Source organism: Drosophila bipectinata, chromosome 3R (genome assembly GCF_030179905.1).
Source record: "Drosophila bipectinata strain 14024-0381.07 chromosome 3R, DbipHiC1v2, whole genome shotgun sequence".
In the NCBI taxonomy this organism is placed as follows: domain Eukaryota; kingdom Metazoa; phylum Arthropoda; class Insecta; order Diptera; family Drosophilidae; genus Drosophila; species Drosophila bipectinata.
This window is the reverse complement of record NC_091739.1, coordinates 24,553,081-24,799,616: the sequence shown is the minus strand read 5'-3', so window position 1 is coordinate 24,799,616 and position 246,536 is coordinate 24,553,081. Positions and strand designations below refer to the sequence as shown.

Below are 246,536 nucleotides of genomic sequence, written 5' to 3'. Positions count from 1 at the left end.
TTTTAATTTTCACCCGACTCCGGAGGTGCAAAACCTGACAAAGTGAAAGGCAGACAGGCCCTGTGCAGTGGCAATCAGACAGAAGGGAGCCTGACATTTTAATATGCAAATTGCAGAGCCAGAAATGAAAGTTATGTCAGGGGCAGTGAGGCTGGATTCGCTTTGAGTCAAAGGTGTTCAAGCTGCCTTGGCAAATCCCTTTAGAGCCGCCAATTGATAGAGGCAAACTGGTTCAATGCCAAAAAGAAAGAAAAAAACACAAAACATGAAAAACAAAAGTAAAACCAAAAAACAAAACAAGAAAAAAGCAAAAAAACCATAGCCAACAAGGATTGCTGCGAGCGTCACGCAAGTGCTTCACTGGGGAAAGCAAAAGAAAGCTGCATGCAAAAGGAAAATGGGGGAAATGCGAAACGCTGAAAAGCATGTCAGTTTCATGCTCGCGGCCGCACTTAACATTATTTCAGCTGCACCAGCAACAAGAACCCACTTCTTTTGTGGAGAAACAACAGCAGCAACAACATCGAAAGAGCTGCTCTTACACGACGCCCCATGCTGCCGTATAACGTAAACGCACCGTGGACCGTGCGCGAGCAGGTCAAACTTAAATATTTAATGAAGCGCTTAATGTGCGACTTCCCGTCCTCTCTGCCCAGCTTTAACCCTTAAGCAGCCTTAATTGCCGCTCCCCTCTCTCTTCTCGCCAGGCCCCTTTCGCCTTTGGTCAAGCTCGGAAACCTGCAAATATTTTCGCTAAATTTTTGCCTAATGCAAAAAATATTTTATTGTGCTGCCGGCTTTTGAAAAGCGGAAAGGACAGGTGGGGCCGCTTAGTACCATAAATTTTGGGGCATGGTGAAAAAGTGGAAGAAAGATAAAGCGGCGGAGTGATGGGGCATGGAAGGGGCGGATTGGGACGGCTCTTGGTAAGCAGCCCCGAAATATTTGCGGCGGTCCTCTAAGCCCAGGCATGCGGTCGGTCAGGCATGTGCAGCGTTTCAAGCAGCGCACTTCACACAGAAGCAAAACAATAATACCCACACTCACACACACTGGAACACGTACAGGACACACACTCGCAGCCAGTTAACAAAGGATGTAAAGGAAAGCATAGCCATACAATTTTTCGGACGCCCACCGAAGGTGGCTAAATGCAAGTCCCGGCTTAGTGTTGTCCTGATACGAAACTACGGCTAAAAATCGGGAAAAAAATGCTGGAGTACTTTCAGGGAAGATATATTAAGTGTTGTCTTGACTTTAAGTTAGAATTTTTCAAAATGGCCATATCGAGAATTCCTTCTTATTTACCTTTCTAGATTTTTATATTTTTATTATTACCATCTTTATATATTTAAGCTATAAAGCTGAGTCATCACTGAGATGCTGCATCCATGGCGACATGGCATTAAAACATTTGCACGATCCTGCTGGCAAGCAGGCATTCTCTGGCCAAGAACCAACCAGCCAAGAACAATACCATGGTTGGGGTCTGTTTAACATTTAAAGTGAACAATGAAATATGCCCAGACTGTCTCACTAGTATTCCCAGCTAGTTTCTCATTCTCTCTCCTTGTTTGTGTGAATGTACTTCTCACTCACACACACACTGCGGTTGGTAGTCTCCTTAACGCGTTAACGTCACTCATACGCCCCTTTGGCCGGACGAGGCGATTCACTTATTTACATCAAAAACAAGTCAAGGTGTGCCACAGCATGTACTCGCTTGATGCTGACTGCTTACCAATTACCTTCCACCCACTACCCGACTACCTCTTACCACTACCAGAGTTTCAAGGCATAACCGTGAGCCTTGTGACAGCAGTGGGCGCGATAAACTTGCAAACGTAACAAAATTCGGTCAACACCTTTCCGGCCAAGCTTGCCTGGCCAAGTGGTAGGTACTGCCCACATGTGGCCATAATTTTTAAGCGTCAAATGAGCGGCCATCCATTGGCCATGATGTCGTCTGGCATTTGCTGTTTGCCTTTCCCCGCTCTCTCCGCTTTCACCTTTCGCCGCCCGCCATTTGTCCCTTGCAGTGCGACACGAATACCTTGGGGCCCTGGCCAAATTGCGAATTGTTGTTGCCGTTGCACGAATGCCTTCTAAGCCACAGGAAATACGGGAATGTGCGATTTGCCACTGTAGTTGGTGGCCTGCTTGGGACTAATAGCTGTACGTTAAAATTAACAACGTAATTGAGAAAGAGCACATCGGTATAAATCGGTTGGAAATTTTTCCAAGGTGACCGACGCTTAAGCTATTGAGGATTTAATTTAACCTTCATTTGGCAACCCCATTTCGATTAATTTCGATTTCATTACGATTTCCCAGCACGATTCCTGACCTTTGGCTCTAAATAATCAGAGCCAGAAAAGTATTGGTAACCCTTTCTAGATCTCTTGGCCAAAAAGGTATGTGTGTTTGGTTAGTTTAGGACATATTTATTTTGTAAATATTGTCACGCCCAAGAGCTCCTGGAAGCTAAGTGTGGAAACATTGTTTTCAAAATGTTAAGACAGATATTTACAATTTTATTGAAAATCCAGCTCTTTAATTTATGAAAATTAAATTAAATTGAAGAGACTCTTGTAAATAATGTCACATGTCCCCCTTAAATAAATAAACATTCCTGCGAATTCGCCGTAAGGACAATCGGAACAAGAATGCATTTCCACGAAAAAGAGGAACAAAAAGCAATCGCATGCAACACAAAGTGGCAGGACACACATTTTGTCAAAAATTCCTCCAACGCCGACAAATGAAAGCCAAACAAAAAAGGAGGCGCAGAAAGAAACAAAAACAGCAAAAGATAAGGGGAAAGGGGAAAAGGACATGGACAAACACATGGACGGGTGCCAGGGGGGGCGGACAGAAACCACAATCGAGACCATTATCAATTACACGCACAGCAGGACACGGCGGCAGGACACAGAAACGGAAAACAGGAAGAGGGAAAAGAAAAGAGAAACGCAAACGAAATGAAAATACGCATAAAATTGCAATTTACATCAAATCCATTTGCACCCATATGTACCCACACACACACACTCAGAGACTTACACACACCAGGACACACACAGAGTTACAAATAAAATTCATTCACACGCATAATGAAACTCGCTCTTTTCTCAGAGAGCCTCCCTCCCCACCAGCACACCACCCACCCTTCTCGCCAGCCCCAAAAATGCAAAAGGATAACAAAAGGCACGCCGAAATAAGGACAACAATATTTCGAAATAAACAAACAAATGTGACTGGGACAATACAGGGGGGGATGGGCCTGAGAGGAGAGGAGGCTGGAATCTGGGGGATAGGCAGTGGCAGTGGCAGCGACAGTGGCAGCGATTCCCCGATTAAGCCCAAGCATTCATCGCCGCTGGAGAGTTGGCCGGAGAAAAATCCACGCCCTATATGTAAATTATTAGCCAGGCCACTTTTTGTTCGCCCATCTCGCGGCGACACAAGTCCCTGGAGTTGCCAGCGAACAATTTGCGGGCGGCTGAGAAATGGTGGCCAAAAAAGGTCCAGAGAGTCGGCCCAAAAGAGAGCGCTAGTGTGGGCGGACAGGGTGGGATGCTCTCAGTTTGTAGACTTCTGCCATGTGGCTTAAAGTAAAACGCCCTTTTGGAGTTGCCATCGAAGAGAAATTTGGCCAAAAAGAGAGTTGATTGTTTTTGTTTTTTTTAATATGTATGTCAAAAATTTAGAAATATATTATATTTTATTCTTATTTAAAGAAAAAAGTTTAATAAAAGTATAATTTAAAAAAATTCTATTGAAAGGCCTCCCCAAAACAATAGCCTATCCATAGCCTGGCTAAAATGTATTAGCACTTGAAGAGATTTCGAGATACTGTATCTCAAGGATTGAGAGCTCTCTGTGATTTTGTAGCTTTGTGGCCCAGCATGCGCAGAGCCGTGGAGAGCAACGGCGCCCGCCACACGGCCACATCCCGAGCAGCATCCGCTCCACAGTACCAGCAGCGGCAGCGGCCCCAGCTGCGAAAAAGTCTGCCGTGCAGCGGCGGCCATCAGTAGTTGCCTCAGAGCCCGCGGGTTGAAGAAATCGTACGCATCGAGCGAGTGACAAGCGCCGCGTCTCACCAAACAAAGAAAAGCAAAAGCAGATCCCCGAAAAAAAGGAAGAAAGAAAAAAAACAAGCTAAAAACAAACCTTAAAAAACCATTAAATAAAGTACTTAAAACCACAATCTATTAGAGAAGTTACACTGAGACTAAAAAAATATATGTATATTTTGTAAAAAGAAAAAACAAAATCCAAACAAAATGCTGCCACACATCGCAGGCAAATGAGCCCGCTAGCCCTCGGCTTCCATCTGCGGCTGCTGCAGAGCAGCGTGTCCGAGCCCGGTCCCGTGCCCGCCACCGCCTCCGTATCCGCATTCGCATCCGCATCCACATCCGCATCTGCATCTCGGGCGGGGCGTGTACGCCGCGTATCTCTGTGTGAGTGCCAGTGCCAGTTGTTAAACAAAACGAATCGCCAGAATCGGCTGAAATTCCAGTGCAAGGCGTTCCCAAATCGCAATCCAGTAAACTAAATCTGAAATTGAGTTTCGTTTCCGGTTCCGCCGCGCTTTATCCGTTATCTTAGTTAGTCGGTCGGTCGGTAGGTCGGTCGGTCGCCTGTTCAGGCACTCTCTGTGTGTGCTGCTAAAAAATTGATGCCACAAGCAGTTGCAAAGGCAGCCCTGTAATGTAAGTTACAGTACCCTTACCAAGTCCCCGCCTTCGATTTATCCAACCACCCCTTTTTTCCACCTGTGCCACCACCCCCTTTGGTTGCGCCCGCAAATGTGCCGTACAATTCCTGCTTAACTGTTGCTCCAACTGCGGCAACGTTCAACGCCCCAGACAGACAGACAGACAAGCGGACGGACGGGTGGACAGGCGGAGGGACGGGCAGACAGGCGAACAGACAGGGGGCATTGGAAATGTGTGTCAGTGTGCGAGCTCACTGTACTTGAGTATTGGGGCGAAGGCAAGCCAAATGTTTATGGCAGTCCAATGTCGTGAAAAGCATTGAAAATCATTACTTTTTTCATATAAAAGTTTTTTAAGCTTAAAATATATTTTTGAAATTAATTTAATAAATAAAAGTATGTTCTAAAGTGGAATTAATATGATAGAGTTTTTATAAAGTGTACCATACTATCATATCTACACATATAAGTAGTTACGTAAATTAGTTCTCAAGTTAATTTAATGAAATTCAAGTTATAAACTTCTAGATTCGCTTATTCAATATTTAAAAATCTTATTCATACTCTACCTAGAATCAGTATCTGGAAAATAATTGCACATAAAAGCATATCAAGCAAGTGCTTTTCATAATATAATTAGAAGAAAATTGTTGAATTGTATGTGTTTTTTCAATATAAAGATTTAAATCAGTTATATTGTGGCTTTTTTTTGAAAACGATTTCCACGTTACATTGTAATTACGTTCATGCTAATTTAATCACAACTCAGTGACTCGCATAAACAAATGTTGACTTCGCTGGGCTCACATGTCTAGGCTGCTTTGTGTTGATTTTCTCATTTTATTATTACCTCAAACGTTTTTCTCGTTTGCTCTAATGAATACGCTCCAACCTGTTATCCCAGTTTCGCTGGCAGCCCCTCATGCCTCGCTTTCACCTTTAACTGCTGCACCTTCCACCTGAAGCCCTGGCAGCTACCTAGAAGGTAGCACATTACCCATACGCCCGGTATGCCAGCCAGTCAGTCAGTCAGACAGTCTACCAGCTCGTCGCGCTTTGCTTTTGCCTGGCTGTTCTTTGTGGGGTGTCTTCTCCATCTTCCTCGCTTTCTCCGCTTTCTCCCCAACCGTTTTTCGCTTTTCGTTGCTTTTTGTTTTCGTTGTTATTGTTTTCAACGTAAATTCCCACTTGCTTAGTTGCCTGGGATGTTTTTGTATGCATGATGTTGCCATTGTCTTTGTCGTGACACACAAATGTATCAGTATGTAAATATATATTATACATATATATATATATATATAGATATATTCTCTTGTCAGGCTTTGTGCGTCGCCATTGCCATCTTTGTTCCCAGAGTCTTGTTGTTGTGCAAATATTTGCCTTTTTTGAAGTTGATTTTCGGTCTCCGTCTGAGCGCCATTTGTTGCCAGCTCAAGTTTTGCGGACCCCCATGACCCCACCTATGCCAATATGCTGATGAATCGTTGCTAAATTGAATATCGAGTGTTTATTTATATTGGCCGGCAAGTGTCACGCCCTCTCCTACGCCCACTCTTGCGTCCTGTGTCTGCATCGTGAGCTCTGCAAATAATTTGAAATTGATGTATTATCTGGTCCGGAGCGTGGCACAATTGTCTCACTCGGGGAGCTTCCTTTCACGTTACTGCACACTTAAGTAGTTTGTGCAGCGCAAACAAAATTAAGCAAGTTGCCAGTTGTTTGGACAAAAGTTGCTGTCACAATTGTTATTTCAGCGCTGCTAGCAGCCACCAGTAGCGAGAGAAAATTCAAGCAAACAATTTATAAAATAAACCTAGTCTCCCCGAGGGCATAAAGGGAGCATTTTAATATTCCTTGAGGTATCTACAGTTACTGTATAGAGCCCCGCCTCCACCGATCAATATACAAATGAATCAACGCCAATGTCACACCAAAGAATTCTGAAATAAAATAAAAATAAAAACAAAAATGCTCAGTAAATTCCCAAAAATACTCCTGCACCGTTCGCTGCAGTCTGACTGTGGAAGTCAGACAATTGCAATCGTTATTTATAACTAAGAAATCTGTCAGAGAGTGCAATTCGATTGCGGTTGCAGTTGCCATGAAATTGCTTTGTCGCTGGCATCAAAATTTATAGCATACTTTTCCCGGCGCGACTGCAGCTCTCACGATTGCAGAACAATTCAATTTACTGTTTCCGCAGGAGCAGTGCTGGAGCACTCAGTTTCCCCGTTTCTCAGTTTCCGGGCATACAAAATATTTAAGCCAGCTCATTAGTCAGAATCCCCGGGGAGCAAAGCATAGTTGGAGTCCAGAACGTGCTGTTGCATTAAATCTGAGCTTTAAGGGAAGACTCCACTGCCGGGCACTCGAACTGGAACTCTCGAACTGATGCGCATTATGCGCCAGTGTGCCATCTTCCTGGGAGAAATCTCGGGAGCCGGCTTTTGTTGCCGGGCCATGCACTCAGCTGACCCGCAGTGCCTAAAAAGAAGCGAGTCCTTCCACTCACTCCGACCACTCTGCCCACTCCAAGCTGCCCGCATTGCCGACTGTCTGTTTACTGCTCACAGTCCGCCGTTCTTTTATGCTCCACAAACACAGAGCGGGGCCCGGAGATACACAGATACAGATTCACAGATACCAGATATACAGATACATGGGTGCAGTTGTTGTGGTGCCGGCTGATGGACATTTGCTGGCAGCTCTTGTGCCTTCCTCGGGTCTGTCCCTTTATGCGCCACAAATGGAAATGCAGACAGACAACGGGCGCCAACCGACGAAGCTATGACGAAGGCAGCGGCAATAACAGCCCCACCAGAAGCACCAGCAACAGCAATAGCAGCAGCAACATCAGCAAGCAACGACAGCAACGTCTGACGATGACGTCGCATTTCTGGAGACAATGAAACAAACTGAACCCGGCACACATCCCAGCCGAGTTCGTTGACAACTGTGTACCTCTCTCTTTCTTACGCTATCTCTGGCTCTGTCTTTTTGTGCCCCATGCTTTTTTCTATTTGCTTCCTTTCCACATTTATTTAACATGCATTTGAATTATGAGCAAACAGCCAAAGGAATAAAAGGCCAAACAAAACAAAAAAAATTCTAGAAACAAGAAACCCAGCAACTTTGGCTTTAATTCATAATTATTTTTATGTCAGCGCACTCATTAAGAGTTGCATTTGTTTCTGAGCTTTATATTCCCGGTATATTTTTTTTAGCTTGGTCCCCCATTTTCCTCTTGGACTTATCCTGGCTTTGTCATTTGCATTTCATATTCGGATTCGTATTCGTATTCGTATTCGGATTCGGACTCCTTTCAGCATTTCAAATGCTCCCACTGCACCACTTCGTTCTCGTTTAAATGGCCCAACATTTTCTGCTCCGTTGTGCATTTTGTGACTTTTAATTGCAGTTCTCAATTACTGAATGGAAAGCAATAATAAATTGGACGCCATACGACTCTGAGCATCAGACCCGAGTTCACTTTAATCGAAAGAAAACAGAGAAAATTCTCCAGTAAATATGCTTGAATGGCAATTGCTAAAGTTTGCTCAACGAGTTCCCTGCCCAAATTGAACTCGTTCAGCGTTATTGCAATTTAACAACTGCAAAAAATATTTAATTTTCCCCTGGCAATTTGTCAACTGGGTGTGGCCCCTCAAAGGCCCATTCTCAGGCACAGGCTCAGACCCAGACCCAGACCAGTGAGGCTCCAGATACACACTCTCTCGAACATGAATATATATAAATTATCATTGCCAGCCAAAACTCAAACACGATAAATTGCCAGGCAACAGCAGCGGCCGAGACAGTAGAGGAAAAAATCTATAATTTACACAAAATTCGTTTCCGCATGCGAACGCTTTTCCAATATAAATTGTTCCCATTCCCATTGCCCTTTTGCCATCGTTTATAACATATTCATATTGATGCCATCAGATATGGCAATAATCGCCCCAAAGCCCATCCAGCTGGCGACCTTAGCCAACTCTCGACACTCGATAGGAAGTGTGCCAACCGGGCCAACTCGGCCTGCACGGAAATCCTTTGGTCCTCCAAAAGTTGGCAACAGTTTTTGGTTAATTTCATTTATGCACAACATTTTTGGCTAATGCCAGACTAGTTGGCTAATTGATTGGATAATTTCCATTAATTTGTATAATGATAGTGTAGCCAAAAGTTATTTAATCAAAAGATATTTAAAACCTTCCAATATAGAGGAAACATATCTTTCAGCTTTGTATGTTTATGTAAATTGTTGGCCTGGCTGCTTCCGTTTCCTGGCCAACTGCTTGTACAAGTTCCATTAATTTTTGACCCTGATTGTTTTCCGTAATATTGCAGCCATGCCAACATTCAAGACTGCTAACTGGAATTGCTTCGACCGAACACTATCAACTCAAATTACAAAAACCACGACTACAACCAATTGCTGCCAGCAACAAAAAAAGTAATCAGGAATTTAAGCAAGCCGAAAAAAGCCAACAGAAGGGCCATCAAGGAAGGAAACCGAAAACATGTTTATGGAATTGTCATCGTTAACGAGCAACTGACGCAACAGCTCAAGGCATGTGGCCGCAGCAGCAACACCAGCAGCAGCAGCAGCAATATCAGCATTGAGAGACAGCTCTAGCAGCAACACTTGGCCAGGAGCAACCGAGGGATAGGAGTAGCGGGGCAGCAAGACTCCGTCGGTAGGTGGTGTGCTGCTGTAAAGCAGCACCATTGCTGCCATTAAAATAGACGCCGCGGCGCAACAGCAACGCTGCCGTCGTCACAATCAGCGCCAGCGACAACACCATCCACACCATCGCCATCGCAGACGACGACGGCGCAGCAGCAACACCAGCACCGGCACTGGCAACGGCAGCACAAGCAGTCTGTTGGGCATAGTGGGCGTGGCCAGCAATTGCCCTTTGCTTGCCACTCAGCAGCTAATCGACGATTGTGTCAGCAGCAACAGCGCTGGCGACGACGACGGCGGCGTAACATCAGCAACAACTGCAACTGCATCGCAGAAGCAACTGCAACTGCAACAGCAATTCTTCAACCAGCAACATCAGCAACGAGGTCGGCGGCGACGCTACGACGGTCTGTCATCGGTGGGCAATGCAACGCGCTGTGCAGCAACGGTAAGTTCAAGTACTTTATTAGCAGTTTAAGAACCATAAATAGACTTTGAAAATAAACAAAGTAATTTGAATTCAAAAATATACTTCCAAGAATCTGCCACGACCTTTGCCATACGTGATCGTGTGTCGGGGAATTTTTGAGCGACTGAAAATCTGTCCTGTAGCTCGGAGCCTGCCCATTAGCTGTCAGGTTAATGCACCCAAAATGTTAATAAAACACACACAACGACACGGCCGTCGAGCGGGGCACATATGAATTTATGATAAGGACACGCAGGGGCCTTGGATGGCCCGGGGGAGGGGCGCTGGAGGCGGAACAGGCACTTTAAACTTGCGACAGCGTGACGTGGGCAAACTTTCAGCGCCAGTGCGGGATGTGCTAATGAATTCCCCAGCACACGCCCGCCCAGTGGCCTCCGCTTCCCCCTCTTGCCCACAATCTTTTTCTGTTTATCTGTATCTGTGCCTCTGCCTGCGGCCATATTTGTATCTGTATCTGTGTCTGTGGCAGCGACAGTCGTATAATTTCTAATGCGATGCTTTTATGATCGTCCCGCACAAGCACACACTCGGAAAAAACACCCACGGGTGCTGGCACGCACGTACCTCACTCTCAGTCTCAGCCTACTGCCAGGATATGCGTATATAGTATACTATCTCGCAGTGTATGTGTGTGAGTGGAAATTAAAATGCATAAAAGGATAACAGCAGTGTTGCTGCCACTACTATTGCTGCTGCAGACAAACCACAGCCCCACATCGAAGCTGTCAGCAACATTGTCATTGTAGGCAAATTTCGCTAGAGACTGCATTGGAAAAAAGCAAAAAAACAAAACGGGGGGTTGAAAATAGGAACAAAAAATATGAAAAGGGAAAGCAAAAGCCCCCCTGACAAATTGTACTGCAGGGAAAATTGTGATTTTCGCGCTCATCAACAGCAACATGGGCAACAGCAATAGCAACAACAACCACGGCGCAAAGTGCACGTGTTGCTGCGGTGCGCTGAAACGCAGGCCACGTCTGGTTTAATTTTAGCACCGTTGCCGTAACCGTAGCCGTTGCCAAAGCCAGGTCCCTGAGCTAAACCGAGCACACCTTGACACTACAAAACGGGGCGTATACGTAATACACACTGCATACTATTAGGCGCTCATAAAAAATGTAACGTTGTCACATAAAAATAGATGCCGAACCTCCAAAAACCCACTGCCTCCCCCCCGGTTCAGGGCTTACGGTTCAGGGCTTAGCGTAGAATAAACCATGCACAATGGCCCCAATGTTGTCGCCACCATCATCAGCATTTGAGTTATAAATTTTTATATGATTTGAGCACGACTTGTACGAACCATAATTATGTTTTTGTGTGGCTGTGTGTGTCTATGTAGGCATCATAATAAAATGTTCAACATTTTATGGCCGCACTTCAAGTTTTGTGTAGTTAGTTGCCTGAGTTAAAAACCGTCTTATCATCGACACAGGAAAAAAATGATTCCAATAACATACTTATTTTGATTTTACTAGTTATGAATTATAATATATCTAATTCAAGATTTGGTATATAATACTTGGTATTGTACTATTTATTTTGATTAATTTTTTTAACCCTTTTTTTATTAGAAAATAATAAGACTTTCAAATTATTAATTTTTTTCTGTGTTGGCTTCTTGTCGTATGCCTTCCTCTATGATTGCGTCTAACTTGGGGCACGTTTGGCCCGGGGCCCGAGGAACCAGCGATTATTATTGGCAATCAAGTGGAGTGCCATCTTGCCGCCGGCTAGTTTGATCTCTGATTGCACTCGGTGTGTCAGGGAAGAGTCAAGAAATTGCTTCGACGGGTAGCTATCTAGCCAGTGGCTATACGAGTATGTGCCACATGCACTGTGCCATCGACTTCGGGTGGCTGAGCACATAAATGGAAATAAAATCAATTCGGCGACCGGGGCAACAGGAAGTCATCCTGTTGATAGGGCTTTGGTGACGATAAAAAAAAGCATGATTTTCGGGTTAAATATTTTCACGTTCGCTTCCCTCCCCATCTATGCTCTCATCAGTATTCATTCCCGAAACTCATACGAGTATTACCCGGCAATCCAATCTAGCTTCCATCATCTTCTTTCTATTATGCAATCGCAATTCATAAGCCTGTTTGATGGTCTGCAGTACCATGTAATGTGTCTTCGATAACATTTCGCTCGTGTGACAAATTTTTGCGCCAGAAAAAAAGGGGAAAAAATTAAACAGAAAATGTCGAAGGAAAACAGGAAAAGTTTGCCACGAAAGAAGGGTCTCTGGATGGCAAAAGGACAAAGTGTTAAATGTTGACATGTCATGACATTCCAAAGAGCGGCGGTCAAGCAGATGGGCCTTAGCATCCGTTTCCTTCAATTTCTGGACGAAGGCTAACGAACGCTGCTATATGCGATATGGGTGATGGGGGACTGGGAGGGAAAGAGAGGAAAGAACGCTCCAACGGCCGGCTTACGTGCTGACAGCTGACAGGCAAACCAATGAACTACGATATGACATGGCCGCCATTTCGGCCAGCTCCTTTCTACTTCCTCATCCTGAAATAACATTTGCCATGTTCCCTGTTAGTGTCTATGTGTGCGTGACACACTGTGATGGTGTGTGTTTGCTCATCGCTGTGTGTGAGTTTCGGGGTAGTGTTTGTATTTGTGCGGAACATCAACTAATATTGTCAACGCAACATTCGACTTGTTATCCCTTCCGCCTGCCTGGCTTCGTCTTCATCTCTGCTTAATTTCGTTTTGAACTCCTCGTCGGCCATTTTGTCTTCCCGTTGTGCCTCTCTCTCTGCCGCTCCCAGTCTGCTGTCTCTGTCAGTTATTTGCAGAAATTTATTGAAATTGTTTGTCAAATTCCGTTTACTTGTTTTTCGCATTTTGCCAAAAAGTTATTTTTTTTTTCGCCAGAACCAAATGATGACAAGGACAACCAGACTTCCGTTGATGTCCTCTTGCGCCATTTTCTTTTCCTCTTCTTATTTTCGTCCTTTCGAATCCTCTTTTACCCCGTTTTTTTTCTGTGTGCTTGGCAGTTAATCTAAGAACTCGAACTTGCTTGGCGCAGGGCTATATGGCCGCTTCGTGCCATATCAACTATGAGTCGCTCCTTACTGCTTACTGCTGCTACCCCCCATCTTGGCCATCTTTTTATAAGTTGGCGCTATAAAATGTTGCGCCATTTCCCATATGCACGGTCTGCCTCTCACTCCTACTTTTTCCTTCTTTCTCTTTTTTCAGTTTGTTTTTGCATGCAATTCTCGCACATCGCTGTTTTTCCTTTTTGGAAAATGTCCTTTTTTTTGGTGATGGTAGCTTGACTTTATTTTTACGGCGAAATAAATAGGACACAAGTAAATATGTATATAAATATATTCAAAAAGCGATCCAAGATTTTATTGATGTTGCCTGAATTTGAATGACATTGTAAAATTATACGCAAATGTATGCAGCCAAAAAGCAAACAAAAAGGACAAGTACACTCCGTGCTCCCCAAACTCTGTGAATATTGAAACATGAACGGCACGAGAGGAAAACTAAAATACAAACCCACACAGGGGCTGGGATAAAAGAATGAAATTTCGTGTTCTAAAAAGTTTTATGTGCATATCTATTTCAAGTCCCATTGTGTGTGTGTCATATCGGACAACTGTCATATAGAATTGGGAGGACTGGGATGTCTATGCATAAAAGAAGGATACAATTGGCTTGGGTTTCTTTAAAAAAAAAACTTTGCTCCTTATACCTTATGTCAGCAGTAAGAAAACATACATAAAGAAATATAGTTTTAGGTTTTTTCTACTTGAACAAAATATACCATTTTGTTATCCATTTTACAGAATATTTTACATACTCGTATTTCGCAACTGATCGAAAAAAACTCATATCCGATTCTTAAGCAAAGAACCTTAAATGATTTCTGGATCGATTTCCCACCATTATACCTATAGGGCCCACAGTGATGGCTATATCTTCCCCAATTCTTATCCGATTCTCAAGCAGAGTACCTTACACGATTTCTAGATTGATTCTGCACCATTTTACATCAAAATCCTGAGACAAAATATTTTTTAAATTTGTTGTCCATTCTTCATGATGGGATCCCTTGAAAATGGGGTTTTCCCCTATAGGGACAAAATATTTTTTAGATTTTTTGTCCATTTTTCCTGATGGGCTCCCTTGAAAATGGGGTTTTTCCCTATAGGGTCCACAGTGATGGCTATATCTTGCCCAATTCTTATCCGATTCTCAAGCGGAGTACCATAAACGATTTGTAGATCGATTCTCCACCATTATGCATCAAAATCCTGAGACAAAATATTTTTTAGATTTTTTGTCCATTTTTCATGATGGGATCCCTTGAAAATGGGGTTTTCCCCTATAGGGCCCACAGTGATGGCTATATCTTTCCCAATTTTTATCCGATTCTCAAGCGGAGTACCTTAAACGATTTCTACATTGATTCTGCACCATTCTGCGTCAAAATCCTGAGACAAAATATTTTTTAGATTTTTTGTCCATTTTTCCTGATGGGATCCCTTGAAAATGGGGTTTTCCCCTATAGGGCCCACAGTGATGGCTATATCTTTCCCAATTTTTATCCGATTCTCAAGCGGAGTACCTTAAACGATTTCTACATTGATTCTGCACCATTCTGCGTCAAAATCCTGAGACAAAATATTTTTTAGATTTTTTGTCCATTTTTCCTGATGGGCTCCCTTGAAAATGGGGTTTTTCCCTATAGGGTCCACAGTGATGGCTATATCTTTCCCAATTTTTATCCGATTCTCAAGCGGAGTACCTTAAACGATTTCTACATTGATTCTGCACCATTCTGCATCAAAATCCTGAGACAAAAATTTTTTAGATTTTTTGTCAATTTTTCATGATGGGATCCCTTGAAAATGGGGTTTTCCCCTTTATGGCCCACAGTGATGGCTATATCTTTCCCAATCCTGATCCGATTCTCAAGCGGAGGCCCACAGTGATGGCTATATCTTTCCCAATTTTTATCCGATTCTCAAGCGGAGTACCTTAAACGATTTCTACATTGATTCTGCACCATTCTGCATCAAAATCCTGAGACAAAATATTTTTCAGATGTTTTGTCCACTTTTCGTGGTGGAATCCCTTGAAAATGGGGTTTTCCCCTATAGGGCCCGCAGTGATGGCTATATCTTGCCTAATTCTTATCCGATTCTCAAGCGGAGTACCTTAAACGATTTCTTCATTGATTCTCCACCATTCTGCATCAAAATCTTGAGACAAAATATTTTTCAGATGTTTTGTCCACTTTTCGTGGTGGAATCCCTTGAAAATGGGGTTTTCCCCTATAGGGCCCGCAGTGATGGCTATATCTTGCCTAATTCTTATCCGATTCTCAAGCGGAGTACCTTAAACGATTTCTTCATTGATTCTGCACCATTCTGCTTCAAAATCCTGAGACAAAATATTTTATAGATTTTTTGTCCATTTTTCATGATGGGATCCCTTGAAAATGGGGTTTTCCCCTATAGAGCCCACAGTGATGGCTATATCTTCCCCAATTCTCATCCGATTCTCAAGCGGAGTACCTTAAACGATTTCAGGATCGATTCCCCACCATTGCATCAAAATCCTGAAACAAAATATTTTGTATAGAGTCAGAGATGTTTCCGTCTGCAAGTGTATAATTACAAAAATAATCTCATCATAACAACATAACCAACATTGTGGAAAATAGTTTTTGCATAAGAATGGTTTGCAATAAAAAGGACCTGTTGAATTCCATTTTGAACCCACTAGACATCAGTTTTTCCAATTCAATGGCACTCAATATTAGAATTTTTACCCTTCGACGGAATGACATGACAAAAGATGGAATGACAAAAGCCATGAAAAACATAGTCAATTTTCAGATTTCCTTGTTTTAACCTGACAGAGTCATCAAGAAAACTCCCCAGATTTGTGTATCCTGGTGACTCTTTTTTGTTTTCGTTCCTTAACCTCTTAAGCCCAATCTCAGGAAATGTGCCCCCTTCGAGCTAAGCAACTCATAGAGGGGAGGTAACGAAAATTGCACGATAACACAACACCGAGCACACTCATCTAAATATAGGCTATGGTCATAATAGGCTCAAGACGCTTTCATTCAACACTTTTTAGACAGCATAAAATGGCGCCAGCATAAAGGCGGCACACACCAATACCCACACAGAGCCGTATAAAAGGACCAAAGGAGTAAAGGCGCAAAGAAGCTAAGGAGCGGAGTGAAAAAAGGAGTAATCGACACACGCACGAAAGACAAAGGCCAAGCCTAAAAAAAAGGAAAAATGGAAAAAAATCAAGAAGCCCCTTTCAAATTTCCATCGGATGTTTCTTTGTCTTTCTCCTTTTTTTTGGATTTATTTTTGTGTTTTTTTTTTGTTGGTCCTGCAGCCGGACAAAAGGTAGCTGCGAGTTTTCATTTAGACGAATTTTTGCGAAAAGGTGGGCGAAACTGAATACGAAATCCCTGCAATCCCTGAAACAAGTGAAAAAGTATTGTGTGCCAAAAATAAAAATGTCAATTTGCCAAATGTCGGCAAACGGAAGTTTATACTCTCTGTTCTCGGGTGCAGGTAGGACGTAGATGCGGACGTGGACGCGGGAAGAAAAAATACAATACAACATCAACTTCAAAGCCAGAGTCGAGAGCGGTGTCAAAGTTACCACAGCAACCACCACCGACAGTGCAAAGTAATTTCCGAAATATTGTACTCAGACACACATACACATTGCCCCAAACGAGTTACACGAACGTGCGAAAGCCAACCCCCAAAATCCGAAAAAGAAAACCACTTTAATTTCCTCGGGCTCCGGCACCGGCTCCAGCTCCGGCTCCGGGTCGGCAATGGCAACAAAAACAACGAGGGTCCTCGTTTTCCTCGGTATATATAAAATATATCTTTCGCACCAGTCACAGTCATTCACATTCATGCGGGTTCTCGGAATGATTTTGTCCAGGATTCCCCAACCCACCAGGTTGCCCTCCAGAATCCTGTCCTTCGCTTTGCCAATTGCCATGTTTCTTCCGCTTAAGCCTTTAGTTTAAAGTGTATTTAATTTAAATGACTTTAAGGGAAGCAAATTGCTCACGAAGGGGTCCGTCCGCCTGCCGGGGAGAATTCTGTGTAATGAGTTGAGCTCGTCTTTGGGGGTGGCTTCATCTCGGAAAAGTTTCCAGGGCCGTGCCATGCCAGCATGGCTAGGAAGACCAACAAGTTTGGTGGCAAAAGCCTGGAAGCTGTCAAATTGTATGGCAACGGCAACCGACAACCGGCAGCTAAAAATGTTATAGGGACTTGGCCAGAAACTTTCTCAAAAACGGTTAAAGCTTAACTGCCTTTTGGCTCTCCAGGTCTTGCATTTGACGTATTGACTTGGACCATGGCTTACCTGCCAGTTTGCCAAAAGGTAAATTTGTAAATGAAATTCCCCGGCCCGTTTAACTATTTTATCCAGCAGTTGGGACTCACTGGCCAATTTCGTTTAATTCGCTTTGGGCTGGCTGAATTCGGTTCGTTGACTGGAAGCGATGCAATTCGCGCGTGCAATGTAATAAACTCTCTTGACTGAGCGGAGGAAAGTGTGGTGGAAAACTGGGAAAGCTGGCGGGGAAACCGCAGTCGGTACGGCTCTGGATATGGATCTGGATCTCTGCGTTTAAAAACTTGCTTCCTTCCGGTTTGTTAGGCGGCAGAAATTGCAGAGAGAAGGAAATTCGAGATGGCCTGGAGAGAAAAAATCGGGGAAATGCCAAATGCAGTGATACAAATGCGATTTTCTGGCAATGGCGAAAGCGGAAGAGGTGTGTATTGTACACACACACACGCGAATAGAGGCACACCCAAACACTCAATGGGAACACACAAAGTGGCAGGCAGAGATTTAAGGCTTTGGCTGCTGACACTTTTTCAACTTGACGGCCCTGGCGCCTCGCACAACACACTCACACATAGGGATGCTGGCGTTACACTCTATTTGGCAGCGTACCCAACTCAAAATGCCGTGCGGAAATTATTGAACGCACTCACACACATGCGCCCATGGAGATGGGAAAATCGGAAAAATGGGGTGAGCGGGTAAGAGGGTAATCGGGGAAAGCGGCGGGTGGAAACTCTGGGATTCGCACACATTAAAAATGCAAAAAGTCAACGACTGCGCAGGAAAAGCCAGTGGAGCCCAGCTGACATTATAATGCGCGAAATATATTCATGCGATTACAATAAGAATCGAATAACGCGGAGAGTTCGATACGACAGGCCTTTAAACTCACTTATTTTCGGCTCTGAATATGAAGTAGTATGGGATACACCTGTGAATCCTTATTCGTTTACCTTTTCTCTTTAATTTAATTATGACTGCACAATATTTCTCGCTTACGATTGCTACCTGTATGTCCTTTGCTGTGTTTTTACCTTTAAGAGCAAGTCAAATAAATTCAATTGCTGAGATATGAGATGATATCATTTTTATTTTTTGATTTATGGTTATTTTTCTCCTTAATTGAGCAGAAGATCATCGATGCAGCCGTAACCGGTGTGTAAATGTTAATGTAACCTTTCAAAGTCTCAATCTTTCGGCCAACCTGAAACCTTTCGCTCGATGGTCATATCGGGAAACCATAAATAACACAACAGACATAATAGTAAACGGCTCTTGGCCTTGTTTGCATTACGCATACGCCACGTGGAGCGCCGCGAGTTGGCATCGATTTGCTGCCACATTCCGATTGCTTTTTTCTCCTCTTCCGCAGACGGGCCATAACGAAATATTTATGCGACGTCATTGGGGCATCATTTAAGTCGTTAGTGCCGCGTTGAGGCTTTTTTATATAGTATTTCTCGTATTGGAGCAAGGGCTGGGGAAAATCTCTGCCCATCTGGCCTGGGCTTAGGCCGAGCCTTAATTTGAATTTAATTGAAGCACCGATGGTGGAAATGGATGATAGGCGATGGAGTGAAGAACCAGCGAAGAGCTGGGATTCCATGGGATGCCATTGTAACTGGCACATCCAATTAATGGTGGCCGAAACTAGCGTCGAATGTGTGTCGAGTGTTCGTACAGAGACTGTTAAATAAAATATGGAGAGAGGGCGAGGCTCTTGTGCTTGGCCCTTTTTTCACTCGAGCTTGTTTGTTTGCCGCTTGTACAGCTCTCGTTTACTTTTTCCTCGCTTTTCCCAGAGTCCCTACTTTCCAGCATGCCAGCTTGGCAGCTTTTCCGTTTTCAGTTTATACAATTTTTTTTTCCTTCGTTCCGCCCCATAAAATGGTTGGAAAAAATGCGTGTGTGCCACTTAAGTTTACATTTTCATTTGCTTGCCCCAATGACTTTTGCCGTTTACAATCATTTTTTCCTTTTCCGCTCCCCTATGGAAATTGCGCATTAAATTAATTTTCAGCTTGTTTGAAGTTTTGACCCGGCCAAAAAGACCCGGCCAAGAGAGAGAGAAGGAACGCGAAGACAGTAAAGCTAGCAAATAGAACATAAACTCGTATAGTTTATGCCAACATGCTGCATTCGGCGTATGGAGGGAGTGTGTGGATGGTTTTGTGTCTTGTGGCGCGTGTAGCAATTCGGCATAAGCCAAGTTGCCCGGCACTCATGGCTATTAGCTTTGGTTTTTTAGTGCGTTCGCCATCAAAAATGAAAAGCCAGCCAGCCGTGCGGGGCAGCGCGCTGGGAAATAGTAAAATGTCAGCGTAAAACTGTAATTTATGTGCATGTGTAGTACCACAGAAGTGAGCTCGGGTTTTTGCCCCAGTCGCTTGGCTGGCTCTGGCCTTTTTATGCTTCTTTTATTCCGATGTTGGCTTTTGATGCCGCCTTGGTTTCAGGTCCTGTTTCAGTTTAGTTTGGTTTGTTTCGCAACCAGGCGTACATCAATCAATTCATTGACTCTGCTTTGGAGCGTAGTAAACCCAAACCCGAACCCAAAAGTCTTCCATCTCTAACGGCCTAACCAACAACGGTGGCGATGGGAAATTTTCATAGCCGGGGTAATAAAACTTTTCGCCAGCCTAGTCCCTACTCTGAAATACGTATATGTGTGTACAATGCAGTATCCGTACCTTTCCGCCAGACCGCCAATCGATATATATGTGTATAGTTTTATGTGTCTGACAGTGGGAACAGCATCCACTCACAGCCACGGCTGTAATTCATGTGCTGCCATCAAAGTAATCCCCCCGGCGTAATATCAGTCAAGGGCAGTGTGAGCAACGACAGCCGAAGCCAATAAAACTAACAAAAAAGGGGGGACTTTCGCAAGGAAGCTTCACAAAGTTTGCACATGACTACTGCTACTGGGGGCAGAAACTTTTTTATCCAGGCACGATGATAATTATTGGAGGGCACATATACATACATGTATATTGTAAATTTATTCTTAGAACTTTGTAGAATTTATTTATATTTTGAGTTCAGTCAAGCGAGATGGCCATTAAAATGCTGGCACTGCTCCTGCTCCTGCCACTGCTTTTGCATTTGCTGGGTTGTATAATTTTTTTAGAGGCAGCCGCATGTCGATGAAAAAACTATTAATCACAAAGAGCTTCTAGGCGCAGACAACGGAAGCACAGGACCCAAAGTGAAAGGCTTGTGCCGAGAGGAGCGGGACCCAGACCCAGTTAGCAACTCTGGCCGGGCCGGGACATATTCACGCCACACTTGTTAGCCAGAAGCTGGAGGAGCAAGAGGGTTTGGGCCACGTTTTTGTTGTGTAAACAGCAGAAACGAACGTTCGCATAAATTTTTCGTTTTGGGGCCCCATAAAAATTTATATAATTGAGCCGCGGCAGGCGCCTAACTGAAAAGCGGGCAACAAAAAGAAAAAGGATGCCGGGACACGCAGAAAGGATGAGCCTGCCTCAAAAGAAAACCCAGTTCATCTTGCCCCACATGCAGAGCCAAAGGACTAACCAAAGGACCAGAAGCGGGAGTGGTGGAGGAGACTGTTAAGGGGGCGTCGGCTGAATGAAAGGAAAGAAAGTTTAAAGCAAATCAAAAACTCGGCGATAAGCACGAGTTCAGCCAGCAGTCACGCTGATTGGTATTTTCTGTTCAGCTCAGTTCTTCCTCTTGTTCAGCTTCATCATCGTTTCACTTTTTTTTTTCAGGGCCGACCATAAAATATTTCACATTTTCACTGGGCACAGAACCGTCAGAAATTTGTGCTATGCGCGGCAAAAATGCTAGAAAGTATAAAATTTGTAGCATACTTTTTGGGGCAACTTATTATCACTCCCTCCCTTTGGTAATTTTCCCCTTTGCGAGTGTATGTGTGTGTGGGGTGTGTACATGTGGGGTTTTTGGGGATGAATTGGTGTGTTTTGAGGGGTGGGGCGAGGTAAACAAAAACTAAGCTCTGGCAGAGCCCACCTGAAGGGCGCGGTAAACACGTAATTAAGCTTGAAAATGTCTCAAGGATTAGGCATTCTAGGTTGTCTTTGGCGCTGTCATCACCGAAACCACCGTGGCCACCAACTCCGTGACAGCCATTGGCAACAGCTGTCACCCGCTTATTATGTTCATTATAAATAATTTTGCAGCTGCCGCTTACCACCATTATTATATTGCATCAAGCTTTGAGTTGTCCCTGCACAGCGAAAAAAAGGACGAATGTCAGCAGCGCTTATCCTCAGGCAGTTTTATAAAAATAGGAGGAAAACTTTACTAAAATATGGAAACAGAGGTCAGCAGTGAATGCTTGCATTACCTGTTTACAGTATTTAAAAATATACACAATGCAGACATGTAAGGAAGGGTAATTCTACCAGGGACCTTAAATCCTCAAATAAATATATGTATGTATGTGTATATGTAGTGTCTTCATCCAGGCAGTAAATAAATACTTGAGCAATGACATGTCAACGTTAATAAATGATTAACTTGTCATTTGAAGCAGCGTGGAATGAACAGAAGTGGAGGAGTCAAGTGGAGAGGCAACGGTGGATGGAAAGTGGTTTGGGGGGCAAGTGTGTGTAATCTTTGGAGCCGTGCGTAGTCCTGCTGGATGTGCTGCGGTGTGATGTGGCATGGTGTGTGAGAGTGGTTTGTTTGCCCGAATGTGTTGAACGTTGTCTATGGCTGTCTTAGATTTCGTTTATGTGCGTACTTAAGTTGTCAGTTTGCATATTAGATACGAGTATCTGCAAATAGTACCCCCGCAAAGCCCCTTGCCATACCGTAATGCCCGACTCAATCAAAGTTATGTCACATACGACTCGTAACTGGGGCCAAGCAAAGACTTTGGTCTCAAGGAAATAAAGTTTTCCCCTTGGCATCTTTCGATCCGAATGTGTGTTTGTGCCTGGTCGCATAAATCTTCTAAGCTGGCCTCTGTGTAAAAACGAAGGCAGACATGATATTTATGATGTCAGGCAACTAACCAAGAAGCACAACGCTGGGTGGGGGCACCAAAGTTGAGCCAAATCAAATGGCAGCAAGGAAATACATAATCATAACGAATCAAATGTCCTTCGCCAGAGAAAGTAGTAAGGCAGCTCGGAAAGATAGCCCCGAACCCCGACAGGATGAGGAATGGCGGATGCCAGGCCCTGGCCTTTACAAGTATCTTTGAAATTGTATCGCCACAGATCAGCCCGGGATATTCAGCATATTTTCCGGCTTCGTAGCTAATTAATTTCCATGAAAATGAAATTTAAATGTGAGTTTTCACTGCAATCACAAAAGCAGCAATGTCCATTGCCATTTGGGGGCATATTTATGGCGCAATTTAATGGCCACAAAACCCCAAACACAGCTCGTCCGTCTCATGGCGACCGACCAAGCGTTTTCATTCTTGCTTTGGGACACCGCAGCACACAAAAAAAAACAACAACAAAAAACCAAAAGCGGAGTCAACATTTCGCACTAATATTAAAGGAACAAAAAATAATAAAATGTTCAGAAGCACAATGGCGAACAAAAGGCAAAAACCTTCTGGTTATACCATTAATTAATGCTACGATTATTATCTGGCTTTTGGAGTAACGACACTGTGGAAGCTGTTGCACGTGCCCCTTAGCACCTCTGTTTGTGTCCCGGCCAGGTAAACTTTAATAATTAGTTTTATTACCTTGCCTGTGGCCCTTCTTCCAGCTGCCCTTCCAGATTCTCCCACTCTGCCGGCCACATGCATAAATCTCCCTCACTTGCACGGGAACAAATCACGCTATGATGGCGCAAATGAATGAATGACTGGGTGTAGTTTCTGCCAGGCAATTATTTACACCGACCAGCACAGCATCCGCCCTAATGTGCATCGAGTGGGGTATACAAATCGAATTGTTTCTCGTACTCTGCTTCCGCTACAGTGACAAAAAATTCTATCATTTTATTAAACCAGACAGTTAAGATTAAGACTGTCTTTTGATTACTGTCATTATTTGGATTAATCTTATTTTTATTATTTTGGAAATCTACTTAAAGCCCTTGAAATAAATATCTCATTATAATAACCAGCTTTTCTTTGTGTACGGCTTAAAGGCCAATTTTTGTTGGCTACTGCTTTTGGGAGCTGGTACAAAGAATTACGAGCTCGAAGTTAGTCAGAGCTGCCATGTTCTTGCAAATTTATAAGCGCCACATTTCCTGTTTTCCTTTTGGCCGCGCATTTTACGACAGACTAGGGCGGGCATCCTTCTGGCGGCTACCTCCGACTCGAGTGTTAGATTGATGATGCAGGTGAATTACGTAGCCCCGGCTGATATATGACCAAGTCAGCTCCATCGTTGCCGGTGCCTTAATTGAAAACCAAAATGACTTTTAGCTCCGTTGCGGGCGGGCGTGGTTGTCGTTGATTTTATGCTAATCCTTGCAGCTCAGAAGCTGGGCGGCGCCAAGTCCGACACAAAGTTTCCAAAGTCATTGAAATTCTGCATAAAATTAAGCGACTGCCCGCCCCATCCTTTTGTCTCCTGGAATATGTCAAAGCAAAATAAACAGTCTCTTCATAATTATGCGCAGCTTGGGTGCCAGTAAAGATGTCCAGCTCAGGTGTTTGTATCCCGGCTCAGAATTTTTTATCGGATCCTGCAGCTGCCACTGGCCGTTGCACTTCTGAAAATTCAATTAAAATCGCTCGGGTCTTATTATTTTTATGATAATTAGCTGGAATTTAACTTTCAGCTCGGGCCACAGGATCGGATCTGGCCTGCAAGAAGAAGCAGGCATGTGGCATGGGGCATGGGGCAAAGTGAATGCGCTTAAGCGCATGCCAAACTTTTCCCAACTAAACCGCAACTTTGGCCAAGTTGAGATGCATTGAAACTGACCCACTTAATGCGGTTTAAGGACGAAATCAATTTATGCACCCTTACAAAAACCGACTAAGCCCTGTCTCTAGCGCCGTTCGAGGAGAATTGATTGGCATCTGGCACTTGGATCGATTGCGTATACGCACTGTGCAAGCTAATCACGGAAATGAACCTTAAACAAATGAAGGCCATGGCCTGTACAACGATGGGTTTTGGCAAAGGGCTTAAGTTTGAGGAAAAACTACCCCATAAGCTTTAATTTTAGTTTAAAAATTCTTGTAAGGCTGCTTTCTATGGGCGCAGGCTAAGAAAACTTTATAAATGCACGAAACCCCAGAAACTATCCAACTTTGCCTAATTAATTACCTAAACTAGCTAGGATGTGCTAAATGCGAAATGATTTATCTAGCCGCAGCCATCGTGCTTCAAAAATGTATCTGATGCAGTAATAATTATTATTCTTTGGGCTTTTTTATGGCTTTGGCTTTCGGACTGCTTTCTATTTTTGGAACGAAATTATTTTTCGCTCTAACTTTTGTGCAGCCGAATGAAATATTTTGATTTGGCGCTGCCTGTGGCAAAAGTTCGTTAAAATATTCATAATTACTTGGCGTGTGATGCGGAGCCACTTCAGCCCACCAGCGGCCACCCACACAACCGGCAGCCACCCCTTTTGGCCTGGCCAACGAAAACTTGGAGAAGAAAACAGAAATTGTGCTACTTAATGAGCGGGGATGGAAACTTTGGCCGAAACTTTCCCGGTCGCAATGGGGGCGTGGCATCATGGGCCCATTTAAAATAATTACGAATTTATTTAAGCTGCTTTATGGCGAAAAAATAATTTACAATAGATGTCGATGTCGCCATCCAGAACAAAGTGAAATTTCCGCAAAAGTCCTTTCTTCCACTGCCCCCGTTCTATTTAAATATCTTTTTATATTCTGGTTTTTGCTTAACCCTTGAGAGGGAAAATGGAATTTATGCTTATGTCATAGATGTACAAATTTGCACAATGCTTACTCGTAAAAAAATATTAGTATTCGTTCCTCCTTATGGCTCCGGCTGCTTGTATGGCTTCTGTTCCTCCACAGATCCTACAGATTCTCCTGCTGGCCGTGTTGTTTCCTATTTTACATTTTTAATGGCTGCCAGGGCCATTTCATTGCCACAGAAAAGTTGACAGTAGGACGATATCCACAAACATACATATTCATATTTGTGTGCGTATATGTTTATGAATACACTCGTCTGTATATTTGGGCACACAAAGACGCAATTATCTCGGGCATCCCTTGCCACTCTATAACTACATGGGGACCTTCCACAGGACCTTCTCCCACGTATCCCACCGACCCCTCCAACCCCACCGATAACATGTGTAAAGCGCACACAAAGGACAAGTTTCGCTTTCGCCAAGTCCATTTGCAAATTCTCAACTGAAAGCGGGTTAAAGTAACAAAAGCCCCAGAATATCCCCCAGTACATGTACTTTCCCTGTTACCATTCGTTTTCCGTATGTACCAGTATTTTCAGTCCTGTGTTTTGCAACTCTGCCTCTGCTCTGGCTCCTGCCACGTCCTCTGGACATTTTTGTGTATTTGTGCGTAAAAGCCTTATAAATAAGTTATACACGTGGCTGGCGGGAGGGAAATGGGAACAGGAACTTCAACTGGCCCTGGAACTGTATTGTCATCCAAAGGGAAATGGCCGACGACCGGAGTCTTTAAACCCATAATTCAGCTATAATTTTACAGAGCTTAACTCTTTAGGCCAGAAGAGGGTAATACAAAAAGTATGCCATTTTCATTTCGTTTCTTTATGAAGAGCATAAATTTGGGCAAAGAATCCTTGGCATAAATTCGATTCCTTGCCTGAGTTTCCTTCCTAGACTTTTTTCCTAGATGAGCCCGCAAGCACTTCAAAGTCATCGCCATTGTGCTAACAACATCAACACCAATCCGCACACATACTTGCTGGCGTTTTTTATTATTTGTTGCTCTGACAATTTTCGCTCCAGGCTTCGCTGCCATTATGGCCAAGTGTGAAATGGCAAAAATCGAAAGAAAAACGGTTGTAATAAAAGCAAAAGTCATGCGGTTAAAGCGAAAACTTTTTGTCCCCAAACTCACACGGCCACCTCACACGTCCACAGAATACTACGGTCTACGGTCTATGCCGGACTTGTTCTAGCCCCGATCTCATTTATTATTTACAATATTTTTTTTTCACTCGCATGCGTTTATTCTATCGGTTTTTGCGGCTCGAGTTTCAGCCGAGAGAGATTTCTGGAATGAATGGGCGCATTCATTTGAGATTCCTGCTTTGCATGGAAATTGAAAATTACTGGTTGAAAACAGATCCCACTCGGTGACACTCGACATTTGGGTGATGGGTGGCTGGTGGTCTTAAAAGAGAAAAGAACAAAAAAATTCCTCAAGTGAAATTCATTTAAGGGGAGACTGCGGCTTAGCGCATTCTTAGAGTAGAATTTACACCCATCCAGTCAGAGGACGGTATTTGAAGTGGGCAATTAGCAGTCAGGCAGCTAGCTTTTGCCATATTGATTTGCAATTAAGAGCAGTGAAGCCTTGTAAAAAATATATCCATAAGGGTATTTATTTTATGCGGGGGCGAATTGCGAGTTGCAAGGATGAATGCAGCGCAGGGAAGCTCTTTTTTGTGCAATCCAACTTAATGATGCGCGAACTATTAAGCGTATTAAAAGCGATTTTGGCCTTTTACCTTTTTGGTGTCGACAAACCAGCCAAGTCCGCCCCTCGAATCAACTCACAACCCTTGCAGCAAGGGCCAAAGGTAAAAAAGTGCCGCACGCAGCACGAACATTTATTACCTTTGACACGAGCCATTAAATAATTTAACGGGCTACGCGGTAGACGGCACAAAAAAAGCAGAAAAGAAATTCAGGATGGCTGACACCGCTCGCTGATGACACCTGGCACACGTGAGTGTTAACCGGAAATTAAATTAATATTTTTTCCTAACTACTTATAAAGCTTTTAGTACAAGGCATTGTGCCTGGAGTGTTGAGTTTTCGGCGGTGGGGCGTAATCGAATTGTAGTCTCAGACGTCGGGGTCTGGGGATAAGCAATTGAATTACGCTAGAAGAGGCGGCTAAAATTGAAATTTAATTTAAAATACATCAAGCGGGCATTAGGACCGACTAGCAGCAGCCTGCTGGCAGCTGGCTAAATGAACTTGCGGGCCTGGCCAGAACCGCCCGGAACGGGCTAAAAGGAGACAGGCTGTGGCAAAGACAAACAGCAAATGAAAATAAGAAATAAACAAAAAACGAAACGAAACGCACTCTTACATACCCACACACGCAGGCAAACAAACCGAGGAGAAACAGAGAAAGAGAAGTTGACATATGACATTTAATTTAGTGTCTTTGGTATGTTGCCTTCTCCTGGCACAATGCCAAAAGCATTTGCTCGCATTCATTAATTTTCATTTTCGCAAAAAGAAAATACAAGAAGCCGAAGCCGAAGCTGGCAATGGTGGAGGCTCAAAGGACGAGGGTCCTACGAACCCCGAATACCCTGCGCTGGGTTAAAACACCCATGTGCTGCTCATTATCCTCTGCCCAGTAAAATGAACAATTTTCCGTTTTTTAACATTGCCGTTTTGGCCAGAAATTCAAGACTAAGCTGCCGAAAGAGAAACGCGAAAAAAGATGCCAGTGTTTGAGTTGAGTGGCAGTTTTTTGCGCTGCTGGCATTGTCGACGTCATTATGTCGGGCTTGAGGTTTTTTTTTGCCCTTTTCCGTTTTTTGGGTTTTTTTTGTGTTTTGCCCCAACCCTGGCGAGTGCAGTCGCTGGCTAATAAAATATTTTATGCTGGGTTTATCTTCCATATCAAAAGCATGAGTTTTGCAGCTGCGACAACACAAAAAGCCGGGCCCACCGACAACGCATTATTAACAGTCCACTCCCCCCACCAACCGTATACACCTCGCAGGATCAGATCCACCCATCAACCCGCCACTCCAGCAGCAAGGGCGGCAGGAACATAAACAAAAACCAAGCACCGAAAGTACAACAAAAAAATATACCCAAAGTCACAGACACACTCACACCCGCATTAGAATTTATGAGAGAAAGCAACAGCCCCAAAGGGACTACACTGAAAGAATTGTATAATGATCACCTACATTTCAGGTGGCAGAGATTATCTTTATTTAATGGGCTATTAAAATAATAAAATATTAAAATAATAAAATTATAAAACATAAGTTGTTATCTCTGCATGAATTATTAATAAATTATCAAAAATGTAAACTTAGTTAGCCTTCTTCTTATGGAAAAATCACTTAAAAGCAATATTCAAAACATAGTTTCCTCTGTGTAATTGTAGTTGAATTTACTTTTTATGGAAACCACTAGCTAATTCAGAACTGGTTTTTGGTAAAGTACAGCTCGGTCAGACACTTTACGCAGTGATAATAGAACCACATGCGGTTCCACATGTGGAAAGTGGAAACTTCTCACCTTTTTTTGTTGGCCAACTACTGAATAGGTGACACAAACGTGTTTCCAGCTTGTGACAGCTGCCAGCTGTTTTTCGCTCGCCTTTCGGCCATCAGCTTTCCATTTCCTCGAATGTCAAAACCATGTTCCTAGAAAACGAGAAACTTTCAATTAAATCCCTATCCATAAGCTGGCTTTAATATTACTCGTATTAGGCTTTGTTCGTCGCCTTGGTTCCTAAGATTGACTTCATGGCCTATTGTGTGGGGATAATATTCTGAACAGTTGTATTAATAATCTCTTAAGAGCATCAGAAAGTGTATGTTGTTGTTTGGCCGACACATAGAACAATGATTTGGCTTTGCTCTTGTTTAGAGCTGTAGGCCAGCATCTTGTAATTATTAAGATTTTGCTAATTGAATATTGTATCTGTTTACTTTCAGGTGAGTTGACAAATATACGATGCGTTGGTTCATTTGGGTAATTGGAGCTTTAAAGTATGTAAAAGGCTTTAATTTATGTTTTGTACCCCCTACCTATAACTACCAGCTCAAGTGATGAAATTTCCATAGTCGAGGAGATTGAAAATATTTCAGCTTTTAAATTTCCCTGTCAAGCTCAGTGCTGGCACTCATATTTATTTATATATATTTCAGGCTCAGGTTATGGGCTGAGAGCTCTTTCACCTGCGACAGGCGCCCAGGGAGCTATGTGGCAGGCACAGATAAACAATCACGGGGGCAACCCGGTCTGAGCATCCTGAAATCCTGTAACTGATGCTAAGGATGCTGGAAAAGCCAGTGCCATTGCATCGTTTTATCCATCAATTTTATACCTTTTACAATTTGTTTTTCCCCCTTTATGTCTCTGACTCTTTTATCTGGCTCTGGTTCTCTTCTGGCCATATTGCCTGCCTGCTTCCACTACAAAATAGCAATTGTATTAAGCGCTCGACGCTGTGGGGAGACGGTAGACGGTGGTCGGGAAGGAAGAAACGAGGAGACACATTGTAGCTGCCATATAGACACATCAAGTAATTGAATGCACTTGCGACACGCGGCAGGAGACAAAGGGCAGATATCGGCTAGGGGGCGCCAGGAGCGGGGCGTGTCTCAGCTGGATGCCGCTGCTTTGATTTTGAGCTCGTTCAATGCTATTAGCGCAAGTAAACTATGGATGTATGGGTAACTGATGGTGTGGGGCAGATAATTCCTGGAAGTGCTGCTGAGGGAAAAGTTTAAGGGAAAATGATTAGTTAATAAGCGAGTTTCTGCTTCTGATTGGTTTTGAGATTCAAATAGAATGTTTGATGGCTTCAGAAAATAAGGGTTAGGCACAGATAACTATTCAATATAAGAGTTAATGTTAAATAAATAAAAAAAATATATAAAATAAACGTATTTAAAATCTTTATTTTCATTTTTGAAATTTTTTTTTCCCCTGACTGAAAATCTTTTGGAAATTACCACAAATCCCCCACATTAATTGAAGCGAATCCATCTGCCGGAACAGCTCAGCGCCCCGTCAGTCTGCTTATAGTCCTTCCTGTGTGCGAGTCCTGGCATTGTCTCTGAGTCTCGGATCGTCGAGTATTTGCTCAAGTGCTCTGTGACCGTGTGTGGGGGTTTGTGTGAATGTAGGACCCAGTGAGTGAGAGTTCTGTGTCAATAGTTGGCATACATAGAAGGCATTTGATTGTATACGACAGGGACGCGCAGATGGCAGGGGTAAGTCATCGTCTACTTTGCATAGAATTGAAATTTGAAATTGGAAATTGAAAATCGCTTTGCCAACTGCGCCGTCGATAACGTACTTATATAATGGGATGTAGATGGAGAGGCGGATGCGGATGAGAACTCTGTCTGTGCGTCTGGATGGATGGGAGGCTGATTGACAATGCATTGGATTTGCATTAAATAATCGAACTACGCGCCTCTGTTGCTTTTTAGCCATTAAGTTGAGTAAATATGCTTGAATCTATCCAACGAATGAATCCATGCTACACCCCGGGCTCAAATCACATTCGAATCCGAATCTGCAACGATTTCGGCATAGGCAAGGCCCATCAATTTATCAAATTGGCTTTCGTCAGAGTTATACAACAATTTAGTTTCCCTTTTGATGAAGCCAAGAGCTTTTTGAGTTTGGAAGCGAGTTTTCCCGACTGCTGGCTAAATCGATTTTCTACCGCTTTTGTTGCCAACTATGTACCCTTTATTTACGGAAAAATTTGATGTATTTTTCTATTTGCAAACTATGGTAGGGATTTCAACCGAACATGTTGGCTTTTCAAGCTCCTCTTGGAATCAAGAACAAACATTGCACTGTTTTTTCTATCCTAACTCCATTTAACTATTTGGTATTCGTGTTTGGAGTGAATTTAAGCCACAGTACGACCTTTTCCAACGACCTGTTAGTAGGAGGCATATCCCACATCCCAGTTGCAGTTGCATCACAAAACCCAATCCAATTCGAGTGGCTGCAGTTTATGCTGTTTGAGTTTTGGTTTTCGTTTTCATTTTCATTCTGCTCGTTGGGTGCATTTATTTTTCCCAGCCAGCAGCAACCAGCTACCAGAAAGCATCTACCAGCTCTCAGCTATGCATACACCATGAGTATTGTATTTGAATAATTCATGCGTGCCAATGCATAAGTCAGACCAAGACCTAGTATTTTCAAACAAACGAAACGGATGCAGACATTACAGGGAAAGAAATTTTGGATGGTTTAAATGAAGGCTAAGATGTAAGATATACACACATATAACGAAAGGATTCATACTAATAATAATATGATGAGTTAGTTTGTTCTAAAGCTATAAAAAATGTGGCATGAACACATATTTTTTGGCATTTCAAATTAAATATACATTTTTGAAAAATACATTTGCTTCAAATGAATAATAAAATATAAATAATATTCAAATAACAATTTTAACCACTAGAAACTCCTTTTATTTCAAATATTTTATTTAAAGAGAATTCGTTGTGGTCGTGATGGAATTTATTATTTTTAAAAATTCATTCAAGTGTACTCTTGGCTTTGCTTGCATGTTTTCTATTTTATTCGAATGGCAACCTCTCAGTGGGGACATGTGATTATGTAAGTACTCTGGCCCAATCAGCTTCGATCCGACTGTAAACAGCTTTAGGGCGACCACACTACCAGCTGAATCAATAAAGCTCTCACTTCAGTGAACCGGGCCTGCGGCGAAAAACCGATTTGACGCCCGGAGTAAAAAGTAACGACACTGACAACTAAAACAGCAATCGATCTTTCCTTTAATTGGAATTGCATTGTACGCCAGGCGATGCGCGTTGTCAGTTAAATGCTAATGAATTTTTAATTCATTTCACTTTTTCGTCCTCGAAACAGAATTGTATTTAAAATACCACAAGGACAGCGAATGCCCATATAATAATAACCCGAGTGGTTCCGCGCAAATGTATATTCGTGCAAATTCGACAGGATTAATTAGCTGTCATTTGTTCATTTATTGATTGTTTCGCTCATTTCCTACCTATGAATGGCGAGAGCTATGGTCAAACATTAATCAAGCGCCAAACTTTCATACCCGATATCGGAGCTAATTAAATAACAATGAAGTGGGAGCGGAAACATCTGTTTTACAATATCAATTTTGCAAATAATGAGCGCCAAAAAATCGCATACATCAATCAATCAATCAATCAATTGAACATTGCGAAACTCGGCACATTATTAGTCAAAGCACCCAAACCTAGCACATAAATCAAGAGTACGTCCTTCCTCCTAAATATATAATTGTACATAAGATTCTTATTTCCGTATATAAAGTCTTCAGTTGGTTGGGTATGTGGGGAGAAGAAATAATTTTAAGCAGACATCTGTTGTCCAAGTTTCAAATGCTGTCTTGGCCCTCTTACAGATAAATTTGCAATCGCTTCTGGTGGCCTGTCAGAACGTTTGATTTAAATTTATGACTATGTTTTGTCCAGAGCATGCGGCGCAACAAAAAATGTCTCAAAGGAGTCTTTGAACTAGAGGATATCCTACAAGGAATAAATATTAAATTTTATATGCATTTTTTAGTTTTTAGTGTTTTTATAGAAGATATGTTATAAAAACCCGTCTTACTTAAAAATTACCCTTATAGTATCATAAATAATAATTTGACCCTAGAATCGAAATACCCGTTTTTTAGTAATGGATATAATATCCCCAGTTAGCCTTTTTTGTTCCGATAGAATCGCTATCTTATTGCCAGCAGCCCGAAGATGAATTATGGCGCTGCAGTTCGGGCTTTCTGTTCGTGTGAAGATAGAAAATGGTTCCTGGGCAAAGGTTAAGTGAATCGACTAGTGGAATTTAATTTTAAACGGTGTACACTGTACAGACTTTGGGGAGATAACTTTTTTTATGAATTGCCTGGCATTTTCTATGCCATTAAAGGGGAGGCGGCCATCTTGAGGGAGGCAGCCATTTGCTAAGTGTGTCAACTTCCGCTGCAGCTTGGAAAATAGAGAAAATACGGTGTTAGTGTCCCAGAAGCCAGAAGCAGTGGCGATAATCAATAAAACCGACGGCTGGCGGCGTGCACTTTTTACCACAGTTTATGTTAAACTATTAACAGGATACTCGGCATCCGTAATGAAGCAGCTGCCGCCGTAGTCCTTCGTCATCGTCCCCGTCGTCCTCGTGGCACAAAAAGCGGGTCGCAGCAAACAGAGAAGCTATGGAAAACAGCTGCATTGTTCGTCCTATAAGACAGAGGGAGAAGAGAATATACTAGGAAGAGAGGGAGAACAAGAGACATTGGTGCAATGTCCTGGCCCAGTGTGGTGGAAAATCGACACTCAATATTAGCACCGTTTATGAGCTATGAACGAGTTACGACTACCAACCGCATTTCCTCCCTGTCTCCATGCCGCAATCTCTGACCCACTTGCAGCAGAGAGTTTACTTTGTTGATACTTTAAAATTTTTTTGTTTCCGCATCCGGAGCAGACAAAAATATGTGACCATAAACCCAGCGCATTAATCATACTCAACAGTAAATCCTCGGCTCCTTTGCCGCGAAGCTTCCTCCTTGGACCACGACTACATTAATTAACTCATAAATCTTTTGTGCATATCGAATGACAGAAATTGGCTGAGGGCCACATACAGCCTTCCCGGTCAATGCCCTCGCCCTCACATATAACCAATTATTTCTGCTCAAATCACTCGAAATATGTGATGTACGAGTGGCCGGTAGTAGAAGGAGTCCATTTGATTAATGTAGCCGCAGCTCTGATGTATTGACAGGCCTTGGCAGCTGTCGGCATTGTTTTTCCTCGGCAGTTTCATCTCCGTGTTTCTATCTCTCTATCTATCAAAATGGGTAAAAGTCATTTCAACAGCCGGTTATGCTTTGTTTCCTCCGAGTGCTGAAAATCGAACTGGGACTATCAATTTGTTCCTGACACTGCCTGAAAGATGGTGGGAGTTGTTGAAATTTATGAATTTTCCCTGGGTATTGGTAGATTCTTATTGAAGATTAAAGAGCCAAGTGCTTATTTAAGGGGCCATAAATTAAAAACGATCAATTGATATTTTCTTAAATAATGTCTGTTTTTTATAAGTACAATTTCTTACTATTGCTTAAATTAAAAATAGAAACAAAATTTTCAAATAAAGAAACGCATTTGTGCGATAAGTCTTTTTGAACAGGTTTCTTTACTCTGAATTCTTTGTTTTTCATTTCTAAAAAAATATTCCTTTAATTAAAAGTTTACTGCATTTAAAATAAATTGTTTTGAGATTCCCTTCTATAACGTTACCTTTTTCAAAAGAAAGGAAAATACTTCAGCAAGCAAAAAATATGTTAATGTTCTTTGCAATTTCCAGCAGTGTATCTGCTTCCCATTTGCCTGAATAGATGGCAGTACGAGCAGAGTGGGCGTGTTCCCAATTTGTCTGCGGATGCCACTGCTGGCTGTAAAATGGCGTGTGTCTTGATTTTATGGCGTGTCGAGTTGCCCGGCGTGTCGCATCATCGCCCTCGCCATCAGCACTTGCAGTTTGTGCATTATTTGTATGCATTAAAGATAAACACCAGTACAAGTGGCGTGCAGGTGAACATTAAATTGTCGACCCTCCTCTCCCCCGCTACTGTTAACTGCTAACTGCTGACTGCTTTCCACCCCTCCCCCGGAGTTTCTGGCCGTCACATTTGGCCTGGCCTCCACCGGCGCGGCGGTTGTTGCGGTAAATGCGACATCAAATGCGGAAGAACGCTAATAGCAGGACTGGGAGGGGGCAACTGCTTGCGGCTTTCCATTGTTAGGCAGCCAACTAGTGGGCGTGGCACGTGGTATATAGAGTACTTATCATGATGATTATAATCAGAAGGCAGCCAGCAGAAAGCAAAGAGCATGAAAGCAAAAGCAGGAGCGGGGCCACTTGGTGCTTGTAATGTTGTTTGTTGTTGCTGCCGGCACTTTACGACGGCTTGCTGCACATCAAAGGCGCCGCGTAATGAGCAGCACACGCTCAGCGCCACACCCTCGAAGGTGCCCGCTCGCCACCCATTTCGAAACTAGCCACCCACTAACGGCACCCACCACCCTCACCATTTCCATCCGCCGGCATGTCCTGTCGTCTGCTAGCGCAAATTGACTTTGTCTGTGTGTTTTTGACACCTGCGGCAATTCGTTTTCATGCCCCACCCGCCGCCACCACACTCTGCCCTACGACATCCCACACCATACCATCTCCTAGCTAGCTTTCGCATCAAAGATAATTTGAAGCGAACGCGAAACTAGTTCACGGGTAGCTGTGGGGGAATGCCGAGGTGGCAACCTACATATTTGCCAGTTCGCAGGCAGCCAGTTCGCAGGTTTTCGGGGCGTGGCACTCCCTGCATCTCTATTTGCTTTTTGGCATGCTGTTTCATAGCCGCAAGTCGCAACATTCTTCAACCTACAAGCAGTTTCAGTTTCTCTGATGGTAACGGAAAGTATGCCACGAATTTTAGTTGCGTGCATAAAACTATTTCTCATGAAGAGCTCACAGGACATGGAAGCGGGCGAGGAACCCGTCCTTGCCGAGCCACAGCAGTTTTAGGATAACGCATTTATTTTAGTTATTTTGGTACCAATTTGTTCTTAAACCTTTCTCTGATTTTCTCTCCCGAGTCTTCAAGAACCATACTACAGAAATTCTGGAAACTTTATTCCAATTCAAACTTTATATTTTATTCCTCAGAAAAACTGATTTCTCTTAAATCTGACAGGACATTAAATCTTGGCTCTGCACTTTGCCCAAAATACTATTTTGCATAATGCTGCGTAACAAGTTGGCATTATGCTAAGGACGTCATCTCTGAATATTAGCATTAGCCGTGACATTTTCAGTTCCTTTCTGACTTCTAGGGCCGATTCATGTTTTCGTAATTCGTTTATTAAATTAACACCTTGGGCTATTTATGCATACATCTTGTTGTGATCCAGTCGCCTGTTGTTTTGATGTACTAGCAGCTCAAGGTGTCGGTTGTCTTGTCGTGCCGTGTCGTCTGGCTGGTCTCTTGCTCTTTCTTATGTAAATGACATCGCATAAACATAATTAACTCGGCCCGGCCTACGTGGCGTATGGAACTTTTTGATGGCCAAATAAAAGCGCTTGAAGAGCTTTAGCTTAAGGCCAACTTTGGCCATAAAGCCGCGTGGCTCAGCAGCCACATGGCCACAATAAGAGAACTGAAAATCCACCACCTGCGTCACGAACAACACTACCTACACTTATAAGTATTGTATTGTAGTTTTGTAAGTTTTCCTTAAAAGAAATGGAGGCGGTCTGGTTGGGGAAAAGCAACAGTTTGGCATTTGTATGAATGCCCTGGGGGAGTGCAGTTTATTGATAAGCAGAAGGGATAATGCAAGTGTCAGTGCTTGAGTGCATGGCTTTCAAAGTGGAGTCAACGGGCCATAAGTGAGATGCATTTCGAAGCACAATCCATATCCATATCCCATTGTGTCTGCCCTATCCAGCTGAGCTGTCATTGCTGCCGATTGTCCTGATAGTTTCAGCTGCTTTGTTGCTGCTCCTGCCGCTCCTCGTGTCACTTCGGCGTTTAAAGCTCAATTGGGTTTAAGTGGGTACGCAATTGTATGCTTCTGTGTTGCTGCTGCTTCAGTTGTTGCGAATTCCCTGCTGCCGACCTCAAGGTCCTGCATTTTGTGTGGTTTCAAGCCAAATTAGCCGCAGCAATATACTGCTCTTGGCGCTGACAGATGGGGCGTACTCCCGAGTCGGACACATCGTGTGTTAAGTAATTGGCAGAATAAGTCAGCTCCCCCTTGCGGATGGATTGCATCTATTAGTGAGTACATCGCTTTAAAAGCGGACCAAGCGCATCTTTTTGGTAATCAAAGTAAAAGGCTTTGGTGGAGTAACCAGATGCATCTCACCATTTCATTAAATTAATGAAAACACATTTCGATGATTAGTGGAACACATTTTGGAGACTCTCTGTAAAGTATACCTTAAAAATTAGCAAGTTCTATCTGAAATGCTCGTTGATATCTGATACTCGTTAGTGAACATTAAATTGTACAGTTTATTCAGAGCACCCATAAATACCAGGAAAATATCCCTGTTAACACCGCTGCTGATGATGTGGAAGTTGCAGTTTCCGCTTCCCCGGCAACAGCAATTCACCTGGGCCGGAACAGCAACCCTTTTGCATAGCACTTAGAGCAAGTTACGACTACCATTCCATATTCCATTCTGCGCATCCTGGTGCTCCTGCTCCGCCTAAATAGTCCGTTGAGTGCAGAAGGCAATAAATGCTAATATTTTATTTAAAACGCTGATGCTGAAAATAAGTGCATTCTCCACACACACGCTCCCAAGGCACACACACACTCACCCGCACACCCCTTTTCGAACTTGTGGGGAAGCTTTTAAGGCGAAGCCAGTGGAAAAATTAGCTTTGTCTGTGTCGTGTCTTGTATTTGGCAGTATGTGTGTGAAAGCTCGAAGCACTTCAAATTAAATATTGCGCATCCGCCACGTTGTACGGGCACATACATACTCGTGCCGTCTCCCATATTTGCACATCATTTGCGTTTCTAAAGTGATTGTGGCATCGTAGAGGGTAAGCCTCTTTTCATGCCCTAACTTTTTACACTCTTTCAATTTTCATTCCCTTGCTGAGCTAATACTCAGATGTTTCAGCTCATTTGCAACCCTTTGGATCGCACACACGGCCATTCATCTGGCTCTAAAAATTGTTATTTATTCAAAAATAATTTTCAAATGTTTTGCATATTTCTAAGCGTTTTGGCCCGCATATTCATAGTCGAAGTTGTTGCCTGCCACGCCCCTTTCATCTGATATTTCCCTTTTCGCATTTCACGAATCAAGAATCTAATAAAACTTTTCCAGCTACCTGACTTTCGGGCCATACCAACAACAGCCATACATCTGCTTATTTGCTTATCATATGCAAATTTTCATGTTTCAAGTTGAAGTTTACTTTTTTCACAAAAAAAAAAACGAAGGGAAAACGAAAAAAAGACACACTCACCCACAGGTATGTGTATATAGTATATAGTACGGGCAACCCAAGAATGTTTAACAAGCAACCTGAGGGCGCTCATGAGCAAAAGTTCAAATAACAAAATTTCTGCTTTTACTTTTACCCGAAAAAAAGTCTACTAAAAAATATAAAAAAGATTGTGCCAGGTATTTTGGAGCACCTTCAACCAGATTATGGGTATGTAAGTGTGTGTATCTGTGTGTGCGTACCTTTGATTATACAACTCACTATCTCTCCCCGTTCTGGGGTACAGCGTTCCCTTGCTTCTTTCCTTTCCCTATTCGATTTGTGTGCTGTGCCCTTTGGCTATGTACTCGACAAAAGCTACACAGCTACTACACCGATGGCTGCTGTATTTGGCCAGGAAATTACTCGGTAACATCTACAAATTATGCATGCATCAAGATTTTCCACATAATTCTCAGGGAAATTTGCATAATTCCCCAAAAATGCACTCAGCCAGACAGTCCGGCAGCTAATAACAGGGCAATCGTTGCAAGGACAGACCATCAGCAATTATGTGAAATGAATTTGTAGTTTGTATAAATTAAGCTGCTTCAATTCACCAGGACTGCGCACTGAGAACTGAAAACAGAGCAGTTGATTCACGTGCAATTGGGGGCTAAGGATTAAGTGCGATGGTCTCGCTGTGCGCTTTGTGCGTGTTCCCCTTTTGACGCCCTTTTCGAAGTGAAATTCAATTACCATGGGTGCTGGGACAAAAGCAATTACAACAACAATGCCGAAAATGGCAGCTGCCCTTGTGGCCATGTTAATATATCAGCCCAAAAAGGAATGCAACCAGCAAAATGAAAAAGTGAGAAAAAAGCCAGACCGAAAGTAACAAAGAAGTGTGTTAAAGGCTGTCCGGAGTGCGGAGTGTGGAGTGTGGCGCATGCAAAACAAATAACACGGAAATGAAAAACGAACTCAACTGGAAAATTGCAAGGGTGCCGCAGCCCATGCCCCAGCCCCGAACATATACCACTTACATACACATACTCCCACACACACACACACCCACAAAAAGGCAAGCGGAAGTTGACTCGCCAGCCATGTTGCCGTCGACGCCGTTTCCGCCAGAACTTCACTTCGTTATTGTTGTTGCCGTTGATGCTTCTGCCGTGGCTGCCTTTGCTGCTACTGCTACTGCGGTTGCTCTGCCCAGCTCTGCCTACTAAAAAATTTACTGGCGCTTAAAAATGCCAAACAAAAAGGCAATAAAAGGCGGGGTAAGCGGGTATCCTGCAGCTACAGAAGGAAACCAAACTCGAAAAGAATACAAGCGGGGTGGTGGCAACAAAAAAACGTGGAAAAGGCAACTACAAGTAAGCACACGAAAGACGAGCACAGAAATGACATAAAATATTTACCACGCTGAAAGACATTTTCATTTGTGGCACAACAACAGCAGTAGCAGCAGCAACAGCAACAGTAACAGCAAGCCGCAGCTCATTACGAACAAATTGACGGCCAGCTAACAAATAGTTTCTCTTTCAATATTTGCTGCAATTTCGTTGGCTGCACTCAAACAAGGAGGAAACCCAAAAAAAAATGAGAAGAAAAAATCAAAAACAAAATGAAACGGATACACTAAAATCCTCCCCTTAGAGCTCAGCTTTTCCAGGGACCCTCCGAAACGTTTACGAGTGTTTTTAATGCCGCATTTTGGCTGCTTCTGCTTCAGTTTCAGCTTCTACTGTTGCTGTTGCTGTTGCAGTTGCTGGGGAAGTGATTGAAATTATAGCCGCCGTTGGACACGTCGAGTGCATTCAATGCCCGTCTCATTCTCTTTACGGCCATAGAGCTGGTCAGTTATTTTTGATACTTATTATTTTTATGCTACCCACTACCAATGCCCTGTCCCCGCTTTCTTTTATACTTTCCTGCAGACCAACAAGTGTTAATAAAATAGAAGAAAGCAGCCAGCGAGGAGACACTGAAGCAGTGTGTTTGTTCGGTGCTGTATTACGGTCGAGTCGAGTGTATATCTTTATATACATCTGGCAATTACATAACAATTTGTCCTGCTATATCTGTGACTGGGTTGCCTGGGTGGGGTCGTATCATATTGCTGCTGCTGCAACTAATCGTGCTCGTAGTCAACTTTCAACCCTGCTTAAGCACCCAGTGATTATTTCCTACTCAGAATCAAGTTCATTCCACCAAAAAAAACGCTTTCTCGCTGTCCGACCCCTCTCGGATTGAAATTTAAATTGTTTCCAGCAGTCAATGTCAGTTTTTTGGCTTCATTATGCTGCCAACTCCGAAAGCATTTCATTCCGGAATGGCCCCAACAAATAATCAAATGGAAATGGAACATTTGTGTAATTAAAATGGCGGCTGGCATTTTTAGTTTTCCTAAAACTTTTTCCGTCCGGAAAAAAAAGGACCTCGTTGAGCAGCTGAATTCCATGGGCGAAGTTTTTCAGTTTACATTTTTCATTAATGGCAGTGCGAGCTATTTTTGGGGGCAGGACACGTCATCGTCTGGTTTTTATGGTGAGCAGTATCCAAACAAAAAGTTCACAAAATGTATATAGTATATATATTTATATGTATATGGATATGTATATTAATAAATAGTCAGCAAATAATATTGCGCATACGCAGCGTTGACATCCGCAGCAAGCCAAATTGTGGCCAGACATGAGTGCGTGTATGTGGTGAGCTTTGGGCAAGGAGAGAGGGCAGGCAAAATGTGGCAGAGGGAAGTATAAATAATAAATAAATATAAATGGTCATATGGAAATGAAAATGAAATAATCTGCCAACTAAGAGGCGCATAAATAGCCCTCGAAATGACATTCATTTTCGTTGTCGTTGTTTATGTCGGCCATTTTCGTTGTTCGCCATTTGTTGTTTGCTATTTGTTGCTGTCGCCGACGTTGTTGTTGTCGCCCTGTCGCCATTTTCTGTATGTGTCATGTTGCTCTTGCCGTTATTATTATTATTTCTTTCCTCGCCATATATGAGCACAAATTTTTTGCTTTGTTTTGCGGTCACTGACACGTGTTTTGTGCTAAATTATGCAGACGTCGGAATTTGATTTGATTTATTTCGAGGCAGAATAAGAGACGAATTTTTATCAAATCAATGCACAAATTACAAACCATTTACACACGAAATTAGCATAATTAATTTAGCCGCTCCACAAAAACCATCAAATTGATAAATGTAATTGGCCCTACATTTCCCTTACCCCGTACTTGTGCCTTCTACATATGTACACCTCATATTACGGAAAACTTTCCCCTCCCAGCGACTGACACGGAAAATCTTTTGCACAAAACTTTCCACGAACCCGACAAAATAAATGAAAAACGAATCCGTGGCGCTGAAGACAGCAAAGTTTCGAGCTTACAGTTTTTGAGTTAAAAGTTTTAGGTTACAGTTTGGTGCTGCTTTCGTTAGGATTGAATATCTTGAGTCGGCATAAAACCACTTGGCCAAGTGGCTGTTTGAGTTGGCCAAGAAGAGTGAAGCTCATCCTGGTCAAGAACTATATGTGTATACAAATTTATTCCCACTCTGTGTGAACGGATTTGTTTTTGGCCCACAAAGTTGTCATTGCCATTGACATATCTCTGTTTCTGTTTAAATTGGAATTTTTGAAGAAATAAACAATTTGGAAATAGCCAACATGCGGATATCGCAATGGCTGGCCAATTACGGAAGTCAACGGACCAATATTTATTTGCAAATATTTTTCAAAATTTTTGGACATTTTTCTGCTGTGTGTGCACTTTCCGTAATTGGCCAAGAAGGGTGGTCCAAGAAGGAGTCTGAGTTGATTATGATTGCTTGTTTGTGCTTAATGTAGCTGCACTCGACAGCACTTGAGCATGTCACTCACAATAAAGCTGGGATTTTTGTGCATAAAATGCAGAGACGCATATTGAAAGGGTAGTTCGAGGACACCAGACACTGTCCTTCAGCAATTGGAGAATAACAAAAATGTTAAGCGCATGTGGATATGGCAGGGCATGGCAGCCAGAAGACGCAGGATACGGAAAAAGGCTTCAGCGCACACATGTGCATGTTTGGTCTGGTGTCTTGAGTGTTTGAGCCAAAGATTAAATGGTGTTTATGGCTGCACGCTGCTGCACAAAAGGGAACAAAGCTCTAAGACTTTTGACACTTTGCAAAATTTACGACGACACGCCCCCACCCAAACTACACGTCCACCCTAAACGACCCACCCAACCCATCCAGACCTAGAGCTCCGCTTCCGGTCTGTTTCACTTGCACAATTGCAGTGCAAACTTTTTATGTTTTATGTTGAAATAATGCTAATGCAAGCACAACTGAAGCCGCTGTGCCAGAAGACACTATCCGAAACTTATTTCCATATTTATTTGTCTGTGCTCTTTCAGGGTTGGACCTGGCCTAAGATGGGTAGCGTGCTATTCGCAGCTGTATTCATAGCATTACACTTTGCCACCGGCGGCCTGGCCAACCCAGACGCGAAGCGCCTCTACGACGACCTGCTGAGCAACTACAATCGCCTCATCCGACCCGTGGGCAACAACTCAGACCGCCTGACCGTCAAGATGGGTCTACGGCTCTCCCAGCTGATCGATGTGGTAAGTACATAATTTTCTACTAATATAGTTTTTAAAATATACAAATATTAGTTACGATATAATAGTATAGAAGTACCTTAAAAAAGCGTTGAAGTATGAGGTATTAAGTTCTTCACCTTTATCTTCCATTCTTTGATTATAAATCATAAAATAAGATTGATTATTTCTTTACCCTAGAACCTAAAACCGATTACACCATTCCTACAGCCTATACTGAGTTATGAATAAAATTAATGATTAAAATTGGATTGCTGACCAAGCCCCCTGTGATCCCTGAAAATGCCAGTTCAAATCACTTGCAAACTCGATTAAATTTGTTGCTAACGATGCCGTCAAGCTGAGCCGACTCATCCATTTGTTTGACAAGTGTGTCCCCAGCCCCCGTTTCGGTTTCTGTTTCTGTTTCCGAGCTTATCGAATGACAATCATAACAGATTAATTCGCGAAAGCCCAGCGATGCCGGTAAGCAGGCAGTGGAATTTGTTAAAGCCACAGCAAACAGTCGGCGTGCAATTAATAACTGTTTACCCGGCGATTAAAAAGCCAGGCAACTAATCCACTCCCGCTGCCCCGCCGCCGCTTCATTGTCTCGATGGTTGTTTGCATAATAAATCAATGGCTGGCCTCAGTTTATTGTTTTCTTGATTAACTAGGCAATCTCAAAATTAAGCAACACCACCGACAGCCTACCTACCTACATACATATATCAATAAAGTGGTGGGGGAGCTTAAATTGCAGCTCATGCCAGGCCAGACCAGGCCAGGCAAATGGTGCACAATCTTCTGCTCGGTTTGGCTGCACATGACAGCCGGAAATGGGAAACCGGCTAACAGTTACGTGCTGTTGGCCACACAGTAGCCGGACTTCTTCGCTCCCTTCGCTTCGAAAAATTGTATGCTCTGCTCTTTGCTTTCTGCTCCTGCTCCATGCTGCTGCATTTTTGGCTTCGTATTTTTTCGTGTTTCTATTCTTTTGATTTTTTTTTCTACTTTTCTGGCTGTTATAAATCACGCGCTAAGCACCAAGACCACTAAAGGGCATGCCTGGCCGGAGCAGCAGTCAGCGGCAGGAACAGTCATACCAATGCACATTGGACCAACATGGCAGTGATTTGGCAAAAAAAGGGGTTCAGATTAATCTAAAAGGAATTTAGACATCAACTTAGAGTTAGCCAAATGACATTGCTAATAATTGTGAATTTTTGAACAGAATTAATTTTTAATATAAATACAAATTATTTGCTAAGCTTTATCTGGAAACCCGGGTTTGTTCCACTTAAATCGATATGTAAACGCATTTATCTGGATTATTTAAATCCATGTAATCTGTAAGAGATATTTAATTTGGCTTCATTCCACTGTGGACTGGCATTCGGGCATCTGGCATAAGGTGCTTATATCGAAATTGCTTTTCTGTGTATGTGAGCTCGTGCACACAGGAATATCACACAGCCGCCCTGTGTGCGCTTGACTGCTGGCTGGCTTGAAATATTCGCAGAATTTCTTTTATTGCAATAGTCCACTGGTAGTCAACGTTTTTTTTTATTGTGTCCAGACCCTGCTTCCTTGGTATCCTTCTCACTTTCTTTGTAGTGAGTGTATGTTGCTGTGGGACACACGTGTTGCCTGCTTTTCCTTATTGGCATACAATTGCTTGTAAATTCTCCACACAGAAATCAGTGCTTGTAGTTTTTTTATTTCCTTTTTTTTTGTTGCCCTGGAAATTGCAATCAACTGTCAGAGACGGAACAGGAACAGGAACAACAAAGCAGCAATGCGTTTTGGCTGTAGAATTTGTAATTTGCAATTTTCCATTTGCTTGCTCTTTGGCTCAGAATTTCGTCCTTCAGATCCATGTTGAGTATGTACCTTTGGCTTATTAGTTGCATAACTACTGCCCGTCCAGGTGACATATGTATATTTCGGTAGCCCCTTAGCTTGTGTATGGTATCCTTAGTCTTGTGTTGTTTGGTCTGTGAGGCAGGCTCTCGTTTTGCCACCAACCGGCATTCAAATGGCCAATGTTGCACATTTGCGAGCCAGTTAATTGCATGCCTGCCCATAAATTTCAAATATTATTGGGAAATTGAAACTGCAACTGGAATTGCGTTCTGCATTTCACTAATATGGAGCCATTGTAAGCTGCCAGTTTGTAGGCTCAGGCTGCAATCAAGCTGCACAATATTAACTTTTCACTTGCCAAAGGCTATCTAAAAGGAAATAGCTTACAGAATCTTACGAATGTTTCTTCTAAATACTAATATACATTAGGAACAAAATTGATATTTAAACGAAGAGCAATCAGACCCCTGATTTCACCATTTGAAGTAATTCAAAAACCATAAAGTTGGCCATCTTATAAGTTGTCTTTGATATTTCACCTTGGCTGCCATTTACCTTGCAAATATTCTCCCTTTGCTAATTTTTCAAATTAGGTCCTGGGCATTTTTGCAATGCAGGAAATGCTCTCAAATTAATTTACTGCTCATTCAGCTTACACCGCCTTTCAAATGCGGCTGCACACACTTTTTTGTATGCCGAGTGAAATGCCTTTTGCAAAGTTTATTTACGGCACACAGGAAATTCGATTTAAATTTGTAAACAAGCCCAGTCAGGCAAGTCATGGACACGGCCCAGGCCAGCTCCAGACTGGATATAAACACCGAACACACAATCCACAGAGATGCAAATCCAGTTGCAGGATGCTTCCTTAAAGCACCCGGCTTAAGCAATTTAAATGCTGTATATCCGGCATTCCCAGTTGGGTCCTGCAGTCGCTCTACACACCTCATCCTGCCGCAATGAGGGCGAATAAGCGAAACGTGCAACAAGAATAACAACATCAATTATAGTCCAAGGTGTGATCTGACCGAGATTTTCTTCGGTGAATATGGTTTTCCTGTGAACCAATTTTTGTGTTTCTTTTCAGCCAAGAACATTTGGATTTAGTCAATTTTAAGTGTTAATAGTTGTCTATTAATAATCCCACTAAAATATAAAGCAAATGAGTAATAAATTATTTTAAATAAATATTCAAAATAACCATAACAAAATATGAAATATAAAAAAAATATTCAAGTGTAAATACCCAGCTACTGGTTGCAACGGATGTCCCACATAAAACACAAAGGATACGCGCAAAGCCTCGCCCCGGCTCCTCCGGATTTGGCCGCTTCTAAGCGCCTCGAACATTTTATATCTTCCTTATGGGGTCCTCATCGCCTTCGTTGTCATTGTGCCCGGCCCTTGGCTTTGTCGTTTTATTGCCGGTTTTCCGCGGCGCCCTCGCCTAATGACCTTTCCACGGTCTGAGATACCGCTGGGATGAGATGGCCCGCAGAAGGGCTAAGAGCCCATGAGCGGGTGATTAGTTAGGGGGCATCCGCTCGCTGCGTGGCTGGGAAAATCTATTAACACTGCGTGCCTCGACATATTGCCGGGGCCCTCTTCGCTGAGGCTTCTCTGAGGTTTCTCCCCCACGCGAAGAGAAATGCGAAGAACGCGTTACGGCGCATCATTATCATTCTGTCGTTAATTACATTTTTCAGTGCTTAAGTGATTTATTCCGCAATTTTATCGTTTTCTAATTTTTTCTATTGAGCGCCCCGCATTTAATGAGTTTAGCCCGACGCGTAAATAAATATGAGAGACTGCAGGAAGACGGCACAGAAGCAGTAGCGCCTACATAAGTAATGAGAGCTTTCCCGCAACGACGCGCGATATATCTCAGAGGGTCTGAACAGCTTCTTTTCCCAAGGATAATTAGAGCACTTGCTTTGCCTAGGATGTGCTTCAATTATTTATATGGTAGTCCGGAGTCCGGACGGAAAAAGATTGAAACTGCCTGCGAAAAAGTCTCTCAGGCAGTGAAAAATTAATTAAACCGAATGAGGGGATGTGCAATTTTTAATCAAATAATTGCAGTTCCTGGAAAAATTTACCTTAGCATTTCGTTTTATTTTAGGGGACACTTTGCAGCTCCCTCCTCGGGAAATTTGCATTCGATTAGCGGATTACCGCAATGGTTACTTAAGCTTAACGATATTTTTAGCTGTTTTTAAGTCCTGTTAGCTCCCCCGTGCGAAAAACATAGTTAGAGAACGAGGGAGGGAAAATGAATACAAAGAGGTTATCCGCCAGCAGCACATAAATTGATTAAAACTGAATGCTTTTGGAGGACTGCAACTCACTTCAGCTGAAACCGACTCTACTCGTCCCATTTTATTCTCCCCCTTAGCAGAGCACTTTAAAATAGATTTGTTAGGCGACTCGGGGCAGCAATGGTGGGAAAATATCCAAGGATCCGAGCTCAGTTCACTAAAATAATATTCAGCCGGCGCAGCGATTTCGATTTGATGGCCACTGCCACTCAATGCTGGAGCTGTCGGGCATGCCACACCCCTTGAAAAAATGCCACTCCTCTTCTCTTTTTACCACTAGAGCTGCACTTGGCCAAGAGTGCTAAATTTAAGCAAACTCCTGTTCTCAATTGGATTTAACGAATATTTCAATTTTTATCTCGTATATTTGCAGAATCTGAAGAATCAAATTATGACAACCAATGTCTGGGTGGAGCAGGTAAGTCTGAACATTTCAAACGCCAACTATATACTATATATGCACTATACATCCCGGGCCGGCCTTCCCGACTGTAATTTGGCTTTTGAGGAACATGAATTTGCCATTTGCATGCCGTCGAATGCAGAATAAATTTTGCCATCCAATTGCGACGCGCTCGCATTATGCCTAACTTCAAACTTGGCCAAGTGGCTCTGGCTCTGACTCTGACTCTATGGCTAAAACTCCTGCCATTTCCTATATCCCAGCAATGCCAGAACCACTCCTCACCACCCAACATGTCCATTGGCTTTTCACTAATGCGGCCAACAGCAGTTGGCCAAAAAGCAAAAAACTCGAAAACACAAAGAAAAAAAACACAAGAGGAATATCAATTGGTCCGAAATCCGAATTTTATCCCAACTGCTGTTAGACCCTCGCAGTTTCATCCCAGGAAAGGGATGACGGGGCACCGGAGGCTTTAAAGTTTTCGGGCTTTGCATAAAACATGCACCCAAATTCCTCGCTCGCAAATTGCAGTCAATAGTGTGCGGGGCTTATCCAAAGTATTTGGTTTGACAATTCACTAAACCCGAAAACAATAATAAAAGCAGAATCCGAAATCATATATAAATTATGCATTCCCAGAATAATTTGCGCCATTGTGTTTGGCAACCGCACCTGTGTTTGTTTTGGCCAAATTCGAATGTACATTTGGACCTCATTATAAAAATTCGTTGTTAAAATGGTCAAAATCAAAATTTTAGAATTTTATTGATTGTTTATTTAATGTTTTTTTCATGCCACTTTTGTCAGTTTTATGTAGTTTATATTTCTATTAAAATTTCTAAAAATAAATGGAAAAAATTAAGTTTTAATGTGACTTTTTCAAATTGTGTCAACAGGCCATAAATAACCGGCTTTAATGGTTTTGCCTTGTCACTTGTTTTGCTGCCACGCCCATTTATGACACAAACAGGCCGTGGTCTGTCAATAAAGTCACAAACGCTTGCGCACGTAACCCCATAAATGTTCGAGTTCGAATGTATTTATTCAACGCATTTGCCTATCGGCACGTGCATGGTCATGCATTTAAGCAATCAAATTTGCATTACCCACTCAACACACACCCTAGACACCCCTATACATAACTTCCCCGTCGCGAATATTTGCAACTCACCTAATTTATGATTAACAAATCGGTGCTATCAGCTAAGATGCAGATTAATAGCAGACATTTCAGAGAAGATGATTTATTCATCTGCTTATAGTTTTTTCGAAAAAAAATATACTTAACGCACTATAAATGCTGATACTCATGTAATCACGGTTAAAACAAGTTTTCGTGTGTAAGTCGGATCAATATTAAAGCGTTTGAGCATCCAGCCAGCACCTCAATTATATTTGCAATTATCGGGAATTTCATGCTTGGTCAGCACGAAAGCGTGTCCGAGAAAAGCCCGGGCAGGCCCAACTCACATAATCCCCAGTGTGATGGCTCCCACTCGGTTTGGTCGAATAAATGTATGTATATATGGAAAGTGGCAATCAACATAATTACAGTTATATGTATAAGCAATAAAAAAACAAGTCACGATGGTATTAATGTGTCAGGATTTAAGGATACCCTTGACTTATTCAAGTTGAAACTTTAAGTCCCAATTTGAGTGGAAATCATTTTATAAGCAAAGTTTATAATTTTTGTATACATTGTAGAATACTTTGAATTTCCCACAAACCCATACTCCCTTCAGACAACAATTTTAATGGGCATCTCCACAACGACACAATTGTATTATGAAAATGTAATTTAATGCCAACAGCTTAGCAACCAATGAGTTAATGCATAATTAATGAAATTGAAATGCAGCGATACAAGAGTTAAACGCCCAGAACCACAAATGAATAATTCACTGAGTAGTGTCCCAGCATTTTCTAATTTTGTATTTTTATCATTATGTTTCTATTATTTATGACATTTATTATCAATGCTTTAATATTTCTATCCTCTCACTATAATTGTAAAATTTTGCAATTTCAGGAATGGAATGACTACAAATTGAAATGGAATCCCGATGACTATGGCGGCGTGGACACGTTGCACGTTCCCTCCGAGCATATATGGTTGCCGGATATTGTGCTCTATAACAAGTAAGTGTTGAACTAATTTTCACATTGGTCCTAGCCGGTGGCTAGGCCGAGTCCTTGGAGGCCTAGCTCCCAAATTCCTGCCCTGGAGCCACTTGCCATTTGCATAATTGCCCCGAATAGGCGGCGGTATAAATCAAAGCCAAACTGTTTCTCCACTCGGCCATTTATCAGGCGATGATTAACGTATTTTTATTTCAATGTAACTTGAGCCTGCGGTTTGCTTTTCGGAGCACGCTGGGGACCGGCTTATGTCTCGAGTTGGTTTTAGTCCTGTTCTCAAATTGAACGCCTTATTTGGCTCCGCTTGGTATAATTATTATTATCTGCCTTGCATCCTATTTGGTTTCTGGAGAAGAGCCAATTAGGCGACTGTACACTGAAACAATTGGAGCGTTTGAATGAGATCGTGTGGAAAATTTGATTGATATTAACAAGAATTTCAGTGGAAGTTGAATAAGCACAGAGATGGCAGTCAACATTATTTCATTTCATTTATTAGCTGCTTTGTCAAGTCTTAAAAAAATAAAATAAAAAATTCTATTCAACTATATTATTTTAAGACAGTAAATTTCCCCTATCCTTAGACTTGTATCCATAATATATTTTCACTTTATTTTGGTTATATACTTACCACTGTCCAGTTTCAGCTTGGTTGCCGAGACACTTGACTTTGTCGAATTGCCAAGCTGGCTGGCGAGCTCTTTTCTTCCTTTCGAATGGCCAGGACATCGGTCAGGATATCTTGGTCATAGCTGGCGCTGTTGTTCTTGTTGTTTCGGTTGCTGTTTCTGTTTCACTGGCAGATCGGCTTACGCGCTTTATGGGCCCTTTATGTATGTCGATGGGTGGGGCAAAATGGCGAAGATACGTATTACGTACTTTTTTTGTATTTTATTCTACTGGCTTGGCTAAGGCAACTATACGCATAGCATACTTTTTGGGGTGTTTCGCTGGCAGTGTCATAAAAAGTCGTAATTTATTGCTTGGAAAAAGCTTAAATTTCATTTGCCAGCAACGACAAAGCCTTTGTCCCTATAGCTGTGAGTAACTATGGCAACTTCTTCTCTTCCAAGCACACAGAACGGCATCGGACATCTAAAGAAATATACTAATGGTTTACCTTATTTTTTTTATTGCTTAAATCTCCAATTCATTAAATATTTTATAAAATATCCTTTTTTTAAATACATATTTTTTTTGTTCATAATATTATGACATATAATTAAAAAGTAATAGACTAGTTGAAGTCTTACTAGTCTTATTTTTTTGTTTTTTATATTTCTCTCAGTGTATGGCTTCCTATTTGAACACTCCGAGTGTTATATGACCGGCTTTGGTCGTTGAGTCGTTTTTTAAACTGCAAATAATTTGTACACACCATAATGAAGCCATGCTCTGTTGCCGCCGCCCGCAATCGCATAAAATTGAACTTGAAGTGTCCTTTGTGCCAGGAACTTAATTGTGCTTTGCTTTCCGGCTGCCAATCCGAATGGCCTGGCCAAAGTCCATTTAATTTAGTGGCTAGTTGAGGTGATTTCTTACGGCCCTTTTTATGGCATTCCACCCGTAGAATCTCGGCACAAATCTGTACCGAATTCATAAAAATTAAATGAATGATAGTCGAATGTTTATCTTGTCGGCTTTTAATGTTTCCACAAGGATATTAAACGTAAGTCCAATGTCAATATCAATTTCTTTCAGTTGTGCTCTTAGCTTGATTTGTTTACACTTCTGGGAGGAGCCGGCTCAACTCCTTTGATCCTTGAAGCAAACATTCCCCGGCAAGCGGCAACAGAAATTTATACAAAAATTAAGTACCAAGCTGCAGCAAAATGCAACGTATTGCAGGATACAAAAGCGAGAAAAAAACGCAGCTCTGCGTTGCTTGCACTCGTTTGTTGTAATTTTAAATGCAAATACATGTGCGGCAGCTGGAGGAAAAACGCGTTTATTGTCACACGATGCACACAGTGCAACACATCAACACAGCAACAAGGACGATGGCAATCTATTTTACGATGCAACTTTTTTCCTCCTGCCACTATGGTAAATGGGGACGCGCCGGGATGCCCCCTCGCCGTGGCCATTTGTATGCAATGAAAAATGTTTAATTGTCTGCTAAACGCGAAATGGCAACAAAATAAATAGTTGGCCAGGCTCTGGGGCCGGGCTTTTGTAAATGGCCCAAATTTGTGCCAGCTACCACCACAAATACCTGCGTGCGTGAGGCACTTAAACCGCATACGCAAACACACACAGACGGATGGGCCGAAACATTCCAACACTCAGGGCCGAAATTTTGGCCCACAAAAGAATTTGAAACAAGCGTCAAAAGTTGTAATTTATTGCGAGCGTTCTGGTATTGCCGCGTGTTTTTGTAATTGTTTGCGGCAATGCATTGGCCAAAGAACTATTGCTACTACAGCGTATTGCAACATTTTGGTAAAATTTTGTTAATGTTTAATTGCAATTATCCCTGCATTTGTTCTGCACTCAACTCGAACAGAGCGCCAGTAGCCTCCTGGGAGCTGGCCTAATTATCTGCCCGTATGTGAGCTCATCAAACGCGCATACAACCGGCAGACGTGACTGCCGAACGTCTCGGCGACACAGCAGCATCTCCTCAGATTCCCACTCGGCTCACTGTTTGTATTTGTGAAAGCCGCTTAATTCCAGCAATTAATTTTCATGTTGATCCAAGAAATTAAAATCTCACTCGACTGCTCAAGACCAGCTTCGGTTTTGGTCTATGCCACCCAAACCCCAAAGCCAGCTTATTCTGGCCGCACTTGGCGGTTTATGCGATTGGTTATGATTTTGGTTAACTGGCATTATACATGAGTTTATTCTTGGCTATTTAGCTCGCGTTTTCTTTAGTTATAACAGTTATTTGTCTAGACTCTGGAAGGAGAGGAAAGTGGGACGATATTTATTTTATTTTCATTATTTTTCCTAGAGCTTAGTCATAGTCTGTTCTCTTGTTAAATTTCAATCAAATACTTCTCATAAAAGCCGTTTAAAACAGATGTATGGCTTTACCCGTATACCACATTCGGTCGAAAAAACAATTTTTGCTAAATCCGAGGACACACTCGCTTTCACCAAACTTGTGAGGGTGAGTGGCCAAAACGCATTACCATTTTGAGATGCCATATTAGCCGAATGCCATAAATCTCTGCCTAAGCATTAGACCCCCCATTACCACTCTGGTTCCCACACACTCTGGTACTCCCTCCCTGCACTCACCATACTATTCCCAGCAGAGAGTGCTCTGCTTGCCTTTGTTTTCTTTAATTAAATGAATGTTGTTGACAACTTTATTATCAGCTGAACTTTTGCGAAGCCTGTGCTTCGACCAAGCGCCACGCCCACTCCGCATAGCCCATCGGCCCAACACCCACCCACACCGTAGCAGAAGCAGGAGCCACAGCCACTTTAATTCTATTATTGTATGTTTCTAGATGGGCTACCTCCCAGTATATCCTTGCTCCCGCCGCTCGTATCTGTGATTCTTTTTCAACTGCTGTTGGCTTTTAGTTTTGAGCATGAAAGCTGACGACAACTGCGCTGAAATCAAAAGAAACGAAATAAAATTTCATTATCTTTCATTAGATTTATAAAAATAAAAATGGCGTGGAGAAATACTAGGACCTCTTTGGTGGGCGGAAGGGAGGCTGGGACGAGGAAGCCCACGGAATACAAGGAAGACAAAGGCAAAAGGAGCGAGGGGACAGCAGCGGCAACAAAGTCAGCAAAAAGTTTTTTCTTGGCCAGCAGCGGGTTGGCCAACTCCCTTAATTCGGTTACAGTACAGTGGTACTAGGCTTTATTCAGAAGATTAAATAAATAATAATTACAACTTCTAAAGAAATATTTCGTACAAAAATTGATATAGATTATTTCCTATGCTCATTCTTAACTTTAAACTTTAAATCACGTATCACTTAAATAATAATAAGTATAATAATACAAGAAGTATATTCAGTATTGCACAAAAATTAAATCCAGTCTTAGCCACATCCTTTGATAACTTCTGGTCGATGACATCCCACTGTGGCTTCGATTTGGGCCTCGGCCTTAAAACTTTGACTGGGCCCCGAGATACAAAGATGGCGCTCGCTGTGCGGCGCTGAGATTAACGCGCTGATAGACGCGGCAGGCGCCGTCGGCTCGGATGGCCAGGATAACTGCCACCGCAACGATGACACTCATACGCCGTCTTGTCCGGCTCTCTCTTCTGGCCTGTTTGTGTGTAGAGTGTGTTTTTGTGTCAGTCTGTGTGTGTGTGAATCACCGTTAAGATAATGGCTGCAATTGCGGTGACCCCCAGGCGTGGTTTTGGCTTTTTTCGGTTTCGGTTATAAACTTTTGTTCTCTTTGTTGATTTTCTTTCTCTGTCGCCCCAGACTCCATGCTACTTCCTCTTTATCTTCATCTCGCTCCCCTGCGACTGTGAATGTGAATGTATGTGTGCCTGTGCATTGCCGACAGCCATTTTAAATGGTTTTTAGCCATTAATGGTTGCCTGATCGTTGTTGCTGCTTCTTCTACTGCTGCTGCTGCTGCTGCTGCTACTGCCACTGCCACTGCTGTTGTTGTAATAACATTTTAAAATGCTTTGCTTTTGGATTTAGATTTAGTGTACGTCTCTGGCCAGTGGTTATAGCCAGAGGAGCTAAAAAGGACCTTGCCGCTAATGGACTACGGTCCGCAGTCACCGATTCTATATGCCTGATATGGAGGCGTGTTTCATCCCAGCGGAAACAGAATTAGCAGTATAAAAGAAAGAACAACATTAGCCGCAATTTTGTAGTCTAAAATGAATTTGTAATTAGAAGCTAAAATGTATTTTTAATTAGTTCAGCACTTTTAAGTTGTATTTAGCTGGAGCCTTTTTATGGGGCACAAAAAACTTTTGTTAGCTAATTGCCAACTTAATAAAAGCTAAAGGAGCCCACAACTTTTATAGAAAATAAATAAGCTTAAGTAATTTAAATAAAATATTATAATTTATTAATAAATACCCATTCTTCTCTCTTCCAGCGCCGATGGAAACTATGAAGTGACAATAATGACAAAAGCAATTCTTCATCACACTGGCAAAGTGGTGTGGAAGCCGCCCGCCATTTACAAATCCTTTTGCGAAATTGATGTGGAATACTTTCCCTTCGATGAGCAGACATGTTTCATGAAGTTCGGCTCCTGGACGTACGACGGATACATGGTAAGTGAACGTTGTTGCCCAAGAATCTCTGCTGGCAACAGCTGGCAACTCTGGCCACGAACAGATTATGTCTCAGCCCATCAATCAAATTCGATGGAAAGTAAAACCTGAAAAATATAAAATCGTTGAGTTTGGGCCTACCGCCTGGGCATCAGTTACCGCCGCCTGAGTGCTAATCAAACGTGGCTCTGACTCGATTATAAATACATTAATTTTAAGAAATATGTATTGGGAGAATGGGAGGATTGCAAGAAAATGACTATTTAAATATGTTAAAAAATGAAAAGGTCCTCTTTTATTTAATCGGTTGGATTTTCATGGTTAATATATATGAGTGCTTTTATTCGAATTTGGCTGTTAATATTTATTTTGTTTTTTCCCGTACACTTGACACGTTTCACTTGCTGTCATGCGATAAATCAAGTGAAGCTTGATTCACGTACGTGAGGCAGTGTGGGTGGTGGGTGGTTGTATGTGCGGGGATGCGTGTGTGTGTAAGAGATAACAGCTGCCAGCTGGCGTTTAATGAACCAGCCACGCCCACGCCTTTTCAAAAACTTTTTGTGTAGGGACGCATAAATATTTAGAAGGACGAGCTGAGCCAAAAAAAAAAAGGGAAATGCGAAAAAGTTCAAAGCCCCGAAGCTTTTAATACCCACAAAACAAAAAAGTGAAAAACATTTTATAGTGTTTATTACAGTTTTTTCGAGTCCCTGAATCATATTTTATAGTAACTTTTCGACAACTCGAAAAAATGTGTACTTTTAAAGCCTATAATCCAAACGTCATAATACAGTACCCATATACATATGTAGCTATATAATGAAATAAAAAAAATTCAATTCTTTTAGGAATTTTTTACAAAATGATGTGTCCTTTAAAAAGGGATATTAAAAAAATACTCCAAATACGCCCAACTGTTGCGTTGCTGGAGGGCCTTGCCTTCTGTTTTTATTTCATGGGCATTATGAGCAACAACAATGGATGAAAAACGAAAACACGGGAGAAAAATCGAAAAATGACAGCACATTATTCAACATATAAATTTTCGTTTTCTTCCTTTTCACGCATCACAAATTTCGAGCATGCTTCATTGAGTTTCGACTTCCTTGTAAGCCCCCAGACTCGTACGGGATGGAATTTTCGGGATCGACTTTTGGCCATTTTACAGTGTCAGCGCAAATGTAGGACGAGCTATTAATGACGGCTGTCTGAACGGGCTGACAGGCTTATGTGTTTCCCTCGCTTGCAATAACTATTATACTAGTCTTGAGCTAGCTAAGGTTGTATCTAAAGTTACAAGCCTAACCCCTAAGCCAAATGTTAGGAAATAGTTAAACAATACATAGGGAAGCCATATAAGTAACTTTCAGTACCCTATCTATTAATCAGGGGTTTATTGTTCCAAGTTTATTATCTGCAATATGCTGGTGGCCCACTGATAAATGAGCAACAGACAAGAAATGACAAATCAAGCCAAATGGAAATGAAATAAAGGTTACAAGCGTAATGTCATTTGCGTTTCGGGCCGCACGTGAGCGAAACTTATCTCGATTCCTGCCATCTGCCGCCACCGAGCTAGGTGCCGGAACAGACTCGGAATGAGACTCGTATCCTCCCGCATCCTCCAACCGTGCTATTCGGCGTGCAATTGACGATTGTCAAAAATTTGTCAGAAAGTACGTTTTTCCATCACCTTTGATTTTTCCGCCGGCAGGGGGAAACCGTAAGCGACACTTGGGGCAAATGTTGCAAAGGGAAATGGGCCAACAAATCAACATAAATAGATGTATGATTGGCTTGGGTTCGCGTCGGGGCGAACAGGTGCAGCAGTTACCAAAGTTGTCGGGGCATAAATCAGTAACTTTAAAGAAAACAGCAGGTGCCTGTTTTTCTATTGATTATCCCACTCTTTGATCTGTCTAATCCACAGAGACTATTTAATAAAATGATGCTGGGTTGGAAGACGAGTTTCTTTAGATTTAAGCCAGTAATATTTTGGTAAATATTTATAAATTTATCTTTTTATCACATTCATAGGTGGATTTGAGGCACTTGAAGCAAACCGCTGATTCGGACAACATCGAGGTGGGCATCGACTTGCAGGACTATTACATTTCAGTGGAATGGGATATTATGCGAGTGCCGGCAGTAAGGAACGAAAAGTTTTACAGTTGCTGTGAAGAGCCCTACCTGGACATTGTCTTCAATCTAACACTGCGGCGGAAGACACTCTTCTACACAGTCAACTTGATCATACCCTGTGTGGGCATCTCGTTCCTGTCGGTGCTCGTCTTCTACCTGCCCAGTGACTCTGGTGAAAAGATTTCACTCTGTATCAGTATCCTGCTGTCGCTCACTGTGTTTTTTCTGCTGCTCGCCGAGATCATTCCGCCGACTTCGTTAACGGTGCCACTACTGGGAAAGTACCTGCTATTCACCATGATGCTCGTCACGCTCTCCGTAGTGGTAACCATTGCGGTGCTTAATGTAAACTTCAGGTGAGTTTTTGATTTCCAGAAGCAACCGAAAATGTATGCCCTGATCTCTTGCACATAATTAATTTGTATTACATTTTAGATCACCTGTTACACATCGTATGGCGCCTTGGGTACAACGCCTGTTCATCCAGATCCTGCCGAAACTCCTATGCATCGAGAGGCCCAAAAAAGAGGAGCCCGAAGAGGATCAGCCGCCCGAAGTGCTCACCGATGTCTATCACCTGCCCCCAGATGTGGACAAGTTTGTCAACTACGATTCCAAGCGCTTCAGCGGTGACTACGGCATACCAGGTAGGATATTCCACGCCCCAAACACACCCCCTAGTTTGCCACCCGTCGGTTGTCTTAACAATAGAATTTCCTTTCGGTGAAAGCCGCTGAAGAGAATCCCACTGAGAGCTGGGGAAAGTTTTCTTCTATTTTCTTGCTCTGCTTGAGGCAAACTTTCTGTGTAGAACTTTGCATCTTGGGCTTCTTGTGCCGCTTGTTCTACTGCTGCTCCTGCTCCCGCAGCTGGGAAATTTATGCATGTTTTCAACTGGCTTTAGTGGGCACATTACCGACGAAGCATGGAGCGAACAGCCTGCAACGTACAACTTGCAACTTGCCAGTTTATATTCCATTTTAAATATGCACAACAACATTGAAATTATATGCATTCAGACACGCCACTTTATAATGACGCTGGGCCAGGGCGGTCCAAATAATTTATGACAATTAACAAGTGCAACTGCAAGGACGCTGGCAAAAGGGAAAGTTTCGACGGAGAATAATAAGTTCCCTGAAATGGCTTTCGTATCGCTTTGTCACCGCCAACTGACAGCATTTAAATGAGGCATTACACTGAAGCCAAACTTTTCATCGTAGATCAAAATTAAATTCAGTTTCCTGGCGTATACGTAATATTGTGTATTTGAAACTAAATCCAATTTCGCGTGCAAAGAAAATACTTAAAGAGTGTTCAAGCTTTTACTTAAGCTCTTGGTTACAAAATTGAATAATTTCTCCGTTAAAGTGGCTTTCACAGCAGCAGAAGCCGGAGGAAACTAAAGGAAAGAAAGAAGCTGAAACTTTCAAATGGCTAAGCGAAATAAATGGGAAACAGAATGCAGAAAACTATTTATTGAGTTTCCGTATTGTATACCGGGCAGTGCAGTCAGTAGTGCTGCTTCTGCTGAGCCGTGCGCTCGAGGTTGAGGGTCCTTTGTCCGTTCACTTCCTTCGAGGACATTGTGCCTCGGAGAATTGCGCCAAAGACAAAGCAGCAAAGTTACAAATTGCATTTACAACTTTATTTGCCTAATGCCATTAATGCAAGGTCCATGTGAAAAATAAATGATCGAAAGAAGATTTTTCGTTTATATAACGTAATTATTTATTTTCCTCTGTTTTGGTCCTTAAACCTTGCAGCTTCATAATTAATTAACTCTTATACGCAATTACCTAAAACGCATACGTACTATGTAGCATAATATGTTTACGAACACCTAACATTAGCGGCAAATATATTTTCGAATATTTGCTTGTAACCATTTACATCGGAACATAGTAATTTGAAGCTGTGTATTCAGTATGTACTCCGGAGCACAAGGACCACAAGCATTGGTTACATTCTTGGTTACATCTTTAGCTGAAAAGCAGCCATCCGATGAGTATAAAAGCAAAACATAGAAACAATTTTGAAAGAAGTTCTTCGTCCCCGTTCTGCAATTGTGCGTTGTTCCTGCCGCGATTGACAGGACGTCGAAAGTTGTTTGAAGTTAAAAACCCGAACGGTAAGCCACCGATGCCAAAAAACAAAAAACCGCCTCCAACTCCGAAGAAGGCAGGTGCTGGCTCAGTACGTTGTCCTCTCGGTCGGGGTGGACCTATGTAGCGTGGATCATTGTGTTGTGCACTATTCCGTCCATAGAGTGGAATGACTTTTTCTGCGCTGATAACCGACTTGCATACTGGGCAAACCTTCCTCGAGGGTCGCGTCAATAGCCATTGATGCAAACAGGGCCAGCAGTATAAATGGCCGCACATAGTCACAACCGCATTCTTAGCTGTGTCCAGACATATGTTACAATCATAAAGAGATCCATCGTTCGGCTCCCGCCCATTGGCTCTGTTGACCTCTTCCAAGTTTTGTCCAGTGGGATCCAATGTTACTGCATCATTATCTGCTATGGTTCTTGCAGCTCCTGCCGCATCAGCTCCTGCCACTTCTAAAGACCCTCCTGTAGCTTCTGTGGACCTTTCGATTTGGGAAATGCGTGGACGTCTTGTCAATCTAATCGAAGAATCGGGACGATCTAGTCGTAACCGCACCCATTGCGACTGTTCCATGTTGCATTAAATTTTGCTTCAAATTTCGCTTTTTTTTTGGTAAAACTCTGTCTTATCTAACACACAAAAGAAAACAGAAAAGTTTGAAAAAATTATGGTTGGAAAGTTTGCCGGTTTTTAGTAGAAGTAATAATGCCTACCTTATGCCTACCTACTGATACTGCTTACGATTTGTATTGAATGCATACTTACATACTGGCTGTCAAAACGATGTAAACGAAATTATAAAGCCTACTATGCATAATATTATACAAATATGAACATTTTGGTAGAGGTGCAAAAAACATCGATCCATCGATGTTTATAAATTATCGATGTTTTTGTACTTCTAGTTTTTGGTACTAAACATTAAGTATACGCAGTGTACGCTTGCGTCTTGTTAGGTATTCTCAACAATACTTAGAGGCTAAATAACTGTAAGAGAATGATGCTGTTCTTATGTAATACTTTAATCTTTCACATTTGAAATATTTCAGCTCTTCCCGCCTCGCACCGATTCGATTTGGCCGCGGCTGGTGGCATCAGCGCCCACTGCTTTGGTGAACCACCTCTGCCCTCCTCACTGCCATTGCCCGGTGCCGACGATGACCTCTTCAGCCCCTCGGGTCTAAATGGGGATATCAGTCCCGGATGCTGTCCGGCAGCTGCAGCGGCTGCCGCGGCCGCAGCCGCCGATCTTAGTCCCACGTTTGAGAAGCCATACGCCCGCGAAATGGAAAAGACCATCGAGGGATCGCGCTTTATAGCACAGCATGTGAAAAACAAGGACAAGTTCGAAAGTGTAAGTATATATTTGAGAATTTATTTTAAGAATAGAATGATCCACCCACAACGGATAAGCTGAGAGTCGTAAATTGAAGAGGTTCCTTTAATTTTTCATTCTGCCATTTTCGATTCACACAGAAAGTCGTTGAATCACTCGCCTTTATTGGCAATCAGCGGCAATCATTGTCTGGCAATCGCAGCTGGAACAAGCCAGCCACGAGACCAGCCAGCATGTCTGGTGTTCTGTTTACGTCTGCTCTTGATAACCCGCATTAGATGCAATCAGACGGGGTCCGACAGCCACCCAGGCACAAAAAAAAATCAGCGCCACCACCTCAGCTCCAAAAACTAACCATAGCCGGTTAAATCACGTTGCCTGCGTTTTCTCTAATCAAAAATAGCAAACGATGACGGCTCTGACTGTTCCTGTTTCGCCAGGACTGGGATTCCGGATCGTGTTTGTGGTAGAGGCAGAGGGCAATGGCGCTGTCGCCGTCGTTGGAGTTGAGTGATTGAGTTGTTTGTGCGCAAATACGAAGAGTTTGCAACATGCGGTTGCAGCAGCGCACCAGTTTGCCATTTGTCGACGAAACGCTGAGGGTGCAATTGAGTGTAGATGTGTGTGCTTGGGAATGTGTAGTCCTGGCAGACCAGCCATTCTGCTAAAATCGATGTTTGGCCTGAAACATTTCAATTTAACTGGTTTGGACGTACCGCAAATCTGAAATAGATCTACCAAAGCCGTTTTATTAGTTTTCGAAAGGCCAAATGATTGATGATGATGGTACTAATGGTCAGGAATCAGCAGGAGATTAAACATCCGAATATTTGATTTTGAATTTTAATGTTGCTATGTTGCTACCAATTAAAAATAGTATGTTTCATATTTGAATTAATATACCCTAATTACATATCTTTCAGGTGGAGGAGGATTGGAAGTACGTCGCCATGGTGTTGGATCGTATGTTTCTGTGGATCTTCGCAATCGCTTGCGTGGTCGGAACAGCACTGATTATTTTGCAGGCACCGAGCTTGTACGACCAGTCGCAGCCGATTGACATACTCTACTCGAAGATTGCCAAGAAGAAATTCGAGCTGCTCAAGATGGGCAGCGAGAACTCCTTATAGCGACCACTTGGGTTCGCGGCCGGCTGGTGGAATCTAATCATCAGCTCGCTGCGGACCCTGTTCGCCGCTCGCGACGATGATCGTGGATAATATACGATGAGCCAGACCATGAGTATTTCGTCGGCGCTATACAACACGAATGCCAGCAGTGGCACTGACTATAGCAGTGTCCTTGGCAGTGTTGTCAACAGCACAGTAAGCACCAACGAATCGGATACCTCATGGGGCACGTCGTAGAACGCGAGGCGAGTGAAGCGAACATTGCGAAATGAATTGAACTAAATTGAACTCAAAGTGGAAAGGAGGGCAGTTTTTGGAGCAGTTGATCAAAATATGTATGTAATAAATTGCGAGGATGTGGTGTTGATTAACCGCGACTGTGTCGGACAGTTTGGAAGAGAGAGTTTTGCTCCGCAAGCCAGAAGATCGACGATTGTGGAGCTGATGTTAGTTTATAAGAGTTTTGATGTACTTGATTGCGGGTCGACTAAGATCGGGGTTCAGGTTGTCGGAGATCGTCGCTGGGAGGATCCCTGGACCAGTGTTGTATAAAGCGAATGGGGTTTTGTAAGTTATATTGTATTTTTGAGCGCCAAAAAGTTCCTTGTTACATCTTTTAGTTTTAACGATTCACACAAAAAAAGCAAACAAAAAAAAAAGAACAAAACCAAATGAAACAAAAACAAAGAAAATGTTTTAAAATTGCATTTTAAATTTAAATCTGACTGTATGTGTTCAGTAATAGTGTGTCAGTGTGCGAAATGAACAGAGTGAGTGTGTGAGTGCCAAAAATATACATATGAAGAATAAAATCAATTTTAATTGTTTATTTATTTGTGCATATTTTTCACATTATTTTTAGCAAAGCAAGCAAACAAATTTGGCCCACGTCGAGTGGGTCTAATTAAATTGCATACAAATTCATGACTATTTTTAAAGTAAATAAACAAAAAATTAACACGATAAACTACATTTAATTAGCGAATAAGCCGTAACTAGTTGTAGCTAAGCAAATGTAGTCTTGAATTAAATATTTAAAAAACGAAGCCCGATAGCTTGCTGCAAGGCAACTCGGCTCGTAGGAAGCGCGAAATTCTGAAATAAATTTAGTTAAATGTTGAAATAAGCGAAGTCGTCACATTTTTAAAGCCACACATTTTTACTAACAAAAACACACACAAAAAACACACCCATAAAAAATATATAGTATATCGAGCAAGCATACACATAAATATATAGAGTACGTATTTATAGGATTGCAGATAGTCAAATCACATAAAAACAAAAACACACAACAATTTCAATTAAAAACACGCCCACACAATCAGACAAGTAACAATAACTAAAGCGAATCGGTATTCTGCCAGCACTTTGTTTGTATAATTTGGAGCAATTTTAATCAATTAAATTATTGCGTTTAATACGCATTTCATTTGCACTCGGTTCAGCTGTCGGTTTTCATGGGATGTTGATTGTTTTCTTCTCCTTTCCCCCTGCAGCTGTAGTTTTTTCTGTTCGGCAGCAGATCCTTGCTCTCAGCCATCCACTGCTTGGCTGTGTAGTTCTGTGCACTCATTATGCATTCACCAGAGCATGCGAAGCGTTCGGAAAACCTTTGGCAAGTTCAATTTAAAATAAAACTTTTTAATTACTTTCAACGGGGCACGCGAGTGCTGTTGCCGAGTTCTGGCCATTCCAATAGCTTCGGTCGAGTGCCGCACAGAAAACACCTTCAATTTAAATGCCAAAGCAAACGAAACTTGCCACAAGGTTGGGTTGAATGCCACGCCCAATGCCCTCGACTCCCAACTCTCAATTCCCAGCTACCGCCCACTCATCTTTGCCTTTGCATTTTTAATTGATTTTACAAAAGTTTTCGCCACCAAAGCAACAAGAATAGTAAACATTATGCAATCGCGAAAACCGCCAACGAATTCCACTAAGGGCGCTATGAAAAAGGGGGCGTGGCAGCCCCAAAAGGCATGCAACAAATTAAGTGTGGAATGTGGCATGTGCATAATTCCACACAGTACCAAATAATAGACAGATTTATTAAAAAAAAAAATGTTTATATAGGAAAAGAAAGATAAATATACCTTTTATTTGAAATATTATTTTTATTCAAAAATTATTTAACCTTTGAAACGCTTATATGTTCTCTTATTTGTCAGTGTATAAGGGTTACAATCAGGCTTGTAAATAGTTAATGCAAAGTGTAAACAAATATGCACTTGCGATTGGAACTTATACATTATATAATGCCAATCTAGAAGTGAAAGCCGCACAAACTATGGGCCAAGAATGCCGCGTTACAACGGAAACCCTGTGCAAAATTCCAGAGTTGTCAAGCTGCCTGGGTGCTGCTTATTGTTGCCAAATGCCTGCATGTAGCCGACTTTTGTGCGTGAGAACCGGCAAAAGTTTAATTAAAATTCCTAATCGAAAATATTCAACATTTGCGAGTGTGAATTAATTAAAATAGTTTTCCAAGCCAATGATTGTGGCACAGTTTGCGACTGAAACTGAAAAGGCTGAGAAGCAAGTGCAGCGGAGAGAGTATGGCAAAGGGAACTTTTAGTTATATAAGTAATTGTTTGTTTTTATTTATTACTTTATATCCAACTATATATTTTTATTTAAAATTCACACTAAATACAACACATACACACAGACACAGTAGAGTTAAGGTAAAAAAGGAAACATTTAAAATGACAATTTAAATAGCATGCCGTTTTGGGTGTATTAAAATGTAAAGTGCATAAAAATCAACAGTTAACATTTTTTAAATATTTAGCTATTAAATAAACGTAATATAAAGCCTACAAAATAAACTTTGGAATATCATAAATCAAGTATTTAAATATGAGCGTAAACACTAAACTTAAACAACACACAATTGTCACACTAAAATTGAAACAACAAATGCAACACAGAAGGCGCATTAACTAAAAGGTAACAACTACACACACAATATGCAATATCAAATTATACTTGTGCATCAAATATTGAAGTATTAAACTGAGCTTATAAAATTTAAACGAAATGAAATGACAAAAAAATGCTAAAAACAAACAATTAAAACCTATTTGACAGCATTATCGACTTCCGTTTTGACAAACGAATATAAAAAGTCTGAAAACCAAAAAAATGCGATATACTAAACGTACGTTTGAATGCATAGACTATGAAATACAACACATAGCACCTTTTTAAATGCAAAACATTAAAAACGCAAAAATATACAAAAAGGATAAAAAAAAATTGATGGCAACAAATTGTTTACAGAGAGCAAAAAGTTATTGAATAATATTCCGAACACAACGTTTAATTTAATATGCAACTTCACCCCCACGATAAATAGCAACCCATATTTATTTTTCAAAGTATCTCCATTGGCAAATAAATAGATACCCTTTTTTAGTGTGACCTGTAAATACTACGATATATTTCTATAAAAATTTGCATAGGCTTTAACTATTATTTTATAACACAAGCATTTTTTTATTGGTATGTATTTAAATGTGCTGATTATTAATATTCAATCTAAAATGCGTTTTCGTTCTTGCATAAATAATTTTGCATTGAATATTGCATTGTAAGCTTCCTAATTTCATAAAATTATGTACAAACTTCAAGCTTAACAAGTCTTTTGTTATAGTTTTAGACAATCAACTAATAAAATATATTTAAAATCAGCAAAGCGAAATGAAATTAAAACAAAGAACTATTGACAAGTAAATGGCGTAACTTTTCTGTGAATAAAATCAACTAAATGAGAAAGAATACCCTAAAAACATAATTGCATATTTAAATTAAATGTTTTTATGGAAAATCAAAAAGCGAGGAGAATGTGCTGGAGGTTAGACAAAATTCATTTCAACAAATACCATTTTTGTAAATTATTTCACTTGGGAAATCGACACGCTAAAGCCAAATATAAATAAATAGAGAAATAATTAAAAACCGTTTTACTAACTAATGCAAGACAGGAGAACGAAGCGCGGAGACACTAGAGAAAACTTGAAAATTGAATTAAAGTCGAATACATAGAAGTGTATATGCTCTCATTGGTTGTGTTTTTAGGTTATAAACAAATAGGTTTGGCTATGTGTGGGTGTGTAGGCGTGCTAGTGTGTTGGTTTCACACACACATGCGGGCACACGCGTTGCACCAACAAACAAACAAAGAGACAAACAATCGTTCACTCAATCACTCCAAATGTCGGTCCTACGATGCAACCTACGATCGGTCAGACTCATTGTTGTACAGTTCATTTTCACATTGATTCATAAATATTAATAATAAATTTAACTAAATTTAGCTACCGTAAAGCTGAATTAATCATGTTTAACTGTATAATATGCTAATAATGTCAAACATTTTGAATTTGCCTTTTTGAATCGTGCTCTTCAGTTTCAACATGTTCGATTTTGGTTTCTAGCTAAATGTTTAGCCCGCTTGGTATACAAATATAAAAAAAAACCAAATAATTAGGTAATCAAGATGAAACCGTGTAATTTAAATACTGCCACAAATAAGAAAGAATGGATTGCAAATAGATCATATAAAAAAATATACACACACGTATGTATATGTATGTATGAATCGTGGAATTATGATACGAGTACGAGTATTAACGATATACGAACTAGTTAAGAGCATGAAATTCCGATTGTTTCGATGAGAAAAAAGATTTCAATACTCGTACAGCCACTCAACCTAGTCAAGTAAGGTCTGGATACGAAACACGGGGCTCGAAGTTAACATTGAGGCTAAGTGCTAACTATATAGGAAAAAAAACCAAAACGAAGCAATTAAGTCTCTGTACATAGAATATAATTAACCAACACCCAACCAACCAACCACACACACACACCGCAATGCAGACACAAAAACAGCACACAGTTGAAGCAGTACATCTCTGTATATAATATATTAAAAATATTAATAACTTTATATTGTGAGGCAACCGCCGATCCAAAAACGATCGATCATCCGGCAAGCGAATAGAATTTATTTCAAGTACAATTGATTTTTTGATTACAGTTACAGCAGACAACGAACTCGTGTACTCACAATTTGATAGGAAACAATCTTAGCTAAAGCACTGGAAGATCATTGAGAAACCACATCTATTATGAAAATCACAAAACGGTTGACAATGAGAAAAATGCCCCGAAAAGATTTGTAGTTGCTTTCAAGAGAAGGATTTGAAAATTTGCAATGCTTTCGACTTCAATAGGGGCATTTATTCTGATCGTGTTTCATTTTAAAAAAATTGAGAAACGTTTTAAAGCCACACACAATTAGCACTAACAAATATCATAATTAGTTAAACGCGAAATAGTTATTAAAAAAAATATATTTAAAACAAGCAAAGTGAAGAACACAAATGCAAAATAATTATGATGTAAACAGAAAATTGAAGTATTTGATAAATATGCGGCTTGACCCTGAGATTCAAAAAACATAAAATCGTATGTCTTCCAATCAAAGGTCGTCTTTTGTAGCAAACACAACAAGAATCAAAGTCTGCGTATTGCTAAAGAAAACAGAAAAAAGTGAAAAATTGGAAGCAACTATGGAGCTGGTTTAATGCAAAAATGCATTCTATATAAACACACACCATAAAACACTTAAAACACACACACACTGCACTGCAAAATCATTTAGCCAATAATTGTTGCATACATTTAGGGGTAACCACAGAATCCACGGCAACATTCAACCACTTTTCTCAACTCTGTCCCATTTCAGTTCCCATTAACTAATCAAGTACCTGACAATAGATGAACTACACTCTTTCACAAGCTTCTCAATTAATCTCGTCGTGTAGTTTCAAATGCCAAAATATTCCGATCCGATTCGGCTACTCAATTTGCGAAAATACAAGACATCACGACACTTAAATTAATCCATTCAAACGGTTTCAATGACAGCTAAAATCAAATTTAGACACCGCCACACATTCACGCAAGTCAGAGCCAATACATTTTCTTCCCGACATGGTTTTCGGCAAACCATGCAATTAATCGAATTTGAAATGCTTTCTTCTGCATACTCGTAGACAAAGACTATACGACTTTTGTAAGATATTTCCATTTTCCAATGCACAGACCACACACAGACATCTAATTTAAGGACCCTATACCCCCATTTTACAGAAAAACACTTATTCCAAGGGTAGAAATTTTAAATCGAATCTTTTTCGAACATATTCGCAGATTTGCAAACTGCACAAACACATTTACACTCATACTCACCAACACCACCCGAATACTCGCGAATATTTATTGCTTGTGTGCATGTGTTCCGTACGAATCCGTGTGAAAGGCATTGCATGTGTGTGTGTGCGCTAGACGAAGCCAAAATCAAATGTGTAAATTCATAAATTGTAAGTCAGTCACATAATTAAGCCAAATACTAACTATATACATGTATTTTGGAGTGCATAGTGTTTAGAGTTAAAAATTATACATGCATTCAAACCTGTGTGTATATTTTTAGTACTAATTGTTAGGTGCCGATAGTCTTAAGAGCTTCCGTTGCAAATTTTTGTGTACATTTTCTTTCAATTCGTTCGATCAAAGTATAAAAACAATTTTAGCATCAAGATTTTTAACTTCAAACAAACCAAAGAAAATGGCAAATCTTCAAATCTTGCAACTCACTGGGGAAAACAACACCACGAATATTAAAGTTAAAGATATAATGCCCACGGGCTAAACTAACAACAATTTGCTCAAGAAAAAATATTAAAAAAAATAAAAATAAAAAATGAAAAGTTTAATATTTAATATACATACATATACGCAGTAAACTAATGCCAGATATAAATACATGTATGGTAAAAACATTTAGTTAGGCGTCCAATGCGCTCACTAAAAATTCTACACAAAATCAATTTTAACTAAATTGAAAATTTAGTTAAATGGAATCGCATAACGTAAGTAAGCTAAGTAACGATAATCCATGAGAAAAGTTATGTAAAATATTTGCAACTAAAACATAACGAGATCTAAGAATAGGCTAAGCAACCTTTGACACTGCAAATCAATGCAAAAGATCGGCAACAAGCTACTCCAAAAGAGATCAAAAGGACATTTGTGCATCAGTATTTCAAATAAATGAGACACAATACTTAAGTTTAAATGGAGAAAGCGTTGCATTTACATTTCACATTAACAAATGAATACATAACGAATACATGCATAAATATATATAAATATATATACATAAACACTATATATATTAAATATATATTCGAAACTCTCTTGAACAACAACAAAACAGCAAACATATTACATAAAAAATACAAACAAAAATTAAAATAAATTACACTCACGCTCAGCCAGCAAGCAAAAAATTGAAACAAACATTGAAAAATTGATGAAAACTCAACGGAATATTAAAGAACAAAAATTAACAAAAAGTATAAAAATAAAAACAATTGATAGAATGAAAATTAATATGTTGACTAACGTAACACTATAAAACAAAATGAAAATGCATTAAAAGTTAAATGTAAGAAACTAAATAACGAACTTAAGCTAAACGCAAAAACAAATTAAAATAATAGCAACAATTGCGAAAAATAACACTAAAATTGAGAACAATTAAAAAAACAACAACACATTAAAAACGAGAAAACAATTACTATATAAATAAATGTTACGCGTTATTAAATAAAGAAGAATGAAAATAATTTGTTTTAAAAAAATATGACTATGCGTTTTGTTCTGGGTCGGGAAAGTACTCTATTAAATAAAAGATTACTTTATGTTTCAGTAGTCTTACATTTTATTAATTGTTTTTACATGTAGTTTATTGCGCTAAATTTAGTGGTAGTAGCCGACATATATTTTCCAAGAGCAAGTGCCAATAAAGAAAACTGACAGCCCGGATAAATTTCATGGCATTCTCGTGAATTCCTTTTGGAGCGGCGATAGATTTTATCATATTGATGGTGAGCTTGAGGCTCTTGGGCCGCCACCTTGGAAGGTGGCATGCTAAAGACAGTCCTGACCAATTCTTGCAACATGTTACCCTTGTGGTGGCTCGGCAGCATAAACCTGGCACTTTCACAGAGAGCTCGGGCCACACATGACCGACCATTAAAGCCCATACTGGAAAAGTTGATTTAAAAAATATTAGGCAAGGTCTGAAGCCGTATAATCTTCAAAGGACCTCTTACTTACTTATCGAAGATAGACTGCACCTCGTCGTAAAATGCTCGCCTGGATCGCCTTTTGATTGTGTCCTTTGCCAGAGTAGCATTCAGTCCATGAGCGTGCTGGATGACCCACTTCTCATTGGGCAGATCATAGGCCACGCCCCAATTGACCGCCCAACTGAGGTAGTCCACATCAGGGTTGCCGATCATGCCAATGGTCATGCAAATGGCGCCCTAAAACAGTGTCTCCATTAAAGCCATTTCTTCGCGTAGTCGAATGTCTGCAAACTCACACCGAAACGGAGGATCCCTCAGGAAATGCTAGGTAACGCTTTTGCCGACTCAGGATCTTAGCCACCGCTTGGGTGGTATTGGAAGAGAGTTCTTGCACCTCGGATGTCCCCACATCCTGCACTAAGTCAAAAGCCAAAAGGCCTAAGAACACAAAACTGAGATGGTAGGTCCGAAGTAGCCCCATTCTGACGGCAGGGCTTTCAGTTGTAAACTGAACTGGAAACCCAAAAGAATTCGATTGGGAGGTCCATGTTTTCGCGGCTTATTAGCTTAACGTTTTGTTGATTGATTTGATTAGCAGCCACCTGCAAAGTCACTTACCACGGACGCCATTAACCAGCGATTGTAAGGGCCCTCCTCGACCTACTCCAGAATAGACCAAATGTCAACACGGCCAACACTGATTGTTGTAGCATGTAAATTTCTGTCAACAGTGTGAAAAGCTCTTTGTTTCACTTTGTTTTTACTTCCAGTCCAATTGTCAGCATTGTAACGAGCAAAACAAATAGCACAAATTATGAAATTTACAATACAGCTCCCACAACTGGGAGCTGCATTTCCAATTGGATCGTTCAATACCTCTATACCCTTCTCTACGTAAAAATATTTTATTTTCATATAAATCTTATTTCATTTATTTTTTATCAGTCCTTAAAGACAACAAATTATGTAAACAGAAGTATTAAATAAAGGGAATCATCATCAACAATTATCCGTTCGTATTTACTTAATTTCCATTATTTTTTTTAACACAATCAATAAAAAATAATGTTTTTACTCGACAATTTATGCAGTCAGTTTTTATTTATATTTATTCTTTGTTCGCGAAAATAATAAAGAAATGAAAAAGTTCTAGTAATAACTGAAAATAAATTCAATAACTTACACAAATAATATAAAAGTCTTCAGTCAATTTGCATCATTATAATATTTATGCACCATTTCATAGATTATTAAATATTAAACTGAAACGAAAGTAATAAGAGTTCTCAGACCATTATGAAAGAACTGTCTGCATCAGTAACCACTTGGCATTTATATGGGCCGACACTAGTTATTTGTTTCCCTCGTTTCTGCCCTGTTCAATAAATTTATTTTCATGTTTTCCTTATTTCAATTTTATTTAATCAATGCACATATTTCCCCCGAAACCGTTCGGTGACGAGGAGCAAAAAACTCTGCCGACAGTGGGGCCCGTAGAGGTTGGCGCATTCATGCAGTGAATGGCCGGCGGTGAAGGCCTCCCGATATTTCGGTTTATGTGCAATCTCCGGATGCACGTAACGCAGCATGATGCGGAGGATATCGTGGAAGAGCGTTAAGCCGGGCGGAGCCAGCAGATGCCGGGACTCGCACAACGTTCGCATGATGCAGTACCGGGGCTGATAATTGAACCTGAATGGGCGAAAAGTGAATATTAAATAGATTGAAGTTTCGTCAGAGTTCTTAAAATTATGCAAAAGTTGTCCAGCAAGAGTGATATTTTATTAAATAGCATATTATTCGCGAAATTATATCCAACACACTTACATGGTGGCCATCATGCTGACAAGGTCGAAAAGCATTCCATGCGGACTAGATTTATGGTTGATCACCGTAGCTCCGTTTGCTTCCAACTCGCGCCTAAGGCGACGCGACATGGCCGAAGGACGGCAGTAGTAAGTGCCATACATATCCTTGACCAGATGCGAGGCAGGACATCCGGCCTGCATCTGATGCGTGTAGGACTTGCGACGACTCAGGGTGGGAATGCCTTGTGGGTAGGCGAAGTAGAAGGACTGTATGGGATCCGAGGGACTGAGGGGCACAAACACAGGTTGAGGAGTTAATGCAACGGGTGCAACAGCAGGTGGCGGTGGCGGTGGAGGAGGAGGAGGTGGTGGTGGCGGAGGAGGTGGCGGTGGGGGAGGTGGTTTCACTTTAGGCTTTCCCACGCGACGGGGTATCCAATCTTCGACCGCCGCCGGCATCTCGTAAATGCTCGTGATCTCCGCCAGCCAAAGCATCCCCCTCGGAATGGTATCCAGAATGGCTTTAGCGCAGTTGGCTGTGAGCTGATTGGAAGAATTTTAATTTTACTAAGAGTCTATGAAAAATTCTTAGAGATCTAACAAATAAAAAACATTTTCAACCAAACTACCTTTATTGACTCTCATTATGAATATATTTTTTTATTTATATGTATGTATGATTCAAACTTACAGTCATTGAAGTTCCTAGTTCAAAGGTAAGCCACCGTTTCTGTCGATGCAGAAGATGGCTCTTTTCTAGCATATAGGTGACGCGTCGGTTGGGATTCTCCAAAGAAGCTGTACTTGACTGATTGCTGGCCAAAGCAAAAGTCATCAAAAAGGAGCCAAGAACCAAACCTTTGAACCAAATCAGATTCTCCATAGCGAAGTGAGTGGAGCCTAGCGAAGAACTAACTTACTACAAACCAGTGAACTTCAGATTAGATGGGGTGGCCAAGTTAGAATTTCGTTCGCGTGGCTTTTCAATTTAGCCAAACGCATCGCGAGCTTCTATTTGGCCAAGACATTACACTAAAGTGGGTCAGTTGACTGGACTCTAATTTAATTAACATGTTGGCCTTTGTTTCGTTGAACGAAATGACAAAAAGATGAAAGAAATGTGGTGGAAATCAATAATCAAAAGTTTGAATCAGTTGGAAAAATGTCTACAACTTGGCAGATGCTACCACTGTTCTTCTGCACAGCAACTCTCTTGGGCCTGTGCCAGAGTGAATCCGTTGAATCGCTGGATGTATTTGCTCCGGCAACGAGTCACGAAGCCGCCAAAGTCAACAATGTCACGCTGCCTCCGCCAGGACTCGTCACAAAAGAGGAAACCGACTTCGACCAGGACCCACTGACACCACATGCGGCCCCATTTTCGCAGCGGAAACTCTCGAGGGGCAAGCGTTTTGTGGCATTTCCCGTGGGTTCGTCAGCTTCGGTAAGTCAATGAACCAACAAACAATGGGCCACAACTGCCACCGGCTTGCACAGTTAAATATTTCTTCTGTTTTTTAAAAAGCTAAGTAATTTTTTTCCACATTTTTATTCAGGTTTACTTTTAATATGATTCAGGCTATAATGAAAAAAGTAAGCTTTTAAATTATTTTTTATTGGAGATTGGACCAACCAGTTTTGGTTTAAAAAAGTCTGTCAAAGGAAATTAAACCAAAGCTTCGAATAAATTTAAAAAAAAATAAATAATTTTAAGCCCAGAGGCCTGCAATATAAATTTTGCTTTTGTTAAACTTTTTTTGAACAATAGAAAAAAGTTCTTGTTCATTAGGTCAATTTTTACAGATTTTGAATTAATTTTTATAAAGTGAAGCATACGAATTCTAAGGTAAAAGCACTAAATAAAATTAATATAATATAATTTTCGTCGAAAATATATCCTTAACATTTGTATGAATATATTCTAAAGATGCTTAATATCCTGAAAATATTTTTATAAATCATAAACATTGTTATCCTTTTAAGGGAGCTGTTTGTCTGACCACCGGTGTCATCGGTAACCCCAACCTTTTGTACCTCAGTTTGGGAATCAATTGGGGTGTTGCCTACGACCTACCCAATGTCACCTGGGTCCTCCAGAATGCTCATGGCTGGACCACAAAGAAATCGGCCAAGGCGCAAATCAAACGCAGACATCGACGTGAGCTCTACAGCCGTTTGGAGACAATGATAGACAGGTGAGTGGGGAGGAAAATGGGCGTGACCAGACGGGGTTCAAAGACACTTTACCTGCCCAAGAGTGCTTGTGTGTGAAAATGTATACAAAGTTGTGAGTTGAGATTTTCAAGTCTCTCGAAAGTTTTGCAAACAAAGAACTTTGTGTATAATTTTATTAAGTGACTTAATAGTTTAAATAAAGGTAAGACCATAAGTTTCGGGGATTTACATAGTTATTCATAAAATACGAAAAGGGGCATATATGTAATTTAACACTCCCCTAAAAAGAGAGCTAGCTGCTTTTGTCGTTTTATATTGGATTTAAATTTCAAATTCTATGGATTTTGTTTTATTTAATTAATTAGCTTTTAAGTGAAATGCCCAAATTAGCTTATAAAATTTACATACTTATTTCCCGACCTCAAACAATTTTCAAATTTTATGTTTCAATGTATAGACTTTTAATTATTTATTTGAAGTATTTAGACCGCACTGTACTCTGAATGCTGCCACCCGTACATATGTAGATAATTTTCATGGCTGAAGGATCAGGTCCTCCATTTGCCATCCGCCACCCACCCGTCTCCAAGTTTCCGCCCATCGGGGTGTGTCTGTGCCAAAATCAGCCAAGCCACTTGGCTTATCACGCACAGTGCGACCGAGAAAACTTGCACCCGAAGTGGTCGTTGTCCCTACCCCACTCCACTCCACTCCACTACAGCCAGACCACCCCATCATGCCCCACTTGGCACCCCGAAAAACCACCCAGGCAGGCTGGCTGTCACGCCCCCGCCCTTTTAGCACGGTTCTTAGGGAATCTGTAGGGGATGCGTGCTCTTGGCATAATAATAAAATGTTGGTATTTTATATTAGCATTTAAATTGGCTTTTTGTATGCTTCGGAAATAGTTTAATATCCGCAGAGGACGAGTCCGAGTCTGAGTCTGAGTCTGTGGTTCGGCAACTTTAACTTGAAGCCGATGCGAAAAATGCATAACAAATTAGGCCGTAATTGGGGTGAGTTATATGGTGGGCAATGTTAAACTATCTGCAATCTGTAAAACGTCCCATTGACAAGCCCGACACCCACACAAACACCAAGAAATATGTATCGCTCGATGGAGGGATACAGTGACAGGCATTGTCATGGTAATCAAAGGACTTGGGCCCCTTTTAGATGTCGAATTTGTGCCTCAATTCCACATCCCAGCTAAGCTTCAAGTGGTCGTCAAAAAGTTGCCATATTTGTCCTTCGACCGGCTTTAGCTTCGGCTTTGGCTTTCGATTTGGCTTTGGCTTTAGCAACGACTTTGGCTTTTACTTTGGTTTTCGTTTTGACCTTAACACGGCTCACGTGTCGAGAATTCGGTGTCTTGTGTGCTCGTCTTGTATTTCATGATTGTTTTTCCTCGATTGGTTTCGCTTTTCGATTGTCTGTTTTGCTTAGCATCCCACAATTGATGCCCGGCAATTTTCCCACTGACTTTTGGCATTGGCTCCCTCTGGTTTACGAGCGCTTTTCCCTCTAATGGGTCAGCTAAGCGCCATCCCCGGCCTCAATTGCCTCTATCCGATGCCGATCCTGCCTTCCTGAGGGGAGAGCCGATGGGGGTGTATTCTTGTCTTTGTGTATGCGATGTATGCCCTATGGGGTTAATGAAGTTGTTTGTTTGTTTGCTCGCCTGTCTCCCAGGCCACAGCATTCAACTTGACAGCCAACGTCCGTAGACGTGGCGGCTAATCCGGGGAAAGAGCTAAAAACTTTTCACGCCCACATAGGAAATATCCCCTGCACATTTTCTTCAGGTCCATTGCTAAAAAGATTTTATATTATATTTTACCTTAAAGTACTCTTATCTTCTAAAAAAGTCTTAAATATCTTTTGACATTTGCATTTTCTAAAGATACTTTTAAAGCAAATAGCTCCTTTACATTACCCCCCGAACAGTTGGCAAATATGGACGCCATTCCCATACAGCCCATCGATCTCTGTCATCGCATCTTTGACTTTCCACAGGCAGTTCCACCTCTTCGCACGGCATCGACAGGTGCTGGTGCAAGTTCTGGTGCCGGTGCCGATGCCGATGCTGGTGCTGGTGCAGTTGCATGTGCAGGCAATTCAATTAAGTTACAGAACCTGTCTGTCCTGGGCCCACCACCTTTTAGCCCCTGTCCCTGGACCTTTTGGGCCTGTGCCATGTTTATTGTAAACGTGACTGCTGCAAGTGTCTGAAGAGCATTCTAAAACGTTAACTGACAATTGACACATTTGCACTTTGGCAATTTTCCTCCTTTGCCCACAGCCCATTCATTGTCTTCGCCAGAGAATTTTCCGCTACAGTTTTCAGTCTTTCTTCGAGTTGCACTAAGAGCAGCACGTGCCACCAGCAACAGCTACTGCTTCAGCCAATGCCATTGCCATGATTTACGCGCACTCCGTATTGTTTAATTATCGTTTAATTGTTGCAAAGTTTTTGATTTACGGTTTAATTGCAACGACAAATGCAACGCCCTCTTTTACGTCCATCGCCAACCCGCTTTTGCCGGGAAATGTCAGCCGTGATTTATGGCCGCAGCCAACATTGATGACTATGATGGAACGTGCATCGGACGACTCCTCCGCGTCATTCGCCAACACATCCACATCGGAATCTGACTCTGAATTCTCTCCTGCCCCACCACTCTTGGAGTCAGTGCACGACCGCTGGCGTCGCCAAGTGCTCAGTCGTCCGAGGCGCTATCTCAGCTTTCCCGAGGGCTCCTCGCTTTCCGTATGTGTCACCCAACATCCCTTAGCCCCATCCAGCTCCCAGTCATCCATTCTCTCCTGAGTGCGCTTTGTCATTTTTGAACTCGATCAGGTGGCCGTGTGCTTCACCGTCGGCATCATTGGCAACCCCAACTACGCCTACAACAGCTTCGGCCTGAACTGGGGCACGGCCTATGACCTGCCGAACACCTCGTGGGTGCTGCAGAATCTTCACGGCTTTGCAACGCATCCTGTGGCGCCTGCTGTCCTGAAGCGTCGGTCAAGGAGTGCCCTCTATCAAAAGATTGAGACCATCATAGATAAGTAAGGGGTATTTTAATCGGGTTTTTGGGGAAAAAGATCCCAAGAGCATTATATTAATCGTATATATTAATTTTTTAAAATGATTTTCTTAGCATGGGCTACGATGGACGCAATTGTATTTTAAGAACCCTCTGCGAAAGTCGACAGTACTTCCAGAAAACCAAGATGAACATGATTGGTGAGATGCTTCGAATTATTTTCAGGTAAGGTCATGGAACGAATCTATTCAAAGTATTACTGGTTTATTTCTTATGCCCAACAGCCTGCCAAAGCAAAAACTTTATACAAGGGAACTGCACGAGAATGCCGATATAGTTCACTATGATCGGGCTTACCGCAATGGACAGGACGACGACTGCCTCCAGTACAACTGTCATTTCTCATTAATAGAACTGGCCTTTGGCAAATACTCTACTCCACCGAAAAATTATTACGCATAATAAATACACGATACTCAAAAGTGCTCTCATCACATTTTTTTAAATGTCAACTCTCTGCCCCAGCACCTCAGCCGATCCAGAAGCCAAAGGTTAGGTCACTTGTTGAGCCAGGTTAAAAAATGGCCCTCCATATATCTTCTGCCCGGTTCTGCCGGTTGGTCTCCCAATGCGGCATCTGCCGCTCCAGGAAGGAATTTATGGTGTCTGTGAGCCAACTCTAGCTGACTGATGTGTGCGTCACTTTTCTGGCATCGCTTGCCATCATCATTATCACCCATGGTACTGAAGGACTTTAATTGAATCGAAATAAAAATAAGCTTGACAAAGAGTCTTTTGCTTTTCTTCTTGTTGGATATGGTTGCTATGTATGTAAGCAAAGTGGAGGAGCAATAAGAATGTGAAGCTTATGCTCACAAATACTAGGTGTTGTGCTCGAATTAAAGTACATTGTTTGAAACATAATAATTACAATATTTGTATTTATTTAGAATAAAAAACAAAGCCCGATCTATATGAGTTTTCCAACCTCACCTAAGTACACCTGAGATAGCTCCATTTACAATGGAAAACGGGTCAATTGGGAATGTCAACAAGACGAGCTCAGCGGCGGAAAGAGCCAACCCAAGATGGAAAGATGGAGAGAAAAGTGTTAACAAGTATATGTCATGTCCAGAACTAGAATACCATAGCAGGTGGGAATGGCTAGAAGCAGAGTGTGATGGGAATGGCCAAGACACGAGATGTCACCAAACCCCACACAGAACAATAAATAAATAAGCAACGCCAGCAGTAGCAACAAAGCATCTGAAATGAATTCTAGTGGACGATTCACGTTCTTTGTTTGTTTGTTTTTTCTTTCGTATTCTCGACTCTCGTATTTATGTCAGCCAGATTAAATATATCCGAGAGCTGATTGATATCAGTAGCCAAGGGAACCTGGAACTGGACACAAGCCGGTCCAAAGAATGCGAACGGCAATTAAGCCGAAAAAAATTTGGGAAAAGTCAAGTGCTTCCAGGCGACACAACCTATCACCCGTCCAAGGTATTAATTAGCGGAAAATCATCACACTATGGCTCACCTGTCAGCGGCAGCATTGCTGATGTTGCAATTGGTGGTGCCACCCATCCTCGCCACCCACCCTCATCAGACACCGTCTGTCACTCAACCCGTTGACAATTTTGATGGACTCGTCGGCCTGACCGAAGCCCACATCGACAATGGCTCTGACATGCATTTTGACAGCTCGAATCCGATATCCGACCCAGACAGCGACTCTAACCCGGGAAACGCCACCAGGATTCTGCGTCGGGGCAAGCGGTATCTCCAGTTCGCCAAGGGCTCGCGTATGTCGGTGGGTATGGAATTACGGTTTTAATTGGCAACAAATCACCAGGGACTCTCCTTTTTTCATTCCAATAGTGGCGTACCAATGGCAAGAACAACCTTTGGACCATAAATGCCCTATATGCGTACGGATACGGCTTTCGCGCCAATTATCCCTTTCCGTCCATCGAAGAACAGAAAAAGGATAACGCAGTGTTCTTTCGATTGTTTAAGCGAGATCTGTTTTCAAAGCTCGAAACTGCTTTAGATGGGTGAGTTCTAGGATCGGATTTAATCAATTTTATGTATATTAATTGGTATCACCTCAGACATGGCTTTGATGGCAGAGCCTGTATGCTAAAGTCCTTCTGCACAGTCGTCTATGATGTGGATAATCCCAGAAAGAAGAGTGGCATGCTCTTTAAACTACTGAAATTAATATTCAGGTGAGTTAATCAAGTTACTGAACAAAGTAGAGCACACATAGTAACCAATTAGCATAGTTCTGATAAGTACATGAATAAGCCAAACCAGTTTCAGGCCTACAGTATATTATAGTAGAGTAGTATAACTTTCTTAGCTTTTGTTTTTTGAATATCCATTATATTAGTTTAGTTCTTACGATGGTTGCAATGGTCTCGCTCCGGTTAGGCCTGTTTCTCACATTTGTGGCTCTAACTGCATCTTTGGAAACTAATTCCACATTAGTTCATCATCGGGCGAAACGATATCTGGACATTATAGACACAACTCGTATATTTGTGGGTAACTCAAATCCTATCCCATATATAGAAATTCAAAGTTTAAAGTACCGTCCCTTTCAAGTTCCGCGTTAATGCTAAAAATAATGTGATCAAATCGCCCGTAGTCTGGGCCCATGGCTACGGCTTTCGTGCCAATACCCCAGTGCTGGTTAAAAGGGAAAACAGACCCTTTCGAAGGGATACCTACGAACTGATCCACGAACTGATCGATCGAAGTGGTTTGGATGGGAGGGCTTGTGTCTTGAAGGCCTATTGCACGGCCTTGTCGGGCGATCATAATCAGGGCTTTCTGTTTAAATTATTAAAATACGTTTTTACGTGAGTGGTTGCCCCAGATATGAATATAAATTATCCTGTTCAAATGCATTCGTTTAATTGCAGCCTGGATGAACACGACAAACGCCACATGCCGCACTTGCGAGAAGAGAATTGCGAGCAAATCATGCATAGCCACTGCCCCTTGAGTTTCGACAGTATATCACCATATACAGATGATATTTAATAATGTTTGTGTTGATGCGATGCTGCTTGATTTTTGATAAAAAAAAATAAAGTAAAATTGAGATTGAATTGGACTTGAAAAATAAACAAGCTATTGCCTAAAACAACATTCCCAATAAAATTCCAAATATGGTAAAGTGGTTGGTAAGTTATCCTAGGGCGTAAAAAGCTTGAAAAATAAATATAAATATTGACAATGTTTTACTCTGAGTTATCTTTATTAAAAATGGTTATATTCTAAATGAACTAGAAATGTAACTACAGCTGGGTATTTTTCAGTCTAGCTTAGTGATGCCTGCAAATGATATTAATTTGCTGCTGTTGTCATTTGTAATTTATAATTAACTTGTGTGTGCCATTTGCAGGTCTCTGCAAAGTGCTTCGTTATTTTTTCCACCCGCCGAATGGGAATCACCACCGTGCATTTAATTGGCATTTTTATTAAACAGCTGAAAGTGAGCAGGCACAAAATAATTCACAAAAAAAAAAAAAGGATCTGTTCCAGATACCAGAAAATAACAGCAAGGATTCTGTGGCCATTGTTGACCTCGTTGCGTGACAAAAGTTTCAGCTGGTGTTGCAGCTGTTTAATGTCACCAGCATGAAAATGCCGAGTGGTGTTAAAATGTTTGCGGCAGCCTTTGATGCACTTGTCATGCCACCATGACCGCTCAGGCTGGCAAAGCTTGTCTCCCACCCGCCCTTTTGCATTAAAAATTAACTTTAATTAAGTCGAAAAACATAAATTACATGCACGCATGCTGGGGCATTAAAATGCACACATACCAGACCGAAGGGACAGCCTCATGTGTAGTTTCAGGTTGCCAGTTGCCGTTCCTCAAGTCTGCACATTCGCCACAAAACGAAAGAAAAAGATGCAAGTCCTGGAGAATTGGACCACAAAACTTTAAACATTGTTTCACTTTCTCACACCCACAACCAAGTCCCGACCTTAATCAAGTATTAATTGTGTGGCTGTGCGTTGAATTGCTGCATTAAAAGGTCAACTCCACTCCTCACCCAGATCGACTGACCTTAATTGCAGAATGTGCCACTCCCGCAACCACACGTTGCACCTGTACTTTAACTGCAGGTGGAAAGGATAAACACTTATTGGACATTTAATAAATATGCTAATGAGACCTTGCCAATATTCTGCAAATATTAATATTCAGTATCTGGAAATTCAAGGTTTTACATCAATTCTTTTCTATTTGGTCAGGACTTTATTAAATTTGAATATATTGTTTTATTGAAGAGGTATTTAGAGTTCTTTACCTTTTATCAAAAAACATTCTTTTTACATTTGCTGACATTGCAATTTTAAATACTATTTCTTCCTTTTACCTGCAGATTAATTTTATTTTTCGGTGATGTTTGCATGTTTCTTGTCTAGTCCCTTTCCCTTGTGCTATTTTGCTTTCGTGATGTATGTATATATGTACGTGGCCAGAGTGCTGTGCAATAATAATTAATTTTAAAATACCATGGAAATGTTCAGAAGGGTCTCTGCAAGAGACACTTAATCGGGAAAGAGTGCAAATGAAAAGTGGACAGACGCAAGCGACTTTAACTAATTGAACTCTCCGCCACTTTTATATTAATTAATTTTCCTAATTGATGACAATCCTAATTAAGTAAACATAATTAGAGGATAGATCAACTTGCAAGCACAAGAGTAGACTTTGAAATATTGAATATTTCCTTTAAACAGGTGCCTTCAAAGTCCACCCACCCTAATTAGTTGGGAATAAAGCATTCAAAATTTAACATTTGTTGACCGTCACTAATTTGCAGCTAATATAAAAATTAACGACCAGATGTGGTTAGTTATTTGGCCTCCTTCCATTTAAAATGTACGCATGTGATTGGCCTGCAAACATTGTGTGTATGATGATGATACATATTGACGAGATTGGCATGTCCCTACGCACACTTTCGATAATTTATTGGCTTTCAAGGACCTGCAAAATGCGCACCTGGCTCATTATGCATGCGAAAAGGACCAATCGAGGGTAAATGGGCAAGACTCAGGGCCCAAAACCTCAACCTGGCTGCATTTCCATTTATCTATATTCCACATCCATTCATTCATTAATCGGAGTCTGGTTGGGCGGCGCGGTGGAGTGACTGGCATGCAAATTGATTTGATGTGTTGTCAATTAAAATGTGCAATTAATTTCATTTGGCTTGCCTCACATTATCGAATATGTAATTGGATGGGATTGGGCGAAAGGCCGCACACTTGCACTGGTTCTAGATAGGGAATATAGACTCTGACAGCGGCTGCTAATGAGCTCAGTTAGCCAATTCAGTTTGTGGCCATGAGCCTGTGTGCGTGTTACCCTTCCCAGTTTCCCAGTGTGTGTGTCTAAATTAAACCGTCTATGATATGGCAGAGAGCATAGCGTATACGCAATTAGTTAGTCAAACGCTGATTGCCACTCTTTAGACAACGTGGGGCAAGTGAATAGTTCTAATATGTTTAAGCTTTTTCTGAAATTACGCAAAGATACTTGTTATGTATAAACTTTACTTATAACTATAGGCTTTAAATTCGAAAGAGCAGATGTATTTTAATTTTTATTACCTTTTATTTGATAAAAATGTCAAAACCTTTATATTATGACTAAATTAACCCATTTATTATTTTTATCCCTCTCACCTCTAATCTAATCCTATGACTGCCATTATAAAAACCAATATGCCTAAACTTAATTTTAAAATCCTAAGACTCTCGACATCAGCGATTCGCTTCCAGCTTCCATCACAGTCTTTCTAAATTAGTTCAAGGATTAGCGCAATAAAACTAACGTGCCATGGACTTGCGCAGCCCTTTTGTTGACTTTGGGGAACTGGGGCGTAGAACGGATGGCGGATCTGAAACCTTTGGGGAAGAGGCAACGGGCATGTCACAATTTCCCAATTAGCTACTCATTGAGATAAATTTCTTATGCAAATGATGACAAGGCCAAGTAGGGCTTTTGGGGGGCGTGGACAGGCGCTGAAGTGCTGGGGAGCGCATTGGCAGCCGAATACATACCGACCTTACGACACCGTACTGGTTAGGGGAGTTTGGGACCCAGGGATCCAGAGCCCCAATATCTACAGCTGATGGGGCAACAACTGCAAAAGCCAGAGGTAGAGTGACATTGAGTGACTCGCGTTGACGAAGACGCAGCGCAGTAGCAGACGCGGCAGCAGCAGTGGCAGTGGCAGAAACATCAGCAACATCAGCAACAGTGGCAGCCTTTCGCTCACTCTCTCTAATTGGCTGCTGACATTTGCCAGCTAACAAAAACAATAAGACCAGAAAAGGCAAAAGCAATAGCATGTTGGAACACAACAAAAAAATAAACAGCAACAGAAACACAACCAGAACCAGTAGTAACGGAAAGCTGAGCAAATTTGACATAATTAAAATTCTGAAAACCAGCAACAACCTTTCTAGGGCACGGAACGCGAGGAAGCTCAAAAAGTTCTGCTTTATTACACAAATAAAAAATAAGAAAAATAAGGTATGGAAAACATTTTGCTAATTTATTTTGAGTGATTAACCCAAGGTGCTAATTTCTCCTGCCAACTGTCCCACATTTCCTTGAGAAATTGTAATAATCTTATAAGGAAGTACCGGTGCCAGTTACGTTTCGTAGAACTTATAGAACCCGTAGAGTTCATTGAACACTCGCACCAAAGTGTGAAATATGTTAAGAGTCAATGACTTTAAACCAGAACTGCTAAACCATAGATCATGAATTCTTCAAGAAGTTTCTTAAAGATCGAGAAGATCACATATCCAAGGGCATCGCATTTTCGAGGAGCCTCTTTTAAATGTTATCTACCTCTCTGCATTCTCGAAATTTAATTATAAGTTGAATTTGCTTAAGGCTCAACCGCGCATACAGAGGCAAACTTGCTTTGTTTGGTATCTGGGTGCGATAAAATTCACTTGAGAGCATCGCCAGGAACTTTGTTGGGGGCCCCCCATGAGGCGAAGGGACGTGGCACAAACAAATGCAAATTGCTCATACGCCGTATGGACCACCGAGGACGACAAGAGTAGCAGAAATTGCGCTTATTAAAGTTTGACTTGTACTTTTGCATATTTTTTTGATGATTATTTTTATTTTTTGGGGGGAGAAGTCGTGGGCGAGCGGTGAGGGAAGTGTGAATGCAGCGAGGCAAAGTAAAAGTTTCGGATAACAAAAATTAGGCATTGCCTTTGCGTTCCATGATAATTGCGAACAATAGAAGGCGGCAGAAGGCTAGAGGCTGCTGGGGAAAAATGTGGGCAGGAGGGGAGCGGTTGTGACCATGTTAATGCTTCCGCATTTGCGTTCAGCTGCAACATTGCACCAATGTGTGTAACTTTGGGGGCACTGAAACAAATTATCAAAAAAAGTTTTGGGAAATTAACTACAGTTTCTTTGAGATATAAAAATGATACTTTTTTAAAAATTTTTTACAATTTTATATTCTTGTTTACAGTTTTTTTTAGATACTTAATAGATATTCAATTTCAAATGTTAGATATAGATAACCTATATTTTCTTACGAAAATATGAATTTCTTACGAATTTATTGATCTTTTAAACCGAAATTAATGAAATAAATTGGATCAAGCTATTTGAAAAAATAACTTCCTGTGCATGTCCGTGTGTTAGTGTGTGTCCTGTACACATGCAAAAGTTTGTGTGCCAGCGACATTCACGCCTCGCTGCACTTTTTACATGCTGCATGTTGCCTGCGGGCATTAAGTGTGATTTTATGCGATTTGTAACAGGCAAACACCCGTTCAACGCCCCTCCAGCCGCTGGCCCTCGCTGGCCCACATGCAACACCTCCCACAGTCAACGGCATTGGTAAAAGAAAAAACCACAGAAGCAGCAGGAGCAGCAGCGGCAGCCAGAACCTTAACCCCCTCACTTCTTTGCTAATTTACATTTGACAAATGTTTTGCATGCAACAAAATTTCTGCCACTGCTGCGACGACTGCTGTTCGTTAGTGCCCCTCCATCCCAAATTCCAGGTCCCACATCCCAGAACCCAGATCCCTCAGTTCCTGGCCTTGCCCCTTGGTGTTTTGTTAGCTGCATTTGTTTTCATTTGGTTTCTGTGCTGACATTGTTTACAGTTCAACTTGGTTTGAAATTAGTAAAAATCTCACACGAGCACCCGCCACAAAAAGCAATAAGAACAAAAAGCTGAAACAATAAAAATACACACCAACAACGAGAATCGAAAAAGACAATCGGGACCTGGAAAACAGAAGGAGAAGTTTTCCCAAAACTAATTTAAATTGATGTCAGAGGCAAGGTGCTAAGCGATAAAACTTAAGGGGACAAAAAGGATGCTAGATAGGAGGGCATGTTTTAAATAAACATAAAAACACTTGCAGTTTAATTCGGAAAAATTAAAAGGATACAGTTTAAGCAACACTCTATTAGGTTATATTTTTAGTTCTGTTTTCTTACATATTTGGAAGTCAAGGAAAGCTATAGAAGTTATATATTGAGCTTTTAAAATATAGAACTCTTACGCCTTTTATTTTCCATTCAAAAAACATGTTGTAATCTTTCTTTCTAGAAAGTGATCTTAGTCATTTTGGTAAGTTTGCACCATAGTTCTTTAGTGCATTCGTAATATGTTTTCCTACAGTCAGCACCAGCTTTCCCAGCATCTCTGGCTTGTAAATATCTTTCAGGAACATTGTCTATTCGAGGTCTGAAAGACAATATAAGAAAATTTATTGGTTTTTATTTTTTTATTTTATTACTCACATCAGCACCGCATTCAGTATCTCACCAAACATATTATTGTGCTGAAAGGGTCTCTGACATATCTCACAAATGCTTCTTAAAAGACATGCACTTCCATGTTTGCCACCAATCCTTTAAATAAAATGATTTAATAGCTTTCAAGTAATATTGCCACTATTTACCGCTCAAGGCCTGTTTCAATAATATCGTACAACCAAAATCGAGTTTCGTCCTGCCTCCACTGAATTTTGATATCCTTATGCCACTCTCTGGCCGTTGAAACAAAAGTCGAGGTATTCCAGAAACTCCACCAATAGATGGGAATTGGGGAGGGTACATATTGCGCTTGGTAGTTAATGAATCCCCATAAGGACTCCACCGGATCCGCCTCTTTGACGGGATAGGCCAGTCCTGTAACAATCTGCGGGAAAACAATAGGACATTCGAGATGCGGAAGGTCGATTGATGACCGACCTTGTTTGTGCCCGAACCATTAAAGATGGCCACGCGCTTCGAGCGACTCAAACTCGACTGAACAGAAGTCCCATTGGACTGGAAGGGCTTTTTGGCAGGACTGCAACTACCCACAAATAGGAGAAACAGGTGGAGAGCCAACTGCTTGCTGCTGGAGTGCATGGTCAACTAATTTTGCAGGCGATGTGGCAGCAATGGGCAATGCAGTTTTTAGTTTGCTCAAGAAATCGTCAGAGAAGACTTTTGCAAACTTGACAGAAAATAAACATTACAGCACTGAGAAAAATATATTTAAGGTTTACAAATTAATTAAATAGTACAAAAATGGAACACAAAAATTTCTTTTGCTTTAAGTTTAAGAAGAAGAATTCTTTGGGCTAAATTCTTTGTAAAGAATTATCGCTCCTTCTAAGTCTGAGTTTTATTTAGAACACCACAACACCTTTACACAATTGTCAAAAACATTGATGTGAAAAAAGAAAACCGCAACTCCATTTTCTCTGTGGTTCTTCAACTCTGACCAAAGTGACATGTCACTGATGAAAATGGCCTCATGTGCTCTTACCATTCCAGCCCAAAGGCCAGAATGGCATTGTGCGTGGGCCAGAAAGCAATCGCCTCTGGCTGGGACTTAACATCGAACACATCCACGAGTGCTGCAGTGTTCCAGCTGCCTGTTGCCACCTGGCTTTGTTTAAAAGCTCCTGCGGCTCTTTGACTTCCATTTGGGATGCTGCTACCCACAATACAAGATCTACCCTCGCAGGGCTTATGTCGAACGGACTTTTGTTCTGGCCACGAATGCCTGATTGATTGGTGTCGCCAATTCAAGTTCGCACAAAAGCTAAAAGTGGCAATAAATGGAACGATCTACAAATCGTTCAAGAATCAGATGAAAATTGGGAAAGATATGGACTTCGCTGTCGCTCATATGGCACTCCCAAGCAAGTTTCATAATTTTGAAGAAATTAAAAAAATTTGACAAAAAATCTAAAAAATATTTTGTTTCTAGATTTTGATGCAGATTTGTAGAGAATTGATCCACAAATCGTTTAAGGTATTCCCCTTAAGATTCGGATGAAAACTCGGAAAGATATGGTCTTCGCTGTGGCTCATATGGCACTTCCAAGCAAGTATCATAATTTTGAAGGGGACCCCCCATAAAATTTGACAAAAAAACTAAAAAATATTTTGTTTCTAGATTTTGATGCAGATTTGTAGAGAATTGATCCACAAATCGTTTAAGGTATTCCCCTTAAGATTCGGATGAAAACTCGGAAAGATATGGTCTTCGCTGTGGCTCATATGGCACTTCCAAGAAAATATCATAATTTTGAAGGAGACCCCCATAAAATTTGACAAAAAATCTAAAAAATATTTTGTTTCTAGATTTTGATGCAGATTTGTAGAGAATTAATCCACAAATCGTTTAAGGTATTCCCCTTAAGATTCGGATGAAAACTCAGGAAGATATGGCCTTCGCTATGGGTCATAAGGCACTCCCATGCATTTTACATAATCTTGAAGGGGATCCCCATAAAATTTGACAAAAAATCTTAATAATATTTTGTTTCCAGATTTTGATGCAGATTTGTAGAGAATTGATCCACAAATTGGTCAACTAAAGGTTCAAAAAATGTACAATAAATTCAATAAGGTGTACAAGCTCTATGCACCATTCACCTAACTTAATCCTTAATGTGAATAATAATGGTCAGTGTAAACTTTAAACGGATTAAACAAAAATAAAGCGAGTGTTATACTCTCGCCTTGTTGAGCATAAAATTAAAATTCACTTAATCAAACAGAGCATTAAAGCGAAAGATTAATGCGCTTAATCCATCTGAAAGCCATAGCGATTAAAATATTTCCGGTGTAAACAACTCCGCTGACCTTCCTCTGTTGCCCAATTCAATTTGGATGGATGCATTAAAGATTATTTATTGTGGTGGCCACCAATCAGGATCTCTAAATGCTGCAATTTAACAATCTGTTATCGGGCCGTTACACATTGTTACCAAATTCCACTGCAATTAATCGGAGGCTGCAGGCCACGGAGATATGGGATATTTGGGGAATACTGGGGACTACTTAGCACCTTTTTAAAGAGCACTTGAAACGGCACAAAACGAGTTAACGACACTCAATTGGGTGCTAATTGTACAATTAAACTTTGCCGGACCGAACTGCTGACCGAGTTCGATGCGTTCCAGCCACCCCGAATGTCCGGCATCAGTTCGGTTCGGACAGCTAATGGCATCAACATATCGTATAACACAAAAAAAGAAACCCAGTGACCGGAGCGGGCCAATATCGAAAATCCAATTCCAATTCGCTTGACTCGTCGCTGTCCCTCTAATGGTAATTATCTGCTTCATAAATTCTCGTCCAATTGCGCTCGAAGCGCCGAGGCATTTCGGAGCGACAGTGTTTTAATTGTGAAGCCCAATGCCGATGGCGGGTCCGTTCAATTTAACCATTACCCAGTGCCCAGTGACCAATAGTGTCCATTACCCATAACCAACTTTCCTCCATGCCATCGCTTGCGCTCGGAATGATATTGAAAATTGCATTAATTTAACGCATGATTGGCAGGGACAGAAAGTGGAAGCGTCACAGCTACAGTGAAATTATGCAAATTTGAGTTGCCGATTTTATATTTTGTGTTGTCCTGTTTGCTTCCTGAGTGCCAAGTCACGAAGCAATCGCAATGTTCAATTACCTAATTACAGTGATGGACAAAAAGAGTTACTTTTAAAAGAAATATTGATTCCCTTGCTAATAATTAACAAATAAACTAATAATAAAAAAAGTTAATTTTATACTTAATTTAAATATTTCTTAAAAATAAAAGTGTATCTTTAAATATTGGAAGAGAGACTGGCTTTCATTAAGCATAAAATGGTAAAAACAATCAAAATAATTGGAGCCACAGGATTCGGACTCTTGTTAATTTTTCTGCTTCCACTTTGCCTTTTCCGAAATGAGAGACCGCCACAAAGTAATGATACGTTCGATGGTGAACATTTATTGGGCACCAACATCAACCCATTAAAAGGACCTGCGGGGGAGCTGGAGGTAAGTAACGAGGGATGGCGCCACCGGTTGATGCGACTGCACCGCCAAAAGCGCTACCTCCTCTTCCCCGAGGGCTCCTCCTTCCAGTTAGTCTTCGACATCATCATACCCATCGTGGACTACACCAACTACGCCATCCTGGGCATCACCTGCTCGGTGGCCTGGGAGCTGCCCAGCAAGGCGCCCAGCGAGCTGATTGAAAACGTGCTTACCCGCATCAACGACGGCACCATCGGCACTGTCCGCCGAAACGACAGCGTCCCCGAGCCCGATCCCGAGGCTCCCTCCCAGAACTGGAACCAGAACCAGAATCAGGATCCGGACAATCGAGACGCCGCTAATTGGCAGGCAACGCACGCACTTCCAGCGAATCCGCCGGCATATGCGGCCAATGACCATGGCTACCAGTCGTACTACACGAATATCCAACGCATCCCTGCCTCATACACTTATGCAAATTCTGCAAATGTGAATTCCGATGCAAATGCAAATGGACAGCAGCGCCAGGCGCCGATGCCAGCTAATTGGCATGCGCGACAGTCGTGGCCAAAATGGCAGCGCCAGGAGGCCGGGACCGGGCCGGTAGCAGGTGTAAGTCCATGGTCTGGGGCAAGAACGGACAATTGGTGGACACGCAACGGTCAGAGGGTGCAGCAGAAGTGGCGTGAAAAGCAACGCATGTGGAACCCATCAAAGTGGACGTAAGTACTCCCATAATCACAATAAAATAGACAAGCAAAAAATGCAAACAAGTTTTAAAACAATATGGTTTAATCTTAGTTATTATTTTATTAGACAAAAACTTCTAAAAAGAAAAATCTTGCACAACGTTGCGTATGAGTAATACATTTTTTCCTTTATATCCCTCAGCTCATTCCCAAGCTCGGGATACTCCCAGCGTCCTCGGCAAGTTTTTAAGTCCCCACCCAAGCATCGAATATATCCTGTGTTCGCTAAACGCCGAAGGAGAAGAAGTCTGGAACAAGATCCCCATTTTGAGCGATTTCATTTACAACAGCATCTCAGTTCCCGCCAGCTGTTGTTCGGAAAAATCGAAAGGCTGTACAAATCGTAAGTCAAAAATAAAAGAATTCTTTATTAAATATTCAAAAAATCAATATACAATTTCTTATAGACAACGTCTTAATGGCACTTCCTGTGTACAACGAGCTCTCTGCGAATCGGCCCAAAGACAGAGGCGCCTCCAAGGAAGAGATGGCCCGGAACCGCAAAGCTTCATAATGGAACTGCTTTCGGCCATTTTTCAGCTGCCTAGCAGCCTGGATATAGATGACCCCAAGGAGCTAGAGCTTTTGATGTCACCCCATTATCTGGAAGCACACCGACAGCAGAATAATTGTCGAAAACTTTACGGCGATTGTAGTCACTCATTTTGGTTGGACTAGTCTTTAAAAAAAAGGAAAATAAATATCTATCATAATATAATAAGAGATTTTGTAGTTTACGAGACTTACTAGGACTCTTAAGAAATTTAAATTTTCCAAGCCCTGATTAGTTGGAAGGAAAAACCTCAATCATTCACTTTTGCCCTCCCCTTTGACAGCTGAGTCAGCTATTCAGATATTGTGGAGCAGAATAATAAGCGAAATTGTACCAAAATTGCTTGAAAGTTTCTTCAGTTTGAGCTGAAAGCATTTCACTGAATACCAGTTTTGTTTATCCCAAGGAAAACTGTGACTAGTGATCACATTACTTCAACTTGAGTTCGCCAACAGCAGTAGGAGCATCATCATCATCTAGGTGGAAGTGTGCTACTTTTCAGATAAAAAAGAACATACCCAAGGAGGGGAGAACAAGTTGGGAAGCGTGAAAAAGTAATTTGAACCTTTAAATAGTCCAATGAGCTCACGACGCCCTGCAAGACAAACTACTTTGCCGAAACACCAAAGACTAAAAGTGTGAAAACTAATGAAAGACAAAAGAAGCGCAAAAGAAATTTAACGAACGGAGCTCAAACTCAAACTGGAAACTTTCTCGTCAGAAAGAGAACCCCACTTACAATTAACAGCCCAGGCAACAGCAGTCCAAGTTCAGAGCAAACCTTAGAACCCGTCCGATTCTGTTTGGGCCAACATCGCGGGACTTTTCGCTGACAGTTGACGTATGCTGGGACCGCAAGCAAAGAGGAAAATGTGGAGCTGGAAAACAAGGAAGAGCTGCAATCGCAGCTGCAACCCGATGGCCAATTCCCCGGCACCGGCTTTAATGCTCCTCCCCCTTATCGTGTTCGCCCATTTGGGTGTCATCCTGGCTGACGGACTGAAGGCCGGCGGATCCATCGAGCTGGCAACCGGCAGCCCGTCACTGAACATAAACAATGACGACAGCAACAGCCTGGAGCAGCTCATCGAGATGAGGCTGAATGAGTCCCAATCCGCATCCGTTCAAGGCAGGCAGTCGGAAGAGCTGTTGTCCAGGAAACGACGCTATTTGGTATTTCCGGAGGGCAGCTCCTTTCAGATCGGTAAGTCAGTTAGCCGAAAAGGCAGTGGCAAAGGCACGAAACATTCGCAAGGGGGCTTCAAAAGTTAAAAACCTTTTTTAAAAAAAGTTTATTTTTAAATGTTTTGAAAACTATAATATTATAGACTTAAGTACATGTTCATATTATATTAAATATCTTTAAGCTACATGAAATAATATTTAATGAAGAATATTTCTGTAAGCCCCCCTTGGCTGCCCCCTTATGCACAATTCAAACAAATCTCACGCCTCACTGGTCTCCTATTCTTCCGTTCAGTGTACGACGAAATTGTGGGAGTTGTAGACCATACGAACTACTTGATTCTGGGCGTCACGGTGGCTTTGGCCTGGGAGCTGCCCAGCAAGCCACCCAGCGAAGAACTGGACGATCTGCTGACCAAGCTGGAGGATGGTACTTTGGACATAAGTCGCAACGACACCGTGTCGAATATAACCTACGTGGATGATGCAGCCAACGACCAGACAACGACCAGCAGTCCCTTGGATTACAAACCAAACTACATTAACTTGTCAAGCTACGGGAGTGGCAGCAACTCCTACTACAGTTCCTCTCCCGTTTTCCGGACTCCGATGCATCCGTCTCATCAGTATGCTGACAGTTATTACAGCCGTCCGAAGGGAGGCAGGCGCAAAGACCCCTACTACTACTACGGTGGGCCAGGGATGAGCTCCAGAAATCCTTTCGCCAAGTGGACACGTCCCTATACTCCTGCCAAGAACTCACGCTACCCCTACTGGGCACTCAACTCGAGGTAAGTTTTTTAATACTTATTTCAAAGAAAAATTTTTTTCAAAAAGGATACTTTACAGACTTAAAGATCGTTACTATGGAAATAGGCAGACACTAAGGCGACAAGATGTACCTCCTAGGACAACCACCACCACAACTACCAGACGGCCCACTAGACCACCAGCACCGCGTCACCATCGCATATATCCAGTGTTTGGAAAGCGCAGTATTCCGGATGCAGAAAATCCGCATAAACGGCAACGCCGTAGTGGAGTGGCTAGTGAGCACGAGGAGCACTTGACCAGATTGGAAGAGCTGCAGATAAAGCATCACCGTAGGAGTCGTCAGTCTTTGTACGAACGAATCGAAAAGTATTTAGACAAGTGAGTAGCCAATTAGAAAACAAAAACAAGCTCTGGAAATTATTAATTAATGGTCAACCAAAACCATGTTTTCCGTTTCTTGACAGACGTGGTCACCACGGCTACCACTGTGTGCTCCGCACGCTCTGCGAAACGGGACAAAAGTCAGCGGAACAGGAGCCTGGCACATTTGTGGGCGAACTAATGCGAGCGGTGTTCACCATTCCAGAGGCCTTGGACAACGAACCCGTCGCTTACCGAGACACCCACTACGACAAGGCACACGCCGCCAAACAGGACTGCGCCACTCTTTATCCGGAGTGCAAACAGTCCATGTGGGCCGCGCAGTTCATACAATAAACCCCCACATCCCAAGTCCATTGTAATGAGTTTTATTCAGTTCCATTTGCCTCCCAGCAGCCAAGCTAAAATATTGAGCTTACACGAATCGCGGAAGTGCAGGTCGCAATCGTCCGCGTCCATTTTCATGATGCGGGAGTAGTCATCCTCGACGCCGGTTATGGTGGGGAATCTGCAAAATTAATATTTAATTCATTTTAAGTCACATCAGGAAAGAATTCTTTAAAAACGATAAAACCTACGTAAAAACCAGCCGCACTATATCCTGGAGCATCGAATATCCTTTGGGCAAAAGCAGTCGCTTGCTATCGCAAATAGCTCTCAAAACACAGGCCTTGCCATCGATGCCCAAACTAAAATAAGTACATGTATTAAATTCAAGAATTTTAAAAGCGAAATGCTAGTCCTCACATATTACTAAATCCTTCAAAATGTTCGAATAGCTGCCGACGATCTCTGTGTCCGTTGTAGTGCCGCCAGTCATCAACATGACCAAGCTCCGGATAGTGAGGAGGGTGATGAGGAGTCATGTCGGGATCAAAAGGTTCCTCATAGCTAAGTGAATTCGAAGACCTCACATCCGCATAAGGCTCCACCTCAGGATCGAAGTACTCACCATCCACCGATCTCTGCCAGCGATTTGGATAACTGGCATACTTTGCCCACTGGGGGGACTTTGTTGCCCATTTGGTCCATTTTCCAGGTTGGCTGTATGTCTGATAGTTTTTATTTGCTGATGACCAGTTTTCATAACGCTGGCCGTATTTGGACCAATGGGCCCATTTAGCAGGATCGGAATACGAGGATATGTGGGGTCTCTCATCTATGCGACTGTGTAGTCTTATCGGATTTGGCTTCTTAACGGGAGTGGCTTTAAAACGCCAATTGGTTCCTGGTATCCAAACATAGGTGGGTTCTGTTGTGGTTTTTGGCTTCTCCGTGGTAGTTGTTCTTTGGCGGTATCGTTTTGGATAGACGTCCTCCCTTTTGGAGGGCACTGGGTAGTAGCAGGCCTGCTCAATATTCATGGATACACCTTTTGGATAGGCCGAGATGAGACCTTTGCTGAGTTGTCCCGTAAACTTTAAGTTGGAGCCCGGAGGAAACAGAACAAAACGCTTTCGCCTTGAAAATACCCGATCCACTGCATGATTAAGTTTCGTATGATTGAACTCCACTTGAGGAACCACCAAATGGATGAGTTCCAAAGAGAATAAGATCAACACCCAGCCCCGCATGGCTCAAGAATACTGATTGAGACATCGTTACCCTAACAAGAAGGTCTTATCGATTTCGACTTGTTGAGTAGTGATAATTGTTCAATCCACAATTGAATCTAATTTAATAAGAACGTGACAATAAACGGTGTCGCAGGTGGGTGGGACTATTTCGGTAAATCTGTAAATTATACGGATAAACAAACCTTCAAAAGAAATCTACAAATCAGACTTTAAGATATTCATAAGTATTTATTCGACTCTACCACTTAGTAACCAAATTAAAAAGTTCATATTACACTTCGTCTTCAATTCCTCGGAGCACTCGTCTGGATCGCGGTCCATAATGCGACTGTATTCATCTTTCAAACCATCCAATCGTGGTAATCTTTAAAAGCAATCTTATAGGAAAATCGGCCAATTTTAATATTTTTTTTAAACTTACGTGAAAATCAAACGAAGCATGTCGTGCAACATAGAATATCCTGGCGGCAAAAGCAATCGTTTACTATCACATATAGTCCGTAGAATACACGACTTGACATCAATGCCAATGCTGTTAAAAAATCACAAATGATACTAATTATAAATATTTTAAAATTTTTAGCCTTTGAACCCACAGAGTACTTAATTTGGTGAATCGATCAAACAAGTCCCTTCGATCCCGATGGCCACGGACATGATGGGAATTCCACGCTTCACTGTATCGATTCCACTTGGGAGATGGCGTGGTCCACTTTGATACCTTCTCCTGATTCCAGCCTTTCCACTGATGATTCTGCCATTTTTGATCCGAATACTTGGAGTATTGGCTCCACTGTTGCCATTTGAAAGGATTTGCATAGCTTTCATCATCAATTCGATGGGTTTTTGGAGGTGGCTGTCTCCATTTGGGCTTCGGTAGGGTCTGGGCCTTGAAACGCCAATCGGTGCCTGGTATATAGACAATAGAATCCGAAAGCTTTTCTGGCTTCTTCGTTGTAGTTTTGGGCCGGAACCTTTTAGGGTAAACATCCTCCAGTGTTCCAGGAATTGGAAAGTAGAGAGCCTCCTCCAACACAAATGTAATACCCTTCGGATAGGTCGCAATGAGGCCAGTGGCAAAGGAACATGTGAACTTCACAAACGATCCTGGTGGAAACAAAAGCGCCCTTCGTTTTCGGCTAAAAACTCTCTCTACTGCCGCTTTCAGTTCAGATTTATTTTTCAATTTGGAATTCTTTTCCCCCAGACTTGGCCAAAAGCCGGCAAGCAGCACAAGCATAACAAAGATCGTGGCTCGTAGCATCTTTACCAACTGAACTGAGCGGAAATCGTTGAATCTTAACGGAGGCGCCTTCAATCTGACATCGCAAACCATTTCCCCAAATATTTACCCGCCAGCGATTGATGTCTTGATTTATTTACCATACTTATATGTCCATTAACCCACCGACCCAATTTGTTGGACAATTGTTGGATTTGGGTATTTGTACTGATCGAGATCAGTACCTTTTTCTGGCGCAACACACACGGTTCTCAAGATGAAACTCAGCTGGCTGAGATCACTTATTTTAGTTTCCTTCCTCACCAATCACTCAGTTTCCCTTCTGTGGCCAGCATCGTCAAATTTGGGTGTAAGTTTTTAGTGTTTTCTGAAAGAAAGATTATAATATTAACCTATTCCTGATAGTTAACTCTTTCGGTTTCCTTTCCCATTGCTGAGCTACTTCCGGAGCGTCGCATTTTGATAGATTGGTGCTTTGCTATCTCTTATAATTACCCGTACAACCTCACGGAATTTTATAGTATACCCATATGGCCGGGATTTGCCAATTACAAAGCTAAGCGCGAAGTTACCACCCTGGAGCTAACCGATGAAAGTTTTTACGCAAAATACGGACATGATGGGGAGACCGGAATACATCCAAAGGATTTTTCAGCTGCCGAGCTCTACGCCTTTTTGGAGGATAATCTAGCAGGTTATGGAATCCATGAAACGTGTTTGCTGAGAAGTGTCTGTGAATTGGCCCAACATCCCTTTGATGATAAACATAGACACATGCTGACTGATATTGTTACTTTCGTACTGAGGTAAGTAGTTTCCTATATATTAGATAATATTTATTGACTTTAGAATCTTCTATCCTTTGCTAGTCCCTCCCAACATGAAGGCTTTCAAGATGATGAAGATGTATATAGAGAAGCCTACGAGCAGGCCGAGCAAGATGGATTTTTGGGCAGAGACTGCTCGAGATTGTATTCCCACTGCAAACACGACCTGTTACAGCTCATAAGCCAAGTCATATTTCAATAGAACCAATAAAATAACACAAAGAATAAAAAAGAGGCCTACCTGTAAATTGCACTGTCTATGCGTTTCATTAGCAACTTTTGGAAGCCACTTATTATCGAAGTGCGTGTTGTCCGGAGATCACATCACATCGAAATGTGTCTCAAGCGCGTACACTTCATCGGAGCTCTGTTGGCGCTTTGGAGCTTTCCAGCTTCGTCGGAGTTCCCTTTGCTGTTTCCCGCTTCTTCCGTTTACCAGGTGACTTCCTCGTTGTCCGTCCCCGTCGTAATACCCGATCGCAAGCTCTTCTGGGACTGGGGTCTGCAAATGAACTATGCCTTTCCGAGTCAGCCCTCGTCCTTTTACGCGGCCACCATCTGGCCGGATGAGTTCTCGCGACGCGGCAAGCGTCATTTGCGGAACGAGACTGAGAAGTATTTGCCAGGAGGAGTAAAGTCAATGCATCCTAATGATTTCACTGCCGGAGAACTTTACGAAAGCCTTGAGAACATGCTAGCGCGCTACGGCTTCGATGAGTCCTGTCTGTTGCGCAGTGTTTGTGAGCTAGCCCGACATCCCTTCCAGGATGCGGAAAGCAACATGCTCACCGCCTTACTGACCTTCACCCTGACGTAAGTTTTTGCGAATTGAAAAAAAATTTAAATTAAACTAAGAACTGATTTGCAGACCATCAATGCACGAGGCCTTTGGTCCCAAAGAACGTGTCTACCGAGAAGCCTACGAGCAGGCGGAGCAATACGGATTTATGGGAAACGATTGTGCGGGTCTATATACCAACTGCCCGTTTGAGTTTCTCACAGGAATCAGCAGTCTTTTGAGCTCCAAGCTAAGTACCTAGCCAGACAAACTTGCCTGTGAATTTATGGCTGTTTTCCAGTCAACTGAATGTTATGGATTTCAATGATGATGCACTTGCACTCCGTTCATAATTTCTTCATCACCAAATGAATGTACACAAATTATAGGCTATTCGATTATCTTTATTTCATCTGACCAGTCGGGTGGCTAAGTTTATTATGTCTGTGTCACAGCTAGGATACGAGAGGTGGCACTCTCCTCCCAGGAAGCCAATCTGTTCGGCTCTTTCATATTTGTCGCGGTAATGCTTCTCATCCTGGGAGAAACCCTCGTGCTGGGAAGGTCTAAAAATATAAAGGAACCCAAATTTTGATATTAATAAAAAATAAAATAAATAAAATATATTTCTATAACTTATAAAATAAAAGTCTTAAACTTACGTAAGCAGAAAGGTGATGGCCTGGGTAACCAGCGCATAGTAATGATTTTCCGCAAAAGGATGCCGGGCTAGTTCACAAACACAGCGCAGCAGACAGGATCGGTGGACTCCATAGGTCTCAAGCAAGTTCTCCAGCCCCAAGTACATCTGACCTGCTGTGAAGTCACCTGGGTGCATGGCATCTTCCTGTTCCTGATCCAAGCTTTTTAGATCCGCATCAGAACTATTTGGCAAGTGGCGCTTTTGTCGCCGTGACAGCTCGTCCGCCCAGATGGAGGCGTTGTAGAATGCCGATACTGTGGTGGGCAAGTTATAGTTCATCTGGAAGCCCATGTCCACGAAGACCTTGGTGCGTGTGGGTAGGTCGAGGGGTATCGAGATGGACGAGGTGAGCTGAAGCACCGTGGTGGATGGAAACAACAGTAGCCCCCCTATCGGAGATATGAGTACAATCACTATCAACGCGACCTGGCCGATCTTCTCCACGTTGTGCTGCTTTGAACGACGCATGGTGTTTTGTGATCCGCCCGAGAATCACGCATCCAGAAGCCCCGAATCATTGTTAGCTCTCTTTTGTCTATTTGGGACTTAATTAGGCGACCTGCAAATGAGTGGATCAACGACCAGCGATAGATGCGTGTGAAGCAATTAGACCGAATTAGTCAATAGAACACCTCTGCTTCCGAAACTGGAGCGCATGCTCCATCATTAGAATTTCTTGGATAAGACGTTCCAGCCAATCAAAAGTCTTCTACACAATACCCTATTCTTTCTTTTAAAGAATCACAGCTATGGACAAAGAGTAGCAACCTATTCTCCGTTCTTAGTCTTTATTTGGAGACATGCCAATTTCTTGGCCAAACAAATATGGGTGCGGAGATCCGAGTTTAAACAAAGCCAGGTTAGTTAGCATTGCAATCGAAAACAAACAACATGGTCCAGACGGGTCTGACCTGGCAGCTTCTGCTTCTAACGGTGATCGCCACCACCACTCTAGTAGAAGCCCATACCCATATCAACTTCGATCCCGATGCCAAAGGAAACAGCAGCTTGAGTTACAGCAATAAGCCCCTGAGTCGCTCCAAGAGAGTGGCGATTTACGATGGCCAGGGAGTTGTCAAGGTAGAAATACTCATTGAATCCTGATCTTGAGCTTATCCTATACTCATCCTTAAGTTGGTGCCTAGCTTTGCGTATCCTTGTAAACAAGTCGACAAGGACCAATCCTTTTGGTGGTTCTTCAACGTGCAGGGCCAGTGGATTCCCACCACCGTTCCTATCTACTGGTGGAGCTTCTGGAACACCTCGACGTTCGTTTCCACGGCACGCGAGTGGCGCAAGGATATGCAGACAAAGCTTTCCCATGATGAGGCCAGATCCTGGGTATATACTGCCATTGAACTAGGCATGGAGCAGTAAGTATATTTCCAAATTTTAAAAAAGGTTACTATGTTATTCTATTTTCATTTAGAATTGGAGGGCAAAATGCTGGAGCATGCCTGCTAAGGAGCATTTGCGAAATCTCTCAAAGGCCCTTTCAAAACAGCAATATTTTTAGTGAAATAGCAAATTCAATAATGGTGTACGTTTGATATATTTGGATGTATTTAAAAACAGTATTTAGATTCTCCTGATTTACAGACCCACCTTGGACAACGTTGCAGGAAAGTATCTGCACGCAAGGGATGCTGGACGTGGAGGAGCCAATTGCCAAAAGACTTACCAAGACTGCAGCCCAATTCTTTGGACGCTAATAACAAACATGGCTAGAAATCCCTTTGCCTATTGAGTATCGCAATTGTACCAGAAAGACAATCATCACCTCATTATCTCAGGGAAAAAACCAAACGATAGAATGACCTAATAAAGCTTTTTGAACCCATCCCTTGCAATACTAATTATAAATTTTTACACCGCACTCCGGATTATGGTTTATTTCAGTCGACAGATAATGTGTACGCTCCCGGCTTCTGGAACTTCTAGGTCTACTCCAAATTGACCAGATTTTATTGGCTGGGTTTTCTGCTCTTGGCTAGGGCTCTCTTGCGATACATAGCCCAGACCTCGCACAACATAGGTACCGCAGTGCAGTTGCACTCCTGCGGGGGTGCGGCTGCGAGCTTACTCCTCTTGCACTCGGAGAATGAAGGATACGGGGTCAGGGGCTTGACGCAGTCCGCTGGGGCTCGATTTTTGTTACATATGGACGGGGTTCTTCCTTCCTTGTGACAGCGTCTGGGAATTTTGGGGCAAGAACCCTCCTGATGTTCGGGACAGGGTTGGGGGCAAGCAGTAGCTGGCCTGGCCTGGCGCTTGCGCCGCTTCACCGGAGCTGGCTTGGCCTGGGCATAGCAGCAGATCTTCTTGGGCTTGATATTGATAGGAGGGCAAGCCACCCAGGTCTGCCAGTACTTGCGTTTCGCCTTGTCAGACTCCACATAGTAGATGTCGTCGAAGCGAGGATTGAACGGGCAGTACGTGTCCTCGGGATCGCAGAACGGGTTCAGCCACATGGATTTGAGCTTTGGCTGCGTAACCCTCTTGATTTTCGGCTCACTTTCTGGCCTACCGCACGGATAGTTTTTGTTGACCGTGGGGCACCGGTCCTTGCCACCCTTCTTTGCGCACCCGGATCCGAAGCGCTGGCACATGCACAGGGCACCTCGCGACCTTAGACTGGAAGTGAGCAGTCCGCCAGCCATTTTTAAGTTTAACACCATTTTATACTGAAAATTTGAAAATGAATAAAGAATTTTGAATATTTAAAAACTGAACGCCGAAAAAAAAACTAGGAATTTTGAATTTTGAAGGTTTCGGATACTGGAATTTAGAGGACTGTCCAGTTCGGAGGCTGAATGTGTAATGAATTGAGAGTCGGTGCCCGTTCCTACCCCAGTAACAAAACACGACAATTTGATTGACGGCCTACTTAGATTATATATTTTTGCCGTTTTGTGTTAGAAAGTTTAGAACATTGTATGGACAACTTGGAGCATAAAAAAGAGCACAGTCCTTGACGTCCTTGCGATGTTTGTACTTGCCATCCTGTATCTCTTCGGGAACCCTGAAAGTAGGGTTTAGTTTACGTTTTGAGTGCTACAATCATATACTATTCTTACGTCAATACAATTCGCATAAGATCTTCCATAAGAAAACCCTCGTGGTGGGCTGCGTTTATTTTAGCTCTCAGTTCACACATGGCTCTTTTGATGCACGATTTTAGGTCTATTTGAAAGCTGCAATGAAGGATCTTTAATAATAAAAAAAGGGTAAATTATGATTCTCATTTTCGTTGCCTACACTTTTCCCATAGCCTCGAACTGATCAAATATTTCTCTGCGCTCTCTGTAGCCGCGATTTAATTTCCAACTTGGAACTTCAGACCAGGACCCATAGACCTCTTTTTTTGGATGAAGATAGTTAATTTTGGGAATACTCGCAGGTGTTTGGTAGAATGAATCTCTATTAATGGAGGAACTGTAAGAAAAAATTTATAATTACCCTTTTTTTTTATAAATCACTATCTTATGGTATTACCTACCTTTGAAACCGTTGCGACTCAGCTTTCGAATTTACTCTAAAAAGTAATGACATTAGTTGAAATTTTTTTGTTTAAAAGTTTATATAATATTTACATGGTTGGGTTGTAAGTTATTGGAGCAATAGCGGAACTCCTGATACTGGAAAAGCTAAACTTTGATTATAAAATTGTTTTCTTTTGTCTAAAACTGTAACTTACTTTCTAGAAGGTCCCCAGAAACCAGCATTCTGGTAATAATTCTGATAATAATTTTGGTAATAACTCTCTAGGGTTGGGCTTCGGTAATACGACGTGGAATCCAGTCGACGTTTTGGCTTGGTCGTCGTCTTGGGCCTGAAGCGTTTTAATATCTTTGGCTGCCAACCCTCCACAGTGTCGGGTAAAGGATGATACATATCGAACTCGAGACTATACTGAAGCCCACTAGGACGACCGCCAACTATAAGCTTTGTTAGGGCAGCGGTTAGCAAGACGGCGGCCTTATCTGGAAATATCAAGCCACGGACTTTGCGCGACAGCAGCTTATCCTCAAACGATCCGGAATTCTCAATTAAATACGTATACTTCCCTAGTATTACTGAGACAAACCCGAACGAAAGAAGCAGCAAGATGATAGACCTCATGGCGACACACCAAACATGAAACTGATACCAGTACCCGGCAGAAGAACTTCTAGCTGAAAATTAACGCCAGAGGTTTTAACTACGCTAATTGAAACAGGGGGTCCATCAGGTGGGCTTTGGAATTACATGTCACTAGAAAATATCCGGTTAAGGGTCATTTGTTTAAAAGCTGTCCCTTCGGCAACGTTTCGGCATACCAATCGAGGAACATTTCTAAACATTAAATCGAGACTTCAAAACATTTTCTACTTCTACATTTAGCTGAAAGTATTACACGGCTAAGTATGGTTAACTTCAACAGCTTCGGCCGCATCGTGGTTAACCGATGGATGGACCTCCATCGGACACGAATAGAATCCTTTCAAATACGTCACTTTTCTCGGCACTATCCGCGACCAAGCACCATCGCTCAGTACGTTCCCGAGCATCAGCTAATCCGAGAGCGTGAGAAGAGCAAATCCTACATAGAGAATAAAAATCGATCCATGTGGGAGCTAGACGGAGGCCGTGCAAATAGCTCGTCCCAAGAGGACCACAAGCGCCTGGACGATAACCAGTATCATCCTCTGGAGATAAAGCAGCGTATGTACGACTGTACCTGGGACAATTATCCGGAAAGCGTTGCAGCAAAGCAGCGGAATACTAACGTTCCACTAGTAGAGCCATATCCCCGACGACGACGAAGCCAGGTAGGCTCATTACATGATTATAGCTTACTTTCTACACGCTTTCCTTTCCAGGAAGAGCGCCCTAATACCGCTAGACCTTGGGACGACAACGCCCTTTCATTTATCAGCCAGTGGGACAATAATTTAGCCATGGTCAACCGGAACCGCTTTTCAAGGGGAAGAGGTCAGTGTGTGGAGTCCATTGTAACACCTCAGATGAGGGATGCCCTTCTAATCAGAAAGCGACAATTCTTTTACTAAAAAGGACTGGGATTTTCGACTATGAAAATATGCCTAAAAAAGAACTGCTTCAGCCGTTATAAATCTTTAGTATGTGAAGCATGCGAGTGTGTATGATAAAAATTCTAATGTTATATGTTCTGGTTTCGACGCTAAATTGAATATAATAATAAAACATGCCGAAATTGAATAGCAAAGATTCTTTTAGTTTTAGTTTCATTTTGAATTTACCGCCATTTAGAGCAGAGCTGCCATATCCAGAAAAACTAGCTGAAAGTACAGCTGTTTTGAACAGCTGTGCCATGTTGTTTCAAGAGCTGTTGTTTTGAAGTTATCGGTTTTTAGCTAATCAAGCGTTCGCGGTTTGTTTTCCATTGTTCTTGAGTATGGCGCTCCTAAGAAATGCTGCTCAAGGATTTCGGAGCAGCTTCCACCGCTTTGCCAGCAGTGGGTGCACCATCTACAGCCTGAGTTCCGGTAACGTCAAGTGCGGCGTCTCTGTTATCCGAGTATCCGGGCCACAAACAAAAAAGGCTCTCCGGGCTATTGTTGGAAACAAAGAATATGAACCAAAGGTAGGTCAATGAAATAAAGAGCACATACTTATTCTATAGTTCATTGGCACATTTAATAAAGAAACCACTTGTGTAATCAATTTTCAAAATCTTTCTAATTGATGCTAACTTTTATTCTAAGAAATTACTTAAAAGTCTTACAAAGTTTTTTAATGCATAGTTAAAATTCATACTTAATTAATTCTTGTATCTTTTTACAACAGGCCCGACAAGCATACTTAAAATCATTTTTTCATCCAGCTAGTAAAGAGATGATCGATCGCGGTCTTCTGCTCTGGTTTCCTGGACCTGCTTCTTTTACCGGAGAGGATTCCTGTGAGTTTCAGGTACACGGATCGCTGGCCGTAATTGCTGCAATGCTTGATGCCCTGGGAAAAGTGGATGGTCTGAGACCAGCGGAACCAGGAGAGTTTACGAAAAGAGCGTTTTTCGGTGGTAAATTGGATCTAACTGAAGTGGAGGGACTCGCCGATCTTATACATGCTGAAACGGAGGCGCAAAGAAAGCAGGTAAAGAACCGGATGCCTGTCTGCCCAACCCTAACCAAATAATTGTAACACAACTATTCTTTAATAGGCACTGCTGCAGAGTACAGGAGCACTGGGTCGATTATACGACAACTGGCGCCGGAGACTCATCCGATGTGCAGCTCATCTGGAGGCCTACATTGACTTTGCCGAAGAGGAACAGATCGAAGGTGGGGTCATCTTACAACTGACAAAGGAACTAAACGCTATCAAGCGCGAGATTAGGGAGCACCTTAGCGATCAGCGGCAGGGAGAGCTGCTCCGTGATGGAGTCCGAACTGTTATTATTGGAGCCCCCAATGTGGGCAAAAGCAGTTTGCTTAACCTTCTCTGCCAGCGATCTGTTTCGATAGTCACAGATCAAGCTGGAACTACACGAGATATAATAGAAACCATGCACAATTTCGGTGGATACCCCGTAGTTTTCTCCGATACGGCCGGACTGCGGAGAAACACAACGGATACCATTGAGCAAGAGGGAATACAGAGAGCTAAAGACTGCCTAGCCCAATCCGATATGGTACTACTTATGACGGATGCCAAAGCAATAAGGGAAATAAATCATGAAGATTCAGTCTCACAATTTGTGGATAACTATCTTAAGGAACTGGACATTCCTTTGGATCTGTGCAATGGTAAGCGACTGCAGCTGGTGGCCAACAAAACAGACACTCTGTCATCGACAGAGATCCAACAGCTGGAAAAGCTTTCTAATGTCCTCGCCATTTCGTGCCATAAGCCCGATAACATATCTGGGTTTCTGGGCAACTTGGAAAAACATCTGCAAGAACTTTGCGGAGAACCGAGAGCGGAGAGTCCCCGCATAACGAACACCCGGTACAGGCAGCAACTGGAGCGGTGCATTGAGCACATCGACGTCTTTCTGCGAGATTACAACCCCGACCGATACCCGGACATGGCCATTGCGGCCGCAAAGCTGCGTAATTCCGTACGCTGCATCGAACGCATCACCGGACACGTTAGCTGCGAAGATATACTTGATGTTGTGTTCAAAGATTTTTGTATTGGAAAGTGACTTGACAATAGTTTGTACCTTCTAGGCTCAAGGACTGCAAAGTACTGCCCGTTGAGTATTTAATAAAGCCATATTTTATTTTATGAGTAAAATTGGGGTTGTAATGAATATATTGAAAGATAATAGTGGAATCAAAATATCGCGATCCCGTGATATTTTAAAATTTGAATAAATAAAGACCGTTATTTTCTCGTTTAGTAGGCAAGTGAGAATTCAAGCCAATCCGATGCATGGTCACACTAAAAGATATTGTTTACGTGTTTGGTCGACAAGATAGTTTTATTTTCTAGCAAAAAATGTCATCCTGGATAACAGGATTGGCGGACAAGGCCGAAAACATTCTGAACAAGATTGATCAGAATGCTGCGACAGCCCTGCAGACGGATGGTCAAACCGGGACATCCGGGGATCCGATGCGAAGAAGCTTAACCAGCAGCACACAATCCTTGTCCCTCCAATCATTGAAGTCCACCTTGTCTCCAGCCAAACGTTCGGTGGCCAACAGTGCATCCAGTGTTAAGAGCGAGGGAGGAGGATCAGTGGTGACCAAGGACCTACACCATAAGATGTCAACGTCTGCTAGCTTCTCCAACGCCAATAGCCCGGAGCAGCAATCCATGGACACTCACGAATTGGCAGCCTTCAAGATCGCTCTGAACGAGATTACAGCAGAACGAGACGAACTGAGACTGCGTTTGAATGAGCTTAACCACGACAGCGAGCACTTTGCCCTGCAGCAGCGCAGCCAGGAGCTGGAGTCTCTGGCCCAAACCCTTTCCGAGGAGCGGGACAAAGCTATACACGATCTGAACGAGGCGCAGACGGCTCACATGGCCTACGTTCACTCCATCTCCGAGCTGGAGACAAATCTGGCCAAACTGCAACAGGAATATATGAGCACTTCTCAAAAGCTGCAGATGCAAACCAAGGAAACAGAACAGCAACGCCAGGAGCTGCAGGAATACAGAACGAAAGCTCAACGGGCCTTGCAGGCCAAGGACGCCTTGATCGCAGAACTCAAGGCGAATCCCACAGCTGAAGGTGCTGATCCCAGTCTGGTTGCCAAAGACAGCGAAACCCGTTTCATGCAAATGGAACACGATGCCCTCAAACAGGAGCTGAATCATGCTAACGAGGAGTTGCAGAAGGCGCGACTGCAGCTGGAAGATTACTTCTCCCAAGAGCAGCAACGACAGGTCGAGCTCGGTTCAGCCCGTCAGAGGGAAGAGACGCTAGCTAAAGAGCTACGCCAGTCTCGAGAGCACAGTGTTACCTCCGAGTCGGAACAGCGCATTCTGACCCAGGAAATTTCCTCACTCCGACAGCAACTAAGTAACCAAATGGCGGCCTCCGCCACTCGCTTGCAGGAGCGGGAGCAACAAATACAACAGATGCGGCAGCGTCTTAGTGAGGGTGCCAATGCCGGAGCCAAAAATGACTATGAAGCACGACTCAAAGCTCTCACCCAGTCGCTAGTCGAGCGACAAAGTCTTTTGGAGCGTGTGACGGGCGAAAGGAACGCCTTGCGACTGCAGCATGAGAAGGCTCAACTGCAACTACAACAAAACATGCACCTGGTGGAGATGGAGGGCCAGCGTGGTAGCTCTCGCAATCCCTTGCTTTCCAACAGCACAGATGATGGTAATTAAGTTGATCGAAAGATATGGGTTTGTTTTTAACACGCTTACTACTCTTATTCTCCAGTTAAAGCCCAGTTTCCACTGCTCATGCATCCGAGTCCGTTCGACAACCGAGTGGCCCGTCGCTTTAAGCGAGCTCTCCGCCAGGCGGACTCCATGGGCATCCGAGTGGGTACCTTTCTGCGCCGATATCCAATGATGCGAGTTTCTGTGATTGTCTATGTGGCACTGCTCCACCTCTGGGTTATGTTCGTGCTGCTCTCCACAACGCCAAACTAATCGAATCAATTTAATTGAGCAATTGTTTTTATTTTTAAATATATTTATTGTATTTTACACGCAAAAAATTGGATATCTAGGAGTACGAGTATATCAATGTCATGTTTGTGTTGCAACAGTTGTATAAATCGTTAGTATACGTGGGCCTCGCACTCATCAAATTCAATATTCAATAAACATCAACTATATACAGAAATTGCAATTGATTTAAAGCTAAAAACATTAAGCAAACAAGTAACAAGACCGAAAAAATCACACTACTCGGTAAAGGTAAAGAAAGAACGTTCGTCACAGTTCAGATATTGCATAAAGGATCCATCTACAGGGACTGTAAAGTTGTTACGTAAACAAGAAATATATTAAGTTCAGTTGCCGGGCAGAGCTGACAGTTCTAGCTAAGCGGAAGAAAATAGAGAGTATACGCTTTTGGGACGATTCGCGTAAAACAGGCGCTATATGCCCCTCAAGTTTTTGTATCAGTCATCGGCATGGTAGCTCACATAGACAGCATCGCCACCCAGGCTGATCAGGCACTGGCCCTAAGAGCAAGAAACATTTATCGTTACCTTATAGTTGGTACTCTGTAGGGCTTACCTGATTTTTGTGCTGGTTATCGAACAGCATTAACTCCGTGATGTAAAAAGAGACCATGGCATTACCTCCAAGGGAAGCAATATGGGCTCGGACCACGGCCAGCAGTTCGGTTATAAAACCATGGACAAATCCGCTGATGCCACCGTTTTCCCGAATCGAGGTGCTTTCCCGAATGAAAAAGAAATTCAGGTTACCCAGGTATTTGTCAATACGACCACCAGGTATAAAGCTCAGAGGTGTCAGATCCACTCCGTAACGATCTCGCAGAGGGAACTACAATTTAAAGGACATGACTGATGGGGTCAACATTGTTTTAAACGACCATCTTACGTATCGGTTACGGGGAACTGGTCCCACATTTAGGGACTTCACTCCGGTTGATGGCAGACCCGAACCCAAGTTGCTCAAACGGGACGGTGAAGTTTTGCGCATTTTAAAAGAGCTCATGCCAAACGGAGGTATGGCTGTGCTGGTCGGTGTGGGAGTATCCACCATCTGATCCTCGTCCAAGGGGAAAATATAGTCCTCTTCCTGGAGCATTCGCTTGCCATTTAACTCAGGCTGGGATTGGGTAGCATGCACGGCCGCCTCGTGAAATCCATTCGTTTGCTGTTGGGGCTGCTGGAACGGCAAGGCTCGTCCACGTCCCCTGCACTTCATTTTGTTGGAATCGCTAAGACCCATGGCCATTCCAGTGACCAGCAGTTGGATTTGATCCTAAAATATGTAGAAATGGTAGAGTATATTCAAGGTCTTCCAAATATTAATACTTACCGTTTCTGGCAAGTCCAACCGAAAACGAAGATCGCAAATGGCACAAGGTATCATGGTCCTCAATTTAAAGTATATTGTTTGCAAGAGCCTTAAAATATTATTAATAAATTAAATAATTTTTAAACTAAAATAATAAACAAAGAAGTATTTACCGCTGGAAGTGCTTGGGGAATCCATTGACACTTTGTCCAACCTCGAGGCGTGCCCTCCACACTTGTGTAAACATTTGTAAATTCTTGACGGTATCCATCTCCACCATACCAGGCACCTGCTGCGTGTTAACCACATGGAAGCCCTCGGGTGGATACGGTTCCATTAGCAATGATATAATCTCCAAGTCCTCAATGTCGTCGACCTCCAGCACACAAAGCTCCTTGTTGCCGCAATTCAGATCAATCTCGTTCATCTCCTCGTCATCAGAATCATCGGTGTCCGATTGCTTGTCGCCAGATGCATTGGCTGCCGATGCTGTTGCTGTATTGGCTGCCAAATCGGGGTCCAAGCTCTTGAGCTGGTATATCTCTTGATTTCTCTCGAAGGTCTCCTGCAGTTTCTTCTGAAGCTCGTTTAACTTTTGCTTGTCGGTCCATGAGTTTCCGGCCACGATCTTGGGCACCTGGGGCACTGGTAAGGCGGTGAGGAACAAGGCAGTGCCTGTGGCTATCAACGCTATCATACGTTCTCCAATGGCCACCTGGGTGCGCAGTCCAAAGATGGCATTCATGCCCTTGGCTTTCAGTTTGTTGATCAACACACGGTGCAGTTCGTACTCCAAGAAGGGAAGGCCATCGGAAATCTCTTTGGCATTCAGTTCCGCTCGCAGATCCCTTTTGGCGCGCACCACTTGAGCCTGCATGAAGCATCCACGGCCCGTTACCTGCATGAACTCCGGCACCTCTAAGGTGGCCAAAAGAACATCTGGCACCCGACCCTTTTTGCAAACGGCGCACTTCTTCATTTTCACATTGAAGGGCACCGAGTTCAGGTTGTAGGGTATGTGGCAGATGGCACACGCATTCCGGGGTCCATTAAGCGGGGGCAGCCCGAACCGCTTGCCTCCCGAACTATTCCCGGTGCCCAGGGAACCGCTATCCTTGCTGGCTTCCCCAGTGCTGCCATTGGCCTCGCGCTCCTCCACCGAATTCGACATGGTGGCCATACCAGCCGTGGCCTTCGACATGGTGAAGATATCGGTTTGCGATACAGATCGATTGAATACCATGTTGATTACCGCCGCTGTTCCAGTGGCAGATAAAACACAGACATCATCCCTAAAGTGAAGATAATAAGGCTATTAGCGCTATCACCATAAATGCTAAAAATATACGACTTATCGGTATGGAATAACTTACGAAATGGTTGTGGTTTCAGCGTACCCCAGCACCACGTTGCAGCCCAAGGAGCGTGCGTGCGAACGAATTTCCATGCGCAGCTCGGTCCACCAGCTGTCCCGCACCTCTGGCTCGTCGGGATTGGGTACTCGTTCCAAAAGTTTCACCGAACGCGCCGCCACTGTGGCGCCCAGGTGCAAAATAAAACCTGTGGGGTACTTTGTCATGGTCAGGAAGGGATACTCCAACATATCCAGGCTATCGGCAGCGGTTCCCGGCTTGGCTCCAACCGCCGGCTGCGTTAGACGCATCATGGCTGTGGCGGCCACCAGGCGCTCACTGGCCACACAAATAGAGTTTCCTGCGAATAGAAAATTGTAAAAAAATTACACAACTTATTGGAGTTTTGGGATCTTACATTTAGTGAATACATTAATATTTACAGCGGTATGACTTGGACTCAATGGTTTAAAATGCTTGAGACTTGAACATGTGAGGTTTCCACGAAATCTTGCATATCTTGAATGATTTGGTTTGGTGTTTTTCTGATCTCATTTAAAAATGTGAAATAATCCTAAAAATGAAGTATTATCCTTCCAGTATTAAAATATAAAGTTAGAAATGGATTTTAAATAAAAAATGTGTTGATTTTGTGTGGAAATTTTAATTAGATGCTTTCTGGTATTCAGTTTCGGGTATGAAGTGTAAAGATTCAGATTCAGAAACAACATTCAGAAGATATAGCATGGAAGAGCCTCATCCTGGGCCGAAAAAGAAGCGCGATAGGTGATAGGACATAGAGGCTCACGCACAGATACACAGAGGTACATCAAGAAAGGACACCGAAATCACATCGAGATTAGGCGGGAGCATTTACTTACGCTTCCGGTGGAATGTAAAGACTATGCCGGACGGCGTGGTGCAGCAGCGGACGCAAAGAGAGAGCATTGGAAGAGTGAGAGATGGACACACGGTGACAGCAAACACACAGATATTGAGCAGCAGCAATGCTTCTTGTTAAATGCTTACATCTACAGTCTAGACCCGAACGCTAAGCCTTAAACTAGTGGGATGGGAAACCCCAGTTAGCCAATTACATACCTTTGGGGGTAACACTCAGGTCGGAGTCCGAGGAGCGCCTGCATATCTCGCCGACGGTGGCCGGCACCATTGTGGTCGCCGTTGAGGTGGTCGATGTGGAGGCACTGTCTGCATTGGTGGCCGCCGAAATGCCACTCTTCGAAGGACTGGGCGTGAGCTTGAGGCGACTGCTGCTAACCGGAGAGGCAAATCGCTTCAAGCTCGGACTTAAGCTCTCCACAGTCGTTGGAATCATCGGTGATCCGGCTACGGCACTGGGTGCTCCTACTACCGATCCCGCCAATCCCGATGCTCCTGGCTGCTGTTGGATTTCAGTGCTGGATCTAAGTTCGCGTGGTTGTTGTTGGCGAATGGCAAATGGAGCAAGCAATGATGACTCATTATTGTGGTTACTATGGTTAGTACTAGAGAGATTAGAGATATTTACAGAATGATCTAAGTGGTCAAGACTAGAGGGGTTATTATAGGGGTTTTCGTAATCGAAGGTGACTAGTTCGGATCGAGTGGGAGTGGGCGTGGAGGGGCAGACGCGCAGCTCGGGCGCCTTCAGCAGCAGCGTGTTGGGTGGTGGGAGTGGTGCAAGAGATGAAAGTGGTGCCTCTGGTGCCATTAGGTGATTCATTGAGGCACTGCGTTGCAAACTTTTGCCGTAACTTGGTAGGAAATTTAACTGCAACATCGAGGAGGACCCACTGAGATTGGAGCCCATATAATTCTCGTAGCAAGTCGGCAACTCCGGCTGGGAGCTGTAGTAAGGCTTGCGTTCCAGCGATGGCTCAAATCGATGGTTGATTCCCTTCTCCACTTCATTGTCATTGGACTTCAGGTGCATTAGTTTCTGCAGTCGACGCGAGAAGCTTTTCAAGTCTTCCAACAGATTATGGTGCCTTGGAACTAAGTCCTGCTGGCTGTTCTCGCAACTGCGTGTCTCTCCCGGTTTTATCCAGTTGTCCTGAACGTTCTCCTCTTCCTCCTGCGAGTCCTCCCCATTACTATCGGGGGCAGCTATTTCAAGAGCCAGCTGCAGGGACTCATCCGAGTCTGTGGAGTAGTTCGATGTTGGCCGAGCCTTTGCCTTAAACTCCTCACCTGGAAGATCCGGTGCAGACCGCGTGTTTTCCTGATACTCCGACAAGCCTGGCACGGCTAGAAAGCTCTTCACCGGCGCATGACCCGGACGGACGCCAGTATCGTTACTAATCGAGCGGACTATATTATGGGGACTAGAGGATTTTATTGAGGCTGTTGGAAAGCGTGACTTGCGTCGACGCCGAAAACTGGAGGGAGCTGCCATGGCTCCCCCGAAAATGCTGCTCAGCGACTGAGTGGCATTCTCGGGGATCTTGGGCTCAATTCGACGAATCAGAGTGGCGTATTTCTGGCTGAAAATCTTGCTCGAGGACAGAGTCAATCGACGCATCCGGTGACGAAGCTTCTTTTCTCGGTTCTTTTCGCCGCGCTCGTCCTCCTGCCGGATTAGATTCTGCATTAGCTCTGCATCCTCCGTGTCACTGCTGGCGCTTTCCAGGTAGAAAAGAGTAGCTGCTGCCGCCGCTGCTGCTGAAGATGTTGGTGCCGAGCTAGGCTCCCTGTATATATTCAGACGATATTGGGGCGTGCGGCCGGAGAGCGGCAAGCTGGCGCTGCTGGCTCCGGCACAGTTCAGGAAATCTAAATACTTTTGCGCCAGTCTAGCCATTAAATATACATGTGTATATTTTAAAAGGAAGGTAGTACGTAAATGTATTATAAACATAAACACGACACAACGAACAACAATAAAGTTTGAAGCGTGCAATACGATACGGTACGACAAGGAGCGAAATTACAGAGATCGAGGGATGAACATAGGTCGAAGGGGTTACGGTTTCAAATACGGTGTGGGTTGGAGAACGTTCAAGAGAAGAGAAAAATTATCTTTAGAAATTGTTGAAATCTTCGTTAAACTATCCATCTACAAATATCAAAAATTTTAAACAGAAGGGGTAACAAAAAAACCCTCCTAATAGTATAATTTAACTACTAATCTCAATAACTGATTAACTAAAAAAGATCCCCACTTTATACTCACTCCTCGATCAGTGCCACATCTGCGCTGTTAGGCTGACTGCTGCTGGTGTCCTTGATTAAAGTTACCGCCGTTCCCACGCCTCGAGCAACTACACCGACATCGCCCTCCAGATCGAAGCACTGGGTATACCCAATAACGGCATTGGCGCCCATATTAATGGCTTTCAAGCCCATCCGTCGCTGAACCTGTCCCGACAATTTAAGGAAGACTACCTGACGCGCCTCGTTGGAAGCTCTGGGCGTGCGAATCTTGTCGATCCACTGGTACTCCGGGTCATCGTTGACAACAAGCTCCTCTACAAACCCGTGAATGACTTGGGCGCGATATCCAAAGGGCACACACTGGGCTGAAATGCAAAAGGAAACAGGTTAGGCACTTTCTATCATAAAGTTGAGATAACAGGGCTTGAAAATATTGCTCGCATAACAACATCTAGTCCGATCAATATGTAGAAACCCTGCTCAGAATACAAACAGTGGAAAAAGGGGATGCCGCAAGAGCTCTGCCGAAACTTATTGACATCCGAAAAGAGGTCCACTTTGACAATGACATTGATCTCGCCGCGAATCCCATGCATTGTATCGAAAACAGGAATCCATCCGGAGAGCACAGTGCCCTTTCCGTGCACCGCCTGACTAGAGCTCTCCAGGCACAAGGGATTCAAGCTGATGTTCACCTTGCCGATGGCATCGTTGGCCGAGTACGTGTCGTAGTCCATTAACCTAATCTGAAGAGGCTCGTCCTGCAACTCGGCATCGTCCACCTCGAAACGGAACCTTAAAATAAACCAAGTTTTGGTATAATTGGCGCAAATCAAGGTCTTTCATTACTTACCAATCAGTGTTCCAGGTGGGATTTAAACTCTTGCGGAAGACATCCGTTTTGTGGGTCACCGAGGCAAGCTTGATTTCCACGAACGCGTCCGTCGTCTCAGCACTCTTGTCCATCACCGGCAGGTTGCGTGCCGCCTTGATCTTCACCCCCACCTTGCCTGGCATCCTATCCAGTCCTGTTCCGCCTTTTCACAAGATTGTTACCAGTACAATTCACGCTAATCTATTTTAACTTGTGTTTTCCATTTTCCCAGTACTCAGTGTGGCCGCATGCTGCCAGCTACGTGAGACACCTTTAATGCACTGTAAGAAATTAGAAGTAAGAAGTCGAAGTGGAATGATTTAATAAAAATCTAATTATATGTTTTACAGTTTTAAAAATAATTTATTTCTTGGAGCATATTTATAGAAATACATAAATAGATCCCAACTTTTATATAAGGGATATGTTTATACCACAGAGATGCAAATATTTTAAGATTCTAAACTGGAATATAAAAAAAAAACAATTTGTTAGAGAAAATATTTTAAATAAAAGAATGATTTATACAATTTCTTGCAAGTATTCTTCGTCTTAATTATAAAAATTGCAAATATTTTGCAGATATATTTATTCGATAGTTTGTATCTAAAGGTACGGTATCCCTGGATTTATCAACGCACCTCCTGCCCTGAAGCGAAAATCAATAGTCGCCGCCATATTTTTTCACGCGTTTTTTTTAACGCGCTTGGACTCTCGAAAATGTTTAGATAAATAAGTTATTTAAGGAAAAAAAGTTGTTGAAAACGTTGCCTATATCTCGCAGGCCAGTGAACATTCAATAGAGCTCCTATCCGACGCATCGCATTCAGTAAATCCTTTCGAGAATCTTAGAACCGTAGTCTCCGGCATCTGCGTTCGTGGGTGAAAAAGTGTGTGTGAAGCTAAAGTTACCGAAAGCAAGAGAGCAAAGAGCATGGATGGACCACAAGTGTCTTCCCCTCCGGTCGGTGGGCCACGTGGTGGTGGCGGTGGATACCGCGGACGCGGTGGTGGAGCCCCGATGCGGGGAGGATTCGATCGAGGCCGTGGACGCGGACGTGGTGGCCACTTTATGGGCATGCGAGGGGGCGGTGGAATGGGTGGCGGACCACCCATGGGTGGTGGTATGATGTCTGGGCCGCCACGCGGAATGCGCGGTCCTCGCGGTGGCCCTGGGTACCAGGGCCGCGGGGGTGGTGGCTACCAGCCGCGTGGTGGTGGTCCGATGGGAATGAGGGGTGGACGTCCACCCATGTACCAGCAACGTAAGCACATTTTACCCTTACCTCCACTTTAAAGTCCAATCCAATCCAACCCGATTTCAATCCTAAACAGCTCCCAAACAACACACAGGTGCTGAAAACAACAAGACTGTGTCCCCAGTGCCCGCTTCCACAGTTAGTGCGGATCAACCAGGAGAGCCGGCCGCCAGTGAAGAAGTCACCGATGGACAAACCCCGGCATCCAGTGTTCCGCCCTCCGGTGGATCTGCTTCCAGCAATGGTGGTGGACCTCCACCCTACATGGGTCGCGGGCGCGGACGCGGTGGACCCTTCAGTGGACGCGGACGTGGTGGCGGCTACAACCCGCACATGAACGGCAGCGGCGGCGGCAGCATGTACGGAGGTCCTCACGGACACCATAGCAACTCGATGGGCGGAGGTCCGGGCGGAGATCACGGATCAATGCCTCGACGCGGAGCCCCACGCGGTAGGGGCGGTTACAATCAAGGTATGAGTCGGCCCCCCTTGCATCACCATCATCAGGCACATAATTCCAATACACAACTTGCACCGGTACCAGCTCTCAAACGCGGCGCACCCGGTGGTCCTGGACCCAAACGTGGACGCTACGAGGGCGGTCCTTACAGCCAGAGACCCATGACGCCCAAGTATCACAGTTCCCAGCAGCATATGGGCGGCGGCGGTGGTGGCGGAAGCATGGCACCCCCATCCTCTTACGGATCACCCCCGAGCCATCATGCTCCTGCTCAGAGGTAAGTCTTGGAGCGAGTGTTTCTTTGAATGTAATCCGATATTCTTTTGTTTAATATTTATATAAACAATAAATTCTTGCAGCCACCATGGATACCAGGCACACGACCAGACCCAGCAGGTGGATCCATACGCCCAGAGCGGCTACAGTTCCCAGACAGCCCAGCAGGGCTACAACGGCTACGGCCAGAGTAGCGGCAGCAGCTACACTAGCCACACTTCGACTACTGCGCCAGCTAGCGGCAGCTATGGGGCTCATCAAGGCACAGAGTACGATCAAAGCCAGTACCAGAGCTACAAGTGGGTGATCTTTTCATAATTTTGCCTTCTACCCATTTGATTAAGATGAAACTAATAATCCGGCATATATTTTAGCAGCTCCACAGGCTACACTGCGCAACAAGACACGCGCTACCAGTACGGTCAGGACTATAGCCAGCAATACGGCTCGACTGCCGTTGACTATAACGCCACAGGTCAGGCTGACTACAGTCAGCAAGCGAGCGCAGGCTACGATGAACGCTCCTATGCGGGCTATGGTATGTCACTAATAGCATTAGGTTTTTCAAAATATTTTAGTTACAACTTTTCCTATACCTTCTTAATATAAAGAAAAGAATGTGCCCGATATTATTCCTTTAACATAATGAAATTACCGGTGTCTTTGCAGATTCGCAAGCCTATTCTCAGAACTATTCGGGTACAGCTGGTTACTACTAAACAACCGCATCCGCATCCCACTCCCACTTCTGATGGCTTTCCAGAGATAGAGAACAGAACGCTGTGCGTGCTCGGATAGGCCGGGAGACCAAGTAAAGGGATTAGGGCAAACAGAAATCAAGTAAATGGAAGGGAATATAAATTTTGCAGAAGAAACTTGATATATGTAATACACAACACTCACATAGACCCTCAGAACATATAATTTTTAGATTTAAGATTACAGTTCCCTTTTTCTTAGCATTTAAGTAACTCGTGTTGCAACGTCTTTCTATATAAGCCCAAAACTATTTTCTTCATTTGTTTTCGTTTTGTCAACCCTCCACCCTCAAACCAGATGAAAATAATTAAAACTTCTTGGAATGCCTGTTAATCAATGTTTTGTTAGTAGACAAACGGAGCTATCCGTACTGAGCTTCGGCCTAAAAATGAAAGTCTGTGCTCCTCTAAAGCCTCTTTTATAATACTATCTCTACTGTAACCAAAAAAAATAAGCTTAAAACCATAATATTTATATGACGGAAGCACGAGAGCGTTCATTCTCACTCGGATGAACCTGCTAAATTTTTATATTTTGTGAAATATGTCATATTGTACACAAGAGAATGCAATGTATAGATTTTAGTTGATAAGCTCAAAAACGAAAACAACTCTATGAACCCCCAAAAGTTTTGTTTCCACTCCCAAATACTCGAGTAGTATCTGAAAACATTTATGATTTTGCAAGATTGTTGCTTTATTTACAATATTGACGTGAAAACACAGAAATCAGAATTTCTTATTTAATTTTTTTTTATTTTAACCATTTTTTGATAGCAACAAAAGTTCATACGTATGTAATTCTTATAAAATAAGCTGAAAAAAACCAATAACGAAATACACGAAATATATTAGCAAAAGATGCAAAATCATAACCAATATCAAAGTCAATAAAATAATATTCAAAAATGTGTTTAATGGATTAAACTTATTTAAACGTACATATATTATTTCAAATATTTTGTTTAAACCAAAAATTCAATCGATTAAAAACGAATAATTAAGAAACAAAAAATGAAGCGAAATCAAATAATGAGTGAATTATTACAAAAGCAAAACACCCAAGACTGAATATATTTACGAAACGTGAAGCACTGCAAGCTATAAGCAACAAAAAATCATAGTAACACGAGAGACAAATGAAAGAAACTACTGCCAAACAATTAAGTATAAACAAAGTACTGAGATAAAAGCCAATCTAACAAGATCTTCAAAACCCAAAGAACAAATAACCTGCAAGCCTTAAATGCCATATGTACCTGAAGAACACTCATGAAAGTCTTAAAAAAAATGAAGAAAAACGTTTCGAAAGTTTCAACGACAACAGTCATTCGAAAATAAAAATTAGTGTCGCGCTATATTTTAAAATTCGAAAACGTAAAAATGGTTGAGGTAAAACGTTAAGATTACTCAAAAATTAGAAACCAAACAAAATGATAAAAAATTTCAAAAAGCAAAAATAATTTTTAACAACTTTTGGTAAGTTAAGAAAAAAAAAAGCCAAAAATATTCTTGAACAAAAAAATAACTTTAGAATATAAAGAGCTCAACATGCTTCTTGTACTATTGTGCAATTATATATCCTAGTCAAATTTTTTGTCTGATTTAAGAATGTCTTTTGATATTAGCCCTATTAATCATTTTTATATTTTTAAAGCTGTTGAGTTCTAAAAATCAATGCAAAAGGCGGCCCTATTGCCGCATTTTCCACATAAATTGTAGAATCTAGTTGTTTTTTACAGGAATGAGATATGAATATTAACAAAATGATAGCGTAAACGCTTATCAAATCTGAAGGAATGGATTTGTCATTGGTGGTAATCCAAAAACTATACAACACGAAAAAAAAAACAAGTAAAAAATGAGATTTTAAATTAATAAAATATTTTGTTTTTAATGTTGCACTTTTATGTTATTTATATATTTTCGTTTATGTTAAAATGATTTTATTTGTTATGGTTAAGAAAAGTTGAAAGAGATATGCTGAGAACATATCAGAAGTGATTTAATGAAAAAGACTGAAAAATATTTTATATGAAATGATGACATCTCAAAGTACAAACAAGAAGATATACCTGAAATTAAAATTAAACAAAAATTCTAAACAAAAAAAACATAGTGAGAGGTTAGAACGTCGGTTTTTAATTTAGTAGTTTTTAGACTCTGATGCGAGTTAAAAATTTGCGTGAACAGGAACAAGATAAAATCATTTAAGTTAATTGTGTCACAGTACAAATATTTCAAAAATGAAATCTAAAAACAAGCGACTAAAAATTACTTATGATGAAAAGAAACCCAAACAAAAATTTAAAAAAAAAAATAACCCGAAAATCAAAATGCAAGCATTTACTGACTTATAAAGAGATCAGTTAAAAAAATTATTCTTTAGAGCATAAAATCATATTTTTATTTACACGCTTTGGAGTTTTAAGAACGTGAAGAACCCGGTTCAGCATTATTTCATGTTTTCGTGTCAAATAATTTGATTTAACTTAGTTTATTATTTGTTTGATTTTTTATTAATTTAATAAAAACTTACAAATGGCAACAAATATTTAAATTGAATATGCAATTAAATGGAAACTTTTAATAATTTTTTTCAGCAAAAAGATAAAACAAATATTGAATATGAAAATATATCCCAATGGAGCGAAAGTATCTGCAACAGTTTCCAAAGGAAATAGCGTTTGGCGATGTTCCAGAAGTACATATTAAATCAACTGCAACTGTACAATATATGCACAATAATTAATTAACTATTAACTCATTTAATACTTATCCTAAAGTCGAAAGATGTATTTCATTACGTCTTTAATATATGAATTGGAGTAAACGAATCTGATGGGCTGAATATGGGTTGAGACACTTTTCAATTTTTCAGAGTACATTTTTTTAAAAACGTCTTTCAGAGATTCAAAATATAGGAATAATAAATATGTATTTATAGATATCCCGAATAATGATTATTTTTTTAAATTGAGGTCTCTAAAATAATCTACAACAAATTTCTGATTCCTAAAAATAAATACATTTCATCAGAGTTTCAAGTAAACTTTTAAAAACTTTAAAAATTAGTTTTTTCAAAATTAAATTTATTTTTGAAAGCATTTTTAGTCGTTTTGAGGAATGTTGAATAAAAATTATAAAACAAAGATACCGACTTTTATTGGAACAGGTGCCAAACAACTTGTGGATTTTAAAATTATGTATTATTTTATATAGTTATTTAAAAACACGAGAAAAGAGGTAATTCGGGCAGAGCCGAAATGATATACCTCTTTCGGTTCAGATTGGATATTTATCGCAAATATGGCATATAGTAAACTGATCCTTATCCAAATTGTATCCTTGTATCGTGATGCAATCCTTTGAAAATGGGGTTTTCCCCTATATGGCCCACAGTGATGGCTATATCTTTCCCAATTCCCATCCGATTCTCAAGCGGAGTACCTTAAACGATTTCTGGATCGATTCCCCACCATTCTGCATCAAAATCCTGAGACAAAATATTTTTTAGATTTTTTGTCCCTTTTTCGTGATGGGGTCCCTTGAAAATGGGGTTTTCCCCTATATGACCCACAGTGATGGCTTTATCTTTCCCAATTCCCATCCGATTCTCAAGCGGAGTACCTTAAACGATTTCTACATTGATTCTGCACCATTCTGCATCAAAATCCTGAGACAAAATATTTTTTAGATTTTTTGTCCCTTTTTCGTGATGGGGTCCCTTGAAAATGGGGTTTTCCCCTATATGGCCCACAGTGATGGCTATATCTTTCTCAATTCCCATCCGATTCTCAAGCGGAGTACCTTAAACGATTTTTAGATCGATTCCCCACCATTCTGCATCAAAATCCTGAGACAAAATATTTTTTAGATTTTTTGTCCCTTTTTCGTGATGGGGTCCCTTGAAAATGGGATTTTCCCCTATATGGCCCACAGTGATGGCTATATCTTTCCCAATTCCCATCCGATTCTCAAGCGGAGTACCTTAAACGATTTCTGGATCGATTCCCCACCATTCTGCATCAAAATCCTGAGACAAAATATTTTTTAGATTTTTTGTTCATTTTTCGTGATGGGATCCCTTGAAAATGGGGTTTTCCCCTATATGGCCCACACTGATGGCTATATCTTTCTCAATTCCCATCCGATTCTTAAGCGGAGTACCTTAAACGATTTCTGGATCGATTCCCCACCATTTTGCATCAAAATCCTAAGACAAAATATTTGTTAGATTTTTTGTCCCTTTTTCGTGATGGGGTCCCTTGAAAATGGGGTTTTCCCCTATAAGGTCCACAGCGATAGCTATATCTTCGCCGATTCTCATCCGATTCTCAAGCGGAGTACCTTAAACGATTTCTGGATCGATTCTCCGCCATTCTGCATCAAAATCCTGAGACAAAATATTTTTTAGATTTTTTGTCCATTTTTTGTGAAAATCCCTTGAAAATGGGGTTTTCCCCTATAGGGCCCACAGTGATGGCTATATGCTTCCCAATTCCCATCCGATTCTCTAGCGGAGTACCTTAAACGATTTCTGGATCGATTCCCCACCATTCTGCATCAAAATCCTGAGACAAAATATTTTTTAGATTTTTTGTCCCTTTTTCGTGATGGGTTCCCTTAAAAATGGGGTTTTTCCCTATAAGGTCCACAGCGATAGCTATATCTTCGCCGATTCTCAAGCGGAGTACCTTAAACCATTTCTGGATCGATTCCCCACCATTCTGCATCAAAATCCTGAGACAAAATATTTTTTAGATTTTTTGTCCATTTTTCGTGATGGGATCCCTTGAAAATGGGGTTTTCCCCTATATGGCCCACAGTGATAGCTATATGCTTCCCAATTCCCATCCGATTCTCAAGCGGAGTACCTTAAACGATTTCTGGATCGATTCCCCACCATTCTGCATCAAAATCCTGAGACAAAATATTTTTTAGATTTTTTGTCCCTTTTTCGTGATGGGGTCCCTTGAAAATGGGATTTTCCCCTATATGGCCCACAGTGATGGCTATATGTTTCCCAATTCCCATCCGATTCTCAAGCGGAGTACCTTAAACGATTTCTGGATCGATTCCCCACCATTTTGCATCAAAATCCTAAGACAAAATATTTTTTAGATTTTTTGTCCCTTTTTCGTGATGGGTTCCCTTGAAAATGGGGTTTTCCCCTATAAGGTCCACAGCGATAGCTATATCTTCGCCGATTCTCATCCGATTCTCAAGCGGAGTACCTTAAACGATTTCTGGATCGATTCTCCGCCATTCTGCATCAAAATCCTGAGACAAAATATTTTTTAGATTTTTTGTCCATTTTTTGTGAAAGGATCCCTTGAAAATGGGGTTTTCCCCTATATGGCCCACAGTGATGGCTTTATCTTTCCCAATTCCCATCCGATTCTCAAGCGGAGTACCTTAAACAATTTCTACATTGATTCTGCACCATTCTGCATCAAAATCCTGAGACAAAATATTTTTTAGATTTTTTGTCCCTTTTTCGTGATGTGATCCCTTGAAAATGGGGTTTTCCCTATATGGCCCACAGTGATGGCTATATCTTCTCTAATTCTCATCCGATTCTCAAGCGGAGTACCTTAAACGATTTCTGGATCGATTCTCCGCCATTCTGCATCAAAATCCTGAGACAAAATATTTTTTAGATTTTTTGTCCCTTTTTCGTGATGTGATCCCTTGAAAATGGGATTTTTCCCTATAGGGACCACAGTGATGGCTATATCTTCCCCAATTCCCATCCGATTCTCAAGAGGAGTACCTTAAACGATTTCTGGATCGATTCCCCACCATTCTGCATCAAAATCCTGAGACAAAATATTTTTTAGATTTTTTGTCCCTTTTTCGTGATGGGTTCCCTTAAAAATGGGGTTTTTCCCTATAAGGTCCACAGCGATAGCTATATCTTCGCCGATTCTCAAGCGGAGTACCTTAAACCATTTCTGGATCGATTCCCCACCATTCTGCATCAAAATCCTGAGACAAAATATTTTTTAGATTTTTTGTCCATTTTTCGTGATGGGATCCCTTGAAAATGGGGTTTTCCCCTATATGGCCCACAGTGATAGCTATATGCTTCCCAATTCCCATCCGATTCTCAAGCGGAGTACCTTAAACGATTTCTGGATCGATTCCCCACCATTCTGCATCAAAATCCTGAGACAAAATATTTTTTAGATTTTTTGTCCATTTTTTGTGAAAGGATCCCTTGAAAATGGGGTTTTCCCCTATATGGCCCACAGTGATGGCTTTATCTTTCCCAATTCCCATCCGATTCTCAAGCGGAGTACCTTAAACAATTTCTACATTGATTCTGCACCATTCTGCATCAAAATCCTGAGACAAAATATTTTTTAGATTTTTTGTCCCTTTTTCGTGATGTGATCCCTTGAAAATGGGGTTTTCCCTATATGGCCCACAGTGATGGCTATATCTTCTCTAATTCTCATCCGATTCTCAAGCGGAGTACCTTAAACGATTTCTGGATCGATTCTCCGCCATTCTGCATCAAAATCCTGAGACAAAATATTTTTTAGATTTTTTGTCCCTTTTTCGTGATGTGATCCCTTGAAAATGGGATTTTTCCCTATAGGGACCACAGTGATGGCTATATCTTCCCCAATTCCCATCCGATTCTCAAGCGGAGTACCTCAAACGATTTCTGGATCGATTCTCCGCCATTCTGCATCAAAATCCTGAGACAAAATATTTTTTAGATTTTTTGTCCCTTTTTCGTGATGTGATCCCTTGAAAATGGGGTTTTCCCTATATGGCCCACAGTGATGGCTATATCTTCTCTAATTCTCATCCGATTCTCAAGCGGAGTACCTTTAACGATTTTTGGATCGATTCTCCGCCATTCTGCATCAAAATCCTGAGACAAAATATTTTTTAGATTTTTTGTCCCTTTTTCGTGATGTGATCCCTTGAAAATGGGATTTTTCCCTATAGGGACCACAGTGATGGCTATATCTTCCCCAATTCCCATCCGATTCTCAAGCGGAGTACCTCAAACGATTTCTGGATCGATTCTCCGCCATTCTGCATCAAAATCCTGAGACAAAATATTTCTTAGATTTTTTGTCCCTTTTTCGTGATGTGATCCCTTGAAAATGGGGTTTTCCCTATATGGCCCACAGTGATGGCTATATCTTCTCTAATTCTCATCCGATTCTCAAGCGGAGTGCCTTTAACGATTTCTGGATCGATTCTCCGCCATTCTGCATCAAAATCCTGAGACAAAATATTTTTTAGATTTTTTGTCCCTTTTTCGTGATGTGATCCCTTGAAAATGGGGTTTTCCCTATATGGCCCACAGTGATGGCTATATCTTCCCCAATTCTCATCCGATTCTCAAGCGGAGTACCTCAAACGATTTCTGGATCGATTCTCCGCCATTCTGCATCAAAATCCTGAGACAAAATATTTAATACATTTTTTGTCCCTTTTTCGTGATGGGGTCCCCTGAAAATGGGGTTTTCCCCTATATGGCCCACACTGATGGGTATATCTTTCCCAATTCCCATCCGATTCTCAAGCGGAGTACCTTAAACGATTTCTGGATTGATTCTCCGCCGTTCTGCATCAAAATCCTGAGACAAAATATTTTTTAGATTTTTTGTCCATTTTTCGTGATGTGATCCCTTGATAATGGGGTTTTCCCTATATGACCCACAGTGATGGCTATATCTTTCCCAATTCCCATCCGATTCTCAAGCGGAGTACCTTAAACGATTTCTGGATCGATTCCCCACCATTCTGCATCAAAATCCTGAGACAAAATATTTAATACATTTTTTGTCCCTTTTTCGTGATGAGGTCCCCTGAAAATGGGGTTTTCCCCTATATGGACCACAGTGATGGCTGTATCTTCCCCAATTCTCATCCGATTCTCAAGCGGAGTACCTTAAACGATTTCTGGATCGATTCCCCACCATTCTGCATCAATATCCTGAGACAAAATATTTTTTAGACTTTTTGTCCATTTTTCGTGATGGGATCCCTTGAAAATGGGGTTTTCCCTATATGGTCCACAGTGATGTCTATATCTTTCCCAATTCCCATCCGATTCTCCGATTTTTGACCAAAATTATAATACACTCTGGAAGGTTATAAAATCTGCCCAAAAACCAGATAAACCATATTATATTGCATTTTGCCATGCATTCACTTATTGAGAGGAAAAGTTTGTCTTTATTAAAAATTTAATCGGAAGTAATTTTATAAACTTGAACATATTTTTTGGATATTTTATAATAATGCTTCATGCTAGGGAAATATATTTGAGATATTTTTGAATTTACCAATACATTTACATTATTTACTTTGCTGTGTTTGTATAACATTAAAAAACACAAATATTTAAATCAAGTTTTGTTAGTACATTTCGGGGGTCTTTGAATATGTACAATTGTGTGTGAATTTTTATAGAAACATTGGACACATCGATTTGCTATTTAATGAACTAGAGAGCTTCCAATTGAGTATAGTTCTGAGTTTCCATTGATTAGATTTACATAATTATGCTGAAGACGCCAGAATTGGGTTGTGCTTGGTGAACAAAAACGCTTTTCGCCGCTCGTTGATCAAGGTCCTGTGTCGTGGGTTCGTCCGTGAAATCATTTAGCAAGGGATCCATCAGGAAGCATATCCTTAACGCCGTTTGCCGAATCGCAAAAAGACATGATCGACGTCTGTACGCTTGTTGTAATTCTTCAGAAGGTCATCAGAGTTGGCCACAAGAGCTGAGGGATAAATGAAATCCTAAAATCGATATCCTTTTGCTTAAACTTGGACGTACCTGAAGCCTCGTTGTTGATGTAAGATTTTAGGGCCGAACTCAATTGATCCGAATTCTCCAGAGCCTGGCAGACCTTCCTGATGTGCTGGGGCATCTCGTCGACAATGCCGACCTGGCAAAGCGGAGGAGCCTGGTTCGCTGCCTGTGTATTGGCCACAGCCAGCAGGATAACGGCCAGGCAGCAGGCAACAAAGAACTGTGCGAAGGACATGCTGCAAGACATGAAGGTGGAATGGTAGTAGGACGGGGAGCTCTAAGGATAATTGACATCGCTGACTGGTGACAAGCTTATTAGATTATCAGGAACAGCAGTCGAAAGCTAGGGAAGTCTCTCCTTACTCATCCTGGCTGGAGGGCCACTCATCGTTCTGGCTCAACTAATTTTGATTAAGTGTAATGATCCTAATGCTACGTGCCTGATTGCCACTCGCTTCCAACAGCGTAGCCATGGCAAAGTATTATGCATAAATGGAGTTCTGCTCTGTTGCAGGCTGGTGGCCAAGTTTCCATTTTAAATCCCACCCCATTTATCCTTAATGCTGCCCTAATATGTTTACGCGGCAAGCAATTTGTTTCTATTAACGGCCTGAGGCTATGGTAATCTGTGCCGATCCTTCCCACCTGAGTGACGTTGATGGGCTTACACTCCCCATACGCCCCGTGTGCCGACAACCAAATGCAGTTGGCATACAAACACCTGTACGAGAAGGGGCCGTGCATGCGAACGTGTCACCCATGCATCTATTTGGCTTATAAGCAACCTATTGACAACGGCAACCTATTGTCAGGAAGTGGGGGCAACGGGCCATTTCAGAGAACCCAAAGGGCACGTTCCAGGGATCCAGGAAACAGCTTTGTCCTGTTTCAGACTCAACTAGTGTGCACTGAATGCAAATTAGACGCAATTGCATGCTTAAAGCATGGAAGATGGATAACATATTTTAAATTAATCAGTTCTAACTAGATTCCGATTAGTCGGACAATATCCTTTCCTTATGTTTGAATAATTTCCACAAATATTAAAAAAAACAAGCAGAAGTTAGTAAAGCTATTTTCTTAAATATCCGCATTAGAAAGAAACCTAATAATTTTGAAGAACAAAAACATGAACTAGTCTTTTTAAAAATGTTGATTTAGTTAAACACTATATGACTATAAGCATAATATTTTAAACACTTTATGACTAAAAGCATAATATTTTAAGATCTTCCATTAATATTTAATTCACAAAAAAACACCAAATTCTAAACACTTTTTACTAAATAAAACAACCATAATTCATATACTACACACCTGATAAGGTTTTTGGGATATGAGAGTGTCTCCGGGAAGAAATTGTTACAAAAAGTTAGTTTGCTGCACTAGTTACTTGAACTTGTTGAACGCAAGAACTTGAATGATGTCCTGCCTGCACAGGACATCCGCTTTTATTTACTTCCGTCGAGGAAGAGCCCAGAAGGCACGGTGCCCTGCGATTGGCTGGCTGGAAACACACACCGACACAAGCAGGATTCACACGAACAAAGAGACAGTAGTCAGGGGACCACATGTTGCGCTCCTGGCTGGATACTTGGTGGGCGTGCTCAAACATTGCTCATACGCCACCGACACCGACCAGAGCACGATGCGGCGCTAGCTGTGTGTTCTGGGTAAACTTTCTCCTGGATCCCATCGAGTTGCCCAATATGTTTGTCTATTATATAAGTTTATCAGCTCTTAATTATGTTGTAAAAGTTGCTCTTTTATGATCAGTGGTCGAAGCCACCACATATTTATAGGTAGTTACAACGATTAATACTCCACTTACGGGCCATTTCCTGTTTACGGTCACTCCCACGGAGTGGCTTTAAGCTGAAAGTTTAAAGTCCTTGTCCCGCCAGCTGCACTCCAGTCCGGGAGCAGAGTAATCTTCGATTTATGATGCTGGGATTTGCAGGCGAAGCGTTGCAATTAATTTGAATCTGTTCGTGGTTGGAATGCAAAAGTGTCTTGAGAATTTTGACTGTGACGTCAGAATCTTTTCAGAGGGCATTTCCATGAAGGGAGATGCAAATTGAGCAATGGTCGAGACTTTGAATTAACCAATAAGTAAATCTAATTTGTTTCTCTTTTATGTCGTTAGTAAGACTAATGGATTCGGCTGCAAAAATGTAAGAGGCTGTGGGATGTTTTGGAAGCTCTACAATAAATCATAAATATATTTTAAATATATAGACATTTATTAAATATCTTTATCTAGTGGGATTCATATTTTGAAACCTCAAGTTCGGTTTATAAATGTATTAAAACTATCAGTAGCTATTAAGATGGATCTAAGACAGGTTCTATATTATGTGAATTTGCGTATCACAAATATTAAAAAATTATATCATTTTTTTATTATTAAATATCAAAATACTAAAGTAAGTAAAGTAACCCCTGTTCCTGATAGTCATAATTCCCCATCTAGCCTCTCCACTGTGGCCAGTGCATTACCACAACGCCCACTAATTGAGTTACATTCAGCTGCCATTTGCTGTCATCTTTGATGTGGACAAATCCGGCCAAATAATGCAATGAGTGTGCCATATGTGGCACAATCCGAGGGAAAATCGAGAGTGGCGGAAAAAGAGGCTAACACGCGTCGCCGTACGAACAATGTATCACGAAATTTGCACAAAATTTGAATAAACTGATTGGGTTTCAGTTGTATGCGAATAGTGTCAGTGGCGAAGGGAGAAAAGTGGAATAGGTCATACATATATATAGTTAGTAGTGCCCAACGATTAACATTTAAATTATTTTCGCCGGCCTACGCAACTTAACAACTAACGGGAGGAAAATACCCAGAAACATTTATTTAAACTTTATTTCACTCATGAGGATCGTTGTACAAACTAATTAGAAACCAAATATGGAGAACCTCTTCAGTCCAGCAACTTGGCCACAATGGGTTCCGGAGCGGTCATCGCGTAGCCGAGCTGCTGGAGAGCCCGTCGGATCTCGGTGAAGACACTGGCATCATCGATGGTGGCTGGCAGGACAACCTTTTCGTTGCGGGCAAAGTCCGCCATCGCCTTGCGCATCGTCTTGCCGGAGCGGGTGCGGGGCAGGTTGTTCACGGAGGTGATTAGTCGGAAGGCGGCAATGGGTCCCACCACATCCCGGATTAGTTTGATTATCTCCGCCGATAGCTTGGCGTCCGTTTTTTTGCAGTTCTCCACGGGAATGTACAAGCACAGTGGCACCTGACCCTTTGTCGCCTCGGGTACTCCAAACACAGCCACATCAACTACGTCGGGGTGTCGGAGAACGGCATCTTCCAAACTGGAGGTGGACAAGCGATGTCCAGCAACGTTGATAACATCATCATCGCGAGCCGTGACAAAGATATAGCCACGTTCGTCCTTGTAACCAGCATCCATGGTGTCGTAGTAGCCCTAAATAGGGGGCTCTTTAATCCATTCAAACTTTCTTTTAAAAATAATTCCTCATCACTTACCGGGTATTTCTGAAAGTAAAGTTTACGATATAGCTCCTCGTTCTTGTATAAAGTGGCCATATTTCCGGGGGGCAGGGGCAATTTCAGGACAATCCTTCCAAGCTCTGTCGGCAGGGCCTCACAACCATCCGGTTTCAGGATTTTAACTGCAAGAGAGATGACCTAGGGCTTGAAAGACTTCATCAGCCAACCTATCTAGAGCATCACTCACTGTCGTAGCCCATGAGGGGCAGGCCCGTGGAATATGTGGGTGGACTAAGATTCTGCTGGTAGCCCAGACAGGTGGCAGTCACCGCAGATCCAGTTTCCGTCTGCCACCAATGATTCAGTACCGGAACCTTGAAGGTCTTCTCAATCCACGCCTTAGTCTCGTAATCACAATGTTCGCCGGCAATGAAAATAGCTCGCAGAGACTTGGTGGAATACTGACGACCATAGCTGATGTCCGGATCGGCGCGACGGATTACCCGGAATGAGGTGGGCACGGAGAAAATCGAACGAACCTTGTACTGGTCGATTATCCTACAGCATTTAGGGATAAGGTTCATTAAGGTTATAATCTTTATAAGTAATTTAGGAATTATTTTTTTGGGACTTACCGGAAATACTGCCCAGGATCCGGGGTGCGGTCCGGCTTTCCCTCGTACATGACGCTGGTGGCTCCCAAGCAGAGTGGACCATAGCAGATATACGAGTGGCCTACCACCCAGCCCATGTCCGAGGCCGCCCACCAGGTGTCGCCGGGATTTATTCCGTAGATGGTACGCAGCGTATACATGAGGGCTACTAGGTGGCCTCCAATGGTTCGTAGGACGCCCTTCGGCTTGTCCGTGGTACCAGAGGTGTACAGGATGTAGAGTGGATCGTTTGCTTCGATGGACACACAAGCGATGGGTGCCTCATTCTTGGACATGGCCAGGACATCTGACCAGAGGACATCGGCTTGTTCATCTAGTTTCGTGGTGTCTGGAGAAATGTCCCGGTGGAAGATGATATTTCGCTGGGGCGGCTTCCAACGCGACATGTTGATGGCCGAGTGCAGGATGTCCAGGTACGGAACAACCTTACCCGGCTCCACGCCCACGTTTGAGGCGATAACCAGCTTGGGCTCCACATGCTCGATTCGCGAACAGAGTTCCCTGGCAGCGAATCCTCCAAAGACGACGGAGTGGATAGCGCCAAGCCGGACGATGGCCAGCATAGCGATGATAGTCTCTGGGATGAGAGGCATGTAAATCACAACTCGGTCTCCCTTGGTGACGCCCAATTTGGCTAGACCACCAGCTAGAAGGACGATCTGGTCGTATAGCTCCTGGTAGGTGACGCGGCGCACTGTTCCCGTCATAGGGCTGTCGTGGATAAGGGCCACCTTGGAGCCCCTGCCAGCAAGGATGTGCCGATCGATTGCATTGTAGCAGGCATTCAGGTAGCCCCCCACATACCACTTTGTGAAAGGAGGATTGCTGTTGTCCAGGACCTGCTGCCAAGGTCGGTCCCAGTCGAGGAGTTGAGCTTGCTCCTCCCAAAAGGCCACTGGATCCTGGACACTCTTGCGATAGGCTTCCAGGTACAGGGGATCGTGCGAGTCGACGGGCATGCCGCAGATGTTTTCGCCTGCGAAAAGGTGACCATCAATTAGACGAGTTCATTGTTCCCACTAGCCGAGCCGAGTACTGCATTAAATTAGGCGGCTAAACTAAATTACAACACCACCAACCTACGCCATTGAGGCGAAATTGAATTTTAAATTTTCTAAATGTCGCGGTCACTCAACTGATTTCTGTAAGCCCATTTAGTACATGGATAAGTATATATGTGCCCGAGAACCAGACGCCGCCGGAGCATAAGGCACACGTCATTCTGGCTGGAAGTTGGACCCTGGAAGCCTACGTCTTGCATAAGTTAATCGGAATCATTAATATTGAGTGTTGTTTTGGAAAACTTTACTTGGAAAGCAAACTAAACTTTAATCAATTATATCACAGTCTAAACAATATTTTAGGGAAAGTTTTACCCTCTTTTTTAGCTTTAAGATGAGGATATTAAAAGGGGAGTCTATAAGTTTTAGTTGAAAATTGATTTAAAGCTTCTTTTGGGTTCTTTATTTAAGTCACTCAAATACTCAAAAATAAATACAACCTGGATTTCAATTATTCCATTAAAGTCATGCCATTACATCCACATGCTTTTTTATATATTCGGAAGTCGTTTTCCAAAACTTACTATTTTCGGAACTCATATCCACAGCACTAGCACCAATTTCCATTATAATCTTCGATTATTTCAATGGTATTTTATCAAACTTATTATATTCTCTTGAAGATATCAACACTATATATATCCTATATAAATAGTCGTACAATCAAGCGAAACACAACCGTCACAATGGAGTCGATTCTTTGAAATGCCACTGGAAATTGTAGAACGCAACTAAAAAAGCCAAGCCTTTAAGAAATACCCGATCAAAGGTTTTAATTCGAAATTCTCAGAGACAATCAGAAGGAACGGTGGGATTGGAAAAAGAGAGTTTTCTTTTAAAAAAATACTTCATTTATTTAAAATGAATTTGTTTATAAATTTGATTGGCTTAACCTAACTCAACTTAGTGGTACAAAATAGAATTACTTTTTCTTCTTATCCTTCTTTGATTTTTTGGAGGGCGGTGGCGCTTGGTTGTCCTTATCATCGGCCTTGGTCTCCACACTGAAACCCTTAATGTAGGGCTTGACCAACCGGAATACGAGTTTCTCGTGCTGCACATTGCTGGAATCCAGACTGAGTCGCACTGTTACAGGGTCGAACGAATGGAACACAAAGTTGCCGCAACGCTGCGTATGATCCTCCTCGTTGAAGGTGAATATAATTTCAGCCTTGATACGCTCCAGTCCGTCCTTGCCATCCTTATCCGACTTCAGGTACAGAGTGCCCTCCAGTCCGTACTTGGGAATGAGTACTTGCAGTGCGTTTTTACGTACAAAGAGAACATAACTGGAAATAAAAAATATTTTAATATTTATTAATCATAAACTTTTTAGAACTTACCCTTCCTCATCCTCCTCCTTTCCACGGAAGAAGAGATGCGTATTGAGGGCCACCGAAGCGCGACCTGCATATTGGGCCATCTTGTGCCGATAGTTAAGGTTATGACACAGTTCCTCATTGGATTTCCGCTCCAGCAGCTGGGCGTAGGTGCTATCGGCGCCAATGGAGGCAGCCAATAGCCGATGGACCATGATGTCGGAGTAGCGACGAATGGGTGAGGTGAAATGGGTGTAGATGGGAGCTGCTAGACCATAATGGAAGTACTCATCCTTCTGGAGGCTTCCACTAATGAAGTACACCGCCTGCATCATACAGCGCGTAGTGAGAATACGAATCATGGTATTAAAGTAAGGGTTATCCTCTTTGACGCACTTGTCCAGCGAATGAGCCAGCTCCAAGCCGGAATCGGTATCTACCTAAAAAATTAAAAATTTTTTTAAAATTTGTATGAAAGAAAATTGTTAAACAAACTCACTTGGAATCCTTGATAGCGGGCAGCTTTCACCAATGGATCAAAGTTTGTGGGCGGAGGTTTGGGATGACGACGCAGCACAGCACACTCGGTGAACTCTGCTGCAATATGCTCCGCCACCGTGATGTTTGCCAGCAACATGAACTCCTCCACCATTGAGTTGGTTTCCCTCATCTGCTTGGCCTCCACCTCAAGAGGCTCATGGGTCTCGCTGTCCACCTGGAAGCGGATCTCAGGAGATGCTAGGACTAAGGCCCCGTTGTCCATTCTACGTTTCTTCAAGATCTTAGCCAGTTTGTTAAGATTTCTCAGTGACTTGGCAATTTCGCCCTGATCCGCGGCGTCGTCAATCATAACCTGGGCCTCTTCGTACGTCATGGCCCGCTTGGACTTGATGACACTCTTGTGGAATCGCTTGTTAAGCACGTTTGCCTCGTGGTCCACCTCCCACACACAAGAGAAGGCGAAGCGTTCCACGCCACCAACCAATGAGCAGAGGTTCGAACTTAGCAGCTCGGGAACCATGTCGATACGTTTTCCCACTAGATACACAGTGGTTCCTCTTGCCGCTGCCTCCTTGTCCAACGCATTGCCGGGTCGAATGAAGTGGCTCACATCAGCAATGTGAACACCCACCTCTAGGTTTCCATTAGGCAGTTCACGACAATGCAAAGCATCGTCGATATCTGTGCAACCTGGCGGATCCACGGAGCAGATGTACAAATCTCTCAAATCCACACGCTTAGCATAATCCTCTTCGGTAATAGTCCAGGGCATCTTGGGCAGAAAACTCAGCACCTCCTCCGAGAACTTGCAATGCGGTACATCGTGCTCCAGCAGGATTACCTCATTCTCGGTGGCCATATCACCCAGTGGTCCCAGAGACCGAACAAAGTGGCCGTGGGGATAGCGTGAGTTTCTCGGCCATGTATCGATGGTGACTATGATCCGCTGGTTCTGCAGCTTGGCTGCCTGTCGCGTTTCAATTCGAATTCGGGGAATTTTTCGATCGGCCGGCACAAAAATATGACGGTTAGTGTCCTGTATGAGGCTAGGTTGCAGAATACCGCAGTACTGGCGCCACTTGCGGCGTACAATTCCCACAATCCTTCCCGTCGGCGAGCGCTCCTCAGTTGAGGCAGCTGAAGCTGCCTGGACCTGCTGCAGCATATCTTTCTCCTGCTCGGCGCGTTCTTCGCTGGGCACATCGTCGGCATAGACGTTTTTTTCCTCCAAAACTATTTCACTAGGGGCCGACCATTCGCTTTCGGGAAGCAGTTCAACGGCTACTAGGTCTCCATCCACAGCTCGGTTTAGTGCCTCGCGGCCTTGGATAAGGATCTACGATCATAAGAGCTTTAGTTTGATGAAAACTAATTAAATTATTTTACATTGCATACCGCTTTCTCGAAAGACTCTACGTTGACGCTGCCTTCGAGGTAGTTCTCCCTGGAAGCCTGAAAAGCGCCTTGGAGCAGCTTCTTCTGACGCAGACCCTCTAGCAGTTCTTTCATGCTAAGATGCGCTGGATACTGGGGAAGGGCCTGCTTCTCGCTGTCGAAGGACTTGTGGGACAATTTATCCACCAGAAGGGGGAAATCTTCCAAGGATTTGACATACTCCGACGCAGAAGCCACTAAAATACCCTCCGCTTCAGCCTTGGCGCGATTTCCGGCATCGTCTGTGAGAAGAATAACGCGCGTGGCAGTTTTTCCAGTGCGATCCAGGTCTTTGGAGGATTGGGATGCCCGGATATGGTCGTCGTACCATTTGGTGGCCAAACGAATGGCACGATCATTGCGATCGTTAGCGGTTTCGTCAGGTTCGCGATCCGCATAGGTGTCCCTTGAGAAGAATATAGTAGGAGAAGGTTACTATTTAACACATATGCATCTTGGTATTCATTACTCACTTGTGGTGCTCGTTGACAAAAACATAAAAATGCCTGGTCCGGTCATGGACGATCTCGTTAAAGCGCTTGTAAATGGAGGAGCTCTTGTGCTTCACCTCGTTCAGGACCGTTGTCAGGACGATGACGTTGCGCAGCACATCCTCTTCCAGAACATCAATCTGGTCTAGCACCACATTTGTGTCCAAAACGATGTAGTGCGGGAACTTGAAGAGACTGCACTGAATCTCGTGCTGGGAGGTCAGTTGGTACACCTCGTTCTGGAAGCATTTCCGGCACAGTTCGGAGCCGCAACCGATGTCATCTCGCAGATAGTGCTCCCGCACGATCTTTAGGATATTGCCCCTTTTGGTTTTACGCGTAAATTCACGTAAAGTTTGCATTTTGTTCAAGTTGTTTTCAAATTGATGGAATTCCACATGTGTGCCGCAGTAAAGAGGCGATACACGAGAGATTCTGCATGACCTGGATGGTTTGTTATCAGCTCTGTTGAATTTGCGCTCTTTCCAACACTGTTTAAAATCGCGCCTTATAAAATTGTAAATTTGCAAGATATATAAAACATTTATTTCGACTATTTTATAGTTTTATTGAGAAAATTCAGAAGATCAATTTAAAAAAAAATATGTATGAACTATATAATACTGTTTTGGGCACTGTTTTTCAAAACGTTTTTGCTAAATTTGCTAAATAAATATTAATTCAAATTACTCTTCATAACTAACATTAAAATGAACTTAAAAAAAAGAAAATTATCCTGAAGATATATAAATATATTCAGTTATATTATATATACATAAAATATATGAAAATGAATATAGTTTTTTAAAATGATTCAAGCATTTAAAATTTGAATTTCTGAAATCCACCCACAATCTGCTATTTAGAACGTTTTCCAACACTGTCCATGCATTTATTTCTTCAGCACGTGTAGCTAGCTACGCACGTTGCTTAATTTATATTTCTAAAGCGCTGAATTAATCATTTTAGCCATGGTTCCCAATGAAAAAAGCTTTCCCCGCGGAGGGACAATACACACAGACGCCAAGACCGCCGACAATAATTCAAATATTGTAAGTTTTTGGCGGGGAAGTGCTCAAGAAAAGCGTAGCTCATATTTTTCCCTCTTAGGTTTTCGGTGCGTCGCAAAAGAAGGTGAAAAAGTCTTCAAAACCAAAGGACAACCTGTTGGATCTTGGCGATGAGCCCGTTAACGAGCAGCTGGAGGCCTTCTCCGCGGAGACCCTCAACATGGACACCCTGCAGGAGGACATGCTGGTCATGGGAGTGGTCAAGGGAGTCACCCCCACCGCCCTCCAGGTGGCCTTGCCTGGGAGGATGTTTGCACGCACTTTGGTGGCGGATATATCGGAGGCCTATACGAGAGTTGCGAAAGCGGCAATGTCCGGGGACACCAGTGATTACCATGACCTTACGGATCTGTTCGAGCCGGGCCGGATAGTCTACGGGCGAGCCATCAAGACCGAAAATCTGAACGGAAACCGCACCACCTTGTTACTCTCTCTGAAGCCATCGGAGGTCCACTCCAATCTTCATCACAAGAACATCAAGAAGGGATTCATCTTCTCCGGAGCCATCGAGGAGATCCAGGAGCACGGCTACGTGATCGAGACGGGAGTGCAGGGACTGCAGGCTTTTGTGGCCTGCGAGGAGTCGAAGCAAACGCTTCACGTGGGTCAGTTGGCTTTTATTAAAGTGCAGCAGATCCAACACGACACCCACAAGAGCACCGCCACCTGCGTCCTGGTGGAGCAGAGCCAAATAAAAATCAAGAGCCAGAACGAATCGAATCTGGACTACATCCTCCCCGGCAGCATCGTGCGGTTTAAAGTGAGCAAGCACTTAAAGGATGGCCTTAAGGGCAGCATTATGAACGAGTCCTTTGCCGCCTATATTAACGAGCACCATCTGGCCACTCCGCTAGATGCCTTAGAGGCCTATGAGGTCAACCAGGACTACTACGCCAGGGTGCTGTACGTGATGCCGCTCACCAAACTGGTGTACTTAACCCTCAATCTGGACATTAAGCCAGATCCGGAAACAGGGATCGAAGAGGAGGGTGATGAGGAGGTAGAACCCATCCAAGTCGGATCAGTGGTGGAGAAGGCAAAGGTGCTTCGCCTGGGCAGCGGTGGCGTAGTTCTGCTCCTCAACAAGAAGCTGAAAGGCATCATATCCTTCAAGTCCATTCGGTCCAACTACAAGGGCAACTACGACAAGGACGAAGTGCTGTCCAAGTACGGGCGCAAAACGAAGCACAAGGTGCGCATCCTGGGCTACGACGTCATCGAATCCATGTACTACTGCTCCGACGCACCGAACGTGGTGGACGAGAAGGTCTTCAGCCTGACGGACGTAAACACTGGCGACATCGTCACCGCGAAGATTGTGAAAAAGAACGAGAAGATCAACGGCTGGACCCTGAAGATCGGCAAGGTGACCGCCAGCCTGGAACAGGTATACCTGGCACCGAATGTCCGGTACGAGGTTGGCCAGCCGTTGCGGTGCCGCGTTCTGGAGGTAAACTCCGAGCGCAGGATCTGCTACCTGAGCAACCGCACCGAGTACTTGGACAAGGGATTGAAGCTGCTAACCGACCTGAGCTCCGCCCAGGTGGGCAATGTCTACACGGGAACCGTTGTCCGTTGCGATGACAGCTTCGTTTTGGTGAAGTTTGGAAATGGCATTGAGGGAATACTCTATAGGAAGAACCTGAAGGCCCAGAGCTCCTTCTTTGAGGGCCAGACCACCAAGTTCCGCATTCTGAGCAGAAACAAGGACAAGATAACGCTGACCCTGCCGGAGGACAAGTTCCAGCTGGGAGAGATCTGCCCGGTGGAGATAACGAACGCCCTGGATGCTGGATTGGAGATTAAAATAACCTACGCCGCCGACGACAAGGAGGACGACGAGGAGGGCCTTCCGAAAACGGAGGAGTTTGTGGGCCTCATCCCTCTGAGGTTGCTCTCCGATCACTTGGAGCTCCTTCAGGCACAGGTCCGGGTGCACCCTGTGGGCTCACTCACCGAGGCAGCCTGCATCGTCCAGAACATCTTCAGCTTGCGCGATGTGGCCTACTTCAGTAGTCAGATAACGAAGGACTTTAAGTCGATCCAGGTCGGTGACATCATTCGCTCCTATGTCAAGAACGCCACCGATCAAGTGGTGGACCTCATGGTGTCCGTCAGGGACTACAACAAGCCAGTGAAGGTCCACGTGAAGATGCTGCGTCTGAATGCCGTCAAAAACACGCCAGTGGAGCTGGTTCCGGAGCAGCTGCTGATGGTGAAGGTGCTGAGCAAGGAGCCTGAGACTAAGACCCTGACAGTGTCCGCCAAGCTGACGGATGTGTGGAGTGGAGACTTGACGGACACTGCCAAATCGGTGGAAAGGTAGGACTTCGATTGGAAACTTTCTTTGAAAATGATTCTAATTTTTTCCCATCCCCAGATATCTGGATGAAGTGGCCCAGATTAAGACAGGCCTGGCGGAGATCTCGGCTCCCATTGCCAAGTACTCCGTGGGCGAAAAGATCAGCGTGGTGTTCCAGGGCATTAACTCGGAGTCCCACGACTGGGTCTACACGGTGGAGGGTCCTTCGAAGACCAGCGCCTTGGTCCTCTCTAGTCTGGCTGGATCGGCAACTGCTCCTCCGTTGGGCAGCAAGCACCAGGCAGTTGTCCTGTGGGTCGACTATTCTAGCGATGTCTTGCTCATCAGCAACAAGAAGGTGGACATTGACCACATATCCTCCGGTGGGGATCTGCCCAAGAATCTGATCGGAAAGGCTGGCATGAAGGCGAAGGTGCTGCTGAAGCTGGAGTCCGTTGTGTTGTGCTCCCTGAAGAAGGGCATCAATCCGTTGGTCATCTGCCCGGTGCGCCTGCATCCCAACGATGTTGAAAACTCGGCCAGCGCTGGGCTCCGCCAGGGTGACTTCTGCAACATTGCCTTCATCCACGACAACCAGCTCATCGCTGTGCCCGAGGATGTGTGGCGGCTGTGGAGGGGAGCCAAGCGATCTAACGCAGAGGAGCCGGCAGTGAAAGCCAAGAAAGCGAAACTAGAAGTGGAGTCTCCCCCAAAGAAAGCGAAACTAGAAGTAGAGACTCCTCCAAAGAAAGCGAAACTAACAGTGGAGACTCCTCCGAAGAAAGCGAAAACCGATGAAGCGAAAAAGAAACCTAAGCCGGAGGAGCCTTCAGCTAAGAAGAAGAAAAAGGCTGCAGAAACTGCCACACCCACCATAACCAATGGCCAAAAGAAGAACCAACCTCTGACCAATGGAAAGGCGCGAGAGACGGCCAAGCAGAATGGACAGTTGTTTTTCGAGGATAAAGCTCCGGCCAAGAAGGTCAAGCAGGAAACCCCAAAGACCAATGGAACTGACACGAAAAAGCGAATGCCGGGCGTGTCTAGCTTCTGGGAGAGCGATCCCAACCAGGCTAAGACCAACTCCAGCGACGAGGATGAGGATCAAGATGCAGCAGAGGCACAGCCAGCTAAGAAGAAGCGACTGAGTGCCAAGGAGAAGGCCAAGGCGGAGGTCAAGGAGGAGCAGCGGTTGCGGGAAATCGAGGAGCGGAATGCCGACCCCAAGGCTCGGCTGGAGACCATCGATCAGTACGAGCGCCTGGTCATTGCCCAGCCGAACAACAGCATATCGTGGCTGAAGTACATCGCCTTCCTGCTGTCCAACACGGAGATCGAAAAGGCTCGCGATCTGGCGAGGAGGGCCATTTCCACGATATCCTTCCGAGAAACCCAGGAGCTGAGGAACGTGTGGAGCGCTCTGCTCAACATGGAGCTTGCCTACGGCAGCAACTTCGATGAGGTGCTGAAGGAAGCCCTCAAGTGCAATGATCCTCTAGAGATCTACATATGCGTGGTGGACATCCTGAAGAAGAACAAGCAGAGGGAGCGCCTCTCCTCGACTCTGACCACCATCCTCAACAAGTTCAAATCGCAGGCGAGGATATGGCCCTTGGTGGCCGAGTCCTACTTCTGGCTGGGAAAGTCCGACCAGGTGCACAGCCTCCTACAAAGAGCCTTGAAAGTGCTGCCCAACCAAGAACGTAAGTTTCTGGATTCTCATCCTTGGAAGTAACTAAGACTTCATCCTTTATGATTCCAGACATTAGCTGCATTGTTTCCTTTGCCAAATTGTATGCCCGAAACGATGCCAACGACATGGCACAGACGCTGCTCGACGACGTGGTCACCTCTTATCCAAAGCGAATAGATATCTGGTCGGTTTACGTGGACATGTTGATCAAGGCTGGGCTCATCGACTCCGCCAGGTGAGATACTTAGTGAAATATAGGTGTTTAAAACTAATATCCTTGTATCCTTGTTCCTGCAGAAATGTCTTGGAGCGCGCAGTGCTGCAGAAGCTGAAGCCTAACAAGATGCAAGTGATCTACAAGAAATACCTGCAGCTGGAGGAGAGCCACGGCACGGAGGCCACGGTGGCCAAGGTGAAGCAACAGGCAGAGGAGTGGGTCAAGAACTACACCATGGCGGTCAAGTAGATTCGTTCGAAAGCCCTCTAGATTGTAAAAATTTCATAGATTCTTAGATTAAGGCAAAAAAGTTAGTGTGTTTTCTTGATACTTTATTCTAAAACTATTTTAAATGAAGTGTGATTCCGAGTGCTACCTTTCTAATATATATGTATAGTAGTACCTATATATTGGAGTAGAAATACATGTAGAACTGTTGCTCGGTCAGAGCGACGCGTCCTACACACACTATGTAGGATCGCTGTCGCCGCCGATCAACGCAAGACTTGAACAATATAATCAAAAAATATTCTGATGGATATGGATATGGATAAAACACGAGAACACGCGAAACGAACACTCTTTCTGCTTAAATCTACGGATGCCAATCGGGATGGGCTGTGTGTGGGTGTGGGTATTCGCGATGACAATGACAAGTGACGTGGTTCATACTCTTACACATTAATCAATAATAAGAAAGCGACTCTAGCAAAGGTTATCCTCGTTTAGATTTAATTTATACATAAAACAGTCTAGGGTCACTCCTTGAAGATGCTGCGCGCCTTGGCCGAAATCTTGCGCACTCTTCCCCGGCTGCTCACGCTCACCTTCTGTTCGCTGTAATCGCTGTCCACTGAGCTATCTCCTTCGTCGTCGTCCTCCTCCTCCTCCTCCGGTTCCGGCTCCGGCTGCGATCTCTCCTGGGAGCTGGCATGAGCATTGCCGTTTCGGACTCTCTTCCTCCGATATGGGCCTGCATCCTCCTCCTCCTCGGATTCCTCATTGTATCTCGGTCTTTTCTGATTCCGGCCACTTCGCTGAGTGCCTCTGCGATTGTTTCGCCGACTACGTGTTCCCACGTAATCCTCATCCTCCTCGTCATCGTTGACGAATGACTGAGCGGAGGGTGGGCGTCGGTTGCTCCGGAGCGGGCGCGTATTGGAGGAGGAGGATGAGGTAGTTTTCGCCTTTCGTGAAGATCGCCCATTGTTGGTGGAGACGTAGCTGGTCAGCGGCTGATCGTCTTCGGAATCGTCTTCAGAGTCGTTCTCTCCCTCTTCCTCGTAGGTTCGCGAATTAGAGCCCCCGTCGGTACCCTCGTCGCTGGCAGCTGCCTCCTCCTCCTCTGGCTCTTCCTGATCCTCGTCTTGAGAGTTGGCCTGACTTCTGCGCCCACGCAGACGTCGTGTGACCACATTACTGTTACTAGTACTATTGCTATTCGTGGTGGAGGTGGGTCGCCGGTGGTTGCTTATGGCTGAGAGCAGGCGTGAGCTCTCCAATGGGTCCAGGCTGGTGTCCAGCTCGTCTGCATTGCGCTGATGTCGGGACAGAACACGTCGGGGGGCGCGCGCCGCAGAACTGGCAGTGGCCAGGTAGCTGTGGTCATGGGTGGACACAGTGGGCTGCTGCCCCTGGCTGGCAGAAGTTGTAGTTGAGGTGGCATGAGAGCGCGTCATGTGGGTGCTCCGCAGGGGTGGCGAGGGAAGTCGGCGGCGCAGGCTCAGTGGATGTGGTGCCGCGGACGTTGAGCTTGTTTTTGCAGGTGATGGGACAGTTCCTAAAGTGGGAATCAATGTGATTAGTTGACCAAAAGTGGTTTCAAGACTCGTCCCACTCACTTTGCTGGTTATTGGCCAGCGGCTCGTTGTCACTGTCGTCCTCGTCGTCGCTCTGAACGGGACGGACCACAGTGTTCCGGTTGGTGCGCAGTTGACGAACAACTCCAGAGCCTCCGGCTTGGGCTAGAGCAGCTCTACTTGTTGAGGGCACATCGTCCTTCGTGGGCGTCGGTAGGATCTGAAACGGAATAACCGATTAATCATGGACTAGATGAAAGATCGTGGACTTACCTCTTCCGCCTCCTCACTTTCCTCGTCCTCGATGTCGCTGCCACGCCCCCAATCGAGAAGCGCCCGCTTAGCGCTTTGGCGCGTGGGTCTTCTGGATAGATACGATTCCGTATCCGACTCAATGATTCTGCCGCTGCGAGCTGGTAGGTGATAGCTGTGATCGTTTTCCGCCGCATTGTGGGATCTGCCTCCATTGGCGCGGGTGTTGCGCAAAGGACTCGCTTGGCTGAAGGAGCTGGCACTGGCAGCCGCAGCGGCACTGGTACTGGGTCCATTCCCAACCGGCTGGGATCGGCTGTTCTTTGCCGAGCGACCTTTTCGCCGTCCCGTCTGACTGTCTTGGGTACTTTCGTCATGCTGGGAATGGGAGGCAGTCTCCTCGGAGCTGCCCGCTAAGCGGCGGGTGCGCCGGGTTGTTCCGGACCCACTGGACCCATTCGTGGCAGCTGGACTCTTGTCTAGGCGTCGTCGCTTGCTCGAGTGACCGTTTCGGCTTCTATTACGGTTGCTGGACTTGCGCTTCTGGGGGTTGTAGCTCTCCTCGGAGTCCTCGTCCTCGTCGCTTAGGCGCTGACGTTGTCTGCCTCTTCGAGGGCGTGCCTGCTGCGGGGAACTTGCATGGGAGTGAGCCTCCTCCTCATCCTCATCGTCGTCGCTGCTGCTGCTGGACTCATCGTCCTCTTCCTCCTCCTCTTCTTCCTCACTACTGCTGATCTGGTGACGCCGCTGTTGGTTGGCAGTGGATGAGGAGGAAGTCACCCGATTGGAGCTGGAGGAGCTAGCAGCTACTGCCACTCCATTGCGTCGGCGGGATCGTGGCGCTCTGGTAGCCGAAGCCTCCTCATCATTGTCATCGTCGTCGTCATCCTCATCGTCGCTAGAATGCGGCAATGGCAATCTTCTGGCGGCCGCCGGTGGCTTCTGGTTGCGGCGAGTGGAGCGTTCGTTTCTTGTCCTCTTGGGGGGACTGGTACTGGAGCCACCGCCTCGCCCACCACCACCGCTGCTGCCCGACTTGTTCTTATTTGCGCGTCTTCTGGCCGCCTTCCAGTTGGTGACCACAGTCTTGATATGAGACTCGAAGAGGGCGCTCAGGCGCAGGGTCATTGAATAGATCTGAAAGAAAGGGGGATAGCTATTAAATAAATTATTCCACATTTGTAGGAAGTATTTCTTAACATCCAAGGCTTAGCAGAGGTTGGAGAGAACCTTCGCTAAGCCCTTCAAGGAGCTCTACAGGAAAGTGGTTAGTAGTACCCCAAGCATGGGAGAAAGGATCAACCTTACCGCTATATTATCCTATATTAGATGATAGTCACCGAGATCGTCATTCATTTGGTTAGTTATTTTGATCGAAATGGTCGATGGGTTATTTTTGTTATTCGATTTTTTTGGTTTGGTTCGATTTTGATGGTTATGAGTTGGGATGAAGGTCAAGATCGAAGACACGTTCACGGAAGGCAAAAGAAAAGTAAAGAACAGATGGATGAGCTTGCGTTCATGTTAGATGTGGTGGGTGTGGCATGGGTGTGGTCAACAAACTAAGCATCAAAACTAAATCAAGCACTAAATGAGAGCGAAGCCGATCTCGAGACTCGCGACTCACGACTCGAGTCTGGGAATGCAACAAATGACGATCTGTAACCGATCTGCCAATCATCTGCAAGCTCCAATCACTCCACTCACCCGCGAGCGCTTGTTGGTGTTGTAGTTCTTCGAGTTCTGAAATATCAGTCGCACATCCTTGGCAAAGTCCAGCGGATCATCGTAGTTCCCACCCAGCAGATCCTCCTTAACTGTGCGCAGGTCCATCGGCGTGGCGATGATTTCCAAATAATCGGGAAACTCTATGGTGTCCACAGGCTCCCGGAAGGGCAGTGAGTCTGGCCTGGCCCACATCACATCCAGTAACTGCCGGCAGTCGGCTCGCCAGTCTCCCTCGGAGTGGGTCCGCGTGGAACTAAAATAAAGCCATTTATTATTGTACTTTTTTTGGAATTTTTATAAAACATTCTCACCGTCTGGTGGAGGAGACTCGTTGCCTGGCTGCCGCTGCAGCTGCCGAGGTGGTTGGCCCAGTGCTGGTGGACGGAACAACATCCGAGTCTGCCTCATTCTCCGACTCGGATGAGTGATACACGTCCACCAACTGATGGTAAACGGCAGCCACGTCAATCTCATCCGCTTCCCTGTAAAGATTCAAATACAGAGTCAAAACCATGTCCCTAGTTGCTCCTCTTTGTAGCTCACCTGATGATTCGCAGGCAGAGATCGGTGACGATCCGAGCATGCTTTACAATAATCGTGTGCCGGCGGTTGTACTGCTCTGCATTGGTGGCCAGGTAGCGCACATCGAACTGTGCTGAGGTGATGCGGCGGTAAAAGTGGTTCTCAAACCGTGACTTTACGGTGGTTAGGTCGATGGGGTACTCGACCAAATAGGCGTAGTCTGGATAAATATTGAGGTCGACGGGGGCCAAGAAGTGCTCGGCGATGGACAGACGCATTACCTTTCATGAAATGACAATATTAGCTAGGGGTTACTGACTAAAACCAAAACAACTCACCTGCTCCAAGCCGTTGATGATCCTCCGGCAAGTTCCATCGCGATCACCGCGATGCCACTCCTCAGACTTGGGCTGATATAGTGTGGCACGGATTTCTTCGGGCAGGACGGGAACCGCACCACCCACTTCGTCGGGGACACGTTCCTGGTCGATCGGTTCCATGTCCCAGGGGCTCATACGCTCGTACTCGCCGTTGTCCCAACGGACGCGGAAACACGAGAAGTAGGAGTCGGGAAAGTCGGCGGAGAGAGCTTGGCGAGACTCAATCTGGCCCATCCACCAACCATCGCCGATCATGCACCGGAACCGGTCACCAATGCTCCAGTTTCGCTGCACAGCCAGATCGAAGGTTTGCCGCAAAACCAAGAAGTCCAAAACGTCGGGCATGTCGTGGTACTTGATTTTGAACGTAGTCCCCGTCATGTTTCCCTCCTCATCGATGATGGCCAGCTTGAGGCAGCACAGCCGCGGCGGCCGGATCTCGTACTTGATGCCGATCACCCGGACCAGTTCGTGGTCTCGGAGCGTATGAAAGTTCCACGGCTCCGAGCTGTGCGACAGCTTATAGACCTTCTTCAGTCGCACGGCATCCAAGTAGCTGGCGTGTCCCTGCCGGAAGTAGACTATTTCGTCGCCCATTTGCGGATAGTAGGGAGCCTTGCGCGGTATGACCTCCGATAGCCATTCCGCTGGCCGGTACAGCTCCGGAATTTCCCCGTTGGCATCCGTGGGAGGGAAGAGTATGGTCTTCCGGCCCACCTTCCGCGCTATCACTTGTCCACCTGAGGCTGCTTGTATCGCCTTGCCGGCCGTTTCATCATCGCTGCTGTCGTCACTACTGCGAGGCCTTCGCGATATGGGTTTGCGCTTGGAGCGCTTGGGCGGCTCTAGATTGGGGCCAGGGGTATCAGCCACCCAATCCGAGTAGTCTGAACTATCCGTGTCCGAGTCGGAACTGCTGTCATCCAGATGCTCCTCTACATTCGAGTAGCTGGTGTCTCCTGATGAGTTGCTAGATACATCCTCCTCTTCCTCTTCGTGCGGCTGAGCCTCTTCATAGTTATCCTGCTCTTGGTCGCGCACGGCTCGAGTTCTGTAGGCTGGCTGCTGTTGCGCGGCCCCTGCTTGGGCGCCACGCCTCCGACCCCCGGGACGTGGTGCACTTCCATTGGATCGAGTGTTTCGCGGTCGGCCTATGCTTCCCGCCTGCTGGGAAGACGCTGCACTGGCAGTGTTTATCATGATTGGTCTGCGGCGCATTTCCCGCTTGTACTCCTGCTTCTCGAACTGGCCGGCAGAGTAGATTGTTTGCTTAAGGTTCTGCAACTGGGCATATTTCATGGGACGCACGTAGGTGCGCCGGACAAACTTAAGCGGAAGCGGCTGTTGGGGGGGAGCCTGAGCTGCTGCAGGCTCTACAGGAGGCTGCTCCTCTGCCGCAGCGGCGGACGGTCCCCAGCCCTGGCGAGGAGTGCTCAGTCGCCCACCCAACACATTGCCACGTGGGGATTGTCTGCTGTTGGAGTCGGGTACTTGGCGATTGGTGATCCGCTCATATCCTTGATTGTCGCCGCTCGGATTGGCATCATTCCCGTTCGCACTCACTGACTGGCGGTTGGCCAAGGCGGCTATCATGCGGTCTATGTGGGAGTAGTTAGCACCAGGCGCTGCCCCAGCCGCTGCAACTGGAACTACAGCTTGAGCTGCAGCACCAGCACCAGCACCGCCGGGGTTCTGCTGGGCATTAACATTGTCTTCGACAACCACGCCATCCACACCGACCGTCAGATTGGGAATAAGTTGGTCCGTGCTGCAGTTCTCCCTTCCGGGCACAAACCGTTGATACTTGGTGGGATGCGGATTGCCGTCAGAGTCGACGAGGAACGGCGGCGGCATTAAATGTGGCATTATCTGGGTCTGCTCGTCTATAACGTGGTGCTGGGAGTCCCGTAAAAGTGGTCGGTAGTCGGTGTGAAAGAACAGCTCTGTGGGAAGCTGAATTCAAACTCAAATTATTGACAGATTCTTCAAAGAATGCCCTATCTAAGCCTTACCGTTTTGTATTTTTCAATGCACATGCCAAGACCAAAGATGAGGATGTGTCCGTGAGAGTCAGTGGCCGCTATCATCGTGCCATCTGGAGACCACTTAGCATCAAACACGCTACCGTGGCCTTGGCCGTCGATGTCATTAAAGAAGCTCGCCACACAGACACCCTGTTCGATGTCCCACAGAAAGACATGACCGTCGTGACCGGCGGAGAGCAGGACATGCTCATCTCTGGGATTCGACTCCAAAACATACAGCTCGTCTTTGTGACCCCGCAGGACGCGATGCAGCTTGGCTGTCTTGGAGTCCCAGATTTTAATCTGTTCAACAAAAAAACTCATTGATAGGCGATCTTAAAGGGTATATATTTGGAATAAGGGTAACTCACTGTGAAATCGTTAACGGCGGTAATACAATAACGATCGGAAGCATCCCAAGCAACCATCGTAACTTTAAGTTTCTTTCCCTCCTCCGGCTCCGGGCAGCTGAAATGGAGAACATTGAATACTTTGCAAATATTTATGATAGTGGATCGCTTACCTTGGCAGACGTTCGGTCATGCAGAGTTTCACGCTCTTCCACTGTTGCGACTCAAAAGTCCAAATGTGGGCAGTGCCGTCCTTACTCCCCGAAATAAATCTCAACCCACGGTGCGACCACTGCACAGAGTCGACTGCATCCGTGTACGCCTCCGTCTCGAGGATGCGTTTCGGTCCGTCTTCGCCCATCATGTAGACGCGGACATGGTGGTCGGCGGATCCCGCGGCCAGGAATATGCCACCAGGTGAGAAGGTTGTGCACATCATCTGGGCCTGACCGGGGCGCAGCTTTTCGTGGTACTGGGTCGGCCTCGGAGCAAAGGTTATCTTTTGACCGCGGGGAGTAGAATACTGCCAAAAGGCAATCGATCCATCTGTGCTGGTGGTCACCAAATACTTGAGGTCACTGCGAGGCGACGGGCAGAAGTTCACCGAGGTTATCATTCCAGTATGCGCGCTGAGAACGGCGATGGGTGAGGTAGTCTGCATGTCCCAAACCCGAAGGATTCGATCCACCGAGCCGGCGGCCAGCATTGTGTTGTCCAAGTTGATGGCAATATCTGTGATCTCAGAAGAGGCGCCTCTCAAGGTGGCCAGCAGCCTACCATCAGCCGCAGACCAAATCTTGATAAGCAGATCATCCGCTCCCGTGATGATGTAACGCCCGGTGCGGTCGAAGAGCACGCAGTACACCGACGAGAGGTGACCGACTGTGCGTCGGAGCAGCTTCGTCTTCCGGTAGAGATCTGTGGGCACCAGCAACTTGCGACGTACATGACCGCCATGCTCCCGACCAGAAATAACTCGTACTGAAAGATATATTTCAATTATTAGAATGACTCAATGGATTTCAAAGAATTTCACCACTTACGCAAGTTGTGGGTAGGTCTGGTCAAGTCTGAATCGGGCAGTGACACGCCATGGAGGCGGGTGCAATAGTCGCGCAGGGAGCGGTGACGATAAACGGTCTCTTGGGTTCGCAACAGGTTCTGACGCCCGGTACCCAGGAGGGAATTTATCCCCGGAACACTGGGCGGCAGCTCCCGCTCCACCAATGGGCACAGGCGGCTGCATATCTCCAACAGATGGTTGTCGCCAATATGGGCGTATTTTTGTTCCTGCAAATGAAAATAAAAAGTTTTGTTTTTCATTTTAAATTCAAACTGAGATCTCTATTTAGGAAACTACATAAGTTTTGAAATTTAAATTTAGGCGCCCTTTAGAACCGATAACGATAAATGCAGCGATAACTAGAGGCAGCTGTTTGTCAATTAGTGCGAACATATAACCATCTCGCTCTAACGACCGCCAGGTAAGGTAAAGTGGTGGCTTGCTGTTCATGTGAGCCAGCTGCATATGTGTGCGAAAGCAAAATGTCGGCGACTTATTTGCAATTTTTTATAAAAAATTAGTATGCATTTTTAAAAGTTGTTTTTTTCTCAAAAAATAAATTTGTACGATGTTTACAGGATTTTTCCCAATACCTTTTACATTTTTGAAAAAAAATTTTTTTTTTTTTATTAAAACTATTAATTGGTTATTAATTAAAACTTAATTTGATTGATTATTGCACTTTTATTGTCTAAATGCAAAAAATAAATTCATTTTCCCACGCGTGCGTTTCCCTGCTATTTTCTCTATTCGTCAATCGATGCTTCGACGTGACGTCACAAAGGCGCACGCACACGAAAATACATATATCAACAAAAAAAAAAGACTTATGCAAGACCCCCGCTTTGACAAATTATTAAAAACAAAATTAAAATGCTACAAATAATTAACTATATCACTCACCAATTCGGAGAAGGTCTGTTCATGCTCATTTCCCTGCCAGTCGATGCGTCGGGGCAAAACCTGTATAAATAGAAGCGTACGGTAGGAATGAGATAACGTTGCACGCGATTTGAGAGGCAATAAATTATAAACTTTTTCGGGGAACTTAAACCTCAATTTAATAAACTCATTTACTACAAAAGAATTAAGATTCTCTTTAGAATAATGCTCCACATAGTAATCCCCCACCCCCAAAACAGAAGTCACCTTTTTTTCTTTCAGTGACTCGAAAGCTGTCATTTATAATTATAACTATTAATTATTTTCAACACTATTATTACATCAATTCGATATAAAAATAAAATCAGTCTTCTTCTTTGATAAGTAAGCCCCTCCTCTAGCACGCGATAGTCTGGACTTTTTTCGCTCAGTGCAGCTGTTATCACTTGCATTTCCAATCAATGACGCTTATGACTGTGACGTAGTGGGGCATCCCTTGAAATTTTTTTTTTAGACTTTTCACCTACTCAGCGGTAGACCAGGGCCAGACGGACGATGGACTATCCCACGTCTCAGTTTGATTTCCAACTCTGAGACAAGCGGACGCACATATGTACGAGCATGGGGCTTTGTCATCGGCCTCTGCCGGCAGAAGCAGTAGCAGAAACAGAAACAACAACAAAACCAAAACAAAGCGTATAAACAAACGGTTGGGGCTTTCTTTTTTTCAGGCTTCCAGACCCAATCCCCCGGGAGATGGCTGCGGTCCACCCCCCAGGCCCCATGCACTTACCTTCTTCTGTTCGAGCTCCCGGATTAACACCTGTAAGACACATAATTTGCAAAAAAATGGTTAGTAAAATGTTTGTAAACAAAGCCGCGAAATGCGACCGCTGAAAAGAGCGCTCTTTTTGGACATCGAGAGGGTCGCATTTCTCGATTCGATCCGTCGCTGTGTACCGACCTTTGCCGTCTCCTCCAGCGGCCCCGCAGCCAGGAACTTGGAGATGAGGAAGTAGAGCTCTGCAAGAAACAGAATTACACACAATGAGTGCAACAAGTTGCTGGCAGAATCGCAGAAAATCGCCAAATTGCAATATTCCACGGGGAAGTAGATTTCACGGCCCGTAAAGGCGACGGAACCCACAAAACCGAACAGTAGGCAGCAGCCTCACATTTCGCTCAACCTAGTCGGCTGGCTGGGACATTTTCAGACATTTACGGGTCATCACTAAGTACGCACCTGGTACTATCACATCACTGGCACTTGACTGTCTATTTTCCATTATTCATTGCGATGCAAGGCTCGGGTTATTACAAAATTGCAGTTGCTTTCTTCCAAAATTCTTTTTTCAGCTTCTTCTTTTTGTGTGACACTACAATAATCGATGCGCAGAGTTTCGATGCGAGACCATATATCGATTGTTCGTATACCGATAGTGTTGTCACTGACGTTTTGCAAAAATATCAACATTTTCATAATACCTTGTGAATTTTGCATAGCTGAAAATGATAATTTTGACAAATATATAAATTCTACCGTCATCATATCATAATTTATTTCAATAAGCAAAAAGAGAGATACGTTTGCTGGGAAACATTCGCAAATAAAAGACAGAAGTGATATGAATTGAAGAGCTTCAAACAAGACTGATTGGAAATATTTGTTACTTAAAATTTAGAATATTTTTATGGCCTTATAAAGAATTCTGAATTAAAATTGCTTTAAATCGCTTTAAAGCGTATGTCAGTATTAATTAAGACTGAGCTCTATGTTAAAATATAATTTATATAATGGTTAAATATTGTCAATTCAAAATAATCCAATTGACTTACCTGGTGGTTGGCTTAGGACCATCACTACTGTGAACTTCCGCCTCTAGATTTGCTATCGGAGCAGCTGCGATAATTATTTTTTTATGAGAGCTTACCATTTTCTCATGAAAGAAAACACGGATATATCCAAATAATAAACGTCAGCGAATGATACAAGTAATCATTGTTTGGAACGGTTAGAGAATCTAGCTAAGATGGAGTGCAATTTGGGCAGCGAGATTGGCCAGAAGATGCGCGTAAGTGATTGCGGAAAATCAATGAACTCGTAATCCGAACTCCCCCACTAAATGTTTCTTACAGAGTGCCGTCAAGGCGAAGCTGCTGGAGCTCGGGACAGGCGGGTCTTCCGGCTTTATAGACGATGAGCTGCCGGACTATGTAATGGTTATGGTGGCCAACAAGCGAACGAAGCAGCAGATGAACGCCGAACTGAATCTATTTCTGGGAGATCAGACCGACCTTTTTGTGACATGGCTGCACGAAGTGCTTCAAAAGCTGCAGGAGGTTACCCTACCTACTTCAAGTGGTATGTCATAGATTTTTCGCACTTAAAATAGTGTTTCTAATGGTTCTCATCAGCTTCCAGCAAGAAGAGAAAGTCCAAGGGTCAGGGGGAAGCTTCAAAACCGAAGGAGAAGGATAAAAAGAGCTCCAAGAAGGAAAAGAGGCCAAATCGGAAATCTGGAGATGAGTTGCAGGAGCCGCAGTCTAGTTCTGCTGATGCCATGCCCGTTATCACCTCTATAACAGACGTTTTCGCCGAAGAGTTGCTGGAAAAAGCCAAAAAGACTTTGGATATTGGCGAGATGGTTCCAAAGAAGAAAAACCGCAAGTCTATCGAGGAGGAGGAACCTTCAGCCCGCGAACCCGATATTCCTGCACCATCCGAGATCAGCTCAACCACATCCGGACTGAACAGACAGAAAGACCTTGCCGAGTTAGCAGAGATCCAGAAAAAGATTCATGCAGCCAAGAAACATTTACGTCAAATAGGCGAAATTGAAGATGAAAGTGAAGAGGAAGATGAAGATTTGTTGAACCTAAGTGCCCAGGAAGAGTCTGTGGATCAGGAGCCAATGGAGGAACCTTTACAAAAAGAGCTGCCGCCTCGGAAAGTAAAGAGCCCTATTGTATTTAATAGGAAGGAAAAGACTCCAGAGAAGCCACCAGAGTCTGAGCCTGAGATTGATTCTCGACAAGAGGCCTTTACCCCAGAAGGTGACCAGCCTTCCAAGGAGGACCGCTCAGAACGGCGTTCAGTGCATGATCGTTTGGGAACGAAAGCCATGGAGTCGCGCAGCTCGCAGCGTTCTCAAAAGGAGTTATACGTGCCAGCCCATCGGCGTCGCAGTGAGCCAGAATCTAGCAGGGATCGGAGCCAGCGGGAGCGGTCAAAGGATCGGTCTCGAGACCGTTCAAAGGATCGACGTGATAACTCGAGGGATACGAGTCGTAAGCGTCGCTCGCCGAGTCCAAATGCAGCAAAACCCAAGCAACGCATTGGCTCAAGGGTTATTGTGGCCGTGCGCAAGCCCCCGGAACCTTCGGATGATGAGGATATCGCAGACAAGCCAGTAAATTCTGTAATTAAGATCAAGCCCCGTCCGCAGGTGTCACCTCGTCGGCAGGCTTGCAAGAATCTACTTCTGCGCGCCGTGGCTGATGCTCAGCGTTCGACGATTCTGGCCAAGACATCTTCCCGTAAAGAGAGCGAGGAAACGGAGAAGATAAGCTCCTCGCTTGGCAAACGCAAGTCTACCGGAAAGCCAGAACGTGAACGCGAAAGAGATCGCAGTAAACGGACTGCGCCCAACAACGAGCTTTTCCGGCGGAGTACCCGCGAGCTAGTTGTGAATGTGACTCAAAGGGACAGTAAAAGGCCCAGGCGCTCCAACGAGAGCCACGCCGAGATCAAGGTGGTGCAGGAGGAGTACACGCCCAGTCCAAATGCAGAGGAGTTCGAGAACTTTGTGCCTCAGTTAATAGAGGACATAGACCTTCACATAAACACACATGATGAGTCGCTTAAGACCCAATTCGTAGTTACCCTGAACGGAGACCAGCCAGGAGGCGGTAACAGCAAGCCAAGCAGTTCGATCCGTAAGAGGCAAAGCGATTCGCGGCGCCGCGATACTTCCTCGCCAGTCTCTACACCACAAGTGAGCTCATCCAGCACTGAACCCACATCGACTACGACTGAAAGGCGGCACCGCTCGAATCCTCGGGAGAGGAGCCGCTCCTCCAACAGTGCCTCGCCCTCGCTACAATCATCCCGCAACCTAAATCGCAGCGAAGTCCTTCGACAGCCTCAAGAGATCAAGAAGATAATCATAAAGAATGATACTGATGAGGATGATGAAATGAACGGTTCGCCCAGAAAACGAGGGGCTAGCAAACGCCAGCAAAAAGGGGTCACTAATCCGGCCAATGGCCACAGAGACAATAAGGCAAACGCACCCGACGAGGCACGCTCGACAACGCCTCCACTGCCAGCCAAAATGAGGCCGGAGAAACGAGCCGCTAGCAAAGATAGATCCACAAACACAAGTTCGAATCGCAGCCCTGGCGAGGAGCAAGTGGCTACTTCGTCCACCGCTGCGTCCACTTCTACCAAAAGCAAGCATACTCCCATACGATTCACACTGAAGAACGAGGAAGAGCCGAGTTCCACCAAGAAGCGACGGCCCGACAGCAGGGAACGAGATGCGGTCACTGTGGAAAAGCGAAGAATACCCATTCGCAACGCGGAGGATAGGAAGTACGACAATCTGCCGGCATGTACGTATAGTCCTTTGATAAAAGGTAAAACCTGAAATACAATAATGTTACCTTTGTTCTTTCAGTAAGCGCCGTTAGCGTGGACTCTACTGTGCTGAAGGTCAACAAGCCCAAGGAGCGCTGCAAGTACCACCCCAACTGCACAAAGCAGTTCTGCGAGTACTATCATCCCTCGGCGCCATGCAAATCTTTTCCAAACTGCAAGTTTGCCGATAAGTGCATGTATTCGCACCCCAAGTGCAAGTTTGATATGTCTTGTATGAGCATCGACTGCAACTATGCCCACAGCGGACAAAGGGATCTCAGTCATGTCCAGCTTACGGCACCGCCTTTATGTAAGGAATTCTAATCCCATTATCTGAACTTCCGATTTAAACTATTGTTCATATTTACAGCCTCGCATGTGATACCGGTGCAGAATTACAAGTCAATCTCGGCGCCAGTTACCTCCACGACGGCGACAACGATGTGCAAGTACTATCCGAACTGCAGCAAGATTGGATGCACCTTCTACCACCCGAAGCCGTGTCGGTTCGGCAAGAACTGTGTGAACAAGCTGGAGTGCATATTCTACCATCCGGAGATGCAGAGCAAGTTCAAATGGGTGGCATCCATGGGCTGAGCTATCCCCAACACTATCTAGCAAATGTTTTACTGGCTACCTAGCTAACTTCTTGGATAATCCTATTTCCACATAAACTGAATTACACATACATATTTAAACTTGATTTGCTTTTATCCTATTGCGTATATTTAATATCTCATATGTTAGTTAATAGCAGCAGCTCTCTTTCACAAGTATGCAAAACCAAACTAATGTTTGTTCATGATTATTTGTTTGTATTCAAACCACTCAGAACCCGTCACGAAGAGTTTGACGAATAAATTTTAGCAATAGTTGCTACCAATTGGAAACTATTCCATTGTTTGATGAATAAAAGTCGGGGGAGGGTTTGGAAAAAAGTCGAAATATTTAATAATTATTATATAGTACAGTCTCTTAAGTTTACGCTTAGAAGTTCTAGAGCAAAATATGTCTTTTTACTTGAATTGCTTAACAAAATACTCGTAGTTTCTCAAGTTCTTATTGTTTGAAAATGATTTCGTTACTATATTATGCTTCTTTTATTACATAAGGCCACATTTACTGATATATACTCTCGTATATATAGGCATATAGGGTTCATTTCTCGTCGCTTTTAGCTCAGCTAATAATAAGTGTAGGAATCGGCAAATCTATTTACAAAAATAGTCGTACAATGCACTTGTAGGGCTTTCGCTCGGAATGTAAAAGTGCTTGGGGGGATTGGTGTTTTAGGGCTCAACTTTGTTCGCAGCTTAGGATTAAATGTACGAGAAATCGAATACTGAGTCTAACCTATTGGAACGAAACTACATAACGACTAAAGAGCGATACGATCGTCATATAAACTACTAGAATAAATAGACAACGGCATCATTAACTAACTAACGCATAGGCAGGGGGAATCGGAGGCTACTGCTGCTGCTGCTGTTGCTTTGAGCACCTTAAGATATAAATTTTAATAATAATTACGGGGCGAACTTAATAGAAAAACATTGCATTACTCCTACAGTTAGGTGTACATATATGGGCGGATTTAAAAATATCGTTCGTTTTGCTAATCGATCTTCTCGAAACTAAATGAGACGCTCTTCCGGCGGGGGTTTCAGCACATTGTCCATTTCCAGGCGCGGATTGCAGTATTCCTGGGCGCTGGGACTGTAAGTGCCGCGAGTGGCACGCTTGTTCCGAGCCATTACCAGGAAGGTGCCTAGCAGGGCTCCTGCGATCAGTAGTAGCACCACAACCACGGGAATTACAATGATGGCGATGTCTGTGGTCGAGGGTCCGTCCTCCTTGGCGGTTATCTGTAAGATCCATTGTTTAGTTAGGAAATAAGGTCATTTTTTAAAAAGAATTTCAAACTTACCGGTGCTGTGCAGTTCTTGCCAGCGAAACCCTCCGGGCACTCACAATAGTAATCAGGCTTGGCACCGCAGCTTTCCACACAGCGACCGCCATTGGCGCAGAGGTCCGTGGCATTGCAGGGATCCGTAAAGTTGCAGTAGGCACCGCAGTACGGCTTCTGGCAGATGCACTGGAAGGAGCCGCGCTTGTTGAAGCAGCGACCCAGTCCTCCGCAGTACTCGCCCTCCACACTGCACTCGTCAATGTCGTTTTCACAGCGCAGACCCTCAAAACCAGTGCCTTGGCAGTCACACTCGTACTTGCCCACAAGGTCCTTGCATTGGCCACCATTCTGGCAGGGATTGGACTCACACTCATTGATGTCCTGCTCGCACAGTCGACCCGTGTAACCCAGACTGCACTTGCACATTGGAATCTGAAAAAAAGGTGCTTTAGATTTGAGGCAAGTAAGGGAATAAAATAATACTTACAGGTCCAGTGGTCAGGCAGAGCCCTCCATTGTCACAAGGAGTCCGTTCGCAGAAGGGAAGGTCACACAGGGGACCCTCAAATCCAGAGGCACAAGTACACGTGAAATTGTTTCCAGTTGATGCATCTAAGGTTCAAAACACACATTTTATTAAGGAGGATTCCTAGGGTTAACTATAGTATGCTACTTACTGAAACCATTGTCGCAAGTGGATCCATTCCGGCAAGGTTCGTTCTCGCAGGTCATCTGCTTGAGGACTTCGCACTGGACACCCGTATAATCCTCCGGGCAGTCGCACAAGAAACCAGCAATCAAATCCGTACAGTTTCCACCATTTTGGCAGGGCTGTTCGGCACACTCGTCAATGTTCAGCTCGCAGTGCTTGCCCTCGAATCCTGGCTCGCATTGGCAGAGGAAGTCCGCCACCAGGTTGACACACGTTCCGTTGTTCTGGCACACGGTGTCCAGACACTCATCGATATCTGTGCCACAGTCATCCCCCTCGAAGCCGGCCTGGCAGGTGCAGGCATACTCATCGGACGGAGCACGGCAGAATCCGTTGTTCTTGCAATCCGTCTGGAAGCACAGGATGCAGCCCTCCTCCGGGCGGGTGGCATTTAACCGGAACTGGGCCTTCAACTGAACAGATACATTCTCTGTGTGTGGATAGAGATCGGTGTTGGTGAAGTAGGGAAGCAGGAGATCGCCTACTCGAGCCTCGCCTACACATCCCTTGAATTGCGAGCCTTGCTGGGCAGACTGAGTGGTTCCTCGAGCCTGCCGGGATTCTGGCATGCCGCCCAAATAAATCTGGTTGCTGCTGGCGATTAGCGACTGAATGGCTCCCTGTTCAATGTCATTTGAGAAGGCGGGCGCAGGGTCCACCATTGACTCCCAGCCTTTCCAGCCGCCCTCCAGCTTTCCATTGTGGGCTCGAATATAGATTCTGCTCCACTCGCCATCAGTGTTCTCCTTATCGAAATGAGCCGAGAATCCATAAAGGATTTTACTCAGTTTCCAGGCCACAGTCACACGACCTCCATTCACCCCGATCTCAAAGAAGCTATCCCCATTGTCGATAAACAGAAGAGTTCCTCCGGCACGGGTGCGGTAGGCTATATCGATGACCGGTTTCAGAGCTTGTTTGGGGGCTGTCTCGCCCACAATCTCCTCCGATAGAGGCTCTTGGAAGAAGTAGAAGGCTAGTGGGGAGCGCTCCTGACCAGTGAATGTAATGTTCGTGAGGCACTCGTAGCCATCGTCCAAATTCTGGCAGACACTCTCGCCTGGGCACGTGACCAGCTGGCAGAATTCGATCTCCTGGCAGTCCTTTCCCTTGTAGCCATTGGGGCACTTGCAGCTGTAGTCGTTCCAGGTGTTGCGGCACTCGGCATTGTGCCGACAAGGATTCTTGCGGCACAGATCGTCGGATACCTCTCCCGCCAAAACGGATCGCTTATCGATTTGGACAGCTCCCAGGGGCTTGGCATTTACTTGGACATCCGTGGCGTTCAGGGGATACATCTCCACAATCAGGTTGAGCGACCCGTTGCTCACCTTGACGTCCTGGATAATGCCCTTGAAGTAGTCGCGACTATCATCAGCCTCCTTGGGCACTGCGGTATCCTCTGGCGGTATGGGAACCCCTCCAGTGCCTGGAATCGCCATCGATCCGGGTATCGGTTCTGTGGTTACTCCTAGCTGGGATTCGCGCGTAGGTGCAGGACCACCCAAGTAGAGCACCTGTGCGTCCAGCAGACCCGTCGTCGACAGTGTCTTGCGGAAGTACTCGGTGCCATTGAGTTTGACCTGCACGAGCGTCTGGTTGCGCACCACCTCGATCAGATGGTTGTAGCCGTTATCCAGCTTTTGGCCACCGACGGTGTATGCCTCCGGGGTTCCACTGAACTGCATCTTCACTAGCAGTTCGCCACCATGCAGCTTGGCTGCCACATATGAGTCACCAATGTCTGGAAGGGAGATTCAATTATTATCCCATTAAGATTGCCATGATTGGAGAAGTTTCAGCTTCCAAAGAGTAAGAATAATACTCACTTTTAGTGGGTGCCTTGCGAGGATCACTGCCCAAGTAGAAGACTTGGCCAGTGGGTTCGCGGGTGCGAATAAACATGGATATATCTAGTATGGACCGAATGGCCCGCCTGGCAACATCCGTCGTCTCCACAATTACAGCCGAGTGGGTGGTGTTCTCGTGTCCAAAAGTGGCAGCAGTCATATCTGGAATAGAAATTATTATTTCGTGTTATTTTCAATGGAGAATCATCTTAAAATCTAAAAAATATTTTGTTCCAGGATTTTGATCAAAATTGATAGTTAATCCTTCCACAAATCGTTTAAAGTATTCCCCTTAAGGATCGGATGGGTATTAGCAAAGATATGGCTATCGCGGTGGGTCGTATGGCCCTCCCCATGCATTTTTCACATTTTGAAGGGGACCCAGAAAATTTGACAAAAAATCTAAAAAATATTTAGTTCCAGGATTTTGATCAAAACTGGTAGAGAATCCTTCCACAAATCGTTTAAGGTATTCCCCTGAAGGATCGGATGGGTATTAGCAAAGATATGGCTATCGCGGTGGGTCGTATGGCCCTCTCCATGCATTTTTCAGATTTTGAAGGGGACCCTCCAAAAAATTTGACAAAAAATCTAAAAAATATTTTGTTCCAGGATTTTAATCAAAATTGGTAGAGAATCCTTCCACAAATCGTTTAAGGTATTCCGCTATAGGATCGGATGGGTATTAGAAAAGATATGGCTATCGTGGTGGGTCATATGGCCCTCCCCAGGCATTTTCCAGATTTGGGAGGGGACCCAATTTTTTAAGGGGATGGATATTGGTGAATATGGTACATAGTCTTCATTTTGGACTATACTTTCCCCTTAGGTAGTTTGTTTAATAATAAGTATAATAATAAGGATTTCTTTAAGACACTTACTGTACTGGCAGGTGTGCCCGAAGAAGGGTCTTGGACAGTGACAGGCGAAGGTGTGCCACAGATCCGTGCACTCGCCATTCGAATGGCAGGGATTTGGTTTGCATTGTTCCGTTCGTGGACAGCCGCTCTGGACATTTTCCAACTTGGTGTCTCCATAGGTATAGTTGGCACTCTGCTCGTCCGGGAAGATCCATTTTCCGTTGACCACAATGTCCTGCATGCACCCGACAAAAGCCGAGGGCTGGTGAGTGAGGTGGCGCAGATAGGACTTCAGGTTGGGTATGGTTCCCCCGAGGTAGGTACGCGGGAACGAGGGCTGGCTGTTGTTGGCCGTCTCATAAGAACCCACAGGGAAGATGGCCTGCTCGTCGTTGGCCGAAAGCACCAGATGCGATGTGTTGATGGCCACGAAAACTTTGTGCCAGTTGCTGTCGTTCAGCTTGGAGCCAATGAAGACACCCTCCCACTTGTTCAACAACGAGGAGTGCAGATTCAGTCTTCCGTTGATCAGCTCCAGTATGTAGCTAACAGGCTCGTTCTTTTCTCCCGAAGTTCCAAAGGCCAGCACTCCGTTGGGTAGAGTTGTCCGGAACTGTAGGTTGATGTCGTAGCCCTCCTCTCGTTCCGTGGTTACGGAAATCAAGCTGGTGGCCACCATGGACAGCGTTGTGGTCTTCTCGCAAGTGTTACCCTGGAATCCGTTCTCGCAGGTGCAATTATACCGATGGATAGTCTCATTCACCAGGTAAGGGAGACAGGTGCCGTCGTTTAAACAAGGCTATGATAGAAATAGAACCAAGAATTAGAACCATACTAGATGGTAAAGTTTGAAGGACCTACATTTGTGCGGCATCCGATCAGAGGCACTGAGCAGTTCTTGCCACCAAAGTTGGCATCGCAGTCGCACTTGTAGTCGTTGATTTCGTCGACACAGGTGCCGGTCTGGCAGGGATTGTAGCGATCGCACTCGTCTATGTTTATTTCGCAGTGGGTGCCCTCGAAGCCAGGATCGCACTCGCAGGTATACGTTCCAATCTATCAATAATATTTATTAATTAGCAATATTTTATTTTTCAAAATTAATTTAACCTACCCCATCATTGCAATTTCCGTGTTTGCTGCAGGGATTGCTCTCGCATTCGTTTATATTTATTTCGCAATTTTTTCCAGTAATTCCCTGGACACAGACGCATTCGTATCTGAATATAAAATAGGATTAGCTTTGAGAATAAATAAAAAGTCTATAAGATACTCACCCACTGGCGTTTTCAAAGCTAAACGATTGGCTAAAGACCTTTGGCAGGTCGGTGGTGCGACTCATTTGGTAGAGAGTCGTGTTGGATCGCTCCAGGCACTGGCTGTTGTACTGGCAGGGATTGCTCTCGCACTCGTTGATATCCTGCTCACAGTTCTTGCCCTTGTAGCCCACGTGGCACTCGCACAGATAGTCCTTAACCTGGTCGACACATTTGGCACCGTTGGTGCACGGATTCGAGATGCACTCGTCGATGTTCAGTTCGCAGTTCTCTCCCTCGTAGCCCGTTCCACTGCAGTCGCATCGGAATCCGCCCAATTGATCGATGCAGTGACCTCCGTTCAAGCAGGGATCTCCCACACAGTCGTCTATATCGATGTCGCAAATGCGACCCGTCATTCCCGGGATGCAGGAGCAGGTGAAGTTGTTGATCATGTCGATGCAGGTGGATCCATTCGAGCAGGGATTGCTTTCGCACTCGTCAATATTGACCTCGCAGTTCTCGCCTTGGTAGCCCGGCTGGCAGACGCATTCATAGGCATTGATCTGGACGGGAAAAACCAAGAGGATATTAATATAATGTAAGCTATCTTTTGGGGATAGAGTAGTAGATAGTAGGGATAGAGTAACATATTGGGAGCTAGCTGAACGACATCTCCACTCACTTGTCTCAATATCCGATGCTTTCCATATTTAAAGAAAAACAACTAATTACACTTTAGTAACAGACACAGTTTGGGCCTTCAAATCCGGGTCTCATCAACCTACCTTGTTGTGGCACGTGGCTCCATTGAGGCACGGGAAGCTCAGGCACTCGTCCACATCTGAGTCGCAGTGAATGCCGGTGAATCCAGGAGTACAGTAGCACTTGTAGGATCCCCTCTCGTTCTTGCAGATTCCATTTCCGCAGATCTTCGGGTGCACCGTGCACTCGTCCACATCGTTGCCACATGTCCGTCCAGTCCATCCGCGGGTGCACTTGCATTCGTAGTCCCCGTTCGGCAGTTCGGCGCACTCGCCTCCATTCTGACACGGCTGGGTGGCGCACTGATTGCACACCTTGTTCTCCGGACAGAGGCACTGGTTCTGGACGCACACCATCGGCTCCTGGCAGTTTAATGGGGAGCAGTTTTCAGCCTTTTCGCAGCGATCTCCGGAGTATCCCACGGCGCAATAGCAATGGGTGCCGTTCATGGAGCAAGTGCCTCCGTTCAGGCACTTGCCATTGGTGGCATTGCAGTTGATGGGGGTGAGGGCCAAAGCAGCTACGCCATCGCCGGTGCTGGTCTGACAGTTGTAACCTGGGATTTGGAAGGGAGTTTGTATTAGTTTTAATTCAGGCTTAACCCTTTTTTTACCAAAAATATTAAGTATTTTGTACTAAATCTACTCTTTTAAATATTTACAGTCAGTCTAACTAGGGTTGCACTAAAAGTATGTGTATTTAAGTTTACTTTTTTTAGGTAAATATTAAGTCTAAATATTATTTTATTAGCTTTCTGCTGGCTACTGTTTGTAAATCAATTATCTTGTTAAAAGTACAGTATCTTTTAGACTTAATCATTTATTTAAGATAAGATAGCTACTCTGTTTTGATAATAAAGATACAGATTTGCTAAGAATTGACCCTGTTTATAAAGATAGAGGCCAGCAAGAGAGGAAGGAAGGAAATCCAGCAGGAATTCTAAGTCATCTCATACAAATTCCGGACAATCAAGCTTACTTTAGGGCCATTAACCGCATTGAAATTAAACTGAAAATTAAAGTGGATGCAGACTCGCATGCAGACAGACTTTTAGGACAACCCTTTCGATGTGGGAATATGCCAAACCTGTGTATCCACTAGCACATATACAGGTATAATTGCTACTATAGCCCAGACAGGTGCCACCGTTCAAGCAGTTATTTTGGGGACATGCATTCAGGGAGGCCGATCGTTGAGTTGGTGGCTGTTGTTGTTGTTGTTGTTGTTGTTGAAGTTTATTGCTAATTGTTGTTGTTGATTTTGTGGTTGTTGTACTTGTTGTTATTGGAGGTATCTTTGTTGTGGTTAAGGTATTTAAGCTAGCTGGGATAGGGATTGCTGTTGTGGTTCTTGTTGTTGTCATTGTTGTTGTTGTTGGCAATTGTTCTAGTATCGGTTCTGGTTCTGGTGTTGTTGTTGTCGGCAGACAGTGACCAATTGGGCCTGGGGTTATAGCCATTTAAGATATACACCATATTACGTGATAAGGATTAGGATTATAAAGTAACACCATTAGTTTCGAAAAGGTAAAGCAATATATATATACAGATTATCTATAAATATATGATTATAATGGTTAGTTTAAGTGATTAGCTAGCCAATCTAGCTACTAAAGCCCCCGTTTCCGCCACGTACTCAGCTTTAGTTCACAACGCTTGCGTTTCAGCCACTCGGGCGATATGTAGCGCTTCTTTTTCTCGCTCCCACACAGCATGGAGTCGGAAATGTCCAGCTCGAGCGGAGATTGCGGCTCCAAATCGGAAGCTTTTTGTTTAAATTTATATTTTTTTGTTAAAACCATGACCGCAAAGCCCAAATAAAGCAAAAGATTTAAATTAATTTTTAAAATATGAACCATGCAGATCCCCAAAGCTAAAAATTCATGCAAAAATATGGTAATAAAGGCTATATAGCCTATATAGCTTACCCGATGTTCCTGGCTTACACACGCACTTGCCGCCCACGCACTCCGAGTCGATGGGACACTGCTGGGCGCAGCTGGGTGCCAGCTGGCACAGCTCTCCACTGTACTCCGGCGGACAGATGCACTGGAAGCCGATGGCCTTGTCCACGCAGGTTCCACCGTTGAGGCACTGCTGCGTCTGGCAGGTCATCGGTCGATCGCAGATCTCGCCGCCCCATCCGTCCAGGCACTGGCAGGTGTACCAGCCGTAGGTGTCGAAGCACCGGCCGCCATTCAGGCAGGGATTCTTGTCGCACTCGTTGATGTTCGTCTGGCAGAAGGCGCCCATGTACCCAGTTCCGGAGCAGTCGCAGCTGAACCCATTAATCCGGTCGATGCAGCTCCCGTTGTTCTGGCACGGCTGCGAGGCGCACTCGTCGGTGTCGATCTCGCACCTGCCACCCGCATATCCCTTGGGGCACTCGCAGGCCACATTCCCTCCGATGACCACACAGGCGCCGTTGTTCAGGCAGGGATTCGTGTGGCACAGTGGGTGGATGTTCACCTCCGTCTCACAGTGCTGGCCACTATGGGTGGCGTCACAGAAGCACTGGTAGTCCCCGCGCGAGTTCTCCAAGCAGGATCCTCCATTCACGCACGGATTCTTGGCACACGGCGATCCATTGTCCTTTTGGCAGTTCTTCCCGGAGTACCGGGCCGTGCACCGACACTCGTAGCCCTCCGGGCTGGAGGAGCAGGTTCCGTGGCCCATGCATGGATCGTTCAGACAGTAGTTGTCCGGCAGTCGGGTGAAGAGATCATGATCGCTGCAGGGGCCCGGGGTCAAGGGACACACTCCAAAGACCACGTTCTGGACGGTGGAGTTGTTCACAAACTGCAAGCCAGGTCCGTCGAGGAGGCAGCCGGAGAAGGAGTTGCCCAATATCAAGATGGCATCCTTGTAGCCGATGTCTTGGTTGGTGAGGAATTGGCTGTTGTAGGTGGAGTTGGCTGGGGGAGGAAGTTAAGGTGTTAGAACTATGCTATCAATACTATAAACGCCCCTTTAATGAATCAAATTCTATATAATTTTCCAATTTTCACTCTTTTCATCGCTATCTTCTGGCGGATTAAACTATTAGGTCCGTCATTTGGTTCCTCACCGTCCCATTTAGCGGCACAATTGCATTACTCAACCCTCGTGATGTGATTCACTCCCATTGGCTTTGCAACATTTCACACACGACGCCACCAATCCAATTTTGAACCCCCTTTTGAAAGGAGGGGGGGAATCACTTACCAAATATGCTTGCCGCACGATCCACATGGAGATAGAGATTGCCGTACTCGTACTTGAACTGGAGCGTATGCCAGCGGTTGTCGAGCAGTTGGTAGGGCAGCTTGACATCCAGCCGGTTGTTGGGGCCGTGGACAGCGGGTCCCGCCAGTGATATTTGCAGAAAGTCGTTGAGCACTGAGATTACGATTGAGTTTTTGTTGTACTGCTGGGCGAGGATCTCACCGCCGCGGCACGAGCGGAAACTAATCGCCGAATGGTCCCAAATGGGCATCGGCGTGGTCAGGCGGAGGTAAGTGGAGCCATTAAAGTACGCCTCCTTGGTCGGCACCTCCACCGAGGCGACATCTGCGAGAGAAGATCAAGATTGCAGTTGGTTAGTTGGTTGGAATTGAAATGTACTGGGTAATGATGGGTGATGGGTGAAAAGCATGACAAGGCCAGGTCGGTTCGGGTTCGGGTTCGGGCCAAGTCGGGCTCTCATTTAACTAATCGCATTTCATTCGCATTTGGCCAACGCATTTGTAACCGTAGACACTTCCTCATTTCGCGTATTTGGAACACTGGCCAGCCAAATGGCCAATTGGTTTACTTTGGCTTACATTTTCCCAGTGCCATTTCAGCAGTATTTCTTTGGCTAAGAAAGTGTTTTTGCTTTCGAGTAGCATTGACCAAATTAGACGAATGTTGCCATGGCCCGGCACATGCCACATAAATGGTAATCAGTTAAGACCCCCTCTCTGTTTTCAACTTTCATTTGCTGGCAGAATCGATTCCCCCAGCAGCTTCCCTCACTTTTCAAACAAAAACATCAAAACGAAATTAACAAGCTTTCTTGGACTCTCAGTGCACGAGGCGTAAAGAGCCAACTATGAGTGCTGTTACCATAAGTAAACTAGCATGTTCATAAGCTGGTTTTTCCATCAATACCACCAGACTTTACAAAAAAAAGATATTGAAACGGAAAGAAAGCGGCTCAGAAAGAAAGGAAATTTAGACACAAACAGACACTTTTATTTTTTATGAAATTAGTTGAAATTTTAAATAATTTCCAGAAAGGTATTTCACATGAACATGAAACCATTCATGACTTGCATAATTATATAAAATTAAACCCCATCTATTAACTTTTTTTTTAGCGCCAATAAAGCTGGCACATTCGTATGTATTTTAACACTCTGCCATTATAACGAAGAGATCATTTTAGCACCTTTCTGACTCGGGAGCCGGTCGGCTGTGCTGTGCCCTTTGGGCCGGCTGCCCTGACCCATGGCTGGCACAAGCTTAGAAAGCGCCCGGGAGACCTCGAGAGAGCCTGAACGATGTTAAAACCCCGCAAAAGTACAATAGTTTATGAGGCCATCGATTTTGTCGTCTCTTGGACATTTTATTTGAAAATTAAAGGCGATTTTGTACCAAGTGGGTCAGCCAGGTGAGGTACAAGGTGTGGTGTGGTGGAGATCCCAAGGTGTACCCACTGAGCAAGTAAATAAGCCGACAGTAAAGTAGCTCATAATTATATTATACTCACGTACCAAACTAAGCGGGCGAAAAAATATTCAAACCTAAACGACAAAAGTGTCATTTAAAAAATGTGCACAAATACAAATCGGTCTTGTATATAGAAGTCGAATTATAGATTCTCCTAATGGCGTTTGGATCTCTGTCCGTGAACAGAACGGAAATTTCATAATCATAACCACGACAAGAATTATATTTCAAGCTTTGATATATATTTTTTGTCTCTGTGTTTGTTTATATTATTTGGAGTCTTGAATGACTCGAATGGGGCTCTGAATTTGAGAACTTTGCTCTAGAGAGCTGGCGAATTCTGTTTTTTTTTAGCGGTGCCATAAAAAGATACAGTTTAATAGTTTCTCGGGTCTTTTGTCAAGAGCGGGCATTCTTCTGGAAATGCTTTTTAAGCTTTTTAATGATGTTTCGGTGAGGGTTTTTTTTCGGGGACAGAGATTGTATTGTGCCGGTTCTTAACCGCGCAGGGGCGTGGTAAATGGCGAAGTCTGCCAAAAAAATGTAAATAAACTTGAAGGTAGTACTACCTAGTATTCTTCAACTTTAAGAAATTATGCAAATTGTTGAGAGATTAACTAAGCAGGAAACTCTTTAGTAATTTCCTTAAAATGTGAATGCTTATTGGCAATATCGTTAGTACAAAAATGCTGGCTATTTCCACCAGTTTCCCTATACCTGTTAATTTTTTAAAAAAGAGAAAACGCTCGAGATCTGTAATCTTTGGTCGAGATAATTACTCATTTCGAGGCCCGCATCTGAAGACTTCCCATGTTATTTGCTGCCACACGTAAGAAAAAGTGATTTATGCAAAATGAAGTGCGCTAAATACACGCAAATGTTGTTAAGAAGGAAGCGGTACTACCACATCCAGAGATCCGACATTCCTGGCCCGCCTCCCCCAGAGAGAGAGAGAGAGAGAGAGAGACCCAGTTAACACAAAACATTGCAACACTTGCCTCCAGTCCGAGTACAACATAAGTAGATGTATGCAAATTAGCTCAGCTTGCTTTGCTTTTCGCCTCTGGCTTTGTTTTTGTTTTTGTATTTTGCATTGCATTCTGTTGGTATGACTAATCACCGCCAGCATATGCAAAACAATACCGAGTACATTATACACCTCAGGGCATAGTAATAGTATCTTAAGTGAAACAGAAATTTCCTAAAAATGGGCATTTATCTATGCAATGTAAGTACTCCTGCTGCAAAGCCTAAATGGCCATTTTCTCTTTATATTGAGGGGTTTTTTGGTTTTGGATCTCCAAATACTTGACTGCAAGTACCCACCCTCTAAATCACCTGCCCGGGTGTCCAACCCCTATGGCCTGTTTGGTCACAAAAGTAAGCTAAGCGTTGCTAACTGGGCTAACGTGACCGGTTGCTGGGATTGTTATTTACGATTGTTCTACCCCCTCCGAAAAGTTTTATAAAAAAATAAAGTATTTTTTTTCACTGCACTGATAGCTCTGTTTTTGGTCATACTTCAATTGTTTTTAACTGAATGTTTGTGTGGCTTTCAGTTGTGTTGTTGTTGTATTGCCTCACTTGTTAAACCCACACCGAAATAACCATTTAATTTTTGCTCTAAATATTTTCTACTGTTTTTTTTTTTATTGTTTTTGTTTAACGCAACGCCTACGTAAAGTAAAATATTCGCTTTTTGCTTATCGGATGTTTTCAGAAGTTGCATAAATTATTTTTGACCGATTTTACTTTTTTTTTTACCATTTTTGTATTTTATTTTTTCAGTCTGAAAGCCACAAGTCTTTACTATTTCTGCTTTTGTCTAATTAAATTGGAAATTTTTTAATTGCACTTTAATTGTTGTAGTTTCGTTTTCAGTTTTGGGTTTCTATTCGTTTTTCGATTCATGAAAAAGTGAAAACACGACACGATTAGGGTTTTAATTATAGCTTGTTGATAATGCGATTATCCAAAATAATTTAATTGCATTTGATGTTCAGTTAGGAAGATTATTAATTTTAATTTAGAAAAGTTGTTTACTTTAAAAGTGTAAATAAATTACAGAATAAAGGAGGGGATTTTTCATTTAATGATCGTAGAGCCAGTAGTAGGAAATATTTTTATTTTATGGCCTGCAGTTCAAATATATTCCCAAGAAGCTTTTAAAGTCTTAATTTTCTAAACTTTCAGTTTATGTGTAATAATTTAAGTAAATAACACATCTTTTACCAAACACTCAAATGTGTTAACTATGACGTCTTTGTTGCGTTCTTTTTAAAAGAAATTTCTTCCCAAGATATAGATGTTTCCCACCACCTTAGTCCCTACACACTTTTAGATCTTTCATGTCTGAATGCACTTAGGTCTCTATGAAGAATGAATCCATTGCTTAGAGCCATCATTTGTTCCAACACCTTGTTTAGGAACGAAACGAAACTGAGATGCGAACTGAGATGTTCCCACACTAATTTCCGCTTCAGCTTCCCAGAAATGCGGTGAGGAAATATTTTTAAATATTTAAATAAAACCGCTTCTATTATAAGGTAACACAACAATACACATTCAGGCGCTCAGAAGCTAATTAGTTTTGATAAATAAACGTTTCCCAGGAAAGCTGTGGATTAAAAGGCACAAAAAAAGTTGGCACCCACAAACAAATTCGAGTCTTGAGTGCGTCAACATTGGTTTTGTACACTTAAAGAAAATTGATATAAAAATTAAGATAGTAAAGATAGTAAGATAGTTATTTAAGAAAAGATCTCCACTTAATTCTCACTTAATAATTAAGGTTAATGAATTTATAAAGTCCCCCAGTCTAAGTACTCTTTCAGCAGACAGTTAATGCTTATTCTTTAATCTTCCCGTTCTGGGAACTGCAAAAAAATAAACTACAGCTAGAGTACTCCCCCAAAAATGCTTTGAACCTCAGCTCGGTCAAAAATAGAGCCAGTGACTCTCTCCCCCGCTATTTGGCGCCGTTGTTGTTGTTTTCTGATCCGCTTGTGCGCAGGCGCGCCTGGGAACCAGTTTTGTGGCAGTCACTGTGTTGACGTTCCGCCGGATTTGTATGTATTTGTGTTGCCAACAACACAATCGGGCCCTTGTACAGACATACATAAGTTCTGGTGGGCCTGGAAAAAAGGGGCTGCCTGCCAGACTTGTTCCCAAACTGGCACAAAGCAATGAACTGTTGAATAAAACAACAAAACCGAAAACACGCCTGAGTCTGAGAATCTTTTCCGGTGCGTCCCCAAAGAGCAGCCACCTACCAGATCCCTTAAGAACCTACAGACTGCAGCAACTTGTGGGCGTTGCACCTTGGAAAGGCTTTCAAATTAAGTCTTAAGAGCTATGGAAATTTTTTGAAGAAAGAATGAATTAATGGGGAAAACTTTTCTGAAGAGAACTCAATAAAGAATTGGCTTAGAAACTGTGTTATTGGAACTGTAAGTTGAAAGAATCTTGAGTTTAACCTGGTTCCATAAAGAAGTAGCTTTAAAAATAGGTTTCTATCTTTAAAATTCCATAAATTTCAGATATTTTTACAGGTTATTATAGAAACCAAAGAGTACCTGTCAGCTCTAGAATCTACGCATTCTGATTCCAATAATTGTTTTCAAAGTTACCCCCAAAATTATCTAACAATTTTTTCGAAGCTTGGGTGCGTTAGATCCCATTGTATCTGAGCTGGTGTGAGTCAATGCTAACAATGGAATTTTTGTATCTAGTGTGGTTGTTGGTAGTGCTGCGTATGCAAATACCCCTCCAGATAAAACGCAACTATGTACGTGATCGCCGCATAAAAGACAACCCAACAGCCAGCATTGAACGACGCCCACAAATTTTCAAACATTTGTTTGGCATGGAACTGAATAAAATAAAAATAAAATAAAAGTAAGTAAAAGCGAAAGCCACTATGGGGTTTTTTTACTTAAAAGATTATATTTTTTTCTTTCTGATTTTCTCATATATATTTGCGGTGTTTTTGCGGTGGTATATTCCCAAGGTGGCTCTGGCTAATCGATGCAGCCACTGAAAACTGGCAACGTTGCAACTAGAAACGAGAAAGAATACTACTTTGAGCTTTACCGCCGACTCGGAAATAGGTTTTTAGAAAGGGTACTGTATCTGTGAGATACATACTCCTACTTAAATATTTTTAGCTTTATAGAAGAACCTTTTGTTTGGCGAAAAACCCCGCCGTCTAACCTTTAGGGACAAATCACATTTTTTGTTAGTTTCAATGCGGCTATTTTTATAGACCTGGCTAACGACTTGCACTAATGGCCAGCGTCAGGCAATGGTCGCGGCCGGCTGCGTAGGCCCACTGCGACCCTGTCACGGCCGATTGCACTTTAACACTTGACCAGGCCAACACACCGGACACCGCTCATCGAAACAGTACCCGATGCGGGTGTGTTTCCATTCTATGCTACCATTTCCACCAACACGAGGGGTCACGTGTTGTTATCGTTAACGCACTGCAGGTAGTTTGGTTAATTTCCCTCCACCTTTTCCATCGAGTTACCTGCGCCGCGATTTTTCTCCAGAATATGATGGATTATATCTTCTAAGGGCGGAAATTCAAAGGAAAAGTACTGATGATCGTGTCGGTGTATCTTCTGGATTTTATGATAGATGCGCCATAGAAACCAGTTGTGAGATTGTGGTGCAGTCGAGGGGCTTTCCCAGCACCACCATGGAAAATCTCCCTTTCTCTTTGCACGAGAGGCTCTATTCATCTTCTTTTTGGAAAAGTTAAGTAGTCTCTGATAAATGAAGAGATACTTTCCAATACCTTAAAATAGAGGTAATTATGTTTTGGTTTGGGAGTGCATTTAAGAGCTTTCCCAACCTCCAACCTGCCTTCCATATCCATATCTATACTATAATGGAATTGCGGGCGCGCTTTTGCAACATGGGTACTTCACTTTCCGGCCAAAAAGATTAGATTACGGGTAACAACAGCCGGATGGTTGGCCGGTCGGTTGGAGGGTTGGTATTGTAAATAAATAAACCAACATTTTTGTAGGTCGTTTTTGCACAATCCACTACACAAAAAGGGGGCCACACAATGCTGGCTGGGGACTTGGCCAACATGTAACTGATAATTACACCTAATGAGTCAGCAAGAGTTGTCAGTTGTGATTATTATGCGAGCAATCAGATGCCAATTAAACTGGAAGTTATAAAATTAAAATTAAAAAAAGCTCTCACTCTCTTATAGACACCAAATTTATTTAAAGTTTTGTTTCTAGGCATGGCTCTGGTATGAGAGATAAGAACAAACATACAACCATCAAAAATATGAAGTGAGGGGATTAATTAACACAATCAGACCTCAGGTATGCCAGCAGAATGAGTCACTTTATGGAGGAAAACCCGTTCAACAAGTTTTTCAGAGCCTCAGATGCCCGAAATCAATGAAAATTCCTGGCCCCAAACATGACTTTTCTTTTCCCAAATGGATATACAAACTTCTGACCTGTTGCTGCTCTTATTAAAATAGATTAATTTTTAAGATATGGAATTCAGGAAATAGCTTTATTACAGTGAAGATTCTCAAAGAGGAATGGGTATAATAGATCCACTTTAAAACCCAAAAATAATAACTTTTCATCCAATATGGAAATAATTTATTAAGCAAACTTCTTTTTAAGGTCCTTCTTATAAAGTTATGACTGTTTCTTGAGAGAGCCACCGCTCCACCGCTCTCCAGATGTCCCTCCTGGTTCTATTGTCTCTCACCTGTTGCTAAATATATTAATATAAAGAGCGGTATCCATTGAGGCGCTGAAATGGCGCGCTTGAGCAAATGCGACGACGTTGTTGTTATTTGAGCTGCGCTTTTCGTCCGGTCTCGACTTCTCGTTGTAGTAGCCGTCATTGTTGTTGTTGTTCTCTTGGCCAATACTGCTGTTGTTGTTGCCACTTGTCTGCGTTGTTGTTGTTGGTGTTGTTGTGCTGCTGACGCATTCGCGATCACAGCCATGATCGGTTGTTTATCGTTGCTGGCCAAGTTCGAATTGGAAAAAGGGTTGTGTCGGTCGGTCAGTTGTCGGCTTGGTGTTTTCTTTTTTATTTTTTTTTGGTTAGAGGACACTCATTGAGCTGGTTTTTTGTTTATTGCACTACCACACACACACACTACCACAAACACCGACTTAGAACGGGTTTTTGGGTTTCCTTCTTTTTTTTTTTATGCGCCAGTTATTATTTGCACACTTTCGCACGCGACACTTTCTAGCCTGAATTTGAATATTGAGCACATTCGGATCTTGGAGTCGACCAATTTCTCAGGCCATCTTTGTTTTCGGGCCAGAACTCCAGCAAACGAGTTGGCTTAAACACGCTAGGTGTTGGTGTTGGTGAGCTTTTGTTGTTGCCCTTTTGAACTGCAGGCAGTTCTTCTCACACGCACACGAGCGCATTGGCCAATACCAACATGGCAATAGCGTTCCGGCGGCTTTAAACGCTATTTTCCGACGAATGTTTTGTTATTTTTCAAACAAACAACCTCGTAGCCTCGACGCTGACACTCGATCGTCGTTAAAAAAAACCCCGAAATACCAAAATCTGTGCACCTGTTTGGGGATCGCAAACAAATATTTAAACGCAAACAGGGCGCACGATTCGAAATATGAGTCCGCTCGTTTTGATACTCGATTTAGTTTTAAGTTCTCGTTCGAGCCAACTACAAAAAAACAGCCCAACAGAATCTATGCGCCTGGTGGCCGAAACACGTCCGAACGGTGCGAGAGTTTTATTTGAAAAAACTTCGTGTTCCACTGTATTCGGCAGTGTGGCCAGAATTGCAGGTGTAAAAGCGCCAAGATAGATCATCGATACAAATATCGATTACATGGTGTACCCTGTGCTCACCGGAAGTGGTAGCCCTGGTAAAATGTACTGATAATCAACTATTTAATTTGAAATTATATATATTTATCCATTTTAAGTTGTTTTAATAAAAGAATCATTGATAATATATGTTTTTATTATAAATGTTTTATTTTTCTTGTTATTGAAGGAAAATTCCCTTCAAAAGCGGTGTAAAAATATTCTTATTACTTGAACTCGAAACCTGATAAAAATTCCAGTTTAAATACTTGAAATTCCTACGTTCTACTTACAAATTGACCGATTAAAGCTTACTGTATATATTAGGCCATAAATTACGAAGCACGCGGATATTCGAGTGCAAAATATATGCAAACAAAGCTCCGTCTAATCGCCCAGCATAATTAGCAACAAAAACGCCGACAGCCAGTCCCCGGTTTTGGAGGTCTAGGTAAGACTATATAACGCCTATGGAACTAGCTAGAAGTCACAGTAGAAAGGAAGCACTGGAAAAATGGCAGAGAACCCAGCTAAAACCAACCTGTTTCTTTACGTAGCCATCCTTGGGCTTACTCTTGGGAGTGGCATGCCCCTGGAGGACATGGACTCACAGGAAATGATTGATTTAACCGATGTGAGTGATATCATTTTTGGTAATCCGGATACTGAGACCACGGGCGCTTTGGTGGAGGCCCACAATGAAGAATCCTCGCAGAACCCTGAGGAACTGGGCACCTACTACGAAGGTGATATACTCATTCCACTGAGCTATCGCGAGGGCCGATCTAACGGAACCCGGAATGGTATTCTGGCGCTGAGTTCCCGCTGGCCGGGCGGCGTTGTTCCCTACGAGATCAAAGGACCTTTTACCAGCCAGGAGATGGGAAACATCAACCATGCTTTTAAGGTAATATTCTTAGAGACTCTTTTCTATTAAAGATACAACAATTAAAGCATTCTGGTATCCTATTTCTAGGAATACCACACAAAGACCTGCATTCGTTTCAAGCCCCGCACCACCGAGAAGGACTACATTTCCATTGGAAGCAGCAAATCTGGCTGCTGGAGCAGCATCGGTCGCCTGGGTGGCCGCCAGGAGGTCAATCTCCAGTCCCCCAACTGCCTGCGAACCTATGGAACTCCCATTCACGAACTGATGCACGCCCTCGGATTCTTCCATGAGCAGAATCGCCACGAGCGGGATTCCTATGTCCGCGTCATGAACGACAACATCAAGCCCGAGATGATGGCCAACTTTGAGAAGGCCAGCTCCAGGACTCAGTCTGGGTTTGGAGTGGACTACGACTATGCCAGTGTGATGCACTACTCGGCCACGAGCTTCTCCCGAAACGGCCAACCCACTTTGAAGGCCCTGCGTGCCAGCTCCGATGCCAGCCAGATGGGTCAGCGACGTGGATTCTCCGCCGGAGATGTACGGAAAATCAACTTAATGTACAAGTGCAAGAAGTGATCTATAGATGAATGAAAATTGGAACTATTCTATCTTAAGTCTGAGTCAAATATCAGTATTATTGCTATTTTTCTTCTAGACGAAAGATTAAATTATTTATTTAAAAAATATTTCAAATAAAATAAAGCATATCTTTTGAAAAAACCCAATTCCTGATCTTACATTAATAAAATATTAGATAATCATTTTAAAATTCCAATATGCTTTACTGAAAAAATAAAATATGTCTATATAGGTACAACAATTGATAACAACAAAGTTCAACAATCGCCTAGATGTGCCATATATTGTACTACTTGGGGTCTTGGGGTCTGGAGTGGTGGTGCTGCCAGGTCAGTGGTGCGGCAGGTTCTTGTTCGTGGCGAAGAAGAAGTTGCCCTGCATGTTGAGCTCCTTGCAGAGGGTCGAGAACCGGCGGATGGCGTTGTAGGTGCCGTTGCCACTTCCATCGTCTCCATCTTTCGCAGAGAAATACAAACTATATAGTTACTGAAGCTACTATATGTACAACAGAGCAATGGACCGATAGCATGCAGGGGGGCGATTAGTAATCCCGGTTGGTATCCGCTCCAGTCCGAATCGGGGGTTAGTGGGGACGCGCCTTGTGCTGGAGCATGTGTATGCCAGTGGCCTTACCTGGGCCTGCAAATCCGGCCACCGGGGCGTTGAGTTCCAAGTTCATGTAGAGTGCCATGTTGCCAGTGGATCCATGTCTGGAGCGATTGTTCAAAAAGTCCCTGATGTGCTGGACGATCAAGTCGATGGCCACTGAAAGAAAAAGATCATGCGGTCACCTTTTTGGGATACATTCTGGGGATAACTCTGCACCTCCGTTAGCATTCAAACTCAACGTGAGAATCTCCACTTACCTTAGAGCTCCTCCAGAGCGGGGCGGGTCCCAGTGATTTAGTCTAAGCCAAGGACTTACTCTAGCTCTAGTTAGTAAGGATATCTAAGTTGGGCGGCATTTTCTGTTAACTTTACTCTATTGTATTGTTTGTGGCTGAGGTGAGTAGTGTGCTTTACAATTGATAATGCCGGTAGTGTACTTACTAAATGAAACACCCGAGTTAGCTTCACACATTGCTGGGCAATAGTCTGAACATCTTGCATTTTTATATTTTAGACAGATATTTTATAAAGTTAATAGTTTAAAGTAGAAAAAAATGGTCGTGGGTGTCGACTTTCGAGATGCCCGATACTTACGGAATGATTTAAAGATTATAGTAAGTATTCTCATAAACCAAGTACCTCTATTTTCAAACTTTAAGGAATTGAAACGTGCTTAGGCTTAATATTTGAAGATAATTTTAATCTTAAAAAGCTATACCATATGAACTGTATGCAATTAACGTCTTATTAATTCAAAATAAGCTAAGAAGTTGTAACTTTTAAAAGAAAATGATCCAAAACTCAATGAAGTTGTCATCAAAATCAGATTAGAGGTAATTGAATTACTTATTAACAAGTATCGGCCATCGGAACATAGATACAATAGTTAGATGTGTGACATATGTGTTTGTGAGTAGAGTGCTTGTGACCCCTCTAAAGTACCCGAAGCTGGGATTAAGGTTAGACCAAAGGGTGGATATTAACTTAATAATTTTGCTAAATATTAGGACCAGTGTTAGACTGGGAGCGCAAACGCAGTTTGGGTTAACTTAATGAGCAGAAACGATCTTACATACACACTACCATGTATTGTTGAACATATGAAAGTAGATACAGCTAGGTATAAAGATACTTTTTAATCTTAGAGCTACGTTAATCGGCTACGGTGTGTAGACCGAATGAGAAGCGATGCCGGCGCTTCGAAATAGGAGGTTGCGCCGCTGCGTCTGAATTGTCGCTATTTGGGTTTCTGTTTCTGTTTTTTTTTTGGCAATTAGTACAAGCTTGGGGACGTGTTGGAAGTTGGCCGGCCCAGAAGCGATTTACTTTGCGTTTAGTGATCTCGCTTCATGCTGGACGACGCTACCCTGACTGTGTTGTTGTGCTGTGCGCTGTTGGTGGTGGCGAGAATCTCCCCGATATGATGTACAATAAGATCAATGGCAACTGCAAGAGATACAATAAAACAGGAAAAAAACGGAAACAACGCAAAAGTCGTAACGTAAAATGTACAAATAACAGATAGTACAGAGAGATACAAAGAAGGATATAAAAGTTTATAGCAATATAATACGTAGGTATACTCATGAGAACATCAAGCAGTCTAAATATGTGATAGGGTTTGTTGATCTCAACGGGTTAATAAAACCAGAAACTAAAGAACCAGGTACAGAACTATGGTTATTAGTAAACCAACTCAACGAAACGCTACAGTCGCTAAGAGTGTAGTATAGAGTGTGTGTTTGTGTGGCAAAGAGTGTCAACAGAGGTGGGGAAAGGTGTCTGAGTGCTGTTGCCTCACCTGTGTTGTCGGCGCCTCGCGGTATAATAACGTCAGCAAACTTTTTCGTCTGAAATTGGTGTGGTTCTCAATTATTTATTCGATTAATAAGATTTCTGGGGATAGGCTTACCGGCGAGCAGAATTCCTCAAAGGCAGGCTTCACAAAGGTCATGTACTGGGTGAGCACAGCATCCAAATCACGCCCACGCTCATTGATATCACGTGGCACTGCAAAAAAAATCATTAATATATATTATCTTTGACCCATTTACTATATATTAGTAGAATCTCACCTCGTCTGGCCAATCTGGTGTCAGAGTCGGTGTCCACGAAGAGCTTCATGTGGAAGAGGTCACGTATTTTTGGGAAATAAAAGACCAAAATGCCTTCGAACAGCACCACATCGGCTGGGTAGATGACCAGCATGTTTTCAAAGTCTCTGAAAGCCAAAAGTTTGTGTTATTATTAGACCATTCGATTATTAGGCCATATAGAATACTCACAATGAATTGGTGCGGTAGTCATAGCTGGGTATCTCCACCTTGTGCCCCTTGAGAATGTTCTGCAGCGTGGCGTACATCAGCTCCTCGTTGAAGGCATCCGGATGGTCAAAGTTGAACAGCCCCTTCTGGGCTTTGGCCTTTTCCGCGGGCGTTAGTTCGCGGTAGAAGCTGTCCTGGCTGATGGCCACCACCTGGCGCTGCGTGTGATCCATCTCCGCCTGTCCGAGTTGCTCCATGATCTTTTTGCACACCGTGGACTTCCCGCTAGCGGTGCCTCCGGCCACGCCGATGAGGAACGGCGACTTGACCTCTTCCCCAGAGGATGCGTCACCGTTTGGCAGACGCAAGGAGTCCGGTTGCTTCAGGTCCTGCATTTTCTTTGGTATTTTGGATTAAAAATCGCGAGACCGAGTAATCAGTAACAGAACGGCCTCAACTTTATATGTAGGGTTGTTGATAACACCATGCATCAAAATATAATCGATAATTTTACATACATTTTACATTTCACATATTGGCAGCACTAGCCAGGGCTGGAAAGGTGCAGTGTTGGAAAGTTTGCTTACAGTTCAAAAGTTTGTTTCCCGGTATATCAAAAATTTAAATTTATAATGAAGAGATTGGACAATTAAGATTCAAGAATATTTCTTTATTCATATTTTGTGTTTTTCTCTTGATTTCAGATCGTCGGCCAAGGCACAGAGGAGAAATTGTTAAACTTTCAATGAAAGTCACTCAAAAATTTATTGTCAAACATGAATATTTTCATTTAAAAAAAATTTTCCTTTCCTACAATTTGGTCTTGCCTACACTTTCAAATTGTTTTTCATTCTATTTTCTAATTTTCGATCGGTATTCAAAATTAACGTCTCCTCTGGCGCTTTGCCGATTTCTGGGCCCCAAAGACATTAAGATCAAACATGCCAGTGCATCCGGAGGTCGAGAATGCGATCAAGGGATTCCTGCTCGACCAGGAGAAGATGGCCGAGGTGGTGGAGCGCATGACCAAGGAGATGAAGATGGGCCTGGCGAAAGACACACATCCGAGGGCGGTGATCAAGTGCTTTGTGAGTTACGTTCAGGATTTACCGACTGGCAAGGAGCGGGGCAAGTGCCTCGCCCTTGATCTGGGCGGCTCCAATTTCCGAGTGCTCCTTGTAGTCTTAAACGGCGAAGCTGGGGTGGACATCCAATCCAAGAGCTATGTGTTTCCCAGCACGCTGATGACAGGAACCGCAGATGAGTTGTTCGATTTCATAGCCGCAAGCCTGGGAGACTTTTGCATTGAGAATGGCCTAGAGAACGAGTCGCTGCCATTAGGATTCACCTTCTCGTTTCCGTGCCAACAGAAGGGCATCAACAAAGGAACACTGGTGTCCTGGACCAAGGGCTTCAATGTCCCCGGAGTCGTGGGAAAAAACGTAGTCGAATTGCTGCAGCAGGCCATAGAGCGACGAGGCGAGGTGAGGATCAACATCGTGGCCATTCTCAACGACACCGTGGGCACCCTCATGTCCTGCGCCTACCACAACCGCAACTGTAGGATTGGACTGATTGTGGGCACCGGAACAAATGCCTGCTACGTGGAGAAGACGGTGAATGCCGAGTGCTTCGAGAACTACCAGACCAGCCCCAAGCAGTCGATGATCATTAACTGTGAGTGGGGCGCCTTTGGGGACAACGGAGTGCTGGAGTTTGCAAGGACCTCCTACGACAAGATAGTGGACAAGGTGACCCCGAATCCCGGTAGACAGACATTCGAGAAGTGCATTTCCGGAATGTACATGGGCGAGATAGTTAGGCTGATTGTGGTCGAAATGATTGCCAAGGGAGTCATGTTCCATGGCGAGACCTCGCAGAAAATCCAAAATCGATGGGCCTTTCAGTCGGCCTATCTCTCGGACGTCGAGAGCGACGCGGTTGGTGAATATCGTCATACCAACAAAGTGATTCGCGATATGGGATTCATGGGGAATAACGAAGCGGACAAAATCAACTTACGCCGAATCTGCGAGGCCGTCTCCTCCCGATCCGCCAAGCTCTGCGCCTGCGGCCTGGTAACCCTCATTAACAAGATGAACATCAACGAGGTGGTGGTCGGCATCGATGGCAGTGTCTACCGCTACCATCCCAAGTACCATGACATGCTGACCATGTACATGAAGCAGCTTCTGAAGCCGGGCGTAAAGTTCGAGCTCACCGTCTCGGAGGATGGGTCTGGCAAGGGAGCCGCCCTAGTGGCAGCCACTGCGGCCCAATCTAAGTAATTCCAAATTTTATTAGTTTTTTAGGGTAATTCTATTTTTAAATATGGCTATTATTATAAATAAATTTCATTATGGCATGGGTATAAATAATAAAGACAAGTAGGAAGCCCGAAATGGTCCAGTTTATATGATCCTAGAAGATCCTATATCTTCTAAAGTCCCTTAAAGGTAAAAAGTAACTTTATTGTGAAAATGAACTATTTTTAATAGTAATCCTAGTAATCCATTTCAAAGAGCTTGGAATCCGACTTGTACTTCATGGCGTGGGCCATGCCCGCCATGATGGCAGCACCCACTCCGCAGCTATCCTGGGTGATTACAAATTCGAAGGCGTGTTGTGGATTTACGAGCTTATTTGTGTACTTGTTCAGGACTGCCGCATAGCTTGGATGCAGGCGATAGATGCCTCCATCGACGGCTATGGAAATCTGGGGCATCTTCATTCGATTTATTAGGGCGGCCACTCCGCTAGATACCACCATGGCGGCGCGATTGGTGATGGTCGTGCAGATGTACTTCAGGGCAGCCAGATCCTTCTCCTTGCAGTGGCGGATCTTGAACTTGTCCATCACTTCCTGCGCTTTGGTGTACACCCCTGGCGGGTCCGACTCGATCTCGATCACCGAGACCATGTCCATTTTCCACTGAATGCCAATATAGTCACGACGATCTTCGGCAAAAATAATGCCCATTTTCATCAGCCGGAGGACCACAATCCTGACAAGCTCCGCCATAAACAAGGCACCGCTGAACTTTTCGTAGATCCTTTGACCCGGAGTAATGGACTCGGCGTCCAGTTGGCGATCGAATTCATTGCGGATAAAATCTAGTTGGCCTCCGTCTCCAAAATGCGCCCAATCTGAAATAAATACTGTTTACTTCTTTCTATTACCTCTTAATTAACCTATTTACCCGAATTTATAATCATTACTTTCTTGCTAGGATCGCCCTGGTACAGGTCGCACTTCTCCACTCTCTCAACATAGCAAGAGTTGGCAATACTTCCCATGATGAGACCCATTCTTGTATTTGGCTGGGCCCAGCACAGGGCTAGAAGAGAGCCAGCAGCGACATTGATAATGCCCATTATCTCGACGGATATTTCTGGAAACTTGGCCAGTGCGTCCCGAAGCAATTGGACCACATCCTTGCCAATGGCACCGGTGGCCCCAAACTCCTTGGTCCAGGACACCAGGGTGCCCGCATCCAAGCCGGTTTTGTTCAGTGTAAATGCAAAGGCAATGCCCATGGGAAGATTTTCCTTTTCCACTTTCTTTTCCTTCACGAAAGTGGCTATATTGGTGGCCAGGAAGTTGAATACCTCGGTACCCTTCCCCGCCGCCACAGTGTGCGGCATGATCACACACTTGGAACTGGTGTACACATCGCGTTCGCTGCTGAACTTGACCAGCATGATCCGGCAGTTTGTCGGCATCATCTCGAGGGCCAGGAACTGGCCACGTTCCCTCCCATTGGGGAGGTCCGTCACGTAGCTCAGCTTACAGGGTACCGTGGAGCGGTCGTGGCCCTCGCGGCTTAGACCCATACTGATCTCGCGATCCATCAACTGCATGATCTTTTCGAGGTCATCTTCCGAGGGAATGAATTGTTTCATCATCTTGTGAACTTCGGGAAAGTCTTTTTCCGGGACGAATACCTCATCCTTTGCCGCGATGGAAGACATTTCGTTGGAAATTAAATTAAATTGCAAGTATTTTTGTAATAAAATGTAATGGCAGGGTGTCTGTGGTTGGCAGTAAAATTATACAAATTTATTGAAACTTAATAACTTACATTTTTCAAGACTTATTCATAGGTGAGTCCCAGAAAATAAACATTTATATTTTAAGTCATGAAACAACACTTGGTGCTTTATTTACACGATAACGAGAAATGCGTCACAAAGAAATGCTTAGATCACTAGTTGAGTTATCATGTGGATGTGGCCGAGAGGAGATCCATCCTCTCTCCGTCAGATGCCGATGTTGCAGTGGATCAGTGGTAGTCCAGAGCTGCTTTTTATGACACAATGAATTCCACCCATGAGGGTGCATCGCATTTAATGGCTAAAGGTGAAAGTCGGGTTAGAACTCGCACTCTAACTTATAACGAGGATTAGGCTTAGGAGGAGCAGTGAAAAATAGGATCTAATAAATACGCGTCACGTGAGAAACATGTCGGGAAAGTCGGGATGTAGAATATCGGCGAATGGATAGCCATCCAGGCTGGCCAGGGAACTGATGCAGGCCGAGGGCTGTTGGTCGCTGGCGAAGTCAAAGGAGTCCCTGGAGTGGTGATCCAGCAATCTCAGACTGAGCTCCACATCGGACTTCTCCAGACCGGACATGGGCAGGTCGCCACGACAGCCAGGTAGCAAGGACTCACCGCCGCCTCCCGTGAGCAGGCTCTCATATCCGGGACTCAGGCAGGATAGTGAATCCCCATCGGATGCATCCATAAGCATGGTATCCAGATCGCCGATTCCCTGCAGGCCTATCAAGCATTCCGCCTCCAGCCCAGGACTGCTGTTAGAGGAGGAGGACAGCGAAGCGTAGGCAGATGAGGCTGGCGATCCTATCGAGGAGGTGGCATAGCAAGACTCTCCGGAGCTAACTGGCGGGATTTGTGGTGCGGACTTTGTCTGTTTCTGGCTTTGTCTTTTGCTGGCTGTTGAGTTTTTCTTGCCGGAGCCCTTAGCTTTAGAAGCCTTCTTCGTCACAGGCGGGGACTTGGGTTTCTCCACCTCCAACTCGGTGTCATCGAACACTTCCACGTCCAGCCTGGTCTCCCTGTTGGCGCTCTCCTCCAGGCACTCGCCAATAAACTCACTTTCGTAGCTGGGATCTTGTATGGCCTCGCTCAGCATACTGATGTACTTCATGGCCAGTCTTAGGGTAGTGATCTTGGTCAGCTTCTCGTTGGTATTGGCCGCATCCTCGCCGGTAATGGCCTGGGGGACACAGTGCCGGAGGGTTTCGAAAGCCGTATTGATTTCCCGCATCCTGGTCCGTTCCCGAGCATTCGCGGTTTTCCGGCGGTACTTGCTCAACGGCGGTGCTTTCGTTTTGGCCTTCGTGGATGTATTTTTCCTGGACTTAGTCACTGGCTCCACCACGGGATCCAATTTCAGCTGAAAGTCGGATAGATTGGCTGAAGTAACATCTTCCGATTGTGGGTTTCTCTTTTGGCGCTTCTGTCGCAGTGAGTACTTTTCTACCTTGCTGGCCGCCTTTCTTTTCCGGGAATCCTTGGAGTCCTCCGGACTTTCCATCACATTCAGGTCGGCGTAGTTGTGCAGCTCGTACGTGTTGGACTTCATCTGAAAGTGGAGTGAAGAAAAACAGACTTTAGACTAGAGTCTTTCGGCTTATTTGGAACCCATCCCCATACCCATCCATCCCAAGGCAATTAACAATTTTGTTTCAGTTTCAAAGACAACGGGAGCATATGGGGTTTGTGCAATCGGGCGGAACGGTTGTATATAATTTTTTTTTTTTGGGACCCACCCCGCCAAAAACTTCCGTAAACGGCTCTCGAATTGGCTTCAATGAACTGAAGTCGATTCTTGAGTAGTGCTTCCGCCATAAAACCCACTGAAGCCGAAAACCCGAAACGAAACGCATCAATCCGAACAGAACAAAAAATATAAAATAGAGGAAAACTCATAAATACAATTTGTTCTTGGACGCGCTTCCAAATTGGTTTGGAAAACAAAAATTCTGGTTGCTCATTGCATTGCGCAATCCACGGATTTCCGAGTATCTTCTCGATCTGTTTCTGTTTCTGACTCACGCCGGTTCCCATTCGAAGCCAATGACTCGGTCTCTATGAGCTGTCACTCAGTCGCCTTGCAAATCCTCAAAAATGGTTTAGTCAAGGTGTTGAATTCGCAACGGTGCCAAAATGAATGCGAGATAAATGACTAAAATGAATGTAATTTTTAAACCAAATACTCTTTGTGGGTAGCGCTGCCCTAAATTTTATCTTGTTCAGATTTATGAAATATGTGTTTTGTGATTAATACCTAGAGAGAAACAAAACAAGCTGGCTAGGTGCTAAAACTAAATATCGAAACTTTTAGCTGGAAAACAAATAAAACTATTTAAAGATCGCGGCTAGTGTTTGTAGAAGATAAACAACGAGTTTTATTCATTTGAATGTTAAAATAGGAATAGATGGGTGGGTGATATGGGTATAATATTGTATATATTAGTTTTCCGTTCATAATGTATAAAGTAAACAAATTATTAATGATTAGTTGAATGTAAACAGAATAACATCAACCATTGAAATGCAGTAACCGATATGGGAAACATTTAACAAGTATTGAAATTAATTCACTGCCAAGGGCTTCATTTCGTTACAATGTGTGTACTCAACAATGAATTTGAGAAAGTTTTGTGTCTGTGCGGTAAATGAAATGTTTATTGTTTTCTTTTGTTTGCGGTAGGTCAGCTCACTAAATATTTTCCGACGCTTTTCACTCGCTTTTCTCCCAACAAGCATGATCTGAATGCGGGCGTATACTTTTTGCGGTCGCTGTGGCAACTGTGGCCGATGGAAATGCAACAAAACAGAAACAGTTAATGAATGCAGTTTAATGCAAGAATTAAGTTACATGAAATAGTAACGCGATACCGGCACAGCAGCGTCATCAGTGGCAGTCGCCACATATATGTATATCCACCTCCCAAACACCAGGGAGACTGAAATGTTTCTGCATCGATGCTAACGCCCTTGCAACTGTGCCTTGGCCTCATAAATCTCATAATGCTACTACTACCAGCCTCTACCGAACAATCCAGTTCGAGTGCAGAGGTGTAAATGCGAGCAGATTGATTGCAGTCAGTTGATCTAAGGGGAACAGCTCACGTTGTGGCTGCACAGGGAGAAATATTATCGCCAAAGGGGATACATCTTAAGTGAAAGGATTCTAATAACCACTAACTACTATACCTCTCTCAAAAATCACAGTCTTAGACATTTCGAAAATCTAATCTTTAAATTTTTATTAAAATCTCAAAATTATTAATAATTATTTCTCTCTGTGCCGCAGTTTGTCAGTTAGTCTGCCTAGCCTAGCCTGCTTAAATGGACAATTTAGTGCAGATTGTCCAAAATTGGCTATAGACGATTCTTGATTCTTGTTGCCTTGCCCGATCCGGCTTGGATTGCTGGCTTGTTGGCCTGTTTGACACTTGCTGCATAGCTTTGACCATTCCAAGAGCTGGGTCTTGGCTTGGCCTAAACGAGTTATGAGGTGTTTCTCTTGGGTTGTGGGCACTTTTCTTCGTTTACCGTTAATGCCTGTCTCGGCTGAAAGATGTCGGAGAATCACCTGGAGATTGTGGCCCAAAGGAATGCCAAAATAGATTCCAAAGACTCTCTAAATCTTTCCTTCCTCCGCTGGAAAAAATCGCAGAGACTTCACAGCGAATTCAAATCAACTTTGCATGTCCCAAGTTGCAACTTTCAACACGTGGCAAGGAATTTCGTTTCGTGCCGAGATTTTCTTTGGTGTTTCGTTTCTGATTTCGGAGTATAATTAATTTTCGCCACGCAATCCTGAGAAATGTTTAAAGAGCCTGCAGACAGAAACTTTGAAACTTTTGGAAAACTGCTAACGGATGGAATGCTCTTTCAACAACATTTTTAACATTTTTGAAGAATTTTTAAAAGGACTATTTTGGAATTAAATAATTCAACAAATTTTGGCAGTATCGGCTAATAAGTACAATGGAAGTTTAAACTATTGCTTGAAACATAGTTTTTTTTTGTAACTTTATCTTAAAAGATTAAAAATAGGTAACTTTCGATTCATTTATAAGATTTTTCAGCTCACAATTGATAGTATATACCTTTTCATTCAATCTATCAAGACTTTAAAAACACGGTTCTGATTAAAAGTACCCACTTGAGTTGTTAGGGCATCGTCAAAGTTTGCGACATGCAACAAACAAGCTGCAATTAAGTGCACAACACAGAAAAATTTGTGCCCCGTCTTCAAAGTGGGGCGGCGACGGTTGCTCACCTGTTTACCTGCCGGCCACTCCTCCACCTTAACCCTTTCCTGCCCTAAAACGACGTGAAAATTGCCAAGTTCCGCGGGCTTAAGGCCCAGTTAGTGTGGGGGTGGTGGAAGCCCGGACAAATCTGCTCCGACTGGCCACAATCAACAAATTGCATGCGATTAAAACTATTCGCGGCTAATAAACGTTTGTTGAACAAACAGCAACAAGCTGATTCTGATTTTCGGAGGCGTGGCCGGAGGGATACAGGATATGCTGGAAGGAAGCGGAGCAGGAAATGAGTGGGTGGCATGGAGTGGGGTACTAGTAGTAGTAGGCGCGGTGTACTGTGTTGATTGGAAAATTTGTTGCGCGTTTTTCCAGGGGGGTGTTGGGTTTCTGCTTAAGTTTTCAATTACACGCCGGCACAATGCAGAAAGCTCCCAATTGAAATGCACAGACAACAAACATAGAATAGTTCCTCTAACATATCCTCATGCTTTTCATTAATGCACTGGGAATATTTGAAGGAGATTGTAGAACTTGAAAAATTGGTATTTTTAGAGGATGTTCAAGGGTCTAACAAAGCTTTTAAATCTACAGTTTCTCAACGACATTTAATATCGAATTTTTGTAAATATTTATTTTTTTTCAGTGGCATCCCTTCACCTTTCCCCGCCTTTCTTCCGTTTACCAAAATTGAGGTAGACAAAAGGCAAGCCATGCGTGCGACGAGGCGTGAAGGGGTCGCCGGGTGGGGCAGGAACGTGTGGGCGGGGCGGGCCGTTTCACAGTTTTTTTTCGTCAGTGTGTGTATGTTGCAACGGGGGCTGATAGCAATTGACGGGAAGACTAGCCGGGCCCAACTAACAGAGTGCACTTGAAACTACCGACGAGCAACTCCGCCTGCATTCTCCACCGCCACCGCTGCCGCCATCCCCATTCCCACCCCACTGTCAGTCTGCCCTTCACTTTTTGGTCTGGTTGCAGTCGCTGCATTTTTAGGTGTAGCCATTAAATTTAGAACTTTTTCTGCACGCTTGTCTGCGCGCCCATCGGCTTGATGGAGAAAGAGGTACGGGGTCTTTGGGGAGCGGAGGTCCAAAATCGAGGATTCGGGCAGTCGGGTGCGGTTAAATGGAAAATGAAGCGTCTGCTTTATGGGCTAACAGAAAAAAATATATAGATAGAGGAGTATCTTTAAAGAACCACACGAGTGATTGATAGTCGAGGGTTGTCGGTTGAGTTTGGGAGTTGACTTGAAAATATAAACGACCAATTATCTAGAGCTTGGAAGGAAGTTTGAGTATTTGGATGGAGTTCGTTTCCCAATAATGTATCTAGATATTAAGATATTGATACCTAACTTTTAGCCTTTATCTTATAGGTGCTTAACCTCTTATAGAACTTTCTCCTATGCATTCTGGAAATATCCTTTTCATTAATAATTTTAATTTAGTTATCTAAAAATTCTTCTGCTTTAAATCATTAGAGACCATTATAGTCCATAGTGGTGAGATTAGCTATATGATTAACTACAGTATTGTTTGTATGTACTATAAAATACTTAATAATATCTCTTATTTTTGACTATCTCTGTAGCGTAAACTTATCTATTTCATATCCATATACTGATTAAAAGAACTTTTCGATAGCCTTCCCTGCCTGATCTGACTATGAGTGTCTCTGGCAGGCATGAGGTGGATTCTGCCGTTGTTTTTGCCACAGTTCTAAAATTAGTTTTTATTGTATGCAACTTGAATGTTTCGTCTCTATTTTCGTTTCTTATTTTTTCCCCTCTATTTTTTTATTTTTTCGATTTGTGATTCTTAATTTGCTTTTTGTGGAAAGCGTCAAAATCTTTCATTTGCTTTCGACTTTGTTGCCTTAGCTGTTGCTTTTGTTGCCGCCTGTTATTGTTGGTTGTTGTTTTTGTCTCGTGCTGTTGCCAGTTGCACGTTGCCGCCTCTTTAGTTGGCACCGCCCTGGCCTCTGGTCCCACCTCGCCATCCGCCTTTTGTCTCGTGTGTGTGCTACCGTTGGCAGCTATTATTTTTAGCCAGCCTGCGGCAAGTTCTTATTTGTTATTTTTTCTCATTTTTGCATCTTTTAATTTTGTTGTTGCTGCTATTTGCCTTTGTGCTTCGTTTTGGGCTTGTTTCGTTTTTTATTTTTTATTCTTTTATTTTTTCTGTTGATTTGTTGCCACTGCTATTTGGCTGCTTTGGCAAATGATTTTGTTTGATTTTCCATTTACGTTTGGTTTGTTTATTAAAATTGGCACACACGGCGTATGTGTGATGTGCCCGTGTTTACATTCTGAGCTCCGATCTGTCACTATATTGGTGGCTCTACTACGTGTGCCTGTGCATGAGTTATATACTGTGATGGGCTCTGTGCGGTTTTGTATTACCCATCGGCGTTTGATTTGCCTGAGTTTTTGACAGGTTTCTGCCATTTGCCTTTTGGCTAATTTAAATTTTTCTTATTCAGGTCTTGTTATTGTTTTTGGCGCCTTTTCGTTCAGCAGAGAGTGGGCCAGGCAGCTGTTCCCACATCGGATTTCCGATTTGGGTCAGGGGGACAGCAAACAATGAGGCAGGAGAATATTTATAGCGCCCAAAAAAGACCATGAGTTTTTAATCTAATTTAAGTTAATAATTTATGAGTAAGAGAAATATTTATACAATAATTAAAATAAATTTGAATTTCATACATATGAAGTGTATAGCTTCCGGCACATTTTTGTCTGAAACTTAATATTTAAATGAATTTAAATTCAGAAAATTGAAAGAGTGCCTTTGAGGCATTAGGTGCAAATGAATTCACAGCTTCTGTTTACACATTAATTACAATGTCGCCCCATTCCTTTTGGCCAAACGTAAACAAAACGAGCTTCACTCTCCTTTCGTAACCTTTCAAAAACAGTTGACAACTGGCTGTCGTCGAAATCATTCTGCTCCTGCTCACCTCGAAATGCTCCCTGCCACATGGCTGCCGTTTCAACACCTTGGACAAATAAATGTTTCAGAAGTCGCTCCAAAAGTTCCAAAGCCCCACCACCCGTCCCTAGCTGCTGGCTAAGGAATGCTTTTTGTCTATTTTTATTGGGGCGGCAACAAGAATTTTCCATCTCATCGCTAGGATTCTATAGCTCTTTATACTTGGTCTGATATATGGCGGGGGTATATTTACCTTTTTGATTTCATAAATCCAACAATGTATGGCTGATGTTGTTTTTTTTCGGATCTGAATTAAGATTATTTTGGCTATGCACTCTGATTAAGATTTGTTGATTATTTTATTTTAATTTCTGGTTCATTAATGTGGCTACAACGTATGCAAATTGAAATACCGACGACGTATCAACTAATTAGTCACTCAACAATTTTTGTTTTGTTTTTTTTTTGTATCTTAGGTTTTTTTTCGGAATTAAAGTTGTTAGCTCATGCATAAATTTGGCATATTAACACAACAAAAAATTTGTTTTCAGTTTTAGGTGATTGTTTCCTCGAAGCTCTGGAACTTGTTTTCTGATTGAATTGATTTCTTGGTGGTTCTTGCGCGAGTTTTTGATTTTATTTTTATATTATTTTAATTATTGATAAGGATTTGTGCTTTGATTTTGGATGCTGGTGGGGTTTAGTTCAGGAAAAGCCTCGGGGAGTGATTTTTCCAAAACGTGCAAGCCGCGTGTGTTGGTTTTGCGGCCGTATGCGTGAGGCCGGTTGCTAAAAATATCTATGAGTGCGCGCCGAGCAGATGCCTGTGTATCTTTAGCGTCGCGCGTATCTGCGGCTGCGGCTGCGACTGCGGATATATCTGTGCTCGGATCTGTATCTGTATCTGTATCCAATATCCCGACGTTGGCGGCGTACAAAAATACACGGTTGGAGAAAATCTATGGCTGCGCCGCTAGCTCACTGGCTGCGTCCACTTGCTGCGCTTGTCCGCTGTGCACTGAAAAGATATTGTATCTCAGATAGCTGACGATCGTCAATGTCGTCCGGCGCGCGTTGTGTGTGGGGATCAGCTGAGCCACTTCAGCTTTGGCTTTGACTCCGTTAGCCAGGCCAGGCCAGTGTTTATCGTTTATGGCTTATTCTAGAGAGGCGCCCACACAACCGACTGGGAATGGGCTTGAGAAAGATACTGCGATTCAAGGGGCTGGGTTCACTTGTCTGGTGCGCTGAGCGTGCGGCGCGCTATTGGAACGATCAATGAATGAAATGCCGCATTAAAAGCCCGTGCACGGGACGTATCTTACGGATACCAAGTCTCTGGCGAGCGACCAATAAACCGAGAAACCCACTGGCGCTCGCAACGCCAACACAACGTCATTGAAAGTCGCCAGAGAAGCTAAGAGAAACCAGTTCTCTCTCCCTCCGAATCCGAGTCCCATTGAATCTCCCAGCCCCAATGTGTGGGTGCTTTTTGCGTTGGCCGACCCGATCGAATCGGATCTGAGTTGGTCGCTATTCACTGCCTCTCTTGAGTGTTTTCCAATTCAAATTTTCGTTTTCGTTTCGAGTGTTTTGAGCCGTTTGAGTGCTAGTTTCGCTCGACGGCCCCCCTGAGATTTGTTTGTCTGCCCCATCGGGGTATGATCTAATATCGCCAGGCAGTTATTTATTTAAATTTATTGCTAATTTTATTTGTTACTCCCGACGACTGGCGGCTGCCGATTGCCAACTGGTGGATGCTGCTGCAGCAGCTTTTGACATTCATTTATACAAGTCAAACATTGTTCAGGCTCACTTGAAACTGCTTAAAAATGTTATTCATCTTTGATTGAGATGGTATCGCATTAGAGCTGTCTTGTGTGGGAGAGCTCCATTTTCAATTTGAAGCTTGAACTTTTCATAGCCAAGCCAAGTGTAGATATTCATTCTTAACGCCGATTTGGCTTATCTGTGATTTTATAAGAAATTATGATCCATTGCAAATAAAAGATCAAGGATTTTTACTTGTTTGGTTATGGATTCGGATTTTTTCACACTTCAAGTAATAATGGCTTATAACTCATGACCTTTTTTGGATATTCTTAAATTTTTAAATATTAAAATTCATCTATTTCTGTTTGGATTTATAATGTAAACTTTACATTGTAAAGAATCAACTGGTTTTGAATAAGTTCCATTATAATATCTGTTAATATTATTAAAAAGGATCTTATTATAAAATAAACAATATTTAATAAATTAGACCTAAAACCCCATTTTAAATATTGGCTGAAACAAAGTCTTGAATGAGTAAATTTGAAGTTGTCACACTTGGATTTATTCTATTTCGTTTCGATCGATTTGACTTGATGTATAGGGTGTGTATATATTACTCCTCAAGCTATTTTCGCGTGGTTTCTAATTTCAAACGGCTAAGCTGATTTCAAAGTCACATTTCGTTTGGTGATTTGTTATTATTATTTTTTTTTTTAACACAAAACCATTGTGTTTCCAGCCATTTGTTTATTGTTGCTTTTTATTTGGCGTGAAGTTTGTTGCTTCACAAATAATTATAATTAACTGACAACAGGCAAATAATTGCAAAATGGATTTGCTCCTGCAGGCGAAACGAGTTGTTTTCTTCAGTTTGTTGTTGCTATGACGACATACTACTATATCTTTCGGTCAGATTTAGCTCTCGAGTCTGCCCCGATATACTCATATATGAGCACTTGTAAATAAATTGCTGCCGGCAATAGACCGATTGACTCTCTGACTGACTGGCGATTAATTTATCTTTTGCTTCTGTCCGACTGCCTGCCTGTGTGACGGCGAGTTCGTCATCGTTTGTCGTGTTTTGTTCTTGGCTAAATAAATCATGATGACAACAGTTAAATTTGATTATAATTTTTTTCCCCTCAAAGAGCATAAATTTTTCATGGCACAAGGTCGCCAAGCGAACCAGGAGAGTGGAAAAGCAACGCATGCAACATTAATTTGATTTGCGTGCGAAGTGGCACAGCCCCAAAAATGAGCTAAAAATTATACATGTTTGTATAAATACTTTTGATTATCTTGGTATATTTTTAAAAAGCGTCTACAAATTGGCCAATAGTGGTGTGTTTTTTGCTGACAGCTTAATCTGTCGGGCCAGAGACAAGAACATGAAGGAGTGGGCCATAATTAAAAAAGCAAACGTCACATTTGAATGTTTGTTTTATGATTAAGCTTTGGTGGTCCTGAGTCTTAATATGGATGGCTAGAAAGGGGTTAATTATTGAGATGCCAGCTAAAATAATAGGTCTTATGAAATAGCAACAGAATCCTCCAAGAATGAACTTCTTGAAGCTTTAATATTTTTTCACATCTTCAAAATTTTTGCAAGTTGTTTAAAAGAAATCAAAAATCTAATAATATTTAATAATACTATTCAAAAAATGAATTACATAAATTAAAAACAAAATAATCTCAAACACTTTTAATTGATTTATTACCCGGCGATCTCCCGCCATGTCGGATAATTGTCTATGCAAATGTTCTAAGTTTCCACTTTGGCTTTGGCTTTTAATTGCCAGCTTCGGAAATCGCATTTGCCTTAATATGGTCACAAAGCCCGATACCGGCCAAGTTCGAACCGGAGACCATAAGCCCCCCAATTCTGGCCCCCATAGCCCCCTTCTCCTTCCTTTCAAGCCAAGACTGACTGGCAGAGATCCCTCTTAGGAAGTCGATGAGACGTGTCTGCGGCCATTTATGGGCGTCGCTGGGAAAGCGGCGAGAAAGCAGAAAAAACTCTCTCAGCTGGCTAATTGTGAGCATCGCTTGACTTCGGGCCAAGCTTCTGAGCCGAGTTTCTGGCTGGGTTTGTTACCTTGCCGGTTGTTAACTTAGTCTGCTGTCTGCGTTGGTGTCGTCGAGTGGGCGTCGACTGAGGCTTGAGTCAACGTTGATTTTGTTTTATATTTTACGTAAATTTATTATTACAAATATCGCTATTGCCGCTTTCAAGCGGAAATACACTCGACTTGGCCCGGCCCACGCTCCCTCATGGCCATAGCCACCTGCACATTGCTGTCGCCCTCTCCCTCTTGGCTTTTGGGAAGTGGAAGCTGGCCAAAGCCAGCTACTTTGAGTGGAAGTGGAGGAGCGGAAATGCCAGGCGATTAAGTTGTTGTTTTTCATCTATCTCTCTCTTTTTTTTATTTGTTTAATTAATTTTGGACGCATTTTGATATTTGTAATTTGCATAAGTGAGGGAAGCGTGGGTTTAGAGGCAAATGAATCAAATTTTGAATTTATGAATGGCATGGAAAAGTTAAGTCTCTGCTTAGAGGTGATAAAGATAATATACTGCTCAGGGAAACCATTTTAAGATAAAATAGGAAACATCTTTCTACATTAAGTAACTCCTTGAAAAAAAATCTCAAGGAAATAATGATCGTTTATAGTTGAACTCGATCCAAATACTTATTATGCATAATCAGCAGTGATTTAAATACCCATTGACATAAACATGGATCACTTTCAGTTAGATTGTTGGCCAGCTCATATCAATCAACGCTTATTAGCCATGAAATGCTTCTCAAACTGGATAGCCAATAGCCAGCATGTGAGCTGAGCAGCGAAAACTAATCGTGTGTGAAGAATAATGGATACGTCCGAGCTCTGACAAAGTCTAACAAATCACGGGCAGGCGAAAAGTGAGACTGCAAAAGAGTCAAAGCAACAGCCAGCCAGCCACATCTCGGCTAAATGGCAACCTCAAAAGATCGTGGCTAATCGTGAGCGATGGTGGTGCTGCTCCTTGACGGAACGTGAGTCTGTATTTTGCTTGGCCCCCGTCATTCGAGCATTTAAGTCATTTAACATTATGTATCACTCGGCGCTGCCAATTGTAATCTCCCCCCAGCAGCAGCAGTAGACAACCAAACACAACAGAAACATCAACAATAACCACAGCAACAGTTGCAACAACACCCATGGCGGAGCTCAGTTGTCGTCATCGGCTGTCTGGCTGTCGGTTTTGTTTCTGTTGTTTTTATTAATTTTGGTTCAATTAATTACGCTACAAATTGTCAACAAAATCGAAACCACAGACAACGCACCGAACGCACACACTTCGAAGGGTCTTCTCGATGAGCAGCTGAGCTAATAACCAATGCAAATCTCAATGGACAGTTACAGGAGATTACAGTGAAAGAAACCCCCAATGTTGGAAAAGGATATTAGACTGAGATATTTGAAAAAGATACTATTATTACAACCAAATTATTACAACCGATGTTGATATACCCTTGCAGTTAAGTGAAAGATTATGTTAAAAGAAACCACTTACGCCTCCTTAGGCGTATCTCCTTAGGCTATTCTAAAACCAGAACTAAAACTAAACAATTTTTAATATAATTAATAAAAAAGTAATTAGTCAAAACGGATAAAAGTAAAGAATTTTTGCCAGTGCATAACCAGAGGTCATTCAACATGGCCATGGGTAACCATTGCAAACTGTGTGACGAGAGGGATTTAGGGGGGATTGACGTGTCTACTGGTCCGTCTAATGGCTGTCTGTTGGCGGCATTAACTCATCATCATCAATGGCCAGGGAATTGGCTGGGGCTGATCACAGGGCATAAGCGAGTATCGTATAAATATTGATTTTGAGCCGTCAGTTCGGGGACGAGGATTTGGTGTCGCATCTTGTTCTAACACACACGAGTAAATAGCAACCGCACACATGACATACAACACCCAACACCCACCACACACCACCCACAGCCGCCATCCTGTCCGAGTGCCAATTATAAAAGACCACTCAAATGCGCCGAGTGAATAAATGTGGATGCCAACTGACAGCCGGGCAATAATTTCAACAACATGTCAATGCTGATGCTCATCAAAGTGATTTCTGCTTCAGAGTCTGTTTCAGGTTCCCATGTAGCCGTGGCTGTAGCCACCGCGGTGGTTTCGTCTCCCCTTTCACCACCCCCAATGGCACCCACCCCCTCCCATAAATGTTGACAAAACGCCAACGCATCGAGACGTTTCACATCAGCGATTGGTTTTGCTCGACATTATATACACGAGTGCACATATATTCGAGTGATATATATGGGTGCGTGCCTGTTTTTATAAATAAGTGGGCTCAAATAAAGAGGTAAGTGTGCTTGAGGGTGGCAGGTGAGTTGATTATTTTCTTTATTTTCCTTTTTTTGTGTATTATTATTTGGGTTACCAGAGGTCTGGGCACGGGCTATAAATTTTGATATATTTAGCAGCCCAACATTGAGGCCATATGTCATCATCTACATATTTTTTACGGATTGTGTGGGACTGCAACTGATAAATCTTGTATCTTATTGGGAAATTTTATACTGCACATTGTTGGCTTTCAAGGGATTAAGCTTAGGAAATTAAAAGTTTAAAATACCAATCTTTATTACCGAAATGATGTATAAATATTTTTTAACATACACCTGGAAATTATGTATGTTTGCCGAAGGGTATAAAATTTAGTGTATGGGAGAGTTATGAAGAGTACTTTGGTAAGATACTATTAAGATATACTAATAAGATGGTTAAACTTTGTAACCCATAATGTGGTAGTACCAGACTTCACGCCGGAAACAGAAGTCGTCATGATCAATCGCCGGTGATACGCCTAAAATAATTTAGCATAAAATGGGAATTATTCTATTCAGCACTTGGGTTGATTAATCGAACAGTCTTTGATGTGGGCATGCAGTTGGCAGATACGCACATTAAAATCCAATCAAAATGTATAAAAATAAACTCCTTAAGATGGCACTGAAATTATGACAGAGTCTTATTTTAGTGGCAAGAGATCAGAGCCGGACTGCACGAGCATCGCCTTGGGTTTCTGGCTCTAATTGCAGATAATAAGTTTCAATTGGTGTTGGCCAAAAAAGTCACGGAGTGTGAGAGCCACTCGCAGTCGCAGTCACTGCCTATGGGGCAGGAGGGTCTCCGAAGCCTACGCACGGCCATAATATCGTTTATAGGAAAATACCAACCCACCTACCACAATAAAAGCGCGTTTCAATTTCAAATTGATTGCCAGTCGACTGTTATTATTATCTGCTTTTATTGTTATTTTTTTGCTCTTACTTGCCAGCTTGTTATTTGGCTCTTGGTGTTAAATACTCGTGCGAATTTTTGTGCTTTTGGAGGCCACCACCTCGACTCCCCGGCCGGCTGAATCTGAGTCCGAGTTCGGGTCTTTGGCTTGGCGCCACCCCCACAAAAGCACAACGAAAATAAATATAAAAATTTATATTTGTTTTTCATGCTTTCTCGTTGGCATTGCCTTTGGCGAGGTAAGACTCGGGCGTTATTCCACTCGTAAGATAAATAAAATATTTTTAGTGATTTTGCGGAGGTATACGTATTTTTAGCTTGCTGACCAATACAAAAATAAAAGGAAGTTGCCATTGGCTTTTAAAGTTTTTGTTTCTCTTTTGCAAGAGACCGGAATATTTGATTGTAAAAGTGATTCTTTGTTGGATTTTTGTGTTTTCTTATAAGGATTTCCTAAAGGTACAAGTTTGAAACAATTAATTAAATTTATTAGCAAGCATATTGCTTAGCTTTCCAGTTTGGTTTTGTTTAATCTTTTTATCAGTTAAAATTATTGGCCATAAGAAAAGGTTTTAATTTGGATTGTCTAAAGGAAACTAATATTTTATTTTCCAATATTTGTTTGGCCAATTCATACTAACATCCTTGGGTTGTTTTTCGTGTGACTTTGTGAGTACAATTGATGGCTTCGTCGGGCATGACACTTTCCCACAAACTGTGAGCACCTCGAATGATTCAAAGCTGCTGATTTTGGAGTGTAGTTCTTATTGCCTGTCTGTGTAGTCATAGTCGAATGTTGGTTGGTTGCTGTAGCTGTACCCTTTCCTAATATGGCCAACAGCGGTGGCACACACTCTCGTACACTTGTTTCATGTAAGCGAGATTGTGTGTGCCGCTTGTGCAACATATCCAATTGGAAATGAAAAACTCTGACCTACTAATCACCGAGCCAAAAAGCCAATAAGAGTCAACAACGAAAGACAACGGCAAACGGCAACGGCAGCAACAACAAACAAGTGCCACCAACCAGAGACAGCAACGACATTGTCGATGTCCGACAGCAACACCAACAGCAACAACATCAAACTAACAACAGCAACATCAGCGACAGCCCAAGAAAAATCAAAAGATGGACAATAACTTTAAACCAGTTCCAAATGGCGCAGCCTTGTTGCCAATTTTCGCATGTACTCGGACTTGGTAAAGAGTTCTCTGATCGCACAAATTTGTTTTGAATTTGATTATGTGAGGCTATTTGGGCTTGCGGGCTGCCCCTCGCGCATGTTGCCGGCTGTAAGGCTGCCAGCCCAATTGACATTTCATGCCGTATTAAGTTAGACAAACGGACAGACAGGCCGACAGCTCTCGGCAGACAGTCGGCAATTTGCGCCATTGGCTTTGTCGCATTTGTTTTACTTCACTTTTCACTATAAAATTATTGTGTTGGAATCGAAAAACTGAAAATAGCGCACAAGGACATTCGCGCATGCGCCCCAGACGGCGCCAAAACGTCGGCAGCCTACCAAAAAAAAACAAAATCCGTAAACTGCAAAAAAAAAAAAAAAATAAACATTGCAACCAAACTACAGTGTCTAAGAAGGCAATAAAAAATGCAATGAAGTCTAGATCCTATAGTATGGTACAATTTCAGCTTCTCATATTAGTTAATTATTACATTCTTAGTATATTTTTGTCAAATTTTTTAAATCAAAATGTTTATTTTTTATTTATTAAATATCCTTGCTTAGTACCCAATGTGCAAACAACGTCGTCACCAATTTCTGGCTAAATTGATGACGACAATGATGGTGAGGAGAGGCTGCGGCAATTCCCTGCCATTGCAGATTATCACATTTTTTTTGTTTTGGTTGGTTTTTGGTTTCTGTGCTTTTTGTTTGGCCTGTGTGTTGTTGGCATAAATTTCAATTGCTCGCATTTAACAACAATTTAAAGCAAATTAAATTTGCCGTTCGGTGCGATATTGCCTGCTGATAGGCGAGGCTCTTGAGTGGAGCTCCAATGAACTCGTAGCGCCATCTATTGGCCGCTCTGCCATGTGCATATAAAGTAATTTTCTGCTACATTAGCTTTTGGCTTCCATTTTGGACCCTATTGTGGGTTTACAGAGGGGTTGGAGTCCAGACCGTATGTTGGAAAAATTGAACAAATCTTTGTCGGCTTTTCTAAGTGCTCAACTAATGGTCAAGACGAATTGTAAATGGTCTAAGCAATCTCAAGACGTTTAAGATGGGTTTTCCAAGTTAAAAAGTACTTCTTGAAAACATAAGGAAAGTCCTGTTTATCCTTATTAAAATTGTTAGAAAATATAATATTTAAAGAGTGCAAAATAGTTTTAAAATATATATATAAACAAACACAAAGAAGTGAATCATAGCTCATATAAATCAAGATCCTTCCCATGATTTTCCAATTAGGCAACCGCCCAACTTAATTGAACTGCTAATGTGCCCCTTATTCCGCAGAGCAACAATTAAAAGGAATTATTATAGATTTGTTTTAAGCACTTACTGCCGTTTCTGGTGGAGCTGTTGCTCTTGCTGCTGCTGTTCGTTGGCCTCTTTGGCGCATTGACTTCTTCTTGTGGCTGCCAAGAGGGGCGCCCACCACCGACGGGGCAGCCCCGGCCCACACCAGTGCTCTACTTAGACGCGCTCCATTGTTTCCGCATTCGATTAAAAATGATAAATGCCTGGCTGCGCTCAAATGAAAACAACACGAACAACAAACCCGATACCAGCCAGACCAAATGAAGGAAAAATGGTTTTTAGCGGAAGGAGGGAGAAGGGTGGGAGGCCGTCCTACGCCGATTTTCTTGACCATTTTTAATGTCCCGTTTATGAACGCTGATAAGTCAAATATTCTGGCCGGAGGCTTTTGGCTGTGTCTAAGCGTAATTATTTGATTAATTTTATTGCCGGCTCGGGTGGGGGGAAACGGTGGGTAACTGGGCCACAGCTTGTCGGATATGGCGGTTAAATATATCGTTTATGCTTTTATTAAATTGCACGCATTAATTAACTTGGAGTGCGGGGAGGCAAAGGCAAAAGCCAAAGTCAAAGAACATGTCTGAAACAGACATAATCGTGGCTCCCCAATCCACCTTTCAGATTGTTTTCCATTTCCCCTCGTAGAGCCAGAGCAGAGCCCTGAGGCCTTTTTCATTTCAATTAATTGCTCCGACGTGGAAATTAGCGTTCGCACATGATTTTTGGCAATTATTGATTATATGATTCACATAAATCTGTGTCAATTGAATTGCTGGCAGGTGAGCTTGCTCACTTACTTATTTAGCCTTAATTTTCGATAATGTGGAAGTCGTTATTGGAACCTTTAATATTCTTCGCCCACACATCTTACAAATATTTGCGGGTAGCGGCTTGTCCCTGCTCGAAACCACACAGTCTCAGACAACTGACCAGGGCAGCCACAATTGGGCCAAAGTGGCTCTCAAAACAGGGACAGTGTCCTCGCCGAAGGGGTGGGGTGGAATGGGTTTCACCTTGTGGTGCTGCAAGTGGTTTGTTAGTTTCACTTTGATACGACAGCACAGCGGTCAAAGTGGTGATTGTGATAAATTGTTTGGGGGCAATATTAATGGTAAGTTTGACACCGATTAAACGTTTCTTACTAAAACGCTTTAGTAAGATTCTATGTACAGAAGCTGCATAAGGAATAAAATTTGAAAAAGAGGGATTATTTATTCATGGAATAATTTAAACTAACCATTAGCCTCTTCTATTAAATATTTCCATCCCATTTTATTCATCATCTATATTCTGCAACTCTCCCACCTATTTGCCACACACTCTCTTATACAATGCATTGAAAAATGACTTAATTTCACTTCAACAGATCAAGGCGATGACCAATAACCTGCTCCATTGTTGCTCAGTGGGTGGAGGGGGACGATGACAGTCAGTCGGTCAGTAGGCGTTCGAAATGATTCCGATCTGATACAGTGAACTGCAGCACCACTTGGAGTGGACTTGCAGTGGACTTGGACTAATAAACATAAGGAGTAAACAAGTCCATATACGGTCAAATCGGTCAGCAGTATCTTTTTCTGCCTGAGTGCGGCATTTTGAGTTCCATTGTTGGGCAGTTGACTGTTTCATACACATACATATAGGTTTTTTTTCGTTACTTATGCATTTTTCATGGGACGATCCCGAGGACCCGATCTGGAGTGACAGGCGCAGGCGCATTGCAAATTGTCAAACCGTTATGTGATGCTGGAGATCCAATCTCCCACCAGCAGAGGAGCCGGAGAAAGTCCGGCGCGTTGGCGGCGTTGCGATTTATTGTGAAATATTGAAATTACACAAGCTCTGCGCCGCTAGTTCGCCAGTGAGAAAATGAGCAATGCGCCAGTTGCATCTGCATTTTATTCAGTTTCCAGCGAAAAAATCGAAACCAAAACTGAATCCCAGAAAAAAAAGGAGACCAAATCGATGCAAGTCCCACTGCGGTTATCACCATGACAGCTGTCAATCTGGGACTGGAAAATCAACAAAAAACCTCCCATTCCCGGTCGGCGAGAAAGTTTTTTGTTTTCCCCATTTAATTGCAAAGGGGTTTCAATTAGCAGGACAAGTGATTTTTTAGCGCCCTCGTACACCATACGATGTCTTAAATTACTCCCCGAAAGTGGCCAGGTAAAAGTCTTACTCGTATCGGGTGTTGGCCCAGAAATTAACAAGCCTTAAACGGCGGCCAGGACAATTACTTTATTTGCGCACTCAATTTATGCTGATTTATGGGAGCGGTTGCTGCAACACTGCGACCCCTGCCAGTCCATTGCATCCATCCCGAAATGTTAATTGCACTAAAATGCAGATTTACCCATTCATGAACAATGGGGGTAGAAATAATAGTACCTTATTTATTTATTTACAAGATACTTTATTCCTGAAATTATTTATAAGCATAGATTTTATTAAATTCTTAAACTCCTACTGCGCAAAAATCTCGTAACCCTTATTACGAATATTTTGTTTAAATATATTTATGCACATGCATTTGGTGTCCAGTTCGGGGGCAGACCTTGGCTGCATTTTGACTGCCAACTGGCGAAAGATAAACAGCGACAGTTTTTCTCCCGATAAAATGGCCAAAAGGTGGAGGCTGGGAAGACGGGGATACATGGGAGGCTGTGGGCTGTTGCCTTGTCTGCCAAACTCATTAAAACGAATCTTTTTTAATGGCCAAAAGTTTGCCTGGTTGCTGCCATAATCAGTAAAATTAAGGCCATGGCAGCTGAAAACTGTTTGCTGCCTGCCAATGTCGTTAGCGTTGGACCGCCAAAAAGTGAGAACAAAAAAATCAGTCATAAAGAACTGATTGTCATGGCTTTTGGAAAGTTGTTAAACTATACCATTGATTTTAATTCTAGCTATTGAAGACTTCAAAGGAAAACCTAATCCACAGAAAGGATGACTTGATATTGTTCTTGAAAATCGAATTACCAGCGGAAACTACTTTAAGAAGTCCTTCAGCTTAAGTTTTATAAAAGAAACCTTTATAAGAATTATTGTCTCGTCATTTCTTGTTACTATAGTAATTATTTTTAAGTCTTTGTTTGACAAATCTAAAACCATTAATGTTAAATCCTTTTCTCAAATTATGAAACCTTTTGCCAAAGCACGTGTTTCTTTTTTCATTCAATTTTCTCCCCTCAGAATGTTAAAAATCTCATTTCGGCCAGCAGGCTGTGGCTTAAAGGCGACAACTTGTGTGTCAAGCGCGCTAAGGCAACGCGGCCAACAACTAACAACTTACTTAAGCCAACTGCCGCAGATGGGGTAGCACTCACACTCGCACAAAAAGGCGATAGATGACGCAGGCATTGCCATTGCCATGTCACACTCGAAAGGCCGAAAAGGCAGTTCCCGGCAACAGATTCAGTTGCAGCTCCACATAAACGTGCTCCGGCGGCTGGAGAGTGTTTTTGGTGTCCCCTCGCTCCTTGGTAATCCCAGTCCTGCCCTTCGGAGACCCTCCCCAGCCAAAACGCTGCACGTGGCCATCGGGCTGCACTCTTGTGCACTAATTACGAAAACTCAGCACGTTTTGCCATGGCCTGGGCTCAGCTTGGCCCGTACTGGCATACTGGCTAACTGGCGGACTGGCTTACTGTCGGTCTGGCGGTCGGGTGTCTGGCTGCTGCCTGTTGGCTCTTGGCTGTTTGGCTGCCTTGTTGCCCGAGTGGTTAAATGCTGTTCTGTGCTGTGCCGCAGTAATAGCAGCAACATGCAACGCGACAGTTGCCTACACCCAGGGGAACTTTGCCACTTGCAGAAAAAAAAGAAACACTGATATTAACACAATGTTAAAAATATGTATTAAAAAGCCTTGACTTTCCTTATTATTCTTTGATTGGTTTTAATTGTCTGTCAATATTAAACTAGTTCTATATCTTTATTTTATTGCAGAGTTTGCAAGCACCACCTCGATAAAGTTTGTTCTAGGATTATTTTCTTAGTCTCGGATAGTCTGGGATAAAATTCTAAAATAAATGCATTTTAAAATAGAAAATATATCTCTGTGCAGCAACACCAGCGAAATTGGTAATGGTGGCGGCGGCACTGCTCCTGCAAAAGTTAAAAACATTGCGGCAAGCAATAAAATCAACATTGGTTTCGGTTTTGGCTTTGACTCTGCCCCGCCGGGCGCTGCACTTACCGACCACCTCCCTTCCACTATGCTTTCCCTTTGGGGCTCCTAGATGGTCCGCTGTGTAACTGTATTACTGATGAGCTCCAAAATCTGCTTGGCGTGCCACAATTTCACCAAAGTCAATGTCTGAGGTTGCAAGTGGACCCGCCAAGCGGAGAGGCAGCCTAGCTGGAGTGGATAAAAATTGCTGAATTAAAGTAATTAAGGAAAATGTAAGCTATTTTGAGGAAACCTTAAAATATAAATATTTGATGATTAAGAAATGAATTAAGGGGCTGTGCGTTCATCTAAGTCAATTTTTAGTAAGCAATTGAAAGAAATGTTTAAAAAATAAATAAATAGGAAGATAAATGCCAGATTTCTCAATCTTTTTCGTAACGCAATAGAAACTAAAAGATTTAAGCAATTCATTACACATAGTGTTCCCCTAAATAAGTGAAATCTTGACACCCTTATATAGTGTTCCTTTAACGCCGATCCGCCAGTATCGAAACTGAGGATTGGCCAACTACATATTTGCAATCTTTACGTCGGCAACACGGCTATAAAAATAAATTACACCGAGCTTAAAACTTATGTGAGGTAGAAAGAAAAATGGCTTATAGACGCGCACTGCAACCAAGAAAAGGAGAAACACCGAATTGAGAGGTAACCTTAAACGAACGACAAAATGACCAATCGACCTTAGATTCTGTTTTGGCCAAGACCAGGCATGTCCTGGCCAGGTCTGGGGGGAGTGGCGTGTGATGAACGTTATTGCTGTTTTGTGTGGTGCTCGCTCAATCCACACGCACGCATCAATACACAATCAATACACCCACGGCTACAAAAAAGGGGGGACTAACGGTAAAGGTAAGGCTCCGAGCCGACAATGAAGACATTAACATGACCAACGACAACAGTCAGCGACAAAACTCTCCGTGCCCCATAGCTCATCACATTAATCTTCTTAATACGCCCATCAATAATTCAAAGCCAAAGGCATGACCAACTGGCCAGTGAGCCGAACGACAACCGACAACCGACAAGCTAAGCCCAAAAACCTAAGGCCCAAAACCTAAACCGAAAACCGGCAACTTGGCCAAGTGAAGAAGTCGCCAATGGACACGCAACCATATCGAATCGAAGCAAAGTGCTGAGTGAATTATGACGCACTGTTCCTTACCGGACCACGTTCGATTCTTTTCGGATGAAGTGGCCACTGGCCATTGGACATGGGCCACCTTCGAAAACAGTTTGTCGTTCATCAAATGCGAACTATACTATAACATACAAATAGTGAGCTCGTTCGTCTGGCATGGCCTGACAATGAAACTTTATGGCTCGTTAGCATTTGATTTATGCGTACTAAAAGTGCTCCAAATGGTGAACGGCGCAAAATGGGGAAAAAATCTGGAAAATCCACAATTCTATATTTAATTGTTTGCCACTTAGATTTAGGTGATGATAATCCCAGCTTGGCTAATTTGAGCAAAGATTGCACATGTTTCTTGACACTTGACTCGCTCAGAGATAGTGGACAAGGCCCGAGAATAATATTGACATAGGCCCCGCTCAATAAGCAATCAAATTTCAATTTTCATAGAACTTTGTAAATATCAACAAGTTTCTGAGAGATAATATATACTCGTAAATTGTTAAAAAAAAAAAAAATATTAAAATGAAAACAATAATTATTTCTTTGTTTTATTTATGATATTCATATATTCATCCTTTGCTTAGTGAAAGTAAACGTTCAGCGGTTTCTTTCACTGCACTTTGCACCCACATTTCCCATCTTGCAACTATCGAAAATTGGAAACGTAATTGTATATGAATGACATATGCTGAACACACAAAAGAGCTGGAGTACTGTCGTTCCCGTTCCCATTGTGCTCCTGAAAGTGACAGGCGCCCCCAATCCCTGGGTCCATTGTTGGGCCTGGACAATGCCAAAAGCGCCACCCGCCTCTCCAGCACCTGTGGGTCCACCTGTCCCCATGACAATTTGATGTCAGTTGCTTGGCTTGGAATTTTGCGATGCGATCGAGGTCGACGCTGCCATCGCCATCGACAGACTCATACCCATCGCAGGTTTTTCACGCCTACTTCGGCGTTTATTCGACCCCATGCAAATGGCCTTTGTTCCGCTCGCGTTCCTGTCGCGCGAATTGTTGCCAACTTCCTTTTGTTGATGAAGATAGGCATCCAGTGGGCCGAATGTGTCAAGCCTTCCATGCATCGTCGAATGCTTCTTATCAGCGAAAGCTTAAATGCCACTAATTGTGTCAAAGGTTCGCTGTATGTGTTTTTCTGATGCGGATTATTGCAACGCTACAATCTGGCGGCTATAAAAACCCCAGTCGGATTTCAAAACAATTTAGTTTGCTGTAAAAAATTAAGTCTATATAGTAAGTTGCAAGTGCTTAAAATTCTCAAAAGAACAGGAAAAAAAAGGATATTTACATATTTTTAGACAAATTCAAATAAATGAGTCGCGGACTCTTTACTAGGGCTAAGTGAAAAATAGACCTCGTTCTTTTCAACCTAAAGAAACTAAATTAAATAAATACATATCGGAAAAACCGTGTTCCTTAAAAATGTTTACATAAAGTATTTTTCTTTAAGTTTTGAACTTTAAGACTGAGAGTTGAGCATGTCGGTTTCTTAATCAAACTTAAAAAAAAAAAAAAGTTACATAGTTAAAATAATTTCTAAATAGTGTAGGATGAATTGAATTTTAAATACAAGTAAATAATAATGTTATTTGTATTTCATTTTCAGCCACAAATCAAAATGCATTTCTCCTGGCTATCTGTCTTCATCTTGGCCATAATTGCTGTGGCTGTTTCCGCTGGACAATGTAATGCTCCATTTAAGAAGGAAGGACCTAACTGCGTTGTCGAACGTATCATTCACGGAGACTGCCCAGCTGGATCGCAATACAGTGTCAACATCAACAAATGTGTTTATAAAAATTAAAACAAAACGTGTAAATTTAAATATAAAGTAAAATGGAAACTAATTAAAAGAAAAGTGTTTGTATTTGTTTTTAATAAGCTTTAAGTGGGCCGACTATGTCAATGCTTCGATGCAGAGCCGACTGCTTATCAGCGAAAGACAACATTTGTTGCTTTTAAAGCTTTTAAAGGTCACTGGTTTGGGTATTTCTGATTAGGATTTTGGGAGCAACGAATGGTCGCCTATAAAAACCCCAGCCTGTTTCCCAAAAAATTTAGTTTGCTCTTAAAAGTGAAGACTAAACAGTAAGTGTTAAACTTAAAAATTGTTGAATTTGTTGAAATTCTTCGAAGAATATAACAAAAATATTAGTGAATTTATAGACACAAATTTTCGTAACTCGTTGGTTGTGCTTATTAAAAAAATAATACTTTTTTTGTGTGATTGACAAAGCTAAAAATACATATAAATCTAAAAACTCAATATTCACTAAAAAATAAATACTATTCTTTCTTTTTCAATTTTTTTTAAAAAACTTTCCATCCAGCTCATCTTTTAATTGAATTTACGAAGTATTTGATAAATATATCTACTGAAATATTGGTAGACTATGAAAGATTATTTTAATGAACTTTTCAATTTTTTTAAATCAACTTAAAAACATAATTTTTAAAGTTAAATTATTAAAATTAACTTACAATAGCCAGTGGAAAATTCAATTTTATATACGAGTATCACAATTAATTATATGTTTTTTACTTTCAGCTACAAATCAAAATGAACTTCTCTTGGCTTTCGGTCTTCATCTTGGCCATCATTGCTGTGGCTGTTTCGGCCGGACAATGTAAGGCTCCATTTAAGAAGGAGGGACCTAGCTGTGTTGCCAATCGAACCATTCGCGGAGAATGCCCAGCAGGATCGCAATACAGTGCCAAAATCAACAAATGTGTTCAGAAAAATTAAAACTAAATGTGTTAAAATAAAGATTAAGTAATATGGCAACTAATTAGAAGAAAAACTGTTTTATTTTACTTCTTATTAAATGCGGTAGGTTAAGGTTAAAATTGGATATTCACAGCGTAATAGTTTGATTTTAATCAAATCTATGCTTTCTTTCTTTTGGAAAGAAACTCGTTTTTCATCTAGGTTTTGGCATTTAATTTCCTTGGATTGGACTTCAACGTTTGCCCTTAAGCCCAACGCCATTTTCGAATTAACTTCATTTTCGGCCAATTATATTTGGCGTGTTGTGCTGGCCATGGGAAGTTCAACAAGTGTTGAACCTAAACGAGCATGAGTGAGGACCAAAACTGACGAGGCTGATGATGATGGTGAATGACGTCGTCGCCAGGCGGGCATGATGCCCATTAGTTTATTACCATGTAATTGACTCAACGCTTGTCAGACGTCAGCGGTGTTGGCTCCTGCGGCTTTAATGTGCTGCATTTAATGCCCCAGCCGACACCGAAGCGCCGACATCAAATCAGCACCACTGAATGCCAAACCAGCAACAAAAACAGCTCGTCAAAGTCAAGCTGATTGTCTCTCAGATCGTACTATGCTATACATGTATATAAATTTATATATACATACATATATGTTTGGGGGTTTGACTGTCTGCGATTAGTTTGATTGGACTTCCCGCACCTTTGGCCGCCTCTTATCTTGAGCTAGAGTTTCGTAAGCACCGCTCCCGGATTGAATCGTCTCACCGCCTAAAACTGCCTAACACCGCAGCCTGCTATAAAATTCATTAAAAACTTTGCCCGACCGCCTCGAAATGCACAAAAAACGAAGGCTAAGACATAAAAACGTAGAAAACATTTAACAGTGGCAAAAACTTTGGCAAGTCCAAGCTGTCGACAGGATGTGCAGCAAACCCAATTGCATATGCCAATGTAACAAAGTTTTCCACAGCAAAATGTCCCACGCCCTAATAGTGATGCCAAATAAACGAGCTCAAGGCTTTTGATTTTTATGGAATTTTATATATTTTCATATAGTTTTAATTTATGTATTTTCGAAAGTTTAAAGTTAATCTGACTTTTAATAAGACTTTTAATAAGTTAATACTACTTATAAGATCTATGCATTTCGAAACATTGTATCAGAAATAATAGGTATCCTTCTTAAAATTTTATTAAGCAGGCGAGGAATTAAATAAGAGTAAGGTGGAAACATTTTAAACCTTAAACTTTACAATAGTAATGACTCGATTTCAGAGATTTCTTTTGACATTTATTTCTGCATTCATTTTAATTTTTAGCTTTACTTATCTATTAGTTGCCAAATGGTCATTCCTGCAGCAGCTGCGCGTCCATAAACTAACCGTCCTTGTCACTGGGGCTTGTAAATTTCTATGACTTGCATAAAAAAGGGCCCTCCCTAGAATGCTTTCCGCTGCTCTGGGTTTCCTTTTTGGTCTAAAAGTTTCCTGTAGCAAAAGTCGGCCGTCCGGACAGCGGACACGGGACAAAGGACATCGGACGGGCAGGAAATAAGGAAATGTTTTCAGTCGTATTTGCTGCCTTAGCAGCGACATTTATCAGTCAGTTGTTGCAATGTCCTTTGGGCCGATGGTCTGCATTTTGAGGTGCAGAATGGGTGGCCGAATGGCTGGTGTTGGGCGGTATGCGGGTGTGGGAATGTCTTGTTGGACAATTTTCAAAAGCAGTCTCAAGTGGCTGCCGCCGGGAGCCATGCAGCTGACAGCAATCGCTGCAGTTTGCTGCAGTTTTCGGCACTTGTATTCGCCATGCAGTATCTGGTATCTGGTATCTCTGGTCTCTGGCTGCCGAAAAAGTTCCTTCAGCAAACTCTCGCGTAAATATGATGAACGTAAGCAGTAAAGTTCTGGCCAACTGATAGCCGAACGCTCCTACTTGGCCATCTTATAAACACAAGCTGGCCCTAAAAAACTTTTGCAACCCAGCAAGGACTCCTCTGGTGACGGCTCAACTTTATGGGGGCCACATAGTTGCGGTTTGGCTGCACTTTCAGAAACACGCAAAGAAAAAAAATAAATACAAACGATTTTAAAAACAACTTTTTTTGCACCAATAGTGGGTAGATGAGCTAAAGCTAAAATGTATCTTTGATGAGGCTTCAAAGAAAAATTGTATATCAAGTATACGCAAGTATATGTATTTTTCCGTGCAGTTTCCTTCCTATAGTTTTTCTTATCGTTTTGAGGCAATGTCCACACCACCCCTTCACCCTGAAAAAAATGAAAGTGTTGCCATAATTTTTGAGCTTGCCTAGCCAAGAGTGTGTTGCTGTTGTGGTCGGTCGGTTGTTGGCTAAAACTTTGCCGTTATTGATGCTGGCCAAAAAGAGTGCTGACGAGGCTAGCCAAGGCGTCGGAGAATGGAGGCTACTTTTGAAATAGTTTAAATGCACATTTACAGACTTTTCTGGCCTCCTCGGCCCACGGCCATTGTTTTGCATATGGAGTGATAATGGTTGCGGTCAGGATGATTAAACCCACAATAAGCCTTTTCCAAAGCTCTTTTGATAGGCAAATTGAGAAGCTATTTAAATTTTATATCCGTTTTTAAGTTTCTAAGCCGCTTTTTACAGAGATTAAGTCCAACTTTATATAATCTGAGATTAAACATGATTTATGTGCATCAAAAAGGAAAGAGAGCTTAAAATATGTAAATAATTCCAAACATTTTATTGGCCTATTAAATGGAAATAAAAAGCTGCCTAATTAAGTACATTTAATGTCATAATTAGCAAACTTTTTATGTTCTGTGTAAATATGAATAATATTTATTAGTACCAGCTTTGATTTTTATTCTCAGAATCATATAACAGAGTGTAACTTTTCTTTTGAGTTACATCCAAGTATTCCTGCATGCCTCTCGGCCATGTTTGTCTGCTCGTTCGGTTCGTGCTTGCCACTTTTATCCTAAAACTAAAAACAAGATGGCGGTCGCATCCTGTCCTTGCGTTGTGAGTCTCTGTGTATAAGTGTGTGTGAGCCCCATAGGCATAAAAACTTTAATTTGAGTTATTTCCATGAGTAGTACTCGCAGTTGAAATTATATTATAATTCTAACAGCGAAGTAAAAACAAAAACTTTATCAGTGATAAGGGGACACAGACGTTTCGGAGGCTATGGAGGAAAAGTCACCATTTCTCTCTCCTTGTGTTACCGTGTTTTTGTCCCACTTCCCCATGCTCTATTTATCTGCTTGAAATGCTTTTAATGCGAAACTTCAAACCGTAAAACGAAAACTAAATCGGGAGTTGAAACATATGTGCCATGAATGCAAAAACGATGTCTATGCATGTGGTTATGTGTTTGAACGCATGTGTGTGCGAGTGTGCGGTTTTGTGGGCCAAAAGTTTTGTTAGCCAACAAGAACGACAAGACCAATAAGCATCGCGGCAAAATTTTGCCAACTATGCCACGAAAATGTCCGCTTGTTTCCAGCAACCGATGAATTTTGAAGCACTATACTTTGCAACACCTGAACGAAGTTGCCAAAATATATATGATTGCCAAAAACTTGTCCGATCAAATGCAGCGTTATAGCTTGACTTGATATTTAGATTTAAAATTTCGATATATTTTATTGCTCGAACAAAATGTTTGCAATTTTTGCCAACCATTACCGGACATTGTTCAGATAATGACATAAAGCTTAAAATGCTTGAGCTAAGCTGCAGTATTTAGTCGTTTTGTAAGCTGTGAGGATTTTATGGCTATCCCTTGCCCTCTCTAGGTTATCACCACAGTAATATAGGGACAATGTCGCCTTTGCCCTTGGCTGTATCCTACCCTAATCCGACAAGCCACCAGCCAGTTGGTTTTTAATTGCTTTTCAGTTATTTTATTATTTCAGCCGTTAGCTGAACTTCAAATTTCTTTTGCACTTCATGCAGCATTCTTTCCCCTCCTTCACCCTTATTTTGCAGAATTTTATAGAAACTTATTTTAGCTTAAGTTTTTATCTTTATTTCTTGCTCAACGGATGAAAAAGCAAATATGTTGGAAGGGTAAAAAAAAACTCAAAAAAAAAAAAATCCTGAACGAGTGCAAGGCGAAAAGCAAAACTTTTTATTTGCTGTGACAAATTTTGAGCAGATAAAGCATGGCGAAACTTTGGAGCATGGGGTTGTGGCTTTTCCACCCACTTTCACCCAACGTGCACCTTTCTCTTCCGTAAATTAAGAAATTTTTGGCAGAACTAATGTCCCGCATTAGTCAAATGTCAAAATTGTTTGCGACTGAGGGTGGTTTGAGTTGGTCTGGTTTCAGCTAAGGCGTCTTGGAGAAAATGTGAAAAGTAGTCAGAAAAATGATTAAAAAAAAGCATTGTATCATAATAGAAGTAATTAAAAAGGAAATCATATTTATTAAATTAAAAAAGCCTTGAGTCAAATATTAAAAAGAAAACAACTAAAAGAAGCAAAAAGCTATTTTCGCCCAACGTGGGGCTCGAACCCACGACCCTGAGATTAAGAGTCTCATGCTCTACCGACTGAGCTAGCCGGGCCTTATTTTTACCTGCGGCAAAAAGCGTGCTGTAGGAATTTGGTTACATTTTTATAGATATTATTTTTAAATCGAGAAAAGTGCGTTTTCCAATATATTTTACACAATATATATATAATTATATACAGAGAAAGATTCTACAAAAATTGTATTTTTTTGTTTCTAAATTTAGCTTTTGTTTGGATAATCTTAAGATAAAGGTATATTTTTATCAATTTATTGTTAAAAATTTAATTCAATTACTTGCAGTTAGCATTTCAATTTGGAAAGCCAGCCTTTAGTTCATAAATCTCTTGGGAATTGTACTTACGGCTCTGAATCATTTGCCATAAATTACTCATACGCCCACGAGCCCACCTTGCAAAGGCCATTGAAAAGCCGGAAGTTGCTTAGGAAGCAAATATATTGTTCATCCATCAAAGAGCGAGGGGTCTCGGGTAATAGCAGCTAACAAACTCGCAATTGAAAAACCGCAACTACGGTCTGAAACCTCAAAACGTCATGAGTTATGAGCTAATTGGGCTAATTGTGGCTCTGGGCCATCATTAATGCAATAGTTTCTATTTCTGTTTCTCCTTTTTTGTGCGCTGCATCATGTCAAACATAAATTTGTTGCAATTAATTAAGACCGCAAATATCAGTTACCATTGCCGCTGCAGAAGATACAAACGCCAACCGCAGTGCCCTCTGGCGGCCAGTTAGTGCTCCATTCTGATTTTCCATTTGGTCGGTTTGTTTTTGATTTATATTACATTAATTGATTTATTGACAGGTTCTTTTGGCCGAGTCTGCAGTTTGTCGCCTCGCTGCGGCCATTTAAGGCGCCACCTTTGAGCGAGCTCCGCTCCTTATTTGATTAACGTTCGATTTTCACAATTTATGAAACTTTATTAAAGAGCGCGAAATACGCAAGGCGGCTGCCAGAAATGATGCACGTGCAGCATGCGAAAAATGTTAATAAAGTTTTGTTCATTCCCTACCTTCTCTTACCATTTCCGCCTCCAACGTAGCATTTTCCTTGAATTTTTCCTTTCTGTTACGGCCTCCCACACCCACCAATCACGCAGGCACGCACTTGCGATGCCGCCGCCGTCGCCATCTTCATCATTGCCGCCATTTTTCATTCGAAATTGAATTCATTTGCCTTGTGGGTGTATAGGAGTTTGTGTGTGTGTCTTTGCGTACGTGTTCCCTTGTATTTTATTTATATATTAATTTTCATTATTTTTTTGATTTTTCCGGCGGTTATTTGAGTTTTATCGTGCAGTTGCATTTTCCGAAAAATATGTCTTTGTTTTAAAAACTCTAATAAAATCAAATAAACACAGAATCTATAGATTATTTTCTTTGGTTTCGTTTTACACTCATTAAAAGTAAATACTAAATATTTTGCAATCTATTACCCAAGTACCACTTGGACACGCCCAGACACACACTTTATCTCCAAAAGACCACAACAATGATGCAACATCTGTCCAAGATGGTTTTCTGTATAAGCTAAATTTCAAAATGCCAGTTGGAATTATTTAAATTGCAGATTTTTCCCATTGAATTTGTCCAAATAGCTTGGGTGAATAATTTTTTTTTCTTATTTTTTGCAACTACCGCGCACACACAATGCTTGACGAAAAATTGCATACTATTTACGACTAAAAAATACAATTTTTAAGTTCTTTTTTTTTTGTTTTGTATTATTGTGTTTTTCTGTCACCAGACTTTGCCTATGCATGTCCAAGAGCCTGTCCGTCAATGAAAAAAATTCAACACAAAAATACAAAAAGAGTTTTGTGTCGGCAGCATTTGTCAGAAATGTCGTACAATTGTCAGGCAGACGACACAAGCTGGTAGGCATCTTGTGGGGCATTGACAGAACTCAAAGAAATGAGACTTTGTTAGCTTATTTTCTGAAAAAGCAAAATGGCTTCAGTCTAGCTTTAAGTTTATGCAACACCAGCTGAAGCCAAAAACCAACAAATTCACCCTCATTTGCATAAAGGAAAGGTAAACAAATGTAACGAGTGACAGACAAACGAGCCTACACCTGACCAACTCTTGAGCGACTGCCAGCGACACGCCTGCCCCTCCATGTACATACATATACAAAATATACGTATATATTTATATATTTTGTACATATGTAAATATATGGGTAGGACTTTGCGACCGACCGACTGGGTGAATGACTGGTCAACTGGCCGGCCATTCAATGGCCAAAAAGTTTTTTTTCGCCAACATTTGGCTGCTGCGTATTCCCTCTTTAGTGACTTTTTTTTGCTAAACGTTTTCGAATTGACATTTTGACATTTTGGCATAGCAAATTTCGCTTAAACCCAGCAGCGCCAGGGGCGAGCAGCGTCAGTAGCATTTGGCCAGGAAGCTGCATTGGTGACAGCTGAACAAGCACGTTGATGGGGCGACAGATGCGAGCTGAAAGGGAACTGGGATCCAAAAACCGAACCGATATTATTTGCATACGCCAGTGGGTCAGTTTCATGATTGTAATATGATTTATCAAAATGATGAAGACCAAAGCCCTTGGGCCATACATTCATACGAAATTCAAAATGGAAAATATGGGAAAAATCATATGTACTCATTGTCTATTTTTGAACACAACATTTAATTTTTTTAATGACGAAATATAAGAACTTAAATTGAATAGAATGAATCTGATGTAATACAAAGGTAAAGGAGCTAATACATATATATATAATATATACTAATAGTACTTACTAATAGACCTTACTAATAGTACTCTTTTAAACTTTGTTCTTTTTAATTGACATTTTATCAATGTTTCCTAGTATAATACTTTGTATCAAAATTAGGACATTAACTTAAGTGTTGAACTTTCGGTTTGGCCAAAAACAGGCTTCATTAGTCATGTGAGAAATGGAGACAACTGTACGTGATTCGATTGGTGGCATTGCCCAAATTAGCATTTTAAACACCTCTTACTTTTGGCCTGATGATGTGGCGCGCATGGAAAGCGAAACCAAGAAATCAACTAAGGCCAAAAGCGAAACTTGCCTCCGATTCTTGCCACTCCGGCATTCGTCCTGCCATCTGCCACACGACGCGTGTGCTGCCGTTTATGGCCAGGCGAGTTCGCAACATTTTGGCTATCAGCAGACAACCAAATCGAAATCAAAGTCGTGTGTCCGAGTCGGAGTGGCGGTTCGGAGGATTGTGGCTTCCTCACTTTATATGGCCAGGCCGAAACTTTCAATTAACACAAGTCGCATCCTCAACAACTCGGCTCCTTAGCTGCCTAGCTTCCCAGCTCCCAGCTCGGGGCCAAGCGTTTTTCACGCTTCATGACCAAGTTTGGACAAGTGGCCAGGCCAACAAACCAAAGACCAGGCCACATTAATTGCCGGACGGGTCGAACGGTACAGGATCTGTGCGGTCGGCGGCATTAACACCAAATTAATCAAAACAAGCGTTTGACAGCTGAGTGATTTGTGCCCGGTCCGTCCGGGGCTGTGAATTAAGCTTTGGCGCCACGGCCTCGCCGGCTTGCATTTTTCTAATTATGCTGCTGCTTTTGCCGCCTGGCTTTTGGGCCCACTCCCACTTGTCGGTAACTCGTTTATGGCCAACCAGTTGGCAACTGGCAAGTGGAAATCGAAATCTCGTTAAAGACCAACTAAAATCGGGTTCGAAGTTTGTCGGCTATTTGGCTTTGATCTGTTGCGACTTTGGAAGTCTTTTATAAACGCGTGCTGCCGGCAAAAGAGCCACATTTTGCTAACAGTTTAGTAGTCGGATCTGCATTTGTGGTTTTTATTTATTTTTTTTATTTTTTATACCACAAAAAACAATATTTGTAATATATTGCATCTATTAAAACCCCTGGTTTAAAGACAACACTGGTTTATCTAAAAAGTAGTAACCTCCGCTACAAATTTGTTTAAAAGTAAGTAATGCAGGAATATAAAGTCTCATTGTTTAGAATATAAATATCCATCAATTAATATTTATTTTTTATAAATAATGTAATATTAATTGATAAAATATAAAATTATTCTCTGTGTATTTTTCTGCTAGCCACATTAGTGGCCGGCACGCCTATAAATCTTCAACGCCAAATTGAAACCGCCGATTGAGTAAATGAGCAAGCGACTGAGTGATTGAATAGGCGACGAACTGAGTAAATGAGTAACTGAGTGATTGAGTGACTGACAGCGGGGAGTGATGCATGTGATTAAAAAAGCGCTGCCATAATTTGGCTTTAATTGGCTTGACGCGTCGCGTGCTGCCTGGAATCGCTGAAATCGCTGGAATCGAGCGGAACTTGGTGGGTGTTGTGCGGCACATATTAAGCAAACATGAGCATAATGGCAATTTGCACAAACATACACACACACGGACGAACCCATACACAGCCATGAACAAGTACATGTATACAGAGGCCCAATTAACATGACATGTCGTATGCGATGGCCTGATTGGGACCGAGAATTAAATTCGCGAAGGAAGCTTGGGGGGGTAGCAAGCTTGGTGGGGTTGGAGTCCCGGGGAGACAATCTCACTGTTGCGGAATACACGGCGATTGCATTAACCACAAAACTTGGCACGATGCTGCAGGTGAAAAGACGAAAATTTATCCCGGATTAAAGCAGGTTGATATGTACCCTAAATTAATAGGCTGATTAAAAATTTATAAAGTATATTTGTAACAAATTTCGAATTTTAAGACAAATGTATGTATGTGATTAAAAAAGGACTGACTAATTTCCGGCTTCAATTGGCAAAAAATTGACAAAAATCATAGTCAGTTAACTATTTGTAGCTAAAAATCTTACCCTAAATCAGCTCAAGAGTCTTAATATTTTTTTTATTCAACATCCTTGTGGCTTGTTTTAAATTTTCTGTGCGTGACAACTGGGTGGAGCTGAAGGTGCAGCTAAAGGTAACGCTATAACTTAGTGACTGCTTTAATTTTAATTATTGCGATTTGGTGTGGCTCTCCGCCTCCTCTTGAAACCCCACCAATCGCGATTCCTCTGCCTTGCCAGGCAGCCTGACTAATTTGCCGACAACATGACACCGGTCTGAGTGGCTCTGAACCGCATGATTAAGTCGAAACACTCAGCCTGGGGTTGATGTTGCGCTGGTGTTGCTCTTGCTGCTCATGTTGCTGTTGAAGTTGCCAGTGTTACTATTGGTGTTGCACATGGTCGTCGTTTTGGTTTTTGGCATGCGCTTGCGTTAATTAAGCTGCAGTCGAGCTCCAAACGCAGCTGCGTGTCGCTCGGTCGTCTGGTAATCTCCGCGGATTAAGCCGACACTTCGCTCCAAGAGTCATGTTGCTCTTTGCAGGCTTGTTAACAATATTTCGACTTGTCCGGGTTGACGAGCGGGCATCATACACGCGGCCTGCGGTCAAGAGTCGGCCAGAAGTCATATGGGAGCAATTTAAGGCCTCCACACATGGCACACCAATATAATATAAGGATTTTGGTACTTATTTTTTAATAGCAATTAATACAATAATGCTATTGATTAAACGTAAAAGGATTATCTAAATTTTAAATTACTTAAAAGCTTTGAAAACAAGTAAGCTTTGATTAAAAGCAGTCGGTTTTTGATCAACCGTAGGAAATATGAGAAGAGGGTAGTTTATATGAATAGACTTATTTCTCTTTTTTCCGATCATTATGGGAATTACATTCAACGACTCCCAGCAGAAGCCATATCTTAGCCAATTTTCATCGGATGTTTAATCGGAATACCTTAAACGATTTGTGATTCAATTCTCTAATAAACTGCATCAAAGTCTAAGAACAAAATATTTTAAAAATTTTTTTGGTAATTTTCTGGGGGGTCCCCTTCAAAATTATGAAAAATGCTTGGAAGGACAATACGACTCCCAGCGGAGGCCATATCTTTGCCAATTTTCATCGGATTCTTGATCGGAATGCCTTAAACGATTTGTGATTCAATTCTCTAATAAACTGCATCAAAATCTATGAATAAAATATTTTTCAGATTTTTTTCAAATTTTCCCTTCAAGTCCCCTTCAAAATTATGAAAAATGCTTGGAAGGACAATACGACTCCCAGCGGAGGCCATATCTTTGCCAATTTTCATCGGATTCTTAATCGGAATACCTTAAACGATTTGTGATTCAATTCTCTAATAAACTGCATCAAAATCTAAGAATAAAATATTTTTCAGATTTTTTTCAAATTTTCTGGGGTTTCCTTCAAAATTATGAAAAATGCTTGAAAGGACAATACCACTCCCAGCGGAGGCCATATCTTGGCCAATTTTCATCGGATTCTTCATCGGAATGCCTTAAATGATTTTTGATTCAATTCTCTATTAAACTGCATCAAAATCTAAGAACAAAATATTTTTCAGATTTTTTTTTCAAATTTTCTGGGGGGTCCCCTTCAAAATTATGAAAAATGCTTGGAAGGACAATACGACTCCCAGCGAAGGCCATATCTTTGCCAATTTTCATTGGGGGTTGGAATGTCTTAATGTAAAACCTTGCAAATTAAAAGAGGATAAATATTTGTTTAACAAAAAATGTATGTACCAAATTGTGAAAATGAAATTGTATTGATTTAAAATTTGGGTCAAATTGTTAAATTTCACTTGATGGGCTTAGCCAAATATTGAATTTTGAATCAAGGTTTCTCTCAGAACTCAATAGCCTCGAGTACGAGTCTCTCGGTGCCCGCTGAACTTTCAATGGATCCATGCACATATTTACCAATGCAAGCCAGACTGTTGGCCTAAAGGGATTGGGGTGAAAATTGGTCAGTTTACAAGACAAATGCTTACTTCCATATACTAACCTTGCAGCGTTTGATCAGCTCGTTTTGGGCATGAGTAATTTGCTCCTTTTTGCCACCCCAAGTACGCAAAATGGATGTTTGCAACGCCCTATCGAAGGCGAAACTCATGGCCCAGGGCTTGCACAAGGGAACATTGTTTATGGCATTCAAATAGACAGTGGCTTCCTCCTCCGATTGGGTACCGGAACAAAAAAGGACACCTGAATTAAAATTAATGTTGATAAAAATTAGAATCAGAATTTAAAATTTTAAAAGTCTCACCAGGTACTGCGGGTGGCACTGTTCTTCGAATGGAGAGTACTGTGGCCATTCCGATGTCCGAAGGCGGATGATTTTTATTACTTTGCAGGCCGGGTGTAACCATACTGGGTTGCAGCAGAGTCCCCTCCAAAAAGACGTGATGTTCGCTTAGGGCCTTGTAAACCGCAGAGAGCAGGATTTCGCTAACCTTCTGACACCGGTCCAGATCGTGGTCTCCGGTGGCTAGGACCTCTGGACTTATAATGGGCACCAAGCGTTGTGACTGGCAAATGGCCGCATAGCGGGCCAGGACATTGGAGTTCTCGAGAATGGCCTGTGGTGATGGGGTATTTTTTGTAATCTTCAGGATACAGCGCCATTTGGCGAAGCTGCAGCCTTCCTTCCTATACTGGGCACACCGATTGGCCAGATCATCAAGTCCTTGGGTGGTAAACTCATCCTCGGAGCCGAAAAGCGGGGTGAAGTGCTTGTCCACCTTAATGCCAGTCAGGATGCCCTTCTTTTTCAGGACCTCCACGAAGGGCACACCGTCATCCGTTCTTTGGTGCAATGTTTCATGGTAGAAAATGACGCCGGAAATATTCTCCGAAATCTTTGGATCGGTGGTAAATAACATTTGTCGGTATATCCTGCGATTTTCCTCAGTGTTCTCCACACCAATGAGTTGTAATCGCTTTCCCATCACCGAACTGGACTCATCAGCTGCCAGGATTCCTTTTCCAGGAGCTACCAAGGCCTTGGATATGCAGGTCAGTTCTTCCTGCAGCTCCTTGTTGGGGTAGTAGAAGTGCGTGGTCATTGTGAGAAACCTTGAATTTGGTTGCGGGACAAAACTTTTGAAAATAGTTTTTTTTAGTTTGGGTTTCAAAATACTAAGTGAAGTAAAATTCCAGGAAAGTGAGAGGTTATTTAAAAAGCCATAAATGAAAAAAACATTGAATATAAAGGATAAGCTCTTGTTCTCCCGTTGGACCATTAACATTTTCTTTGAAACTTTTACAGATGACCTGTTTTTATAAGCCAATTATTCAGAAAATCGGATATCAAGATTGAATACTTTTATTTAGGATACTTGAATACTACCTGAGCATTTAGCACTTGCCGTCCGTCTAATGGCATTATAATTAGACTTTTAATTGCCTCTGCGAAGCAAGGAGGGAGTCCAATACAGCCAGAGATTCGAGGGGAAGATAAACCGCAAGAAGAATAAACTTGCCCCACATTAATTATATTTGACCGCACCGACAATGTCGCTTTTTATGGGTTTCACTTTGGACATTTTATGGCAAAAGTTTTGTTAACACAAATTATGGACAGCAGCGGCCGTTTGTCATAAAAAGAAAACGATACAACGCGGAATAAAAGGTGATGTTAAATTTTTGGACCATTTGCAGAGCGTAAATTGAATCTTCCAATTTCCTTTGGAAATGGCCTGAAAGACCTCGGGAGTGTCTTCGAGACAATTGAACTCGGATCGATTCGAGTAATTCTAATTGGCGTGGGAAACACATTGAGTGCTCCAATAGCTTTAAATGGTTCGCTGGCTAGACAGTTGCCTAATTTTGTGTAAATTATCGCACGAATTATGAGTCTCGTACGTGAAATTCTCCAAAAATAGACAGAGCAGCCGATCAACCACGGAGCTCATTGAAAAATTAAATACGATAAATATCAAACAACACGGGTAGCAACAACAATTGTACAGCAGTTTGGATTGTATGTGTATGTTTTTTTTTGTCGATTCGACACCGTCATCAATATTCAAGTTTAGGTCCCCCAATTAGGCCAGAGGCAAGACGCCGAGTCGAGTCGAGTTGAGTCCGCCGAGCCTAATCGCAAAGCCAATAAATATGATCAACTGCGAAATCCTCAACTGCATCGAACTCTGGGCAGCCAGCCGAGATGTCTTTGCACCTAATTGAGCGTGGAGCAGTTGAGTCAGTCGGTGGCACCACCATGGCAGTGCTGGCAACGGTGGCAACTTGTGGCACCAGCCAGTTTTTTGTTGTCAAAGTGGCTTAAAATTATTAATTGATTATCTATAAACGTTTTAATTGAAAACGCGGACGAAAATTTAGTAAGCTAACGATATTCAAATACTCTTTTTAGGATTTAATCTTTAAGATTATATTCTATACCATTTTAAATTAAATAATTGAAGTATTGATCTGGCACCTGACTTTTTGACTTATTTTTATAGACTTTGTAATGTATTATTTATGTTCATAAAAGGCTATAATGTATCTGACTATTTTTGACAGTGAAGTACGCACTTCATTAAAAATGAATCTAAAAAGTTGAATTGCACAAATATTTAAAGATGAAACAACGTAATGGTTTTTCGTTGTTAAAATAATTAATAAATGAGCGTGGAAAATGTGTGTGTTAAGAATAATTAGTAGTAACTTGCATATTTTTTGTTTATTAATTTTTCATTTCTTTTCTATCTTTGAAATTTTTTTTAGAGAATTAATAGAGAGAATTTAATAGACAGTCACTTGGCTCTGTCTTTTCATTATTAAATTGCCTCTGGTTAGCGTTTAGTCAGTCAAGCGTAATTATTGTTATTACCAAATTAAGTAGCCATTTTTTTCTTCGGCTTTTCGTTTTTTTCAAACTTTATCAGACTTAGGCTACTGTACTGACGACTGTAATCCGCCAACTACTTTTAATGTCTAAGACTGTCTGCCAGTGTCCATACAGTCTCGGTTACTAAAAAGGCAGCGAGTAATTAAAACAGAATTAAAACTCTATTTATACACCATCGAAGTTTTGTGCTAAACATATATAAAATTTTTCAATTTTTGATTTTTTAACTTAAATGCTATTATCTTGCCCCAATTTATACACAACTATGCGTGGGGGACAGTGACGTGGAGTGGGCGGCAGGGATTTACTCACGCTTATCGTGCCAATGTGTTGGTGCAATTTTTTTACGATTTTGGATTTTCAATTTTGAGCACAAAGTCGTTTTGACCAAAACCATACGCAGGCATTATTTTCAAGGAAAATCTCTTCATTTTTAATGCGCCTGGCTGCCACAGCAACGGATCGCATATGTTGCACACACTTCCCCCCGTAAAAAAAAAAACTAACGAAACCCAAAAAAATCAATAAAATAGCAACGACTTAAGCCTGGGATTGGCATCGAAGGAGGGAAGTTGGCCAGAGCTGAATCGACTGAGATTAAATCGAGCGCACATAATCATATTTAGCTTTTTGGCCAAAACGCTCGTGGATGTCAACTGCAGGCCACGGCTGGCTATTGTCGTGGATCGTGCCGCCGTATCCCACTGCAACATGGCCAAAAACAATGGCCAAGCGCCACCATCTATGAATTAATCACGTTCATAATTTCGCTATCGTGTTGCGTTTGCTTGTTGTTCATAATTTCTTGTGTGTTTCTTTTTTGGGCTGATGTTGTGCTTAATTTGGCTAAAAAAGGATATGCTTGTTCGCCATCAGGAGATGTGGAGAGAGTCATCTTTCAAGCCACATATTGTTGCATAATTAGGCATACGGTCTGGGGTGTTTGCTTTGGCATTTCTTGGCGCGAAAAGGCTTGTGTGTGGTCATGTTGTAACAAACCATTGTGTTCGATTTTTGCCTTTGCACCTCCATTGTTCAATATGGAAATTAAGTATCTAAAGAGGGAGGTGATGGCTTCAAAAAAAGATTTATGATTGCGGTTTCCATGATATGGTGGCTGTGTACTTTCTAAACATTATTGCCTGGGTCCTGTTGTGGTTAGATAATCAGTCTATTAGAGTTTTGCCCAAAAGTACCCACAGGAGGTACAAATTTTCTTTTACAAAAAATGTTTTCCATGAAAGCTTTCATTTAATTAAAGCAAATCCTTTAAATGAATCCCTCTATATCTCATAATTTACTCTTTAAAATATTTCTAATACAACCCTGCGATTAAGATTCCATGCACATGATGGGACACGTGCCAAAGCCATATACTCCAATATCTAAATCTTAATACAAATACATACATATATAGGATACACTTGTCTGACACGTCAGACAGCGACGGGAAGAGGCCTATTCGGTGAAATCTTCATTAAATCAACTTCCAGGCGATTGCACAAAGGACTAAAGTTCATCGCCGACATTGTGCGACTTTACGACCCGAAAAAAGTACGTTTTTGTTTTTCGTATTCGGGCATTTTCAGTTTTCATTAAAATTTACGCATTATCGCTTAAGTACTTGGGCGGCGAGGTGACGGAGGTTGCCCAATTTTTACCAATTAACGGCGGCAAAATCTCACGTACATCGGCCATGCCTTTGCCGCGTTTAAAGTCGATGGGGCCGTAATGGGTGGTTTTGCATGAAATGGCCAACTTGGGCGGCAGTTTCAATTTCGCGTCGCATTTTTTTATGGCTCCACGGCCTGTGCAGTGCTTGCCATATCGCGCCCGGCGCATATCAGTCGTTAAAAATGCCTCACATAATTTCCCTTATGTGCGTGTGACATTTAGCGCCGAAAACGGCTGCAGGAGGAGCAGGACGAATGAACCAGGGCCTGGATGGGCGTACCAGAGGTGAGCGCTGAAGGCGGTGCACTCAGCCTCCAATAACAATTATTTTTAAACTGTGCGCTGAACAAGCAAGACGACCAGACAGTGGATGAAAAAGATGTTTTTAATGAAACAAATATACATATATACAAATAATACAAATAATCTACTATCTATTTTTATAAAATGAAATAATTAAATTTTGCTTTGGTATTCCTATATTGGTATTCCTGATATTTTACTGTAGTTGTATAATGATCTCTATTTCCACCCATTGTACCATTAAGTGAAGTCCGTACTGAAATGTTAAATGCTTCACACTCAATAATTTAAAATTTCTTCTCGTCTTAATGCGCTCAAACAAATAAAAGAAAAAGCGAACCATTGGCATACAGTGCGTATGCGTAATGCCATAAGGTATTTTACTAATGTGTGTGTGTGTAAGTGCGGTATGCCAAGCATTTGCGCGGCGATTCTGTGTGAGCCATAACCTTGCCAGTTAGCAGTCACCTGGTTATTGCCATTGGCGTTGGCGTTCAACTTGCCGTTCAAGTCGAGCTCGAGGTGCAAACACTTCAAAAATGTTACTGACTTTTACACATTTACTTTCTTAAATAAATATTATTAAAACATTACGATTAAATTTAAATGTAAAATTTTATTTTCTAATTTAAACCTTTATTTTATTTTTTCTATTTTTTCTTTAAATACCCTTAAGATAAACTGTATCTTATTTCAACCATTTTTTTTCTGTGTCCCTATGTGGATGATGTTGGCGTTGGCGTGGCGCACGTTTTGATTTGCAGTCAATGAATGCGCTCGTAAAGTCGTGTAACACTTTTGCTGCTGCTGGGGTTGTTGTTGTCGTTACCCACACTGCAGTTTTTGGCGCTTTTGGGCATTTGCATTTGCTGGCCTTTTGCTGGGGCGGACCACCCACGCGATTCTGGCGGCGAGTGACTCAAGTTTTTTTCATTCATTCATAAAACGCGAAAAACAACTCGACCAGTGCAGGTGTCGTCGCACCGCCTCATTTGGCATTCAAAGTGCAGCAGCTCGTTTGGCAAAAGTTCAGGCACAAGACGTGCCACGGAATCAATCAGACCGCGATGGTCGTTTATTCAATAGGGCGTTGCAAAGTCCCTGGGTTAATTGCACAAGGAGAGCACTAAGCACGCTGTGTCATATACCCCCGTCTGAATTTCTCGGTTGTTGGCCAAAACGGCTTCTGGGTTACTGGCTGCATGCTTTTATTGCTTGTTAATTGCCCAGCAGAAACACAAACAATAACACGCCCATGCCATGCACCTGCCAGCCTCCATTCATTCGCCCCACTGGGCCACGGCTGTTGTTCGAGTGGCAAATGTAATCAGACGGGGAGCCATTGGCGGTCAGATCGTACCTGGGTCGTTGTCCCATCTAATCCGAGAGCTCCCGGCTGGCTGCGTGACACGTTGATGGAAATTGAAATTGGAAATTGCAACGCCTTTTTGGTTTCTAAATAAGCTGCACTTTGGCTAAAATACTCCATTAAAACTAGCTAAATAAATACGAATATAAAATGGGAAAAAGGTTTTATTATATTCCTACATTTCTATTTATTAATTTCTGTTTTATTTTGCATTTTATGTCCCCTCTGGATTTTTTTTTAGGATTAGAATTATTTTTTCATCACTTCAATTGATCACGCAGCCACCTCGAATGCAAATGTTTGTTGCCAGGCAATGTTATTACCTGGTAGCTCGAATATTAGGCTAAGACCGTAGGAACTTGGAGGCGGCATTGGAAGTTATCTATGCTTTGGGCGTGGCAAATTTCGTTGTAACTACAACAGATTTGTTTGGGCCGACAGGGGGGCCTTGAGAGTGGGTGGGAATTGAATGGAGAAATGGTGACAAATAACTTGAATGGGCTGGGAACTGGGAGCTGGGTGCATGCACCCATGTGTTCTGTCTTCGTGCACATATAGCAGGATTTCCAGCATGCAACACCCAGCATCCGTGTCTGCATTGGGAGCACAAGAAGTGGCACACACACACATAATTGTACGTGTGGTGTGTGGGTGGGTGCATTATGAGATTTATGCGCAGTGACAGGAAGGCTGTTGATTAATTGAACTTTAATGAAAAGATTTATGTGGTTGCATTATTAAAAGCCACCGGGGAGACAGAGCCGAGCCACTGGAGAGCTGCATACAGGTTATGGCCATTGGGCTAATTGCTTGGTATTGGTTTTAATTGCATTTGTGTCCTGGTGACAGCAGGCTTTAAGAAATGGTTAGCTATGCAAAGCCATATGCTCGAGGCTCCCAAAAACACAGATAAAACTGATTGATAATTTTCGTTCAAGGTCCCAATTATCTGAATTCTGACGCAAAAACAGCTTCCATTTATCATCGAAACTGGCAAATGTCATTAGTATTCAAAGACCGCTGGGGAAATGCATCCTCATCTCGGTCGTATATCATTCGAGCTCAAATGGATAACTCATTATAAGAGCCTGCTCCACATTAAACAATGACTTACTTAAGACTTGACGCTCGCACATCGAACTAATTGATATTCTCCAGCGATTATCGTTTTCAAATTTATGCCACAATATGTGAAATATTTCTTTTGCTTTATTGTGTCGCGCCAGCAACGCTTCATTGTTTCTTCAACAAATTGCAATTGCAGCGGATTGTGAATATTAATTCTCCAAGCCGCTGACGTAGACATTGTGGTTGCTATATTTGTTATTGGTGTTGCTGTGGCTATTGGTATTGCTGTTGTTGTGGTTTTGTGTTGCTGCTGCTGCTGTTGACGGCACGGGTCTGGTGGCATCGGGTTTGGTGGCATGTCTGTTTGCTGTTGTTGCAGCTACTTAAGCGTCGCATCTGACAACTGGAACAATGCACTTTCAAATGATAATTGTTACAACTTTTATTGCTGATAGTGCAGCAGCAACTGTTGCCACTGTTGCTACTGCCGCTGCCGGTCGGTGTGATTGTGATTGCGATTGTGCTTGTTGTTGCTGCCGCTGTTTCTGTTGCGGCGACAACGTTTGCCGACTGGCTGGTTTGCGGTTGTTATTATTATGATTATTGCATTGTTATTGGCCTTTTATTGCATCTGCCAACGTTTTTGTGTCTTGGCAGCTCCAGGCAAAAGACTTGGGGATATGCAAAAGTAGAGCTGCCATTAGTGTCATTTCGCCAATTGTTTACGTGGTAACACTGTGGAAAAATATTTTAAATAAATATAAGCTGTAACCTTACAAAAATAATAGCAAATACATAGAAAAACGATCATTAAATGGAAAAAATGCAGAAGCCTTTTAGGATTATTTTTTATAAGAATGTATTTCAAATATTCCGAATGAAATAAAATCTGAAATGAATATCCAAAATATTAATTAAACCACACAAGTCGTCTAAAAAAGTAGTCCTTCTGGTATCGCAAAAACCCCTATCAGATTGACCATGATATTATTTCCTTTTGTAAACACTGTGCAGCAATTTTAATGATGAACTTTTTGTTTGCCATTTGATTTTGCGCATTTTTTCGGGTGGACTTCGTTTTGGCCAGAGGTGGGAGCACCGTTTGTTGTTCTTTGGATGTTGTCGACCGACATTGTTGCGATATTGTCAGCGCATGTAGGAACACAAACAACGGCATTTTGTTTGCACAAGCGTGCCGGGCCAAACCTATCCGATGGGTTGTTGGGAGTTTGGTTTGGGTGTAGGCCAAAAGGGGGAGGCGGGATCATGGCCCTATCAGGAGACGAGGCCGCCACCCGCCCTGCCGCTTAGCCGAAACGTGGCACTTGGACACGATTTTTGCTTTGCCCAGAGCTTATATGTTTGTATTTTACCAGAGTGTGTCTGGTTTTTATTTTGTCAAACTTTTTTGGCTGTCCACTTTTATTGTTTTGTGGTCTGCATATTATATTTGGTCATTTCTTGTTTTACCAATTTCATTTTTGATTTTTTGGTTGCTCATATTCGATATTCGATTTTATTTATTACCGCTGTTTTGACCATTTTGGGTTTGTTGGTTATTATAAATAAAATGTTTGGGAATTATGTGAGTTCAACTCAAAAGCAAAAGTCATTTGAAAAGCGTTACGAGTTGAAGGCTCTCCTTTACTGAAACTTTTTTAATATATTTTGTCCAAACTTTAAAAGACCGCAACAAATGATTGGATTTTTATGATGGAATCTTATGCACATCGAATAAATCAAATAGGACAGATGTATGTTATTGCCGCTTGACTTTGATGGGCTCTTGATGATCTCACTGGTTTCATGAAAACTTCATTAAAACGCTTTGGATTATTCACATTTATTGTGGTCTTCGGAAATTTTGGCATTCCTGGCGAACCATCTTGATAGCAGATCTCATTATTTCCATGCAATTTTGTTGGCTTCTATCTGGAGGCGATAATCAGCTTTGGTAACTTGTTTAGCATACGCAATTATATACCAAATTATATCTGAATATGTAAATAGTTGTATATGTTTGATATTTTAGCTGAATAATTTCGCATTCATGGCTGGCAAGCTCTGGCTTGGCTAATTGACACTTAACATGGCTTGGAGTATTTTGAAGTTAATTGTGTGTCGACGTCAACGATGGCCCCTGCCTCCTGCTCCTGCTGCCTCCTTCCAACCCCATACACATGTTGATTTACCGAATTTTGTGGGCTTGTTTATATTTAAATTGCCTTGTAGTTTGTTTAGTGTTTGTCCGTTGCAGTCTGTTTTCGTATTTTATTGCAGGCGATAGGTATTCCATAGATACACCTGCTACTACACAACATTCTGACAAAATACACCTCCAATAAACAAAAATAAGCCCTTTTCAAATGGGTGTAGTTTCAATTAAAATTTCTATTTATTTAAAAATTATTAAAAAAGTTATATATGTAGAACAAATCCGAATTTTTTAATTAAAAGACAAAGTTTGGCTTCATTTTGATTAAATCAATGCTTCGAAAATATTGGTGAGTTGCCAAAAAAATGGTTTGCAGTCAACATCATTTTTGTTTTCACAGTGGAGAGCGTCCTCCCATTAATATTTTTGAACATGGTCCGGTCTGGCGAGACACTTTTGTTTTTGTTTATGATTTTTTAATATTTATTTATTTTGAGGTTTTATTGCTGGCTTGGTTGTTTGCCCCATTTTCGATTTCAATTGAAAACGTCTCTCACAAACGACCTGAATGGAGTATTGAAAAAAATAAAAATGTCAAATATGTATTTAACAACTTTGTTATCCATTCGATGTTCGCTCGTGTTTCCACAAAATTCTCAATGCGAAACTGAGTCGAGTGCATGGATGTATATATGTATCTCTAGATTGGCGGATTATTTTTGCATACGAATGATGACTTGATTTTATGGGACATGGGTAAAACCACAAAGAATCGGTCTTCTTTTTGGTTGAGCTATAAACTCTCTGATTACTGGCTTTGAATTCAAATGCATATTATCTGTTTACCTTAGTGTTATTCTTAATATAAAAATAGAAGCAGATATTTTCTTACATTTATTTTGCATTGGAAGTAAGCTCCTAGCGCTAGACAATATATAACTGAACGGAGGCATTGCGATTTAGAAAACAATTTTCCTCATTGCATGTTCAGAGATGCATAAATAATTAAAACGTTCGCATTAGTTTTTCATGCAACTCGCATGTTGTCAGCTTGAATTTCAATAAGCATTCTAATTGTTTTTAAGTGTTTTTCCAGCAGCAGCAAAATCCACAACAGTGTGCAGCGCAAATGAGCCGTAATTGCATAATTCTAATTTAGCGTCGAGTCCTGAGCACCAAAAACATGTTGACTACAATTTATGCATGTTCGTGTGTGGGTGAATGTCATTTGTGTGTGTGATGGCTGGGTGGACTTGAACTAGTGTGCAGGCCAGTATTTTACAGGATAGTGTGTGTGTGGGCCACCTACTCACTCATTTTACTTAATAACTCACTGAAAGTGCAGGTTGCTGCTGCACAGGAGTTCAAGTTTGTCGACGAAAATGGGTGACTGTAGGTGGGATAAATGCCGTAATTGAGGGGGAAGGAATGGGTATCAGGAGGAGGTGGGCTGGGTGTCGGGACAGAGTCGGTAAAGTTTAACGTACTCAGGTGTCGGAAGTGGCTAAAGGGTTTCGGAACGTGGATTGAAAGCTTAAAATAATATAAAAGTATTAACTGTAGGGTCAAAAATAAGATTTCAGAAAATAATAAAATAAAAATTATTAAACAATTTGTCTAATATACAATTTATTTAAAACTCATATTTAGTAAGTTACTTTTTAGGCTTACTTTATAAGTTGATCTTAATTATGACTTCCTTCCTAAAAGATTAACTATAAGTGTGACACAAGCTATTTAAATTCTCAGTCACCTGAGACCCAAAATGAACGAATTTTAATATGAATGCATATCCCCACACAAACACACAGAAATGTGAATGCTTTTGTGGGCAAGTGTGTATTTAAATCCTTATTGCGACACCTGCACAAAGCAAATACCAATTAAAGGCTTTTCACATGCAGACCCATGCCAACTTTGGATCAGCCGAGTGGTTGGGTGGGGCTCTGGGCGGTGGGAAATGTGTGTGCATGTGGGTAAGAAGTCGGCACTTGTATGCCATTAAGTTGGGCTTGACGGTAGGTTCGGTCTATTGCACTGAAAGAAGTCTTAAAGCATTCGGCTACAGTTTTAAGTATTTAAGTCGAAGGTTTCTAATATAAAGAATAATAAATTACAATTTGTTTTTTACTTTTCATTATATTTCATTTTATAATATATTTCATTATTAATTTAATATTTAGCAGTGCACTTACATCCACTCAAAACGGACAGCAATCGAAATTAGCCAACGAGCAGCTAACCGTTTCGTGCCTGCCCAAGACCAATTTATTTGGTTTGGTCAGTCCAACACGAAGGCCCCTGCTCTGCGATCGGCTTATAGAACGTCTCCGGCGGAACACTAACCAAAAGACATGGCCCAACACTTGGATGTGATTGGCGGGGACCAAAAGGAGCCACGACATTACGGCAAGCTCTTCTGGAGGTTTGTTACCTACTTAAAGGATTACTGTGCCAATTGTACTTTGGCCGGCTTTGCCTATATTGCCAATCACAGGTAGACTTTTAAGTGGATATCACTCAGGTGTCAAAACCAGTTCTTCAACAATTGCAGGCTGCATCCCACGGAACGAATTTTTTGGCTATTTTGTGTGATGGTTTCGTCTTTCGGTTGCTATTGGCTAATTAGAGAATATCAAGACAGTTTCCCAACCAGAGCCGTTAGCATTGTCTATGAGAGCTTGCCGCCCTTTTCCAAGTGGAAATTTCCTACCGTCAGCGTTTGCGAAGTTGTCTACAAATATCAAATGGGCACAAAGGTGGAGGAATATGTCGAAAGGTTCGGATAAACCAGAGTTTGAAAAGTTATTTTTACAAGCAAAGTTGTTGCTTTTATTTCGGCAGCTTGGGCGGCGATGCAGATGGAGGATATAATTATGAAATAGAGACCTATGTGTCATATCTTTTATTTCCTCATCAATATCATGAGGGAAACATAAGAGGTCACTGTAATCCGATTCCCAATTGTCCGCAATGCGGTCAGTGTCCCAAGGATAATAATCGTCAAATTCTCACATGGGTAGGTAAGGTTCTTTGGGCTTTGAGTCTCTTTAAAAAATTTTTTTTTTTTGTCAGTATGGATCCAATTGTACAGACATGTTTCAGGAATGTCGCCTTTCAGACAAAGTATTCGACTGTTGTCGTTACTTCTTGCCTTTAATCACTCCTTACGGTCGTTGCTTCATGTTGAACTCTCTTCAAAATAATCGTCATGGCTCGAAGAACTGGCTACCCACAGACTTGGATCCCGCCAACCAGCTGGCGAAGATGCAGTTGATCACCAAATTGCCGGTTCAGGTGAATCTAATGAACGCAGAGGATATTCCGCACACAGCTCTTTCCCCGATCGGAGTCACGGTTACGGATCCGGGACAGCACAAGCTGTTTCAGTTCCACCGGGAGACCATGGAAAATGATCCAGATGTCGTTGAGATTCCACCAAAGATTCGAAGCTGCCTCTTTCCAGAGGAGAATCTACCGTCCAGCGTTTATCGGGCCTACAGCTTCAGTACCTGTATCACCGATTGCACCAGAAACTTCCAGATGGAGAAGTGCAATTGCACCCACTTTATTATGAACCCCATGTCCGATCCACGCTATCCTGACTGCGACTTGGATGGTCTTTACTGTCTGGAGATAAACAATGTGGTGAAGCCGGATGGTAAACTCCTCTTGAACAATAACAAGGGCTATAAGGAGAGTTGTGGCTGTCTGCCATCCTGCAATGATGGCGATATTCAAGCGGTTTATGAAGCGATTTCAGTGTACGTTTTTTTATATTAAAAAAATTTTTTTAAAATTTATTATTATTATTATATTTAATAGATTTGATAAAAGCACCACGACACGTAACATAACACTGGTCATGCCCGCCCTCCCAACTGATCAGTATCGCCGGCAGGCTCTGCGTACCAATCTGGATGTAGTAGTTTCCATGGGCGGCATGCTGGGCCTTTTCCTGGGCGCCAGTATCTTAAGTGGAATCGAATTTATATACTATTTTACAGTGAGAGCCTATAACAATGCACGGCAAGAACATGAAGCTCATGAGTAATGGTATACTGCCAAGCAGATGTTAAAATTTTATTGAAGTTTATTAACTTTTTAAAATTTCTTCAATTAATTTGTTTCTATAAAAAAAAATTAAACCGCTACCTACTTAACAAATAAATTGCAAAAAAAAAATATTACAATCGGAAGAACAATGTGTAAACTGAATGCCAAGCTCAGAACACTGTCTCCTGGGTCTCGTATATGCCTTGACCTCAGTTCCCAGCGGCGTATGCGCCATTTAAAATTTTATTAAATATTTGCTTGGCTCGGTCACTGCAATGCGCATTAAAAATGCAACCATGGCATGCCGGCCGTCAGGATGCCAAGGATCCTGAAAAGCAATGCCATGCGAGCCAAGTGTGAAACTGAAAATCAATGAAACTCACAATTTGCACAGTCAGCAAACGCCTCTTGGCGACAACTCCACTTTACATATACATGTACCCCTCTATATACTTTCGTATGTATATACTCTTTGAAAATTTGTGTTGTCGTCCCAAATTTGGCCACCTCTCGAGCTTAATAAGTTTTTCATTTGGTTGGCTCATATTGTTTTGTTTTAAATATTTAAAATGCTACAAAAACAGAAGCTGAGTGAAAAAAAAGCAAAAGAAGGAAATGTAATCACATTAATTCTTAGCCAGAGGTCCTTTCTGTGCTCTTTCTTGCCTTTTTTGGTATTGTTTTTTTGGTCACCTCCACAAAGGTTAATTAATTATGCTCTACACCAATTAAGGAGACACGAAATGGGCCTAAGCTTTTAGCAGCTGGTAATTTCGAGTGAAATGGGCTCAAAAAGAATGTGGGCTGGTGTCTAAAGTGGGTAGCTAAGGACATAAGAGAAGGATATTTTGAACTAATTAAAAATTAATTGAAAAATTGGAACCAAACCTAATGGAAATTCTAATTCTCAATTTTATATTTCTTGAAAAGTGTATGCATTTGAAATACTAATGAAATTGTAATTTCAGTTCAGAAAAGAAGTATTTAACCGCAAAAGCCACAAATAAAGATGTCATCTTATTCTCACTCATAAATTTTATTCCAGCATTCTTTGAAAAGTTCTTTCCTTTTCATTTGCTTGACCCTTTTTATTAAACGCATTCATATTTATTGTACATTTGTGTTTGGTTTATGATGGAAAAATCCTCGGCACTCACTCAAAGGCTTTGACCGAGCAGAAGGCGTCCAGAGGAGCGGTTGGAGGTCAAACGAATTGCCAACCCGATTGCAGTGAAAGTGTAACGCCAGCAACAATGTTAACTGTATCTGTCCAGAAAAAGTTTGCTAGCAAACATTGTTGTAGCACTGGAATGGTGTTCGTTGTTGTTGGATATATCATTTATCAAGCTCAGCGAAAAAAGGAAAAATGACGGAAGGCATGAAGAAAAAAACTAAAACAGAAATAAGGAAACGAGAACATTTTTGTCATGTTAAACTGTCAGAGTGCGCATTTAGTCATTACTTACATTTTCTGCTTTTCCGCTCGCACTTTTCCAACGCTTTCCATTCCACTCTTTCCCGCTGTCAGTCTTATGCAAACTTATGCACACACATATACAACTCGGTTCAAGTTTTTAGTATTTATTCGGAACGAAACCAAATATATTAAAAACAAACAAGATTGAAAATTTTAATTTTTTAAGTTTGACTACCTAAAAATATATAATTTTTATTACTTAAATAATTCAAATAACTATTACTTTAGCCTCCATTGTTTGTAGAAGTGAAACACGCACACCTACACACGTCACACACTTGCGCGATGTAATTAAAAGTTGCCATGCAAGTCTGCGGCTGAGCTTGGCCATTAGCATAACGCTGAAAAGTATGCTATGTATAATTTAAATGAAACACCGCATCGCCATTTATCAAAACAGCTCGCAAAATGTTAATTATTATGTTTTATTGCCCCGAAAGTCAGTGTCGCTCCACGACACCACCTCGCCCCCTCGACTCCTTACGTGATTTTATTTTTGCGTTCGCCTGTGATTTGGCCGGACAGTTTGAAATATGCTGCCGGCATGTGGTCGGTTGACCGGGCCAAAACCAGAATTGCCGGGAACTTAAATCATTCGCCGGCTGACAGCCACATACAGCACTGATATACGGAGGCCAGACTTTTATATGCATACAAAATATAATTTTATAATGCTTTCCGGTCATTGGTTTAAGCGGCGCCAAAGTCAAGTGTTCGTGGGAAAGAAAGTGTCTGGACGAGGAGTTCAAAATAATTAAAATTCAAATAACTTCATTAAAATTTAATTCGAGTGCCAGGGAATAGCCAGTAAGTGGGAATGCTCTTGGCTGCATTTCAATTGCAGCAATTGCGATTGCCAGTGCCAATGGGAAACGCTAAAATAAGCAATTGCCAGGCACCTTCAGCAAAGAAATCGAGTCAAGAAAGGTAAAGCGAAACGACGGAAAACTTCAGTTTTCTTTCTCTGCTGGTGGCAGAGGAAATGGTAACTATTTTTCAATTACCTTCTTTGCACGCACGTTTGCTTAGCATTCGGCTCCTTTGAGCAGGATATTTGCCAGAGATGCTGTAACGAATTGGGTAACTTTATAGCTGGTTAAATTATGAGTACTATCTTTATATAAGAACTTATTTTTTTATGGGGAAATAAATTATAATTGGAATGTTTCCCCCTTTGGAAAATTTTGAAATCTCTTTTAATGAACAGCACTCTAAATGGTTTGTGAATATCAATTTCGTCTAAATAAACATCAGCCAATTGTTATTCCAGCTATTCATTTTCCTATTTATTTTCAATTGAATTTTTTGTGCCATCTCAGTGCACGAGGCATGTTTCAAATGCCTGCCACAGATACACTCTCGGTGGCACACATGGACTCGGTTGAGTATGTTAAGTATTTGTAGTTAGTAGTTTTTCAATCAGCATGCCACGCCCACATTTCCACAACAACGGAAGCAGCCCAGGAACTCCCCCGGCTGCATGGCTTAGTCCTTACAAAAGCCTTCTCCTCGTGTTTTTTTTGCTCCCTTTTAAATTTCCCCTAAGCGGAAATCTATTTAAATTGAATTCTATTCTTCGGCCCTGCAACTCATGCTGAGGTGCATCCCTTTCTGCAAGAATCTAGCTCTCCTTGGACCGAAGTTTGAAAAGTTTTCGCTCAGCAGATCGCTCTGTACGCATTGAGAATTATATTAAATCCATGGCTGGCATTTCCATTTCAATGGATAATCATTATAAGAGTGAGCTGATGTTTCTTCATGAGCTTCTTCAGCTGCTGTTCTCTGTTGCTGACGGCACTTGCTGCCATTGCTGCATTGTTGCTATGGAAGCCATTTTGCAGCACATGGCCACCCATACTATATAACTTAAATGGAAAAATATGGATATGAGTGCCTCGCACACATGCTTATGGGTATTATGCATTTTTCACACATTTGTGTAGCATTTGATTGTGCTTCGTCTAGGTGTAAATACTTGCCTCTGGCATTTGCACAATGTTGCACAACGCAGCGTATAAGTAATATTTATTCACGCTCTGCCTTTGTCTGCCCTGACGGTATTTGTGAGTGTGGCAGTGTGTGCACTGAGGCATTCAGCATATGCCAAGCATAAACATAAGCAGGAAATTCATTTTTCATTTGTTTGCTCAAAAAGTTCTCAGTTCCCACTTCCCAGTTCCCGGATCCGAGCTCTGAGTTTTGAGAGCTGAGCGATAAAGATGCTGCTGCTATCGCTGCCACTACTACTGCCTCTGCATTATAAATATTCATCATACGCCAGGATGCCCGAGCAGAGCACTTATTATACACAAATTAAGGCAAAGGCTTGAATTTCTTTATTTTTTGTTATTTCGGTAGCTAGCTGCTCGGGGAAACCGACGCCCGAAAACAAATTTGAAATTCCAACTAACGCCCGACGCGTTGAGTGAAAATGCATCGCAATTTGCTTTGCCAAGGCAGTTCGACGGCCTTTCTAGCCGCGGTAACTACACACAAAAAAATGGGTTTAAATGGATTGATATCTTTTTTAGAGCGATTTGTAGATTCTGGAGATCATAAGTAAGTATCTAAAGGCTTATAAAAAGTACATATAGTACTTGTAAATCAACGTTAACTTTTTAATACTATTTCTTACTAAATGGTGTAAGGAAATAATGTTATGAATAGTCTAAACTCTATCTAGTGGAAATCCTAAACGAGATCCTTTTTGCTATTAATACTTATTATTTATCTTATCATTATTTATTTGTAGATGTGTTCATTTTTTGTCTGTCCCCTTCGGTGTTGTTCAGAAGGCCATAAAACATCAGCTGTTTAACGCACGGCATTTTGCAAATTTATGTCTTCAAAAGAGTTGCACAGGCACACGTCTTACGCCTCTCCCCGCTATGCATATATGTATACTTTATATGAGAAATATGAATACATGGCAAAGTTTATAGTGCGCGTATGCATAGAAGTCGGGTTGGGTCCTTGAGACGAGCCGTCTGCCTGCTTGTATCCTGCCCGTTGGCTGATGGCAAAGTGCACGGCTTGTTTTGGCAAGTGTTTTTTCAGCGGAAAGGGGGGAGATGTTCTTGCTGCCAAAAAGAGTTGAATGGCTCTAGCTGCTCCGCGACGAGATGAATAACTTGGCCGGGATTTGGGGCTGTTATCTTGAGCCTTGGCTGTTGCTAAAGTGGTTAGTTTGCTCTACTAAAAACTCTAACAGCGCTCTCAAAATATTGACTACTTTTGAATATATTGTTAGCCACTTGAGCGAGAAACGCCAAAAGTTTAGGTCTGAAATCAGGGAAACTCGTGTCTTTTATGGTGCATTATATAAGTTAACCTAAGGTATGTGTATTATTATATTTTCCAAATTAAGAAAGCCTGTAATGGCTTTTTCCATGGCCTCTGGCCTGACAGTATACTGTTTGCTTAATCGTTTGAGGCCCTGTTAGAGAAAAAATATTGTCACACGCCGTAAACATTGCAAAATATTTTCATGGGGAAGCCAATCTTATCGCCACGGCTATTAACGCAGCAATCCGGATCCGGGGAAGCCAAGTTAAGGCCGGCAAAGCGTGCACGTGGCCACTTTGATGGGCAAGTGTCGACGTGGCATTATCAGTGGCATCAGGGCATCATCATCAGCCGGCTGTAAACTACAAGAACGATTCAAATCCAAACAAAACAACCACGACAAATGTTTGCACGTGCTTTACCTTGCTCCATAAAGCAGAGCGAAAGCCAGAAGCCGCACAGACAAATCCCTCTGGTCTTGGCCCATTGGTATCTTCTGGCCAAGAGATGGCAGTTAAGTTGTTCTCGCTGGGCACAAAAAAAGTTGAGCTCCTGAATATAAACCAAAAGTGGTTTTTAGGCCTTAAATTGGTTGTCCAATTTATGCTTACTCCCGGGTGAGGGAAAGATTCAAGCAAAAAAGGAAGCATTTTGGCCAGATTTTTCAGTCAATAGATGCTGTGAAATTGTTATACCGGTTTTTTGCGGTTGGACCCTTTTGGCTAAGACGTAGGATACTTTACTCTTTTCAGAGTATTTATATAGAAGTGTTTTTTTATTAATAAATTCTGATTGATACCTTATAGTTCACTAATAATCAGTAATCACTGAACAATCGTAAATAGGAACTGTTTAATAGGTTTACTTGCTAAATATATATATTATTATGTATATTATTTGTAATCCTTTTACCTTTACAATTTATATAAAAACTTATAGATGAAAAATGTTTAATTTTGTAAGATTTTTTCTAAAGGATATAGCTTGGTTGTTACACTTTAGTAAAATATATTAGATCTGTTACTAGTAAGCAACATTTCACGGCCAGCCTGCTGATAGCTTCTTTGCCAAGAGACGACAATGAATGTCGAATGTGCTAGCACAAAACTTTTGGGATTAGAAATGATTTCTTATGGCTTCCTGCCCCATCCTGCCAATCGAATACAGTCTGGTATGCTTTCTGCTTTCTGCCTTTTGATTTATGTTGACATGCTGTGGTTGTTGTTTCCTGGCTCGCTGTTTTTGGTATTGGCATTGGTAGTCGCATTGGTATTGGTCTTGGTTTTGGCCGGGGCTTGGGTTCGATTGCCAAAGACCAAGTGCACGCCTCAATGGTCAGGTGGTTGGTCCACAAAAAAAAAAAAAATATAAAAAAAAGGGAAAGGAGGTAAAGAAAGTCGAGCGAAACCTAACCAAACATTTCTTGGCAAACACTCGGCCATTTTTCATGGGGTTCATTTCATTTTAGTTGCTTTTTATTGCGAGTCGGGACAGTCCTAGAGGTACAGTGGAAATCGAAAAAATTTTGGTAAGTTTTGTTTGTTTCTTAAGTATTAAAACTGGGAAAGCAAATAAAATAAATATTTATTAAGTTTTTAAAAGATCTGCAAAATGTTGTAGTGAGGAAAACTAAATACGACTCATTTTTTTTATATTAAATGCTCTCTCTCACACATATCTTAAAACCTAACCCACTGTTGCAAGTTCTTAGCCAAGTTTCACGTGGCGTACGTTTTTGTGGTTCACCTCGGCTTGGTTCGGACCGCCTTGCGGATCATTTTCTTTGCTGCCTGGAAATGCCTTCGAAATTTGTCACACTGGGCCAAGGAGGAAGAGCGAGGCGGACTCCAAAGTCAAAATGGCGTCCCGGAAGTGGACAACATTGTTGCATGTCCTCGTTGTTGCTGCCACAGCTGCGATTGCTTTTGTTGGTGTTGTCAATCGCAACCGCATTACATGTCAATTACCGCGTACTAAACTCTAAGAGGGCTTACACCAAGTGCGTCCTGAATGTGGACTTGGCCACTTGATGGCCTTTCAAGCTTCCTGCCAGGCTTTCTCAGTATTACACTCTCACCCTCTGGCGGACGCTTTGAAGTTTTTCTCTTTTTTTTCAGACAGTTCCCAGGGAAGAGAATTTGTGGCACACGAGTTTAATTTATGGGGCTCGCAGCTATTTTGGCTGCCAAAGCGGAAGTGCGGCTGTCAATAAGGATTGGCAGTCAGCATGCGGGTTAGTTCAGGCTTTCACTGCCAATCCTTTTCCCTTCTTTTTTTTGGCTCTTTTCCCCCTTTGATAGAGATTGACAAATGCGTGCGTGTTGGTGACTCTCAAAAAATGTCTAAGCTTCTGCTGCTCTGGCTCCTCTTTACAAAAAAAGTGAAATGAAACGTGGAAAAGTGCGGTCTTTGGGTGGCAGACAAGAGGGCGTAAAGGAGACCCCTAAATAATGCGCAAAATTTGTTAAAAGGACAAGCGTAATAAATCCTTTCAATGGCACCCACAACTTCTTGATAACTTTTTAGTGAGTGATATTTTGTTAGTGATGGCCGGGGGCCTAGGAAATCCTTATTGCAAGTCGGAAAAATTAAAATTTATATCAAAACTTGCTGCTGACTGATGGAGAGTGTCAGGAAAAACTTCTCGCTCGGAAATCTTCCTGTTGAGTGATATGAAAGGGAAGTTATTGGCTGAGATGTGTCACTCGCACAGAGTCGGAAATTGTTGGAATTTTTTATGGTTCGAAGGGTTTTATGATGTGTGTCTGTAAGTGATTTTATGTAAAGAATCTCAGGATATGATATTTTTAAATCCTAACTTCACATTTAACGCAAGTTTTATTTTGAACGCAATTTTGTTCCAATATAAAGTTCAAAAGGCCTTCGGCTATTTGCTTTCATGCTTCACATATTGAACATATATTCCATTTAAAATAATGCCCCGAGTAGAGCCAGATTTATTATTTTGTTGCTCTGTGCATTGATTTACAACGCTACAAAATTTAACTTCAAATTGAATTTTTATTCTTCATATACATTTTTTTTTAGTTTTGTATAAAGGGCACAAAGTGAGCTGGTGCAACATTTTAAGTTATTTCCGAAAAATAAATTGTAAACAAAACGTTGCCCCAATAATGTCGCAATATGTTCATTTATGCTCGTAGCTGCTCTTGCATAAATTTCCAGGAAAATATTTACACCACGATGGCAGAGGAGCTGCCTGCGAACCACTCCACTCCACTCTACTCCCTCACATGGTTGCTGAATTTTAAAAGCTGTCAGATGCTAATGCAACTATCTGGAAGCTGCCAATTCTGTTCTACGTTGAACTTGCGCTCGGGCGCTTTGGAGGTTCCTGTCCGTCATCGTCATCGTCATTGGGATGCCAAACCAGAGCACATCCCAACCAGGTGAGCCAGAGCTTAGCCTCGTCCCTAGACAGGGCAGTTTGGATTTTTGTTGCACTAGCAAAAATAAGGGATTCGAGTTTTCTAAATATACAAAAACTCAGTCTTCCTTTCAGGATTTATACCTTTCACAGTGTAAACCAAATAAAAGAATGAAGACTTCATATCAGAGCCATAGTGTTTTCGAAAATTTTGAACAGACCCTGAGCGATGGCGGGTGCTTGGGACAGGTGAGGGTAACTTGGCCAACTAACTAACTAACTAACGGTCTAATGCATAATTTGTCTGAACTTTTGGGCACCGACACGGTAAGGCGTTAAAGCCTCGGCAAAAACTGTTAGATTTGCTGTGGCTTTGTCCTTCTGCGGTAAGCCCAAAAACTTTCCCATTGAATTTCATTTCATTTTGCGGCTTCACTTCTAGATGTGTTCATTTGATTTGAATGCGAATGAGTCCCTGAGTCTCCGGGGAGAGGGACACAAAAAAAGGCATAAAAGTTCCCACATGAACTTTTGCCTGAGCGGATTGAGAGGCGACGGTGCAGGAGGCATTAAAAACCCGGCTGCCCATAAAATCCAGGTGAACACGGCTCTAATAGTTCTCAGTTCTCAAGTGTCTGTTCGCTGCTGGCATGTATGTATGTTTGTATCTGCCCTGGTCTTGGGATCTAGCTCACTCATACCTTATTCCTCACCCTCAGCCTTAATTTATGCGTATTTAATAGAGTTTTTATTGTTGTTTGCAGTTTGCCTGGAAAGTTCTTCCTCGTCTTTGATTGAATATTTATGCGTGCCTGCATGTAGCCCCCTGGCTCGTGAGTCCTTGCTTTGATTCTGAATTCAAGTTTGGCTATGAAAATATCAGGCTTACCCCAAAACTTGTTTTACAATTTTCCTAATGGTTACCCATTGGTACGACGAAGTTCGAAAATATTTGGACTGGGAACACGAAATTATTCGGCTAATCCCGGAGATTAGGTTTATTTTTTTGATTCAGCCCATGCCGGGTCACGTTCCTATCGCCAGGATCTAAATGTCACCAAAATCTTTTGGGTAATTGAAAACTTCCAAAAATTAGAGCGAAGCCATCGCCAGCACACATCCCAATTCCAAATTCCGCTCATTACACCGACCTCATCTTACATAGGAAACTTCCTGCCCGTGCTATTATTTTGAAGCTACTCGACTCCATCCGCGGCGGGAATGTCAGGTTACATTTTCGCATAAAATTGAAATTACCGAAAGTGCGTAAGGAAAAATTAAATTTCCTCTGAGCAAATATTTGAAACTAATTATACCCAATAGACTGGGGTGCTTGGTGGGTTGAAATCGGAGGCGTCGTCGGAGCTGAAGACGCTGTCAGTGTACATCCGTTCGTGATTTAAGGAGCAGCCAGGAGAATATATGTATACATCCTGTTCTTCAGGTGACATTACAGAAAGAAAAATGTTCTACCAACAGAAAATTTCAGAAAATTGTTTAAATAAACTTCAAATATCTGCAAGATGTACTGAAAGGTCCCTTATAATATAATTTGGTTGTAAATTAATATCGATTTTCTCTAATTAGAAAATAGTCTAATTTTTTCAGTGCATTATCATCTCTAGACAATGCCACGGCTTTAAACATTAGACTAGGTTTTTCGGTTATAAACAAAATACGCGTGACTTCCTCTTGGAGCCATTAAAGCGACACATCCTTTGAGAGATGGCGCGTGTACGCTTGTATGTGCTTGTGTCAGGATAAGGATAGGAGGAAGGGCCAAGCAAAATGGATTTAAATTGTTGATTAGTGCAGGGATAGCGGGAAAATCAACAGACAGCACCTGCGCCTACCGCCTTGTGTGCTTGTGTGATTTTGAAAAATAATCATAATAATGACGGGCATTGTTATGAAAATTCCAAATGCAAAACAGAGAAACTAAGGCACAAACAAGCTGAAAAGCAATTTGTATCCGACTGGTGTCCTTACTCCCACCACTTCATATGTGTTTGTGAGCGACCCTGGCACGCACACTTATGCCATGCATTATACTTAAGCTTTATGTTGCTTACGAGCTTAAAACACGCTCGCACTTTGCATTGTTTTCGTTTTTGGTTTTAAAAATTTCATGAACTCATTGAGACGTGTGAAAAGGTACCTTGAGAACGGATCCCAAAGATGGTAATCCTGTTTTCGACCAAGTCACTGCCAGCGACAGCAGATCAAAGAGTCGCCTCGCCGGCTTTGCCCAACTCGAGGGTCCTGCTAAGAAAATTGCGCTAAAAATGAATTATTAGCGCTCAAAAAGTACGCTAAAATGTTGGCAGTCGGCCCTTTGTCGAAATTGCAAGTTAACCCCCAGCCATATCCCGAAAACCAACCTTTTACTACGCTGTTACCTTCTTTTCTTAAGTTTTTTAATGCTTTTTTTTTGTTCTCAATTTAGTTAAGAATTATGGCTGTAAGAAATGAAAATGTGTCTGCGTCGAGACTTTGGGGTTGCGAAAAGCCAGACCTCAAGCATTCCCTGCACGACGGAAGCGCAGAAAACTTTTGCCAATGTGGATGCTTTCGAGTAAGTGAATACGTTTTCAACATTTTCAGTTGGTTAAGTAAATTGGCAGAGCGCAAATAATAATAAGTTCTTCTTAAGGGAAGTTAATATTGATTGGGATGGTTCTTCCACATATAAATATTGTTTCAAAAAAGAAATATAGAATTAGAAACCCGGCATACCCCAACAAAATAACTTTCTTTGAATTAGTGTGTTAAGAAAAAGTCCATATATTTCCCGTCCAGAGTATGGTGTACACTTTTGACAGAAACAAATGAAAATTTTGATGCTGTCATTTGTTAAATTGAATATTTCCCAGTCAAGAATTCCTCTAATGGAAACAAAAGTCTTGACATAATTTCTAATTTCATGTGAATTGCAATTGCATATTAAAATATGTACTTATGGTAACGTAATAGGGTTTACAAATAGTCAACAACCGAAACTGTCAACTCAGCTTTTGGGCGGTGCCGGTAGGCGGATAATAGAAAAATGGGAGGCAGGCAGCCAAGGCAGAGTCAAAGTCTTCAAATTGCATTTGCTTTTGTTGATGAAGTTTCCCTCTACTAATTATGTCAAAATTTGCCTCAACTGAGTGAAAGTCCACGAGTGGAAAAATAGGGGGAAAAATTACCCCAAAAAGAGAAACGAAGAGCTGGGAAAAACTCTCTCTCTTCGGGGAGTTTTCCGGTGGCTGTTCGTGCCTCGGGTCCTTTGGTTTCTGTGTCAGTCGGTTAGCAGTCAATGTGCGCGGCGGCCGATCCTGCAAATTAAAATGCCACATCTGCTGCTGCACAGTGTCGGGATAGGAACGGAGGGAAAGTTTGCGGGACGGAAAATAGGAGGAAAATGGGGAAACTGTCGCATATTAATGACACGCTAGGCAAATGTGTCATTTTGACATTTTAACAGTCTGTCATGCAGTCACCGAACCACGCTATTTATATAAAAACAAACATGGGAGGCTGCAGCTGTATCGCACAACATGTATATATGTTATATGTACATATGGTATGAATGTGGGGAAGGGCCCAAGGAAAAAGCCACCACCGGCGTTGGCCAACTTAAATGTGTGCCATTTGCTTATCACACATACTGTTGGACGGACCGTCAAATCGGGCAACTGACACTTGCGGCGCACAGATTTGTCATGCATGGATTTATGTTTATGCATAGTTTTGGCCAGCCGAAGCATCGGTCCGATCCTGATGCTTTTCTGATCCCATTCTCGTCACTATTTTATTATTTCTGCACGCCTTCCTGCTTATATAACTGACAGCGACACGTAATTGTTGTGCAAATGGATTAAAAAGGCATTTGTCAAGCGGTCTGTCCGCTGTGCACAGTGCGCTCGCCGCCAGTGTCTCCCGCCATTTTGTGGCTGCCATTGACCGCGCACCGACGATGAAGAGGACGTGGATGAGGATGTGGATGTGGATCTGGATGGGAATGTGCATGTGGATCCAGACTGTGGCCCCATTGCCTTGCATATTTAATTAAAAAAACAATTTTATAATTTAAAGAGTTTCAAATACCGTATATTACCTACACTTCCAATAAGGCATTATGGAGTATTATTGATTTTTATAATTCTTACTATTTCGCAATAGAGAGCGCTCTTTTTATGAATTATTTTATTATTACCTTTCCTTTAATTTTATACTAATAAAATAATCTATTTTCCCACTAATATTTTTTTTAATTACTGGCTAACCACTTTTTAGTATCATTATTTTCCCAAGTTTACTGAAAGTCATTATATTTGTTCCTTCCCCAGCCGACAATCCACATTATTTTTTCTGTAATCCACATCCGTAGATTCCAGGTCCTTTTCCAGCCCTTATCTATCCGAGGACAAGCTTACACTTAATTTTCCTTGGGTAAGGGCGAACCTTATCGGGTAATCAGGACACCGTCTGCGACAGTGGAATTATCCATAATTTGAGCAGCTGTTTGCCTCAAGGGGCGGGTTACCCTACTGTCCTGGCCAGTTTTGTTCTGGCCATGGCTTATCGCTAATTGTGGCCGAGGCGAAGGCAACGCCAAAGTCCAAGGACCTTTCATGTTAATTGCTCCCTCCATCCCATCATCCCGACCTTTAGCTTTAATTGAGTTTATGCAAAATGAATTCATGAACAATATACATTAATTTTTCCAATCGCAGATATATGGTAATTGAAAAATGTCTATAAAAATTCTTAAATACAAACAAAATATTTTTCATTAAAGCGGCATAAAAATGTAAGCGGATTGCTTTAAATTGGCTTATGGTGAAAAGTAAATATTTTGTTTCAATTAAATATATCGAATTTAATTTATATCGAAATAATTATTTCTAGAGATTTTAATGCCATAAACATTGGATTTATTTTATTTTCAAGCTTGGTTGCTTTCCTTTCCTTTTATGCAATTTTAGGAGTTTGGGTTTTCTTGGTTTTCGGTTTCACCGCCTGGCTAATTCGAAATTAATTTTTGGCCTTTGTCTGCTCAGCATCAGAGCACAGCTTTCTTTATCTGGCTAATTAATTTATGTACTAGTCCTGATTCTGTTTCTGTTTCTTTCAAGCACTGGCTTTTTCTTTTTCTAGCTTACGGCTGATGCGTATTAGTTACAAATTTATAGCTTAACCATTAGCCTGGTTATCCTTGCAGCCATTTTGCAGCTGATTTCAGAGTTTGTTTAATGGTTTCGTGTCACTTGGTTGGCGACCTTTATTGGCCTGCTGTTGTTGCCCCGCAAGATGCAACGTTATAATAAAGGCGCCAAAAGGTAAATAACAACAATGGGAGTCGTGAAAAACCAAAACAAAGTGTACAAGGTGAAAGCAAACAGCACAAACAGAAAACGGCAACAACCGACCAGAAACTGAAACTGAAGGACACTGAAGGTAAACTAAATGCACAGGAAGGGTCCGAAAAGGGCGGGCAAAAACTGCGAGGGGTGGCCACTGGCCAGCCCCAGATGATAACTCAGCGTCCAGTGGAGGACGTCCAGCATAAACTAGCACCTGAGTGGAGGGGTCACCGGGTGGCCCGGGGTCACTCGGAGCGAGTGGGTTGCTCGCTTTGTTTGCCCAAAGTGCCAAAACACTAATTTACTTTTTTCCCCTCGCACTTTCTCTTTTTGGCTTTCTCCCTGAAATGGCACTGAAAAAATTCATTAAACTGTTTTTAGTATAGATTAAAAATAATATTTGTATGGAAAATATGAAAGTTCATCATGAATTTAATTATTTTACGTTAGGATTATGCATTGATTAGGTAAAGCACTCATATATTTGTAAATTTTATAAACTAAAATACTTCAGAATCAATTGTTTAAAGAAAATATAAACCTCCTTCCTGCTTATATTTTGTGATTTTTTTCGAGTGCTACTTTAAGCCCAACTCCGAGGGGACTTTCTTCTTTTGGCCAGGATTCAACGTGTTTTTTTGCTCTTTTCCTTTTGGCGGCTGCCTAGGCTTAGGCTCGATTATAAAACACAGATGTGCCATCACAGGGTAAACACACTTGGGTCTTCGTCATTCTCCTCAAAGAGAGCGGACCAGAAAACACAGAAAAAAGCCACGGCGCCTAAAATGCCAAAAATTTTTAACCAACAGTTAACAGACTTCGTGGACATGGCGACAAGGATACACCGAGTGGCAGAGCGGGTTGGAGTGGGACTGAAGGACCCTCGGATGGCGTGTGGTGGCGCGGCCATTGACAAAAGGACAATTTTCTCCTCCGCACTTTTCCCCACCCAGCTTTCCGCTGATGTTGTTGTTATTTCGGATTTTCATCTTGGCCTTCTTGTCTGTTGTATTTTAAAGCTTTGGCTTGTACTAGACGCTGGGAATGTGTTTACAACATAAACAAAAATTCTTGGTGGGGGCTAGCGGGTGGTGGATGGTGGGTTTGGTGAGCTGGTCGTTGGCAACTACTTGAAATTGTTGAAATGGTCGCCAAGCTTGGCCCGAGCTGCCGGGTGGCTCCTTATGGACTGGGCTTTGGGCCCATGAGGCATGAGGCTATTTGAGGTTGTTAGCGCGTGACGCGAAAAGGGAATTGGGAATAAAGAGTGGGGGCAATGGGCAAATTAAGTGCATCAAATTGTTTAACAGCGCTTGATCAATTGGAAAGGCTTTGAAAATACAAGGAAGTCCTCTCCACCCAATATAGTAGCTACAAAGCTAAGAAAAATTTGGCAATAACCAGATATTCCCACCATGTGCTCACAAAATATTTGCTTTCAATCCATCAAATATAATATCAAAAACCTGGCGCTTCACTTTTATGTTTATTTTGAGAATCTCGTCCTACATTATTGTGATCTCTAATTTATTTTATTTCCTAAGCCAACATTCTTTGCTTGCTTGGAAAAGAATTCCAAGAAGCTCTTCGCTTGCCTCGGGCTGCATTCGAGCTTATTTTTAGATCAGAATACGAAACTCACCCTAATTAAATAATGGTAATTTCCCTGCTTCCTTTTTAAAGCAGCCCTTTTTCTCAGACCGGATTATCCCGCGAATGGCCACTTTCCTTAGAGTGGCGCATTAAATTCATTAAATTTTCATCAGCATTCCCAGCCAAAGAACATATTTAAAATTCTAATAAATGGCAAAGGCAAATGCATGCTCCTAAAAATTGTTCAAAAGACGAAAACCAGCGCATTACATAGACAACAATTTCGGGACTGGGGGGCAAAAACACAAATGCAGAGAAGCCGCACAAAGTTGCCACAGAGACGGTGAACATTTTGGTTGAACGGCGAATGGCATAAATTCTCATTTTCTCCGCTACGCATGGCGGAATAAAATTTAAATTTCCACTGTCCAAAATTTATGCAGCCATTGCGGGAATAATTTAGAAAATTATGAACCAATTTTTAGTAAATTTCAAAAGACATAAGCCGCGCTGCTCTTGCCGCCACGGTTGCAGCTTGTTGAAGGACTCGCGGCCCTTTTTGTCGGTTTAATTAGGTTAAAGAGCCTGCCTGTAGCTGTGTGTGTGAGTGTGTGTATGTGTGTGTGCCAATCTGTGTGTAAACTGAATTCAAAGGGAATTTCCACCGCGCCCCCATGGCAGTCTCAGTTTGTTGACCAAAGCGACCCTCCAACTGTAGAGCCCCAAGCAAACAAATTACGCGGCTTTAAGTTCCCCTCTCCCAAAATCCCGACTGTGGAAAATCCCTATCCCGTCGCCTCGGGACGCTTTGTATTTGGGACAATGACATATTTATTTTTGGCACATTCAACCGGTAAACTGAAAGCGATAACGTGCAGCAGTTGCTTAGCTGCCACCTGAAAGCCCTGCCTCACGTTTTACAAAGGGAATCGAAAATCTTTTGGCACACAGTTGTGGTCAACAAAATAATTGTCTATGAAAAACACTTGTAAAGCCATTATAGATCAGTGCCGTTTAAATACTTTTTAGGGGTCTCGCAGAATGCTTCAGACCATTTTTAGAAAAACTCTTCATTGGTATTTAAAAATAATTTAAACTTTGTCCCCACTTAAGTTACCAATATTTTAAGACAAACTGTATGGTTTTTGCCCACGTTCTTTCTTCATTCTTCACTTGTCCTGTATTATAAAAAGGATCATGCTTTTCTTAGCCTTAATCTAAGTCCCATGCTGAAAATAGAGTTCTGTTTGAAATGAGTTTGTATTTATAGATTGTGAAAAGTAGCCTTCCCTTGGCAAAAAATAGCATTGCAAGTGCTATGGCCCTAATGAAAATTCATTAGCCCAACATCCTTTTAAGCCAAATGAAACTGAATCTGTTCAAAACGACATTCATTTGCCAAGGCCAGGTTCCCATTAACTCAAATCCAAAGTCAAATGGCAAAT

General features: G+C 42.6%; 37 protein-coding genes, 1 non-coding gene and 1 pseudogene across 58 annotated transcripts; 19 read left to right on the top strand and 20 right to left on the bottom strand.

The window, feature by feature from the left end:
• The first annotated feature begins 4,206 nt into the window (after positions 1-4,206).
• Positions 4,207-62,126, top strand: nAChRalpha1 (nicotinic acetylcholine receptor alpha1). Of its 2 annotated transcripts, XM_017236093.3 has the most exons (10): positions 4,207-4,721; positions 9,077-9,864; positions 42,598-42,807; positions 47,341-47,385; positions 49,406-49,515; positions 54,559-54,739; positions 56,780-57,240; positions 57,320-57,531; positions 60,048-60,352; positions 61,258-62,126. In XM_017236093.3, exons 3-10 carry the CDS (start codon positions 42,616-42,618, stop codon positions 61,462-61,464), a joined length of 1,713 nt encoding a protein of 570 aa, XP_017091582.1. In that variant the 5' UTR covers positions 4,207-4,721; positions 9,077-9,864; positions 42,598-42,615; the 3' UTR covers positions 61,465-62,126. The 2 variants fall into 2 exon arrangements, with proteins under 2 accessions (XP_017091582.1, XP_070136981.1); XM_070280880.1 differs by lacking the exons at positions 4,207-4,721; positions 9,077-9,864 and adding an exon at positions 28,960-28,978.
• LOC108121805 (E3 ubiquitin-protein ligase RNF185 pseudogene) lies at positions 58,698-59,830 on the bottom strand (annotated as a pseudogene).
• Positions 62,127-69,278: 7,152 nt separating the features above from the next.
• On the bottom strand, positions 69,279-70,423 carry LOC108121798 (uncharacterized). Of its 2 annotated transcripts, XM_070280879.1 has the most exons (4): positions 70,254-70,423; positions 69,934-70,148; positions 69,664-69,872; positions 69,279-69,591 (listed from the first exon to the last, which is right to left on the bottom strand). In XM_070280879.1, exons 2-4 carry the CDS (start codon positions 70,114-70,116, stop codon positions 69,279-69,281), a joined length of 705 nt encoding a protein of 234 aa, XP_070136980.1. In that variant the 5' UTR covers positions 70,117-70,148; positions 70,254-70,423. The 2 variants fall into 2 exon arrangements, with proteins under 2 accessions (XP_070136980.1, XP_017091579.2); XM_017236090.3 differs by having other exon boundaries at positions 69,934-70,423.
• A 636-nt stretch (positions 70,424-71,059) lies between these two features.
• On the bottom strand, positions 71,060-72,326 carry LOC108121758 (uncharacterized). Its single transcript, XM_017236048.2, has 3 exons — positions 72,135-72,326; positions 71,463-71,986; positions 71,060-71,327 (listed from the first exon to the last, which is right to left on the bottom strand). The coding sequence occupies exons 1-3, from the start codon at positions 72,324-72,326 to the stop codon at positions 71,060-71,062; spliced, it is 984 nt and encodes a 327-aa protein (XP_017091537.2).
• On the top strand, positions 72,136-77,397 carry LOC108121885 (uncharacterized). 2 transcript variants are annotated; one of them, XM_043212104.2, is made up of 6 exons: positions 72,136-72,887; positions 73,427-73,638; positions 76,175-76,388; positions 76,479-76,690; positions 76,783-76,893; positions 76,953-77,397. In XM_043212104.2, the coding sequence occupies exons 1-6, from the start codon at positions 72,606-72,608 to the stop codon at positions 77,128-77,130; spliced, it is 1,209 nt and encodes a 402-aa protein (XP_043068039.1). In that variant the 5' UTR covers positions 72,136-72,605; the 3' UTR covers positions 77,131-77,397. The 2 variants fall into 2 exon arrangements, with proteins under 2 accessions (XP_043068039.1, XP_017091678.2); XM_017236189.3 differs by lacking the exons at positions 76,175-76,388; positions 76,479-76,690 and having other exon boundaries at positions 72,149-72,887.
• A 641-nt stretch (positions 77,398-78,038) lies between these two features.
• On the top strand, positions 78,039-79,871 carry LOC108121893 (uncharacterized). The gene is made up of 4 exons (XM_070281589.1): positions 78,039-78,484; positions 78,553-78,728; positions 78,786-78,902; positions 79,602-79,871. Exons 1-4 carry the CDS (start codon positions 78,203-78,205, stop codon positions 79,720-79,722), a joined length of 696 nt encoding a protein of 231 aa, XP_070137690.1. The 5' UTR covers positions 78,039-78,202; the 3' UTR covers positions 79,723-79,871.
• A 5,432-nt stretch (positions 79,872-85,303) lies between these two features.
• On the bottom strand, positions 85,304-86,116 carry LOC108121757 (HDC15381). The gene is made up of 4 exons (XM_017236046.2): positions 85,955-86,116; positions 85,663-85,901; positions 85,502-85,612; positions 85,304-85,445 (listed from the first exon to the last, which is right to left on the bottom strand). The coding sequence occupies exons 1-4, from the start codon at positions 86,114-86,116 to the stop codon at positions 85,304-85,306; spliced, it is 654 nt and encodes a 217-aa protein (XP_017091535.2).
• A 2,705-nt stretch (positions 86,117-88,821) lies between these two features.
• LOC108121872 (uncharacterized) lies at positions 88,822-90,438 on the top strand. Its single transcript, XM_017236174.3, has 3 exons — positions 88,822-89,733; positions 89,903-90,103; positions 90,168-90,438. Exons 1-3 carry the CDS (start codon positions 88,856-88,858, stop codon positions 90,436-90,438), a joined length of 1,350 nt encoding a protein of 449 aa, XP_017091663.2. The 5' UTR covers positions 88,822-88,855.
• An 887-nt stretch (positions 90,439-91,325) lies between these two features.
• Positions 91,326-93,040, top strand: LOC108121844 (uncharacterized). Its single transcript, XM_017236142.3, has 4 exons — positions 91,326-91,517; positions 91,794-92,289; positions 92,348-92,650; positions 92,737-93,040. Exons 1-4 carry the CDS (start codon positions 91,406-91,408, stop codon positions 92,987-92,989), a joined length of 1,164 nt encoding a protein of 387 aa, XP_017091631.3. The 5' UTR covers positions 91,326-91,405; the 3' UTR covers positions 92,990-93,040.
• LOC108121845 (uncharacterized) lies at positions 92,953-94,227 on the bottom strand. The gene is made up of 3 exons (XM_017236143.2): positions 93,401-94,227; positions 93,232-93,342; positions 92,953-93,161 (listed from the first exon to the last, which is right to left on the bottom strand). Exons 1-3 carry the CDS (start codon positions 94,225-94,227, stop codon positions 93,026-93,028), a joined length of 1,074 nt encoding a protein of 357 aa, XP_017091632.2. The 3' UTR covers positions 92,953-93,025.
• A 231-nt stretch (positions 94,228-94,458) lies between these two features.
• On the bottom strand, positions 94,459-95,494 carry LOC108121916 (uncharacterized). Its single transcript, XM_017236226.2, has 3 exons — positions 94,827-95,494; positions 94,652-94,762; positions 94,459-94,594 (listed from the first exon to the last, which is right to left on the bottom strand). The coding sequence occupies exons 1-3, from the start codon at positions 95,492-95,494 to the stop codon at positions 94,459-94,461; spliced, it is 915 nt and encodes a 304-aa protein (XP_017091715.2).
• Positions 95,495-95,615: 121 nt separating this feature from the next.
• Positions 95,616-96,524, top strand: LOC108121900 (uncharacterized). Its single transcript, XM_017236204.3, has 3 exons — positions 95,616-95,822; positions 95,879-96,279; positions 96,343-96,524. The coding sequence occupies exons 1-3, from the start codon at positions 95,730-95,732 to the stop codon at positions 96,500-96,502; spliced, it is 654 nt and encodes a 217-aa protein (XP_017091693.2). The 5' UTR covers positions 95,616-95,729; the 3' UTR covers positions 96,503-96,524.
• A 110-nt stretch (positions 96,525-96,634) lies between these two features.
• On the top strand, positions 96,635-97,340 carry LOC108121889 (uncharacterized). Its single transcript, XM_017236193.2, has 2 exons — positions 96,635-97,113; positions 97,169-97,340. Exons 1-2 carry the CDS (start codon positions 96,635-96,637, stop codon positions 97,338-97,340), a joined length of 651 nt encoding a protein of 216 aa, XP_017091682.2.
• On the bottom strand, positions 97,224-99,218 carry LOC108121890 (uncharacterized). The gene is made up of 2 exons (XM_017236194.3): positions 97,741-99,218; positions 97,224-97,644 (listed from the first exon to the last, which is right to left on the bottom strand). The coding sequence occupies exons 1-2, from the start codon at positions 98,247-98,249 to the stop codon at positions 97,488-97,490; spliced, it is 666 nt and encodes a 221-aa protein (XP_017091683.2). The 5' UTR covers positions 98,250-99,218; the 3' UTR covers positions 97,224-97,487.
• Positions 98,673-99,621, top strand: LOC108121856 (uncharacterized). Its single transcript, XM_070280702.1, is given in 5 exon segments — positions 98,673-98,828; positions 98,866-98,889; positions 98,892-99,154; positions 99,211-99,321; positions 99,381-99,621. Coding segments are annotated over 5 exon segments (702 nt in total). The 3' UTR covers positions 99,529-99,621.
• Positions 99,622-99,637: 16 nt separating this feature from the next.
• On the bottom strand, positions 99,638-100,608 carry LOC108121855 (uncharacterized). The gene has a single exon (XM_017236155.3). The coding sequence runs from the start codon at positions 100,457-100,459 to the stop codon at positions 99,746-99,748; it is 714 nt and encodes a 237-aa protein (XP_017091644.2). The 5' UTR covers positions 100,460-100,608; the 3' UTR covers positions 99,638-99,745.
• Positions 100,609-100,659: 51 nt separating this feature from the next.
• On the bottom strand, positions 100,660-101,903 carry LOC108121756 (uncharacterized). The gene is made up of 5 exons (XM_070280701.1): positions 101,479-101,903; positions 101,281-101,316; positions 101,040-101,216; positions 100,859-100,975; positions 100,660-100,803 (listed from the first exon to the last, which is right to left on the bottom strand). The coding sequence occupies exons 1-5, from the start codon at positions 101,901-101,903 to the stop codon at positions 100,674-100,676; spliced, it is 885 nt and encodes a 294-aa protein (XP_070136802.1). The 3' UTR covers positions 100,660-100,673.
• Positions 101,904-102,056: 153 nt separating this feature from the next.
• Positions 102,057-103,008, top strand: LOC108122061 (uncharacterized). The gene is made up of 2 exons (XM_017236513.3): positions 102,057-102,592; positions 102,644-103,008. Exons 1-2 carry the CDS (start codon positions 102,188-102,190, stop codon positions 102,830-102,832), a joined length of 594 nt encoding a protein of 197 aa, XP_017092002.2. The 5' UTR covers positions 102,057-102,187; the 3' UTR covers positions 102,833-103,008.
• Positions 103,009-103,132: 124 nt separating this feature from the next.
• On the top strand, positions 103,133-105,039 carry LOC108122060 (tRNA modification GTPase GTPBP3, mitochondrial). Its single transcript, XM_017236512.3, has 3 exons — positions 103,133-103,386; positions 103,590-103,895; positions 103,963-105,039. Exons 1-3 carry the CDS (start codon positions 103,198-103,200, stop codon positions 104,947-104,949), a joined length of 1,482 nt encoding a protein of 493 aa, XP_017092001.2. The 5' UTR covers positions 103,133-103,197; the 3' UTR covers positions 104,950-105,039.
• Positions 105,040-105,173: 134 nt separating this feature from the next.
• On the top strand, positions 105,174-107,064 carry Golgin84 (golgin A5). Its single transcript, XM_017236511.3, has 2 exons — positions 105,174-106,590; positions 106,654-107,064. Exons 1-2 carry the CDS (start codon positions 105,246-105,248, stop codon positions 106,866-106,868), a joined length of 1,560 nt encoding a protein of 519 aa, XP_017092000.2. The 5' UTR covers positions 105,174-105,245; the 3' UTR covers positions 106,869-107,064.
• On the bottom strand, positions 106,874-113,868 carry LOC108122058 (C2 domain-containing protein 5). 3 transcript variants are annotated; one of them, XM_017236509.3, is made up of 10 exons: positions 113,574-113,868; positions 113,214-113,515; positions 112,740-113,085; positions 110,669-112,359; positions 109,589-109,928; positions 108,389-109,507; positions 108,237-108,324; positions 107,793-108,179; positions 107,463-107,735; positions 106,874-107,407 (listed from the first exon to the last, which is right to left on the bottom strand). In XM_017236509.3, exons 1-10 carry the CDS (start codon positions 113,735-113,737, stop codon positions 107,345-107,347), a joined length of 4,773 nt encoding a protein of 1,590 aa, XP_017091998.2. In that variant the 5' UTR covers positions 113,738-113,868; the 3' UTR covers positions 106,874-107,344. The 3 variants fall into 3 exon arrangements, with proteins under 3 accessions (XP_017091998.2, XP_070137483.1, XP_017091999.2); XM_070281382.1 differs by having other exon boundaries at positions 110,669-111,072; positions 113,574-113,863; XM_017236510.3 differs by having other exon boundaries at positions 110,669-110,991; positions 113,574-113,863.
• A 377-nt stretch (positions 113,869-114,245) lies between these two features.
• Positions 114,246-117,260, top strand: LOC108122158 (probable H/ACA ribonucleoprotein complex subunit 1-like protein). Of its 7 annotated transcripts, none has more exons than XM_017236692.3 (6): positions 114,248-114,859; positions 114,948-115,325; positions 115,398-115,590; positions 115,673-115,888; positions 115,967-116,127; positions 116,259-117,260. In XM_017236692.3, the coding sequence occupies exons 1-6, from the start codon at positions 114,529-114,531 to the stop codon at positions 116,306-116,308; spliced, it is 1,329 nt and encodes a 442-aa protein (XP_017092181.2). In that variant the 5' UTR covers positions 114,248-114,528; the 3' UTR covers positions 116,309-117,260. The 7 variants fall into 7 exon arrangements, with proteins under 7 accessions (XP_017092178.2, XP_017092177.2, XP_017092173.2 ...); XM_017236691.3 differs by having other exon boundaries at positions 114,249-114,859; positions 114,930-115,325; XM_017236690.3 differs by having other exon boundaries at positions 114,249-114,859; positions 114,930-115,325; positions 115,964-116,127.
• A 7,255-nt stretch (positions 117,261-124,515) lies between these two features.
• Ms (neuropeptide receptor myosuppressin) lies at positions 124,516-126,545 on the bottom strand. The gene is made up of 3 exons (XM_017236165.3): positions 126,456-126,545; positions 125,163-125,374; positions 124,516-125,106 (listed from the first exon to the last, which is right to left on the bottom strand). The coding sequence occupies exons 2-3, from the start codon at positions 125,371-125,373 to the stop codon at positions 125,015-125,017; spliced, it is 303 nt and encodes a 100-aa protein (XP_017091654.2). The 5' UTR covers position 125,374; positions 126,456-126,545; the 3' UTR covers positions 124,516-125,014.
• Positions 126,546-127,992: 1,447 nt separating this feature from the next.
• Positions 127,993-131,039, bottom strand: LOC108121815 (acyl-CoA synthetase short-chain family member 3, mitochondrial). The gene is made up of 5 exons (XM_017236109.3): positions 130,867-131,039; positions 129,243-130,257; positions 128,855-129,165; positions 128,644-128,789; positions 127,993-128,581 (listed from the first exon to the last, which is right to left on the bottom strand). Exons 1-5 carry the CDS (start codon positions 130,907-130,909, stop codon positions 128,069-128,071), a joined length of 2,028 nt encoding a protein of 675 aa, XP_017091598.3. The 5' UTR covers positions 130,910-131,039; the 3' UTR covers positions 127,993-128,068.
• Positions 131,040-131,208: 169 nt separating this feature from the next.
• On the bottom strand, positions 131,209-134,477 carry Dis3 (exosome complex exonuclease RRP44-like protein Dis3). Its single transcript, XM_017236743.3, has 5 exons — positions 134,070-134,477; positions 133,558-134,002; positions 132,161-133,498; positions 131,686-132,101; positions 131,209-131,631 (listed from the first exon to the last, which is right to left on the bottom strand). Exons 1-5 carry the CDS (start codon positions 134,447-134,449, stop codon positions 131,265-131,267), a joined length of 2,946 nt encoding a protein of 981 aa, XP_017092232.2. The 5' UTR covers positions 134,450-134,477; the 3' UTR covers positions 131,209-131,264.
• Positions 134,478-134,977: 500 nt separating this feature from the next.
• On the top strand, positions 134,978-139,618 carry Rrp5 (Ribosomal RNA Processing 5). Its single transcript, XM_017236233.3, has 5 exons — positions 134,978-135,139; positions 135,198-137,479; positions 137,538-139,162; positions 139,222-139,387; positions 139,450-139,618. Exons 1-5 carry the CDS (start codon positions 135,059-135,061, stop codon positions 139,616-139,618), a joined length of 4,323 nt encoding a protein of 1,440 aa, XP_017091722.2. The 5' UTR covers positions 134,978-135,058.
• A 68-nt stretch (positions 139,619-139,686) lies between these two features.
• On the bottom strand, positions 139,687-149,763 carry BRWD3 (bromodomain and WD repeat-containing protein). Of its 2 annotated transcripts, XM_070281655.1 has the most exons (16): positions 149,613-149,763; positions 149,334-149,392; positions 149,163-149,192; positions 148,391-148,450; positions 147,468-147,714; positions 146,598-147,405; positions 146,446-146,542; positions 146,063-146,377; positions 144,009-146,003; positions 143,692-143,951; positions 143,460-143,630; positions 143,128-143,401; positions 142,729-142,740; positions 141,442-142,557; positions 141,211-141,388; positions 139,687-141,149 (listed from the first exon to the last, which is right to left on the bottom strand). In XM_070281655.1, exons 1-16 carry the CDS (start codon positions 149,653-149,655, stop codon positions 140,128-140,130), a joined length of 6,687 nt encoding a protein of 2,228 aa, XP_070137756.1. In that variant the 5' UTR covers positions 149,656-149,763; the 3' UTR covers positions 139,687-140,127. The 2 variants fall into 2 exon arrangements, with proteins under 2 accessions (XP_070137756.1, XP_017091721.2); XM_017236232.3 differs by lacking the exon at positions 142,729-142,740.
• A 383-nt stretch (positions 149,764-150,146) lies between these two features.
• Positions 150,147-153,878, top strand: Nab2 (Nuclear polyadenosine RNA-binding 2). The gene is made up of 5 exons (XM_017236234.3): positions 150,147-150,441; positions 150,506-150,731; positions 150,785-152,983; positions 153,049-153,318; positions 153,379-153,878. The coding sequence occupies exons 1-5, from the start codon at positions 150,400-150,402 to the stop codon at positions 153,603-153,605; spliced, it is 2,964 nt and encodes a 987-aa protein (XP_017091723.2). The 5' UTR covers positions 150,147-150,399; the 3' UTR covers positions 153,606-153,878.
• Positions 153,879-153,935: 57 nt separating this feature from the next.
• crb (cell polarity complex component crumbs) lies at positions 153,936-171,836 on the bottom strand. 3 transcript variants are annotated; one of them, XM_017236230.3, is made up of 14 exons: positions 170,803-171,836; positions 163,564-163,908; positions 162,288-163,274; positions 161,996-162,124; positions 160,384-160,916; positions 159,617-160,161; positions 159,454-159,559; positions 159,201-159,395; positions 158,361-159,138; positions 157,459-157,641; positions 155,595-157,373; positions 155,405-155,529; positions 154,936-155,349; positions 153,936-154,873 (listed from the first exon to the last, which is right to left on the bottom strand). In XM_017236230.3, exons 1-14 carry the CDS (start codon positions 171,044-171,046, stop codon positions 154,643-154,645), a joined length of 6,594 nt encoding a protein of 2,197 aa, XP_017091719.2. In that variant the 5' UTR covers positions 171,047-171,836; the 3' UTR covers positions 153,936-154,642. The 3 variants fall into 3 exon arrangements, with proteins under 3 accessions (XP_017091719.2, XP_017091717.2, XP_017091718.2); XM_017236228.3 differs by lacking the exon at positions 161,996-162,124 and adding an exon at positions 161,447-161,803; XM_017236229.3 differs by lacking the exon at positions 161,996-162,124.
• A 275-nt stretch (positions 171,837-172,111) lies between these two features.
• Positions 172,112-173,469, top strand: LOC108121755 (zinc metalloproteinase nas-8). Of its 2 annotated transcripts, XM_070281527.1 has the most exons (3): positions 172,113-172,345; positions 172,452-172,801; positions 172,871-173,467. In XM_070281527.1, exons 2-3 carry the CDS (start codon positions 172,481-172,483, stop codon positions 173,363-173,365), a joined length of 816 nt encoding a protein of 271 aa, XP_070137628.1. In that variant the 5' UTR covers positions 172,113-172,345; positions 172,452-172,480; the 3' UTR covers positions 173,366-173,467. The 2 variants fall into 2 exon arrangements, with proteins under 2 accessions (XP_017091533.2, XP_070137628.1); XM_017236044.3 differs by having other exon boundaries at positions 172,112-172,801; positions 172,871-173,469.
• A 125-nt stretch (positions 173,470-173,594) lies between these two features.
• On the bottom strand, positions 173,595-176,734 carry Uck (Uridine-cytidine kinase). Of its 5 annotated transcripts, XR_011443011.1 has the most exons (7): positions 176,263-176,733; positions 176,053-176,198; positions 175,890-175,987; positions 175,779-175,827; positions 174,419-174,471; positions 174,235-174,350; positions 173,995-174,133 (listed from the first exon to the last, which is right to left on the bottom strand). XR_011443011.1 is itself a non-coding variant. In XM_017236754.3 (6 exons), the coding sequence occupies exons 1-6, from the start codon at positions 176,634-176,636 to the stop codon at positions 173,699-173,701; spliced, it is 924 nt and encodes a 307-aa protein (XP_017092243.2). In that variant the 5' UTR covers positions 176,637-176,734; the 3' UTR covers positions 173,595-173,698. The 5 variants fall into 5 exon arrangements, 3 of the variants coding, with proteins under 3 accessions (XP_017092243.2, XP_017092244.2, XP_017092246.1); XM_017236754.3 differs by lacking the exons at positions 174,235-174,350; positions 174,419-174,471 and adding an exon at positions 173,595-173,823 and having other exon boundaries at positions 174,002-174,133; positions 176,263-176,734; XM_017236755.3 differs by lacking the exons at positions 174,235-174,350; positions 174,419-174,471 and adding an exon at positions 173,595-173,817 and having other exon boundaries at positions 174,002-174,133; positions 176,263-176,734.
• Positions 176,735-177,001: 267 nt separating this feature from the next.
• On the top strand, positions 177,002-178,614 carry Hex-t2 (Hexokinase testis 2). Its single transcript, XM_017236599.3, has one exon. It carries the CDS (start codon positions 177,183-177,185, stop codon positions 178,527-178,529), a length of 1,347 nt encoding a protein of 448 aa, XP_017092088.1. The 5' UTR covers positions 177,002-177,182; the 3' UTR covers positions 178,530-178,614.
• Positions 177,554-180,340, bottom strand: Hex-t1 (Hexokinase testis 1). Its single transcript, XM_017236598.3, has 2 exons — positions 179,442-180,340; positions 177,554-179,388 (listed from the first exon to the last, which is right to left on the bottom strand). The coding sequence occupies exons 1-2, from the start codon at positions 180,211-180,213 to the stop codon at positions 178,745-178,747; spliced, it is 1,416 nt and encodes a 471-aa protein (XP_017092087.2). The 5' UTR covers positions 180,214-180,340; the 3' UTR covers positions 177,554-178,744.
• A 26-nt stretch (positions 180,341-180,366) lies between these two features.
• On the bottom strand, positions 180,367-188,849 carry tx (Helix-loop-helix protein delilah taxi). Of its 2 annotated transcripts, none has more exons than XM_017236600.3 (2): positions 187,733-188,849; positions 180,367-181,848 (listed from the first exon to the last, which is right to left on the bottom strand). In XM_017236600.3, the coding sequence occupies exon 2, from the start codon at positions 181,846-181,848 to the stop codon at positions 180,691-180,693; it is 1,158 nt and encodes a 385-aa protein (XP_017092089.2). In that variant the 5' UTR covers positions 187,733-188,849; the 3' UTR covers positions 180,367-180,690. The 2 variants fall into 2 exon arrangements, with proteins under 2 accessions (XP_017092089.2, XP_070136755.1); XM_070280654.1 differs by lacking the exon at positions 187,733-188,849 and adding an exon at positions 183,868-184,166.
• Positions 188,850-203,612: 14,763 nt separating this feature from the next.
• Positions 203,613-204,282, top strand: LOC108121822 (uncharacterized). Its single transcript, XM_017236119.3, has 2 exons — positions 203,613-203,657; positions 204,031-204,282. The coding sequence occupies exon 2, from the start codon at positions 204,043-204,045 to the stop codon at positions 204,226-204,228; it is 186 nt and encodes a 61-aa protein (XP_017091608.2). The 5' UTR covers positions 203,613-203,657; positions 204,031-204,042; the 3' UTR covers positions 204,229-204,282.
• Positions 204,283-204,419: 137 nt separating this feature from the next.
• LOC108121821 (uncharacterized) lies at positions 204,420-205,202 on the top strand. The gene is made up of 2 exons (XM_017236118.3): positions 204,420-204,512; positions 204,973-205,202. The coding sequence occupies exon 2, from the start codon at positions 204,985-204,987 to the stop codon at positions 205,168-205,170; it is 186 nt and encodes a 61-aa protein (XP_017091607.2). The 5' UTR covers positions 204,420-204,512; positions 204,973-204,984; the 3' UTR covers positions 205,171-205,202.
• A 4,439-nt stretch (positions 205,203-209,641) lies between these two features.
• TRNAK-CUU (transfer RNA lysine (anticodon CUU)) lies at positions 209,642-209,714 on the bottom strand. The gene has a single exon. It is a non-coding gene; the product is annotated as a tRNA-Lys (tRNA).
• A 6,524-nt stretch (positions 209,715-216,238) lies between these two features.
• Positions 216,239-217,673, bottom strand: Ald2 (Aldolase 2). Its single transcript, XM_017236129.3, has 3 exons — positions 216,787-217,673; positions 216,526-216,725; positions 216,239-216,462 (listed from the first exon to the last, which is right to left on the bottom strand). The coding sequence occupies exons 1-3, from the start codon at positions 217,583-217,585 to the stop codon at positions 216,367-216,369; spliced, it is 1,095 nt and encodes a 364-aa protein (XP_017091618.1). The 5' UTR covers positions 217,586-217,673; the 3' UTR covers positions 216,239-216,366.
• A 10,625-nt stretch (positions 217,674-228,298) lies between these two features.
• Positions 228,299-229,998, top strand: ppk15 (pickpocket 15). Its single transcript, XM_017236043.2, has 5 exons — positions 228,299-228,441; positions 228,499-228,723; positions 228,789-228,963; positions 229,020-229,708; positions 229,770-229,998. The coding sequence occupies exons 1-5, from the start codon at positions 228,299-228,301 to the stop codon at positions 229,996-229,998; spliced, it is 1,461 nt and encodes a 486-aa protein (XP_017091532.2).
• The last annotated feature ends 16,538 nt before the right edge of the window (positions 229,999-246,536 follow it).

Excerpts from the sequence above, each read along its gene's own strand:
- ppk15 (XM_017236043.2), top strand. The coding sequence starts at position 228,299 with ATGGCCCAACACTTGGATGTGATTGGCGGGGACCAAAAGGAGCCACGA. Across the intron at positions 228,442-228,498 it reads GCCTATATTGCCAATCACAG|GCTGCATCCCACGGAACGAA; the intron begins GTAGACTTTTAA and ends CAACAATTGCAG. Across the intron at positions 228,964-229,019 it reads ATCGTCAAATTCTCACATGG|TATGGATCCAATTGTACAGA; the intron begins GTAGGTAAGGTT and ends TTTTTTTGTCAG.
- tx (XM_017236600.3), bottom strand. The coding sequence starts at position 181,848 with ATGAAGTCCAACACGTACGAGCTGCACAACTACGCCGACCTGAATGTG.
- LOC108121844 (XM_017236142.3), top strand. The coding sequence starts at position 91,406 with ATGAGGCTGAATGAGTCCCAATCCGCATCCGTTCAAGGCAGGCAGTCG. Across the intron at positions 91,518-91,793 it reads GGGCAGCTCCTTTCAGATCG|TGTACGACGAAATTGTGGGA; the intron begins GTAAGTCAGTTA and ends TCTTCCGTTCAG. Across the intron at positions 92,290-92,347 it reads TACTGGGCACTCAACTCGAG|ACTTAAAGATCGTTACTATG; the intron begins GTAAGTTTTTTA and ends GATACTTTACAG.
- Rrp5 (XM_017236233.3), top strand. The coding sequence starts at position 135,059 with ATGGTTCCCAATGAAAAAAGCTTTCCCCGCGGAGGGACAATACACACA. Across the intron at positions 135,140-135,197 it reads CCGACAATAATTCAAATATT|GTTTTCGGTGCGTCGCAAAA; the intron begins GTAAGTTTTTGG and ends TTTCCCTCTTAG. Across the intron at positions 139,163-139,221 it reads AGTGCTGCCCAACCAAGAAC|ACATTAGCTGCATTGTTTCC; the intron begins GTAAGTTTCTGG and ends TTATGATTCCAG.
- LOC108121916 (XM_017236226.2), bottom strand. The coding sequence starts at position 95,494 with ATGCTACGAGCCACGATCTTTGTTATGCTTGTGCTGCTTGCCGGCTTT. Across the intron at positions 94,763-94,826 it reads TTCACCAAATTAAGTACTCT|CATTGGCATTGATGTCAAGT; the intron begins GTGGGTTCAAAG and ends ATTTTTTAACAG. Across the intron at positions 94,595-94,651 it reads ATGCTTCGTTTGATTTTCAC|ATTACCACGATTGGATGGTT; the intron begins GTAAGTTTAAAA and ends TTGCTTTTAAAG.
- Uck (XM_017236754.3), bottom strand. The coding sequence starts at position 176,636 with ATGCAGGACCTGAAGCAACCGGACTCCTTGCGTCTGCCAAACGGTGAC. Across the intron at positions 175,988-176,052 it reads CACCAGATTGGCCAGACGAG|TGCCACGTGATATCAATGAG; the intron begins GTGAGATTCTAC and ends TTTTTTTTGCAG. Across the intron at positions 174,134-175,778 it reads GCGAGGCGCCGACAACACAG|TGGCCATCGACTTGATCGTC; the intron begins GTGAGGCAACAG and ends TTTTTCTTTCAG.
- LOC108122061 (XM_017236513.3), top strand. The coding sequence starts at position 102,188 with ATGGTTAACTTCAACAGCTTCGGCCGCATCGTGGTTAACCGATGGATG. Across the intron at positions 102,593-102,643 it reads CCCGACGACGACGAAGCCAG|GAAGAGCGCCCTAATACCGC; the intron begins GTAGGCTCATTA and ends TTTCCTTTCCAG.
- LOC108121900 (XM_017236204.3), top strand. The coding sequence starts at position 95,730 with ATGAAACTCAGCTGGCTGAGATCACTTATTTTAGTTTCCTTCCTCACC. Across the intron at positions 95,823-95,878 it reads CAGCATCGTCAAATTTGGGT|TTAACTCTTTCGGTTTCCTT; the intron begins GTAAGTTTTTAG and ends TATTCCTGATAG. Across the intron at positions 96,280-96,342 it reads ATTGTTACTTTCGTACTGAG|TCCCTCCCAACATGAAGGCT; the intron begins GTAAGTAGTTTC and ends ATCCTTTGCTAG.
- LOC108121890 (XM_017236194.3), bottom strand. The coding sequence starts at position 98,249 with ATGCGTCGTTCAAAGCAGCACAACGTGGAGAAGATCGGCCAGGTCGCG. Across the intron at positions 97,645-97,740 it reads GCCATCACCTTTCTGCTTAC|ACCTTCCCAGCACGAGGGTT; the intron begins GTAAGTTTAAGA and ends TTATATTTTTAG.
- LOC108121755 (XM_017236044.3), top strand. The coding sequence starts at position 172,409 with ATGGCAGAGAACCCAGCTAAAACCAACCTGTTTCTTTACGTAGCCATC. Across the intron at positions 172,802-172,870 it reads ACATCAACCATGCTTTTAAG|GAATACCACACAAAGACCTG; the intron begins GTAATATTCTTA and ends TCCTATTTCTAG.
- LOC108121815 (XM_017236109.3), bottom strand. The coding sequence starts at position 130,909 with ATGGAAATTGGTGCTAGTGCTGTGGATATGAGTTCCGAAAATA. Across the intron at positions 128,790-128,854 it reads GCCCCTCATGGGCTACGACA|TTAAAATCCTGAAACCGGAT; the intron begins GTGAGTGATGCT and ends TCTCTCTTGCAG. Across the intron at positions 128,582-128,643 it reads TTTACTTTCAGAAATACCCG|GGCTACTACGACACCATGGA; the intron begins GTAAGTGATGAG and ends CCCCCTATTTAG.
- Nab2 (XM_017236234.3), top strand. The coding sequence starts at position 150,400 with ATGGAGTGCAATTTGGGCAGCGAGATTGGCCAGAAGATGCGC. Across the intron at positions 152,984-153,048 it reads GTACGACAATCTGCCGGCAT|TAAGCGCCGTTAGCGTGGAC; the intron begins GTACGTATAGTC and ends TTGTTCTTTCAG. Across the intron at positions 153,319-153,378 it reads GCTTACGGCACCGCCTTTAT|CCTCGCATGTGATACCGGTG; the intron begins GTAAGGAATTCT and ends TCATATTTACAG.
- LOC108121757 (XM_017236046.2), bottom strand. The coding sequence starts at position 86,116 with ATGCACTCCAGCAGCAAGCAGTTGGCTCTCCACCTGTTTCTCCTATTT. Across the intron at positions 85,613-85,662 it reads ATTGAAACAGGCCTTGAGCG|GATTGGTGGCAAACATGGAA; the intron begins GTAAATAGTGGC and ends TTTTATTTAAAG. Across the intron at positions 85,446-85,501 it reads ATACTGAATGCGGTGCTGAT|ACCTCGAATAGACAATGTTC; the intron begins GTGAGTAATAAA and ends ATTGTCTTTCAG.
- LOC108121889 (XM_017236193.2), top strand. The coding sequence starts at position 96,635 with ATGTGTCTCAAGCGCGTACACTTCATCGGAGCTCTGTTGGCGCTTTGG. Across the intron at positions 97,114-97,168 it reads TTACTGACCTTCACCCTGAC|ACCATCAATGCACGAGGCCT; the intron begins GTAAGTTTTTGC and ends ACTGATTTGCAG.
- LOC108122060 (XM_017236512.3), top strand. The coding sequence starts at position 103,198 with ATGGCGCTCCTAAGAAATGCTGCTCAAGGATTTCGGAGCAGCTTCCAC. Across the intron at positions 103,387-103,589 it reads ACAAAGAATATGAACCAAAG|GCCCGACAAGCATACTTAAA; the intron begins GTAGGTCAATGA and ends TTTTTACAACAG. Across the intron at positions 103,896-103,962 it reads CGGAGGCGCAAAGAAAGCAG|GCACTGCTGCAGAGTACAGG; the intron begins GTAAAGAACCGG and ends ATTCTTTAATAG.
- nAChRalpha1 (XM_017236093.3), top strand. The coding sequence starts at position 42,616 with ATGGGTAGCGTGCTATTCGCAGCTGTATTCATAGCATTACACTTTGCC. Across the intron at positions 42,808-47,340 it reads TCTCCCAGCTGATCGATGTG|AATCTGAAGAATCAAATTAT; the intron begins GTAAGTACATAA and ends GTATATTTGCAG. Across the intron at positions 49,516-54,558 it reads GATATTGTGCTCTATAACAA|CGCCGATGGAAACTATGAAG; the intron begins GTAAGTGTTGAA and ends TCTCTCTTCCAG.
- LOC108121845 (XM_017236143.2), bottom strand. The coding sequence starts at position 94,227 with ATGCGGGGCTGGGTGTTGATCTTATTCTCTTTGGAACTCATCCATTTG. Across the intron at positions 93,343-93,400 it reads TTTGAAGGATTTAGTAATAT|TTTGGGCATCGATGGCAAGG; the intron begins GTGAGGACTAGC and ends TACTTATTTTAG. Across the intron at positions 93,162-93,231 it reads ATAGTGCGGCTGGTTTTTAC|ATTCCCCACCATAACCGGCG; the intron begins GTAGGTTTTATC and ends TTAATTTTGCAG.
- LOC108121798 (XM_017236090.3), bottom strand. The coding sequence starts at position 70,116 with ATGGGGCTACTTCGGACCTACCATCTCAGTTTTGTGTTCTTAGGCCTT. Across the intron at positions 69,873-69,933 it reads CTGAGGGATCCTCCGTTTCG|GGCGCCATTTGCATGACCAT; the intron begins GTGTGAGTTTGC and ends ACACTGTTTTAG. Across the intron at positions 69,592-69,663 it reads GTGCAGTCTATCTTCGATAA|TATGGGCTTTAATGGTCGGT; the intron begins GTAAGTAAGAGG and ends CAACTTTTCCAG.
- LOC108122058 (XM_017236509.3), bottom strand. The coding sequence starts at position 113,737 with ATGCCAGGCAAGGTGGGGGTGAAGATCAAGGCGGCACGCAACCTGCCG. Across the intron at positions 109,929-110,668 it reads CCTGAGTGTTACCCCCAAAG|GAAACTCTATTTGTGTGGCC; the intron begins GTATGTAATTGG and ends TTCTATTCGCAG. Across the intron at positions 108,180-108,236 it reads GGTTGGACTTGCCAGAAACG|GATCAAATCCAACTGCTGGT; the intron begins GTAAGTATTAAT and ends TACATATTTTAG.
- Ald2 (XM_017236129.3), bottom strand. The coding sequence starts at position 217,585 with ATGACCACGCACTTCTACTACCCCAACAAGGAGCTGCAGGAAGAACTG. Across the intron at positions 216,726-216,786 it reads AGTGCCACCCGCAGTACCTG|GTGTCCTTTTTTGTTCCGGT; the intron begins GTGAGACTTTTA and ends ATTTTAATTCAG. Across the intron at positions 216,463-216,525 it reads AGCTGATCAAACGCTGCAAG|GCCAACAGTCTGGCTTGCAT; the intron begins GTTAGTATATGG and ends CAATCCCTTTAG.
- LOC108121821 (XM_017236118.3), top strand. The coding sequence starts at position 204,985 with ATGAACTTCTCTTGGCTTTCGGTCTTCATCTTGGCCATCATTGCTGTG.
- crb (XM_017236228.3), bottom strand. The coding sequence starts at position 171,046 with ATGGCTGTGATCGCGAATGCGTCAGCAGCACAACAACACCAACAACAA. Across the intron at positions 160,162-160,383 it reads GAGCCACGTGCCACAACAAG|ATCAATGCCTATGAATGCGT; the intron begins GTAGGTTGATGA and ends TTTCCCGTCCAG. Across the intron at positions 159,396-159,453 it reads ACGGAAATTGCAATGATGGG|ATTGGAACGTATACCTGCGA; the intron begins GTAGGTTAAATT and ends TATTATTGATAG.
- LOC108121758 (XM_017236048.2), bottom strand. The coding sequence starts at position 72,326 with ATGGAGAATCTGATTTGGTTCAAAGGTTTGGTTCTTGGCTCCTTTTTG. Across the intron at positions 71,987-72,134 it reads AACTAGGAACTTCAATGACT|CTCACAGCCAACTGCGCTAA; the intron begins GTAAGTTTGAAT and ends TCTTCCAATCAG. Across the intron at positions 71,328-71,462 it reads GTCAGCATGATGGCCACCAT|GTTCAATTATCAGCCCCGGT; the intron begins GTAAGTGTGTTG and ends TCGCCCATTCAG.
- LOC108121756 (XM_070280701.1), bottom strand. The coding sequence starts at position 101,903 with ATGAGGTCTATCATCTTGCTGCTTCTTTCGTTCGGGTTTGTCTCAGTA. Across the intron at positions 101,317-101,478 it reads TTCTGGGGACCTTCTAGAAA|AGTAAATTCGAAAGCTGAGT; the intron begins GTAAGTTACAGT and ends ATTACTTTTTAG. Across the intron at positions 100,976-101,039 it reads TTCGAGGCTATGGGAAAAGT|CTTTCAAATAGACCTAAAAT; the intron begins GTAGGCAACGAA and ends CCTTCATTGCAG.
- Dis3 (XM_017236743.3), bottom strand. The coding sequence starts at position 134,449 with ATGCAAACTTTACGTGAATTTACGCGTAAAACCAAAAGGGGCAATATC. Across the intron at positions 134,003-134,069 it reads TTTGTCAACGAGCACCACAA|GGACACCTATGCGGATCGCG; the intron begins GTGAGTAATGAA and ends ATTCTTCTCAAG. Across the intron at positions 132,102-132,160 it reads CCCGCTATCAAGGATTCCAA|GTAGATACCGATTCCGGCTT; the intron begins GTGAGTTTGTTT and ends TTAATTTTTTAG.
- LOC108121855 (XM_017236155.3), bottom strand. The coding sequence starts at position 100,459 with ATGGTGTTAAACTTAAAAATGGCTGGCGGACTGCTCACTTCCAGTCTA.
- LOC108121893 (XM_070281589.1), top strand. The coding sequence starts at position 78,203 with ATGGCTCACCTGTCAGCGGCAGCATTGCTGATGTTGCAATTGGTGGTG. Across the intron at positions 78,485-78,552 it reads CCAAGGGCTCGCGTATGTCG|TGGCGTACCAATGGCAAGAA; the intron begins GTGGGTATGGAA and ends TCATTCCAATAG. Across the intron at positions 78,729-78,785 it reads CTCGAAACTGCTTTAGATGG|ACATGGCTTTGATGGCAGAG; the intron begins GTGAGTTCTAGG and ends GTATCACCTCAG.
- Hex-t2 (XM_017236599.3), top strand. The coding sequence starts at position 177,183 with ATGCCAGTGCATCCGGAGGTCGAGAATGCGATCAAGGGATTCCTGCTC.
- LOC108121885 (XM_043212104.2), top strand. The coding sequence starts at position 72,606 with ATGTCTACAACTTGGCAGATGCTACCACTGTTCTTCTGCACAGCAACT. Across the intron at positions 72,888-73,426 it reads CCGTGGGTTCGTCAGCTTCG|GGAGCTGTTTGTCTGACCAC; the intron begins GTAAGTCAATGA and ends TATCCTTTTAAG. Across the intron at positions 76,691-76,782 it reads ATTGAGACCATCATAGATAA|CATGGGCTACGATGGACGCA; the intron begins GTAAGGGGTATT and ends TGATTTTCTTAG.
- LOC108121822 (XM_017236119.3), top strand. The coding sequence starts at position 204,043 with ATGCATTTCTCCTGGCTATCTGTCTTCATCTTGGCCATAATTGCTGTG.
- LOC108121872 (XM_017236174.3), top strand. The coding sequence starts at position 88,856 with ATGGTAAAAACAATCAAAATAATTGGAGCCACAGGATTCGGACTCTTG. Across the intron at positions 89,734-89,902 it reads TGGAACCCATCAAAGTGGAC|CTCATTCCCAAGCTCGGGAT; the intron begins GTAAGTACTCCC and ends TATATCCCTCAG. Across the intron at positions 90,104-90,167 it reads ATCGAAAGGCTGTACAAATC|ACAACGTCTTAATGGCACTT; the intron begins GTAAGTCAAAAA and ends AATTTCTTATAG.
- BRWD3 (XM_070281655.1), bottom strand. The coding sequence starts at position 149,655 with ATGGAAAATAGACAGTCAAGTGCCAGTGATGTGATAGTACCAG. Across the intron at positions 143,631-143,691 it reads CTCTGCCTGCGAATCATCAG|GGAAGCGGATGAGATTGACG; the intron begins GTGAGCTACAAA and ends GAATCTTTACAG. Across the intron at positions 141,150-141,210 it reads GCTGGCCAATAACCAGCAAA|GAACTGTCCCATCACCTGCA; the intron begins GTGAGTGGGACG and ends TTCCCACTTTAG.
- Ms (XM_017236165.3), bottom strand. The coding sequence starts at position 125,373 with ATGTCCTTCGCACAGTTCTTTGTTGCCTGCTGCCTGGCCGTTATCCTG. Across the intron at positions 125,107-125,162 it reads CATCAACAACGAGGCTTCAG|CTCTTGTGGCCAACTCTGAT; the intron begins GTACGTCCAAGT and ends TTTATCCCTCAG.
- LOC108122158 (XM_017236684.2), top strand. The coding sequence starts at position 114,529 with ATGGATGGACCACAAGTGTCTTCCCCTCCGGTCGGTGGGCCACGTGGT. Across the intron at positions 115,591-115,672 it reads CATCATGCTCCTGCTCAGAG|CCACCATGGATACCAGGCAC; the intron begins GTAAGTCTTGGA and ends AAATTCTTGCAG. Across the intron at positions 116,128-116,258 it reads ACGCTCCTATGCGGGCTATG|ATTCGCAAGCCTATTCTCAG; the intron begins GTATGTCACTAA and ends GTGTCTTTGCAG.
- Hex-t1 (XM_017236598.3), bottom strand. The coding sequence starts at position 180,213 with ATGTCTTCCATCGCGGCAAAGGATGAGGTATTCGTCCCGGAAAAAGAC. Across the intron at positions 179,389-179,441 it reads AGTAATGATTATAAATTCGG|ATTGGGCGCATTTTGGAGAC; the intron begins GTAAATAGGTTA and ends TATTTATTTCAG.
- Golgin84 (XM_017236511.3), top strand. The coding sequence starts at position 105,246 with ATGTCATCCTGGATAACAGGATTGGCGGACAAGGCCGAAAACATTCTG. Across the intron at positions 106,591-106,653 it reads TTCCAACAGCACAGATGATG|TTAAAGCCCAGTTTCCACTG; the intron begins GTAATTAAGTTG and ends CTTATTCTCCAG.